Source organism: Callorhinchus milii, unplaced genomic scaffold, assembly GCF_018977255.1.
Source record: "Callorhinchus milii isolate IMCB2004 unplaced genomic scaffold, IMCB_Cmil_1.0 Scaffold4, whole genome shotgun sequence".
NCBI classification, from domain to species: Eukaryota; Metazoa; Chordata; class Chondrichthyes; order Chimaeriformes; family Callorhinchidae; genus Callorhinchus; species Callorhinchus milii.
The window spans coordinates 77,319,109-77,563,298 of NW_024704745.1; the positions used below are offsets into that span (position 1 = coordinate 77,319,109).

General features: G+C 44.0%; 1 protein-coding gene and 1 non-coding gene across 2 annotated transcripts; one reads left to right on the forward strand and one right to left on the reverse strand.

The window, feature by feature from the left end:
- Positions 1–80,420: 80,420 nt before the first annotated feature.
- Positions 80,421–208,673, reverse strand: gabrb3 (gamma-aminobutyric acid type A receptor subunit beta3). The gene is made up of 9 exons (XM_007891112.2): positions 208,417–208,673; positions 208,131–208,222; positions 207,529–207,596; positions 112,095–112,315; positions 105,637–105,719; positions 103,302–103,439; positions 97,433–97,585; positions 88,356–88,600; positions 80,421–80,958 (listed from the first exon to the last, which is right to left on the reverse strand). Exons 1-9 carry the CDS (start codon positions 208,497–208,499, stop codon positions 80,608–80,610), a joined length of 1,434 nt encoding a protein of 477 aa, XP_007889303.1. The 5' UTR covers positions 208,500–208,673; the 3' UTR covers positions 80,421–80,607.
- trnam-cau lies at positions 190,265–190,338 on the forward strand. Its single transcript has one exon. It is a non-coding gene; the product is annotated as a tRNA-Met (tRNA).
- Positions 208,674–244,190: the final 35,517 nt, after the last annotated feature.

Consider the following 244,190-nt stretch of genomic DNA (forward strand, 5'->3'; position numbering starts at 1 on the left):
CTAATTGTATTTTGGCTCTCATCTTCTCGGCCTCCTTGATTTAATTTATTTTTAAAAAAATGATTGTAAATTTATTCAGCTGAATGAGAAGACAGTGAGCGAGAGAGACACTGATTCAAACCACGTTTTGACAGAAGGTATAGTAAGTAAGGGATAAAGTAATCTGGAGAGTTCAGAGTTCTACCGTGTTAGTTTCCCATCATAGGACATGAGCAGTTGTCAGCAAATTCTACCTCATATTCTTGAGAGGTCTCTACGCTTTTTGGTCAGCCGGGTATCTGACACCAATTACCGTGCTTAAGAGTGTCCAAGTTCCACATCCGTAAGCCACCTGGACATTGGAATCTTCCCAATATCTGGAATGGAATACATACTCTTTCCCTGGAGAGGACCACCCTGTTTATATAATTCCGCAGGGTATTAGGCTATTGCTGGCTATTGTGAGAGCCCAGAGTGTATGTTGGAGGTACTGCTGAAGTTTAACTGGCAAAAAAAAACACTTGCCACTGTCTGGCAAGCTTTCCACTGCTTGTCCAACTGGGACCACGTTACATATTAGGCCTTTGGCTTGCAGGGTTACCAGGAGCTGAGTGGGAGGAATTCCTGTCCCCCATCCTCACCCGATTCCACTGGCTTCCCATCCCCAGAGGTTAAAATCCTTATCCCCACTTTTAAAGCCTTCTATAGTCTTACCCCTCCCTACCTCTGCAACCTGCTAAAACCTTACCAACCTGCTCGCTTCTTGCATTGTTTTATTTTTGAATGTAATAATAAATAATCCTTTGCATTTGATACAGCGCTTTTCACGTCTTCTCTACGTCTCAAAGCGCTTCACAGAATAGACTGTAAAGTGAATTGACTGTATATTTGTGGGCGAAACTCGGCAGCCAATCGCGCACAGCAGCGTCCCACAAACAGTCGTGGATTGGGTGACCAAATTATTATTAATATTTATGAAATTAAAGAAGGTTATAGATATGCTAATGATGCCTTCTCACTTCTCCATCTGCTTGGCGGGTCAGGCCTGCTCCGTGTCCCTGTCCTGCCCATCCCACCATTGGTGGTCAGGCCTTCAGTGTTTCTGCCCTCACCCTGTGGAACTCTATCTCGCCTCACCCCCTCCCTTGCCTCCTTCAAGGAATATCTCAAGACTCTCCTCTTTGACCGTGCCTTTAGTCATCCTCCCACCGCCACCTCCTGCCCTCCACCCCAGCTCAGGCGGAAACCTTTGACTGTCCAACTCCTTGGGACATGATCCCGATGTGAATGGCGCTATACAAATGTAATTTGTTGATGGTGTTGCCCCTAGGGACCAGACTGCCCCTCCAAGTCCTGCTCATGAGCCGCGCTGGGTGGTCTGTAATCAACAACAATTTGCATTTACATAGCGCCCCTCATGCAGGGTAGCATCCCAGAGCGCTTGCCAGTGATGGAGCACGATGCTGAGCCAGAGGGAGATGACCGTAAGCACGGTTGAATAAGAAGTCTTCAGGCGCGACCTGAAGATGAGGAAGAAAGGGGCAAGGTGAAGGGATAGAGGAAGAGTGTTCCAGAGTTTCAAAGGGCAGTGGATGAAAGTGCGGCCACCAATGGCGGAACGGAGAACACAAGGGACATGCAGAAGGCCGGAGCCATTGGAGCGGAGGCAGCGGGCTGTGAGTTGGGGGGTAAGCAGGTCGGAAAGGTAGGGAGTGTCATCATCAGTTCCCTGGAGTACTGCGGAGATGCCTGGTATAGGAACCGGACTAGAGACCACCACAGAGGGTTGTTTCTATTAAGAACTTACACAAAATGGGCTTCAAAATTAAGACAAAATATAACAATTCGTCAGACTTTGGGTGCTCTAATATAAGTAGTAAATCTAGACTGAAATCCAGATTTATTTCCCCGCGTGATTGTTTTTCTCTCCACTGAGGGTAAACCCAATATCATTATCTGATTTAAATGAAGATTGAGTTAGCTAGCTTTTATTTTAATTGCCGCTATTATAATGTAATTGTATTGTACCAGCAGACGCTTTTAAATCAGTTTCTATTTACAAAGCAGTTCATACCAATCTCAGAAGATAATCCTATGGAACATATAACAGTGGTTGGTTTCAGCCTGGTACCACACGCGCCTCCGAGTCAGAAGGTTGGGGATTCAAAGCACACATTGGGCCTTTGAGCTCCAATTCTTGGCTGATGCTCCAATGCAGTCCTGTGGTAATGCTGTGTTGTCTGTTGTGCTGACTTTGAGCATTAGACTGAGGTCCTGTCTGCCTGTACATCACCATCCATGGTTGCACACTTCACCAGTCTGGAACCTTGGGGTCTTGTTTGACACTCGACTCTCCTTTCTACCCCACATCTGCGGCATAACCTGCTCTTCCTTCCCCCACCTCCGCAGCATCGCCCGGCTCTGACACTGTCTCACACCACAGGCCGCTGAAACCCTCATACACGCTTTCATTACATCAACAACAACAACTTGGATTTATATAGCGCCCTCCACGCTGGACGGCGTCTCAGAACGCTTCACAGTAACGGATCCCAGAGCCGAGCCAAGGGGAGGGGGAGGAGCCGGGGAAGGTGGGGGGAGCCAGGGGGAGGGTGGGGAAGGTGACCAAAGGCGCGGTCGAAAAGAAAGGTCTTCAGCAGAGACCTGAAAATAGGAAGAGAGGGGACGAGGCGAAGGGAGAGAGGACAGCAGTTTCAGAGCCGCGGGGCATAGTGGCTGAAGGTACGGCCGCCGAGGGTGGAGCAGAGGACTCGGAGGATGAGGAGGAGGTCAGACCCGGAGGAACAAAGGCAACGGGTACTGTTTTGAGGAGAGAGGAGCTCAGAGAGGTCGGGGGGTCAGAGGAGTGCAGGGACTTGAATACAAGGGTGAGGATCTTGAAGTCGATCCTCTCTGGGATAGGCAGCGAGTGCAGTCTGGCCAGGACTGGGGGGATCGGGGAGCGGAGTTTGGTGCGGGTGAGAATGCGGGCGGCAGAGTTTTGAATGATTTGGATTTCATGGATGGTGGTGGATGGGAGACCGGCGAGGAGGGCGTTAGAGTAGTCCAGCCGAGAGGTGACAAAGGCATGGACTAGGGTTTCAGCGGCTTTCGGAGAGAGGTATTGGAGAGAGGTACATTAAGGCTCGACTATGCAAACTCACTGCTTGTCATCCTCCCCAACTCCTCCCTTCACAGGTTGCAGGTCATCCAGAACTTTGCAGGCCATGTCCTCTCCCGCACCAGGCTCGCGACCCTATTACCCCCATCCTTGCCGAACTCCACTGGCTTCCCATCACACAGAGGTTACAGTTCAAGATCCTGGTCCTCACCATCAAAGCCCTCCATGGGCTTGCTCCTCCTACCTCTCCGACCTCCTAACCTCTAACCACCCTGTGCGCTCTCTCCTCTCAGCGGGCTTCGTCCTGCTTCATGTCCCCCGCCTTCCTCACCCCACTATCGGCAGGCGTGCCTTCCGCCACTCTGCACCTATTTGACAAGAAATGGGTGTTTCCTGCCCGGTGTCCTGGCCAACAATTCATCCGCAGATAACAGTCCATGGAGGGATTTGAAAGCGAGAATAAGAATCTTGAATTCAGTCCACCGGGGGATGGAGAACCAGTGAGGGTGGGGCATGATGGGGCACATGTAGGCTCAATATACAGTGTACAGGAAATTACATCAGCGTTGGGCATTTGTATAGAACACAAATGCAACGAGCAGGAAGTGATGTCCGAGACAAGCAAGTTTGTAGCACACGCCTCGTTCTAACGTGGGGTCTGATTTCATGGAAGCAAATCACCCTTTACAACCATGTTAAAACAGGGGTGCGATTGTATCAATGGATTATCTTTGTGATTCAATGGCAACGTGCATTTATATAGTGGCCCCTCACCCAGGGTAATATCCCAGAGCGCTTGACAGTAGTGGAGCACGACTCCGAGCGTGGGTGAGGGTGAGATGACTATAAGCATGGTCGAAGAGGAAGATCTTCAGGCCTGAACTGAAGATGGGGAAGGAGGGGGCAAGGTGGAGTGTTCCAGAGTTTTGGGCACAGTGGCTGAAAGCGCAGCCACCAATGGTAGAATGGAGGGAATGGGGGACAAGCAGGAGCCTGGAACCAGACGAGCGGAGGCAACAGGTAGTGGGTTGGGGAGTAATCACACTGAAAAATTGATTAAATTATCAGCATTTCGTAACACAGGTCACAGGGAACAAGGCTGCACATTTCTCCCCAGAATCCAGAAAGAGAACTTAAATAAGGACCACTCATTTACGTTTCTACTGTGCATTGACTTAATAAAGGTTCAATAACTTGCTAATCTCTGCACAAGATGATCAAGTCACTAAACAGTTGTGGATTGAAGTGACCAATTTTTTTTCTGAAGAAATTATTAACCCCAGAAAAGCGATCTGGCAATCAACTAACAACCCCCATTTACTGCTAGGTAAACAAAGGCATGTGGAGTAAGGAAACTTGCCCAACATTTGGCCCTTCCTGGGACTCTCACTTGCGAAGTGAGCGCTCTAACTACTGAGCTACAGGACCCCATGTGTGTTAAAAGATCCAATGGCAACCCCGTGATACTGTTTGAAAAGACAAGTGAGTGGTGTCCTTACCAACACATCCCCAAATAAAATTCGTCATTCACTCTGTGGCTGTTTGTGGGACATTACTGTACGCAAACGGGCTGCTGCGTTCACCTACATGCAGTTCACAGTTAATCCTGCAAAGCACTTTGAGACATCTCGATGACGTGTAAAGTGCAAGGATTATTATTAAGCCTGAGAGGCTTAGAGTATTTCTATCTCAGAGGAAACCTCTGAGCGTATCAATAGTAGCGAGTTAATGAAGCGGATATCAGCAAGATGCAATCTTGTCACACTGAATGACCTGCTCAATCTCCATCTATTTTTTCTCCCCCCGTAAGCAGAATCCAGTATTCGTTGTTTGTCATTTCAAAGTGCTGTTTTCTTTTGAAATTACACTCAGCCCAAATGCTGACTCTGCACGATTTTTCATTTGAAAAATAACTGTGATTTTGTTTATTTTGGAGGGGATGCGAAGATGAAGATTTTCATACTTTTTAAGATGCCGCCAATCTTTGGAACTCCAGCCCACAGTCCCTTCACCTCGCCTTCTCCCTTGTCTCCTTCAAGGCCCATCTCAAGGCCCTCATCTTGACCAGACCTTTGGTCACCCTTCTGCCCCTGGCCTCCCTACCCTCCACCCCTCCTGATCCCAACCCCCAGCTTGGGTCCAAATCCCAGACTGTCCAGCGACTTGGGACGTCCCCCCGATGTGAAAGGTGCTGTGTTTACAGTAAAAGTCTGATCTGTATAAATCGTATAATGGCCTAAGTCAAACATCTGCACAAGTCCTGTGCAAGTTTGCCATAACTCATACTTTGTATAAGTCATATTAAATGTATGGTCTCAACTGATATGACTTATATGGGGTTTACTGTACAAATGCAATTTGTTGTTGTGGTTATTTAGACGTGTGTTAATGGTGGCTCCTCAGTCAGGAACCACGTGAGAGCTGAAAGCACCTCACAGGGAATGCATTGCTGTAAGGTGCAGTGACTATGTAATATGAGTTGGCAAAAGGAGCAGCCAATTTGCGCACAGCAATATCCACACAAACAGCGAGGAGATGAATTACTAATTGATCTGGGCAATTGTTAGCCAAACCATGAGTGCCATCCTTTTGCTGAGACAGTAGAATGAGGTTAGAGCAGCAAAGGGTGATTTCAGGACAGACACCACCAAAAATAGGTTGCCAGAAAAGGTGGTTGAGTGCAGTACACTGGGACTCATTGATGCTGGGATAGGAAGGCATGACTGTTTGTGGAAAATTGTTGTGTACAGATTGGCTGTTGATTTCACCTGAAGGAGACAGTCATTACACTTTACGGTGAAGCGCTAACTAAGTAATTTCAATTACTTGAAATAAAACCTTTCAGGAAGATGTCTCAAACCTCTTCACGGAATTCACTATAAAGTGACGTGACTGTATTTTGTAAGTGAACACAGCAGCCAATTTGCACACAGCGATGTCCCATAAACAGCCGTGAAGTGAATGATCAATGTTATCTGGGAGTGGTGGGGGGGTTGTTGTTGGCAGGACTCTTGTATCTCGATCAGAAGGTTGTAGGTTCAAGTCCCACGTCAGGACTAGAAGCTCAAAGCAGTGAATTGACACTCCAATTTCAATGTGATAAGCTGCTACATCAGATATTATATAACCACAAAAATGTTACTTCATGTAAACTCTTTTGTGGACGGCATTGGACAGGAAATGGGAGAATTGCTCACGTAATGTCTCTCATCAGAATCTGGAGTGAAATGGATTCTCGATACCCATTCATGCAGCATCAAGTAGTATTATCCCTCTAAGAGATCTTTGTCACAGTTATGCTCCTCACAGTTAACGAACGAGGAGATTTGTGTTAATGTCTCACATGTCTTTTGTGAATTCTAATTCAGTGCCTGCCCGCCTCAGTCAGAAACACTCTCGTCTCTGAGTCAGAAGGTTGTGGGTTCAAGCTCCACGTCGGGACTTTGAATGGGCAAGTTTCCTTACTCCACACACCTCTGTTTACCTATCAGTAAGTAGGAACCCGGTTGTTAGTCGATTGGCGGATTGCTTTTCCAGGGGTAATGACTCCTTCAAAAATAATAATAATAAATTGGTCACTTCGATCCACGACTGTTTGTGGGACGCTGCTGTGCATAATTGGCTGCTGCGATTCACCCACAAAATATACAGTCAATTCACTTTACAGTATATTCTGTGAAGCACTTTTAAGACGTCTTGAAGACTTGGTAAGGGGCTATATCAAATGCAAGGTTATTATTATATTGCCAGTGCAGTGGTGGGGGAGCGCCTCATTGTCAGAAATGCTGTCCTTCAGACAAGATGTTAAACCGCACATTGACTGGCGTGTTTGCCTGCAGATACAGTCACCGCACTTCCCAGTGTATCCTGTGAAGCGGTTTGAGACGTCCTCCCAGGATTATCGTAAGATCTACAGAAAACAGGCTTCGAAGTTAAGACTGAATTCAAAGATTTGCCAAGTTCTTCACCTTCTAAAATGCTACATAAATAAACAGAGTAAATTTAGATCCAGGTGGAATTCTTCCCCTGCAGACAGAATGTAAGACACAGAGAGGTTCTGTAGTGACAGTATAAATCCTAACGGAAGAAGCTGTTTGTTAGATCTGTAGCCAACGTGAGGTTGAAGTGACAATCATTATCCACACTGTTTGCTTATGCACAGTGTGGCGGATCCCAATTAGTGTGTATATTTGTCTCTTGGCTGTATATAAATACCAGTGACTGTGCTTTGTAACCTATTGACATTTTACATGAATAAATATTCATGGGTATCGGAGGTGGGGGAAGTGTAAGCCGCTGACTTGTGAAGCTTAGTGCATCTATATATAGTAAAAAAACTACTGAATTTAGCTGCAGGGAACACAGCAATAGAATCTACATTTAGTATGCTTGCTATTGACTTGAAATAATTTGATAATAATCCTTCCAGTTGCTTGGTATTTGCTTGCCTTTCAGGTCAGGAAGATGTCTCAAACCTCTTCACAGGATTCACTATAAAGTGTAGTGACTGTATATTTTGTAAGTGGACACAGCAGCCAATTTGCACACAGCAATGCCCCACAAACAGCCATGAAGTGGATGATCAATGTTATCTGGGGGGGTTGTTGGCAGGACTCTTGTATCTCGATCAGAAGGTTATAGGTGCAAGTCCCACTTCAGGACTAGAAGCTCAAAACCAGTCTGACACTACAATCGCGGAGCACTCCCACAACCGGAACAACAACAACAACTTTATATTTATATAGCATCTTTCAACCCAAGGCACTGAAGTAGTGCACTCAAATGTCAGTCTAGACTGTGAGACGTGGGATCTTTAATGTGCATCTGAGTGGGCTGATTGGACTTCGGTTTAACGTTTTATTCAAGACTAAGTGAGCTCCACGTCCCGACTTGGGGTTTGATCCCACAATCTGTGACTCAAAGCCGAAAGTGCTACCAACTGAGCTGACACCTCATAAGGTGAGTTCCTGCTATTATGAGAAAATGTTTCACTACAACAAAAACAAAATAATCTCAGGTGTAAGAACAGCAGTCTTTATAATGGCCATTAACAGGAGACAAGAGGATTAACAAGGCTTCACCATGTGAGAGTGGATTTCCGTCAATACAGATGTTTCCGCAGATTTCACTGAAGTAATCTTTGGGGAAGTTAGGTGGGTGGGCTGGACAAACCAATGATTTATTCCTCACTGAAGCTTACCGTATTGCTAAATTTGATATATCAAGTAGGAGTCATTGCACACAGTATTTTTCTAAAAGGCTGTGCGTTCCACTATGCTTTTACGTTTCTTGTCTGGGAAGTTCCTTGAGAGATCCTCCCAACGTAAAAGGCATTGTCATAATAATAAAAAGAAAGTGCTTTACAGAACATACTGTAAAGTGAATTGACTGTATGTTTTGTGGGCAAAACACGGCAGCCAATTGCGCACAGCAGTGTCCCACAAACAGTCATGGGTGAGTGACCCAATTTTTTTTGAAGGAACTATTACTCTCGCAAAAGCAATCCGCCAATTGACTAACAACCGGGTTCCTACTTCCTGTTAGGTAAATAGAGATGTGTGCAGTAAGGAAACTTGCCTAACGTTTCATCTTGTATCAACTCCGTGGATTATTATTATTAATAATGTTTAGCTCATATGATGTTTCATGTACTGTTTTGAGAGCACTCATTTCCCAAACAGAATACAGTGTCAAATAAGCGGATTCCAAAAAGATAGATGATCTGCCACTGATATGGATATATTAGTTTGAAGAAAAACCCTTCGAACATTTTCAAAAAAAGATTTATTTGGATGTTTCATGTGCAGAATTTGTGTATACATGCCAGTGCGAAGGTAAAGATACTGGAACCGTAATACAACTTGCATTTATGTTCCAGCCTTCAGGTAGGATAACATCTGAGTGCTTCTCAGTGTTGGGGTCAGATGCTGAGTCAGGGAGTACGAGAAGGTGACCATAGGTGTGGTCAAAGAGGTAAGTTTTAAGGCAGATTGAGGGAGGGTGAGGCAGAAGGAGGGATTTCCATTGGTATGGGTTGTAGTGACTATATTAGTACTGTAACAACAATATCAAGGAACAAAGTAAGTGAAAGACTTGGGTTTGATTAAGGTCAGGGCGAAACCTTGGGCAAGTTTCCTTACTCCACACGCCTGATAATAATTCCTCAAGAAAAAAACAATAATAAATTGGTCACTTCAATCCACAGGGACAATGCTGTGTGCAATTGGCTGCCGCGTTCGCCCACAAATAAAGTCAGTTAACTTTATAGTATATTCTGTGAAGCGCTTTGAGACATCTAGAAGACGTGAAAAGCGCTATATCAAATGCAAGGATAATAATAATAATAACTTGCATTGATACAAAGGCAGTTGTTTGTCCAAACTGTTCACAATTGTTTCACCGATTGAGGCAAAGTAGGATTTCCCAGGTGTCTTAATATTAATAATCCTTGCATTTGATATAGCGCCTGATCATGTCTTCAAGGCGTCTCAAAGAGCTTCACAGAATATACTGTAAAGTGAATTGATTGTATATTTTTTGTGCGCAAAACACGCCAGCCAATTGCGCACAGCAGCGTCCCACAATCATTGGTCAATTGAGTGACCAATTTTTGTTAAGGAATTATTACCCCCAGAAAAGCGATCCGACAATCAACAGCAGTGGGTTCCTACTTACTGCTCGGTAAACAGAGGCGTGTGGGGTAAGGAAACTTGCCCAACATTTTTCCCTGCCAGGAATTAAACCCAGGTCTCTCGCTTACGAGGCGAGTGCCCTAACCACTGAGCTACAGGACTCAACGTCTTGTGGCTTGATCCAGGACCCTAAACCGGGTGACCTGCACTATATAAATGCAAGTTGTTGTTGTTGATCTATTCCAGATCTGGCCATGCAAAGTGATTGTGAGATAGACAGACTTTCAAAGATGAGACAGTCACGTTTTTGCCTTGAAACTCTGCAGAGGTCAGTATTAGAAATGATTTTTATTTACTTGAAACTGACCAGATTGTCTTCTCCAAAAAATCAAACGAAAATCGACTTAGGTGCAGTTGCAACGTTCTTTGAATCAATGATTGTTCCCCTGGAGGGAAGTAAGCAGGGTTTCTATGTGGCTGAGGTGGATCCAAGGTACTAACACATCTGACAATAGAATATTGGAATCGAATCAATCTCTATGGCGGTATCAGTGACCCCAAACCTGAGCTCGGCAGATCTATAGGCTCTAGTGCTGTTTTTCTAGCCAGCTTAACCTTTGGTAGGAATTGGAGAAACAGACTGGGAGCAGGAATTCTGCCCACTCAGTTGCTGATACCGTTGGAATGGGTAGAGTGGTCCAATTGGACAACCAACAAGAAGTTAACCAGTGCTTTAAAACAGTAGGTCTTGTTGATCTCCATCATTGCCTCAACATAATGCAATGGCGTTCTGTGTGTGTCAGTCACCTGGCTATTAAATTCAAATTAAAACCTTATCCCTGTATAGGTCTATCCATTTTCCTGCATTCCGAGATTTGAGGAGGTGAAACAAGTGAAACAGACCTGTGTGTGTGAAATAACACTTTGTTCAAAATTCTGCAGTGTCGATAACTAAACACATTGAACAGTTCATGGCTATGACTCTCCCACCAGACTCCATCACAACAACGGTTGGACATTTGGCTCTAATGTCCTCTTATCTGGGCAGTGAGGTCCTACGATTTGCTTTGGACTCAACTATTATGACGGAGTCTGTGGAGGGGCATTGTTCATACCTTGGAACAGCCCAATGTCTTTAGTTATTGAGAGGGTGGAGATGTTAATTAACACATCCCTTGTTGCAAGTTTCACCCCACATACAGTGTATGTATTTGGCTTCATTCACATAACAATCTACTTCTTTCTCCCAATGCATTATAGACAAAGGACATCCATATAAGTTGTCACGGAGCCATGGACATAAATTGACTTGGTCTTTAGCGGAATGACCTTGACTCTATCACCACCTTCTCACAAATTTACCGTCCCTTGCAAGTGCGCATTATATCATTGCCCCAGAGAAACTGTTTTGCATTTTTAACCTGTAAATTTGCAATTTAATTGTACGTGCAAGGGATGGGACGTCTCGGCAGTTTTTCTGAAGGTTAGTACTTGCAGAGTTTATTGTCTCCAGCAAAACAATACAATATAATACAAAGTTACATTTATATAGAGCCTTTACGTTGGGAGGATGTCCCATAGCGCTTAACACTGCTGGCTGGGCAACCGAGCTGGGGGTCGGAGCTAGGGTAAAAGGGAAAGGGGAGGGCAAAGCTGATCAAAAGTGTGGTCTAAGAGGTACATCTTGAGGTAGACTTTGAACAAGATGAGGAGGGGTGGGGGGAGGAGGGTGCAGTAGAGCGAAGGGACTCCAAGACGGAGAAGTAGAGAGCAGGGCACAGTGTTTGAAAGCCCACCATTGGTGGGGAGGATAGAGCAGGGGTGGATGAAGCAGTCCATTAAACTATTAGCAAAGAATAGCCACAAATTCCATTGGCATTTGTACTGATCAGTGGTAGAGTCAAGTAGCAGAGTGTTTAATGCGCTCGCCTCTCAAACAAGGGGACCTGGGTTCGATTCCCAGGGTAAAGAAGGGTTTTTTCCTGCAATTAAATATTAACACAGAAGAGCTGCAGAAGATAAATACATTAGTTGATTGTTCTAAGAATATACCTGTTCAAGAAACATGCTTAGCAAAACTAATGATGAACAGAAGGAGCCATTTACATTACAGTCTCTGTACACGGAGGTTCATTTGTATCCTATGTTGGTGCAGGTAATTTTGTCTACAAAATTCAATCACTACACTTTATATTGCAATCCTGTGAAATGCTTGGAGACACTAAGCTGCATTTCGCCCACAAAATATACGGTCAATTCAATTTACAGTATATTCTGTGAAGCGCTTTGGGATGTCTCGAAGATGTGATAAGGCGCTGTATTAAATGCAATGATTATTATTATTATAGAAGTGCAAGTAATAGTTGTTGAGAAGTCTCAATGGTGTGATAAGATGCTGAATCAGATGCAAGGATTATGATTTAACATGAGACAGTTATTGAGCTTCAAGTGAAGCTTGTTCCTGTTTGATTTGAGCATTCTGCTTCTGTTCATTTGGCTGGCAAGTAAGGTCAGTCACAGATTCACAAGTGTTTTTGGCTCCCATTCAATGATATAGCCATTAATCTTTTATTTACAATGACATCATTAGACCCCTGCAATTCTCTCCGTGAAAGACAAAAGTGGGCCTCAATGTGTATAACTTAATCAGAGCCTGAATGTACATCCAGTGATTGAAAGACAAGTGCTTTGGGGGAGTGCATTAGAAATGCATTTAGCCCAAATACCCCCCAAAGTATATATACTTTGGGACACTGCGCAATTGACTGCCGCATTTCACCCACAAAATATACGGCCAATTCACTTTACAGTATATTCTGTGAACCGCTTTGAGACGTCTCGGAGACGTGATAAGGTGTTATATCAAATGCTTATTAAAAAGATTATGATTATTAAGTATGTAAACCACTCCCAAGATGCTTGAAGGGTGCTTTATAAGTCCAAGTTGTTGTTGCAAATGCTGCCGGGGTTTTTTTTTACAGCTTGGGATTGATGATTTGCAATTGATGATTTCCCATTTTCCGACTCTTAGAATCCTTACAGCAGCACAAACGTGATGTGAAGAATTGGATTAGGGTTGAGAGCAAACTTTAGCAGGCATGATGAGAAACAAATTATTTCCGCTGGTCAATGGTTAGAGGACTTTGATATATAATCATCGCAAGATACAAGAAGGGTGAAAGGAGAACTTACAATTGTTTTTTCACACAAAGTTGTTGGTGTGTGGAATACCCTGCCAAGTAAGGTGGTGAAGGCAGAGTCCATTATGAGTGTCAAGAGGAAAGTAGAGAAGTATATGAAGGATAGAGGCTTGAAGGTGTATGGGGATAGGGCAGAGCTGTGAATTGAAAGGACGGCTTTCTTTGAGAAACAGTACACACTTGATGGGTCGAATGGCCTCCTTCTGTGCTGTAAATGTCTATTACTCTATGAATTGTGGTCATTGATTCCATTCCAATCAAAGAGAGAAGTTTTGGATGGGTTTGGAGAAAATGAGGCAGAGGGATTTATGGAGGGAATTTCTGAGAGTGGGGACAAATTGGTTGCTTGCTCACAAATAATGAAAGCCATGATGGTGAGTGCAAGTGTCTTAGAGGAAGTTGATCACACTGAAGGATGAGGAATGGGAAGCTAGTCGTGCCAAATGAGGATAAGGATGATGGGCTCATGGAGTCTGGTTCAGGAGAGAATTGGGGCTGCAGAAATTTGGATTATCTGGAGCTTGTGCAGGTTAGAGATAGGAAGCCCTGAGAGCAACAGAGAACAAAAGCATATTTTCAAAGTTGAAATAGGGTCTGAAGTGCGACTGCCCAACTGATGGTATGAAGTGAAGCTGTCAACCTTTCTCAGTTGGTAGTACTCTTACCTGTGTGCAGAAGAGTGTGGGTTGCTTTTGCTTTTGATAGAGAGCCTTACAAGCTCGGTGGACATCTCAAAGTGCTTCACAAGATATATTTGTGAAGCAAAAAAAATAGTGCCATGGGATCTTTAACGTCCACCTGAACAGATGGGATCTCAGTTTAGTATCTCATTGCTTATTAGCATCAAGTTTCCTTACTCCACACGCCTCTGTTTACCAAGCAGTATGTAGGAACCCGGTTGTTAGTCAATTGGCGGATCATTTTCCGGGCGTAATAAACCCTTCAAAAAATAAATAATAATTTGGTCACACAATCCATGACTGTTTGTGGGACTCTGCTGTGCGCAATCGGCTGCCGTATTTCGCCCACAAAATATACAGTCAATATACAGTCAGACGAAAGGTCATCGACCTGAAACATTAACTCACATTCCTCTCTCCATAGATGCTGCCTGACCTGCTGAGTGTTCCCAACGACTTCTGGTTTTATTTCAGAATTTCCAGCAACTGCAGTATTTTGCCTTGCGCTTTAACGGAATAAACTGTGAAGTGCTTTGAGATGTAACAAGGCACTAAATCAAAACCAAGGATGAAAAATGATTATATTATTTATCACCATCGTTATCTTGCTTCTGAGTACAAACCCACCCCATGCTTTGTAACAAATCAACTTGGTATTTTGTAATTGTTCCAGTCCAGGTTTGTTAATCAGTGCACAGCGCTCTCTCTACGTTCTGTGATAGACATAGCTCACTAGGAATAGGAAGTGACTGGATGGTGTGAGTTACAGACATATGGCTGAGGAAGCCACAGCAGTCAACATCACTGCAAGGCCTGCATCTCTGGCTTGCATCGAAAATAAGTGTTAAAAAACACACAGAATCAATTTAACCTGTGAATGCAGTGGTGTATGTGGGGGTGGAGGAGCCTCTGATCACTTTAATGCACAACCAACAATGTTTATATTTACACAAGATCGCGAGATCACAAGATTAGTCTGGGTGAAGAAGGTCCTTTCGGCCCATCTGATCTCATCCCTACAGAACACCTACCCTACTCCATCACAGCATCAAGCTGCTTTTTTAAATGATCTAATGATCTGGCTTCTACCATCTTTCATGAGGACGACTCCAAGTGCTTCATAGAGGATGGGGAAGCTGAGGGTGGGGTGGGGGAAGGTTAACAAAAGTCATACAGGTCTTGAGGCTGGCTTTAAACTTGGGGAGGGAGGGGACAAGCTGGGAGGACTCCATCCAGGTTGCAGTTTAATGGAGCAGGGGACCGAATGGATGAAAGCTCACCTGCCAATGGTGGAGCCAATTGGATGGGGGAATTCAGTAGGTTAGTGTTCACAGAGCGGAGTGAAACTTGCCGATTCTCACATAATAATAACCCTGACATTTCACATCAGCAGAACGCCCCAGAGCGCTTCACAGTGAAGTGTAGTGACGGTGTATTTTGTAGGTGGACGCAGCAGCCAATTTGCACACAGCAATACCCCACAAAGCCATGAAGTGAGTGACCTATTTTATCTGGGGGATTGTTGGCCAGGACACGGGAGAGGGAAACTCCCTTCTCTTTTTGAATAGTGCCACAAGATCTTTAACATCCACCTGAACAGGCAGATGGGAACTCAGTTTAACGTTTCATCTGAAGGACATCACCTCTGACAATGGAACACTTCTCAACACTGCATTGGAGTGTCAGCTTAGACTATACCAGGGCAATGGCCCTACATGGAGCTTGAACCCACCAGCTTCTGCCTTAGAGGCCAGAGTGCTAGCGACTGAGCCAGGTTGACACACGGTTAAACCTTAGCTTTGTTTGACACTGTAAGTGAGTCAGATGATGAGAGATCACGATGAATGCATTACACAGGTAATGAAATTATGATGTGTGGCACGAAATATGAAACCCAAGGCAGCGAGGCTCAGCCTTCGCCAGCTTTATTTCAGAATAATTCTATCTTGGTATAATTTGCCATTACTCTCCTCCACCTCCGCCTCCCCCTTCTGTTCGACACTTTCCACCCACGCAACCACCTCCCTCCCTTTCCTGCTTCATGCTCAAGTGCTCTCAACGTGTCTTTGAAAAACCGTGAGAGGAGAATTTTTTTTAATGTGTAAATTCAAGTTAAAAGGAAAGGGATGTCAATTTTTTTTTAGAAGTTTATATTTAGGTCTCTCACTTGAACGCTTGTTTTTTTTAATTAGTTGAATACAAAGAATAGCAGTCAAGTGGGGATGATCTTTGGAAGCAAAGCAGAGAGCAAAAGTGATCTGAATTTATAGGAATAATAACAATAAAACCTATGGTTGATATAGTATATTTCACGTCAATTGTAAATCTCAAAGTATTTCGCCCACAAAATGCACCCTCAATCCACTTTACAGTATATCCTGGGAATCACTTTGAGACTTCTCAATGATGTGAAAGATGCTATATCAAATGCAAGGATTATTTATTATATTATTTACTGTGGACGACAATGACTGCGTATTTTGTAGGTGAACACATCCATCGATTTGCACACAGTAATGTTCCACAAACACTCTTGAAGTGAATAATTAATTTATTTGGGGGGATTGTGGGCTAGGACAACAGGAGAAACTCCCTTCCCTTTTAGAATAGTGCTATGGGATCTTCAACCTTCGCCTAAACAGGCAGGCGGGACCTTGGTTTAATGTCTCATCCAACAATACAACACACCCTCAGCACAGCACTTGATAATCAGCTGAGATTATGTGAGTTCTACGTCCTACTGTGGGGCTTGAACCCACAACCATCTGACTCAGATAAGACCGCTACCAACTGAGACAAGCTGAGACTACAGGTGAGGCAGGGATGAGATCAGGAGAGCTGAAGCCTCTTCGTCATTCACTCTTGACTCTTGCCAGCCAGTACACCCAAGCACGACTTGAGCGAAGGGTACTATATTAATGCAAGATGTTGTTATTGCTGTTTTCATATGGAATCCTGTAGTGTATTGGTTAGTGCAATTGCCTCACACGCGAGAGGACCGGGCTCGAAACCTTAGGCAGTTTCCTTAATCCACGCACCTCTGTTTACCTTGAGGTAAGTAGGAACCGAATTGTTGGTCGATTGATGGATCTCTTTCCAGGAATAATAATGCCTTCAAAAATAAATAATTTGGGCACCCAAACCATGACTGTTTGTGGGACACTGTTGTGCGCAATTGGTTTCACCCACAAAATACCCAGTCAATTTACTTTACAGTACATTCTGTGGAATGCTTCGAGATGTCAGATACAGCTCTATATCAAATCCAAGGATTATATTATAATATTCTCTGGAATTACGTAAAATGGGTGTGTCCCTCTTGGGAGAAAATGGACACTGCATTCCATGTGTAGGTGGGGTGCATGGAACTCGCAGTTTGGATTGGATACTCTTAAGTATGTTGATGGGTTACCGCATGTGTCAGACAATTGACTGACCAAAAAAATATTGGTGCATGTTGACAAGAACCAAGGCTTGGGGAGCCCAAAATGTGCGTTGGGGTAAATGCTGGAGTCTAACCATCTAAAACCACATAGCTTGCCATTAATATCACTAATTGGCAAGTTCTCCTGCTGCTTGTCCAGCTAGGAACACCCTACCCTTCAGGGCTTTGGCTTGCAGGGTTAACAGGAGCTGAGTGGAAAGAATCCCTTCTTCCAATGACCTCTTTTGCGATTATGTGAGAATTTGGCTATAACTTGTTGGTGAGTCCAAAATATGAGAGCATTAATATAAGATAGCAGATTTACAACAACATCTTACAACAAAAACTTGCATTAACTAGCGAACTTCACAAGGGTAGTGTCTCGGAGCGCTTAAATCTAAGACTTAAAAGATCTAGTAGGAAACCTAGGAGGAACCTTTTCACACAGAGGGTGGCGGGAATGTGGAACTCAATGCTGGAAGCTGTGGTTAAATCAAAAGCATCAATGCATTTGATATAGCGCCTTATCACGTCATTAAAACGTCTCAAAATGCTTCACAGGATATACTGTAAAGTGATGAAAGAGGTGTATTTTATGGCTGAAAAAAAATCAGAGGATTTCTTCATATTATTTTGATTTTCTTTTACACACAGTGACACCAGCAGTCGAATTTATTACTTGGTGACTAATTGGAACAGCCAGAATAACCTGCGTGGAAGAAACCACGATTATTATTAATCGCTTCCTTCATAATAATAATATCCTTGCGTTTGATATAGCGCCTTATCACGTCTTCGATACATCTTAAAGCGCTTCACAGAATATACCGTAAAGTGGATTGACTGTATATTTTGTGGGCGAAACACGGCAGCCAATTGTACACAGCGGTGTCCCACAAACAGTCGTGGATTGAAGTGACCAAATGATTATTTTAATTTTTTAAAACGTATTTCTTTTTTGAAGGGATTATTACCCCTGGAAAGTGATCAGCTAATCGACTAACAACCAGGTTCCTAGTTACTGCTGGATAAACAGAGGCGTGTGGAGTAAGGAAACTTGCCTAACGTTTCGGCCCGCCCGGGAATCAAACCCAGGTCCTCTTGCTTGTGAGGCGAGTGCTCTAACCACTGAGCTACAGGACTCCACAAATTCTGATCCATTCTGAGTTTGGGCAGGCATTGGATCCATCGTCCTAAAGAAAGAGAGAGAGAGAGAGCGCCAGGGAAGCAGCAATCTGACTCGTGCTGTTTCTCCACTGCACAGCGAGACACCGCGACGGTTTCAGGCCACCTTTGCCGTTCGGCGAGACTCCTGAGCTGCCAGTCACAAACCTTGTCGCGTGTTTGCCACTTAAACAAAATGATCGTTTGCACTTCTTTTTGGCTGAAAATTAATATCCGTGATTGATTTTAGGCTAGATTTTAATGCTCTGCAGGAGCCTGATTTATGGCGCAAACAAAACATTGATATTTTTACAACAGGTTTCATCAGCAATTTAAAACCACTCTGTCACTTAATTACATCAGGTAGTTGTTCTGATCCCTCCTGTGCCCACAGAGTGTTTTCTATGCCTTGGTTCAAGCCTCCAGTTCACATTAGGACTCTCTCACTAAGGTGTCCTGGCTGACAAACCCCCAGATCAATTGCTGCTCACTTCATGGCCTCGCCCCCTCCTTAGTCTCCTTCAAGTCCCACCTCAAAACCCTTCTCTTTGACCATGCCATCGGTCACCCCCCTTCCCCTCCCGTCTCCCCCCTTGACCCCAGCTCGGGTCTGAAATGCTGTACACTGTCCAGTGCCTTGAGACGTCCTTCTGACATGAAAGGCGTTATACAAATATAATCTTGTTGTTGTTGTTTGTCGGATATCCTGTGTGCAATCTGACAGTTTTGCGTTTGTCCAAAAAATTCACAGTCAATCCTAAATCTCCTGGAGAGTGAGCTACATAGCGTAATGCCAAGACCTCCTTTATTATTCGTTGAGCTCTTGCTTGTTATTGTGTATCCTACGCTTACACGATGCATCAGTGTCTGTGCCTCCTCTGTGTAGGGAGGTATCCTTTTTACAAGCACACAGATCATGTCACAGCCAAATTCCTGTTCGTCACTGTGACGTACTTGGGATAACTCAGCAGAAGGTGTACATTAAGCATTTGAGAGCAGTCACTGGAGGCAAGGAATCATCCCACTCAGCTCCTGCTAGTCAAAGCCCTAACGTGTAGGTGGTCCTATCTGGACAAGCAGTGGGAAAGCTTGCCAGACAGCGATATCAATGGCAAGCTGTGTGGTTTCAGCTGGTTAGACTCCAGCAGTTACCCCAACGCACGCTCTGAGGTCCCTAAGCCTTGGTTCTTGCCAACCTGTGCCCAACACTCTCCCGGATGCTTCCCTCCAGGGAGAGAGAGCGCATTCCACTCCAATAAACATCTGTGGAATTTCCATATGTAGGTGGGATGCATGGAATTCTCTGTTTGGTTTGGATACTCTCAAGCACGTTGATGGGTTTCCGCATGTGTCAGACACCAGACTGATCAAAAAAAAATATTTGACGTAACCAATGTGTATTTTGCATTCACCCATAAATTGCACAGTCAGTTCACTTTACAGTATATCCTGCGAAGCCCTTTGAGATGTCTCCCGGATGTGATAGGTGCGGTATCAATTTTTTAAAATAGATTCTGCATTTTTCCAGTGCGAGACAGACACCCTTTAATATGCTGTTCTCCTGACAAAAAATAATTTTAAATCCCAATGTCACTATATATTAATAATAATCCTTGGATTTAACATAGCGCCTTATCACAAAAGTAATTTTGTTCTCAATCGATCCCATGGCTCAAAGGAAGAATTAATGGATAATTGTCACCTTCAGGAATAGATGACTCAATCCTACACTCTTCATTTACCAACTGTGCGTGTTAATAATAATCACAATAACCTTTACATTTGATATAGGGTCTTATCATGTCAGGAGGATGTCACAAAGCATTTCACAGGATTTACTGTAAATTGCAGTGACTGTGTTTTGTAGGCAAATGTGGCAACTAATTTGTACAAAGCAATGTCTCACACAACAGCAATGAAGGGAGTGAATAATTTTATCTGGGGGATTGTTGGCTGGTACATTGGGAGAATGTACTCCCTTCTCTTTTCGAATAGTGCCAGCGATCATTATTGTCCACATAAACGAGCAGAGAGGACCTCGGTTTTAACCACAGCCACAATAACAACTCACATTTATACAGTCCGTTCAGGCAGGGTAGTGTCTCGGATCTGCTTGACGCCGAGGTGAGGAGGAGTGAATGTAGACAACAACAACAACAACAAATTGCATTTATGTAGTGCCCTTCACGCTGGACAGTGTCTCGGAGCGCTTAACAGCTCGAGCCAGATGCCGAGCCAGTGGAGGGGGACAGCTGACCGTACGCAGGGTCGAAGAGGAAGTCTTTAAGCGTGACCTGAAAATGGGGAGAGAGGGGGACAAGGTCAAAGAGGAAGGTCTTCAGGAGTGATCTGAAGGACAGCACCTCTGACAATGCAGTGCTCCCCCTGGCACTGCACTGGAGTGTCAGCCTAGATCTAGTTGATGTTACCATTGCCAGCCCAGGGGCACTGAGACCACTTGCTTCTCCAGTTTGACACAAGAAGCTCAGTACTGAGCAGCAATCTAATGTGCAAAAGCCCCTCATGCAAGCGCTCTGAGACGCCATCCATTGTTGTTGTTGTTTATTGCTCTCTTAGCAGTGCATTTATCCACAATCCACCCCGTGAGACCATTTTTGCCTTAGAGTTTTAAAGTGAGCCCAAAACTGTGGAAAATTGACCAAATTCACATCTTAGTTGAGAATCTGTCCCTCTCTTTAAGAACTGTAGCCAGTTGGCTACCCAACTAAGTCTGAATTGTCCAACAATTCTATGTGCAGAGAGCCCAGCAGCCTGAGGAGGGAACTGAGTGAGGTGGAACAGAGTGAGAATTCTGTTAAGGAATTTGGTGAGAGTAGGAATTTGGTGCAGAGGGGGAAAGAGGTGCATATTTATAAAATATATAAGTTATATTGAAACAATATATATCATATCTGGGAATATGCAGGGCAGCTGAGAACGGTTACATGCACGGTGTGTGGCATGTGGGAACTGCAGGAGGCTTCATGTGCCCTGAACAAACACGTGTGTAGGAAGTGCCTCCGGGCTGCTGAAGCTTTAGCTCAGGGTTTCAGAGCTCGAGGAGAGGCCGGTGTCACTACATGGCATACGGGAGGCTGAATAGTTCATGGATCGAATGTTTCAGGAGGTGGTCACCCCACAGAGGGTTCAGGAGAGTGAGTGGGTGACCAACCGGCATTGTAGGAAGAGGGGACGGGCAGTGCAGAAATCCCCAGAGAGTGTGGCACTCACAAACCGGTTCTCTGTACTGAATACTGATCAGGGTGGTGACACCTCTGGGGAAGGGAATCAAAAGCCAATGGATGCACAGGGGGACACAGGGAAGAGTGTCAATGCAATTGTCATTGGGGACATAATGGTGAAAGGAGTAGAAAGGTGTTTCTGCAACCAAAGATGCACTCTCACATGATATGTTGCCTCCCTGGCGCTAGGGTTGAAGACATCGCGGAATCGGGGCAAAACATTCTACAGAAGTTGTGGTCCATGTTGGGATCTATGTTGTAGGGAAAAAAAGGGCTGAGATCCTACAGGGAGAGTATCAGAAGCTAGGGAAAAAGCTAAAGAGTAGGACTCAAAGGTGGTGATCTCTGGATTACTTCCAGGTTCTCGTTAAGTGAGTATCTAAACAGCAGGATCAAAAACATGAAGTGAGAATTCTGTTAAGGAATTTGGTAAGAGTGGGAATTCAGTGCAGAGGGGGAAAGAGGTGCATAATTATAAAATATATAAGTTATATTGAAATAATATAAAACATGTCTGGGAATATGGCAGGGCAGCTGAGAGAAATGGTGCAAAAAGGAGGACCAATTCTGGAGCAGGTGGGACCTGTACAAGGTGAATGGGTTACATCTGAATAGGGCTGGGACTAATGTCCTCGCAGGGAGATTATCTCGTGCTGTGGAGAAGGGTTTAAAGTAATTTCGAGGGGGGAAGGGAATCAGGATGTAGCATTAGAGAGGAGAAACAAGTTACATAGAGGGCTGGGAGAGACCAACAGCAATTTAATAAGGAATAATCCAGAAAAAGGAGGCATTAGACAGGGGAGAAATGCACATCAAACTCATTCGGTTTTCAGAGTGCATGTGCGTAAATGCACGGAGTGTGATAAGTAAGATTGCTGAGCTGCAGGCTCAACCACATGGGGTTATGATGTAGTGGCAATAATGGAGTCCGGGCTCAAACTAGGGCTGAAATGGGAGCTGAATATTCCTGGCTACAATGTATTCAGGAGGGATAGGGAAGGAAAAAAGGTGTGGGGCTCCCAATATTGATTAAAGACACAATTACAGCCCTGGAAAGGAACGATGTGCTAGAGCGTCCAACAACAGAATCTATTTAGTTAGAGTTATGGAGCATAAAAGGAGCTGTTACTCTGTTAGGTGTATACTATAGATAGTGGGAAGGAGATAGACGAGCAAATCTGCAAGCAGATTTAAGATGTAAACCGATAGAGTAGTGATAATGGGGGACTTCAATTATCCTAACACAGACTGACAAAATAACAGTGTAAAGGGCAAGGAGGGGAAAGGATTCCTGAAATGTCTGCAGGATAACTTTCTGGATCAGTATGTTTCTAATCCAAAGAGGAAGGAAGCAGTGCTGAATCTAGTTCTGGGGAGTGAAGTGGGACAAGTGGAACAGGTTTCAGTAGGAGAGCATCTGGACAACAGTGATCACAACATCATTAGGTTTAGAGTTCTTATGGAAAGGGACAAAGAACAATCAAAGGTGAAGATACTCAACTGGAAGAGGGTAATTTCAGTGAGTTTAAAAAGGGACCTAACCAAGGTGGACTGGAAAGAAAGATTGGAAGCTAAACAGCCAATGAGCAATAGGAAGCCTTCAAGAAGATAGTTCGGAGACAGAATAAATACATTCCCACAAAGGGGAAAGGTAGGGTATCCAAACCTCGCTGGATGAATAAGGAAATTGGGATTAAAATAAAACAGAAAAAGGAGGACTATGATAAATGTAAGGTCCAAAATACAGAAGATAATCAAATAGAATATAAAAAGTATAGAGAACTGAAAAAGGAAATAAGAGAGGGAAGGAGATTGTTTGAAAAAAGATTAGCGGGTAACATAAAAGGGAACCCTAAGGTATTTTATAAGCATATAAAGAGAAAAATGTTAGTCAAAGGTAGGATTGGCCCAATTAGCGTCCAAAGATGAAATCTTCTTGTGGAGGCAGAGGGCGTGGCTGACGTACTGAATGAGGACTTTGCATCTGTCTTCACAAAAGAAGAGGATGTAGCCAATGCCACAATATCGGAGGAGACGGTAGAGAAATTGGATACAATAAGAATAAACCGAGCGGAGGTACTAAAAAGACTGTCGGTGTTCAAGGTAGATAAGTCACCCGGTCTGGAGCGGGATCCATCCAAGGTTACTGAGGGAAGTAAGAGTGGAAATAATTGTGGCTCTGGCTACAATCCTCTTTGGACACCTGGGTGGTGCCAGAGGACTGGAGGGTTACAAATGTTACTCCCCTGTACAAAAAGGGGCAGAAGGATAGGGCCAGTCGGCCTAACGTGAGCAGTGGGGAAACTTCTAGAGACTATAATCGGGGAAAAAATAAGTTTTCACTTAGAAAAATATTTTTTGATGAAGTAACAGAGAGGGTGGATGAATAACAACAACAAGATTCCATTTATAAAGCGCCTTTCACGTCAGGAGGACGTCCCAAGGTGCTGCACAGTTGGGTCATGACCCGAGCAGGGGGGAAATGGTCAGGGGGAGGGGAGGGAAGGGAGGGAGCGAGGAGGGGGGAAATGGTCAGGGTGAGGGGAGGGGAGGGAGGGAGCGAGGTGGGGGAAGAGAGTCGAGAGGGGAGCTGAAGGCTCGGTCAAAGAGAAAGGTTTTGAGACCGGCCTTGAAGGAGGAGAGGGAGGAAGCGGCGAAGGCACTGGGGGATAGAGTTCCAGAGCCTGGGGGCTGAGAGGCTGAAAGCCCGACCACCAATGGTAGGGCGATTGGGGTGGGGGACGTGGAGTAGACCAGAGGAACAGAGGGTACGGGCAGGTAGGTAGGGGGATAGTAGGTTGGAGAGGTAGGAGGGAGCGAGGCCGTGAATGGCCTTGTAGGTGAGGATGAGGATCTTGAATTTGATCCTCTGGGGGATGGGGAGCCTGTGGAGGGGAGCGAGGGTGGGAGTGATGTGGTCCCGAAGCCTGGTGCGGGACAGTACACGAGCTGCAGAGTTCTGAATGAAGCCAGTGCAGTTGATGTAGTTTATGTGGATTTTCAAAAGGTATTTGATAAAGTGCCACATAAGAGACTTGTGAGCAAAATAAAACCCCCCGGTATTAAAGGGACAGTCCAGCATGGATACAGAACTGGCCGGGAGACAGAAAGCACAGAGTAGTGGTGAACGGTTATTTTTCTGACTGGAGGGAAGTGTACAATGGTGTCCCCCCAGGGGTCAGTATTGGGACCACTGCTGTTTTTGATCTATATGAACGACCTGGATCTGGGTATAGGGAATACAATTATACAGCACAGAAGGAGACCATTCGGTCCATTGTGTCTGTGCTGGTTCTTTGAAAAGAGTTATCCAATTCAATCCCACTCCCCCGCTCTCTCCCCATAGCCCTGCAAACTTGTCCTCCCCAAATAATTATCTACTTCACTCTTAAAAGTTGTTATCGAATCGGCTCCCACCACCCTTTCAGGCAATGCTTTCCAGATCCCAACAACTCACTGCGTGAGAAAATTTCTCCTCACCCCCATCCGCTCTGTTTCTTTTAACAACTATTTTAAATCGGTGTCCTCGGATTACCGACCCACCCGCCGGTGGAAATAGTTTTTCCAATGGTTAATCCCTCAAAATAAAAAAATATCGTTTACTCAATTCACAACTGTTTGTGGGACACTGCTGTGCGCAACTGGCTGCCGCGTTTCACCCACAAAATACACAGTCAATTCAATTTACAGTATATTTTGTGAAGTGCTTTAAGACTCAATGTCTCAATGATGTGATATTAATAATCCTTGCATTTGATACAGCGCCTCATCACATCTTCGAGACGTCTCAAAGCGCTTCACAGAATGTACTGCAAACCGAATTGGCTGTATATTTTGTGGGCCAAATCTGGCAGCCAATTGTGCACAGCAGCGTCCCACAAACAGTCGTAGATTGAAGTGATCAAATTATTATTATTATTTTGTTTTGAAGGGATTAGTACTTCCGGAAAAGCGATCCACCGATCGACTAACATCCGCTAGTTGAACAGAGGCGTGTTGAGTAAGGAAACTTGCCCACTGTTTCTCCCTGCCCGGGAATCAAACCCAGGTCCTCTCGCTTGCGAGGCGAGTGCTCTAACCACTGAGCTACAGGAACACATAAGGAGGGTTGGAAACTTGGGGACCACAGGCCATTCGAAGGAGCTGAGCAGTACTTTTCTGATCGTTTTGTGTGTGTAGTTTTTTTTGCTCGAGATTGTGTAATCCCTTTACCTGCTGAAAATCTTCTGACGCGGGAAATCTTTGCTGAAAGCAAGCTGGGTTCCCCGTGTAGGATTAGCTGCTTCAGCTGAAAAGTTTGGCAGTGCAGAAAGCTGCTTATTCAGGCAATGTGTTTTCCACAGTGATCTTCATCAGGGCTTGATACACATACAGTGTAATTAAACACACAGAGGAGCATCCCTACTGCTGTGAAATCATTCAATTACATGAGCTGAGGACTCAAAGCACAGATTGACGTATTAAAATGTATCTCAGCAAGTGAAAGGACCAAGTTGCATTTCCCAAGTGCTTTATCACATCGGAAACATCTCAAGGTTTTATATAGGTAAGTGCTTTTGTCATCTAAAAATCCCTTCACACCCTGGCACCTCCCTACCTTTCTGACCTGCTCTCTCCCCACTCCACTACTCGCTGCCTCCAAGCGCTTGGCTGTCTCTGGCCTCCTGCTTCTCCCTCGTCCTCTCCGCTCCACCATCGGAGGCCACCTGGTTTCAGCCACTACTCCCCGAAGCTTTGGAAACTTATCTCCCCTAATCGCTCCACCTTGCCCCCTCCTTCCCTTCTTTTATATCAAAACCGAAGACCTTCCTCTACGACCGTGCTTAGGGTCACCTCCTCCCTCCGCCCGGCTCGGCGTCAGGCTCCAACACTGTCAAACGCATGAGATACTGCTCCTCATGAACGGTGCTATATAAATGCAAGTTGTTGTTTTTGCTGTTAAGTGCAGTGACTGTTTTTTGTAAATCAGATGCAACAGCTGTATTTAATAATTATCCTTGCATTTGATATATCGCGCCTTATCACATCTTCACGACATCTCAAAGCGCTTCACAGAATATACTATAAAATAAATTGACTGTACATTTTGTGGGTGAAACACAGCAGCCAATTGCCCACAGCAGTGTCTCACAAACAGTCGTAGATTGAGTGACCAACTTATTACATATGTAAATTTATTACAAACAAATAATAAGTACATTTGACTAAAATAATAATTAATTGGAATAGGAGTAGCAATAGGAATAATCCACTCCATGCCAGGAACCTGAAATTCAGCTGGTTTTAGCTTCAGGACCGCAGAGCACAGACATTTGGAACATCCTTGAATTGAGTCATCTGTTTCTGGATTCAAACTCCAGGTCGGGGATGTTGAGCTCACAGTCTCATCTTAAACTCCAGGGCAGTGCTGGGGGAATGCTGCTTTGTCAGAGACGCCATCCTGTGGATGAAACGTTAAACCGAGGCCCTGTCTGCCTGGTCAGGTGGATGTTAAAGATCCTGTGATACGATTTAAAATGAAAGGGAATTTCTCTTTGTAGTGGCTAATAATCGAGTGACAGGAAAACCCCCAAATTGCTGCTCTGGAGCAATGGAAATTCAAAAAGCTATTCAAAAAGAGAAGGGCATTTCTTCCGGTCGTCTGGCCAGCAATGGACAACAGTTCTTATATGTCAGCCTAGTCTACATGATCTGTGCCTTGAACCCACAGCTCCTGACTCAGGGTGACACATAAGAACATAAGAATTGCTAGACGAAAGAAGACCAAGGTCCATCTGGTTCATCTTCCGGCATCCCGACAGTCGCATGAAAATGTCGTGTTCCAAACTATATGCTGCATCCCAAGATATTATTACCTAAAATAAATCTAATTTGCTTTTGAAATAATCAACATTTTCTGCTTCCACCGTCTCCTGAGAGAGCCTATTCCCATAAAATAAATTCTGTAAGTGCGTAGGGGGCGAAGGGAAAGCCAGGAGAATGAGATTAATAACCTAATTGTCAAATTACTTTTATCAATAACTATTAAAAACAATAATCCTTACATTTGATACGTAACCTTTCGGGTTGGGAGGTCGTTTGAAAGTGCTGCAGAGGATTTACTGTAAAGTGTAGTGACTGCATTTTGTAGGCAAAAAAAATGAGCTTTTCAGCACCAATAGTTTGAATGCCGACACCTGGAGAAAACAGTGGGAAGCGTAAAGCGCTTTGAAATTGATATTAATGTAAATTGTATTGTATTTCACTGCTACCCAACATGAAGGGCGCTATATAAATGCAAGTTACTGTTGCTGTAGTATTGTAAACTGCATGGTATGACAGTGCTTTATAGCGTTCTGTTTGTTGCTCGTTAAGGTTGTCTGTAGCAGAATCTTTACTGGTGAGCCGCGATCTCTTAATGTATTAATATTTAGTGGATCGAAGAACAAATTGGCTCAATGGGTTGTGGGTGATTTGAGAGAGTGATCTGCAGCATTAAATGGTACCAAGAAAGGTTTTGGGGGAGGGATTGAGGCATAAGGAAAATGGGGGGGAAGGTGGAAGTATATATATACATATATATAGCACTCAAGAAGGTTAAAAATAGACGAGAGCAGTTTAGCTAGATGCACAGAATGTACGAGACACAGGTCCATCACAGATATTGCCAGGCGTGCTGAAAATATGGATTGGGGTTTCAAGGATAAAAACTGGCACTTTGCCTCAAATTGAGTTTTCCTGTCCAGTGCTTTGTGAATGGGCCGTCATAAGAATGAAGGTTTCCCTCGAATGATCCGGTCTGGGTTTACCATGTGATGGATCGTACTTAGAGGAACTCCCAAGGGGGAGAATCTTTACTGGTGTCAGCATTTATCAAAAGTAGTCAGGAGAGCAGTTGTTAGAGTAAAAGTGACGTGAGACCCGATATCTGTCTTGAGCTAACACTTATTGTAAGGCTTCTCCTGTGCTGGAAGCACATTGGAACACACTCCCTCACTCCCCTCCACCTTCCCCATCTTCAGGTCGTGCCTAGAAGACCTTACATTTTGCTCGTGCTTAGGGTCACCTCCCACGCCTTCCGCTGCTGTCAAGCGCTCTGGGGCGCTACCTTGTGCAAGGCGCACTATATAAATGCAAGTTGTTGTTGTTCTTGTCCTCCTGACATGAAAGCCACCAGATCGTATTCTGAGACACCAACCTGCATGAAGGGCGTTATATAAATGCAAGTTTTTGTTGTATATGAATGTAACTACCCATTCAATTCTTAAAATTTATAATTGCACCTTTTACCGATACGAATAACAGTTCTTGCATTTAATACAGCGTCCATAATATCGAAACTGCTCAAAGCACTCAACAGTAATCACTCTTAACGACAGTGTTTTGTAGGCAAATGTGGCAGCAGATTTGCACCCAGGAATAACCCCACAAAGAGCCAGGAGATAAATGATCCAATTCATCTCAGGAATTGTTGTCCAGGACAGAAGAAGAAACGCCTTTCTCTTATTGAATACTGGGATGGGAACTTTCGGGTCCATCTGAACAGGCAGATAACATCTTGCTTTAATATTCCCCGAGCACAGCACTGAAGATTTAGCCAAGGTTATGAGCTCAAAGTCCCCAAAGTGGAGCTCAAATACACAAACTTATAATAAAATAATAATAATCCTTGCATTTGATGTAACTCCTTATTCACGTTATCAAAGCGCTTCACAGGATATACTGTAAAGTGGATTGACTGTGTATTATGTGGGCGAAACATGACAGCCAGTTTGTGCACAGCAATGTCCTACAAACAGCCATTGAGTGAGTGACCAATTTTATTTGGGGGTGTTTGTTGGTCAGGACATTGGGAGAAACTCCCTTCTCTTTTCGAATACTGCAATGGGATCCTTACTATCCATCTGAACAGACGGACAGGATCTCGGTTTAACATCTCATCCACAGGTTGACACCTCTAACAATGCAACATACCCCACCACTGCATTGAAGTGTCAGCTTAGACAATGTGATTCCAAGTCTCTAGGTTGGATTGCTTCAACCCACAACCTTCTGACTCAGCGATGAGAGTGCTACAACAACAACAACAAAATTACATTTGGAAAGCGCCTTTCACGTCGGGAGGACAGAGTTTCGAACCCGAGCTGAGGGTCGGTGAGGGTGGAGGGCAGGGGGTGGAAGCAGGGAGATCGAAAGCACGGTCGAAGAGGAGGGTATTGAGATGGGTCTTGAAGGTGGCAAGTGAGGGGGTGATCACACTCAGGCTGACACATGACCCAGAACAAGAATACTGATCACCAGTCATAATTATCACACACATGTCACCATTTCCAATATTTAATTTTCTAATTTTCTTCCCTACTCACTGAGATGGTGGTGGGGGAATTCTTCAATGGATGCTGACCATCCAGGGAATCAAGTTAAGCCCTCTGTGGTGGTCTTGCTAGTCCGGTTCCTAAGTGGGTCTGCAATACTCCAGCACACTGCTGAAACTTGGAAAGGACACCCGGTCATTGGGAGCGAGGAATTTTCCCACTCCTCCTATTGACCCTGCAAACCAAAGTCCTAACAGTTAGAGTGGTCCTAGCTGGACAAGTAGTGGGAAAGCTTGCCTCTCAATGGTAAGCTGTATGGTTTTAACTGGTTAGACTCCAGCGGTAAGTACCCCAACGCATGTTCTGGGTTCCCTAAGCCTTGGATCTTCACAACCTGCGTCTAATACTTTCCAGAATTAGGTGATCAGGATGCATCCTTCATGTGACCAAGGGAGACATTCTGCACAAATAAGATCTTGCAAGCAGCAATGACTTGATACGTGCTGGGTATAAGTTTTCACAGCAGGTTTGGTAACTGGTCTGGAATGGCTTAGTGTTTCATAAGTCATACCCTGATCTGGCAGGTGGAATGGTCAAAGGACTGACTGAGTCTGTGCTGCCTGGTGACTAGTGCGGCAGTGGGAACACTCTCAACTTAATGAAGAAATCACTCAGAGCTGTCGATTGCTTGCACAACATGGCAAAAACAAAGAGAGAACACGAAAGAAGAGTGTGGGCATGTGAGTGGGTGCTACTACTACTAACTATTATTATTACTACTACAGATTATTATTATTAATAATGATAATTTTTGTTAGAAATAATAATAATTTGGTCACTTAATCCACGGCTGTTTGTGGGACACCGCTGTGCGCAATTGGCTGCCAATTTTCACCCACAAAATATACGGTCAATCCACTCTGCAGTACATTTCTGTGAAGCACTTCGAGACGTCTCAACAACATTTCACCTGTAGGGGAATTGAACCCAGGTCCTCTCGCTTGCGAGGCAAGCACTCTAACCATTGAGCTACAAGACTTCACTGTATATATATATATATATACACATATATATAAATATAAAACATAGAGATATATATATACACACGACACAGGACATCTTGTGACGTGCTAGCCACCTTAATGTTCTAGAAGTCAATTCCAATGCCATGCCCCAGAATATCTCAACACTAATTGGCTATTCGAAACAGACGTTTCAAAAGCCAGCGTAAAATATAAGTGACCTGCAGAAAGCCAAGTTCAATGTTGCATTGTGTGGTTCTTTTGGGACCACAGATAGAAAAAGAAACACTGAAAAATATATATATGTGTATACAATATTTTCGGATTTTAATATTTCATCTGTACTTCAATAATAAAAAATATCCTTCCCGCTTCCTCATTCAATATGCAGCAACACTGCACTCCAGCAGCACACCGCCAAACAGCTTGACAATGACATAAAAATTATGGCATTAACGTAATATTAATATAATAATAATCCTTGCATTTGATATCGCGCCTTATCACATCTTTGAGACATCTCAAAGTGCTTCACAGAATATACTGTAAAGTGAATTGACTGTATATTTTGCGGATGAAACGTGGCAGTCAAACAAACACTCGTGGATCGAGTAACCAAATTATTATTATTTTTCATTTATTTTTTGAAGTGAGTATTACCCCCGGTAAAGCGATCCGCCATTCGACTAACAACCGGGTTCCTACTTACTTCTAGGTAAGGAGAGGCGTGTGGAGTAAGGAAACTTGCCCAACATTTTGCCCTGTTCGTGAATTGAATCCAGATGCTTTTTGCTTGCGAGGCAAGTATTCTAACCAATAAGCTACAGAAATCCACAAGTTATAACCCGTTTGCATCCTCAAAAAAAAGTGCCGTGAGTATCATTTTTATTTTAAAAAATGACAGGGTGTTCACAAAGTCCTGTTACCCCTGTTTATTGCTTGCAATGAATTTTTATTTTCTGTTGCAGATGAGTCGAGTGTAACAATGTCTGATATCAGTAACTTCCTCCTCACTCCATCCATATTACAGAAAATGATGCAATGAACATGGCAACGGATCATTATCTGCTATGAAAATGAGGGACCTCACAGGGATCCTCTGGACATCTAAATACAGTTAAATAATAATAATAATTTGGTCACTCAAACCACGACTGTTTGTTGATCACTGCCACGTTTCGCCCACAAAATATACAATCAATTTATATGACAGTATATTCTGTGAAGCGCTTTGAGATGTCTCGAAGAGGTGATAAGGCGCTATATCAACTGCGATTTTTTATAATAAATACTTGATACAATATGTAGCTTTTTATAAACTACTGGGTACGATTAAGTGCCTGTAAGTGCAATTATCATCATTCTTCCACATGTTTCAGTTGTTGGTCAGTGCACTGTGGAGAAAAAACATGGGGGTAACAGGACTTTGTGAACACCCTGTACATTAAAAACAGGCACACGTCTCTCAGTGTGAAAGTGGAATCTGCTTTTTAGATGTTTTGGTTAATTGGAGAACAATCCGCTGATTGCCAGCCATTAAAAATTCATCTGCTGCCCTGAAAACTATCCCGTCTTCAGGAGAGGTTTGAGGACAACATCTGAATTTGTAATGCCTGGCAATGAAAATCAACATCAGCAGCCTTGCATTGAAATAACACTCTTCACCTCGGGTAATAATAATAATACTAATCCTTTCATTTGATATAGAGCCTTATCACCTCATTGCGACGTCTCAAAGCGCTTCACAGAATATATTCTAATAATAATAATAATCCTTGCATTTGATATAGCGCTTTTCACGTCGGGAGGACGTCCCAAAGCGCTTCACAGAACACACTGTAAAGCGAATTGACTGTATATTTGTGGGCAAACGCGGCAGCCAATTGTTCACAGGAGTGTCCCACAAACAGTCGTGGATTATGTGACTACATTTTTATATTTTCTTTCTTGGAGGCATTATTACCCCCATAAAGCGATCCATCAATTGACTAACAACCGGGTTTCTACTTACTACTAGGTAAACAAAGGCGTTTGGAGGAAGGAAAATTGCCTAAGGTTTCTTCCCACCTGGGAATCGAACCCGGGTCCTCTCGCTTGGGAGGTGGGCGAGCTCACCGTTATACTACAGGATTCCACAATATTCCAAGGATGGATGTTGCTTGGTGTGGCTGAACACAGCGACACGAATAGAATGGCTGACCGTGCTAACACTGAGGAACGCTGCCTTTTCAAAACTTACCTCCTTTTTTTCCATTTGCCCCCCGAAAAAGCGAGGCGTGTAACCTTCTCCGTGAATTCCTCTCTATCTCGCTCGCTCCCTCGATTAGAAGAAAACCCAACACCAATCTCAGGAGGAAGCAAAATGATACAGTTTGCATGAGATTTTAACGTGTGCATAATATAGATGTCTCAACACTTGCCTCACAATATTGTGTGTGGACAATGCTCCTCAAATGCTTTCAATGCTGTAAAACAGATACTGGCACTGAATCAGTGTGCACCATATACAGGTAATGGGGGTATAACTGATATTAGTTCTTTGAGCACTTAAAGGACACATTATTGCCCATCGTGATCAATAAATATGCTTTAATGGCACTTGCTTGACAGGTAATGATTGGGTGAAAGCAACATTTTGTTCACCAGCAAAATGTCCCCATTAAACAAGCTCACTATCACTTGTAGAATCAGTAAGCGATTTTCTCCTCAGTTCAAAAGAAAAGAGATTAAGGGACCCGCAGGAAACTGGCTCAGTCGGTAGCACTCTCACCTCTAAGCCAGAAGGTTGTGGGTTCAAAGCCCACATCAATACTTTGAACTCACATAGCCTCAGCTGATATTACAATGCAGTGCTGGGGGAGGTATAAGGGACCGCATTATCAGAGGTGCCGTTCTTCAGATGAGATGTTAAATGCAGTCTGTGCTTGTTCAGGTGGATGTTAAAGATCCCATGGCGCTGCTTGAAAAAAAGAGTAGGGAGTTTCTCTCTGTGTCCTGGCTGACAATCACCCCAAATAAATAATGGCTCATTGTCTTCATGGCTGATGCCAGGATACTGCTGTACACAAATTGGCTGTCATATTCGCCTACAAATGATGCAGTCAATACACTTTACCCTAAGATCCTGTCAGGCACTTTGAGATATCTCAGCGACATGATAAGGCCCTGTATCAAAAGCCAAGGATCATTATTAAGATTACATTATGTAGCACAACGACCAAACAAATGTTACCGTGTTGCAGACTTTGACAGCATCTTAAATCGAATCCTTGCATTTTTGTAATAACTCACGAGGAAGCATCTCATTAAAAAAAAAGCTTTGAATTGTTGCAACAACAGTTATGAGTTTGATTTTCAGCTCTGCGGTGTTGTGTTTTGATTATTGCTATGTGCAAGCAAAATTTTAATGGGAGGAAGAGACAGGTCCCTATTTATTAGTCTACATTTCACCATGATTGTAAAAAAAAGTCTGATCTAGGAACGTTTCCAAACAGTGTTGCATCCAGCTGTATCTGTTTGTTAAGAATTACCCCCTTTAATTTAACCTGCACGCTCCCTCCACTCAGCGGGCTCCGACCTGCTTCACGTCCCTCACCTTGCCCGCTCCACCATTGGCAGCCACTCTGCCCCACCCTCTGGAACTCCATCCCACAGTCCCTCCGCCTCGCCCCCTCCATTGCCTCCTTCAAGACCCATTTCAAGACCTTCCTCTTCGATCATGCTTTCGATTACCCTCCTCACCTCAGCTGCCCTCCACCTTCCCCAACCCCCAGCTCGGGTCCGAACAACTGACGTCCAGCGCCTTGGGACGTCCTCCCAACGTGAAAGGCGCTATACAAATGTAATTTTATTGTTTTTGTTGTACTTCATTTAATAATATAATTATAATAATCCTTGCATTTGATATAGCGCCTTGTCACGTCCTCGAGACGTCTCAAAGCGCTTCACAGAATATACTATAAAGTAAATTGACTGGATATTTTGTGGGTGAAATGTGGCAGCCAATTGCGCACAGCAGTGTCCCGCAAACAGTCGTGGCCACATTTTTAAATTTTTTTTATTTGTTTTTGAAGGGATTATTATCCCCAGAAATGAAATCCACCAATCGATTAACAACCGGGTTCCTACTTACTGCTCTATAAGGAGAGACGTGTGGAGTAAGGGAACTTGCCTAACATTTCGCCCTGCCCGGGAATCAAACTCATGTGCTTGTAAGGTGAGTGCTCTAGCCACGAAGCTACAGGACTCCACAGATTAAAATTAAAAAATAAATAATAATCCTTGCATTTGATATAGCGCTTTTCACGTCGGGAGGACGTCCCAAAGCACTTCACAGAACACACTGTAAAGTGAATTGACTGTATATTTGTGGGCGAACGCGACAGCCAATTGCGCACAGCAATGTCCCACAAACAGTCGTAGATTGAAAATGACCAATTTTATTATTGTTTCGGTTTTGGAGGGATTATTATTAGGCTCTGTGTGGAGTAAGGAAACTTGCCCAAGGTTTCGCCCTCTGCCTGGAATTGAACTCAGGTCTCTCGCTTGCAAAGCGAGTGCTCTAACCACTGAGCTACAGGACTCCACAGGACTCCAGGATTTAAAATTCATATTAAAATCTCAGCAGATACGAACACCAACAGCACCATTAATTTACATTTAGCTAGCGGATGTCAGTTTGGAGCACACTTGCCTCTGAGTCAGATGTTTGTGGGTTCGAAACCAATTTTTGGACTTTTGAACTCATGGTCTAGGCTGACACTCTAGGCCAGTTTCTTGGGGAGAACTGCTATGTCAGAAGTACTGTTCCTTACATGAGGTGTTAAAACAAGGTCCAGTCCGCTCGTTCAAGTGGACATTAAGGATTTAATGGCACTATTCAAAAAGAACAGAAGGTTTCTCCTGGTATTCTGACCAACTATTCCCCAAGAAAATTGGTCATTCACTTTGTGGCTGTCTGTTGTGGGATATTACTATGTACAAATAGTTGAAAGGTTCGCCAACAAATACAGTTTACAGTAAATCCTGTGAAGTACTGTGAGATGTTTCGAAGATGTGCTGCATTGACTGAACGTCTCAAAGAGCTTCACAGAAACAGGGATAACTCAGCGAGGAGGAGAGAAACAAGAATTTAATGGCACATGGTCAAAGAGAGAGGCATGGAGAGTTTTGAAAACGGGACAGGAGGAATGAGGCACTGGGTTTTTGGGAGAGAATTACAGAGAGTGAAGCATAAGGTCTGAAGAATGGCACATAAAGGAGGCCTCGATGTTTTAGAGTATCCAAACTGAACCAAACTGAGAATGCCATGCATTCCACCTACACATGGAAATCTCAGAGATAGATTGTTGGGATAGAGTGTGTTAATTCTGGAAATTATCAGGCACAGGTTGGTAAGAGCCAAGGCTTGGGGACCCCAGAGTGTGCGTTGGGACGCATCTGTTGGGCTATTAGGAGCTAGTGGAACCTGGCAAGAATTGAGGCGATAGACACGTGTTAACCTAATGCAGGAGAGGCTATGGGCTACAGAGTGTTTTCTGAGTTGGAGGTTTATGGAGAGTGAAGTCACGAGGAGAGCACAGGGGAAGAGGCAAAGGCATGGAAATGGAGTCCTGTAGCTCAGTGGTTAGAGCACTCGCTTTGCAAGTGAGAGACCTGAGTTCAATTCCAGGCAGAGGGTGAAACCTCGGGCAAGTTTCCTTACTCCACACAGAGCCTAATAATAATCCTTCCAAAACCAAAAACAATAATAAATTGGTCATTTTCAATCTACGACTGTTTGTGGGACATTGCTGTGCGCAATTGGCTGCGGCGTTCGCCCACAAATATACAGTCAATTCACTTTACAGTGTGTTCTGTGAAGCGCTTTGGGACGTCCTCCCGACGTGAAAAGCGCTATATCAAGTGCAAGGATTATTATTATTATTATTATGGGCTTCAGTCTTGGAAGGTGGTGAAACAGAGACCAAGGTTATATTTGGTTCCAAACAACAACCACAAATTACATTTACAATGCGCCATTCACGTTGAAAGGACGTTCCAAGGCGCTGGGCAGATAAGGGCTTGCACTCGAGTTGGAGGTTGGAATCAAGAGGGGTCTAGGGTAGGGGGTGGAAGGGTAGTTGAAGGCACAGTCAAAGAGGAAGGTCTTGAGATGGAGCTTGAAGGTAAGGGCAGGGATACTACACAACAAATCCTGGGAAGTGCTTTGAGATTTTTCTGATGATGTGATAGGAACATAGGAACAGGAGTAGGCCATTCAGCCCCTCATGCTTCTCTCCTGCCCGCACCCACCCCACCCATTGCCACGACAAGATGACAAACCATCGAGCCCTCCCTATGGAAGCTGGTCTGTGTGGATTCCCAGAATGAATTAAATATTGATTTAGATTTTCAAAAACGGGAGCACAATTCAAAATTAATTGCATTCTATTTAGCTCAGACCAGCCTACCTGCCATTTATGTAAATGCTCGTAACCATGACGGCCAGAAACAAAAAGAGGATCTCTCTGAACATCAGGCAAAGATGGAAATCCTTAAAAAAACAATCCTTTCATTTGATATAGCGCCTTATCCCTCCAGCGAGGTTTGATCCCTCCACCTCGGCCCCTACCTTTCCTCCTTCAAAACCCATCTCAAGATCTTGTGGAGTCCTGTAGCTCAGTGATTAAAATGCTCATCTCGCAAGCGAGAGAACTGGGTTCGATTCTCGGACAGGGCAAAACGAAACGTTGGACAAGTTTCCTTATTCCACACGCCTCTGTTTACCTAGCAGTATGTAGGAACCCGGTTGTTATTCGATTGACGGATCGTTTTTCCGGGGATAATAATTCCTAAATTTGAAAAAAATTAGTCACTTGATCTACGACTGTTTGTGGGACACTGCTGTGAGCAATTGGCTGCTGTATTTTGCTTTACAGTATATTCTGTGAAGCGCTTTGAGACTTCTCGAAGACACGATAAGGCCCTGTATTCAAATGCAAAGATTATTATTATTGATATTATGATCAAGTTGTCGAGATGTCTCACAAGATATTCTCTAAAGTGCCGTGACTGTATTTTGTGGGTGAAACATGGCAGGCAGTTGCGGAAAGCAATGTCCCACAAACAGCCATGGAGTGAGTGATCAATTATATCTGGGGGATTGTTGGCCAGGACTGGGAGAGAGAAACTCCCTTCTCTTTTCGATTAATGCCATGGGATCTCGGTTTAACATCTCATCCGAAGGACGGCATCTCCTACAATGCAGTGTTCTGAAAGTTCTGATGTGGGGCTTGAACCCACAACCTTCTGACTCAGAGGCCAGAGCTCAACCAAGTGAGCCAGGCCGACACAGCAGAGCAGATTCTGCTCCTTGCATTACTCGTTACCATAGTTACGCTCACAAATAGACATTTTTCCAGCATGGGGTCTCTGGCCAGTGATCGGGTTGTGCTGGGGGACGGACGTAAGGAATTCCTGTCTATGTTAAGAATAGTAACATTCGCATTGTCAGCTTCTAATGGGATTTATTCCCACTTTTAATTGTATTCAGGCTGACACCCCTCCCCCAGATAAAATTGGTCATTCATTTCACTGCTTTTTGTGGGACACTGATGTGGTTAAATTAGCTGCTACAATCGCCTACAAACTACGCATTCACAGTAAAATCCTGCTTTGGAGATGTTTCCAATGACGTGGTAGAAACATAGGAACAGGAGAAGGCCATTCGGCCCATCAAGCCTGTTCCTCCATTCCATCAGATCTCTCCAAATAGGAGTCATAAGGTGCTTCACCAAATTATTATAAGCCTTGATTTGATAAAAACACCTTATCACATTGTTGTGACATCTCAAAGCGCTTCCCAAGACAAAATCAAATGGTGTATTTTTGTGGCCAAACACGACAGCCAATAGGCACACAAGATTACATTTGTATAGCGCCTTTCACGTCAGGAGGACGTCCCAAGGCGCTGGACAGAGTACAGCATTTCAGACCCGAGCTGCGGTCGGGGGGTGGGTGGAGGGGAGGAGAAGTGGGGTGGCCGATAGCATGGTCGGAGAGGAGGGTCTTGAGGCGGGACTTGAAGGAGGCTAAGGAGGGGGCGAGGCGGAGTGACTGGGGGATGGAATACCTGAGGTTGGGGGCAGAGTGGCTGAAGGCTCTCCCACCAATGGTGGGGCGGGTGGGTTGGGGGACGTGGAGCAGCCAGAGCCGGCTGAGCGGAGAGAACAGGTGGGTTGGTAGGGGTTTAGGAGGTCGCAGAGGTATGGTGGGGTGAGGCCATGGAGGGCTTTGTAGGTGAGGACCAGAATCTTGAACTGGATCCTCTGAAGGATAGGGAACCAATGGAGTCGGGCGTGAATGGGGGAGATGGGTTCACGGAATTTGGTGCGGGAGAGGACACGGGCTGCAGAGTTCTGGACTATTTGCAGCTGTGGAGGGAGGAGTTGGGAAGGCCGACAAGCAGGGAGTTTGCATAGACGAGCCTGGAGGTGATGAAGGCATGGACGAGAGTTTCAGCGCCTGAGGGGTGAGGTAGTGGCGGAGTCGGGCGATGTTACAGAGGTGAGGGAAGGCAGAGCGGGTCATGGCTTAAATGTGGGGGAGAAAAGACAGTCGAGGGTCGAACAAGATACAAGGTCCCACAAACAGCCATGGAGTTAATGACCCAATTTTATTCAATGACCAAAATGGTTATGATAACCGCTGCAGGGCAATGTTACAAGTGGAAGGTTCCAGCATTCTGCGGCAGTGGGCAGTTTATGGAAACACCTATTGAAGTCAGTTTTCTGTGCAATATTTGCTGCAGGTCTCTTTAAGAGCGGTGAAGAAGAGTGACTATTTTCAATGGAACATTTTAAGGTCCCTGGTGACTTGCAGTGTATTGCTGCCAGTGACTGAAGGTCGCGCAATTATTTATAATATAGGTTTTAATTTTCCGAACATACAGGCAGAGCTCTGGAGCTATTCATGATGCTGCTCGTCTCCTGCCAGACTTCCCTTGATCTATAAATAGCAACAAGAGCAGGAAAAAGCTCTTTGTTTGATGAGCGAGACGTGTTCGGGGTAGCAAATAAGGCTGTTTGTGGGACGTCGCTGTGTGCAAACTGGCTGCTGCGTTTGCCTGCAAAAGCAGTACCTGCATTTCACAGTAAAATCCTGTGAAGCACTTTGAGATATTTTGATAAGGCTCCATTACCAATTGAGTATTATTATTATTATGCTGAACTAACCCCAACAGTTCTGCTGGTTAGCAAACCAAAAAAGGTACAAAATGTAAATAATCCTATATTATTACAATCCTACGTGCTTTGAGACGTCTTCCCGACATGAAAGACACTATATAAATGTGTATTGTAATTCTTGCTTAATAATAAAAATCCTTGGATTTTATGTAGCACCTTATCACGTCGCTGAGACACCTCAAAATGCTTCACAATTTGCACTGTAAAGTGATTTGACTGTATTCTGTGGGTAAAAGGCTTGCATTTCATATAAATCGTCTTATCATGTCGGTAAATGTCTCAAATGTTCCACTGAATTTACTGTAGGGTGTAGTGACTGTACATTTGTATGTGTAGCAGCCGAGACTGTGAGCTCAAAGTCCTGACGTGTGGGTTTGAACCCACAGACTTACTGAGTCAGAGGTGAGAGCGCTACCAATTGAACCAGGCTGATACGAGAGTTTTTGGACCTCTTGGCTAATTTTTTTTTGTTGGTCAGCCGAGTGTCTGACACATGTCGAAACCCATCACTGTGCTTAACTGTGTTCAATCCAAACTGAGAATTCCATGTATCCCACTTACACATGGGAATCCCAGAGATAGATCGTTGGAATGGAATGCGCTCTCTCTCTCCCTGGAGGGACTATCGACTATCATATATGTTATATAATATTATAGGGATGACTAACTAATGACTGTCCCCGTGGGGAGAGGTAATGGAGGTCTCCTTGGAACTGATGGACTCATCATTTCACCGAGACATCTCAAAACGTTTCACAGTTTGCACTGTAAAGTGGTTTGACTGTGTAGTCTGGGGGCAAAATGCTTGTATTTCCTATATAACACCTTATCACGTTGTTAAATATCTCAGCTGCTTCACAGGACTTGAACCAGCTCCAAAGTGACAAGTTTACAATAGAGTGTCGGAATCGAGCCAGCCCTTTGTGGCTGTCTTGGATGTCTAGCTCTTGAGCCAGGAGACTGATGTTTAAACCCTCTCCTCTGAGCACACTGGAGTCCTGCAGCTCAGCGGTTAGAGCACTCGCCTCGCAAGTGAGAGACCTCGGTTTGATTCCCGGCACGGCAAAATGTTAGCTAAGTTTACTTACTCCAGACGCCTCTGTTTAGCTAGCGTTAATTAGGAACCCAGTTGTTAGTCGATTGGCGGATCGCTTTTCCTGGGGTAATAATCCCTTCCAAAAAAACTAATTTGGTCACTCAATCCACGACTGTTTGTGGGACGCTGCTGTGCGCAATTGGCTGCCGCGTTCGCCCACAAAGTATACAGTCAATTCACTTCACAGTATATACTGTGAAGCGCTTCGAGACGTCTCGAAGACGTGATAAAGCGCGGTTGTCAAATGCGAGGATTATTATCATTCTGACTGAAATCTTTGCCCCACCTGCGCCGTGCTCCTGTTATTGGTTTCAGCTCCCTGGTGGAACGTAAAGAGAGAAAAGCAGAGGAAGGGAGCACAGTGTGATTCTGTTTGGATGAGCTGATCTTTCCTGGTTTGCATTGAAATCAATAGTACTCAGCCAGAGTAGGGCAGCCATGTCAGTAAACCCAATTTCAAATGCAATGTTTGGTGAAGCGGATTTAAAATCATTGATTTTTACATCTCACAACTGGTCCAGTTAGTTGTGATATCGGATCCTTTTCCACCCCTTCCCCCCCACACATCTGGGAATGAAACTGATTTATTTTCCCCGTCTCTCTCCCGCCCTCCTCTCTTAAGCACTCCAAGATGTTACCTTGTGTGAAGGGTGCAATGTAAATGCAAATCATTATTAAATACTATCTAATAATAGTAATAATAATCCTTGCATTTGATACAGCGCCTTATTACGTCTTCAAGTCTCAAAGCGCTTTACAGAATATACTGTAAAGTGAATCGACTGTGTGTTTTGTGGGCGAAACACAGCAGCCAATTGCACACAATAGAATCCCACAAGTTGTGGGTTGAGTGACCAATTTTTTTTGAAGGGATTATTACTCCCAGGTTTCTACTTACTGGTAGGTAAACAGAGCTGTGTGGAGTAAGGAAACTTGCTTAAGGTTTTGCTCTGCCCGAGAATTACCTTTGCACTCTCCCTATAGCTCCAAATTGGCAAAGCACTCCAGTTTAATAACCCTCAACTCAGTGACAAAAATCCTTTCAATCCCAGTCATGAGTTGAGTGAGCAAATTATTATTATTTTTTTGAAGGAATTATTACCCCGGAAAAGCGATCCGCCAATCGACTAACAACCGGGTTCCTACTTACTGCCGGTAAACAGAGACGTGTGAAGTAAGGAAACTTGCCCAACGTTTCTCCCTGCTCGGGAATCAAACCCAATTCTCTCGCTTGTGAGGCGAGTGCTCTAAACACTGAGCTACACGACTCCGTAAGGTGGTGGAGGCAGAGAGGAAGGAGATAGGTATATATTAGATAGATTGAAAGAGTATGGGTTAGGGTGGGGAAGTGGGGTTCAATGGAAAGCTCACTCTGAGACCAGTGTAGACTTGATGGGCTGAAATGCCTCCTTCTGTGCTGTAAATTTCTATGATAATATGTAGCTGAATAAAAGACGCAGCTTCTTTACTGACCTTTACTTACCTGCAGTGATTGTAACTTTATGAATGTATAGGACCCTATGAATGACAAGTTATTTCTTTCTTTTGCCTCTCGCCCTGACCTTGTCATAAGAAGGTCTCACTTCCACTTTTCATGCACGTGAATCTTAAGGATAATTAAACTATTGACATGTATAGTTTTTACTCTGAGCCACTATTCAATCATTTGTGTTGTGAACTTGAGTGGCCAGTCACACTCTGGATTTTAATGCGGTCAGAAGATGGAGCTGGGAGTTCACACCACAACCAAATCTTATCAGGATCAAAGAAATTTACAGCACAGAAGGAGGCCATTTGGCCCATTGTCCCTTAGAGTAAGATGTTCAGTCAATCCCACAGCTCTGCCCTATCTCCATACCTCTTCAAGCCTTTATCCTTCATGTACTTGTCTACTTCCCTCTTGAAACCCACAATGGACTCTGTCTCTACCATCTTACTTGCCAGGGCATTCCACATTCCAAGAACTCGTTGTAAAAAAAAATTGCTCTAAGTTCTCCTCTCGTTCTTCTTGGGAATATATATGAGGTAATAATATTAATGCTCGACTTTGATATAGCGCCTTACGTCATTGAGACATCTCAAAGGATATACTAAATATTTGGACAGCGCCTTTCATGTTGGAGGGGCATCCCAAGGAGCTGGACAGTCAAGGATTTGCACCTGAGCTTATATACTGTAAGAATGTGACTGTGTGTATTTTGTGGGTGAATAGGACAGTCAATTTGCACTCAGCAATGTCCCACAAACAGCTGCGAAGGTATTGTCTGCCAGGACAGTGAAAGAAACACCCTGCTCTTTTCAAATAGTGCCATAGGTTCTTTAACATCCAGGAGTACACTCTGAGGTCCTCAAGCTTTGGCTCTTACCAACCTGTGCCTAATATTGTCTTGAATTGGATAAGCAGGTGCGTCTCTCTGGGAAGAGAGCGAGTGCATTCCATTCCAAACACAGTAATATTTTCCATGTGTAGGTGGGAATGCATACATGGGGTACTCTCAGTCTGGTTTGGATACCGTTAAGCACGGCAATGGGTTTCTGCACGTGTCAGACACCCGGCTGATTAAAAAAACATTTCAGATGAGACAGCGAAACTTGTGATGATCAGATAGTCCTGCGTGGCTGACATTTGCAGCCTGATCTACACTGATCGCTAACAACGGCAATTTTATAGTAAGTTGTCTAGAATAACATCATTGATTGAAATGTCTCAATGGGTTTTACAGTCATTGCTATCTGAGTGTAGTGAATGATTTTGCAGACCAATGCAAAAAGCAATTTAAGATACAGCAGCAGCAGCAACAACAACAACAACTTGCCCTTTACATGGGGTACCAAATGGGGAGGTTCGGAGAATTGTTTTCATGCAGTGGTTTGGATATGGAATGCCCTGCTGGAAGCATTAGTTGAGGCATAATCCATATCAGCTTTCAAAAGGGAAATAGATAAATAATAATCTTTGCATTTGGTATAGTGCTTTATTACATTGGAAGGACGTCTCAAAGCGCTTCACAGGATATACTGTAAAGTGTATTTGTAGGCAAACGCAGCAGCAATTGTGCATAGTGATGTCCCACAAACAGCCATGGAGGGAGTGACCAATTTTATCTGGGGAAATGTTGGCCAGGACATCGGGAGAGAGAGAAAAACTCCCTTCTCTTTTCGAACAGTGCCATGGGATCTTTAACGTCCACCAGAACACCAGACAGGTCCTTGGTTTATGCCTAGTTGAGGAAGGGCAGGAGGAGGCTCATTTGGAGTACAAACACCGGCATAGACCAGTTGGGCCGAATGGCCTGTTCCTATGCTGTATATTCTAATGTATACAGAGGTATGGGGAAGGGCAGGGAAATGAGAATAAAAGGATTGCTCTCAAAAGAGCAAGCACAGACATGGTGGGCAGAATGGCTTTCTTCTTTGCTATACATTTCGATGGTTCTATTTTTGCGATCAGCAAAGTCCCATCAGATGAATGACCCCACTTGCACCAGGTTACTCACGGACAGCATGTATACATATTATATATACATATAGTATGTATGTACGTACGTATATCTTTCCTGCAGCCCCTCACTGACACCGGTGAAGGTTCAATGGTGCTTCCAGCGGCAGATTAAAGGGGTTGAAGAGATAGGAAGAGATTCTCTTTGACTTATGTTAAAGTCACACATTTCAAATGTTGGTCAGCAGTGGGCTTCGACCTTCACTTATTGATTTAAAATAAACCAGCGATTTTTATCCCTATGATTTAATAATGTGGACAAAATATTAGAACCAGGAAGAAATTGCTAAAATTAATGTAAAATGCAAGAAAGAGAGAATATGACGGAAGATATAATGGAAGAAAAACAGGATTTATAATAATATTTGGACTTGATATAGTGCCTTATCACATCATTGAGACGTCTCAAAGCACTTCACAGGATATATTGCAAATGCATGTCTCCCCCCAGCACTGAGTATTGTACTGTCAGCTGAGACTGTGATCAACAGCAATAATAAAACACATACACAGTAAATATTCAGAAACACTCCAAAGGAGCAATGTCACCCAGATCAGCAGATTTGCAAAGTAAACATCCGAGAATAATATTCAACGAGGGAAAATAAACCTTAATTATCACACGCTCCTTCAGATGCAAGGAGCTCATTAGTATCAGCAGATTTATATTAGGACTGTGCATGTACGAATTCCCTTATCGTAAGCATTTGCAACCCTAAAGCTAGATACTTTATGAAGTTGCCAGTGTAGCAAGGTCAATGAGTGCTGAATTAAACAGGCTCCTAATTGTTCGTCTTCCTATAATAATCATCTTTGCATTTGACGTGGCGCCCTATCATGCCCTCGAAGGATTGAGTGTAAAATCCTCACTTTTAAAGCCTTCCACAGTCTTGCTCCTCCCTACCTCAGCGACCCATTAACACCACACAAACCTGTCTGCTCCCTCCGCTAGTCACTGGTCTGCTCCACTGCTCGCCCTCCCATTGGCACTCAGGCCTTCAGCTTTCCTGAAGGATACTAGGCTTTATAAATAGCGGCATAGAATACAAACGTCAGGAAGTTATGATGAACCTTTGTAAAATACTGGTTAGGCCTCAGTTAGAGACTGTGTTCAGTTCTGGGCACCACACTTTAGGAAGGATGTCAAGGCATTGGAGAGGGTACAAAGCAGATTTATCGGGGGTATCAGGAATGAAGGATGTCAGTTATGAGGAGAGGCTACAGAAGCTAGGATTATTCTCCTTGGAGCAGAGAATGTTAAGAGGAGACTTAAAACTTAATAGTTTTCAAAATTATGAGGGGATTCGATAAGGTGAACAAGGAGAAACTATTGCCACTGGCGGGGGGTTAGTAACCCGAGGGCACCGATTTAAAATACCTGTAAATGAAACAGAGGAGAGGTGAGGAGAAATCTTTTCACACAGCGATCTGGAATACATTGCCTGACAGGCTGGTGGAAGCCGATTCAACAATAACTTTTAAGAGAGAAGTAGATAATGAATGATTTGGGAAGGACAAATTTATAAGGTTATGGGAAGAAAGCGGGGGAATGGGATTGAATTGGATAGGTCTTTTCAAAGAGCCGGCACAGACACGATGGGTCGAATGGCCTCCTACTGTGCTGTATAATTCTATGATTCGATGAATCCCTCCACACTGCCATCCCCTGCCTCCTTCACGGCCCATCTCAAGAACCTCCTCGTTGGCAGTGCTTTGGTAGGACTATGTTAGAGGGTCAGCCTAGATTGTTAGTTCAACAACAAATTACATTTTTATAGCACCTTTTACATCAGGAGGAAGTCCCATAGTAGTGGACAGTCAGGGATTTGGACCTGAGCTGGGGGTTGGGATCAAGGAGGATGGAGGACTGGGAGGGTAGGGGTTGGAGGGTGACTGAAGGCGCGGTCGAAGAGGAGGGTCTTCAGAGAGGTCTCGAGGGAGGGGGTGAGGCAAAGGGTCTGTTGGATGGAGTTCCAAAGGGTGGGGGCAGACAGGTTGAAGACCCAACCGCCAGTGATGGGGAGGGCCGGGCGGGGTACACGGAGCAGGCCGGAGCCCACCGAGTGGAGGGATATGGGGTTAGAAAGTCACAGAGGCAGGAAGGAGCAAAGCCATGGAGGGCTTTGAAGGTGAGGAAGGGAAGTTCAATGCTGTGATCAGTTTACTGGTATGAGGGAGTTTGTTAAGCACTCTAAGACAATACCGCACATGAAGGGTGCTATGTAAATGCAAGTTGTTGTCATCATTGCTACCATCTGCACCCTCCCAGCCAGCTACCTAGATTATTGTATTTCCTGTATATATTAATATAAATAATTTATAAGTAATTTAAAAATCCCCTGATAAAATTGGTCAGTCATTTTATGGCTGCTTGCAAATCATCGCTGTGCCCAATTTGGCTGCCGTGTTTTCCCTTAAAAAAAGTCACCACACTGATAATAATAATTGATAATATAATAATTAATTATTAAATCCTGTAGCTCAGTGGTTAGAGCGCTCGCTTTGCAAGCGAGAGACATGGGTTTGATTCCTGGCAGGGCGAAACCTTGGGCAAGTTTCCTTACTCCACACGTCTAATAATAAGCCCTCAAAAAAACTAATAATAAATTTGTCATTTCAATTCATGACTGTTTGTGGGACACTGCTGTGCGCAATTGGCTGCCGCATTTCGCCCACAAATATACAGTCTATTCTGTGAAGCGCTTTCATATGTCAAGAAGACGTGAAAAGCACTATATCAAATGCAAGGATTATTATTATTTATAGATGTTATATAATGTATATTGTGCGATGCTCTGTGAGACGTCTCAATAAGGCGCTATATCAAATGCAAAGATTATTATTATCATTACTATTACTGCAGAAGGCATTAATATATGTAATGCAGCAGAGTGATTGCCAACGATTAGTTCTGTGGTTGTATTGGTCATTACAGCTGTCAATGGGGACCCTGTAAATATCAGCCATTTAACATTGGCTAATTAATTCATTGATGAAGACAAAGGGCTTTTTGCTGTTGATTCCACAGAGATTTTGATGTTTACAAACGAGGGTAATTCAGATTAAATTCATGGCCGTTGTTCGATAGTCACTCACACACTGAAAGACATTTGCTGCAGTTTAATACAAGTGCAAATTATTATGATTGGTGATAATCAGCACCTCGTGGGACATTTTGCAACTGAGAATTCCCAGTGGATAACATCCATGACCGAATACCCTTTCACCTCCTCCCCACCCTCCACCTCACTTATTAGGTGTTTCTCCCGGTGTCCTGGTCAACAGTCCCTCAAATAAAAAATGGTCAAAAACTCAATGACTGTTCGTGGGACTTGGATGTGGGGTGGGCTGGTGAGGATGGTAAAGAGAAGGGGGTCAGAGAGTTAATAATAATACTCTATGTAAGAAAGATAGGGGTGTGAATGTGTGTGGCGATAAAGCAGGTCAGTGGGATTAAATGAACACCTTCATCTAAGAGCTGGTGAGTATTGAATGAACATCTTTGTCAAGTACCCTGGGACTCTACCCTGTGTGAGAGGCGCTATATAAATGCATGTTGGTGGTGGTGCAGATTTTAAGCGCCTGCTTCTGTGCTGTTAATTTCTATGATTCTTTGACTTGGATATTTCACCTTATGTTGAAACACCCCTTTACAAGATTTTGCTCTGAAGCAAAGTGTAGTGAAATGTAATTTGTAGGCAAATGTGGCAGCCAATTTGTGTACATCAATAACCAACAAGGAACCACAAAGCGAGTGATTGATTTTGCTGGAGACGAGGAACATGGAGACAGATCACTGTGGGGTGAGGGGAGGGGAAGGGTAGAGAGGTGGAGTTAGTTTAGGGGGAAGAATCAGAAGCTCAGCCACCGATTATAGGGCGAAGAGGATTGGATGCCAGAGTGCAGAGAAGGTTTGGAGCAGAAGAGAGAGATAAGTACCAGAGGGTGATTTGCAGGTGAAGATGAGGACCTTGACATAGATCCGTTGGCAGACAGCAAGCCGATGGAGCCTGGGTGATGGGTGCATGGAGTATGGTGAGGCTGCAAGTGGCAGATTTTGGCGGAAGTTGGAGTGTATGAATGGTTTAGCTCACAAGCCCAATGAGGAATGGAGGGATTGGAAATGTTTCAGGACAAAAAAAAACATCACTGTGTATTCTGTCTTTGTGATAATCAAACATAGAGCTGCACAGAAACAGGCTACTTGGCCCAATTGGTCTGTACCAGTGTGTATACACCACATGAGCCCCCACCGACCTATTCCGCTCGATTCCCTTTTCCCTCATGTATGCATAAATTTTCTCTTGATCCGTTTTGCTTCTACTGCAGCTTCCGGCAGTCACATTCTCACCAGCCCCTGCGTGTAGAAGTTCCTCCTATACTCCCTATTAGATCTCCACTGACCGTCTTATATTTACGCCCTCTTGTTTTAGACTCACCAACGAGTGGAAACATCTACTTTATCGAATCCTTTCATAGCCTTAAACACCTCCACCAGGTCTCCTCTCAATCCTCTGAACTCTTGAGAGAAAATCTCCAACCTGTCCAATCTTATATTCTATATATTTCCCTTGCCATGTTTACAAAATCTGGACAATTATTAATATGCTGAAAAACTTTAAAGTGACAACAGCAACAACAACAATTTGCATTTATATAGTGCCCTTCATGCAGGGTAGTTTAGCAACGGCATGGATTTCTGACCCTGGGAGAAAGCGAGGTGACATTAGGCATGGTGGAAGTCTTCAAGTGTGATGAAAGCAGGCAAAGAGGGGGCGAGGTGGAGGGATTGATTGATTCATCCCTTACAAGAGTTGATGTATTAGACACAAACATTCTCTGCTGTGGAAATCCCAAAGGTGAAAGGTCAGTTGAACTAATTGAATTATTCAGTCCCACACGAACATAGCAATGATGAGAAGCTGTGTACACTTTGGTTATATTCCCCAGAGCCAAGGTAGTTAAAAGGTGATCTGATTGAGGTGTTTACAATGCTGGGGGAAAAGCTAGCCAGAGAATGACTCTTCCTTTTGAGAGGGGGATCGAATGCGAGTTGTTACGATCTGGAATTCATTGCCTGAAAGTGTAATCAGTAATAACTTTCAAAAGGGAATTGGATATATAGTTGAAAAGAAAACATTTGCAAGGCTATGGGCAAAGAGCGGGGGAGTGGGACTGGTTGGGTAGCTCTTTCAAAGAGCCAGCTCAGGAACGAAGGACAAATGGCCTCCTTCTATGTTGTAGGATTGTATGATTCTATGAAAACAAGGTGATGTAGTCTTAATTATATGTCCTGTTCCGATTCCCCCACCCAAGCTTTCTTCCTCTGCTGAGACGCATATGATTGAGCACTGTAAAGTAATTAATTGTAGGCCAATTCACGCCTTTAAAAGGGAGCTGGATCAACAGGTTGTTGAGTAAAAGAAGTGAGCACTATTGGAACACTGAAAGTACTACTTAATTATTGTGCTGGTGGGACGGGCAGTGGCGGGAGTAGCAAGGGGATATTGATACAAAGATAAATAGAAAAAAGGGGTGAGAGGCCGAGAAGATCATCTGTGACATTGATCAACCAAACAGTGACGTGGGACATTCCCCATGTCATCTCCCCCTGCTCCACACCCGTATGGGGAGGGTAGTGGGGGCGCAGTTACAGAGTTCTTCGCATCGCACTCTGCAATTTTTCTTCCACCCGGGTAATCTGCCTGAACGAGGTTCCATCTGTTACGTAGGGGAAAAAGCACAGCTCATGGACACTGCACTGGTCTGTGTGCTGTCTTCAGCTACTACACCCCTAACCTCAGGAACAACCTGCCTCAATCCCTCCACCCCGCCCTCTTTATTCTACCCCTACCCTCTATGGTCTCCACCCCTCTTGATCCCAAACCACTGCTTGGATCCTAATCCCTGACTTTTCAGTGGCTTGGGACATCCTCCTGAAGTAAAAGGTGCAATACAAATTGTTGCTGTTGTTGTTAAATCCCACCTGAAGACCTGCCTCTTCAACCTCACCTATGGGCACCTCCCCTTCCCCCCTGGCTCAGGGTCAAACCCCACCACTGTGTAGTGCTCTGAGACGCTATCACTGCGTGAAGCGCACTATATAAATGCAAATTGTTCTTGCCTCGAGCATAACAGATCGAATCAGTGGGACCTGGGCTCAATTTGAGCAGCTGTCAAATAAGCATCAAAAACAGCAATTGACATTTATAGAGTGTCTTTCACGTCTAGAGGATATCCCAAAGCATGACAAATCCCTTTAATAATCTGACCATCATCCTCTGTGGACAATATTGCACTTTGCTGTGTGAGGATTGAACTCCCCTGTATTTTTTTTATTATAATGCTTGCATTTGATATAATACCTGATCACGTAGTCGAGACATCTCAAAGCGCTTGACATAATTTACTGTAAAATAAATGACTGTATTTTGTGGGTGAAACAAGGCAGCGTGGATTGAGTTCCCAAATTATTATTTTTATTTATTATTGTTTGTTTTGAAGAGATTATTACCCCTGGAAAAGCAATCCGCCAAACGTCTAGCAACCGGGTTCCTACTTACTGCTGGGTAAACAGAGCACGTGGAGTAAGGAAAATTGGCAAAGGTTTTGCCTTGCCCAGGAATTGAACCCAGGTCCTCTCGCTTGCGAGGCGAGTGCTCTAACCAATACACTACAGGGCTCCACAGTATGTAACCTCTGCATTGGGCAGGGCCAGGCAGAGCCAAGTGATGTTATCTCCGAGACCGGCTGCCGGTACATGTGGACAAAGGTCGCTGTTATAGAATAACTAGATATACTGGTTGCAGCTACTCTTACAACCAAAGGATCCAATATGGAATATAGATTTCAGTGCTTTTCACATCTTCTAGACACCTCAAAGTGCTTCACAGAATGTACTGCAAAGTGAAGTGTCTGTGTATTTTGTGGGGGGAAACGTAGCAGCCACCATAGAATATCACAGCACAGAAGGAGGCCATTCGGGCCATTGTGCCTGTGCCGGCTCTTTGGAAAAGCTACCAACTAGTCCCACTCCCCTGCTCTTTCTCCATGTCCATAGGCCGTTGACAGTGACAAGCCCGGAGTTGTCCGCTGGTTTTCAATCACAGAACACCATCACCGCAATCCAAATGCCGTTCACGCAACTGCTCATTTGCAGTAAATGTCACTTCATTCAAATGAACGTATTTCATTCACCAGCACTACTTTATCACTTTCATTTAGTAAGGTGAAAAGGAATACTTTGGGAGTCAGAGGTGATCCAAGAAGAATAAAGGAACAATGGGACAAGGGGTCCAAATGGCAATAACAACAATGGCAACTTGTATTTATATTACATCCTTCACATAGAGCAACATCTCAGTGCACTTCATTGTGGCAGGGAGCAAGGAAGAAAGGGGATGTTAATTGCTGTATAATTGCAGCAAAATATGGCCTTGACTTTGTTTACAAGGAATGGGCTTCTGATAAGGAGACGTGGAGGACATTATTTTGGTTAGCATCCCTTGTTCGGACATCTGAACACTGTTGATAAATCTATCCCACACCATTGGGCCTATTAGCTTTAAACAAAGGGTGCATGCTCTATTTGATTGCCCTTGGCTTCACAATAAGGTATAAAAACAGAGAGAGTTCAGTCAAGATCAATGAGGTGTAGATCAGATGACTCCACTGCTGCGTGGTATGCTCTCAAGAATAGATAATACTGATCAATACTTAAATTGGAGTCCTGTAGAGTATTGATTAGCGTGCTCGCCTCGCAAGCGAGGGGACCCAGGTTCAATTCCCAGGTGTGGCAAACCCTTGGGCAAGTTTCCTTACTCCACACGCTTCTATCTACCTCACGGTAAGTAGAAACCCAATGGTTAGTTAATTGACGGATCACTTTCTGGGGGTAATAATCTTTTTTAAAAAAATTGGTTACCCAATCCACAACTGTTTGTGGGACACTACTGTGCGCAATCGGCTGCCGCGTTTCACCCACAAATACACAGTCAATCCACTTTACAATATGTTCAGTGAAGTGATTGAGACGTGTCAAAATGCAAGGATTATTATTATAAATTCTCGCATAACCTGGTTGCTCCTATTATCGCGTCTTGAGGTAATGTGTTATTGCTCTGTGTATAATCATTGATTGCAGAACTATAATAAAGCAAACCATTGTTTAACATCCAAATTGCACACATTATTTTCATCATTAAGAAAAGTAAACTTTAAGGAAAGTAAACAACTTTCGTTACACGATCAAAGTCAGTGTGTATTAATCTGTTGATCTTCTTTATAGAGAGTGACAAAGCATAAAGTACTCCACTTGTCTGTAAACCACACAGGAAGGTACTTCAGATGGCAAAGCTCTGTAGTAGTTAATCCTTGCCTTTGATATAGCACCTTATCACGCCGTTGAGACACCTCAAAGAGCTTCACAGAACATACTGTAAATTGTCGTGATTGTGTATTTTGAGGGAGAAACACGGCAGCCAATTGCGCACAGCAGCGTCCCACAAACAGTCATGGATTGAGTAACCACATTACTATTATTCTTTTTTTTTGGAGGGATTATTATCCCCCCGGAAAAGCGATCCGCCAATTGTCTAACAAGCGGTTTCCTACTTACTGCTCGGTAAACAGAGGAGTGTGCGTGGAGTAAGGAAACTTGCCCAATGTTTCGTCCTGCCCAGGAATGGAACCCAAGTCTTTCGCTTGCGAGGCGAGTGCTGTAACCACTGAGCTACAGGACTCCAATTATAACAATAATAGCAATTCTTGCATTTGATATCGCGCCTTCTTACGTCGTCGGGACTTCTCAAAGTGCTTCACAGAATATGCACAGTAAAGTGAATTGACTTTTGAATTTTGTGGGCAAAATCGAGATGTTGCAAATAATAATAATAATCCATTTGATTGGTATATATAATGTCTCATCATGTCTTCGAGACATCTCAAAGCACTTCACAGGATATACTGCAAAGTGTAGTGACTGTGTGTTTTGTGGGCGAAATGCAGCAGGTGATTTACACACAAAAGGTAAATAAGGAGAAAACATTTCCACTGGTCAGAAAGTAAGGAGCTTAAACTGAGGGCATCAGTTCACACTGAAGAAGTAAATCCAAGATCCTTACTCTAGGATGTATCGATGCAATAGAACAAGAGGATCAAATGTAATGATTATTATTGAATTAATTGTGCCAGACAACTCCAGGAGCAGTTGGTGGGAAACCTGAATATTCCCCGAATTCTCTTTGACATTCCATCAACCCTCCCACTGCGACCAGAGACAACAACAACGTCATTTGTACAGACTCTTTCACGTCCAAAGGCGCTGAAAAGACAGAGCATCTTGCTAGCCTGTACAGCTCAGTTTCACAACAGTCATTGGTGGGGGGGGAGCACTTAAAACCACTTCCAAGGTGAAGAAACATTTCTCAGGGCGCGCAAAGTAAAATTGAGGCCGTTATATTAAATTACGAGGAAATGTGGTGTCATTGGAAGAATTAAATGACAGCAGTGGATGGAGAAAGCTGGCTCCCAGGAACTTGCCAGAGTACAAATAGGCTGAACATCATTCTCTGTATTAAATTAGAGGAGAAAATGTTATCCTGTTAATCCCCACTTGTATTCTCCTGTTCTGTTTGCTTGGATTTTTTTTTCTCTCTCTCAGCCTCATTTATTTTCATTAGCCTTTTTCTCAACATAACTTTGAATGAGGTGCAAGTGGAATCTCTGAGCTCGAGAGAGGCTGAATTGTACTCCCTTTCTCCCGATCCGTGTTATTCTAAACGCAACCAAGGTTTATGCAATGTACCACGCACAACACAATGTAGCTTCCTGTGTGTTTTTTAATAAGAAAGATTGAAAAATTATTTCTCTGTATCCAAGAGTTTCATTAATGACTGGAGACTAGAGAATTCTACTGCTACACCCAACACTTTTCCCCTTTTCCTCTCCCTCACGCCCATTTATTAAATATTATTGCAACTCTCCTCGCACCTTTAGAAATTAATTTACCGCACTCCGGTTTCTGTAAGAATCTCCCTGCGTTGCTGGTTAAAGTAGCTCTGATCACTGCTGGAACGCTTACAGAATCAGAGATGTTATAATAATAATAATGGCGATAATCCTCGCCTCCGATGTAACCCCTTCCCTTTTAGCCTCGCTTCAGGATCTGCGGTGGATAGATATTTGTTAGGTCATGATATTAAGGTATATGGGGCAAGGGTGGGTAATTGGAATTGTTCCATCCAGCAAGCCTATTCCGTCATTACGTAAGATCATGGCTGATCTGTACCTCAACTCTCATTACCCGCCCTTGCCCCAAATCCCTGAAGGAGGCGGCTGGGTCGGTGTGGTCAGAGAAAAAGGTTGGTGGAGCAGTGAGGGGCAAGATTTGCTCATTCTGCACCATCAATAGCTAAACTCCATCACCGTTTTTGGTTCACTTGCCCTCTGCAGTCCCTGCACCCAGATCGCCCAGTGACAAATACACCTTAGGCAAGTTTCCTCACTTGCAGCAAGTAGGAACCCGGTTGTTAGTCAATTGGCGGGTCACTTTCCGGGAGTAATAATTAATTGGTCACTCATTCCATGACTGGTTGTGTGATACTGCTGTGTGCAATTGAGTGCTGCGTTTCGCCCACAAAATATCCAGTGAACTTACTTTGCAGTATATTCTGTGACAGTGCTTTGACATGTCTCAAGGATGTGGTAATGACTGCATCAAATGCAAGGATTAATATAACCCACCGCGGATGAGTTATTACTTTACATTCAGGGAATGTTACTGTATGTATCTAACCGACACACACTCTCAGATTGTAATAACTTCACTGAGTTGTTGCTGCAGGTGCATAATAGGATAAATCAATTGTAATGCTACCAGCATCCATTGCTTCTTTCATCTCTCTCCATCACAGTGCAGCTTCAGTGCTATAAATAGCCCTCGATGCCTATCCCTTAACCTACAGAAAGAGCCACTACATTACTTCCCACTGCTCTCCCTGGACTGATCATCGAGTCCTGTCGTATATTGGTTAAAGGACTAACCTTGCAAGCGAGAGGATCCAGGTTTGAATTCCTGCGGGGGGGGGGCAAAATCTAAGACAAGTTTCCTTACTCCACACACCTCTGTTTATCTAGCAGTAAGTAGGAACCCGAATGATAGTCAATTGGTGGATCTCTTTCTGGGGATAATAATCCCTTCAAAAAAATAATAATTTGGTCACTCAATCCATGACTGTTTGTGGGACGCTGCTATCCACAAAATTGGCTGCATTGTTAGCCACAAACAAATGCAGTCACCACACTTTACAACGAACCCTTGAAGTGCTTTGAGATGTTTCTTTGTGATAAACCACTGTATCAAATGTAAAGATTATTTTGATCGTTACCCTTTCTAGCCAGCAATTATCCTCTGTGTGTAGAAATACGTTGCTGGCTGGCACCCATTCTTAAAATACACTCCATAACCTTGAACCTGTGTCCTCCAAGACCCAGGACTCATTAGCTGCGAAGGCTCAAGTTTATACTGATTGGAGTTCAGTCATGTTGAAACCAATCAGTTCCCTTTCTACCAAAGATTGGTATTGATCAGTGAGATTGTAGCAAGAAAAATAACGGGCTCCAGTAAGTGAAGAGGACCTTTCAACATTGATTGCGCAGCAAAAGCATCGTATTGAATAAACTGGGAAAAAACTTCCAATGATGTTAATGACTGCCCATTAGCTCAATGAATTGGTTTGCTGTAACCCAAACTGCAGCAGTATAGCATTTAATGAGCTCTTGTTATTGCGCATCTCACTGCACAGATCCTGGGCAGTTTCTGTAGATATTAATGTTCCTTCAATTGGGCAACACTGACACCAAGGGATCTGACCATTTAATATTCACTTGCTATCTTTTTCGTTAATGTAAAAATATTATAGAAAAATGTCTAAATGGGTAGGATATTTATTAATATGTAGATACAGTACTTTATAACTGTTTTGTGGGACATTGCTGTGTGAAAATTTGCTGCCGTGTTTCGCCCAAAAAGTACACGGCCAATTTTATTTGGAGGACTTGTTAGCCAGGATACAAGGAGAGGGAAACTTCCTTCTCTTTTTGAATAGTGATATGGGTTATTTAAAGGCTACCTAAACAGGCAGATGGACCTTGTCAGGTTTCACATCTCACCTGAACATCGGCACCTCCAACAATGCAGTGCACCCCAAGCAATGGAGTGGTCAGCTTATGTGATTTCAAGTCCTGACTTGGGGCTTGAACCCACAATCTTCTGACTCTGAGACAAGAGGTCTACCAACTGAGTCAGGCTGACATACAAGATCCCTTGGCACTATGACAACAATCCCCTTATTAAAATTGGTCATTCTCTTCATGGCTCTTTGTGGGACATTGCTGTGTGTAAATTGGCTGCAACATTCGTCCACAAAAATAGTCACTACACTTACAATATATCCTGTGAAGTGCTATGAGATGTTCTCCTGGCATGAAAGGCGCGAGAACAAATGTAAGGATTACTGTTGACACGTGGGGCAAAACACTTTAGAAAGAAATTGTGCTTTTACAGTGCCGTTTACGTCAAACTATCTAAAGCTTTACAGCAAATATTGACAATTGTAATGACTTTTTTCATGCAGACACAGCAGTTAATTTGCACATAGCAAACACGTCACATCAGCAGTCGCGAATTAATATGGAGGATTGTTGGCCGGGACACAGGAAGAAATTTCCGCCCAGCGGTGCTTCTCTCCCCCAAAACTGTGAACTGAGGTCCCTACAACCCATGACCTGTCCTGGAGCAAGAGCGCTAGCAATTGAGTCAAGCTGATACTAATTTCACATGAACCAAAACTGCAGAAAAACTTGGTGTGGAGTTAAGTTAATAATGACTTCTGGCCATATTAGCAGTTAATGTTCAATGAACATGGTGTGGCAACTCAAAGGTCTTTATTAGTCTGCTCAGCTGCTTCTAACCTAACTCAGCTTTGCTGACAACCCACATGAAAATCTCTGTCGCCCATTTCTTCACCCACATTAACCTCCACACCCAGTTCCTGTCCCTCACCTACAAACCACTCCATGTCCTACCACCTCCTTACCTTCCCAAGGATTATTACCTATTATCATAATAGATAATTCTTTTCCAGGGGTAATAATCCCTTCAAAAAAACAGCAATACACGACTGTTTGTGGGACACTGTTGTGCACAATTGGTTGTCGCATTTCGCTCACAAAGTACAGTCAAGTAAATTTTCAGTATATTCTTTGAAGTGCTTTGAGTCGTCTCAAAGTCATGATAAGGATCTATATCAAATGCAAGGATTATTATTATCGTCGTTACTAAGATTGCGCAGAATTGTGGAAACATTTTAAATTCACTCTTCATTTAAAAGCTGGTTTCCTGCAGTTCTTACAAAAATAGACGGCTTCCAAATTAAGGCTTAATCTAAGAATTTTCCAAAAATGTGCCTGATCTTAACTTTGAAATGGTCTTACATCCTAAGACTAGGTGTAATTTCAGGCCTCGGTCCCCAACCGTCTAAATTATAACTGATAAATGAGATAAAAATCGCACAATCACTTGACTTTAAAAGAGTAGAAATTCATTACAAATATCAAAAATGGGCAGTTTTTTCAATAAGTTCTTTCCCTTTTGAACTTCATTCATCAATTAAATGTAGCTAAGAGAAAGCTTGATGCGTACGTGAGGGAAAAGCGAGGAGAGATGGATGGGAGAGGGGATTAGAGGGTCTTCAGGTGTGATTTAACAACAAAATATGTTTGTATGGCGCCTTTCATGTCGGGACAATGTCCCAAGATACTGGGCAGTCAGGGATTTGGACCTGAGCTGGGGGTTGGGATCAGAGAGAGTGAAGAGGCAGAGAGGATCGAGGTAGGAAGGTGGCTGAAGGTGTGGTCAAGAGGAGGGTCTTGAGATGTGCCTTGAAGTAGGGAAGGGAGGGGGCAGAGAGGCTGAAGACCCACACTTTTAAGCCCTCTGCTGCTATATAAATGCAAGTAGTTGTTGGTGTGGTCTGACTGGCCCCGGTGACCTATTTCCATGCTATAACATTCTTATATAATTCCATGCAAAAGAATTCCTGCTGAAAAATAAAAGTTGCATCGCACTTTTGGTGCGGATTGGGTTCACCAGTGATGTAATGAAAAAGGAATTATCCATCACACTTCACGCTTACATACACAGCTGATAAATTATAGCCAAAGATCCATAGAATTGGGCCTCGGGTTATTAGGAAAGAAGTGCTGTTCTTAAAATAATGAACCGCTAATAAATCACTTGTCTCCAGAACTCCCTACTAAACAGCTCCCAACTTAGACCTGGAAAGAGCATCGAGTTAGCCAGAAGTAGCTGTCGAGTCATCTCACTTGTCATCGGTGATATGCAAAGAATCGGAAATTGACGGCACAGAAGGAGGCCATTTGGTCCAATCAGTCTACACTCGCTCTCAGAGCAAACTGTCCTATCCCACCGCCATGCATTTTCCCCACAACTACTCCAATGCAACCTAGGCCGGAAGCAGAATTCCTTTGGGTCAATGGGAATTGTTCCTTAATGATATTATCCTTACACTTGATAGAGTGCTTTTCACCTCAGGGGGACGTCTCAAACCTCTTCACATGATTTACTGTAAGGTGCAGTGACTGTGTGTTTTGTGGGAGACCTCAGTAGCCAATATCCCACACCAAGCCATGAAGTGAGTGACTGATTCTTATCTGTGGGATTGTTGGCCAGGACACCTAGAGAAACTCCCTTCTCATTTCAAATAGCATCGCAGGATCTTTAACATCCACCTGAACAAAAAGAATCTGAGGAATCAGAGAAGAAGGGATTCACAGCTCTATTTCTGAAAGGTCATTCAAGCAGTAGAGAGTATCGTAGAAGAAAAAGAAGGAAGATTTGAAGAGCTCGGACTGTAAGACATGAAGGAAGAGTTCAATTTGTTTCCATTGGTAGAAACACTATAGGAAGTTAATATGATCAGACCATCACAGGTTTGACAGGAATAGATAATATAACTGAATGCAATGTACATGACTTGACTTGTGAGTGCAGACGTGCGCAAAATTAACAAGCCTCAAGTGAGTCTGCAGATCAGTAGAAATCTGTCTTTCCCCAAGCTGTGGGTCCTTGGCACGGACTCAAAGCAAAAACATGTTGATTCAACATTAAATTAGGGAATAGGAGAGGGGATTAGCAGGGGATTTAGCTCCTGTAGTGGTAATAGGCAATCCCTTGATATTCCAAGCAGACGAAACCTCAGACAAATTTCCTTACTCCACGCACCTCACTTTAGCCAGCAGTAAGTAGGAACCCGGTTGTTACTGATTGGCGGATCGCTTTTCCGGATCACTAAATAATAATAATGGTAATAATCCCTAAAAAAAAATTGGTCACTCAATCCACGACTGTTTGTGGAACAACAACAAAATTACAATTGTAAAGCGCCTTTCACGTCGGGAGAACGTCCCAACGTGCTGAACAGTCAGGGATCAGGACCCGAGTGTGGGGCGGTGGGGGGGCAGGGTTGAGATGAGGGAGGGCAGAGGGTGTAGGAGGGCGGCTGAAGGCATGGTCGAAAAGGAGGGTCTTGAGTTGTGCCTTGAAGGAGGCAAGAGAGGGAGCGAGGGGAAGCGATTGTGGGATGGAGTTCCAGAGGGTGGGGCAGAGAAGCCGAAAGCCCGGCCGCTGATCGTAGGGTGAGTCGGGCGGGAGACCTGGAGCAGGCTGAACGGAGGGAGGGGACAGGTTGATAAGGGGTCAGCAGGTCAGCGATGTAGGACGGGGCAAGACCATGGAGGTCCTTGAAGGTGAGCAGGATTTTGAATTCTATCCTCTGAGGGATGGGGAGCCAGTAGAGCCGGGCGAGGGTGGGGGTGATGGGATCACGGAGCCTGGGGCGGGAGAGGACACGAGATGCAGAGCTTTGGATGATCTGCAGCTTGTGGAGGTAGAGTTGGGGAGGCCGACAAGGAGGGAAGGAGCTTCCGTAGTCGAGCCTTAAGGTGACAGATGTATGTATGAGGGTTTTGGTGGCCTGAGGGGTGAGAAGTAGCGGAGTCGGGCAATGTTGAGGAGTTGGGGGAAGGCAGAGCGAGTCACAGCACGGATAATAAGGAGAAAGGACAGTTGAGGGTTGAACAAGATGTCCAGGAACACTGCTGTGTGCAACTGGCTGCCACATTTCACCCACAGAATGTACAGTCAATCTACTTTACAGTATATTCTGTGAAGCGCTTTGTGACGTCTCGAAGATAAGGCACTATATCAAATGCGAGGATTAATATTATTATTTATCGTCCACCTGAACAGGTAGACAGGGCTTTGGGTTAACATCTCATCTGAAGGTCTTCACTTCTGATAAGGCACACATTCTCCAGCACTATATCAAGCTCGATCTTGAGGAGTAGCGGGGAAGTGGGCTTGTATCTCTGATTCAGAGGCAAGAGTGCTGATAAATGAGCCAAGTTGACACCTGTCACTTGCTGAGACTCACCCAATGTCCCAGTTGTGACCTATTTAATCACAGGCAGAGCAGGTACAAAACTGACAAGTTGTGGCAGTCTGGATCTCCCAAATATCTTGTCACAGAAGCATTTCTTCTCTTCATTGACACGATTGATTGAGCGTGTACAAGACTACCTCACAGCAGACATGCCATTGCTAACAATAACAACAATTTATGTAGCATCTTTCATACAAGTGATATGACACCGAAATCGGTCATCCAGCTCAGCCAGTCCGTGCCGGTGTTTATACTCCACCTATACCTCTCTGTTCTCCTCTCCTAAATCCCTCTATTCCCTTCTAACTCGCGTAAGCATCACCTAGCTTAAAAGAAAGATCTCAAGGCAAGTATTAAAGGTGGGGAGGGAGGATGTTGAGGCAGAGGGAGTCCTGATCTCTTATAGCAAGAGATAAAAATAATAATAATACTTGCAGTTGAGATAGCGCCTCATTACTTACTATATCATTGAGTCGTCTCAAAGCGCTTCACAGAACATACTGTAAGTGAACTGACTATATTTTGTGGGCGAAATGTGGCAACCAATTGCACACAGCTGTGTCCACCAAACAGGATTGAGTGACCACATTTTTTTTTCCCCCTCCCCAAAGGGATTATTACCCCCGGAAAGTGATCTGCCAATCGACTAACAGCCAGGTTGCTACTTACTGCTGGGTAAACAGAGGCGTTGGGGTGAAGGAACTTGCAAAAGATTTCGTCCCGCCCGGGAACCAAACCCAGATCCTCTTGCTTGCGAGGCGAGTGCGCTAAGCACTGAGCTACGGGACTCCAAAAGGAATCTGACAATGTTGGGCTCTCTCTCCCCCCAGCGCGGTATAATTAACTCGAGCCACGAAACTTGGTCAGTGACACAATGATATCAATATGTCTACAATTACCTCTCTGTGGTACTTCCTCAGGGTACAGATTTAGCAGCGTGGCTTGTACGGTGCGTTACCGTAGCAACACTGCTCCTCGAAATAGCTTTAGCTCCAAACATTTGCAGCTAAAGTACTGTAAAAAGAAAATGAGAGATGAGTCCTGACACTTCAGGACATGCAGTCTCTGAATCTAACCCGAGAGGACTCACAGCGTCCTGATACGCACAGGCACAGCGTATTCTCGCAGCGAGAATATAGCATTTTCACGCAAGTTTCCGCAGGCCTTAAAGCTTGGTGTGAGCACACATTGGGGAGGTGTGGGAGTGAATTTGATGTGATTATCATCACCAGCTTTAACCCATTTTTCACCCTGCTACTTTGCTAGTTGAGCAAATATCAATCGTGTTGTGATGTACAGTTTACCGGCCTGGTTCAACAACAATAAGTCATAACCTTTGCATGTGATAGAGAGCCTTTCACATCAGGAGGACATCTCAAAGCACCTTGCAGTATTTTACTGTGAAATGTAACAACTGTATTCTGTAGACAAACCAGACAACCAATTTTACGCACGGCAAAGTCCAACAGATAGGCCTGAGGCGAATAATTATAATAATAATACCTGTATCAGATGTCTCAAAGTGCTTCTCAGAATATACTGTAAAGTGGATTGACTGTGTATTTTATGGGCGAAACACGGAAGCCGATTCCGCACAGCAACGTCCCACAAACAGTCGTGGATTGTGTAACGATTTTTTTTCGATTATTAAGCGATTATTACCCCGGAAAAGCGATCCGCCAATCGACTAATAACCAACTTCTTATTTACTGCTACGTAAACAGAGGTGTGTGGAGTAAGGAAACTTGCCTAACATGTCACCCTAACCAGGAAACAAATCCAGGTTCTCTTGCTTGCGAGGCGACTGCTCTAACCAATACACTACAGGACTCCACGTGCATTTGGAATGGAATACTCACTCTCTACCCAAAGGTCTTGGGACGACAGATGATACTGAGAAACTTTAAGGTGGACTTGCAAAAGAACCGTGTGCCGTTTGACCCATGCATCAGTCGTGCTAATTAACACAAGTCACGCTTGATGAAACATCGCAGAATAAAGTGCAAAATTGCTGCTCGTCCTTATTTCAGACCTCGCAGTCTGTGTCTTGCTTTTCATTATTATTCCTGATACCTAGCGTAATGTCAACGTATCTCTCTTATTTACTGTGATGTACATTTTACAAGCTTTATCAAACATCTTTAGATGGTGTTTAGAGCTTGTCAGAATTAACCACTCGGATGTTATTTATTTCCTGGGCTATTATTTTGACATGCGGCAGGCTTGGGGCTTTGTACTCAATTATAATTCCATCTGTTCGGACTTTTAATCTTGATGCAAGACAAGTGAGGAAAATGTCAAAATGTAATTAGGTGCCACATGAGAACCGCATTAACGTGCTGACTTGTCTGGCACTGTCTTGTTTCTTCAACCGATCTCTCCGTCACTTCTGGATTCATACAGTCTCGCATCCGAATTTCCTCCACATCTTAACTAGGGCTGAACTTGTGAATTTTGCACATCATACTGCCCCGACATGAATTTATACTAATAAATAATAATAAGCGTTGCATTTGATATAGTGCCTCATCACCTCATTGAGATATCTGGAATATGCTACAGGTCACCATGAATCCTTTGAAGCGCTGCTTAATAATACTCACATTTGATACATGTTATAACCTATCTTTACACTGACATACTGACTTTCACAGGAGCTGCCCCAAGGTACGTGAGCTGCGGGTGAGAGCTGGGGGGTGTGGGTGAGGGGCACGAAGGAAGTGAGGTGGGGAAAGATGGCTGAAAATGCGGTCACGAAGAAGGTCTTTAGGTGGACCTTGAAAGAGGCAAGAGAAGGCGCAAGTTGAAGAAGTTCTGGGATGGACTTCCATAGGGAGGGGACAGATACATTGAAAGCCCAATCACCGATGGGGATTAGGGTAGTGCAGCTGAAAAGAGGGAGCAACTAGGTTGGTAGAGTTTCAGGAGGTCACAGAAGTGGTTTGGGGTGCGATCGTGGCAGGATTTGAAGGTTAGGGTGAGGATCTTGAACTCAATCTGCTGGGGAATAGGAAGCCACTGGAGTCGAGTGTGGATGTGGATGATAGGCTCATGGAGCCTAGCGCAGGAAAGGAGACGGGCTGTAGAGTTCTGGATAGTCCGCAGTTCATGATGAGAAGGGTCAAGTAATCTATCGAGCAGAGAGTTCATGTAATCTAGACTGGACGTGAAGAGTATGTGGATTCAAGTCTTAATGGCCCGAACGGAGAGGCGGAGACAGAGGTGGGAAGAATGGAAAGCTGAGAGGGTAAGAGCTCAAATGTGAAGTTTAAAGGACAGTTAAGAGGAAAGGATAAGTATCACTATTATCATTATATAACGTATCCTTGACAACCTCCTCCTGCCTCTCAGATTAAAGTGCTCGCACAAGATGGGAAGGAACATCAAAGAAACTTCAGAATACAAAAGAGCCACACTACAATTCTCTCTTGAGTCTATTTCGGATCAAATCCCAGGAAACTGAGGGATTGCTAATGCATATCGGTCTTAATTCCTCACCCACTCGCACAGTGACTAGGTTCTTACTTGATTTGGTTTGAGGTTAGTCTATTTTTAATTAGCTTACCCCCTTAGAAAGCATTTTAACAAATGTACAGGCTTAATGCAGTTGGGCACACTATAAGTCCCATGGCTGTCAACTCTGCTTTTGGTTAGTTTTGACAGACTGACCCACTGAAAATCCATCTGTCTCTTCACACATTGTTTCCCTAAATGTACTTGCATTGGGCTTTCAAGGCATGGAAAACACATGGACCTTGGCTGTGATGCTTTTTTTTTAAATAGAATTGCATTTGATACAGAGTCTTGTCATCGAAACGTCTCAAAGCCCTTCACAGCTATACTGATATACTGTAAAGTGTAGTGACTGTTATTTATGTGCAGTTGAACGCAGCAGCTAAGTTGTGCATAGCAATGGACCATAAACAGCCTTGAAGTGAATGAGCAATTCTATTTGAGGGATTGTTTATTTGTTAGGAGACTGGGAGAGAAATTCCATTTTCTTTTTAAGTAGTGCCATGGGATCTTTAACGTCTATCTGAGAGAGGGATTTGCGAGTGAGTAATTAATTGATGATCGACGAACTTGAGAATGTGTTACACGATATCTGTTTGGTATTGAAATTAATATAGTATAGACTGACACTCCAGTGCAGTGGTGTGGGGAAGGCTGCAATGGTTTGGAGATGCAATCTGCGTTAAGCTGAGGTCCCGTCTGGCTGTTCAGGTGGACTTTAAAGATCCTGTGCATTAAAGAGAAGGGAGCTTCTCCCTGTGACCTGGTCAGCAAATCCCCAGCTAAAATCAGTTATGCAGACAAATGGACTGCTGTGCTCAGCTACAAAAACACAGTCACTACACTTTTCAGTATATCCTGCCAAGCACTTTGAGATGTCCTCCTGGTATGAAAGGCGCTGTATCAAATGCAACGATTATTAACTTATATTCACTTCTCTTGTTTTGGATTTGCCAATAATCGCATGCAGCCTGTTAATTTCCATCTGTTTGGTTCCACTGGGTAGATTTCTGGGACGCAGATTTGTTCAGAGCGCTAAATAATAAGAATAATCCTTGCATTTGACACAGCGCCTTATCACATCATCGAGAAGTCTCAAAGTGCTTCATGGGATATACTGTTAAGTGGATTGACTTGAGCATTTTGTGGGTGAATGTGGCAGCCAGTGTGCGCACAACAGTGCCTCACAAACAGCCGTGGATTGAGCGACCAACTGCATTTGGTCAGGGAAACACCTTTTGTTGAAACGGGATAAAGTGGCTGATGAGAGATGACTAAATTAAACCATTTCATAAACGCCTCAGTCTTGATAACGTCCTGAAATACATTACTAATCTTTCCCTTTCGTCAATCAAGCATGCAATCTGTATGTAAAACCGTGTTTTTTTTAATAAGCCGCCCTGACAAATATTACTAATTTCCTTTGGGTGTACAATTATTCCATGTAATCATAAACCTGATAGCATCTGTCATGTGCAATAGAAAGCCGTCTACCAACAGTCGAAAGGATTGCTTGGTGCCACACATTAAAAAAAAGTGTGTCAGCCCTCACGGCGGGCGTGGAAATTGTTAGCTCCTGAACATATCCCGTCCCAGAGAAAGCAATGGATATGGACAGCCTGGAGTTTGGCAGGTCTCTGGATGACTGGAATCTCTGCCTCTCTACATTTGTGTCAGTCTACGTGGGTGGGTGGGGTGGGGGGGTACAAGAAAGCCCCTCCAACCTCAGTCAAGCCGCACTTATATGTTGCCCCTAAAATAGGATAGCGTCCTCGAAGTCAAGGATCTATGCGTTTAGTGTGTCACCCTAGCGCAGTAATAGGACTCTCGCCTCCGAGTCATAAGGTTTTGGGTTCAAGTCCTAAGGTATTTTCGATACGTAACAATGATGCCAATAATATTAATCACCCTTACATTTGATATCATGACACTAACAACAACACCAGCAACTTGCATTTACAGAGCGCCCTTCATACCGGGTAGCGCTACGGAGCACTTGAAGTATTATACGTTCAAATGCCATAGGGTCAAAAAGTCTCAAAGCGCTTCACGAAGTTTCCGTGATATGTAGTGACTGTGCAACACTGAGTGAACGCAGCAGCCAGTTTGTCTGCAGCATAAATGTTCATGAAACATTGCAGTGTTCGCACCATTATTCCAAGCGTAACCGCACAAGGAATCTACAGAAGCCTGGAATAACTCCTTTCCGTTTGAATAACCCTGGGATAAATCGCAGTGCATGACATTCCTTACTGATAATATCTTCGCATTGACTAGGCACACTGAGTGAATGATCAATAGCTGCATTCACCTCTGCTAATTGACTTCTCTTTCTCGTGGGCACATTACATCAGGTCCAGGCTTTCTGGTCCAGTGAGTTCCACATTGTCATAACCGCACTCACTTCCAAGTGTCACGTTGTGACTTTGAGCTCACAGTCGAGGCTGACACTTCAGTGCAGTGCTGAGGGAGTGTTGTATTGTCAGAGGTGTCATCCTTTGAGTGTGATGTTAAACCAAGGGCCCATTTGACCTTAAAAATCCTATGGTACGACTCGAAAAGAGAAGGGAGTTTCTCTCTGTGTCCTGACCAACAATCCCCCAAATAAAATTGATCAAGTTTCCTTACTCCACGCACCTCTGTTTACCTCGCAATAAGTAGGGACCCGCTTGTTAGTCGATTGACTGGGGGTAGTAATTTTTCTGGGGGTAGTAATCCCAATAATAATAAAGTCGTCATTCAATCCATGACAGTTTGTGGGACACTGCTGTGCGCAATTAGCTGCCACTTTTCACCCACAAAATACACAGTCACTCCACTATACAGTATATACTGTGAAGTGTTTGAGATGTTGCGATGACATAAGATATCAAATGCAAGGATTACTATTATTATTATTATCAGTCTCTTTATGGACTATTGTGTGTACAAATTCTTTGTCACGTTCATCTACAAACACATAGACACTACACTTTGCAATACACCTGTGAAGCACTTTGAGATACCCTCCTGACATGAAAGGTGCTGTATCGAACGTGAGGATTATTATGATTATTTTTTATTATAGTGAATAGTGGCATTTTTTTTGCAGCATCAAGATCGATACTTGAACAGAAGGAGAGTTGAAGGGTATAGGAAACGAGCAGGAGAGCAGGATTAGTAAAGAAGTAAAACATCACATTTAATGCCACTATAAAGCTTAAATTTACAATGCAAAAATTGCTTTCTCCCAAAATAAAAAATGTTCTGGGATCTGAATAGGAAGAAAACAACAACAACAACTTGCATTGATAATAGCGCCCCTCATGCAAGGTAGCATCCCAGAAAACACTTTGCAGGGGTGCACTAAATAATAATAATAATTATTATTGTGGGCTATAATTTATGCTGGTTATAATTGCCACAGATTTTTATCTGTTTGAGTCTATCTTAAGGTGTAGACTTCTCTAACGGGCTATTTGTTCCAAGCTACAACTCATCCAGAACTCCACGTGCCCAGCACACCAGTCCTCTCCAGTCTTCTCTGTCTCTCTTGTCCTCTCATCCTTACCTATATATCAAACCAACCCCTGCTACCTCATCTCTCTGACCTCCTCCTACCCTGCCTCTCACCCACCCATCCTCGGTTTATCTAACTTGGACTTGCCAAATTTCACACATCCTCTCCACTGTCACTGTCTCAGCCTTCAACCCTTTACGACCCTAACCTTTGGAACACCGACCTTTACCACTCCACCTCGCTGCTCTCTATCTGTCTTTAAATTCTGCCTAAATCCTACCTCTATGTACATGCCTATGGTCACCTCCCCCTCCCTCTGTCCCTTACTCAGTGTCCAACCCTGTCCCTGGCTCTGGGGGAAAAATAATAATCCTTTGCCTGACTGCCCTTCAACAGCTGAGGGGAGAACTGTGAAAAGATGACTAAATAATACATCACAATAAAATACCTTTTTACGGCAAGTAGAGAGTCTCGAAGTGCTTCGCAGGATTTATTATGAATTGTGGTGACTGTGCATTTTGTATATGAAACGTGGCAGCCGATTTGCAGCAGCAATGTCAGACAAACAACAAGAGGTTATTCAAAAAGATGAGGGAGTTTCTTCTGGTGTCCCGGCCAACAATCCCACCTTTTGAATAGTGCTACGGGATCTTGACCGTCCACCTGAATAGACACTGGTTAAAGTCTCATTCAAAGGCCAGCACCTCCAACAATGTGGTGTCAGCCTAGACTTTGAGTTCAAATAATAATAATCCTTGCATTTGATACAATGCCTTATCACGTCATTGAGACACCTCAAAGCGCTAAACAGAATATACCTCAAAGTGAATTGACGGTATACTTTGTAGGCAAAACGCTTTGGATGCTAACAAGCAAATATCTTGGAGTTATTTGAAGGGGAGTCAGGCTAAAGTGAATGATTTAGAGTGAGTGTTATTGTTCTGTATGATCTGAGCTCATCAGGATTTATTTCACTGCTTGATACAGGAGATTAGCAGACCCTACATTAGTGCTGCATTCATAAAACAATGACACAGCCAAGGGTTTTACAGAGGATTTTGTGTTGTATTTACTGGAATCATCAATTATTATTTTCAATCCAGAAAATAAATATTAAACAAAAGTATTGAAATTTGCCACAACAATTAGAAATGACATTCATTTTTAAAAAAAACGGTGACTGGTAATGTGAAAGATCAGCTATTAGACTTGTATCATAGAACAGACCCTCTACTTCCAATTTAGAGTTGGAATAATAATAGTAATCTTTGCATTTGATATAGTGCCTCATCACATCTTGGAGTCCTGTAGCTCAGTGGTTAGAGCACTCGCTTTGCAAGTGAGAGACCTGGGTTCAATTCCAGGCAGAGGGTGAAACCTTAGCAAGTTTCCTTACTCCACACAGAGCCTAACAATAATCCCTCCAAAACCAAAAACAATAATAAATTGGTCATTTTCAATCCACGACTGTTTGTGGGACATTGCTGTGCTCAATTGGCTGCCACGTTCGCCCACAAATATACAGTCAATTCACTTTATAATATATTCTGTGAAGCGCTTTGAGACATATAAAAGACGTAAAAAGCGCTGTATCAAGGATTATTATTATTATCTTCGAGACGTGTCAAAGCACCACAGAATATACTGTAAAGTGAATTGAAAGACCCACAAAATACAGTCAATTCACTTAACAGTAGATTTTGTTATCCTTGATAGTATATTTTGTTATCATACATGAGGGGCACGCTATGAAGGCAAGTTGTTGTTGTACAGGAAAAATTCATTAAGTTTCAATGTGTAACTGTTCACAAAGCTTAATATAGCTGAATCTGCTCTGTTGTATTCACAGCATTACAATTGCAGATCGCGTCAAATTAGATTGAGTAACAGAAATTAACTCTTCCGAATGACTGAAGGCAGGAGGGCAACTGATGTCTCTATAATGCCGCTGTAACATGCAAACATTGCTCACGTTGCCGCAGCTTTCAGCTACTAATGAAGAGGAGACTGACAGGAGGCGAGACAATCGAGTGGGGCTGTGTTTCCGCAGCCTGTCTCAGTGGAGGCAGAAGCCAACAATAACTTACTGCTTGGTAAACACATCGGGTTCCTACTTACAGCTTGGTAAACAGAGGCCTGTGGAGTAAGGAAACTTGCCCAACATTTCACCCTGCCAGGAATCAGCGAGTGCTCTGAGCTACAGGACTCCACATCTGTCTACAAAAATACAGCCACTGTATTATACGGTATATCCCGTGAAGCGCTTTGAGATTTCCTCCTGACGTATCAAACGTAAGGATTATTATTTGTGATTTCCACCAAATGCAGGAATTATTATTATTGTTATTATTTTATTACTACTTTGGTTAACAGAAGGCCTTGGATTCCTCAATTTAGGAATCCCATTTGAAAACCCTGCAATTTAGATCCCAGTCTCTCCTAGACATATGAATTCCGTTCAGTAATAGGGTCCAGACGAGTCTGAATCCAATCTATAAGTACTTGGTTGAACTTCTAAGCATTTCGACAATATTTGAGGATGAGTAATGCCAGGAATAATGCAGGAAACTTTGCTGCATGCAAATTGGCTGCAGCATTCGCATACAAAATAGTTTCTGCAGTTTGTGAAGCACTTTGAGATATCCTCCAAAGGTGAAATGAACTAAATCAAATGCAAAGGTTATTATTATTAATAATAAAGCAAATTTTATTATTTCGTTCCTCTTGTTTTGGATAGTTACATCCAGGTTGTGGTACTTTATAGCTTGTATAGATATATATATCTTTATGAAATGTGGCAATGTCCCACTGCATTGAGATAGTGAAATACAATACAATGCAATTTACATTGATGAAGCACCTTTCACATCAAGAGGACGTCTCAAAAACTGCATTTTTATCAGCTCTTGATATTAAAATAACAATCCTTGTTAATACAACGTCTTTACTGAAACTCCGTTGCAAAGCGCTTCCCAGCGAGTTGCTCTCAGGTGTAGTGGCTGCGTATTTCAGGGCAAACCATTTATCATTAGAACATTTCTGCGTAGGCAATGCCACCAGTGATGCAGACTCTGCTTTCCTCGAGGTTGATACTGATCGACCTTCTATGCGCTCAGCAACCTGACACTTACTTCTTCAAGCTAATTAAAAGTCTATTTTATGCACGATTCCTCATGAACATGGTGAAGGGGCGCGGATTGCCTTGTAACGACAAAGAAACGTGTCAAAAGTTTTAGTTTACTTTCCCTCGAGACTTTAGATTTGAATATGTGATGCTTTAACAACATAAGAGGACTGTGTTCCCTCAAGCGCTATCTCTCTAACCTCTGGAAGTCCCTGCCTCGTCCTCTCTTTATCTATCTTTAAATCCCACCTTGTTCGTTGGTCAGCCGGGTGTCTGACACAGGCGGAAACCCATCACAGTGCTTAAGAGCATCCAAATCAAACTGAGAGTTCCATGTATCCCACCAAACATATGGAAATTCCAGAGATAGATTGTTGGAATGGAATGAGCGCTCTCTCCTTGGAGGGACGCTTCCCATTTCATCCCAATTCATGACCTATCTCTTCGCCCGCACCCGTGGTCACCTCCCCCTTCTTCTCTCGCGTTCAGTGTCCAACCCCACCACAAAATACACGGTCACTGTACGTTACAGTATATTCTGTGAAGCTCTTTGAGACATCTCAAAGATGTGATAAGGCTCTATATCAAATGCAAGGAGTCCTGTAGCTCAGTGGTTAGAGCACTCGCTTTCCAAGCGAGAGACCTGAGTTCAATTCCAGGCAGAGGGTGAAACCTTGGGCAAGTTTCCTTACTCCACACAGAGCCTAATAATAATCCCTCCAAAACCAAAAACAATAATAAATTGGTCATTTTCAATCTTGTTGTCAGGGCTCTGAGCTCATAGTCTAGGCTGACCTCCTATACAGCACCCTCCCCTCTGGTCTTCCAGCTCCACCACCCATAAAATTTCAACCGATTTAAAACCTCACCTCCCCAGTTCTATACCAAACTCTGCACCCCCATCGCCCCAGTCCTCGCCAGGCTCCACTCGCTCCCAGTACAGACTGGATCGATTGCAAGATCCTCACATTTACCCATAAATCGATTCATCTTCCGATTTATCGATCGTGTTTTGAGCCACTGTGCTATACATAGTGGAGTCCTGTAGCTCAGTGGTTAGAGCACTCGCTTTGCAAGTGAGAGACCTGAGTTCAATTCCAGGCAGAGGGCGAAACCTTGGGCAAGTTTCCTTACTCCACACAGAGCCTAATAATAATCCCTCCAAAACCAAAAACAATAATAAATTGGTCATTTTCAATCTACGACTGTTTGTGGGACATTGCTGTGCGCAATTGGCTGCCGTGTTAGCCAACAAATATAGTCAATTCACTTTACAGTGTGTTCTGTGAAGCGCTTTGGGACGTCCTCCCGACGTGAAAAGCATAATATCAAATGCAAGGATTATTATTATTATTATCATCTACATTATCCGATTCAAACAACAAGTTTGTATTGCAAAACAAAAGGTTTGTTTTAAGCAGAGTTTGGGGGGAAATTATAAACTAAATTGCCATTTCCGTGGAAGAGTTAGGGGATTGATTCAGTCTCCTCAGTGGGAATGTCACTGGGATCTCCGAGGGTGACCTTGTTGCTTTGTTTCAACCCAAACCCACGTGTCAACACGGCTCGGTTGCTAGCACTCTTCCCTCCGAGTCAGAAGGTTGTGGGTTCAAACCCCATGTTGGTACTTTGAGCTCAGAGGTCCAGGCTGATATTTCAATGCAATGGTGGGGGGAGCGCTCCATTTTTACAGGTGCGGTGGTTGGGAGGAGACGCTAAACTGAGGTCCCCTCTGGCTGTTCAGGTGGATGTTAAAGATGCCGTGACACTATTTAAAGACAACAGTGAGATTCTCCCAGTGTCCTGGCAAGCCCCTCCCAACCTTCCACTGCCCCATAAAATTGGTTACTCACTTCATAGCTGTTTTGGGGGACATTGTTGTGCGCAAATTGCCGGCTGAGTTTGCCTACAAATTCACAGCCACTGCACTTCATAGTGAAATCCTATAATTTTGAAATCCAGAGGCATTGGCTCTCGGAAACCCGGCCATAGCTGGGATCCATCATCGCAGCGAGATTCTCATGATTTGTAGCGATTACCGAAAGGGAGCCAAGCCCCGTTAGGATATCTTAATTCCAGAACAAATCCTCCAGAATTGCCACCTGCAGGTTCTAAAAAGTGGATGAAAGCAGCTCATAGCACGGACTGGTGATGATAATCCTTGCGTTTGATATAGCGCCTTATTACGTTGTCAAGATGTCTCAAAGCGCTTCGCAGGATATACCGTAAAGTGGAGTGACTGCGTGTTGTGGGAGTGAGGGGCATCCAATTGCGCACAGCAGTGTCCCACAAACAATCGAGGGTTGAGTGACCAAATTATTATTTGTATTTATTTATTTGTTTTTGAAGGCCTTATTACACCCGGAAAGTGATCCACCAAATAAAAACCAGGTTCCTACTTACTGCTTAGGTGAACAACAAAACAACAAAATTATATTTGTATAGCGCCTTTCATGTCAGGAGGATGTCCCAAGGCACTGGACAGACAGAGTTTCGGACCCGAGCTGGGGTTTGGGATTCGGGAGGGTGGAGGGCAAGGGGGTGACGCAGGGTGATGGAAATCATGGTCAAAGAGGAGGGTTTTGAAATGGGTCTTGAAGGAGGTGAGGCGGAGGGACTGCGGCAAAGAATTCCAGAGGGTGGGGGCAGAGTGGCAGAAGGGCTGCCCACCAATAGTGGGGCGAGTGAGGCGGGAACGTAAAGCAGGCCGGAGCCCGCTGAGCGGAGAGAACGAGCAGGACGGTAGGGGATTAGGAGGTCGCGGAGGTCAGGGGGAGCAAGACCATGGAGGGCTTTGAAAGTGAGGACCAGGATCTTGAACTGTACCCTCTGTGTGATGGGAAGCCAGTGGAGTCGGGCGATGAACGTGTGGCAAAAGAAAACTTGCCTAAGGTGTCGCCTTGCCCAGGAATCGAACCCGGGTCCTCTCGCTTGCAAGGCGAGCGCTCTAACCACTGTGCTACAAGTCTGTATTGTGATGTTATTGGGAATGTCACAGCATCACAAGCCAGTGCGAGAAGCCGGGGAACCACATTCCAAATCTTCCTGGGAAAGGCAGTGATTTGCAGAGTGAGAAAAAAGTAATTCATCTCACGCTTTATGACACGGATCATATTTAGAAAGATAAGTGAACGGCCCCAGCTGGCTTTATTGTTATAAAAATGTACAGTGAAGAAACTCAACTCCGTTTTTCAACACAACATCGATCAGGGGATGTGATCTAACCTCCCTCCCACCTTCACCACTGAACTGGGAGAAACAGCTCTGCGCTTTGACCTGCCCTCCTCCCCTGCAACCTCACCCCACCCAACTCAAAAGTGATCTCTGTGTTTACAAATGGTTACACATGGCTCTCGATACACTTCCCAAATTGCCGCTTTGCGCTAAAATCTCATTTACTTTACATTTGCTGGAGACTGCCCTTTTCCGGGGTTTCTTTTCGGTCAGCCAGGTGTCTGACAGACGTGGAAACCCATCACCGCGCTTAAGAGCGTCCAAACCAAGCTGAGAATTCCATGCATCCCACCTACACATGGGAATCCCAGAGATAGGTTGTTGGAATGGAATACACACTCTCTCCCATCGAGGGATGCATTGTGTTTACCTAATCCCGGAAAGTATTAGGCACAGGTTGGCAGGAGCCAAGGCTTGGGGACCCCAGAGTGTGTGACGGGGTAACTGCTGGAGTCTGACCATCTAAAACCACGTAGCTTTGCTATTGAATTTGGAGTAAAGATTCTGATTGCCACTGAACTGGAGTCTTACGGCACATACACAAAGTGTTGCATTACTCAAAAGTATTTAACCTTATTTTAACCATTTTTACCTCATTTTAACCATTTGAAAGGAATCAGCCAGACACATTTTTTTGTGGGGAGGGAATTAAAAATTTCCTCTTTCTTTAAGGTTTAAGAAAAGCTACCAATTTGCTTTTGCATTGCACTGTCCTGTGCTACCTCGCTTGTTTCTTTCAAAGAACATCTGCACCGAGAAAATAAAGGGCATAGTTTCAAACCAGGGTTAATACTTTGGTTACTGCTACACCCACATTTTAGCAGCAAGCAAAATCTATCACAAAATCAAATGTCACAACATGCAGACACATTGACACGCACCAAAGAGAGGAATCTATAATGATACAAATACAATGCAATTCAGATTTATAATAATCCTTGCATTTCATATAGCGACTTATCAAGTCATTGAGCCCTCTCAAAGCGCTTCACAGAATATACTGTAAAGTGAATTAACTGTGTATTTTGTGAGAGAAACGCAGAAGCCAATTGCACACAGCTGTATCCAACAAACAGTCGTGGATTTACCACAGAAAATAATTTGCCAATAGACTAACAAACCGGGTTTCTACTTACTGCTAGGTAAACAGAGGCGTGTGGAGTAAGAAAACTTGCCTAAGGTTTCAACCTGCTCGGGAAACAAACCTGGGTCCTCTCGCTTGTGAGTGCTCTAACCAATACGCTCCAGGACTTATACAGCGCCTTTCACATTGGGGGTGACGCCTCAAAGAGCTCCCACAAAGCTCTGCGGGCAGCCGAACTGGGGGTGAGAGCTGAGGGGGACAGTGGGGGAGGAAAGATGATCAAAAGCGTGGTGAGAGAGGAACGTTTTGAGACCCGCTGACCTGTCTTGAGAGATAGTGAGCAAGTGAGTTGGGGGAGTGGGGGGAAGATGGGGACTGAGATGGAGTTCCGGAGAGCGGTGGTAGAATGGATGAGAACTCAACCACCAATGGTGGGGACATGAAGCAGGCCAGTGTTTGCTGAGAGGTGATACACACACACACACACATATATATATATATATCAGTAAAGTCCTGTGAAGGACTTCGACACGTCCGTCCTCCCGACAATGAAAGGCTCCGTCTCAAATAGAAAGGATCATTATTTCATCAAATGGTGGTAGAATGCTTCGAACAAGCAAAATCTGAAGCAGCTGATGTAACAGACCTTCTCTGCATTAGCAATGAACAATACTCCTGTTAAAAACGCGCTTCCTTTTCATAGAATCACAGCAGCGAGGCGAGCGCTATGTTTTCATTGCAGCACAGAAGGAGGCCATTCGGCCCATTGTGGGGAGGGGCATTTAGTGGACAACACCATCGAGGCTTGACATCACATCATTTGCGAGTCTTTCCTTTGCTTTCCTTACCCCTCCCACCTCACCCACTGCAGAAATGAGTAAAGCATGAACTCTCTCCCTTTGTTAACAGAGACTTGATCAGGTAACTAACCTGCCTGAGTTCCTGCAGTAGAAAGCAGTCCGGAACGCAGTCTGAGTGGAGTTCCTCTTGTGTCCTGGACGCTGGCCCCTATTTCCGATGTGGATTCCCATTACAGGGCGCTGGGTGCCTCTATGCAGATCCTGGCAACACGTAGACACACTTGGGCACAACCAGCCCTTCCTAGTCCCAGCTCCCCACTGAACCCACAACCCAGAGAGCTCCAATCCCTCTCTACGCCTGTACCTCTTTCACACCAATCCCCTTTCAATGCTTACCCAATTAAATAAGCCTGGCATTTGATATAGCTCCTTATCACATCGTTGAGACATCTCAAAGCGCTTCACAGAATATACTGTAAAATGAATTGACTGTGTTTTGTAAACAAATTGCGCACAGCAGTGGGTTGAGTAACCAAATTATTTTTTTGGAAGAGTTTATTCCCCCCCTGAAAAGCGATTTCCCAATCGGCTAACAACCAGGTTACTGCTAGGTAAACAGAGCTGTGTGGAGTAAGGAAACTTGCCTAAGATTTTGCCCCACCCAGGAATTCCCTTTGCACTGTTCCCCGAGCTCCAACATTGCAAAGCACTTCAGTTTAATACCCCTCAGCTCAGTGACAAAAATCCCTTCTACCTCACCTTTGAGCTCCTTCAGTGACAATCCTGATCTTACATCCTCACCACACCTGTTACCAAATTACCAATCGGTCATTATTTATCTATCTCAATAGCCACCAGAGTGTATAAGTTCTCTTGCCAATTGAAATTAATTTGTCTCCTTTCACACACCGTGGGGTTGTGAGGTGTTGGTTAACTTCTATGTTGCCTCCTTAACAACAATTCTATATTCATACCAGGGTTGTGATATATTCATGTCCAGTTCGACGGAGTCATTCATCTACTTTCCTGCCCGGCTGTGATTTTGGGTGGATTCTTGGTTATCTGCGATATTTCAATGGATGTGGGGTCCTCCTCACAGTATACCAATCTCTCCTACCCGTACACTCTCACACACTCTCCTCAGAATTCAGACTAACTGGCTGCTCATCTCATTGTTTTTTGTGTGCAGGATGCTGTATTCTTGTGGGACTTTGCTGCCGTAAATCAGCCTTTCCAGCTTTCCTAGCAAATCCTATTTTCTAAAGTGCTTGGGGACAGTATGTAAATGCAAGCTTGCCCCAGCTGCTGATCTCCCTCTTGATAACAATAACAATAATAATCGTTGTATTTGATATAGCATTTTATTACGTTGTTGAGACGCCTCAAAGCACTTCACAGAATATAGTCAATCCTGTACGTAGAATATACTGTAGAGTGGATTGACTTTGTGGGCGAAACGCGTCAACCAAATACTCACAGCAGTGTCCCACAAATAGTAGCGGATTGAGTGACCAAATTATTAGTATTTTATTGAAGGGATTATTACCCCCTGGAAAGCGATCTGCCAATTTACTATCAACCGGTTGCCTACCTACTGCAAGGCAAACAGAGCTGTGTGGAGTAAGGAAACTTGCCTAAGGTTTTGCCCTGCCCGGGAATCGAACCCAGGTCCTCTCGCTTGCCAGGCGAGTGCTCACTCTAACCAATACGCTACAGGATTCCAAATTTAACCTTCTGCGACGCAGTGGAGAGCTGTGTTGTGCGCAAACCTACACCGAGAGGTGACAAACATCTCCCCAAGGTCAGGGCTCGCTGCATAACTCAGAAGCGAGAAAATTCACAAGTAGGTTTTTGCTCACTTCTTAAACCGTTAACATTTTACAATCGCTGGGAGTATTTTATTCCATTCAATACTGGGGGCGGTGGGGGTAGGGGTGGGGGCGGGTTACCAGTGTGAAGGGATAATAATAATCCTTGCATTTGATATTGCGACTTATCACGTCTTCGAGACGTCTCAAACCGCTTCATAGGATATGCTGTAAAGTGGATTGACTGTATATTCTGTGGTTGAAGCGATGAGAGTAATGAAATCTTTTCTGCAGTTGTTTTAGCCTGGGAGAATCATCCCCAATCACTGTGCGGTGTCATTCTGTCAGTGTACAACACAACATCTGGGAACAGAACTTATTTTTCATTAACTCTGCTATTTGCTCCTCGCACTTGCTCAGCCAGCAGCAGTAAAACTCGTGAGGTACAGATATACTTCACCGGGAAACACCCAGAAGAGAGATGATTATCCACACAAACTGAAGCCAACCTTCTTTGTGGATAAGCAGACAGTTTGGATAATTGGAACATTATTCAACATACAAATTGGCTACAGTGCTAACTACAAAATTGTTCCATCGGGGGTTTACACACCAGTGCGCCAGTCCTCCTCTCACTCCCTTTTACTTAGTCCCTCTTTCCGCTCTGCCTCTCCCTCTTTCCATTTCTCTCACTCAGTCTTTCCCACTCTATCTTGTTCACTTTATCTCTCGCTGGCTCTCTCCCTATCTCACACTGAGACTTTCTCTATATCTACATCTACGTTTATTTCTTTCACTCTGTCCTCTCTCCGCCTCTTACTCTTTCCATTTCTCTCACTCAGTCTTTCTCACTCTATCCCTCGCTCTCACTCTCTCTCTCTATACCTACATCTGTATCTATTTCTTCCTCTACGTCTACTCTGTATGCAAATAATTGTACAGAGTAATCCATTTGTGCCATGGCAAAACAAAACATAACATAGTTGTTGGCGTGCATGCAGTTAGTAAAGCCCTGCTAAACCTTGGAACACTCTTCCTCTATCCCTCCGCCTTGCCCTTTCCTTCCCCATCTTCCGGTCGTGCAAGAAGACCTTCCTATTCGACCGTGCCTATGGTCACCTACCCCCGGCTTGGAATCATGCTCCGCCACTGTCAAGCGCTCTGGGACGCTATCCTGCATGAGGGGCGCTGTTTAAATGCAAGTTGTTGTTGTTGTTAATCTCGCCCGCAACTTGTGCACATGCGCAGCACCAGATTTTTGGTCAACGTCAGCATCAGAGCCCGATGCAGATAAAAGGGCGTGCGGATAACCAGGTGACCTGCGATCTATTGCCCTCTTCGTTTGGCAGCTCTCAAACCCGGGAAGATGGTCATTCATCCAATAAGCACTTGTGCGGAGCTAAGACCCTGGGCATCGGGCATTTATTTAACTCTTAGCCTGGAGTCACGGCCCCCACTAACTAACAAATTATTGGAACGGTTCTGTTTTTAAAATTAAACTTTTTTTTCCACACTCTTTTATTTTGAAATGCAACACCAAAAGGACTCAAACAGTAACGTAGGAATGTTAATGATGTCACCACCGAACCGAACCGAACAAACTCTATTAGTTATTTATTTCCGGAGAGAAAGTAAATTGGACGCATGGGTGGAGGGAAAGGGGTTGTGGCTGGGTGGGTGGGTGGGGAGGAGGGGGGAATGTGTGTGCATATGGGTGGTGGGGGGAGAGGAAATCAAGTCCGACTAAAACTATTTACACAGTAAACGCCTAACGGTGAGGAGCAACTAATCAACTAATCCCAGTAACTCTTGTCCATGAATAAAGTAGCAATGAAACTATACACAGTGTAAAATGATTAATTCGCTCCAGGTCTCTGCGGACGTCGTATTGAATTCGTCCTGTTCTGTGTTTGAGACGATTCCGCGCTGAAAATATACTGCTGTGGGTGTCAACTAAACACAGCGTGTTGATCAGCTGTGGCCTCTGCACTTAGAAATAGTCGCAACCACCGTGTCTCGAAGAGGTGCAACTCTTGCAAGATCCAAACAATTACTTAACTACTTTTTACAATTTCCTAGTGTTATATGGCAAGATTAACCCATTGTTTATGTGACGTGGAACTCATGCAAAATATGACAAGCTGTTTCAAGGCTTATAAATGTCACTCTCTCTCTCTCTCTCACACACACATTCTCTCCCTCTCGCTCTCTCGCTCTCTCTCTCTGAGGGTATTGTCCATTATAGTTTTCCTTAAAAAGTTGTACATTTGTTTTTTGTTTCTCATTGTCACAGCTTGCGTTCTAACGTCCCAATTTTGTTTTGATTTTTGTCCCCCATAGCTGCAATGTTAGCATTTCTTGCATTCCTACCACGGTTGGGCAGTTGGTTTGCCCTCTATATTAAATGGAGTCCTCTAGATCTGCAGAGAGCAACGCTCAGTGTCAGTTTACGTAGTAGAGCCAGTAGATCAGGTTAAAGAGAGAAAAGACGACAGGGAACACTATCCTTGACCATCTGTCTATGGCGTTCACGTCAGTCAGGTTGGGGATTTTAATCTTTAGTTGAGATGACCTTCGTCGCAAGCGGTTCTTCTTGGTCTGCGTGGGGTTCCTGTCCATCGTGCCTCGCCCGAACCCCTCCCGAGCCGAGCTGTGTTTCCTGTACTGGATTCCCGGGTTGTCGAAGGACATGACTGAATTCCGGGAGTCGGAGACACTGGTGGTGACCTCTGTGGCGGACACCTCGTTGTGGATCTCCACGGTCGAGAGGCGGATGTTCCCGTGAGCGTCCACCTGATCGTGCAAATCACAACGGGCAGAAATCAGCAGAGTCTCACACTCACACATATGTTTACACTGTCATCACACCACCCAGGCACTCAGCAAAGCACCAGCACTTTTACAGCTTTATTGGTAATGCTCCCATTATCATCGCCTCCCAGCGCCTTGGGATGTCCTCCCGACGCGAAAGGCGCTATACAAATGTAATTTTGTTGTGGTTATTGTTATCACACCATTGAGATATCTCAACAACAACAACTGTCATTTGTCTGGTGCCCTTTTTTTGGTCAGCTGGGTGACACACGTGGAAACCCATCACCGTGCTTAAGAGTATCCAAACCAAGCTGAGAATTCCACACATCCCACCTACCCTTGGGAATCCCAGAGACAGATTGTTAGAATGAAATGCGCTCTCTCTCCCTGGAGGGACACATCCTGCTCACCTAATTCTGGAAAGTATTAGGTACAGGTTGGCAAGAGCCGAGGCTTGGGGACCCCAGAGTGTGGGTTGGGGTAACTGCTGGAGCTAAGCAGCTAAAACCAAATAGCTTGCTACTGATATCGCTGTCTGGCAAGCTTTCCCGCTGCTTGTCCAGCTGGGACCACCCTACCCATAGGGTTTGGCTTGCAGGGTGAACAGGAGCTGAGTGGGAGAATTCCCTTCCCCAAGTGACTGACTGGTCTGCCCTTCCAAGTCCTGCTGATGACCCAGGCTGTCATCACCATTGCCCTGGAGTACTGTGGACCTGCCTGGCTCAGGAAACAGACTACCACACTGTCACAGAGGGCTCGCTCGATTCCGACATTTTATTGTCAAGCATGTCACCTTGGAGCCCTTCACATAGGACACCGTCTCAGAGAGCTTCAGCTCCAATGAGACCCTGTTTACTCCCTCAATGCTGGGCAACACAAGATAGCCTCACAGGGCGCTGAGGCTAATTAATAATAATAAAAATCCTTAATATTGATATCACACCTTATCATGTTGTTGAGACGTTTCAATGCAAGTGAGTGACTGTATTTTGTGGGCAAACACGGTAGCCGAATGAGCAATATGCCTCAACGGTGAATGTGAGTGAACGGCCAATTTTATTTGTTGGCCAGGACACTGAGAGACACGTGGGATCTTTAACGTCCAACTGAACAGGTAGGTAGCCTCAGATGAACATCTCATCCAAAGCCTGGCACCTCCAACAGGGCAGCACTGCATTACATTGTCAGCACAGACTGCGTTAACTCCTGGTCCTGACATGGGACCTTCTGAATCAAATGCAAAAGAGCGCTACAACAACAACAAATTGCATTTACAGTCTACAGTGCAGTCCTGTAGCTCAGTGATTACAGCACTCGTCTCACAAGCAAGAGCTCTGAATTTGATTCCCGGCAGGGCGAAATGTTGGGCAAGTTTCCTTACTCCACACGCCTGTTTACCCAGCAGTTCCAGTAAGTAGTTAGTCGATTGGCGGATCGCTTTTCTGGGGGTAATAATTTATTAATGAATAAATAATAATAATAAATTGGTCACTTCAATCCATGATTGTTTGTGGGACACTGCTGTGCGCAATTGACTGCCACGTTTCACCCAAAAAATATACAGTCAATTCATTTTACAGTATATTCTGTGAAGCACTTTCGGACATCTCAAAGATGTGATTAGGTGCTATATCAAGTATTATTATTATTATTATTATAACGCCTTTCACGTGAGAAGGACGTCACAAGGTGCTGGACAGTGAAGTGTTTGCTTCCAAGCTGGGGTTGGAATCAAGAGCGGGGGAGGGCCAAGAGGGTGGAGGTGGGAGGATGACCTAAGCATGGTCGAAGAGGTAGGTCTTGAGATGCCCCTTAAAGGAGGAAAGGAGGGGGCAAGGCGGTGAGGCTCTGGGATGGAGTTCCAGAGGGTGGAGGAAGAGAGGCTAAAGGCCTGACCTCCGATGGTGGAGCGGGCAGAGCGTGGGCAGTGGGTAGGTTGGTAGAGGTTTAGTAGGTCGCAGGGGTAGGGAGGAGCAAGACCATGGAGCCCAACTGAGCCAGACTGACACTCATGTTAGCAGTACTACTTGTAATTGTATTGCTCCTCTGAGATAATCTAATTCAGCATAGTCTGGGATTGAACCAAGAATCTCTAAGGCTTTGCTCCAAGCAGTATTTTGCTGTGATGATTATAACTAGATCAGATCTAACTATCAGATCTTTGCTCCAACCAGTGATGCAACCAACTAAGCCATATAAGCAGATGCCATCAATGCTTAATTAACATCTCCCTGTTGACGACTCGGGAGTTGTTATTAAGAGATGCCTTTAAGAAATGTCGTACGTTAGAGCTCATTGTTTTATGCACGTGTGGAAATCTCAGTCTGGTTTGGATACTGCTAAGCATGCGATGGGTTTCTGCCCTTGTCTGTGTCTGACACCCGACAAAATTGTACCTCGCAAAATAATTACTATTTTCTATAAAATGAACTGCTTATTATGGGATCAGTATTGATGGTCATGCATTCAGCCTCCCTGCCCCCGCTCTCTGGAACTCCACCCCTCCAACTCTCTCCCTCCCTCCTTCAACTCTTTCAAGGTCCCTCTCAAGATCTTCCTCTTTGACCGCACCTTCGGTCATCTTCCCCTCCCCATCCCACATCTCGCTCGCACCCTCAGCTCGGATACCAAGCATTGTGGAGTCCTGTAGCTCAGTGGTTAGAGCACTCGCTTTGCAAGCGAGAGACCTGAGTTCAATTCCAGGCAGAGGGCCAAACCTTGGGCAAGTTTCCTTACTCCACACAGAGCCTAATAATAATCCCTCCAAAACCCAAAACAATAATAAATTGGTCATTTTCAATCTACGACTGTTTGTGGGACATTGCTGTGCGCAATTGGCTGCCGCGTTCGCCCACAAATATACAGTCAATTCACTTTACAGTGTGTTTTGTGAAGCGCTTTGGGACGTCTTCCCGACGTGAAAAGCGCTATATCAAATGCAAGGATTATTATTATTATTATTATTATTATTATGACTGTCAAGAGCCTTGGGATATCCTCCTGAAGTGAAAGGCGCTGACTAAATGTAAATTTGCATTGTATAAATTGTTTTATTAGAATGAATGCTTGAGGTCATATGTATTGGTTGCTGTTACACTGTTGTGGGCTTCAGCGTGGTGTAATTTATACACCTATTTCCGCTCTCCAATTGTGTGCCTCTATCATTTTCATTGCTTATAAAACGACTCGTGTTTATCCGATTCAATTATAACAATGGAGTCAAATGTTTTAAAGAGTTTTACATAAAAAAAATGTGTGCTGGCTAGATTTCCATTATAATCGTCAGTCAATTTCAGTCGTGCATTAAGTGGCACAGGGGTTTGCTTGACCATCTGCCAGGAAAGAATTGGGCTGGAAAGAAAAATAAAATCTGTCTATCCCTAAAGAACATTTATGAAAGATCTGCATCTTGCTGTAAAACACCCAGTTACGACACTTTACAGTATATCCTATGAAATGCCTTGGGACATCCTCCCGACGTGAAAGGCGCTTTACAAATGTAATGTTGTTGTTGTTGTCGAAACTGTTTGGGACGTCCTCCTGACGTGAAAAGCGCAATACCAAATGTAAAACAATCCCAATAACACTTATATTTGATACAGCTCATTTCACCCATAAATATTGCATTGGTATGCAATATACGTGCCTTATCACGTCTTTGAGATGTCTCAAGATGCTTCACAGACTATACTGTAAAGTGAATTGACTGCATATTATTGTGGGGTGAAAAGCGGAAGCCAATTGTGCACTGCAGTGTCCCACAAACAGTCGTGGATTGAGGGACCAAATTTTTTTTTTGAGGGATTATTACCCCCGGAAAAGCGATCCACCAATCATCTAACAACCAGGTTCCTATTTAATACGAGGTAATCAGAGGCGTGTGGAGTACGGAAACTTGCCCAGTGTTCCGCCCTGCCCGGGAATCGAACCCAGGTCCTCTCCCTTGTGAGTAGAGTGTTCTAACCACTATGCTACAGGAATCCATGACACAGGGTGCAAGAATTCTGAATCCAACTCTGCCATCACTGTATCAGAGTGTCAGCTTATACTGTATGGGTTCCAAGCCCCAATGTGGAGCTTCAACCCACAGCCTTCTGACTCAAAGGCAAGAGTTCTTCCAACTGAGCCAGGCTGACACACATATCATTACTCTCACAACTATCTCACTGCCTGAAAGGGTGGTGGAAGCCGATTCGATAACAACTTTTAAGAGAGAAGTAGATAATTATTTGGGGAGGAGACGTTTGCAGGGCTACGCGGAGAGAGCGGGGGAGTGGGATTTATTTGGATAGTTCTTTTCAAAGAGCCAACACAGACATGATGGGTCGAATGACCTCCTTCTGTGCTGTATAATTCTATGATTCTATGGCCATATCATTACTTAGGCAGTGTTTAGGCTGAAACTCTTGTGCAGTAATAGGGGGAAACAATGCATTGTTGAAGGTGCCGTCCTTCGGATGTGATGTTAAATCGAGGTCCTGTTTATGTGGACTTTAGAGATACAACGACACTACTTCAAAATTGTAAGGGAGTTTCTCCTGTATAATATTTCACCAGATGAATTCTCTAGATGAAGGATATTGCAGCAATGGAGCAAGCGCAGCACAGATTTACAAGGTTGTTACCAGGATAAGTTCATGGAGCTATCCACAACAAGAATAAATTGCATTTATATAGTGCCCTTCACACAGAATAATGTCTTGAGATGCTTCACAGTATCTTATGTAAGATGCTGAACTGAGTGGAGTGGGGGGGGGGGGGGGAGGGGGAGGAAAGGCAGCCATAGGCGCAGTTGAAGAGATAGGTTTTGAGCCACAATTTGAATACAGATAGAGCAGAGGTGAGATGGAGGAGTAGAGGCAGCGAGTTCAAGAAAGATTGGACAGTTTGGAAATGTTCTGTCTGGAGTTGAAACGGTTGAGAGGGAACCTGATGGAGATTTTTCAGGTTAAGAAAGGATTTGGTAATGTGGATGTTTCTACTTGTTGGTGAGTCCAAAACTAGAAGATATCAATTGTGGATCTAATAGGGAGTTTAGGAGGAACTTCTTCAGACAACGAGGTTGTGCATTATTCAGCTAATCTTCCTTAAAGGCTTCTCGGACTGACAGTGATAGTGGACTATAAGCTAGCAAAATCATTTGTAATTAATATTCTTTTCATGATGCCAGAGTAAATGGGCGGAAATAGACTGAGGAGGCAAGTGAAATGTAATCCCTTTCACAGGCCTTTTTCTTTTACATAATTAAACATTTCAAGATATTGTAATTAGTTTCAGTGCCCTTTTGTTTATTGCCGTATTCTGTTAGCTTTCTGGGAGTGTGGCTTTGTTTCTCAATGAGTGATATATCAGTGCAATTGGTTTGGAAGCATTAAACAGCACATCAGGCATGTGGCATTCATAATAATAATCCTTGCATTTGATAAAGCACCTTATCACGTCTTCAAGCCGTCTCAAAGCGCTTCACAGAATATGCTGTAGAGTGAATTGACTGTAAACTTTGTGGGTGAAAAGCGGCAGCCAATTGCGCACATCAGTGTCCCACAAACAGTCGTGTGGCCAATTTTTTTTAAGGGGATTATTGGGGAGGACAAGTTTTCAGGGCTATGGGGAGGGTTATGGGGAGACTAACAATTGACTAACAAACTGCTTCCTGCTTACTGCTAGATAAACAGAGGCATGTGGAGTAAGGAAACTTGCCTATTTCGCCCCCCCCAAGAATCAAACTCTGGTCCTCTCGCTTGCGAGGCGAGCGATCTAACCAATACGCTATTCCATCAAGGCCAAATTAAAAAAGCCAATTAAACCTAAACTACGTCTGTAAAAAGTGGGGGTGAGCTGTCTAGTGCTTTGGTCAGGCCACACCTAGAGCATTGTATACAGTTTTGGGCACTGAATCTAAGGGTCTGCCAAGGATCTAGAGCAGTCCAATGAAGAGCATTGTTAGAGGAATGAACTGTGAGTAACAATTAGTCACCAACGCACAAGATTAGTTTGGATGACAAAGGACTTTCAGCCCATTTGATCTAATTGTTTCTGAATGCCCACCCAAGCGTCACAACAACAAGCTACTTTTAAATGAGTCCAGTTGGGTGTCCTGACCTCACCCACGTCTCCTGTTAAGCTATTCAAGCTAGAGATCTTATATCATAATAATAAACCTTCTACTTGATGTAGCACCATATCATTTCTTTAAAACGTCTCAAAGGGCTTCACAGAAAATACTGTAAAGTGAGTTGACTGTATATTTTGTGGGCGAAACGCCGCAGCCAATTGCACACAGCAACGTCCCACAAACACTCGTGGATTGAGTGATCAAATTATTATTGTTGTTTTTGTTTGAAGAGATTATTATTATTTATTCTTGAAAGGAGACATCTCAGAGAGGATCCTATAGAGGTATACATTCTTTTACATGGGATTGAGAAAGTACATTCAGATACAGTAGGACAAGAGGACATGGTTTTCAGAGTTGCAAAGGACAATTTCAGGGCAAGACACCAGTTTTTCTTCACCCAGAGGCTAATTAATGACTGGAACAGGTTGCCAGGAAGGGTTGTTGAGGCCAGGAAACTGGACTCATTTTAGAAACAACGTGATGCTGTAGAGGAAAACTGGCAGGATGGTAAGGTGCGTGTTCTGGATGAATGAGAATAAAATGATCTGAAGGATCTTCTAAGGCCTTCCAAGGGCAAAGGAGAACAGGGACTGTTTCCACTGGAACAAAGAGGCTTGAGGGTTGACAGTCCAGGCTGACAATCTGCATTAGTTTACGCTGCAAATTCCATCATTTAAAGTACTTCAGCACAAGTCATGATTTGCATCTAGATTGTTTGGTGCTGCATTGTTTGAGGTGCCATCCTTAGGCTGAGATACTAAACTGATCTGCCTGTACACTAAAGATTCCATGGCACTACTCGAAAAGAGAAGGAAATTTTTCCCGTTGTCCCAGCCAACAATCGTCCCAGATAAAATCAGTTGTTCCCTTCATTTATAAGAATAATAATCCTTGCATTTGATATAATGCCTTATCACGTCATTGAGACATCTCAAAGCGCTCCACAGTATATATTGTAAAGTGAATTGACTGTATTTTTTTTTGAAGGATTATTATCCCCGGAAAAGCGATTCGCCAATCGAACAACCTGTTTCCTACTTATTGCTCGGTAATCAGAGGAGTGTAGAGTAAGGAAACTTGCACAACATTTCGTCCTGCCCGGGAATTGGGAATTCTCGCTTGTGAGGCGAGCGCTCTATTCACAGGACTCCAAGAGCTACAGGACTCCGCAAGTATGTGGGGAAATGGAAAAATGGGAAAAGGAACGATTTGCAAGGGAACCAAAGGCTGACCAAAAAAAAAAAGAGTGTCTTCTTACCCTGTTGCCTTCATACTTGTGCCGTTCGTTATTGGACTTGGAGGCTTTCTCTGCCAACCTCTTCTGCATTTGCGGGCCTCTCCCGAAGAAAATATAGTTGACGAAGGCGTACTCCAGCAAGGCCAGGAACACAAAGACAAAGCAGCCCATCAGGTACAAGTCGATGGCTTTGACATAGGGAATCTTTGGGAGCGTTTCCCTCAGGTGGGTGTTGATGGTTGTCATCGTCAGCACCGTCGTGATCCCTGTCAAGTGAACATCAAAAATATTAATGATAATAATTTGGTTACTCAATCCATGAGTGTTTGTGGGACACTGCTGTACACAAATGCAAGGATTACTATTATTATTAAGGGCCTGCCCAGGCCCTAGAGGCAGAGGAGAGCAACAAATATGATCCCCAGTGTTAGAAGAATGAGCTATCAGCACTGATTAGACAAGCTTGGGCTCTTCAGTCTCGAGAGAAGACAACTCAGACAAGATCTCACCAAGGGGTACAATATTTTAAATGGGATTGAAACAATAAGGATGCAACAAGACAGTAAAATAAGAGGAGATGGGTTTACAGTTGTAAAGGGCAATTTCACAACAGATACCAGGAAGTTTTTCTTTGCACAGAGGATAAGCAACGACTGGAGCAGGTTGACAGGAAAGGTGGTTGAGGCCAGGATACTGGGACTCGTTTAAAAAGCAGTTTGATGCTATGATGGGGGATTGGTAAGGTGGGTGTTCTGGAGGAATGAGATCGGATGGGCGAAAGGCCCTTCTCCATCCAGACCAATCTTGTGACCTTGTCCACAAATATAGTCAATTCACTTTACAGCATATTCTGTGAAGCGCTTTGAGACATCTAGAAGACGTAAAAAGCGCTATCTCAAATGCAAGGATTATTATTATTATTATTATTCGTATTGTGATTATGTGCTAGGTATTTCTAAGAATGTGCTTTGTAATGCTATATTAATAAATAATAATCCTTTCTCTTGACAGAACACCAAAACATCTCAAAGCACCTGACAGATAGCTGCTGTCAAGTTTAGTGACTCCAAACCTGAAGGTAAACACAGCAATCATTTTGCACACATTGCAACACAACACAGAAATACATTTGTACAGCGCCTTTCACATTCAGAGGACACCCCAAGGTGCTTAACAATACTGGCTTAATGATACAGCAAGGTACTGCAAAGAGCCAATTTATCTGGGTGTTTGTTGACTACCACACTTAGAGAAAATCCCTTCTCTGATTAACAATATCATGGGATCTTTAATGTTCAAATAAAGAATGTGCAGAGCGGGCTTTGGTTTAATCCAAAGAATGATCTTGAGATATGAGCCATGGTCTGCAACCTCTACTCCCAATGTTGGGGCTTCAACCCTTAAACTTCTGACTTAGGATCATGCGTGCTATTATGGTGCTACTGTGAGAAGAGACCCAGGTATAGAAAGAGAGGGAGAAACTGGGAAGGGAGGGAGAGAGAGAGAAAGAAAGAGAGAGAGATCTGTGGATAGAGAAAGAATAAGACTCAGGGATAAAAAGATTATCATAAACTAGACAAACCCCAATATCCTTGGGCTTTTCTCTCTCTATCCCCGAGAGAAAGGCCCAAGGATATTGGGGTTTGTCTAGTTTGTGATAATCATGAATTGGGTATGTAATAATAATAATCCTTGCATTTGATATAGCACCTTATCATGTCTTTGAGACGTCTCAAAGCACTTCATATGGCATCAATTGTGGCATACAAATAACCATCTGGCACACTGTGAATCTCAAGTCAGTGATGTTCCTAGATGAGTCTTAGAGCAAGTGTAGTAATGGGTCACTGGCCTAATTACTGGACCGAAGGAACTTAGCTATGAATCAGCAGCTGGTTAGACTGGGATTATACTACATTAGAACAGGTTAAGGGCGATTTGATCGAGGTTTTAAATGGTAGACAGCTCCATCACAAGGTCGGAACAGCCTTAAAACCTGAGCTAAGACAATTACAACAACAACAACAAGATTCCATTTATAAAGCGCCTTTCACGTCAGGAGGACGTCCCAAGGCGCTGCACAGTTGGGTCATGACCCGAGCAGGGGGGAAATGGTCAGGGTGAGGGGAGGGAAGGGAGGGAGCAAGGAGTGGGGAAATGGTCAGGGTGAGGGGAGGGAAGGGAGGGAGCGAGGAGGGGGAAGAGAGTCGAGAGGGGAGCTGAAGGCACGGTCAAAGAGAAAGGTTTTGAGACCGGCCTTGAAGGAGGAAAGGGAGGAGGCGGCGAAGGCACTGGGGATGGAGTTCCAGAGCCTGGGGGCTGAGAGGCTGAAGGCCCGACCACCGATGGTAGGGCGGTTGGGGCGGGGGACGTGGAGCAGACCAGAGCCAGAGGAACGGAGGGTACGGGCAGGTAGGTAGGGGGATAGTAGGTTGGAGAGGTAAGAGGGAGCGAGGCCGTGAATGGCCTTGTAGGTGAGGATGAGGATCTTGAAATCAATCCTCTGGGGGATGGGGAGCCAGTGGAGGCGAGCGAGGGTGGGAGTGATGTGGTCCCGAAGCCTGGTGCGGGACAGTACACGAGCTGCAGAGTTCTGAATTAGAACTGAGGTCAGAAAGAGTATCTTCATCCAGAGGGTTGTGAGGATCTGGAACTCTCTGCCTCAGAAAGCTGTAGAGGTGGAATCAGTAGGAATGTTTAAAATAGCAATAGATATTCGGGTAGTAGAGGTATTAGGTGGTTGAAGAATGGGCAAAACTCTGGAATTAACAAATCTAACAAGGTTTAATAAACTGGTGGAATAGGTTTGATGGGTTGAAAGACCTTCCCAATTCTTTTATTCCCACAGCAACAACAATTTGCACTTAAATAGCGCTCTCCACACAGGGTAGCGTCTCAGAGTGCTTAACAGTGGAGGAGCTGACTCCAAGCTGGGGGGGCGGGAGTGGAGGGAGGAGGAGGTGACTGTAAGCACGGTCGAAAAAGAAGATTTTCAGGTGGGACTTGAAAAAGGGGAGAGGGGGGGCAAGGCGGAGGGATTGAATGAGAGTGTTCCAGAGTTTCAGGGTGTAGGCTGAAAGCACGAACTCCAATGGTGGAGCAGAGAGTGCGAGGGACAAGCAGGAGGCTTGTGCCAGTCGAGCAGAGGCGCTGATTGGGGAGTGAGGAGGTCGGAGAGGTAAGGAGGTTGCCAGGGAGTGAAGGGATTTGAACACGTGAGTGAGGATCTTGAAGTCGATCCATTTGATGATAAGGAGCCAGTGGAGCCTGGGCCAGAACTGGTGAGATGGGGGTACGGAGTTTGACCTGGAGTGAGACGGGGGTATGGAGATCGGTACCTATGTTCCTTAAGGAAAGGTTGGCATGCAGAATTCCATCCGTATCCAACCGAAGGTTTTTTTTTATTGGAATTTTTTTTAGTTTGGGTTGTGAGTGGCTCAAATCCCTCAATCTGATATTGGTAAATTGAGATTCAGGATTAACGCAGCAAATACAGTTTGAGAATATCGCAAGTTTGGAGCCTAACTTTCAATAAGAAACACAGATATTTAGAACAATGTACTGTTGCAACCAATACAATGCAATTTACATTTAGATAGCACCTTTCACATTAGAAGGATGTCTCAAAAGTTTTGAAGGAATAGCAAACTGATGTATTTAAAGTGAAGATAATCTTCAGCCCAATGCGCTATAATAATAGCAATTATAATATTAATAATCCTTGCATTCGATATCGCACCTTTCGCATTGTGTGGGCACCTCAAAGCACTTCGCAGGATTTGCTTTAAAGTGTAGTAACCATATATTTTCAAGGTGAACGCAGCAGCCAATTTGTGCACAGCCATATCCCACAAACAGCTGTGAAGTGAATGACTAATTTTAACTGGAGGGCTGTTGGCCAAGACACTGGGAGAAACACCGTTCAACAACAACAACAAGATTCCATTTATAGAGCACCTTTCACGTCGGGAGGACGTCCCAAGGCGCTGTACAGTTGGGTCAGGACCCGAGGAGGGGGGAAATGGTTAGGGTGAGGGGAGGGAAGGGAGGGAGCGAGGAGGGGGTAGAGAGTCGAGAGGGGAGGTGAAGGCTCGGTCAAAGAGAAAGGTTTTGAGACCGGCCGTAAAGGAGGAAAGGGAGGAAGCGGCGAAGGCACTGGGGGATGGAGTTCCAGAGCCTCGGGGCTGAGAGGCTGAAGGCCCGGCCACCGATGGTAGGGCGGTTGGGGCGGGGGATGTGGAGCAGACCGGAGCCAGAGGAACGGAGGGTACGGGCAGGTACGTAGGGGGATAGTAGGTCGGAGAGGTAGGAGGGAGCGAGGCCATGAATGGCCTTGTAGATGAGGATCTTGAATTCTTGAATTCAAGTCGTGCCATGGGATCTTTAGCATGACAGGAGAAACTATTTCCACTGGCGGGTGGGTCGGTAACCCGAGGACACCGATTTAAAATAGTTATTAAAAGAAACAGAGGGGAGGTGAGGAGAATTTTTTTTTACACAGCGAGTTGTTCGGATCTGTAATGCATTGCCTGAAAGGGTGGTGGAATCCGATTCAATAACAACTTTTAAGAGAGAAGTAGATGATTATTTGGGGAGGACAAGTTTGCAGGGCTATGGGGAGAGAACGGGGGAGTGGGATTTAAATTGGGATAGCTATTTTCAAAGAGCCGGCACAGACAAGATGGGCCGAATGGCCTCCTTCTGTGCTGTATAATTCTATGACTCACAGAATAATCTGTAAAGTGAACTGACTGTATATTTTGGGGGTTGAAATGAGACAGCTAATTGCGCACAGCAGTGTCCCACAAACAGTCGTGGATTGAGTGACCAAATTCTTCTTATTAATTTTTTTTGAAGGAATTATTACCCCTGGAGAAGCGATCCGCAAATCGGCTTCCTACTTACTGCTGGTTAAACAGAGGGTGTGTGGAGTAAGGAAACTTGCCCAACCTTTTGCTCTGCCCAGGAAACAAACCTGGCTCGCGAGGCGAGTGCTCTAAACACTGACCTCCAGGACTCCACAATGCAGCGTTCCATCAGCACTGCACTAAGGCATCAGCCTGGAGTGTGGGTTAAAAGTCCCTATGTGGGGCTTCAATCTAAATCCTTCAGATTGAGAGGCGAGAGTGCTGCCAGCCATGTTATCGTGAAAGTCTTTAATTCTTTATTTGCCCCTGCTTTTTCAGCCCCAGACATGACTCACACAAACAATGGGAACACGGTCCTCCGATGCTATTAATGTTTCAGAAACTACTTATTACGTTCTCCAGGAAAGTCATTACACTTTCAACTCAATCATGATGAACTCTGGAGAAATTAAGCCGGCTGGCTATATTTATCAAGCATGCACAGGGATATGCTGCAGTGTTTTGAATGAATCCCTTTTGTCATTTGTCTTGTTACACTCTAGAATATTACGTGTATCAAGGGTAATTTCACAAGTCCTCAAACATACTCCAACTATATAGCTTACAGGCAGACTGAATCCCCGGTGAGAAATCTGCTCCTTTTGTTATGTTGCATTTTTTTTGGGTTACCTCTTCAAAGTTTTTAATGTTACAAGAATAATCCTTGTACTTGGTATAGGACTTTAACACATTGTTCAGGTGTCTCAAAGTGCTTCACAGGAATTTTTTTATTGTGAAATGTAGTGCCTTTGTATTTTACGTAGGTGGCAACTGTTTTGCACACAGCGGCATCCCACAAACGGCCCCGAAACGAGTGAATTCTTATTATTTGGGGGAATTGTCGGCCTGGAAACTTGGAGAAACACCCTTCTCTCTTTGAATGGTGCCATGATATCTTTAGTGTCCACCTGAACGGATCCAGTTTCTCATCTCATTGCAGAAATTTGCAGTTATTATTAATAATAATAATCGTTGCATTTGGTATAACGCTTTTCAGGTCAGGAGGACATCTCAAAGCGCTTCACAGGATTTACTGTAAAGTGTAGTGGCTGTGTATTTTGTAGGCACACAGCAATGTCCAGCAAACAGTGGTGAAATGAATGCTATTAAATAGAATCAGATGGAACTTAGGCACTAAGACCTCTTATATAAACCTTAGCCTCCACCCAAGCAATTAAAATCATATCAGTGTGGTTGAGCTTTTGGGTTTGTGTTCGACGTCATCATAATTCCATAATTCATATGCCTGAAAAAGGATGTCAAAGCACCGCAAAAAGTCCACATAAGCAAACTTGCAACACTGTAAGTGCAGTTAATTATTAAAGTACAGGAATGATAAAAGTTACCCGAGTATCTAATCTTACCTCTCCTGTCTCCGCCTATTTTGTATAATTTAGACTTGGATTTTTTAAGCGTTGCTCTGTCCGATTTAATCACGTTCCAGTCATAATAAAATCCTAATAATTACAACCCTTACGTTTGCTAATAGTGCCTTTCAACAACAACAACTTGAACTTATATAATGCTCTCCACGCATCTCAGAACGCTTAACAGTGGTGGAGCCTGACTGCAAGCTGGGGTTGGGTGGACGTCTCAAAGCTTCATAGCTACTACATTGCAAAGTGTAGTGACTGAGTATTTTGTGGTCGAATGCAGCAGTTATATTTTGCAGAGCTATGTCCCACAAACAGCACTGAAATGAAAGGCTGATTTTATTTGGGGGATTGTTTGTTCGGAGACCGGGAGAAAAGTGCACCTGAACAGGCAGACAGGACCTCGGTTTAACATCTCATCTGAAAGACTGCCCTTCCGGCAATGCAACACACCCCCAGCACTGCATTGGAGCGCCATCCTAGGCTATGTAAGTCCACGTCCTGACATGGGGTTTGAACACACAACCTTCTGACTCAGGGGCGAGAGTGCTACCAACTGAGCCAGACTGAGACATAATTATAGGACACATCAGAGATAAAACGAAGAGACAGATTTCTGCAGATGTTTTCATCGCTCAGAGAAGCCGCCAAAGCTCCTCGGCAGGCAATCAGCTCTTTGAAACTGACACATCTGAACAGTCCTCTCACAAGGCAAAGCTCCTTGCCATATGTTCCTAGCCGTATGCTGCGCTGTGGTGGAGGAGCCCAGGGTGGAACATTACAGTGTCCTCTGTCCCCTTCCTCTCCTGAAGCCTGTCTGTGCATACGTCCACAGTGAATGTCAGCAGGCCAGGCCAGGCCAGGTTAGTCAAGCACAGGGAATATCACCACTGAGTCCAACCTCATCTTCAATCATGTAGCGTGTGAGGACACTTTTCAGCTATCTGCCCAGTCATACTCTTCTGCCTTTTGCCCAGCCTTTTCTATATCATGTTTTATTTTAACCAGGACCCGTGTTAGCTGATGTGGTTGCAATGATAGGGACACAAGATATCGTATTTGGTGAAGGGGACCATTAATCATCGCTGGAATAATTTAGATATGATAAATAATAATAATAATTTGGTCACTCAATCCACACTGCTGTGCATAATTGGCTGCCGCGTCTCGCCCACAAAACACAAAGCGTTTTGAGACGTTTCAATGACATGATAAGGTGCTATATGAAATGTAAGGATTATTATTATTTTTACCTTTTCCTTCCCTCTGCTTCACATTCCTGCCATCCACTCTGCCTCGCTATTAATTGGGACGTCCTCCCGACGTGAAAGGTACTATACAAATGTAATCTTGTTCTTGTTGTTGTTGTTGTGAGCCTTCAGCCACTCTGCCCACCATCCCGGAGTTCTTGTGCCTTGCGCCTTCAAAACCCACCCACCCTATGACCCACTTCAACCATGCTTTTGGCAATCTCAGCTGTATAAAACACTTTGTTGTATAAAACAGTTGTATAAAACACTTTGAGACATGCTCCCAACATTATGATTGTGTTATTATGGACTGTGCTTCAAACACTGTTTCTGGTGGGACAATTCATGCCCTAATACCATTGATGGAGGTCCTGTTCGCCAGATGAGACATTAAACTGAGATCTTGTCTGACTCTTCATGTGAACGTTGAAGATCCTGTCTCACTATACAAGAAGAGAAGAGAGTTTCTCCTGGTGTCCTGACCAACAATCCCCCAAATAATAAAAATGCACTCACTTCTTGGCTGTTTGTAAGACTTCACTGTGCGCAAAATGGTTGCCCTCTTCGTAAAATACACAGTCACCACACTTTTTTGGGTAATAATTCTAAATATACATACATCCTAGTGTTACCAACTCACTGGCCAGTGGAAAGAGTTTCTCCCTTTATTTGCCCTATCAACCCCCCTTGCAAAATCTCAATAACATTTGCATCTAGTCCTGTAGCTCAGTGGTTAGAGCACTCGCCTCGCATGCGAGAGACCTGGGTTCATGTTGGGCAAGTTTCCTTAACTCCACACGTCTCTATTTACCCAGCAGTAAGTAGAAACCCGGTTGTTAGTCGATTGGCGGATCACTTTTCCGGGGATAATAATCCCTCAAGGAAAATAAATATATAATATGGTCACTCGATCCACGACGGTTTAACGTTTCATCCGCACTTCCAATAAAGCAACATTATGCCCAGGACTGCATCAGAGTGTCATCCTAGATTATATGGGTTCAAAGTCCCGGAATGGGGCTCGAACCCACAACCTTCTGATTCAGTGATGAGAGTGCTACCAGCTGAGCCAGGGTGAGACACATGAGATATAGAAACACAGAAACAGGAGTAGTCCATTCAGCCCATCAAACGTGTTCCACCATTCTTTCAGATCATTGCTAAATTATACCTCAAGTCCCTTGCCCCATAACCCTTAATACCCTGCCTTAACAAATAGCTCTCCAACTCAGTCTTGAAGATGTGAATGGATTCAGCATCCACAGCCTTTTGGGGGAGAGAGATCCAGATTTCCACTACCATTTGGGTGAAAAACTGCCTCCTGAATTCACTCCTAAGTGGCCTAGCTCTAATTTTAAGGTGATGCCCCTTGTTCTGGATTCCCCCACTAGAGGAAATAGTTTCTCTGTATCTACCTTATCGAATCCCTTCAATATTTTAAACACCTCAACCAGATCACCCCTCTACCTTCTAAACTCAAGATAATGTCCTGGAATGTGGTTCACTGGGGCTGTCAGCAGTGATTTACTTTCTTTACTGTAACTTTCTTTTAGAGAGTACATACATACCGAGGGCAACTCTGGCAGCTGAGGCATCATAATTAATCCAGAACGACACCCAAGACAGAATGGTGATCAGTATGGACGGCATGTATGTTTGAAGGATGAAGTAACCGATATTCCTCTTCAATTTGAAGCTCAAAGACAGCCTCGGGTATGCACCTGAGAAGACAAGAACAATAACATCAAGCATTAGCATTTCATATCGCAGATTAGCACATCGGGAGGATGTCTCAAAGTGCTTCACAGGACACATTGTAATGACTGCATATTTTTTATGGGCCAATTTGGCAACAGCAACATCCCATAAACAGCCATGAAGTGAATGACCAATTTTTGTCTTGGGGTTGTTGGCCAAGACCCTAGAAAAAATTCCCTTCTTTTCTTGAATAGTGCTCCGGGATCCTTAACACAGCATTTAGCATCTCAAAGTAAGGTCATGAGACTGAATTGAAGCCTTTTCCAATTCTGAGCCATCTTCAATTGGAAGTCAAGAGTGCTGTGCAAACTAAGACTAGGTGGAATTTGGACCCACGGCAGGAGTCATTTAATGGGGTGAATGATCAGTGCAGAGTTATAAGAATTATAATAATCCTTACTTTTGATATAGCGCCTTATCACATTGTTCAGACTCTCAAAGCGCTTCACAGAATATACAGTCAATTCACTTTACAGTCTATTCTGTGAAGCGCTTTGAGACGTCAAAAATACGTGAAAAGCGCTATATCAAATTCAAGGATTATTATTACTTATTACTTAATTCTTCTTCTTCTTATTATTATAATACTGTAAAGTGAATTGACTGTATATTTTGTGGGTGAAACATTCACGGAATGTGACTGTCGCAGTGCTCCGTAACTACAAACAAACAATCCCCACAAAGAGTCATGGATTAAATGACCAATTTTTTAAAATATATTTTGAACGAATTATTACCCCCTGGAAAAGCGATCCGCCAATCAACTAACAACCGGGTTCCTACTCACTGGGTAAACAGAGGTGATCTGCATGAACGATGCTGTATAAATGCAATTTATTATTGCATGGAAGGTGTGTGTTCAGCAAAGTGTTTCACGGTGATCATTGGCGAGACTAGACATTTCGCATGAAAGCACCAGGTCTTCTAAAAAAAAACCACAGACTCTCCGGACTCAATCGTTTTATTTTTGGCATTTTATTTAAAGAATAATTCATGCGTGGAGCTGGAACGCATAATTTCCCGCTGCATTTTTCTCACTGCAACACGAGAGCGGAATTTGTTCCCTCGATTACACGGCTTTTCACTTTCCCTTCCTCTATTATTAATCTCAGTCTCCAACCGCACCACACGCATGCTTGTTACAGTGATCACACCAATAGTTGGTTAACTTTCTCCGCCTTAATTTCTGTTCATCACAATGAACTTTTGTAACTCCACTAATAATATGCTTGCATTTGATAGAGTGCTTTATTACGTCTTTGAGATGTCTCAAAGCGCTTCACAGAATATACTGTAAAGTGAATAGTCTGCATATTTTGTGGGTGAAACACGGCAGCCAATTGTGCACAGCAGCGGCCCACAAGCAGTCATGGATTAAGTGACCAATTTTACTTTTTCTTTTATATTTTGAAGGAATTATTACTTACTGCTGGTAAACAGAGGTTTTGGACTAAGGAGACTTACCCAACATTTTGCCCTGACCGGGAAATGAACCCATGTCTTCCACTTGCGAGGCGAATGCCCTAACCACTGAGCTACAGGATTCCACATAACGTCCATGTCCCCTGCTCTCTCTGCGGCTTCATCTGGACTCCCTCCCTCTACCACTCCACTTCACCTACTCTCCATCTGTCTTTAAGTCCTGCCTTGAAACCCACCTCCTTGAACACATCTATGGCAACCCCCTACACCCTCCAACCCCACTCTCTCTTGTTCAGTATCCAACCCAATCTATGCAAAGCATTCTGAGACGTCACCCTAAGTGTATAGGTGGAGGGAGGCTGACAGAAAGACTCCTACTCTGCCCTAAGCTGACACAGATTTAAGATAATTGGCAAAAGAACCAGAGGTGAGATGAGGAGAAATCTTTTTACACAGCGAGTTGTTACGGTCTCAAATGCACTGCCTGAAAGGGTAGTGGAAGCAAATTCAATAACAACTTTCAAAAGGGAATTGTTATATGTACTTGAAAAGGAAACATTTGCAGAGCTCTGGGGAAAGAGTGGGACTAAGAGTGAATAGCTCTTTCAGAGAGCCAGCACAGGTATGATGGGCTCGTCCTTCAACCACGACTCCCTGAAACTCTGGAACACTTTTCCTCTATCCCTCCGCCTTGCCTCTTCCTTCACAATCTTCAGGTCGTGCCTGAAGACCTTCCTCTTCGGCCGTGCCTACTATCACCTCGACCCTCCCTCCGACTCGGAGTCATGCTCCGCCACTGTCAAGCGCTCTGGGACGCTACCCTGCATGAGGGGCGCTATGTAAACGCACGTTGTTGTTGTTATTTTCTACTCGCTCACTGAAATAGTGTTCCAGCAGATTTGTTATGAATTTACCCCCCCTTCAATCGTAGGCCCTCAGTGTGCTCTAGGGTTATTGCTGGAGTTGAAGACACTAAAGCCAGATGCCCTGTGGATCAAAACAAAACAACAATGACCCTCTTTAATCGAGTTAAGGAGTTGGAAGTACTGGTTACATTTCCTCTGATCCTGTGGGGAACAGGCAGGCTGTCTCACAGTACTTCCTTTCTTGTCTCGGCTGAAATCAAGAACGGACCGAATCAATATTTAAACAGCTTTAAACTGTGAAGCTGTAGTAGCCTTCATTGATCTCTCATGCACAATGTCCTCTCCATTTATTTTGTTCAACGAGTTTGGGCCCGAAAGGGATTTGCTGCCGTCGTCTATGAAAGAATGGAAGTGATTCTTCCAACTCCTTCGTGGTTGTGCAAATCACAAGGTTTGAAAACTTGAAGTTTCCACATAATATTACTAAAAATAATAATATTAGCCGTGCATTTGATACAGCGCCTTATCACATCGTTGGTATGTGGAGTGTGAGCTCCAAGTTCCTATGTCAGGCTTCACCTCACAACCTTCTGAACCAACAACAACAACTTGAATTTACATAGCGCCCTTAACGCAGGGCAACATCTCAACGCTTAACAGTGGCAGAGCCTGGTAACCATCAGAACGGTAACCATGAGGAAGGATCTTCAGTCGTGACCTAAAAGAGGGGAAGGAGGGGGCAAGTCAGAGCGACTGAGGGAGAGAGTTCCAAAACTTTGGGGCTGAAAGCCCGCCCCCAGATGGTGGAGCGGGGAGGCAAGTAGGAGGCCAGAGCCAGGCGAACAGAGGCAGCAGGTTGTGGAGTAGGGAGAAAGCAGGTCAGAAAGGTAAGGAGGTGCCAGGGTGTGACGAGATTAGTAGACGAGTGAGAGGATAGTGAACCAGTGGAGCCTGGCAAGAACTGGTGTGATGCTGGTACGGAGCTTAGTGTGGGGGAGGACACAGGTGGCAGAGGTGAGAGTGTCACCAACTGTGCCAAGCTGGTATTTGAAAAAAATATCTTGGTTATTTCCTTTGGATACAAATGACTCTCAGGATTTTTATGCCAAAATAAAAACTCCAGGTAAGCGCTCGAAAAAAAGAGAATCTTGAGCCTAATTATATGTGACAAGGTAGTAAGCAAACAGAAATCCAGTTTGTTCAGTGCTCCCGCTAGCATACAGCCATCCTTCAGATGAGATGTTAAATCAAAGTCCTGTCTGTGTCTGTCCAGGTGGACGTTAAAGATTCCATGGCTCGATTCAAAAAGAGAAGGGAGTTTCTCTCGGTGTCCTGGCCAACAAACCCCCAGATAAAATTGGTCACTCGGTTGATATTGGTCGTGGGACATTGCTGTGAGCAACACTAACTGCTGCGTTCATCTGCAAATACAAGATGCTACACTTTCGCAGAAACATCGGGCATCGCTCTGAGACCTGCTCAAGATTAAAGGCAGTACACCAGATGCAATGGATCATTCTTATTACAGAAGGAGTGTGGGCTGGCACACACTCTTCACGCTTCAGCCATTCCAGTGCACAGTAACAAACTGTTAGCAAACCTTCGGACTAAAATCACCGCTGTTAGGAATTGGCAGCTGTACATTTTGTAGCCTTAATCCCATTTTCCTTCCCCTAACTTTCTTAAAATAATCTGATAATACCTTCCATTTGATAGAGCATCTATCACCATGGGTGGATGCCTCAAAGCACTGCACAGTGTTTACTGTAAAGTGTACTGACTGACTGTGTGTTTTGTTGGCAAACACGGCAGCCAATTTGAGCACAGCAAAATTCCTCAAACTGGTACAAAGTGAATATTCAATTTTATCTGGGGGGATTGTCGCCCAGGATACCGGGAGAAATTCCCTTCTATTTTAGACAAGTCACTCTGACAAACCCCAGCACTATTTGGATTTGTAGATGATCATAAATTCACAAGATCACAAGATTGGTCTGGATGAAGAAGGCCCTTCGGTCCATCCAATCTCATCTTCCAGAAAACAATCCATAACATTCCCCCATCACTGCATCAAGCTGCTTTTTAAATGCATCCTGGCTTCGACCACCCTTCCTGGCAACCTTCAAACCCCGTTCAAAATAATTCCTTCCAAAAAAAAAGTAAATTGGTCACTTCAATCCACGACTGTTTGTGGGACGCTGCTGTGCGCAATTTGGCTGCCGCGTTTCATCCACAAAACGTGCAGTCAATTCACTTTACAGTATATTCTGTGAAGCACTTTGAGACGTCTCGAAGACGTGATAAGGCGTTATACCAAATGCAAGGATTATTATTATTATTATTTTGTTATGTCTATGCCAACTCCCTCCTTGTTGGCCTTCCCAGCTGTTCCCTCCACAAGCTGCAGATCATCCAAACTCTGCAGCTCGTGTCCTCTCCCACACCAGGCTCCGTGACCCCATCACCCCCATCCTCGCCCGGCTCCACTGGCTCCCCATTCCTCAGAGGATCGAGTTCAAAATTCTCATCATCACCTTCAAGGCCCTCCATGGACTTGCACTCCACACTATCTCTCTGACCTGCTAATCCCTTATCAACCTGTCCACTCCCTCTGCTCAGCAGGCTGTGTTGCTCCATGTCCCCTGCCCAGCCGCCCTCATATGGATGGTCGGGCCCTCAGCCACTCTGCCCCCACCATCTGGAACTCCGTCACACATTCCCTTCACCTCGCTTCCTCCCTTGCCTCCTTCAAGGCACCTCAGGACCCTCCTCTTCGACCACTACCTTCCCTGATCCCAACCCCACCACCCGGATCCTAATCACTCACTGCTCAACGCTTTGTGAAATCCTCCCCACGTGAAAGGCGCTTTACAAATGTAATTTTGTAACGTACTGTAAAGTTAATTTGCCAGTTATTGGCCTATGTGCATACCCTATCAAGCTCTCTGAGGCATAATGCATATCACGCAAACAAAAACTTGCATTTATATAGCTTCCTTCACACAGGGTAGTGCTTTGGATTATTTATTATTATGGGATTTTATTATAATGTCATTATAATCCTTACATTTACTGCAGCTCCTTTCAGATCAGGAGGATGTCTCAAAGTACTTCACAGGGTTTACTGTAAAGTGCAGCGAATATGTATTTTGTAGCCAAATGTGGCAACCAATTTGCACAAACAGTGATGAAATTACTGATTTTATTCATTTGGAAGATTGTTAGCCAGGACACTGGGAGAAACCCCCTTGCCTTTTCGAATAGCACCATGGGGCTTGAACCCGCAACGTTTTGACTCAGAAGCCAGAGGACAACCACCTGAGCCAGGCTGACTCCTGCTCTGTTGCGAGGACTGAAACGTTTTGGGAAGAAATCGTTTAGGCAGGCCTACCTGTTGCAAAGACGACATTTTTGGAAACCAGTCTATACTCCACAATCGAGAACTGCGGCAACTCGATCTTATGCACCCCTGTTACAGCATCGTCACCTCCTCTCCAGTAGAACTCAATGTCATCTGTTGTGTAACCATCTGAAAGTCAGAAGCACAGCTATAATAATAATATAACAATAATAACAATCCTTGCATTTGTTAGAGCGCCTTTTTACGTCGTTGAGACGTCTCAAAGCGCTTCGCAGAATATACTGTAAAGTGAAGTGACTACATATTCCTGTGGGCGAAACGCGGCAGCCAATTGTGCACAGCAGCGTCCCACAAACAGTCGTGGTTTGAGTGACCAAATTACTATTTTTTAAAAAAAAATGTTTTTTTTTTGAAGAGATTATTACCCTCGGAAAAGCCACCCGCCAAGCGACTAACAAATGGGTCGCTACTTTCTGGTGGGTGACAACAGAGATGCGTGGAGCAAGGAAACTTACCCAACGTTTCACCCTGCCCGGGAATCGAACCCATGTCCTCTCGCTTGCAAGGCAAGTGCTCGAACCACTGAGCTACAGGACCAGTTCTAGTAGAGGGGGTTGCACATAGAACTACCAATGGGCACCTTTGAAGACTAGTATATCCTACGCTATCCTACGGGAAGGGTGCTATATTTCACCCACAAAATACACAGTCACTAAACTTTACAGTGTGAAGCGCTTTGAGACATCTCAACGACCTGATACGGCGCTACATCAAATGCAAGGATTATTATCATAGAAACGCGAACTGGTGTTGTTGTGTATTCCTTCTTTCTTTTATAATAATAACAATCTGCATTGCATTTGATATAGCGGCATATTACATCGTTGAAGCACTGCACAGGATTTTTACTGCAATGTGTAAGCGACCATGTATTTCGTCTGGCAGCAGCCCATTTTGCACACAGCAACGTCCCACTAACAGCCGTGACTGATATTACGCAGTGGATCGTCGGGCAGGACACCGAGAGAATGTCTTACGATTATTGAAGTATTCTCTTTGGGTCGAGTGGGCTGATTCTAGTCTATTAATTCTTTGTTCAGCCCCTTGGGACGTCCTCTCGACGTAAAAGGCACTGTATGAATTCAATGTGTTTGTTTCTTTGTTTGTAAATTATTATAAACGTTTTATAAACTGAAGGACGGCACCTCCGACAATGCAGCGCTGCTCCCAAACACTGCATCACAATGTCAGCCCAGACATTCCAGCGCCTTGGGAGGTCCTCCCAACGTGAAAGGCGCTAAGTAAATACAATTTGTTGTTGTTGTTGTTGTAAACTGTGCGAGTCGAAAGCCCCTACGTGGAGCTTGTACTCCTAACCTGCTGACTGAGGGGCGAGAGAGCTACCAACTGAGTCAGGCTGGCACACCAGAAATCACAGTTCAGGATAATGAAAGGATTTGGAGAGCATCAAAGGTGAGGAGTTACTGCCACTCGGTAGGTGATGTGGAGACTCGAGGGACGTGAATTTTAGATTAGAGCCAAGACATTAAAGGGGAAAGTAGCAAGATATCTTTGCTTCCTGGGAGTTATCAGAATATGGAATGAATTGCCTGGGGGTGGCTGTTCGGTTGAAGACGATTGGGAGGGAAAGGAAACAACATTTAAAGTGGAAACAGATATGAATGCTCCGAGGAGGAGGATTCGAAGGTCGGGGGAAGGTGGAAGGAATTGGGATTAGGAAACATGCCTTAGTTGGAAACAGCAGGCGCTCACATTAATACAAGTGGATTGAATTGCTGTGTGGTACATTGCTGCCGATCTATCTACTGTATTCAGCTTGAACTTCTCCTAATCAAGTCAAACGGCTGGGGTAGGGGGGAGGGAGTGGGGGGGTTGTGATGTGTGTGTATGTGGGGGGGGGGTGCGGGGTGGGGGGCGTGGGTTGCCAGAGGTAACAGCGATAGCGGCCATGCATAATGAAGCACATGCAAGCAAGCAGCAGCCTAAGCACTCGCTTCAATCAGCCTGAGATCTGATTAAAATGTGAGTTCTTTTGTCCTGTGTGCTACCGAATCCAACTGAAACCACAAAGCATTTAAAGTGGAGGCGGGGGCGATGGAGTGGAGTGGAGGGGGGTGGGTAGGGGTGGAGATTAAATGAAAAATTGTAAAAGGAAACAAGGTATTGATGAACGGTAAATTTAATCATTAACTCACGTAAACAGAGGTATTGTGCGCATGTTTTTTTACGGGGAGAGGAGGGGGCGGGGGAGTGTTGGCGGGCAGATCTGATTGCCTGCTATAAATAACTGCAACGAGTCTGAATATTTGGCTCCAGGGCAGATGCTCCTCCAGAGAATACTCACAGCTTTCTATTTCCAGCGTACAGTTCTGTTCATCCAATGGATATCTCCGCAGATCCATCATACAGGCAGCTGTTGTTGTGATTCTGCATCAAAGCAAAGCAAAAAAAAATGACAATATAAGAGAACACACATCACTATGGCGGCTGCTCTCAATTCCTGATGTTTTTCCCGCGTGCGTGTGTGTGTGTGTGTTGTTTTAATCTTAGCAATTTGTCTCCCCATTTTTGCTGAAACAATAAGGCATCTTCTCTCCCCCTCTCTCTTTTTCTCTCTCTCTCCCCCTCCACTCACTCATTCCTATTGAGGAATACCTCAAAAGGCTCGTTCCACCAAGCAACCACAATTTGCCTTTACAATGAAATACGATGAACAATGAAAACCTTGAGCAGTCATTAGTAGTACTGTGAGCCAAGGCTGTGAGTATTGACAGGTTATAATGATAAGAATTCTTTCATGTAATATAGCGAGTTTCACTTCAAGAAGATATATGCTGTAAAATGTAGTTTGTACATGAACCCAGCATTAATTTGCACACAGCGATGACCCACAAGCAGCCATGAATTGGAGGACCAATTTTATCTGAGGGATTGTTGGCCAAGAAACACCTTCTTCGGGTAATGGAATGGGAGATTTAACGTGCACCTGAACAGGCAGACGTGTATTTCAGTTTAACGTCTCATCCAAAAGCATGGCACCTTGTACAATGCAGCACATCCCCAGCACTGCACCACAGCATCAGACTAGAACATACCAGTTCAAAGTCCTGACGTAGGGCTTGAAACCACAAGCTGACTCAGAGAAGAGAATACTATCAACTGAGGCAGGCTGGTTCCTTATCTGTAATGTTGAAACTGGGAGTTTGGATTCTTCCCACTCATCCCAGGTTAACCCCGCAAGCCAAAGCCCAATGGGTAAGGTGGTCCAAGCTGGACAGGAAGCTTGGCCAGACAGCATTCTCAATGACAAGCTATGTGGTTTTAGCTGGTTAGACTCCAGCAGTTCCCCCAACGCACACTCTGGAGACCCCAAGCCTTGGCTCTTGCCAACCTGCACCTAATACTTAAGCAGGATGTGTCCCTCCAGGGAGAAAGAGCGCATTTCATTCCAGCAGTCCATCTCTGGGATTTCCATGTGTAGGTGGGATGCATGGAATTCTCAGCTTGGTTTGGATACTCTTAAGTACGGTGATGGGTTTCCACATCTGTCAGACACCCGGCTGACCAAACCAAAAAGGTGCAGTGAAAAGTTTGTCACTATTATTATGATTAATGTGCAATAGTCGTCCTTCGGTTCCTGTGCTTCCCTGGCTCCTATTCGGCGTTAACCTGGCTCAGTTGGCAGGACTCTCGTCTCTGAGTCCGAAGGTTGTGAGTTCAAGCCTCACGTCAGGACTTGACTAGGTTGACACTCCAGTGCAGTGTTGTGGGAGCACTACATTGTCGGAGATGCCATACTTTGGACTAGACATTAACCCGAGTTCCTGTCTGCCTGTTCAGGTGGACTTTAAATATCCCATGGCACTGTTCAAAAAAAGAGAAAGGAGTTTTTCTCAATGTCCTATCAAACAATCCTCCCTCACACTCTCTTCAAACCCCCACCCCGGATAAAATTGGACATTCTGTTTGGACATGGCTGTTTGTGGGATGTGCGTAATTTGGCTATTGTGCTTACAATTAACTTATATTTATATTGCAGCTTTCACGTGCAGAAAGAGGTTAAATCCCATGTTTTCACAGTTACTACACTTTTCAATGACAACAAATCATATTTGTGTAGCGGCTTTCACATCAGGAGAACGCCTCAAGGCGCTGAAAAGTATTTTGTGTGAATAATTCATATGAAGCACTTTGAAGCACATTCACCCAATGTGAAAGGCGCTATGTCAAAAGCAAGGACTTTAATACTATAAATAATCCTTGCATTTGATTCAGTGCCCTGTCGCGTCTTCGAGACATCTCAAAGCATTTCACAGAATAAACTGTAAAGGGAATTGACTGTATGTTTTGTGGGCGAAACGCAGCAGCCAATTTGAAGCCACTTTTCATTTTGCAAATAAAATGGTCAGCAACAACAGGCACTAAACTCTGTTGATGAGAGACTCAGTGAAGCCTGCAGAAACCTGTATCGATTGTCCTCAGCTAACGTCACACCTCTCAGGTGCAGCAGCCCAAGCTGGTCAATATCTCAGCACAAAAATTATAAACAGACCTTTAAATCTAAAACTATAAAGTTCATTCAGACTTAGGAGAGAATCACACAAATTACAGCACAGGCCATTCGGTCCATTACAACAACAACGTGCATTTATATAGCATTACCAGCGTGCAGTTGCATTTATTTACTCTACATTTATATAGCATCTTTTATCTTGGGAGGATGTCCCAAAGTGCTTAACATTTCTGGCAGGGTGCCAGAGCTGGGAGTGGGAGCTGAGAGGGAGGGTGCGGAGGTGAAAGATGACCAAAAAAGCAGTCAAAGATGTAGGTCCTGAGATTGTTCTTGGGACCTACCTTTTACAAAGAGGTAGGACCTGTAACGAGGTGGGGGAGGCAGCAAGTTGGAGGGACTTTGAGATGGAGTTCCAGAGAGTGGGGCAAAAAGGCTGAAAGCTGACCGCCAATTATGGGGTGGATAGGATGGGGGTCATGAAACAAGCTAGTGCTCCCTGAGTGAACAGAGCCCATGGTAATGCTACCTCATTCATTGATCCTTTATGGGGTGAAATGTGTGGCATTTTGCAGTGTGTTTGATGTGCTAATTATCACACCAGTACAAATTGCAATAGAAATTTACATTTATACTGTAAAGTGAACTGATTGTATGTTTTGTGGGCGAAACGCGGCAACCAATTGAGCACGGCAGTGTCCCACAAACAGTCGTGGATTGAGTGACCAAATTATTATTATTTTTTTAATTATTACCCCCAGAAAAGTGACCTGCCAATCGACTAACAACTGGGTTCCTGCTGCCTGTTAAGTAAACAGAGGCGCGTGGAGTAAGGAAACTTGCCCAACATTTCACCCTGCTAGGAATCGGCCCATTCTTGTGAGGCGAGTGCTTTAACCACTGAGCTACAGGATTCCACACTATATATGAATGGGCTTGCCTCAGCGAAGGGGAAGGAGCTTCAGTGAGTGCAAAGATGTCAATATTGTTGTCCAGGCCCTCTGAGTCAGAAGGTAGTAGGTTCAAGCCTCAGGTCAGGCTCGGAATTCGTCTTGGCTGAAACGCCAATGAAATGCTGGGGGAAGCGATGCATTGTCAATGGTACCGTCCTGTGGATGATACTTACAAACCAGGGCCCCGTCTGGCTGTTCAGGTGAGCGTTAAAGTGGCACTATTAAAAAGCAGAAAGGAGTTTCTGACCAACAATCCCCCCAGATAAAATGGGCCATTCACTTCATGACTGTTTATGGGACATTGCTACGTGCAAACTGGCTGCTGTATTTCGCCCACAAAATACACAGTAAGTCCACTTCACGGAATATCCTGTGAAGCGCTTTGAAACATCTCAATGACGTGATCGGGCGCTATATCAAATGCGAGGATTATTATATTAATAGATATTATTATAAATCCCATGAAACATTTTGAGACGTCTTCTTGACATGAAAGGCACTAGATCAAATGCAAGGATTATTACATTAGTATTATTACAGACTCAGCTACTGAGAGGTATATGTGCAGTCGGCATGCAGGGATGCTATGTCCAATTACATCACGGAGCTTTGACAACTGCAGTCAGTTATTATTTTCCGATTGATAAATAATTAAAGGGAAAAAAATCTGTTTGAGTCAAAAAATACACGGGCTGTGACTGAAGCTTCGCTGCGTATAAGCGATCAAACCTATTGAGGGTTTCTCATCGAATTGGGGAGAGAGCAGATCTTTCCATTGAATTCAGCATCTCACAAAATCTACCTCTACATTCACGAAGTCGGTCCCACTATGAATCCATTAGGCAGAGCTTATTTTAATTTGATTTTTTTTAAAAAAGACAAATCTAATTAGGTAAAATTAATTATGTTTGAAGACAATCTCACAGGGAAAGAGCGCAGGGAATTGGGTTTGGAGTGGTTGGCTCCATGGAGGAGCGAGCACCAGCACAGGCTCAATGGGCTCAATGGCCTCCAGCTGTGCTGTAATCTCTGCGATTCTATGATTCATGCCCTCCCTGAACCTCATCGTTCATCATTATGTGATCACAGCATCGCTCAGGGAAGCTCAGCAAAGCAACAATATTGACAGCAGCTGAGTAGTGTTTCAGTGAACTACTGCCCCGTTAAACGTCTGAACGTTTACTCAAAGGGTAATCAACTTGGGGGGTTGTTCTAAGAATGGTAACATTTCTTTCATTTGAATTTTGACTGTGAGTTAAAAGTCCTGATGTTTGATGCTCTTATGGTGATGGTGATGGGTTTCCACATGTGTCAAACACTGGACTGACCAAATATAATGGAGATGGGGGTTCATTGTCTTGTGTGTGAAAGGTTGTTAAAGATAATGAAAAGTAATGATCTTCGCATTTGCTGCAGTGCCTTTCATGTGGGGAGGGCATTTCAAAGCCCTTCACGGGATTCACTGTTAAGTGGAGTGACTGGGTGTTTTGTGGACGAGCGCAGCAGCCAACTTGACACAGCGACATCCCACAAACAGCCCAAAAAATGTGTTTTGTTCGTGTGTTAGACGGTCGCTAGGTCGGAAAGGGTTAAGCCACTCTTCCGCAAACGGCACGAATTTTCAAGTAGAAAAAAATGAATTCTCAATTATTTTTGCAATGATATATTTTGATGGAGGGGGTGAGGAAGGCGAGAGGGGTGGGTTAGACTGCAAATACTCCCTGTGTTACTGCTTCCCTCCCTGCTTTTAATTGACAGTCACTGCAGGGCTTTTCTTATGCAGAGACACAGCACACGGCAAATCCAGATAAAGTCTGATCCACGACACCACAGGGGAAATTGCAAAAGAACAGAACTTCACACATGTTTCCTGCAAGAATTTGGGTTTCTGCCCAAGGTTCTTCGGGTTATGGCCTCCTGCTTGTCCCTCATCTCCCCCGCTTCACCATCGGCAGCCGCACTTTCAGTCACTACACCCTGAAGCTCTGAAACTCCCTCCCCTAATCCCTCCATCTTGCTCCCTCCTTCCCCTCTTTCAGATAACGACTGAGGACCTTCTTCTTCAACCGTGCTGATAGGTAACGTCTTCCTGCCTCCCCCAGCTCGGCATCAGGCTCTGAGACTGTTAAATGCTCCGAGACACATCACCACATGAAGGGCGCTATATAAATACAAGATGTCGTTGTTTTTAATAATAGCAAGTACTTGGGTTCGGAGGGGACAAGCAGAGAGGATTGAGGTGCTTAAGGTGACGACGCAGTTTTATAAAGTGGATGCTTATAGAATGTTTCCACCTGTTTGTGAGTCCAAACCCAAGGGCCACATGTACAGGGTGATCAAAAAATCGTGATATCCTTATAATCTCTAATAAGTCTTAAAGAAATGATGATATGATGATTTTTTTTTAAATTTAATAGGGTAGACATCAAGATTTTTTGGTCACCCCATATTAGAGATCCAGTAATAGATCTAACAGGGAGTATAGGAAGAATATCATCACACAAAGGGTAGTGAGAATGTAGAACTCACTGCTGGAGGCTGTGCTTGAACAAATATATTTGAGAGAGAACCTGATGCATATATGAGTGTGAAGGAAATAGAAGGGTAGAATTGAGAAGAATATGAGTTCGCCACCTCTCCTATTCCCCTCTCCACCATCCTTCTATTCCCTGAATATGAAGTGGGGTTAGTTGTTTCTGTGCTGTAATGTTCTGTACAAAAAAAATACATTTTATCCCCAGGATCAGTAAATGATAAAAACTCTCTTCCTCTCCTTTTACCTCTATTTGTTGCTTCCTTGGTGTTAGTTTCACTGCTCGGTTTGCAGGTCACCCCTGGCTCTGATCACCTATCTTGTTGGTGACATTCACAGTGTTTCATATTTACACTATTTGAATAATAATAACCCTTGGATTTGATATAGCGTCTTATCACGTCATTGAGATGCCTCAAAGGGCTTCACAGGATATATTGTAAAGTGAATGGACTATATATTTTAAGAACGAAATATTTATTATTATTAACTTACTCAAAAAAAATCTACCTCTGTCTCCACATATTGGGAGTAGAGAGAGCCTTTGGACATCCTTGTGACGTGAAAGATGCTATATAAATGCAATTTGTTGTTGTTGTAGGGAGGTGCCAGGGCGTGAACTGATTTGTAGCTGAGTGTGAGCTACGGGATCAGTAACGTTCCCTGAGCAGGCAGTCAGGACCTGATCAACATCACTATACAACAACAATATCAAAATTACATTTGTACAGTGCCTTTCACGTCAGGAGGACATCCCACTGCAGAGTACACTATACTCGTGTAGCCACCTAACCAAAGGCACCAACCTCAGCCCGTACAGCACCGTTCCATCCGGATGAAGTCGGATCATCCTGTTCTTCACCGTCACTCCGTGCACAAAGGACTTCTTGTCGTTCAGGAAATAGGTGTCGGGGACCCAGAGCTGATCAGCCACTCGATTGTCCAGCGTCAGGTTGAGAGGAATGCCTGAATAAGCCAGCCTCTTGTCCCTCCAGTACTGCTGGAAATACATGGTGATTGTATAATCCTGCAAGAGAATTGACATGTGGGCCATCAGCTTGTATCACTAAGGAGTTTCTTTCATGCTTTGCAGACAGCAGGCGCGCACAGAGTAGAAGCACATGAAATGTGTAAAGCCCTTCTGAGGAAAGGGTTCAATGAAACGGGCATGTGTACGTACTGTCCTCTACACAAAGGGCGTGTGTTACAGACACACCAGGACTCCACCCTAAAGCTTCACTGTGGAGTGGCCCCCAATGTTGACTTCATGACGTTTACACCACAAATAACATTTGCGTTCAACGTCTTCAAGGATTATTCAGGACTCTGCAGCTCCTGTCCTCTCCCTCATCAGGCTCCGTGATCCTATCACCCCTCCCTCACTTGGCTCTAGAGGCTCCCCATGCCCCAGAGGATATAGTTCAAAATCCTCGTCCTTATTTTCAAAGCCCTCCATGGCCTTGGTCCCCCTCCATACTATCCTGTCCACTCTCTCCAGGCTAGCTGATTGGTTTTGAGAGTAGTGTGGAGGGATTCCACCAGCCAGGACCCTGTAAGACAACTCGCTGAGCTATTATATTCTCCCTGAGAACCCATAAAGTCCACCTCAATCACTGGCTTCAATTTAGTCTGGTATGCGCAAACGGCTGTCGCATTTCACCCACAAAATACGCAGTCAATCCACTTTGCAGTATATCCTGTGAAACGCTTTGAGTCGTCTCAACAATGTGATTAGGCGCTAAATCAAATGCAAGGATTATTATTATTATTATTATTATTATTATTATGCTTTTACAGTTTAAATCGCTCCGTAGAGGTAGTTTCTAAGTGGTTTTCAGTGATGGATCAGCCAGACCAACAACACTGCCACGTTACATATGAATGAATGAGACTTTTCTTAATAACTTTGAACTTCCTAAAATAGCTATTTTTTGCAGGAGGTTGATATTTTGCTCACCAAACATTTTGTCAAGCCATTCCGGAATAGTCTTATCAGCAGTCCCAGTTGCACCGACGTTTATAGGAACTCTGCTTGTTTTATACTGCCACATGTGTCCGTCCGGTAATTATAATAATAAAAATATTATTATATTACCATTATTATATTATAATATAATTATATTAATAATAATACAGTTCTGGTTACCGGTTACATAAGAGCAGCAGCTCAGACCCTAGAGGGGATGCAGAGGGCAGCAAGAAGGATAATATGAAACAATTTACATTTATACAGTGTCGAGAGGACGTCTTAAAGCACCTGACACTGTTTACAGGGCACCTGAGCCGAATGGGGTGAGGAGGGGAAAGATGAACGAATACACAGTCAAAGTGATACATCTTGAGACGGGGCTTGAACGAGGGCAGAGTGGGAGTGAGTCGGAGGGAGTCTGGGATGGAGTTCCAGAGAGCTGGGGCTGAACAGCTAAAATCTCACTCGCTAATGGTGGGGCAGATGAATCGGCCACACAAAGCTGTCCAGTGTTTGCCGAGCGAAGGGTGCGGCCTGCGTTCAATAGGTTTGAAGAAGGTTGCAGAGTTTAGATAATCCCCAGTGTCAGACCAATAATCTCCAGTGTTAGAGGATTGAGCTATGAGGAACAATTAGACAAACTGGGGCTCTTCAGTCTTTAAAGGCGATGTCACATAGGGGACCGTATACAGGTTAAGACTATTTTAAATGAGATTGAGATAGCAAATCCAGAACAATAGTTTAGGATGTACCAGGAGAGTAGAACAAGACAATGACAACAACAACTTGCATTTATATAATGCCCTTCACTCTGGAACTCTCTCCCTCAATCCCTCTGCCTTGCCCCCTCTCTCCCCTTTTTCAAGTCATGCCTGAAAACCTTCACTTTTCGACCATGCTTACGGGCATCTTCCCCCCACTTCCCCCCGGTTCGGAGTCCGGCTCCGCCACTGTCTGAGACCCTGCATGAAGGGCGCGATATAAGTGCAAGTTGTTCTGGAGTCAAAGGGCCTTCATCATCCAAACCAATCTTGTGATCAATGTTTTCGGAAAAAGTGCATAAAATAGCCTTTTACGACCAACACCTATTGTTTAATGGATCTGTAACCCATTATTTATGAAGCCGATAAAAAAAAAATCTTTATTACTTTTTCCCTTAATTACTCCGTAATTAATATTGGCAGATTTGTTAAGACCAAGTTCCTGATTCAGGTTCGATTGTTGTTCTGGTAAATTGAAATGGATTTCAGGCCCCCCCTGAGAGTAGAACGTGTTACTTTCCTTACCTCCCTACTCTCCAACCTGTTCACACCCCATTCCTCTACCCTCCCCCTTCGCTCAGCCACCTCGGGCCTTCTACACATCCCTCACTCCCTACGCTCCACCATTGGCGACCTTACCTTTAGCCACTACGCCCCATACCCCTGGAACTCCCGGTCTCAATCCCTTCCCCCCTTTGCCCATCTTCAGATGACAGCTGAAAACTTTCCTTTTCGAATGTGCCTTATGTCTTTGCACCAGGTCACCATCAAACTATGCCATTGTTCTGCTCTCCGAGACATCACCCCATATGAAAGACCCTTTAAAAATTCAAGTTGTTATTGTTGTCTTGGCACTTCCCCCAAAAATTGACCTCTTTTAGAATTATGGTTTCCAAATCAGCCTTGAAAGGACTGAGCTCCACAGAGCATCTCAATATCATAACGTCACCACACAGGTCTACAGGTACAGATTGTAGACCAACCTCCGTTATTAAGCATCTGACCAGAAAGCAAGTTTGCTTTCAGCCTACATGTTCCCTCGGTTACCAGTCACTTCCTACCCAGACCAGCTGGCGAGATAAGCAAGACCTCCTTGTATTAAACCGGCTCCAAGATGACATGTTTGGCAATGGATTGTGAGATTCAAGCCAGCCCTCTGTGGAGCTTTGGGTAGTCCATTTCCTGAGCCAGGCGGGTCCGTAGTATTCCAGGGCACAGACCAGTAAATGGAGGCAGGGACTCTGCCCAGTTAGCTCCTGTTAACTCTGCAAGCCATAACCCTAACAGGTAGGGTGGTACTTGCTGGACAAGTGGGAAGCTTGCCTGAGAGACTCTCAATGGACTTACTGAGGGCAATATTCCTATTGATCCAGTCTTAATAGCCAATTGCAGTGATGAATGGCAAACCCCCAATAGCTTTGAGAGAAGGAATTCCCTGTCACCTCTCCCATTAATTTTTCTGCTGATAATGCTAATACTTGGCCCTCTTGTCTGTGATTCCCTGACTAATGGAACAAGCTTTGGCCTTATCCAATTGCTCTGATGCTCTCCCCCACTTCGCTCACCAGCCATTGACCTGCTTTAAGTCCCCTGCCCAATTAACACACTGTTTGCAGATGGACCTTCTTCCACCACTCTCTGCAATGTCCCTGTTAATTGCTCCCTCCGTCCCCTCATTCAAGGCCAATCCCTTTGACTGTGCATTCGGACATCAATCCCCACCCCCTTCAGCTCCCACCCCCAGGTGCCCAACCAGCAGTGTCAAGCACTTTGAGACATCCTCCCCCCCTCCCTGGCTTGGAAAGGTGCTGTGTAAATGTAAATTGTATTATAATTCTATTTAGCACCTTATTATTAAAAACTTTCATTAAATCCCCTGTCAACTTTGTAAGGGCAAACATTTGAACACTGAGAACTTCATTCTAAGAATAAGAATAATCCTTTCTTATTATATGTCTGTAATTCTCTATTTTTATACAACACCTTTCACACTGGGAGGATCTCCTGAAGCACTTCACAAGATATTCTATATCAATACAATGTAAAATTACATTTGTAAAGCACTTTTCATGTCAGGAGGACATCCTAAGTTTGCACACAGCGATGTCCCACAAAACAGCCACCAAGTAAAAGAATGCTTGTTAGCCAGACCACGAGGAGAAGCTCTGTTATTAAAATGTTACATTAATATTATGACAGCTTCATGACACAGAATGGTGGGCATTTAATGGACTCATGTGGAATATAAACAACGGCACGGACTAATTGAGTTAGTCAGGATGGCCTGTTCTGCGCTGTACAGTCTATAGTCTATGTAAAAGGTTGTCTTTCTCGAAGCCGTTGGAGATTTCTGATGGAGTGATAATATAGCGCCTTACATTATTATAAGCGCTCCAGGATGCTACTCCGCATGCTATATAAATGCAAGTGGTTGTTGTTGTTATCACGTCTTCGAGATGTCTAGGTCAGTAACGACATGTTTTGGATGGACACAGTGAGTTCCCATCATTTGCTATTAATAATCTAATAATAATCCTTGCATTTGATATAGTGTCTTATAATAATAATATAATAATAATAATGTGGAGTCCTGTAGCTCAGTGGTTAGAGCACTCACTTCACAAGTGGGTTCGATTCTCAGCAGGACAAAACCTTGGGCAAGTTTCCTTGCTCTACATGCCTGATAATAATCCCTCAAGAAAAGAAAATAATAATAAATTAGTCACTTCAATCTACGACTGTTTGTGGGAACCCTGCTGTCCGCAATTGGCTGCCACATCTTGCGCACGAATGTACAGTCAATTCACTTTACAGTATATTCTGTGAAGCGCTTTGAGACGTCTGGAAGACGTGGAAAGTGCTGTATTAAATGCAAGGATTATTATTATTACATTATTATACCAACATATAGCAACCCAAACCTCATGACTATTGCTACTGCATTGCTGTGATTGCTCCCATGCTACCTGTTTGCCCGGCCATTCCGAGCGAGATTGGCAAATTAGCCATAATTTATTTACGCTGTAAATTATTGACGATTCTGTGCTGTAACTCTTGTACACATTAGGAACGAGATTGTTGCTGTCCCAGCTCATTTTGCTGAGGAGCTTTGATCCCATGGTTAAGAAGAGATTTGATACCTGTGATCAATTCTCACTCACTGACTCACTCACTCACTCACTTCACTCACTCACTCACTCACTCACTCATGCCCATTTGTGGGACACTGCTGTGTGCAAATAGAGCTGCTGTATTTGCTTACAACTTCACTTCACAGTGAAATCTTGTGAAGTACTTTGAGACACGGTCCCAATGTATAAAGTTGTTGTTGCTCATTATTTTTCTCCCACATGTTTTTTATTGGAAATGTGGAAATCTGGCATTTCCAATCGCCTCATCCTTAACCCCATGCTTTGCGAAACAAAAAGAAACAGCACGGCTGTAAAATTGTCTCGCTGCCTTCAACTGTTTAACTCACCCCCATGTGCCCACAAGCAGTATCTGAAACATTGCTTTTCATTGACAACACTTTGGGACCAAAAGAGTTCCTGGGTTTTAGGTGTCAGCCTGGCTCAGTCAGTAACGCTCTCATTCATTAGTCAGAAGGGTATGGGTTCAAGCCAGAGATCAGCCAGGGATCTGCTCCTGAGCTGGTGGTTGGGATCAGGAAGGGTGGAGGGCCGGGATGGTAGGGGTAGGAGGGTGACTGAAGGTACAGTCGAAGAGGAGGGTCTTGAGATAGGTCTTGAAGGAGGCAAGAGAGGGGGCGAGATGGAGGGAGTAAACCCTCTCATGTCTGGTATCATCCCAGCATATCTGCTCTGCACCCTCTCTATGTCCTTGACATCCTTCCTATAGAGAAGTGGTCAAAGTTAGTCACAATCCTCCTACTGCACCCGAGCTAATAGTTTATACAGGTTTAGCATCCACCCTTTGCTTTTATATTCTATGTCCCATTTATGAAACTGGGACGTCTGCAAAATGAAGTGATTGATTGGTACAAGTGTGTCTGGAGCTGTTGCAGACTGTGTTAGGTTTATGTTCACCTGCGTACTGTTGAACACAGCTGGAGAGAGATTCCCTGATGAATTCTGTAATAGCCTAAAAAATGCAACGCATCTGGAAGCCATTCAGCCCACTGAGCCCAGGCTAGTACCGACTCTTCCACTGGAGAGAGGAAAGAGCTTACATTTCGATAGCGCCTTATCATGTTGAAAGAACTCTACAGTCAAAGAGATTTTGGTCAGCCGGGTGTTTAACATATCCTATAACCCTTCGTCATACATAAAGAATATCCAAACAAAATAATAATAATAATCCTTGCATTTGATAGCTGGGTCCAACAAACAGTCGTTGATTTGAGTGACATTATTTTGTTGAATGCAAGGATTATTATTATTATTTATTTATTTTGAAGGGATTATTATCCCCGGAAAAGCAATCCGCCAATCGACTAACAACCGAGTTCCTACTTAATGCTAGGTAAACAGAGGCGTGTGGAGTCAGGAAACTTGCCCAAGGTTTCGTCCTGCCCAGGAATCGAACCCGGGTCCTCTTGCTTGCGAGGCGAGTGCTCTAACCACTGAGCTACAGCACCCCAATTACTGAGTCTCACATATGCATGTCGTTTACGCGTGGAAATTTTCATGTATCTGGTGGTTCCATTTCCCATTTATCCTCGTAACTGCTTTTGTAGACAAAATTTTAGGCGCAGTGATGGTCCCTCAAAGAGCAGTGAGGTGAATGACAGACTGACGATTTCCCTTCGCTCTGCGGAAGAATGTTATAGGACCTTAAACATCCACTTGATGAAAAGGCAGGTGGGATGTTGTTATAATGTGTTGTCTGAAAGACAGCTGCTCTGACAAAGCACTCCCCCAGTACTACACTGGAGTTGTATAAAATTGTATTAGAAAGACTTTATTCCCTTCTCTTTCATGTCCGCATCAAGTTTCCTCTTAAAAACATGGATGCTTTTTGTCTCAGCTGCAGACTCCAACAGTGAGTTCCACATTCTCACCAGCCTCTGTGTGAAGAGGTTCCTCCTAAACTGGCTCTCTTTTCTTTACTCCCGCTAACAAGTGGAAATATCCCATCAATGTCAACTTGATCAAATCCTTTCGTAATCCTTAACACCTCAATCAGACGCTCCCAAACCATCTCGAGTCCAGAGAAGAAAGTTCCAACCTGTACAATCTTTCTTGACAGCTGTATCCAATTTGCCGTGCGCCATTGGCTACTGGGTTTCGCTCACAAAATATACAGTCAATTCAATTTACAGTACATTCTGTGAAACGATTTGAGACATCTCAATGATATGATAAGGCGTTATATCAAATCCAAAGATTGTTATCTACGTAACTCATCCTGGGTAACACCCCATTTAATTTAAGTTGCACTCACCCCAGACCTACAATGGAATGTTGACAAATTCATAAAAAACACGGTATATGAAAAAAATCACTTTAAGTCACATATCGCTTATGTTTCATCCTGTCAACAGTCATAAGCTTTAAACTGATTTGTAATCGAAGTAAATCGTTCTGGTGTTTGTACACAAATTGCATCCAGAAACTCAACTTCAAATATATAATTATCCCTTTCCTTCAGTGCCCATCACGGTAGTAATGACAAACTGCACTTGTTCGGCAAGTAATGTGATTTTGCAATGGTGTAAATATCAGATTAACAGTATCACAGGCAGGGATTTAGCCAGGCAGGAAAGTCAAGGGTTTTATAAAGAGTATTATAATGATTTGCATCTCACGCCTTAAATTCTTTTAAGAGCATTTCATCTTTCTTTAAGGTTGTGGATACTGATAAGATGCAACAAGATAATTATAATAATCCTTGCATTGGATCTAGCGCTCTTCAAATCACGGAGACGTCTCAAAGAGCTTCACAGGATTTCATGTAAAGTGTCTTTTTTTTGTAGGCGGAAGCCAATTTGCACACAGCAACGTCCCACAAACGGGGGTGAAACGAACGACCAATTTTATTTTATCTGGGAATTTGCTGGCCAAGATACTGGGAGGTGGGGGGAGAGGGACAAACTCCAGCCTCTTTTCCAAGTTGTGCAGAGGGATCTTTAACATTCACCTGAACAAGTAGTATGGAAAAGATATGCAGTGAGATGTAATATAATAATAATCCTTGCACTTGACACGGTGCCTTATCACGTCTTCTAGACGTCTCAAAGCGGTTCACAGAATACATTGTAAAGTGAATTGATTGTATATTTTGTGGGTGAAACGCGGCAGCCAATTGCGCACAACAGCGTCCCACAAACAGACGTGGATTGAGTGACCAAACTACCATTATCTTTTTTGAAAGGATTATTTGAAGAGATATTGCATCTCAATACAAAAACGCACCACTACGAGGCCAGTCAATAGCAATATCATTAACGTCACAAAGGCAGTTGAGTTCAGACCCCCAGGTATTGTACTTCGGCTGTACAGTGCCCTGGTCAAGCAGCAACTAGACTATTGCAATCATTGCTGGTCACCGGAACGTAATGCGGTCGCCCACGCCTTAGAGGCAGTGCAGAGGAAAGTACAACAACTACAGCAACAGTCAGACATTTGGACCCGAGCAGGGGGTGTGATCAGGAGGGGAGCAGGGCAGGGAGGGTGGCTGACTGTGGGGTCGAAGAAAAGGCAAGGAGGGGAGCAGGATGAAGGCACTGTGGGATGGAGTTCCAAAGGATGGAGACAGAGAAGCTGAAGGACCGACTATTGATGGTGGGGTAGACTGGGATGATCAACTAACAAGGGTGTAAACCCAGAACTATACTTTTGGATGCACCAAGACAATAAAACAAGAGGACAGAGATTTAAAGGTGTAAAGGGCGATTTCAGGACAGAGACCAGAAAATGTTTCCTTACTCAGAGGGCAATTTATGACTGGAACAGGTTACCAAGGAGCGTGGTTGAGGCCAGAACATTGAACTCATTTAAAAAGCAGGTTGATGCCGTGATGTGAGGACACATTTACACCCTAGTTATTGCTATGGAAGTGTAAATCACTGATGACAATAATTAGCTTTGTATTTGATATAGCACCTATATGATCAACAATGTCTCAGAGCACTTTCTGTGAATTTTAGGATCATGAATTGAATGGCTTTCAGTGAGTATTCACATAGGGTAAATTCCTCCCTCAGGAAATAAAGATGAGACACTAAATTAATTATAAGAATATAAAAATCCATGCATTCAACACTTTGTTGAGACATCTCCAAGTGCTTCGTAGGATTTCACTGTTAAATGGAGTTAATGTCTATTTGTAGACGAATGTAAAAGCCAATTTGCACACAGGAATGACTCACAAACAGCCATGATGTGAATGATCAATTTATCTGGATGATTGTTGTTGGCCAGGACACTGGAAAAACTCCCTACTCTTCTTAAAGTGCCATGGGATCTTTAATATCCACCTGAACAGAGAAATCAGACCTTGCACTCTAAGAATATAGCACTCCCCCCAGATTGGAATGTTATCTTAGACTATCAGGCAAAAAGTCTCATATATCAGCCTTTGGACTAGTGCCTTAAAATATAAGTTCACAGAAAGATTTGAGGCAATAATCTTAAGGCTTAGACTTATTATTATTAATAATAATCTTACATTTGGTACAGCACCCAAAGCGCTTCAAGGGATATACAGTACTATAAAGTGCAGTGACTTTTTTTTGTGAGCAAAAGCGGCAGCCAATTGCGTATAGCAGTGTCCCACAGTTGTGGATTGAGTGACCAATTTATTATTTTATTTATTATCTTGGAGGAATTATTACCCACGGAAAGCGATCCACCAATCGGTTAACAACCAGGTTCCGACTTACTTCTAGGTAAACAGAGGTGTGTGGAGTAAGGAAACTTGCCTAAGGTTTCGCCCTGCCCGGGACTCGAACCCGGGTCCTCTCGCTTGCGAGGTGAATGCTCTAACCAATACATTACAGGACTCCACAGCCCCAAAACAAGCCATGAAGTGAATGACTGATTTTTGTATTTGGAGGATTTTTGTATTTCTCCAGGACAGCGGGAGAAGCTTCCTTCTCTTTCGAACAGGTAGACAGGGGCTCAGTTTAATGTCTCGTCCGAAGGACGGCACCTCCAACAGCATCCCCACCCAGCCCTGCATTAGAGTGGCAGCTTAAGACTATATGAGTTCCAAGTCCTGACGCGAGGATTGAAAAACCCTCAACCTACTGACTCAGAGTCGTGAGTGCTACCAACTGAGCCAGGCTGAGACTCATCGAGTGTGATAATAAGTGCGATAAAGTAATCTTAAACTCCCTTCTCTCTTTTTTTATTCAGTATCTTTTTATTTGAAGAAGAAAATGTTCAAAGCTGTAAGTCTACATCAGGCCGCAGTGTTCACAGCTTCTCATTGACATGAGGTGGAGGTTGAAACGATGCCAGTACCCTTTTATCTTGCTTGACATACAGTCTCCCTTTGATAGTTGGTTGTGGACATGCACAGGAGGGGATTGGAGTTCACAAACAGGGGAATCGAAGCACCCGTGACGAAGTCTAGGCACTAAAATATTTATCGAGATTTTATTGATGTGGCCACTGAGAGGCTGACACCTGACCAGTGGGTAGCACTCTCTCCACTGAATCCGAAGATTGTGGGTTCGAGTTCCATGCCGTGATTTGAACTAATGCCGATATTCCAATGCAGTGTTGGGGAATTGCTGCATTGTTGGAGGTGCCATCCTTATAATAATAATATAATAATAATAATCATTGCATTTGATATAGTGCCTTATCACATAGTTGAGACATCCCACAGCGCTTCACAGAATATACTGTAAAGTGGATTGACTGTATTTTGTGGATGAATCACCCCTAATAGGCCTAGTATCTGGAATTCCCTCCCTCACCCCCTCTGCCTCACTCCCGCTCTATCTGTCTTTAAAACCCACCTTAAAACCTTAAATCTCTTCATCTGCACCTATAGTCACTCCCCTTCTCTCCTCCCTCTCTCCTTTGCTCAGCTTCCAACCCCTATCAGTGTCGAGCTCTGAGAAACATGAAAAGCACTACATAAATGCAAGTTGTTGTTGCATTCATATTATTTTTAGATCGTCTCACTTGGTGGTTAGACTGCAGTTGCCATGGACACTGAAATTTGGGCTCTGAATAACAGGAGAATCTTGTTGATACAAACCGCTTTTAAACAGTCCTTTCAACTCATTCTTGTAAGCACGCACAGTGGCTATATCAGGAACCAGATAAGCACAAGCGGAGGAAGGGTATTAGAGGGTCCAAGGAAATGGGATTAGGATAGATGGCTTCATTTAGGAACACACACCATTATAACACACACCAATACAGCCCGGCTCAGTTTGTTGCATTCTCACCTCAGAGCCAAGAGTTTTGCATTCAATGCAATACAATTTACATTTACGTAGCGTTTTTCATGTTGGGACAATGACCCAAAGTGCACTGAAACCCTTTAAAGCCGCATATCGGGACTTTGAACTCACAAAGTCTAGACTAATACTCAAAGGCGGAGCTGTGGGGAGCACTGCAATGTCGGAGGTGCCATCCTCTACGTAGGACGCATCAAGGTCACATCTGCCTTTTCAGGTGGATGTTAAAGATCCATGGCATTTTTAAAAAGAGAAAGAAGAAGGACAGCTTTGTCTCATCATAAGAACCTGGATTCCTCCCACTTGGCTCCTGTTAACCCTACAAGTCAACGCCCAAACAGATAGGGTGGTCGTAGCTGGACAAGCAGTGGGAAGCTTGACAGAACTCTGCTGTAGATTTCTATGGTTTTAATTAACTGGCAGCTCAGCGCACGTACTCTTCTCTCAAGAAACTTCCAATGTATTTGTAATTTTCAAATTGACCACGCGATGTGCAATTCCTTTGCTTGTTTTTATTTTTATCTACTTTTACCCTCTCCCTCATCCCCGTTTAAATGTGAATCTCAAAAAACCTCCGGGATTTTCCCTCAAGGCGTGAGATTTAAAATTCGGAAAATTTAGGATTGTGCAAAATATGTGGGAGAACTCTGAAATTTTGTTTCAATTTGAAATTTTGAATTTAGTACTTCAATCCCCAATCTTCCCCACCATTGGCAGCCGGGCTTTCAGCCATTCTGCCCCCACGCTCCGGAACTCTATCTCGGAGTCCCTCCAACTCGCTCTCTCCCTCCATTCTTTCAAAGCCCGCCTTAAGACTTATCTCTTTGACCGTGCTTTCGATCATCTCACCCCTCCCCAACTCTTCAGCTCACACACTCCCCCAATCAGCTCTCTGAAGCTCTTCATGAGACGCCTTTCCGACATTTACATCCTGACATAAAATGTAAATCTTATTAGTTTTAAGTTGGAAGTTTTTCTTGAGAACCCCCCCAAAAAACGGCTCTCAAATTAAGACTGGATTCGAGAATCTTTCAAGAGTAAGACTTGAGGATTCAGGTCCACTGTAAACCATTGCAAATCTCTGGGTCCCAACATCAGTGTGAATCTGTTACTGTTCTTATAACCCAATGGAAATCAGGCACTTGAACTCTGACTGCAAGTTTCTTTCATCCACGTCGGGAGGATGTCCCAAGGCACTGGATAGTTGTGGGGGTGGGGGGAGAGCGGGGTTGGAATCAGGGAGGGTGGAAGGCAGGGAGAGTAGGAGGGTGGTCGAAGAGGAGGGTCTTGAGACATGCCTTGAAAGAGACAAGTGAGGGAGAGAGGCAAAGGGAATGTGGGATGGAGTCCAAAGGGTGTGGGCAGAGAGGATGAAGGCCCGACCACCAATGGTGGGGTGGGCAAGGCGGGGGACATGGAATAGGTCACAGCCTGCTGAGCGGAGGGAGTGGACAGGTTCAACTCAACAATACATCTGATGAATATGGTTTGGAAAGTCAGAAGAGTGGGTACAAGCCCCATGTTGAGACTTGGATCTCATAATATCAAGGCTGACATTCCGATGCAGTGTGGTGGATGTCATGCCTTGTTGGAGGTATTGTCCTTTGGATGAGATGTTGCACTGAAGTTCGCTTATTTAGATGGATGTTAAAGATCCCAAGGCAATATTTGAAAAGAGAAGGGAGTTTCTCACAGTTTTCTGGCCAACAATCCCTCAGATAAAAAAAATTAGTCATTCGCTTCAGCAATGTTTGTGGGATATTGATGTACGCAAAATTGTCTGTCGGGTTCTTAATCACAGTGATCGATTTCTACATGTGTCAGACACCCAGCTGGCCAAGAAACACCAGAAGGACAAATACATCAGCACTTTGACTTTTAAAGTGAAATAACTGATATTCAAATTGATTTATTAAGTGGAATATGTCTGGGAAGACTAAACTGCCTGTTAACTATTGCATTGTTCTGTAGAGGTTATACATTTATGAAGGATTTAAGTTATTAATAATAATAATTATTCTTGCATGTAGTATAGTGCCTTTCAAGTTGGGAGGATGTCCCAAAGCGCTTCACAGGATATACAATGCAACTGTATATTCTGTAGGTGAAAAAGGAATTATTCGAAGGAATTATTACCCTCGGAAAGCGATCCGTCAACCAACCAACAACCCGGATCCTCTCGCTTGCGAGGCGAGCAAACTAACCACTATGCTACGGCACTCCCTCTTGACAGAAGGCTGCTTGTTACATTCACTGACCTTGGTAATGGGAGCTTATAATGGGATTTTCTCCACTAAGCGTCCCACCAGTTGGTGAATTACCCCCATTATCTCTCCCTTCTGTTGGTGTTCATAAATTCTTCAAGTTTCACACTTGGAGTCTATGAGGGCCCAAACATAGCTGATTACTAAAAAATTGTTCATCTTTTCTGTAAAAGCTTCATGACGGGAAATCACATTATAAAGACTTAGCAAAAGAGTGAGCTATTTTTAGTGATTGGAGTACATCGGTAGAACACTCACCCCCCCCATCCCACTTCCCCACAATGTTAGCAAAACAGCTAGACTTACTGACTTACTGCTCAGAACTCACTCCCTACTCTGTAATACCCTACTTAAAGCTGTCACCTACTGTAGATAGCAAATGAGGAGCAATTTATCAATGCCACTGCCCTGGATATAATAGTCCTCAAATAGTCATAATAGTCCTTAACATTAACCGTTGCATTTGATACAGTGCCTTATCAAATTGCCGAGACATCTCAAAGTGCTACACAGGATTTTACTGTGAAGTGCAGTGACTGTGTATGGCAGTCAATTTGCACACAGCAATATCCAACAAACAGCCATGAAACCAGAGACCAATTTTATTGGGGGATTGTTGGCCAGGACACTGGGAGAGAGAAACTGCCTTCCTTTTTGAACAGTGTGATGGAATCTGGAATCTTTAATATGCACCCGAACAGGCAAACAGGACCTTGGTTTAATGTCTCATCTGAATGATCTCTCCCCAAAAAGGCTATGGATGCTGCATCAATTAAAATGTTCAAGCCTGACGTGGATAGATATTTGTTAGGAACATGGGGATTGAACGAACCCACAATCTTCTGATTCAGAGATGAGAGTGCTATCACCTGAGTGAGTTATGAAAAAAAACATGTGTCTGATCTACAGAAGCTTTGTTTGTGCGATCCAATCAATGAAAGTCAGTAGCTTGTTCCCTCCTAACTCTGTGACCTGCTGATTCCCTACCAACCTGCCCGCTCCCTCCGTTCATCGGGCACAGCCGATCGGTGGCTGTGCTTTCAGCCTCTCTGCCCCCACACTGGGGAACTCCATCTCACGGTCCCTTTGCCTCGCTTCCTCCCTTGCCTCCTTCAAGGCCGGTCTCAAGACCTTTCTCTTCAACCATCCCTTTGGTCTCCCTCCCACCTCTCTGCCTTCCCTCACCCCTCCCCCACGCTCGGGCCCCAACACCTGACTGTTCAGCGCTTTGGGACGTCCTCCTGATGTGAAAGGCGCTCTATAAATGTAATTTTGTTGTTGTTGTTGCAGCTGTGTCTTTCCATCTGACTCAAGTACAAAGGAAATAGAAACACCATTAAAACAACACCTCCGACAAAATGAGTTTAACGCTAAACGGTGGGAGAGTAAACCAAACCAAACCTTTCGCCTTGTAAATAGAAGCATGCTCCAAATTTAGGGCCAATGTCATTTCAATTAAAAAAAAAAGATCTTTCTGTTACCTCAGAAAACCCTTTGCTCCTTGTTTTGAGACTGTGGGGTAAATAGTGTTTCTGGGAACCATTTTCACATTTCAATAGACACTGCCTCGATTATAGTGTGAGAGTCCGGGGACCAGAGGTGCAGTGACTGGCTTTCTGTGGTCTAAAGTTGGCTTCCCGAGTTAAAAGATGGCCACCCTCTGGGTCATCAGGTTGCTGACATCACTTCCTATGTATGTGTGCTATACGCAGGAAACACTGCTGATGTCATTTTTTGCAGGAAATGATGTCACTGGTGCTTCTGGCGCATCTGCATCATTCAGGAAGTAGTGTCAGGAGCCCATCCTCTGCGTATCGTGCAGACATTCAACATACAGGAAGTGATGTCAGCAGCAAACCAATGACACGGAAGTCAGCCATTTTTAGACCTTCCCTTTAACGTAGTTGGTGAGGCATTGAACCCAATCAACCAATCAACATTGAGGGTCTTCTGTTGATATACCGGAGTCTATTTTGCGGAATTTGGGACTTCTTAATCTCCCACAGACATTTGGTTATGCACTGTCCAAAGCTGCAATTCCAACTGATTTCAACGAGGGAGTCAGAGAACGTAAGAGCATGAGAGTTTCTAGACGAAAGAAGACCATCCAATTTGTCTTTCTCCATCCTGGCAGCCGCAAACATATGTCATGCATGTCCCAACCTAATGCAACACGATGTTTCTGTGAAGCGCTTTGAGACATCTCCACAACGTAAATAGAAACATAAGTTAGGAGTGAGTCCTCCAAGTACAACCAAATCAAGTGGATGTGGTAAAGTATGGGGTAAGAACTGTCACCGGTGTTAACTATCGGCCACTAGATGGCAACCCATCTCTCCAAGTACGTGCTTTTTTGAACTCTGGGGCCTGACCACTGCAATGGGGTCAAGAGGGAGAGTGGGGGAGGGGGAGAGGGTGGGGATGGAAAAATGCCTGCCATTATCTTTAGATATCCATAGGGCAGAATTTTTAATCACGCTTTAATTAGGTTCCATCCTAATTAAGTAGGTAGCTCACTTGCCTCAGAAGCTACTGACTTTTTCCATGTCGGGACTTTGAACTCACACAGTCTAAGCCAACACTCCATTAAGGTTCTCGGAGAATTCTGCATTGTCAAAGGTACAAACTTTTGGATGGGACATTAAAAACTGAGGTCCCATCTACCTGTTCAGATGGACATTAAATATAATAATAATCTTTGCATTTGATACGGCCCCTTATTCTGTTGTGGAGGTGTCTCAAAACGCTTCACAGGATATACTGTAAAGTCGTGTGACTAAATGTTTCGCGGATGAACGTGGCAGCCAATTTGCACACAGCAGTGACCCACAAACAGTAAGTGACCAATTTTATTTAGGGAATTGTTAGTTAATGGCAACTATTCAAAAAGATTGAGGAGTTTCTCCCAGTGCCCTGGCCAACAACGGCCCAGATAAAATTGATTATTCACTTTGTGGCTGCCACATCCACCTACACAGTAGAAACGTTTTGAGAAGCTTTGACACAAAATGGCACCATGTCAAATGCAAGAATTATATTCATCATTTTATTCCAATCGGTCCATGTCAAAAGTGGGTGGAAGCGAAAAAGAAAAGTTGCTTTTGAGGCAAAACCAACTCTCACCTGCTCTCCCCAACACAGACCAACAACTATTGGCCCAGTACCCTTACACCCGCCCACCAAACCCCAACAAGACCAAGTCTTAATCTAGCCGCTACCAGAAATAATGGAGCTACAACAGTAGATAAGTTGGGTTTCCTGCCAATGGAACCTCATATCAGCTGCCCAGAGCGAAGTCAGAGCTAAGAAAATATTAGGGATTGAGGGGTAAATACAGGGAAGTCATTTGCAAACCAACAATGTACTTTATTTCTAAGATCACACAGTCTGCTAAATACTGTAATATGCTTCAGGCTAGTTGGTGAGCAGAACATTCCCAGTTTAGTGCGATAGAACCAATTATTCTGTTTGCCAGTCACTTCTCTTCTTCCTTCAAAGACTTGTATGGTTGTCACTTGGTTTATAATAACAATAATAATCTACGTATTTGAGTGGGTGTTTGGCACTGTTTGAAAAGAGATGAGAATTTCTGGTTAACAATCCCACAGATAAAATTGATCATTCACTTTATAGCTGTTTGCTGGATATTGCTGTGCGTAAATTAGCTGCCGATTTCAACTTAAAATACACAGTTACTACACTTGACAGAAACTTTCCGAGGTGCTTTGAGACAGTTACTGCTCTAGGTGCTATTAAATGCAAAGATTAATAGTTTTATTAACAAGGAAAGATTCTGGCCTAGATTTCAGGAAATAAAAGCTTTTTTTGGTCAACCGGGTTTCTGACAGATGCAGACACCCAACATCAGGCTTAAGAGTTCCCAACCCAGACTGAAAGTTCCACATATGTATGCCATCTACACGTGGCCATTTCCCTGTGTCTGGAAAGCTCACCTGCGTAGCCATTCCACTGCTTCAGATTCTAGGGTTAATAGGGACTGAGAAGAATCGCAGGAAGATTCGCTCGTCCCAGGGACTGGTCTACCCTTCCGAGTCCTGCCGATGAGCCAGTCTGGGCGGTGCTGTTCTGAGCAGTGCCTTGAAGTACTGCGGACCCATCTGGCTCAGGAACCAGACAACAAAGACCGCCACAGAGGGTGGGCTCAATTCCAACAATCCATTGCCAACATGTCATCTTGGAGGCAGGATAGCTACAAGAAGAACCCACTTACCTCTCTCCCCTCTTCCCCAGGAGGATATCTAAGGAGATTACTTGAAGATTGGAGGGATAAGTGCAAGGCAAACTGAGATGAACAATTGACAGAACATCATGATTTATGCGCTGGAAAGGGAATTGATACAATGCGTAGGAGGGAGATCAGATTTGAATTGTGGAAACTTTGAGAATAGATGAATATTCAAGAACTTTAACTACATCGACTGAGGTGCAGAAGTTCCCTCAGGAAATAAGAGTTTGTGACGAACAATGAAAGCTTGAAAATGAACGCTCTTCAATAAGTAGAGGGAAATCACTTTCTTGTGATTCTTTTGTAAGTTTCAAAGACATTAATTCAAAATGCCACCAAATTGTCTCACGTCTCATCTTCCATTCAGTTTAATATTAATAATAGTAATAGCTGCAGTTGACATAGCACCTGTTATGTCAAATTTCTCAGAGTGCTTCACAATGCTTTGTGAAGTGCTATCACTGTGGAGTCCTGAAGCTTAGTGGTTAGAGCACACGCCTCACAAACGAGAGGACCCGGGTTCGATTCCCGGCCAGGGCAAAACTTGAGGCAAATTTCCTTACTCCACACGCCTTTCTACCCCATGTGCCATGGCCCACTCTGCCTTCCCCCATCTCCGCAACATCGCCCAGCTCTGCCACTGTCTTACACTGCAGGCCACCGAGACCCTCACACAAGCATTCATAACATCGTGGAGTCCTGTAGCTCAGTGGTTAGAGCACTCGCTTTGCAAGCGAGAGACCTGAGTTCAATCCCAGGTCAGGGCGAAACCTTGGGCAAGTTTCCTTACTCCAACACACCTAATAATAATCCCTCCAAAACCAAAACCAATAATAAATTGGTCATTTTCAATCTACAACTGTTTGTGGGACATTGCTGTGCGCAATTGGCTGCCGCGTTCGCCCACAAATATACAGTCAATTCACTTTACAGTGTGTTCTGTGAAACGCTTTGGGACGTCCTCCCGATGTGAATAGCGCTATATCAAATGCAAGGATTATTATTATTATCGAGACTTGACAATGCAAACTCCTTGCTTGTCGGCTTCTCCACAGGCTGCAGATCATCCAGAACTCTGCAGCTCATGTCCTCTCCAGCACCAGGCTCCGTAACCCCATCACCCCCACCCTCGCCCAACTCCACTGGCTTCCCATCACACAGAGGATACAGTTCAAGATACTGGTCCTCACCTTCAAAGCCCTCCATGGTCTTACTCCCCACTACCTCTGCGACTTCCTAACCCCCTACCATCCTGCCCACTCCCTCCGCTCAGCGGGCTCCAGCCTGCTTCATGTCCCCCGCCTCACCATTGGAGGGTGGGCCTTCTGCCACTCTGCCCCTACCCTCTGGAACTCCATCTCGCAGTCCCTGCACCTCACCCCCTCCCTTGCCTCCTTCAAGACCCATCTCAACAACAACAAAATTACATTTGTATAGCACCTTTCACATCGGGAGGACATCCCAAGGTGCTGGACAGACACAGTTTCGGACCCGAGCTGGGGGTCGGGATCGAGAAGGGTGGAGGGCAGGGAGGGAAGCAGGGAGATCGAAAGCCACGGTCGAAGAGTAAGGTCTTGGGATGGCTTTTCAGGGGTAATAATCCATCCAAAGAAAACAAAAACAATTTGGTCACTCAATCCACAATTGTTTGTGGGACACCGCTGTGCGCAACTGACTGCCGTGTTTCGCGTAAGGAAATTTGCCTAAGGCTTCGCTCTGCCCGTGAATCGAACCCAGATTAATTGTTCATTCACCTCATGGCTGTTATAGTGGGAGACCTCGCTGGCACAAATGACTGCAGCCCTATAAAAAGCGGTCACTAGACTTGACAGCAATTACCCGAGCAGGTTCTTTTGAGATGTTTCGACGTGATAAAATGGGATAAAAATGAGTTGTCCTTTTTAGCTTGCAGTATTGCAGCGCTTTAACATCTAAATGAAGCGTTTCGAAATGTCAGGCAGATAGCTGTGCAGCCTTATGCAAATCGGTACAAACCAGAATTCCTAATTGGGAGTCAACTTGTGAAACGTGTGTGTTAGAGGATTGTCTCGAGCTCTCTCCCTCGCTGGGTTCATGATAGCTACTCGTCTCCATTGTCAGTCTAACAGCGGAGAAGATTACAGATGCTGATGGTTAATCACAGAGCCGCAGTCAGACCTAAATCGCTTATTGCCTGTAACCATCGTTACGGGTCTGCCAGTTATTACAGGGATTTACATGATCACAATCCTTGCATGTGTTTCCCAAGCAATGTCTGATCCACCAAAGAGAATTGACTCCTTCCCGACACTCTATTACCAACTACATTGTCATCCTGGAACCAGGTGAGCTCCCAAGCTCCAAGGAGATCCCACCCTCTCCCTCCTGTCCCCTCTACCGCCTCCCCACCCGCACTCCCTACTGCCCTGCGGAGGGATTGAGGCAGGGAATGCCAGGAAGATCCCACTAACAGCCATAGAGTGAATGACCAATTAATCCAAGTTCATTCTTTTATACCCAGAGAGTTGTTACAATCTGGAACGCACCGCCTGAAACGGTGGTGGAAGACAGAATCAGTAGTAGCTTTCCAAAGGGAATTGGACAGGTATTTGAAAAGGAAAAATCTACAGAGTTATGGGGTAAGAGTGGGGGTGGGACTAGTTGGATGACTCTTTCAAAGAGCCAGCTGAGGCACGATGGGCGAATGGCCTCCTTTTGTGCTGTAAGATTGTAAAATTCAATGATAGTGTGGGAAGCTGCTCTTCAAATAGTGCGGATGGCAACAAAATGTTAATTGTTCATCGGTCGTTCATCCACTGGAAATGTTCAGAGATAATAATAATCCTTACATTCGACACAGCGATGCCTTCGTTACATCTCAAAGTGCTTCACAGTATATACTGTGTGTTGTGAGCGAGATAAGTATTTCACGCTTGGATCATGTCTCTGTCACACATCATGGTACAACCTGCCCTCACCCCCAGCTACCCCCAATAACGGACCACGGGGCTTGTTATTGTGAATTCCCGAAACATCTGCTCCCTGGAGCCACGGGCAGATGTTTCTAATTATTAGGAATAATCCACAGGCCATTATGAAATAATCATGGATGCAAAATGCAACAAGCAAAACAATGGCATTATCCCTATGCAAAACTCTAATTACCGGGGAAACCTGTCAGGTTCGTTTAAAGTGTGGAGAATAAATCTGCTAATTGGTACAAATCAGCAGAAACTATTTTGAACGCTGAGTTTCATAATAAATTGGAAAGCGATTCCTGAATGAAAGCCGCTGTTTGTCTTGGTGTTAGGGTGAGTTATAGACAGGGCTCAAACTCAATTCAGTTGGCTACTCTGCCTCTCATACATCATTAAGCTGTATATTCTATTCTCATTTTATCTAAGAAACACAGCGGAGAGCCCTGTATCCACGCTAATTGGGGCCAACCCCACTGTAGAGATATGAAAGCAGTGTGGATAATGGATGTCTATGTGCGTGTCTGTGTGTATTTTTAACAAATGTTATTTGTTATTGTTTTCCATTTTGTCTGTTGTGTGTGTTGGTTGGTGTCCTTCTTTCTCTGCCTGCGTGTGAGCCTCTTTCTTTCTGTTTGCGCGTGTCTGTGTGTGTGTGTGTCTACCTCCGTGTGCGCGTGTCTGTCTGTCTCCGCCTGTGTATGTGTGTGTGTGTGCGTGCGTTGAATGTGTATCTTTCTCTCTGATTGTATATGGGTGTGTGTCTCTCTCTCTCTTTGTCGCTCTCTCGCTCTACCTTCCGGGCGCCATTTCAAATCCGTCAGCGTAGGGTAAGGAAAGTGTCAATTTCATTATCCTTCTGCTTGTCCTCCCTTCCCTCATGGTCTCTGGCACCTAAGTCATGACCGCCATCCCCTCTCTCCCACCCCCCAACCCCCTCCCACGCTGTCTCCCGTAGCCCGCGAGTTGATGCTGCTCCGCTAATCGCTCGCTCCTGGTCTCTGCCTGCCCGGTTTGCCTGCTGCCCTGACCCGAGCCTCTCCCCCTGAAAATACTCCTGCTCCTACCCCACCACACCCCCCCCCACACTCCGCTACTCCCACTCCGTTCTCCTCTCCCACCGCCCTCCTCGCTTCCAGACCCACCATTACCTCCCTCTGCTCCAGCCAGGGCATCCTCCGCCAGGGCCCATCGTGGCTCCCGGCGTAGGTTGTTCCAGAACAGTCACCCCAACTGTCCCATCGCTCGCTCACATATGTTTGTCTGTGTGTGTGTGTGCTTTCTCTCTACTTGCACAGGTGTATGTATCTCTCACTTTCTCTGCCTGTGTGTGTATGTCTCTCTCTCTCTCTCTTTGCCTGTGTATGTCTTTCTCTCTCTCTCTGCCTGTGTATGTCTTTCTCTCTCTCTGCCTGTGTATGTCTTTCTCTCTCTCTGCCTGTGTATATTGCTCTCTCTGCCTGTCTATGTCTCTCTCTCTTTCTCTCTGCCTGTGTATGTCTCTCTCTCTCTCTCTCTCTGCCTGTCTATGTCTCTCTCTCTTTCTCTCTGCCTGTGTATGTCTCTCTCTCTCTCTGCCTGTGTATGTCTCTCTCTCTCTCTCTATGCCTGTGTATGTCTTTCTCTCTCTCTGCCTGTGTGTAATGCTCTCTCTGCCTGTCTATGTCTTTCTCTCTCTCTATGCCTGTGTATGTCTCGCTCTCTCTGCCTTTGTGGGTATGTCTCTCTCTATGCCTGTGTATGTCACTCTCTCTCTGCCTTTGTGTGTATGTCACTCTCTCTCTGCCCGGGTAAATATCTCTCTCTGCCTGTGTGTGTATATAGTGTGTGCACGTTCGTGTCTCTCGCCACCTCCAGGTTACTGCTCCATTAAAATCATGATCAAGTGTAGCTTGTGGTTCTCGCATAGAACAGCGCAGCCTGACGAACGGATCCTGAGCTTTGAAGCTGTGGATGGAGGGGATGTGGGGCTGAGATCCTGGGATAGAATTGCAGAGAGAGGTGGTGGCGGGAGGGGAAGATGGAGGGCAATAATAAATTGGTCATTTTCAATCTACGACTGTTTGTGGGACATTGCTGTGCGCAATTGGCTGCCGCGTTCGCCCACAAATATACAGTCAATTCACTTTACAGTATATTCTGTGAAGCGCTTTGGGACGTCCTCCCGACGTGAAAAGCGCTATATCAAATGCAAGGATTATTATTATTATTATAGAGTGACTGAAGGCTCCCCCACCAACAGTGGACACAACAAAGGATCAAATAACTTTAACCTCGCCACGTGAACCAGCCCCTGCCCCCTGACTCAGTTTAGCCAAATCAGCACAGGAAATAATTTGACTGTGAGATAAAATAATAATAGTAGTCCTTGCATTTGACACAGTGCCTGCCTTTCACTTTGCGGGGATATCCCAAAGCACTTCACAGGATTCTACCGCGAAGTGCGGTAACTATTATTTTGGGCAAACACAGCAGCCAATTCGCACAAAGCAATGTCCCACAAACAGCCATGAAGTGAGTGATCAATTCTATCTGGGGGATTGTTGGCCAGGAAAACCGTGAGAAACTCATATTTCTTTTCGAGATGCCTCAAAGCACTTCACAGAATATACTGTAAAGTGCATTGACTGAATATTTTGTGGGCGAAACGCGGCAGCCAATTGCACACAGCAGTGTCTCCCAAACAGTCATGGATTGAGTGACCAAATTATTATTTCTTTTAAGGAATTATTATCCCTGGAAAAGTGATCCGTCAATCGACTAACAACCGGGTTCCTACTTACTGCTGGGTAAACAGAGGTGTGTGGGTGGAAGTAAGGAAACTTGCCCAACATTTCGCCCTGCCCGGGAATCGGACCCAGGTCTCTCGCTTGCTAGGCAAGTGCTCTAACCTCTAGAGTGTCAATGTGAGCTCTAAGTCCCGGAATTGAGCTCAAACCTGCAACCTTCTGACTCCGAGCCAAGAGTGCTACCAGCTGATACTCTGAGCATTAAAAGATTCAGTAGGAGGGCAAAGAACCAGAGGCAGAGGGATGGATCTCAGTCACTAAAGTCCTGCTTCTGAACTAACAGTCTACCCCGAAACAAGAACAAGTGAAATCTACATAGCATCTCGTCAACGGCACTGCCCACAGCTATCACTTACATCTCTGCAGTTTCAGCCAGGATGTGTCAGTGCGTACAGAGACAAATGCAGTGTGGCAGTCTGACATTTCCTGGGAATCTATTTTCTGCTTGTTACTGTGGCAGCCAGCGACTCCGGGAAAAAACAGGGAAATTTCACTTTGAATCGAAATTCCACAAATGAGAGCTTCTGCGCGGTAACTCTCCTCGTAGCCTGACGAAGCTTTGCGAGTCACGTCTATCCCAGTGCTGGGTTTCCTCTCAGGACTGTCGCTTATTGGAATTATTAGTGTGGAGTCCCGTAGTGTAGTGGTTAGCGTGCTCGCCTCGCAAGCGAGAGGACCCGGGTTTCCTTACTGCACCGACCTCTGTTCACCAGCAGTAAGTAGGAACTCGGCTGTTAGTCGATTGAATGAGTCGCTTACCAGATTTAATAATAATTTGGTGACTCAATCCACGGAGCAGGGTTCAAGCAGGTCAGAGAGGTAGGGAAGTGTGACGACAACAACGGTTTGCATTCATCTAATAATGACTATTAAAAATAATAATCCTGGAATTTGATATAGCACCTTATTTCATTGTTCAGACCCCTCCAAAAGCTTCACAAGCTTTTATTGTAAAGTCTAGTGACTTTGTACCTCTAGACAAGCAGCCAACATTCACACATCAACATCCCACAAACAGCCATGAAGTGAGTGACCAACTTTTATTTGGAGGGATTGTTGGCCAGGACACCAGGAGAAAACTCTCTTCTCTTGTCGAATGGTGCCACAGGCCCTTTAACGTCCACCTTGCTGACCAGGTGCACGGGAACTTGGTCTAACTTCTGAAGGATGGCACCTCCTTTGACATCAAAGAGCTTCCCCAACAACAGCAATTTGCAATCATACAGTGTCCTTCACCAGGGGTAGTGTCCATCAGCGCTTAACGGTGGCAGAGCTTGACATCAAGCTGGGGAGAAAGATTGTAGGCACGGTCGAAGAAGAAGGACTTCAGGTGTGATCTGAAGATTGGCAAGATGGAAGGACTGAGGCAGAGAGTTCCAGAGTTTTGCAGTAATAATAATAATAATAATAATCCTTGCATTTGATATAGCGACGGGAGGACGTCCCAAAGCGCTTCACAGAACACACTGTAAAGTGAATTGACTGTATATTTGTGGGCGAACGCGGCAGCCAATTGCGCACAGCAATGTCCCACAAACAGTCGTAGATTGAAAATGACCAATTTATTATTGTTTTTGGTTTTGGAGGGATTATTATTAGGCTCTGTGTGGAGTAAGGAAACTTGCCCAAGGTTTCGCCCTCTGCCTGGAATTGAACTCAGGTCTCTCACTTGCAGAGCGAGTGCTCTAACCACTGAGCTACAGGACTCCACTATGTATAGCATAGTGGCTCAAAACACGATCGATAAATCGGAAATCGGAAGATGAATCGATTTATGGGTAAATGTGAGGATCTTGCAATCGATCCAGTCTGTACTGGGAGCGAGTGGAGCCTGGCGAGGACTGGGGCGATGGGGGTGCAGAGTTTGGTATAGAACTGGGGAGGTGAGGTTTTAAATCAGTTGGAATTTTATGGGTGGTGGAGCTGGGAAGACCAGAGGGGAGGGTGCTGTATAGGAGGTCAGCCTAGACTATGAGCTCAGAGCCCTGACAACAAGAACCTACAAGAACATTCCTCACATAGGAAAATGAGTCGAAGTGCTTCGGTGCGGAGCTCAAAATAACAACTTTTTGATCCAGAGACTATGAGAGGGAGCAGGAAATGATCCCACTCAGCTCAAGTTAACAACAACAACAACAACAAGATTCCATTTATAGAGCGCCTGCTGCACAGTTGGGTCATGACCCGAGCAGGGGGGAAATGGTCAGGGTGAGGGGAGGGAAGGGAGGGAGCGAGGAGGGGGGAAATGGTCAGGGTGAGGGGAGGGAAGGGAGGGAGTGAGGAGGGGGTAGAGAGTCGAGAGGGGAGCCAAAGCCATCAAGGGTAGGATGTTCCTCACTGGACAAGCAGCTGGAAAGCTTGCCAGACAGCGATATCAGTAGCAAGCTATATGGTTTTAGCTGCTTAGACTCCAGCAGTTACCCCGACGCACACTCTGGGGTCTCCAACCCTTGGCTGCGCCCAATACTCTGAAATTAGGTGAGCAGGATGAGTCCCTCCAGGGAGAGAGAGAGAGAGAGAGAGAGAGCGCACTCCATTCCAACAATCTACCTCTGGGATTTCCATGTGTAGGTGGAATGCGTGGACTTCTCAGTTTGGTTTGGATAAAGGATGGTGATGGGTTTCCGCACGTGCCAGACACCCGGCTGACCGAAATAGAAGGTACGAACATTGCTACCGACATCTATGTGATAACCGTTGGGCACCAAGTTATGTTTAACCTTGGAGCAGGAGAAGCTAACACATTCACGAGCTCGTTGCACCAACACTGAGAGGACAGAAAAATGTGAACACGTGAAGATTACCAAAAGCAACAAGACTGAGTTGCAATCACCCTCTTTCCCCCAAACGACCATGTGCTTATTTTGCAAATACCGAACATTTATTAATTACAAATAACAATTGTGCTGCCGTGTCTGCCTACAAATACACAGTCACTCCATTTTGTAGTAATTCCTGTGAAGCGCTTTGAGATTTCCTTCTGACGTGATAAGGCGGAATGCCAAATGCAAGGATTATTATTATTATTATCGATCATTAATACCATGAATTCCCGAAAAGCCAGAGTCGCTGCTGGGGATTATTCCCAAATTTGCAAAAAAAAACATAAATACATGGTGTTTCCTTCCCAGATGAAGAAGGACAGAGGCTGAATATAATGGGAAAAGAGATAGGATATAGTGGGAACGCCAAATCAAATGCAAGTATTAGGAAACTATAGGCAAGTTTCCTTATTCCACACACCTCTGTTTACTTAGCAGTAAGTAGGAACCCACTTGGTATTTGCTGAGCGGATTACTTTTCCCTTCTTATAATAATCCCATCAAAAAAAAATTAAAAAAACAATAATTTGGTCGTGACAGTTTGTGGGATGCCGCTGTGCGCAATTTGGGGCTATTTGGGACAATTGCGCAATTTCTCCCTCGAAATATACAGTCAATTCACTTGGTGGTATATCCTGCGAAGCGCTTTGAGACGTCTCGACGATGCAAGAAGGCGCTGGATCGAACGCAAGGATTACTTATCATTACTATTATTCGTTAGTTCGATGGAAAATGTATGTTATTTTTTGACCAGAGCCATTCAGCGGCGCGGGGGTTAAGTGGAAGATTCGAAGACTGTGTAGTGTGGTGACATGTCAGTAGCTCAAGTCTATCTGAGCAACGGTCCAATGCTTCTTTTTGTGTCATCTGACCATGATCGCGGAGGCTTGGGCACTGTGTCTGCTTCTATAAATAGCGAGAAAAACTAAAAGGTTTCTCTCCCACCCACCCCCACTGGTTCTGCTTTGATCATATCTCCTCAGCACATCGTGTCTGTCCTGTTGTGTGTGTGCGGGGAGCATTTTATCGGCTGGGAAACAATCCCCCACCCCCGCACCACCACCACCCCCGCCACATACACAGAATTCAGTCACTTCACAACGTAACAATAGCAACCAAGGAACGGCCTGTCCCTCTCGCTGGGGAATCCAGGGAAGAGGACGGAGACTGTGCAAGGGGGAGTCCAGCAAATTATTCCTTGCACAGAGATACACAGACCCTCACAGAGATATACAGGGATACACAGACCCTCACAGAGATACACAGAGATACACAGACCCTCACAGTGATACACAGAGATATACAGAGCCAAACAGGATCACACACAGATACACAGAGCCACACAGCGATCCGCAGAGATATACAGATACACAACATCAACGACGACAAATTATATTTGTATAGCGCCTTTCACAACGGGAGGATGTCCCAAAGAGCTGGACAGTGCACCTGACCTGGGAGGTCAGATCAACAACAACAACTTGGATTTATATAGCGCCCTCCACGCCGGATGGCATCTCAGAGCGCTTTACAGTAACGGATCCCGGGGCCGGGCCGGGGGGAGGGGGAGGGGGGGGAAGGTAACCAAAGTCACGGTCGAAAAGAAAGGTCTTCAGCAGAGACCTGAAAATAGGAAGAGAGGGGGCGAGGCGAAGGGAGTGAGGAAGGGAGTTCCAGAGCCTCGGGGCATAGTGGCTGAAAGCACGACCGTCGAGGGTGGAGTGGAGGACTCGGGGGACGAGACCAGACCTGGAGGAACGAAGGCAACGGGTACTGTTTTGAGGAGAGAGGAGGTCCGAGATGTCGGGGGGGAAGAGGAGTGCAGGAACTTGAATACAAGGATGAGGATCTTGAAATCGAGGAGTAGGGGAGGAGGACATGGAGGGTGGGGTGGGAGAGTGACCTATCTACACAGAGGTACACAGAGGTACACAGGGTCACACAGATACACAGACACACACAGAGCTGTGAGAATGTTGAACAGACTGCCTGAGAAAGATACCCGCACAGAGGCGATTGGTCTAGACAGAAGGTCAGAATCAGTCAGACAAAGATCTTCAAGGTAATAAAGGGTTGTTTTTTTTTGGTCAATCCAATATCTGACACACAGAATCAAAGAAATTTACAGCCCAGAAGATAGACATTCGGCCCATTGAGTCTGCCCTGGCTCTCAGAGCAAGCTGTCCATCAACATCTCAAAAGCACTTCTCACTAATTAGTTTTAAGAATATTTTTTCTATGCGAACGCAGCAGCCAATTTGTGCGCAGCAGTGTCCCACAAACAGCCGGGAGGTGAGTGACCCTTTCAACTGATAGCTTGTTGTTGTCCAGGACAGGACACCAAGGAGAAACTCCCATCTCTTTTCGAATAATGGCGCAATTATCTTTGACGTCCACCCAAACAGGCGGATAGGACTTTGGATTAAAGTCTCATCAGAAAGTAGGCACCTCTGACAATGTAGCAGAGCTCCCTGGAATAATTTTATGGAGTGTGAGCCTGGACTATATGAGTTGATATGGAAATACACATACCTGGGGATTCAACCCACAACCTTCTGATTCAGAGGCGAGAGACCAACTGAGCCAGGCTGACACCTTTGTATTTATATATAGCAACGTTCACATAAAAATAGCATCTTGTTCTGGGTTTCCTATCTCAACCAGCTTTAATATCTTATGTATCTGAGACAACGTGTCCTGAGGCTGAAGAGCCCGAGCTTGTCTAATCGCTGTTCGTAGCTCATTCCTCTAACACTGGGGATCATCCTCGCTGCTCTCCTCTGCACTCCCTCCAGGGCCTGCGCAAGCTAATGTGCTTCTGCAACTGTGGTTCCCTGACTTCTGCGTCTTCATTACTGGCCACCCATGTAGTCCCAAGCACCCTGACCCTCATGTTAAAACCTTTTGTCTTCTCACGATACAAAGCATATCTACCCACGGCAAGGGGGAAGGACTCCAGATCAGTACAGGGAACAGGCTGTTCAGAATTAATTACTTTACACTCGGCGTAAGAATGGAGCACCCAGGGAGCCCGTGAAGCCAGACTGCGTCAGCAAATTCAAAAGGGAAACACTACACTGTACTGCAGATCACTGTGTGGTGTGGAAATCGAATGAAGGGAATGAAAGACAGTGACCCGAAACACTGGTTTATTCTCTAATCGAATTCAGGCACATAGACTAACAATAATAACCCTTGCATTTGATCCAGTGTCCTATCATGCTACCGAAATGTCTCAAAGCCTTCACAGGATTTTTACGGTGACTGTATATTTCTACGTAATTAATACTAATAATCCTTGGATTTGATATAGTGCCTTATCACGTTATCGAAACGTCTCAAAGGGCTTCACGGGATATTTACTGTAAAGTGTTGTGACTGTGTATTTCCATATAATAAATAATAAGAATCTTTGAATTTGACAGAGAGCCTTATCACGTCATTGAGGCATCTCAAAGCGCTTTGCAGGGTATACTGTAAAGTGGATTGACTGTGTCGAAGCGAGGCAGCCAGCTTGGACACAGCAATGTCTCGCAAACAGCGACAGAGTTAGTGAACAATATTATTTGGGTGACTGTTGGCCAGGACACCGGGAGAAATTCCCTTCTCTTTTCGAATACTGCCATGGGAACTTTAACATCCACCTGAACAGGCAGACGGGACCTCGACTTAACATCTCATCCAAAGGACAGCAATGCAAGACACCTCCAGCACTGCATTGGACTATCATCTTAGACAATGTGATTCCAGGTTCTGACTCAGAGGAGAGAGTGCTACCACAGCGCCAGACTATCACACATTTCTAGGTAAAAGCGGTAGCCATCATCATTGTCCCAGAGGCAACCACAAAGTGAATAAACAAATTTATCTGGGGAATTGTTGGCCAAGAAAACGGCAACAGCAACTTGAGTTTATATGACAACTTTCAATGTAGGAATCCATTCCTGCAGCACAGGTCACAGGGGTAAACAGCCTTTTGTTTGCAAAAAGTGCCATGGGTTCTTTAATGTCTACCTGAACAGGCAGGCAGGACCTTAGTTTAAAGTCTCATCTGAAGGACAGAACCTCCAACCACGTAGCACATCCCCACTGAACTGTCAGCCATGTCTGTGAGGGCAAAGTCACCACATGGGGCTCGAACCCACAGCCTTCTGGGTTGGGATCTTATAAATCCTGAGCAATAATAATAATCCTTGCATTTGATATAGCGCCTTATCACGTCCTCGAGACGTCTCAAAGCGCTTCATTTGGCATGAATCGTAGCAAATAACTGTTTGGCACAATGTGAATCTCAAGTCAGAATACACTGTAAAGTGAATTGACTGTATATTTTGTGGGTGAAACGCGGCAGCCAATTGCGCAGATCAGTGTTCCACAAACAGTCGTGGATTGAGTGACCAATCTATTTATATTTTTTCTGAAGGAATTATTACCCCGAAAAGCAATCCACCAATTGGCTAACAACCGGGTTTCTACTGAGTGCTAGATAAGCAGAGGCGTGCGGAGTAAGGAAACTCGCCTAAGGTTTCGCCCTGCCCGGGAATCGAACCCTGGTCCTCTCGCCTGCAAAGCAAGTGCTCTATCCAATACCCTACAGGAATCCACATGATCTGAACCAAGCATTAAATTGCAATGAATCAAGCCAGGTCCCCTTTCACTCTCCTTGTATTGAATTCATGACCCAAAGCAGAAGACAGAACCACGCAAAAAAAATCCCTGATGTGTGCATAAAAATGTTTCCCAATTATCCCCTTTCCTCGTTACTCAGCACACAGCCACCTTCTGCCAAATGTCACCAAGAGACAGCCCATAATCGAGTCACTTATTCGTTTTTCTGTGGAATGTGGGATTTTTGGCAAATGTTTTTTTTTTCCGCGGTTGGATTTATTTGGATTGAGTAGCTGAATGAATGATTACATTGGATGTTTGTGTCGGCAGATACACAGAACCCCTGATCCAAGCAGAACCTTCCCTAGGCAAACTTTTGTGTGTGTGTGTGTGTGTATTTCAAGATCCTCTCACTCGTCTACGATTCCCTTCATGCCCTGGCACCTCCCTACCTTTCTGACCTCCTCTCTCCCCATTCTAGTACCCACTGCCTCCGGCCTCCTGCTTGTCCCTCATCCCATCTGCTCCATCGGCAGTCGCACTTTCAGCCACTACGCCCCCGAAGCTTTGGAACTCTCTCCCCCAATCCCTCCGCCTTGCCACCTTCTTCCCCTCTTTTAGATACAAAATTACATTTATAAAGCGCCTTTCACTTCGGAAGGACGTCCCGAGGCGCTGATCAGTCAGGGATTAGGACCCGAGCATCGGGGTGTGGGTTGAAGGTTAGGATCACGGAGGGAGGAGGGCGGGGTCATGGAGCAGACCGGAGTCCGCTGAGCAGAGGGAGCAGACAGGTTGAAAGATCACGACTGAAGACCTTCCTTTTCGACCGTGCTTACCGTGACCTCCTCCTTAACCCCGGCTTGGCGTCAGGCTCCACCACTGTTAAGCGCTCCGAGATGCTGGTTAGGGTTAGGGATTCTTCCCCATTCCAGTTAGGGATTCTTCCCACCTCAGCTCCTGTCAGCCCTGCAAGCCAAAGCCCTAAAGGGAAGGCAGAGTGATCCTAGCTGGACAAGCAATGGGAAGCTTGCCACACACTGCTCTCAATGGCCAGTTGGTTGAGCTCTGTCAGGTACCCTCCCAATACCCACATCTCAATTTGACCGCAAAAATACACAGTCACTAGACTTTACAGTAAACACCGTGAAGCTCTACGAGATGTCTCGACGACACAATCAGGTGCTATGTCATGTGCAAGGATTGTTATTGTTGTAAATCTTGTTGAGGCACCGTGTTAAGTCTAAACTAGATAGAATTGCATAGAATTAAGGGAAGTACTAAGCCCGAAAAAAAACATTCAGCACAACTCACCCGTGCCGGTGTTTATACTCCACACAAGCCTCCACACCTCCTATTCCCCTCTGCTATACCCCTCTAATCCCTTCATCCTTGCCCTTGTTGTTGTGGTATTGTTCCAGCAACAGAATTTGATAACAAAATATTTTATTTCCACTACTATTACCCTGTTCCTTTTTTTTCTCCCCCGTTTCTTTAAGCCTGCGATTTGCATTACTGCGACCAGTCAACCGAACCTGTCATCCGGCAAAGTTATTAGCTGAGCAAAGCCTTAAGAGCATGTATAAATAGGTCTTCAGAAGTGGGAGTGGAAGTGGACAAGATTGTCAAACAGGCAAATGAAACTCAAAATCGGGCTTTTATATTTTAACAACAACAAGAACAAATTACATTACACAGCGCCTTTCACGTTGGTAGGTTGTCTGAAGGCGCTGCACAGCTAAGACCATAAGAACACAAGGATTAAGATAAGGATTTGCACCCGAGCTGGGGTTTGGAATCGAGAGCGTTGGAGGGTAGGGGGAGTTGGGGCAAAGGTCACAGAGGAAGATCTTGAGACGTGGCTTGAAGGAGGCAAGGGAGGAGGCGAGGAGGAGGGATTCGGGGATGGAGCTCCTGACGGTGGGGGCAGAAAAGTTGAAGGTTCCTGAGCCTAGAAGGTCCTCAGCACTCCAGGATACTGGGAATGACAGCCGAGCCTGGCTGTCATTCCATTATGGAGTCCTATAGCTCAGTGGTTGTGGAGTCCTGTACCTCGCTTTGCAAGTGAGAGACCTGAGTTCAATTCCAGGCAGAGGGCGAAACCTTGGGCAAGTTTCCTTACTCCACACAGAGCCTAATAATAATCCCTCCAAAACCAAAAACAATAATTAAATTGGTCATTTTCAATCCACGACTGTTTGTGGGACATTGCTGTGCGCAATTGGCTGCCGCGTTCGCCCACAAATATACAGTCAATTCACTTTACAGTGTGTTCTGTGAAGCGCTTTGGGACGTCCTCTCGACGTGAAAAGCGCTATATCAAATGCAAGGATTATTATTATTATTTTAGATAAGGGGACCGTACGATAGAGCATATTCTAACTGAATACCTGCAACATGGCAGCAAATGTGAGCGCAGCAATGTCCTACAAACAGCCATGTGTTGTGCGTAAATTGGCTGTTAAGTTGGCCTGCGTAATACACAGTGACTACACTACCACTTAAAATAAGCGCTCCGGGATGCTATCCCGTGTGAAGGATGCTATATAAATGCAAGCTGCTGTTGTTGTACACTTCACAGAAAATTCAATGAAGCAATTTGAGACGACCTCTCGGTGTCAAAAACGCTATTTCAAAGGAATTATTTATAATTATCGTCTCTTTTTCTCTCTCACTTTTCTCTAAATAATTCTCTCTTCTCACCTTTCTCTCTCCTTTTTCTTCCCTCTCTCCTTTCTCTCTCTCTCTGCTCTCTCTTTTCCTTGTTCCCTCATTCCACTTTCCTCTCTCGTTTCTCTCCTTTCTGTCTCTCTCTTTCTCATTCTCTCTCTCTTTCCCTTTACCTATAACGATATCACCACAGAAATTACAACTTGCATTTACATAGCGTCTGTCACTCAGAATAGTGCCCCAGAGCGCACAAAAAGTAAACACGAATCCTCTGATCATTCTCTCCTCAAAGTGGAAAATAAGATTTGTGAAACACAGTGGCGAGAGGGGAGACAGTAATTTCTTCTTCCCTAAAAAAAAAGTCCTTTTTTTTCCTCTGCCGTATCCGTGCTAAGCAAAACAAAACAAGGAAAAATCGCCAATCGAGGTGAATTGGACCTTTGCGGGTCTTTTAACGTGGGAACTCAAGCTCCAGCTGCACATGTGAACACTTTTTCCAAATATATCTTGACTTTTTACTCTTGAGACTGTTCCCGAAAGAACAGCAGAACCTGAAAGGACAGCAAAAAAAAAAGTGCTAACTGCTCACTACATTCTGGGCCGGTCAGGCCTTTTGGCTGACAGGGTTCAGGTCTGCCTTGTATATCTTCTGGTCTTGCGTAGCATTTTGTCAGGGAGGTCTCCGGGGATTCCCAAGGACGATGCAATTATTCCGCCACCCCCCCCCCCCCATCTTCCCCCACCCCCTCCCCTTCCCCACTGTCAAAATCGTTTCCTTTAAAATAACCTGCAAGGTATTCAATCTGTCAACTTCAGCACCAACAATTTATGCTCATGGTCTAAGCTGATGTTCCAGTGCAGTGCTGGGGGTGGGTGGGTGGGAGAGGGGTCTACCAGTTTCTCTCGCAAAATACACAGGCAATATATTCCGTGAAGCGCTTTGAGACGTCTCAACAAAGTGATAAGGCGCTATATCATCTGCAAGGATTATTATTAAGATTATTATTATTATTATCGGTGGAGGTGCCCTCGATTGAAATAAACCGAGGTTCGCACTGCCTGGTTCAGGTGGACGTTAAAGATCCCATGGCACTACTCAAAAAGACAAGGGGACTTCTTCCCGTGTCCGAGCCAACAATCCCCCAGCCGAAATTGGCCACTCGCTTCATGGGTGTTTGTGGGATAGTTGCAGTGCACAAATTGGCTGCTGCAGTTGCCTATAACATGACTATGTTTGACAGCACATCCTGTGAAGTGCTTTGAGACGTCCTCCTAACGTGAAAGGCGTTATATCAAATGCAAAAGTATTTTATTATTTTATTGTTGTTGTTGTTGACCTGTTTGAGGCGTTTTGTTTCAGAAACCTACGCCAGCGAGCCTGGTTTTGCACTCACTGTCAAATCAAACAGAAATTTACAGCGGAGAAGGAACAACTTTGGCCATTGTGCTTGTGTTGTCTCTCTCAAAGAGCTGTCTGTTTAGTCACATTCTACTGCCTTTTCTACCCTTCAATTCCCTCTTGAAAGCTAATACCTTTCGCACGTCCCTCAACCCCTGTGTTCCAGCATCGGCGGCCGAGCTTTCAGTCACTACACCCAACCATCTGGAACTCCCTGCCTCAATCTCTCTGTCTCACCCCCCTCTCTGCCCATCTTAAGATCGCATCTGAAGACTTTCCTCTCTGACAATGCCTACGGTCATCTGCTTTTCTCAGTGTCAAATTACGCACTCCGATGCTACACTGCGTGAAGGACGTTATATAAATGCAAGCTGTTATTGCTGGCTCAACCATTATTTTAAGTAGGGAATCTCATGGCCTGACAATTCACTGGGGGAAAAAATCACTCCTCCTGTGAATTATGTTGAAACTATTCCCTCTAGTCACCACCTGACTGACTAGTGGACATATTAATTCCTTGTTTAATTCATCAAAACCTCTCATAATTCTGTAGACCTCCATCAGATCTCCTCTTAGCCTTCTCTATTCTGGGGGAAATGGCTTCAGTTCCTCCAATCATTACCCATCAATAAAACCTCTCATTTCTGATATCATTCTGGTGAATCTCCTCTGCACCTTCTCTGCGGCCTTAACTATCTTCCTATAGTGGGGTTCCCGAAACTGGACACGATACACTTTTCGACTAGTTCCATAGGATCTTTCACATCCACCTGAACAGGTAAGCAGGACCTCAGTTTGACATCTCATCTGAACGATGGGAGAAGTCTATTGCACCTATCTCAAAGATTTACAAAGAATGTACAGGACGGAAACAGACCACTCGGCCCAATCAGTCTGTGCCAGCGTTCATACTCCAAACAAGTTTCCACCCATTCCTTTACTCCCTCCCACACCCTTATGTTTCCCATGTTTCGCAGCATTTTAAAAACCTGGATCATGCCCTCTCTGATCATTCCTTAGGATTCAAATTGCTGTTTCGTAAGCTGCAATTCTATTTGTTGCCACATCTATCACTTCATCAACTGCCCTCTACTCAATGCTTAACAGCTCCATCCCTGATTTACTCCTCACTATGAACTGAAATGGATATCCATGAGGTTCATGTAATAATATCGCTCACATATGATATGGCACTTCATCACATTGTCCCAAAGCGCTTCACAGGGTTTACTGTGAAGTGCAGTCACTGTGTATTTGTGGGCAAACCCAGTAGCCCATTTGTGCACAGCAATGTCTCACCAACAGTCATGAAACAAATGATCATTTTTATCTGCAAGATGATTAGCCAGGACACCTGGAGAAACTGCCTTCTCTTTTAGGATAGTGGCACAGGATCTTTTACAACAATAATAACACTAATAATAATCCTTGCGTTTGATATAGCGTCTTATCACATCATTCAGACGTCTCAGAGCGCTTCACAGAATATACAGTGAAGTGGAGTGACTTTATACTTTGTGGGCAAAACATCCATCTGAACAACCAGGCAGAGTTGCTGTCATACAAAGGATAGTATCTCTGACAGTGCAGCACCCTACCCTACCCTACCCTACCCCACCAGTGCTGCACTGGAGTGTCAGTCTGGACTGTGAACTCAAAGTCACTGATCCAGGGCTTGAACCCACAAACCTCTGACTCAGAGGCGAGACTGCTACCGCCTGAGCTTGGCGGAATGCAGAAGAATGCAGAAAGGGCAGCGTTAATTGTACGCAGGCACACAGAAAGCATCAGTCAACCTACGGTGAACTAAAAGTAAATACCATGGCAACAATCACTTTGAATTCATCAACGCAATCTTGTCTGCGATGTAGTCACTGAGACCACAAAGTGAAAACCATGTGGGGTTGTAAAGCGGGTTAACAGCGAGGGTTTATTTTGTGCCTCAAACCTTCACCAGAAATCTCTTGTGCGTTAATAATAATAATGCGCTTTCAGCCACTACGCCCTGAAACTCTGGAAAACCCGTCCTCTATCCCTCCGCCTTGACCCCTTCTTAGGCCATGACTGAAGACCTTCCTCTATTTTTCTTCTTCGACCGTACCTACAGTCACCTCTTCCTCCCCCTGACTTGGGAGTCATGCTCCACCATTGTCAAGTGCTATGGGACACTACCCTACGTGAGGGACGCTATATAAATGCAAGTAGTTGTTGTTGTGTCAGTAAGAGACACCCAACTCTGCACTGAAACTGAGTGTGTGTGTGTGTGTGTGTGCGTATACGTTGTGTTTGTGTTGTATCCTGATTCTGAAGCTGCCGCGGTGGCTTTAAGCCGTTTGAATGTCTGTGTTTTTCAGGCCAATCTGCTTGACCTAAAAAAAACTACTGAAAATACACTTTTGTTCCTTCACTGCCTGGGGATTTTTGTTATCCTCTGCCATTGACTGAGTCAGTCGGAGTGCAGAGGTGGCTCTCAGTGCTTTTTCAGCATTAAAACAGCTTCAAATGGATGTTCCTACATCTATAAATATACGGCAACCCTCCTTTCTCTACTCCCCTCCTCTTCCCAATCCCCACCACTAGAGCCAAATGATAATAATAATAATCCTTGCATTTGATATCGCGTCTTATCACGTCATCTAGACGTCTCAAAGCGCATCACAGGATACACTGTAAAGTAATGTGACTGTGTATTTTGTGGGTGACGGCAGCTAATTTTGCGTACAGCAGTGTCCCACAAACAACCATGGGAGTCAGCGACCAATTCTATTTTGAGGGATTGTTGGCCAGGGACCTTTCTGTTTTCGAACAGTGCCGTGGGATCTTTAACGACCACTTGAACAGGCAGACATGTTAAATAATAATACAAATCTTTGCATTTGGTATAGCGCCTTATCACGTTAAGAACCTTCACAGAATATATTGTATAGTGGATTGACTGTATCTTGTGGGCAAAACACGGCAGCCAATTGCGCACAGAACAACAACAACAAGATTGCATTTATAGAGCGCCTTTCACGTCGGGATGACGTCCCAAGGCGCTGGACAGTTGGGTCGGGACTCGAGCAGGGGGGAGATGGTCAGGGTGAGGGGAGGGAAGGGAGGGAGCGAGGAGGGGGTAGAGGGTCGAGACGGGAGGTGAAGGCACGGTCGAAGAGAAAGGTCTTGAAGGAGGAAAGTGAGGAGGCGGCGAAGGCACTGGGGGATGGAGTTCCAGAACCTCGGGGCTGAGAGGCTGAAGGCCACCGATGGTAGGGCGGTTGGGGCGGGGGATGTGGAGCAGACTGGAGCCAGAGGAACGGAGGGTATGGGCAGGTAAGTAGGGGAATAGTAAGGCGCAGAGGTAGGAGAGAGCAAGGACGTGAATGGCCTTGTAGGTGAGGATGAGGATCTTGAATTCGATCCTCTGGGGGATGGGGAGCCAGTGGAGGCGAGCGAGGGTGGGAGTGATGTGGTCACGAAGCACTATACACAGAATGTGTGGCATGAAATTCTCAACTTGTTTTGGATACTCTTCAGCACGGGTGATGAGTTTCTGCATGTGTCAGACACTTGGCCGACCAAACAAACAAAAGGGCTAATTTTAAGACTAAATCCCTTTGTTTTGGAAGTGCTCTGTTATCTAGCTTGTCAATTCCCTTGATTATTTGAACCATCTGAATCTGATCACGTCCTGAGCTATTAACAAACATAACCCATGTCTACACAGTTTATTATAATAGCTAATACCCCATTCACCTATGACATTAATCCAGTGATTCATCCCTGGATGCCCTCCAAGGCTTGTAACATCCAATATAATGATAATAATTCTTGGGTGTGATATAACATCTTAGCTCGTCGAAACAACAACAACAAGATTGCATTTATAGAGTGCCTTTCACGTCGGGAGGACGTCCCAAGTTGCTGGACAGTTGGGTCGGGACCCGAGCATTGGGGGGAAATGGTCAGGGTGAGGGGAGGGAAGGGAGGGAGCGAGGAGGGGGTAGAGAGTCGAGAGGGGAGCTGAAGGTACGGTTGAAGAGAAAGGTCTTGAGACCGGCCTTGAAGGAGGAAAGGGAGGAGGCGAGGCGAAGGCACGTCTGAAAGTGCTTCTATAAAGTGTAGTGACTGTGTATTTTTGCAGGCAAAGGCAGCAGCCAATTTGCATGTAGTAACGTCCCACAAACAGCCATGAAGTGAAACAATCAATTTTATATAGGAGATGGGGGGGAGGGGCGGGGTTGAGGACATCAAGAGAAACTCCTTTTTCTTTTCGAATAGTGGCAATACTGTACACTGTTAAATGTTACGTTTACAGAGTAAATCCAGGCTCAGGTGGCATTTCTACCCAGAAGGAGTGTAGTGACTGTGTATGTGTAGGTAAACACATTTCCAGGCAGCCAATTTGCACACAGCAATGTTTCACCCTCTCCCTCTGGTCAAGGCACGTGTGAAGACCTACCTCTTTGACCCCGCTTTCGGTCATCTTTTCCCTCCCCACCCTCTCGACTCCCACCTCCAGCTCGGGAGCCAAGCCATTACTGTTCAGCTCTTTGGGACGTCCTTCTGACGTGAAAGGCGCTGTGTAAGTGCAAACTTGTATTGCGTGCGAGTGATTTTCTTTTCACAATTAAATAGTGGTTTGGAAAGACGCCTTGGGGATGGAGAGGTAAAATCCTATAATGTATGGGTAGGCACAGATTAATCAAGACAAAGTTCTGGCTTCCAGGGAGTGTTAAAAAAAAAGGTGCGCTGTCTCGCAGTCAGCTTACAGCATCGATATGTGGCAGTCAGCCACTGTAACCAGGAGACACAGAACTGAAGTTTAACTCTCCTCACCGCTAAGGCACTTCTCAAATCCGGCAGCTGGTGAGAACTTATCAGTGATTCATTTTATAAAGTTCACAAGTGAACATACATGTTTCTTAACTCACGGTCTGCATAGAATCAACCCTTTTGGATCGTGGAGTCCTGTAGCATCGTGGTTAGTGCCCTCGCCTCACAGGCGAGAGGACCTGGTTGGCAGGGAGTAACCTTAGGCAAGTTTCCTTACCCCTCACACCTCTTCTTATCAATAGGAACCCGGCTGTTAGTCGATTGGCGGATCGCTTTCCAGGGCTAATACTCCTTTCAAGAAAAAATTGATCACTCAATCCATTGTTAGGACACTGTGCGCAATTGGCTGCCCCATTTCGCCCACAAAATATACAGTCAATTCACTTAAAATATATTCTGTGAAGCACTTTGAGACGTCTCGAAGATATGATAAGGCTCTGTATCAAACGCAAGGATTATTATTATTACTGTTATATTATATATTACTATTATTATATCGTAGAAAATTTATGGCACATAAGGAGGCCATTCCGCCATCGTGTCCATGCTATCGGTGCCTTCCCCAGTGGAGCTATCCTGTACTGAAATTGATCATTCTGTTTGCGGAACATTGCTGCATGCAAATTGGTTGCTGCGTTTGCACACAAAATGCAACAACAAATTACTGTTGTACTGCTATAAAGCACCTTTCACTTTGGGAGGATCCTGGAGATGCTGAAGTTGCAATAATACAATACAAGTGGAGCGACAAAATGCAATAAAACAATGCAATTTACATTTATACAGCGCCTTCGTTTATGTCAGAAGGACATCTTAAAGCGTTTGGCACTGCTTGCTGACCAACCTAGCTGGGAAGTGTGGGGTTGGGAGCCGAAGAGGTTGTGGAGTAAAGATGACTGAAAACGGGGTCAAAGAGTCTTTTGGCAGGATTTGAACGTGAGAATAATAATAATAATCCTTGCATTTGATATAGCTCTTTATCACGTTTGAAAGTGCTTCACAGAATATATTGTAAAGAGGGAGACACGCGGCAGCCAATTGCGTACAGCAGAAACGAGGTGAGCGAGTTGGAGGGGCTCCTGGATGGAGTTTCAGAGACTGAGGGCAGCAAGGCTGAAAGCTCGCCCTCACAGTCACTACACTTTACAGAAACATTGTGAAGCTCTTCGAAACCTTTCGACATTATCGAATATCAAACGCAAGGATTACAAGCATTATCTTCCTCTGTCCCCCTCTCCCTTTAATGTTCACCACATGTATATCCAACTCTCTTTTCATAGAACCTTACAGCACCAGAAGACCATTCGACCCATCGTGTCTGTGCCGGCTCTTCGAAAGAGCCCAACCAGACCCACTGCCCCGCTCTTACCCCATAGCCCTGCAAAACATTACTTTTTAAGTACCTGTCCAATTCCGTTTCGAAAGCTGTTATCGAATCTTCCAACACCCTTTCAGGCAGAGCATTCTAGACCGTAACCAGTCTCTGAGTGAAAAACTTTTCGGTTTTCTCATCGCTCTTATGGACTCGTCATTTAGCTTCAAGGTTACTTCTGAAAATACTTCAGTTGAAAGATTTCCTTGGTTTTAATCTCCTGGTAGTTCAATGCTAATTTTAGGTTTCATTTCCAACGTGTTTGAACTTCAATGAAGCTACAGATGTTTTTGGTTCCTCAAGCCACGGCAGCTCATGAAAAAACACCATCACACAAATGTTCTGAAGTCTTTTAAACCACCTTTATAGCTGTGCATGATAGGCATGCACCTACTCTATACCTGAGCCTCCTTAGGCTGCTCGCTAGCTTTAGACTTCACTCTACAGGGGTCCTGCAGAGTATTGGTTAGAGCACTCGCCTCGCAAGCGAGAGGACTTGGGTTCGATTCCGGGGCAGGGCGAAACCTTAGGCAAGTTTCTTTACCTCACGCACCTCTGTTTAGCTAGCAGTAAGTAGGTGGATTTGTTCATCGATTGGTGGATCGCTTTTCCAGGGGTAAAAATCCCTTAAAAATTTTTATATTTTGTGGGGCACAGCTGTGCGCAGTTGGCTGCCGCCTTTCGCCCTCAAAATATAGTCAATATTCCAGACAGTATATTCTGTGACGCTCTTTGAGACGTCTCAACGATGTGATAAGGCGCTGTATCAAATGCAACACTTATTATTATTATTATTATTATATTATTACAAGCACTGTCCCAGACAATTCATGAGCTTGCTCTGGCTCACCGTGCAATTTGCCGTGCTTGTACTGAGCGTGTATGGCCACTGGGGTGTTTACTTTGTATTAGCCTGGGTCAGTTGGTAGCGCTCTCACCTCTAAGTGGGTTCAAGCCCCCACATCAGGTCTTGGAATCACATTGCCTAAACTGAGTGCTGAGTGCAGTGCTGGGGGTGTGTTTCATTGCTGAAGGTGCTGCCCTTCAGGTGAGATGGTAACCAGATCCCATCTGCCTGTTCTGGTGGATGTTAAAGATCCCATGGCACGATTCGAAAAGAGAAGGGAGTTTCTCCCAGTTTCCTGGCCAACAAGCCCCCAAATAAAAAAAAAATTATGATTCACTTTTCCCCCCAGTAAAATTGTTCATTCACGTCTCGTGCAACACTTTTGCATGCAAATTGGCTGCCATATCCATCCACAAAAATCCAGTCACTTGACTTCACAATAAATCCTGTGAAGGGCTTTGAGACATCCTCCCGACATGAAAGGCGTATCAAATGCAAGGACTATTATCCCGAGACGTTGCCTCACTTTCCTTTCTCCATAGATGCTGCCTGACCTGGTGAGTGTTCCCAGTGACTTCTGTTTTTGTTTGCAAGGATTATTATTATTGGTAATTTAATTGTGGTAAAATAATAAAGGGAATTGGCCAGTTAGATAGTGGAAAATCCTACAGCAGAGGGATCCATTGTAAGCGTGGCAGAGCCTTAAAATCAGAGCCAAGCAAGGTTAGATCTGAGGCAATGAAGCATTTCTTCCCCCAGGAAATTGTGAAGAAGTGGAATGCTCTGCCCTAGAGAGCTGTACAGGCGGAATCAATAGGGATATTTAAGAGAGAGATAGACAGAGGCTTGGGTGGTGAGTTAAATTATATGGTGAAAAGGAAGCGCAACGGGATTAAAATAAGTGCCAAGATGTAATAAACTGGTGGAACAGGCTCGATGGGCTGAATGGCCTCCTCCTATGAGAGGTTTTGACAGGTGTAAATAGGAAGAAACTACTTCAACTTGTAAGGGAGTCCATGATTAGCGGGTCCACAGTTACGATAGTCACAAGAAGGGAGAAAGAAGATTTTAGGCAATTTTGTTTTGCTGGGATGAGGAATGCCCTCCCAAGGTGGTAGAGACAGAGTTCATTGTGGGTTTCAAGAGGGAAGTAGACAGATATATGAAGGATAGAAGCTTGAAGGGGTACGTTACTGTGAAGCGCTCTGAGACGCCATCCAACGTGGAGGGCGCTATATAAATCCAAGTTGTTGCTGTCGTTGTATGGGGATATGACAGGGCAGCGGATTGAATGAACATCTTGCTCTGAGAGCCAGTAGAGACTCGATGGGCTGAATGACCTCTGTCTGTGCTGTAAATTACTATGATGCTACAATTCTATTCCTGCTTTATTCTTATGTTCCTACAAAATTAAAATCCGGTATTTCTATTTATCTTTAACACTAAATCAAATTAATAATAATCCTTGTTTTGATATAGCGCCTTATCATGTCTTCGGGACGTCTCAAAGTCCGTTGCAGAATAGAGTGTAAAGCGAATTGACTGTATATTTTGTGAGCAAAACATGGCAGCCAATTGCACACAGCAGTGTCCCACAAACCGTCGTGGATTGAGTGACCAAATTATTATGATTATTTTTCTGGAAGGGATTATTACCCCGGAAAAGCGATCTGCCAATCGACTAATAACCGGGTTCCTACTCCTGCTTCCAAATTCTAATGTTATTCCTTATTAAGAAACAGAAACAATGCAATTTAGACCCCAATGTGCCTCGATCTCCATCTGTCTGTCTGTCAGTCTCTCTCTCTCTCTGTCTGTCTGTCCTTCTCTCTGTTCGTGCTGGATTTCCACAAACATTCTGGTTGGTCATGTGGTGACATACGTACATGCCTTGAGGGAACTTCCTAGCAGTTGCACAGAATTAATCTGTTTCCATAGCAATACGTTACATAAGGATTGCAATGCGGACTGCTGCCGAAGCCTAAGCCTGTGTTACCTCTCTGCTCTTGAGTTCAATGCTTGTGTGGCAATGTCATGATGAGCACGGCTGAGAGAGAAGGAAAGGATAGCAACACGGTCTGGGTGACAGGAGCTGACGTCTGCACTGCTGCTAATATGCGATAGCACTCCCCTCAATTCTTGAGGATAAGTCTATTTAGTCCTCGTGTCACTCAGTGTCAGCCTGGCTCTGTTGGTGGCACTCTCATCACTGGCTCAGAGCTTGGCTGGTTCAAGCCTCTCGTCCGGGTGTCTGAACTCACAGTGTAGGCTGATGTTCCAGTACAGCGCTGGGGTGGGGGGGGGTGGTGTTGCATTGCCATAGGCGCCGTCCTTCGACTGAGACAAGCCGAAATCCTGTCTCACAGCCTGGCACAGTTGGTGGCACTCTCACCTCTGAGTCACATGGCTGTTGGATCAAGCACCGCCACACTGTATAGTCAATGATGACACTCCAACGTAGTGCTGCGAGTGCGCAAAGGAATGGGACTCACTCCATGGCCGTTGGTAGGAAATTGCTGTGCACAAATTGGCTGCCGCGTTCTCCCACAGTCAATCCAGCGAGATGTCCTTCTGATGCATCAAATGCAAGGATTATTATCATCAACATGTTACATGCTGTTCTGTGTGAGCGGGAGACAATTTCGCTGTCTTAGCTTTTCTATGATAGGCTGTCACCAGCACACACCTCGGCAGCCATTATTTATTTTCTGTTAGCTACGTCTGCGATCTGGACTAATTGTCTTTTGAGTTGCTCGGCTGGCTTATGCTGAGTGGCAGCTATCAACCGAACGATTCCTTCACTCACTCCCCTGATCCCTCGACGTGAAACTACAGAAACTAGCCCAGAAAGAAGCCACTCAGCCCATTAGGCTTTCTGCTGACGCTCGATCCTCAGCCACCTGGGCCATTGCAATTCCCTGCCTGCTCCCATCAGTTGGTAGCTCTCTCATCTCTGAGTTAGAAGGTTGTGGGTTCAAACCGCACGTAGGGACTTGGAATCACATAGTCTAAGTTAATGCTCCAATGCAGTGCTGGGGGTGTGTTTCATTGTCGGAGGTGAATGGGTCATTCACTTCATGGCTCTATGTGGGACACTGCTGTGCGCAAAACTGGTACCCGTGTTCACCCCCAAAGTCCACAGTCATTACACTTTAAAGTAAAGTCCTGTAAAATGGTTTGAGATGTTCTCCTGAGATGTAAGCTATTACATCAAATGCAAGGGTTATTATTATTTACCGCAAAATTGACCCACCGGCTGTTTGGTATTTTATTCCTACTTGATTGTTTGCACGGAGCATTCCAAAAATATGAAAACATTCTCAGGTATTTTTAATATCTAGTGGTCCACCAAAAATCCGACCTTGCATCGTTCACAACTTCCATTCACCACGATACACTCAGAAGCAACAATGAATGGTATGAATTTAATGCGCTCTCTCAAAGGAAATTAGATTCACTCTCATCCCAATGGAACCACGGAGGAATTTATGAATGAGGCTTAACTTGGCCGGAATGATCCTCAATGGGTGCCGAGAGGTACTCACCCTCTTCCCCCTCCCCATCTCCCTGCCCCCCACCCCCACCCTCCCCCATCCCACTAAGAGCTCCATCGATTTTGAGTCTTGTAGCTCAGTGGTTAGAGCACTCGACTCACAAGCGAGAGGACCTGGGTTCGATTCCCAGGCAGGGTGAAACGTTGGCAAGCTTTCTTACTCTGCATACCTCTGTTTACCTAGCAGTAAGTAGGAACCTACTTGTTAGACGATTACCGGATCTGGGGGTAACAATCCCTTCATAAAAAAATAATAAAAATTTGGTCACTCAATCTACGACTGTTTATGCACTATTGGCTGCTGCGTTTCACCCACAAAATATACAGTCACTACACTTTACAATATATTCTGTGAAGCACTTTGAGACATCTCGACGATGCGATAAAGCACTATATCAAATGCAAGGATTATTATTATTATTATTATTATTTGAACCTAGATCAGGTTTGATCCTAAAATGATAGATGACTTGTGCTGCAGACAGACAGCTCCACGGCCTGAATTACTGCATCTTAAGTAATTTGATTTAACTCAACGTGATCTGAACCAAAAAAGGCACACAGTAACGTTTGGGGCTGGGGGGGAGGTGCAGAGATGGTGGGCGACAGGAGATGTTGTGTGGCAGGAAGTGGGAGGATAAGGACGAACATTTCCGCTGAACTGCATATACGCAGATTGTAAAGGGAGGAGAGAACAAGCATTTTTTTCTTCTCTCTTAATTTACTTTGCAAATGGACATGCCATCACGCTGTCTCCAATCATCATCTACACTCCATTGGGTTACAGGAATGGATCATAATAATAAGTTTATTAATAGTATTAATAATATGAATCTCACGGAGTCCTGGCTAACGATTCCCCCAAATAAAATTGGTCACTAACTCAACAGGATGTGCGCAAATTGGCTGCGGCGTTTCGTCCACAAGGTACACAGTCGAAACCACTTTACGGTATATCCTGTGAAGCGCTCTGAGACATCTCGGTGACGTGCAAGGATTATTGCGATTTCAATGGGCCAAAGGGCCTTCTTCATCCAAACCGATCTTTGGACCAGCAGCGTTTGGTTACATAAAGTCCCACAGGTCACGAGGTTTAACGTGACCAGGTTCAGCTGCTTCTCCTGAGAATAAGATCTGCATTTGATGTTGGGGCTTTGTCACATCGAAAGGTGACAAGACATTTCTCACAACTCGCTGATCCATACTGTTGCTACCCTGGCAAACACAGTAGCCTAATCAGCACACTCATAGCCACGCAATCACACAGAGGGACGGATGGCCAAATTCAATCCTTTTGTCCGGTGAATTTTGCCCGAGGAAGAAAGGGGAAATATCGGCCTGGGCACAAAAGAGAACTCCCTGCTTATCTTCGTGGAATTTTCAGTTTCGCCCCCACAACCCAAAATGGAGTCCTGTAGCTCAGTGGTTACTGAGCTCACCGTGCAAGCGAGAGGACCCGGGTTCGATTCCCGGGCAGGACGAAACCTTAGGCAAGTTTCCTTACTCCACACGCCTCTGTTTACCGAGCAGTACGTAGGAACCCGGTTGTTAGTCAATTGGCAGATCGCTTTTCCAGGGGTAATAATTCCTCCCAAAAAAAGGAATAATAATAATTCTGTCACCCAATCCACGACTGTTTGTGGGACGCTGCTGTGCGCAATTGGCTGCCGCGTTTCGCCCACAAAATATATAGTTGATTCACTTTACAGTATATTCTGGGAAGCGCTTTGAGATGTCTCGACTATGTGATAAGAGACTGTATTAAATACAATGATTATTATTATTTGAGGATTATAATTATAACAGAACAGACAGACAAGACTTTCAATTAGTGCCAGGGTCACCTTCAACAGGTCTCCTCAATGCCATCAGTTTGGACCCTGAGCCCAAGTCCTAGTGCAGACGTCACACCAACACAAACTTCTTACTACAACAACAACAGCAGCAACTTGCATTTACATAGAGGCCTTCATGCGGGATAGTGTCCCTAAGCGCTTCACAGTGGCGGAGTCTGACCCCGAGCCGGGTGAGAGGGAGCGGGGAGGTGACCATAAGCACGATCAAAAAAGGAAGGTCTTTAGGCGGGATTTGAAAGCGGAGAGGGAGGGGGGGCAAGGCGGAGGGATTGAGAGAGTTTGAGTGTTTCGGGGCATAGTGGCTGAAGGCACGGCTGCCTGGTGTGAGACTGAGTCAAACCCACACGTGGTCATAAAATATTTATGAATCGAGACTATTTACAAGACTATCTCTGGACACTAACAAAAGGAATCCTGTGCTGTGTCGTCACAGTGCAGAAAATAAATCCCTGTGTTCATCTATCGCCATCAGTGCAGAAATTATCAACGTTGTTTGTGCAAATCAGTTGTCATGTTTGCATACAGAGATTCCATTACATCTCCAATCAATTATATTCTGGCAAAGTCTTTGGGACGTTTACCTTACATGAAATGCACTATATACCATCAGCGACTTGCATTTATACAGCACTCTTCATCCAGGAGAATAATAATAATCCTTGCATTTGATATAGCGGCTTGTCACATCATCAAGACGTCTCAAAGTGCATGCACAGTACAGTACAATGTAATCCATTGAAACAAGTGCGGAAAACAATTATAGTAAACCTCACATAAGTCATCAGTTGGGACCATACATTTAATATGACTTATGCAAAGTGTGAGTTAGGTCAAACTTGCATAGAATGTAAACTCTTGAACGGGACTTGGGCAGATGTGTGACTTAAGCCATTATACGGAGTCCATTATGGAGTCCTATAGCTCAGTGGTTGTGGAGTCCTGTACCTCAGTGGTTAGAGCACTCACTTTGCAAGTGAGAGACCTGAGTTCAATTCCAGGCAGAGGGCGAAACCTTGGGCAAGTTTCCTTACTCCACACAGAGCCTAATAATAATCCCTCCAAAACCCCAAACAATAATAAATTGGTCATTTTCAATCTATGACTGTTTGTGGGACATTGCTGTGCGCAATTGGCTGCCGCGTTCGCCCACAAATATACAGTCAATTCACTTTACAGTATATTCTGTGAAGCGCTTTGGAACGTCCTCCCGACGTGAAAAGCGCTATATCAAATGAAAGGATTATTATTCTACAGATCAGACGCATGTGATAATGACTTATGCAAGTTTGCCTGTAATTCATGCTTTGCATAAGTCATATGAAATGTTATGACCCTGACTGATATGACTTATATGAGTTTTACTGTATCTGGGAAACAGACAAGTAAGTGTCTCCCCTCCTATTGCAGTCTTTCACGATCCACGCAAACCATTGGGCCAAAGTCCAGGGTGGGGGTTAGGCTTATTCCCAAATGTATCCATGACTACAAAGAGTTTGGGAGTCACATTTAATGGTGACATGAATTTCCTCTGCACAAAATGGCTGCCACTTTGCTTATCGAGGCATTAATACACATGACTCTAATTACTTTAAGGTGCTTGGAGACGTTTCCTCCTGCTTCCTGCTCTTCCTTCCTGGTCTCTCCCTTCTTTCTCTGTCTTTTGCAGTCTTATTCTCTGCCTTCCTTTCCTGCACTCTTTATTTCTCTTTCCCTCTCCCCGGTAGGGCAAATTCGATTCCCAGCAGGGTGAAACCTCGGGCAAGTTTCCTTACTCCACATGACTGATAATGATGCCTCAAGAAGAAGAAAACAATGATAAATTGGTCACTTCAATCCACGACTGTTTGTGGGACACTGCTGTGCGCAATCGGCTGCCGCGTTTTGCCCACAAATATAAAGCCAATTCACTTTACGGTATATCCTGTGAAGCGCTTTGAGACCTCTCGAAGACGTGATAATGCGCTATGTCAAATGCAAGGATTATTATTATTATTTTGTTCTTGCTTTGCATTTCTTCCTTTCTCTCTCTCCATCTCTCTCCCTTTCTCTACGAACAATCATAGCCTACAGGAGCGGAGTACTTGAGAAGCAGTCAGGAGAACAACGACAGAGGTGATTTGAGGCACTAATCACAGGAGCCACTGATGAAGACCTCACTGATGTCAGCGGAGAATCAAACCCAGCCAAACCAGTTGAGATTTCACTGGTTCCAACACACTTTGAGACATAAAGCAATTCTCAGCCTTGAAATTCCTACCTATAAATAGCAAATAACAATGAACAAAACACATGCCATCAGAACAATTTAATGAAATGGGAAGAAGTTTGTCGTTCGTCGAATTGTCTGTTATTACCTCCTAAAATAATACGAGTTCCGTATTATGCTTGGGCGGCTGGTAGCGGCGTGAGGAGAATTTCAACTAAAATCCGTGACATATAATTAAAATTCTTTTCTGATTTATCATTTTAATTAAAAATCTTTTATTCTGAAGCATTCGAAGAGACTGCGCTGCTTCGTGAGCGCAGCCTCTCTCTCTCTCTCTCTCTCTCTCGCTGTTATAATGCCTCAGCTTACTGATCCCCTGATTTGTCTCGGTCTGCATTTCTTCATCATCCAATACGCAGCTCCAGTTACTATTAGCCTTCGATGGTTTTCGAAATCATGAATGGTGTTGTCAGGGCAAATAGAGAGAGAGACAGAGAGCAATACAGAGAGTCTGTTTGGCTGCTCATTTGATAATAATAATAATCCTTGCATTTGATATAGCGCTTTTCACGCCTTCTAGACGTCTCAAAGCGCTTCACAGAGTATACTGTAAAGTGAATTGACTGTATATTTGTGGGCGAAATGCAGCAGCCAATTGCGAACAGCAGTGTCCCACAAACAGTCGTGCTTTGACGTGACCGATTTATTATTGTTTTATTTTCTTGAGGGATTATTATCAGGCGTGATAGCTCTAAGTCAGAAGGTTATGTGTGCAAACCCCATGTCTGGACATTGGAATCACACTAGTCCAGGCTGATATTGCAATACAGAGCTGGGGGAACGTTACATTGTCAGAGGTGCCGTCCTTCAGATGAGATGTTAAACCATTAAACCGAGATCCCATTTACCTCTTCATATTTCCAAGCACCATTTGAAAAGAGAAGGGAGTTTCTGCCGGTGTCGTGATCAGCAATCCCCCAAGTTGCTGCAGGCAAATTGGCTCACGCCCTTATCTGCAAAATGCAGTCACTACACTTTACGGTATATTCTGTGAAGCACTTTGAGACGTCTCAATGACTATATCAAATGCAAGGATTATTACTATTATTATTATTTATTATATATCCTGTGAAAAGCTTTGAGACGTTCCCCCCCCCACCACCCAGAATGAAAGGCATCATATCAAATTATTTGATTATAATTATTATTATTATTTGATAGTAATATAACATGATAAAATAATCTTTGCATTTTATATAACACCTGTCATGTCGGGAGGACATCTCAAAGCTCTTCACATGACTGACTGTAAAGTGGCAGCCAATTGTGCACAGCAGGGTCCCACAAACAGCCGTGGATTGAGTGACCAAATGCTCATACACACAGAAACGTTGACTAACAATCACGCCTGGTCATACAATACAATATACATTTATATGGCACCTTTCACATTGGGAGAACATCTCAAAGCGCTCGATGCAGCACAGGATGGGAATTGATGGGTCACCCAACCGTCGTGTTATAATGGTGCTCCACTGCATCACTGGGCGAAAATTAACGCCTGCACTGTATTTGATCCAACATCCGCAAACATCTCAAAGCACTCCACTGGGAAGTGGAGTTCTTCACAGTCGAGTGTAGCGACTGTGTATTTCACAGGCAAAATCAGTAGGCAATTTGCGCACAACCGTGTCTCCACAACAAGTCTCGAAAGGAACAAACAATTTTATTTGGGGGAATTGGCGGCTAGGACCCCGGGAGAAACTTCCTTCTCTTTCCAAGTCGTGTTTTTTTCGCCCACAAAATATGCAGTCAATTCACTTTGTAGTATCAAATGCAAGGATTATTACTATTATCATTATTATTGCTATTATTATTTATCATCCACCTGAACAGGCAGACAAAGATATTGGTTTAACACCTCATCCAGAGGCACAATAAAAGGATAGAAAGAGTTCAGATCAGATAAAACAATATAATATAATAAAATAAAGGGATTGAATGTGTTCAGAAATACATTAATATCCACTCCCTGTGTTGCCAGCTTTCGCGTTTACTTATTTTCTTCCAATTCCTTTCAAATCTATATTGGAGTTTTAAAATTCCCTGGAGCAGCAATAGGCTAAATATAGCCTCAGTAGCTTTGTGTTTTCTCTCCTTATAAAAAAAACTAATCAATACAAGTCTGCATCCAGACACCTTTCTCCGTTTCACTGTAACTGCTCTCTGCCATATAACTGCTAAGCTTTCCATAACCGAATCACAGCCCACGAGCCTAATACACGTCTTTCAGTCTCTGGTCCTTCACAGGTGTAAACGCAATTAAGCTGTTGCGTTTGCCTACAAATACACAGTCACTTCACTTCATAGTAAAGCGCTTTGAGATGCTCTTCCAACGTGATAAGCAGCCATATACCAAACGTAAGTATTATTGTTATTATTTGGATTATTGTTGAAGAACATAATACCCTTTGGAGTCCTGTAGCGTATTGGTTAGAGCACTCGCCTCGCGATCGAGAGGACCCAGGTTCGATTCTCGGGCAGGCCGAATTAGTGCACAATTGCCTGCCTCGGGCTAGCGACCCAGAGTGCGGTGGTGGAGTCTGTCTATACTGTCTTCAGAACGCACCTGAAGACCTTCGACCGTGCCTACGGTCAACTCCCCTTTCTCACCGACTCGTGTCAGACCTCACCATTGTTCAGTGCTCCGAGACATTACCTTGTTTGAAGGGCACGATATAAATGCAAGATGTAGTAACTTTGGAAGCCTACTTATCCTGCCTTCCAAATTAAGACTCAGTTTTTCTGCACGATCTTAGGTTTACTACCATCCAATACCGTTTTAATAATCCCTTCGAAAAAAATGTTTTTAGCAAAATAATAAATTAGTCACTCAATCCACGACTGTTTGTGGGACACTGCTTTTGCTCAATTGGCTACCGTGTTTTGCCCACAAAATACACAGTCACTCCACTTTACAGTGTATTCTATGGAACACTTTGAGATGTCTAAACGCCGTGTCAAGGCGCCATATCAAATGCAAGGACTCTTATTATTAAGTTTGATGGCCCTCAAGTCTCCGATTCCCTTGAACACGGTTCAGTACCAGACTTGGAACACTTTTCCAGTCTGTGTGATAAGTCGTAAGTATCCAGAAAGTGCAGTACCATATCGGATGGGGACATGCTTCCTCCACAGGCAACAGATGTCAGTAAAACGGCCCATGGAGCTAACATGGTTGGATGTGGAGTTCATGTTTGGCTCATCAATGAGACGTGGAGCTGAGGACATGTCCCCAAGCCTGTGATCCAAACCTCTGATGATAGCGCGATCAGCCTGGCTCTGCTGGTAGTGCGCTCATCTCTGGATCTGAACCTTCAATGTCATGGCTTTCTGGCTCACAGAACAGTCTATAATATTAATCATAAACTGCGCATTTGATACAGCGCCTTATCGCGTCTTCAAATCGTCTCAAGGCTCTTCACAGAATATACTGTAATGTGGATTGACTGTATAATTTGTGGGCGAAACTCGGAAGCCAATTGCACACGGCAGCATCCCACAAACAGTCGTGGACTGAGTAACCAAGTTATTATTTTTTTAAAAAACTGTCTGGAAGGGATTATTACCCCCAGAAAAGAGATCCGCCAATCAACTACATTACAAATGTGTACAAACAACCGGGTTCCTACTTACTACTGGGTAAGCAGAGGCGTGTGGAGTAAGGAAACTTACCTAACGTTTTGTCCTGCCCACAGTAACTAGACTTGACAGCAATACCCCTGAAGCCCTTTGAGATGTTTTGACGGATGATACCAAGTGTAAGAATTAGCATTGGTAACATTGCTCCTACCCTGACATGTATTACTCTGCACACCACCACCACCACCGCTACCAACAAATTGCATTACGATTCCCTATATTTAGATGGTTCTAAATGTGTCTTCAACAGAAGCAATAGTAAAATATTAATAATATCCTTGCACTTGACAAGGCGCCTTGTCACGTCATCGAAACCACTCAAAACGCTTTGCAGCATTTACCGAAGAGCGTAGCAACTGTGCACGTTATGGGTGAACACGGTAGCAAATTTGCACGCAGTTATGTCCCAAAAGCAGCCAAGGAGGGTAATGATTTGTTTTTAATCTGGGGGCAATTGTCGGCCAGGAGACGGTGAGAATAACGTCGCGTGATGTCTAACGGCCACCTCAACAGGTACGGTCAGGCCCTCAGTTCAAACGTGCACATTTGGAATGATTTTCAGTGTAGTGTATTGTCAGGTGAAACAAAAGCTTCTTTGAACAAGACAGATGCTAACAAGCTGGGCTGTTGCCAGGGCCCAATGAAGCCTGGGTGACCCCACTGTGCTAACATGCTCTGGGCTTTATGCCTGCCATGTCCTTCTGTGCAGTCAGCAGGCAATCATTCCTCCCATTGTGTACTGACATCTTTATCTTAGTAGGAAACACTGTGGCTCAGAAACGTTTCAAAATGTCCATTCTCCCCCTCTTTTACTCTAATAGTAACTAATAATAGCCCTCGCATTTGATATAGCGCCTTATCACGTCGTTGAGACTACTCAAAGCGCTTCACAGAATACTGTAATGTGAGTTGACTGTGTATTTTGGGGGTGAAATGCGGCAGCCAATTGCGCACAGCAGCGTCCCCCAAACAGTTGTGGATTGGGTGACCAAATTATTATTGTTTTTTTAAGGAATTATTACCCCCGGAGGCGAGTGATCTAACCACTGAGCTACAGGACTCTACAAAGGGGAAGGGTGCTATATAAAGGCAAGTTGTTGTTGTTGTCCCCAGTTGTCGAGCATCTATCCTCAGAGGCACCGGAGCATTCAGCATTCACCAGCAGGGGGCATCATGCATAAGCTACTGCTGTCCTGTTGAGAAAACCCGCCCTGGTCACTAAGTGTGGACAATAAATAGGACAACAAGAAATTGCATTTACATCACGGCCTTCACATCGGGAGGATGTCACAAGGCAGTGTAGAGTCTCGGGTTTCCACCCAAGCCTGGTGTGGGGGGGGGGAGATTCAGGATGGGTGGGGGTGGGGGGAAGATGACCAAAGGCGTGATCAAAGAGGTAGGTCAATACAAACTTGTAAAAGAAACATGCGAAGGGATAGTGGGAGCGGGGAAGGAGATAAGGAAACATAATTTGTGTTCTTTTCTAAAGATCCCTTGACACTCTTTGAAAAGAGAATGGAGTTTCTTCCAGTGTCCCTGGCCAAACATCGGTCACTCATTTCATGGTTGTTTGTGGGACACTGCTCTGCTCGAATTGGCTGCCCCCATTCGCTTACAAAAACAGTCACTACACTTCACGTCCTCCAGATATGAAATGCTGTACTAAACGCAAGGTTTTTTTTATATAAACCGTAGTCCCATCTACATGTTCAGATAGATGTTAAATGGCATTTGAAAAGAGCAGATTGCTTCTCCCTGCTCCTGGCCAACAATCCTCAGGATTAATTGGTCATTCACTTCATGGGACCTTGCTGTGTGCTAAACCGGCTGCTGCGTTTGTCTACAGATACAGTCATTGCACTTAATATTAATAATAATAATCCTTGCATTTGATACAGCTTCTTATCACAAGTCTAATCACATCATCACTCTTAAGAGCATCCAAACCTAACTGAAATTTCCCTGCAGCCGACCTCCGCGTGGAAATCCCAGCGATAGATTTTTGGAATGGAATGCGCACTCTCTCCCTGGAGGGATGCATTCCTGCTTACCTAATTCCAGAAAGTATTTGGTGTACGTTGGTTAGAGCCAAGGCTTGGGTGGCCCCTGAGTGTGCGTTGGGGTAACTGCTAGAGTTTAACCAGGTAAAACCAGCATAGCTTGCCATTGAAAGCATGCTATGGCAAGCTTCCCGCCAACCTGTCAAGAAGGGCTTTAGCTTTCAGGGTTAACAGGAGTTGAGTGGGAAGAGTCCCTACGTCGGTAATGTGTGAGGGCTGACAGTGCCTTTCGATGACTGTCAATGGGAAATGTCCTGGTTTAGGAAATCCTTAAGATCTTCTCTTTCTGCTATCTTCAAGAGACAAAAGTCCCTGGTGCAGTTGTGAATATACACCCGAGCCTTATTGGGGAAACACAGAAGGCGGTTTGAATGAAATAGCATCTAGAGTATTAGTAAGAGCACACACACTGGGTCTTTTCCCAAGATCTGAGCCTGGGTCACTGGGACTCAGCGACATGGGAGTTTCTGCGTCAAGGGCTGAGAGATTAGTTTGTAAATGTTGGCAGAGTTTCTGCTCAGGGATGCAGTCTCGTGCTCCTGGGATTCACAAGTGTATCGCACTCGATGTTTTACAGCGAGAAAGAGTCTTACGTAAGCGTGGCGAAATAAATAATACAACACTTGCGATGCCCAGCGAAATGGCTTTCCTTCGCAGACTTTGTGAGGACTGTTTGCTTTGTTATTTCTTCTAAATATAACCAAATCAATCTTTTTTAAAAACGACTCCCGGTTTTAAAACATGTTGCTGTAAATTTACTGATGTACAAGTGAATTTTCATCAGCGAAGATCGAACACATTTGCTAAGAAACATTTGGTCGTAGTTTTTTTTTTACAAAAAGACAATATTTTATAGAAGGTTCCACGTGATAAGATTTGGGGTCGGCCTGGCTCATTGGGTAGCACGATCGCCTCTGGGGCAGAAGGTTGTGGGTTCAAGTCCCACAGCAAGACTGTGAGTTAAGTCTCGCCTGGCACTCCAATGCAGTGCTGGAGGGAACGCTACATTGACGGAGATACCGAGCTTCTGATGAGATGTTAAACCAAGTTTAAACCGTTCTTTCAGCCACTACTCCCCGAAACTGTGGAACTCGCTCCCTCAATCCCTTCGCCTTGCCACCACTCTCTCCATTTTCAGGTGGCGCTTGAGGACCCTCCTCTTCGACTGTGCCTAGGGCCACTTCCCCTCTCCCCCTGGCTTGGCATCGGGTTCCGCCACTGTTAACTGCTCCGAGATGCGGGGCGCTTGTTCAGGTGGACGATAAAGATCCCACGGCACTGGTCAAAAAGAGAAGGGAGTTTCTCCCAGCATCCTGGCCAACAAGTCCCCCCGATGAAATCACTCATAATCTTAATAGCTGTTGGTGGGAACACAGCTGTGCACAAAATTAGCTGCTGCGTTCACTTACAAAATGCACAGTCACTACAATTCACAGTAAAATCCTGTGAAGGACACTGGGGTAATGTAGGAAATGCCAGGATTATTATGATTTGATTTATTATAACACCCACCCTAGCCCTCTCTCCTCTGCAACCATTGCAAAATTTTATGCTGAATGAAATGAAATGAACAATCAAAAATGAGAAGCTGAATAGGAACATATGAGAGAGATAAAGAGACAGACAGAGAGAGAGGAGAGAGAGACATACACATTTCAGTTTTTGGCTTGGTCAGGGCATGAATTATTCAGGACTGGGATTAATTCTATACTTAACAGCCAAATGCTGATAATCCTTTCTCTGAAAATTGGTAAATCTTTCTATTTGCAGCGGGAAGTCATTTATCCGAACTGGCTGGTTACCTGAAACAGCTTGAGCTCTCAGCAGGGGAACCACACGTGTGTGTGTGTCTGTGTGAGTGAGTGTGCGAGTCTGAGTGTGTGAGGGTGAGTGAGTGAGTGAGTGAGCGTGAGTGAATGAGTGAGTGAGTGAGTGAGTGTGAGTGTGTGAAAGAGTGTGTGCGTGTGTAAGTGTATGTGAGCGAGTGAGTGAGTGTGATTGAGTGAATGTGTGTATGTGTGTGTGTAATTGTTCCATCGTAATGTTCTATTCCTACGTGGGATTGTGTGTGTGTGACTGAGTGAGTGTGTGTGAGTGTGTGAAAGAGTGTGTGTGCGTGTGTAAGTGTATGTGAGTGAGTGAGTGTGATTGAGTGAGTGTGTGTATGTGTGTGTGTAATTGTTCCATCGAAATGTTCTATTCCTGCGTGGGATTCAAGAGAGTGGGTAAAATGCGATAAGCGATGTGCTAGTTATCACACAGTGACACAATCCCTGTAGCTCGCCTACAAATACACAGTCACTACACTACATGGTCAAAAAAAATTCTGTGATGTAATAAGACGCTGCAGCAAATGCAAGGATTATTATTCTTCCCAGTCAATAACTTCTTTGCGGATTCTCTACCCAACCCACTTTTCCCGAGGCCAATCTGATCCCTCGAGTCAATTCGTTTCACAAACTATCCCTTACTACCTGACCTACCAACCTCTTTGACTCTTCCATCATCTTTCCCCTCTGTTCAGGCGGACGTTAAAGATCCCGTGGCACTATTCGAAAAAGAGAAAGGAGTTTCTCCTGGTGTCCTGGCCATTACTCCCCCAGATAAAATTGGTCGTGGCTGTTTGTGGGACATTGCTGTGCGCAACTGGCTTCCGTGTTTCGTTCACAAAATACACAGTCAAAACCATCCCGTGAAGAGCTTTGAGGAGTCTCGACAATGTGATACTGCGTTACATTAAATGCTAGGATTATTATTATTACATATGTGGAACAATCAGTCTGGTTTGGATATTTTCAAGCATGGGGATGGGTTTCCCTATGTGTCAGACACTTGGCTGACCAGAGAAAAGCTCACATGTCCGACAGCAGACCAGGGCTGGTCTTTAAGATCAATAACTTAGCCAAGCCCTGGAGGTCTGAGGCCGCTGCAGTAAAGCCAGGCATCGTTAGCTTGGTGCTAGCAATGATCACAGTCGATCTCTCCCGGCTCAGAAACAGGGTGGTGAACAATGCGATACATGATGACATAATCTTCACTGGTGACACCCTGATCCTTCCAGTACCATGCCAAGCACCCCCAGCACTACACTGGAGTGTCAGCCTAGACTATGAGCTCAATGCCCCTGACTCAGAGGTGAGAACGTTACCCACTCAGCCAGGCTGACACACATCTATACACCTGTGGCTGTTTCACAAACCAGGTGTTCAAAATCCCCTGACCAGATCGATATTTCACAAAAAAAATGATCATCAAAAGCAGCCCATCTCCTTAATAGTGAATGCCAGGCAAAATCTATCACAGCATTACCGATTTAATACAGGACGTCTGAAAGCGCTCGACACTTCTGGCTGGGCACTCGAGCTGGGGGTGGGAGCCGAGGGAGGTGGGGAGGGAAAAGGTGACCGAAAGCGTTATCGAAGAGGAAAGTCTTGAAGCCTCCAACTCGCTTCCTCCAATCACCTCGTTCAAGATCTGTCTCAAGAGCTCATGCTTTACTGCACGTTCGGTCATCTTTCCCCTCTCCACCGCCCCAAGTTATTGTTATTCATAGAAATGCAGAGCACAGAAGGAGGCCACTCGACCCATCGAGTCTACACCAGCTCTCAGAGCGAGGTGTTTATTCAATCCCACAGTCCTGCCCTATCCCCATACCACTTCAAGTCCCTATCCTTCATATACATGTCCTAAATATACAGTCAACTCACTTTACAGTATATTCTGTGAAGCACTTTGAGATGTCTCGAAGACATGATGAGGTGCTATATCAAATGCAAGGATTGTTATTATATAACTGTCTAGTTCCCACTTGATACCCACAACAAATCTCCGAGACTCTCCTTTCGCTCTTCTTGTGATTACCTTGCATCTGTGTCCCCAAGTCACTAACTCCCTTACCAATGGAAATAGCTTCTCCCTATTCACCCCGTCAAATCCCTTCATAATGTTGTACACCTCTTCCAGGTCCCTTCTCAATCTTCCCTGTTGCAAGGAAAACAGACCCAACTTCCTCAATCTCTCCTCAAAATGATTGACCCATTGGTGTCCTGTTTCATCTTTGTAAATCTCCTTTGCACCCCCGTCCATGGCCTTAACATGCTTCCCGAAGTGAAGTGCCCAAAATGGACTGCAGTACTCTAGTTGTGCCTAATGTTGTTATTGCTGTTGTTGTTGTCATTGTCCCGCAAGACCATTTCATCTTAATCTATCACTTATCAGAGATGCTCTATTATATTAATAATAATAATATTCCTTGCATTTGATAATAATAATAATAATCCTTGCATTTGATATAGCACCTTATCATGCATTCAAATGCCTTAAAACGCTTCACAGGATACACTGTAAAGTGAATTGACTGTATATTTTGCTGATGAAATTTGGCAGCTAATTGCGCACAGCAGTGTCCCACAAACAGTCGTGGATTGAGTGACCAAATTATTATTTTTTTTTAAGCGATTATTACTCCCAGAAAAGCGATCTGCCAATTGACTAACAACCAGATTCCTACTTACAGCTAAATAAACAGAAGCGTGTGGAGTAAGGAAACTTGCCTAAGATTTCGCCCTGCCCGGGAATCGAACCCAGGTCCTGTAGCTTGCGAGGCGAGTGCTCTAACTAGTACACTACAGGACTCCACTGTATATTATGTAGGAGTGTGGCCTGAATATTAACGTTGATGTTTTCTTCCTTCCGCTCTATGCATTGTGCCTCTGCTGCTGTTAAGAATTTGTTTTTTACAATTCTTCCATCTTGCCAGGGTACTCGCTTGGTTCATTTATCTACATCCTCTCGGTTGCCATGACAGCTATTTCTTCTATTGAACAATGTGCACAAACGATGCAATCAAAAGTTCCTAGAACCCCATGTCAATTCACCCCCTCCCCCCAACGAAACCAGTAATGAATTGTTTTATGAAGGTCTATGTTATGGGGTTATGGGAGGGGAGTGGGGGCGAAAGGCTTCACAGAGGATTTATGTGAACATGGTGAGATCAGTTACCTATAATTAGCAAGATGGAGATACCATGGCAACCTAGTGACCTAAATAACTAAACCAAGTATTCTCTGACCACAGGAGTGTAGATTAGCCTAGAATGACATTGTTGGAGCACAGAAACAGGCCATTCAGACCATCAAGTCCACAATGGTACTTTTATCCACGCGAGACGCCCAATTTCGCCTACAAAATATACGATCACTACACTTTTGACAGTATATTCTGTGTAACGCTTTGAGACGTCTCAAAGATGTGATCGGGCACTTTATCAAATGCAAGGATTATTATTATTAGATAACTGGGAGTTTCTCCCGGTTTCTCAGGCCAGCAATAGTAAATAGTTCCGGTAAGGAGACTAGAGACAGCGCACAGGAGAGCAATGAGGATGATCCCAGGGGTGAGAGGAATGAGCCACAAACAATCGTTAGACAAGCCTACAAGGCTTTTCAGTCTTGAGAGAAGACAACTTAGAGGGGGCATTCTAAATGGCATTGAAAAAATAAATCCAGATCAATACACCGAGACAATAGAACAAGAGGACACAGGTTTAGAGTTACAAATTTCAGGACAGGCACCAGGAATTTTTTCTTTACATAGAGGCCAATCAACATTGTGGTGGAAATTTGTTGAGAAAGAAGGGAGTAGAGTAGTAGATGACAATGGGCACGAGAGATTAGCTTGAGATTCTAGATTCACCCTTGTGAATGGTCTCCAATCTAGGTTCTGCTGATGAGCCAAGCTGGTTTTTCTGTCAACAGCAGTGCCCAAGGAATACTGCAGACCCACTTGGCTCAGTAGCTGGACTAATAGTCCTTGCAATTGATATAACTCCTTATCACGTCTTCAAGACGTCTCAAAGCGCTTCACAGAATACACTGTAAAGCGAATTTGACTGTATATTTTGTGCGCCAAATACAGCAGCCAATCGTACACAGCAGTGTCCCACAAACAACAACAAAAGACAACAAAATTACATGTGTATAGCCCCTTTCATGTTGGGAGGACGTCCCAAGGCGCTGGACAGTCAGTGTTTCGGAGCCAAGCTGGGGGTCAGGATCGGGGAGGGTGGAGGGCAAGTGGGGAAGGAGGGTGATCGAAGGCACGGTCGAAGAGGTGGGTCTTGGGTTGAAGTGACCATGTTTTTTTTGAAGGACTTCTGATAGGAGTCGGTATAGTAGAGGGAAATAGTATAGGTGAAGGGTTTTGTGGAGTGTAAACACTGGTATAAACTAGTTGGGCCAAATGGTCTGTTTCTGTGCTGTAGCACTCATCTAGTCATCTCCATAAAGCTGGGGATCAGCCTCGCTGCTCTCAGTCTGGGCTGGATTAAAACCCAAGTCCCACAGGTGAACAGTGAGAAACGCTAAGCCACTGAGACACTCAGTCCCCATGAATTTCCCTTTAACATTTGCACAATCCCAATTGACAGCTGCAGCAACATCGCCAAGAGGGTGGAAGGAACATGTGATGCACAGATGGCATTTTGGCACGTACAGGATTGTGTGTGTGTGTGTGTGTGGGGGGGGGGGGGGGGGGGTGGGGGGTTGGGGATGTAGATTTCAGATCCTCATGTCTATGCATTTAAATAATTCTAATCAGCAAATATGATTTACAGCTAAAGGGAAGGTGCGTATCTTGGCTCTGAGCACTGGTTTTATTCATGAAGGTCTTTGGTTGAACTTTTGTTGAAGAGCTTGTCTTCTGGTAACATTTTGGAGTCCTGCAGCTCAATAATTTAGAGCAGTCGTTTCTCAAAGTGAGAGACCTGGGTTCTATTCCTGGGCGGGGCGAAATGTTGGGCAAGTTTCCTTATTCCACACACCTCTATTTACCTAGCAGTAAGTATGAACCTGGGTGTTAGTCGATTGGTGGAATGCTTTTCCAGAGATAATAATCCCTCAAAAAGAAATAATAATTTGGTCACTCAATCCACGACTGTTTGTGGGACGCTGCTGCGTGCAATTGGCTGCCACGTTTCGCTCACAAACATACAGTCAATTTACTTTACGGTATATTCTGTGAAGCGCCTTGAGATGTGTAATAGACGTGATAAGGTGCTATATCAAATGCGAAGATTATTATTCGTTATATTATTCCTTAAATGGATTTCTTACTGAAGAATATCAGTGCAGAGTGCAGGATACCAAACAATATGAACTCAAAGAAGGGAAGAGTCCAATTTTCAGACGAGGCTCCACCAAAAAAAGAAGGCTTAAACAGAATCTATAAATCCCTTTTTAAATGGAGTTAAGACAGATATTTGAAAAAAGAGAATCATTAAGAGGGTACGGGGGATGCGAAGGAAAGTTGGGTTGAATGGGTGGATGTTTCAAACAGCAAAGCAGCTGTAATTAAGGGTTGGAATTGTGGGAATCCTGATCCCAGGATCCACAGATACCCCCATACGCCCAAACTCCCACGATTACAACAACAATAACTTATATTTATGTTACAGCAGCCTTCGCATAGGGTAGCGTCTCGGAATCCCTGAAATTACACAGAATTTACACCACCGAAATTGGCCACTTGGGCCAAATAGTCTGTGTCGAAGTTTATACTCAATATGAGCCACCGTCCATCCTAATATCTATCTTTGTACTTGATTCGGGGCCTTCATGTTAAGAGGACGTTTCAAGCCTCTTCACAGAATAAACTGTAAAGTGTAGTGATCGCACATTTTAAACATTCGCTCCCACAAGTTACACAGTCATTACACTTTGCAATATATCCTGCGGAGCACATTGAGGCATCCTCTCGATGGGAGAGGTGCTACATCAGAGGTTAAGAGTTTTTTCTATTATTTTGTAGGTGAACACGGCAGCAAATATGCACACAGTGAACAGGCAGATGGGGCTTTGGTTTAACATCTCATCTGAAGCATGGCACCTCCACCAATGCAATGCTCCCCCAGAACTGCACTGGGGTGACAGCCTAGACAGTGGAGATTGCTAAGTTCAAAGACTTGACAAGAGACTTGTGAGTGTTGGCAACTGAGCCATCCTGACACCTGGCTAATTCCTCCCTCTCTATCCTCCCTCCATATCGCTCTATGTACTTCTTCCTTCTCCTGACGTGTGTGGAGATTTGATGAGGGAGAATATGTCCCACCTAAACCTGAACATTCAGGTTTAAAAGCCTTCATTGCAATCATAAGGTATTACAGTGGCATTTAATATTGAAAAAAAGTGCAAGGATTATTGTAATCACATACCTATCAAACCGTGGAAAGTCACAGCACAGAAGGAGGCCATTGAGCCCATTAAACCCATATTGTCTCTCTGATAGAGTGATCCAGTTAATCCCATTCTCCTACCATTTTTACTTTATAGTAATTCCATCAAGTGCTTTGGCGTATGTGTAGAGAAAGAGTCTGTAGCATATCGGTTAGAGCACTTGCCTCGCAAGCGAGAGGACCCGGGTTTGAAGCCCAGGCAGGGCGAAACTTTAGACACGTTTCCTTACTCCACACGCCTCTCTTTACTTAGCAGTAAATAGCAGTTGATTAGCGGATCGCTTTCTGGAGGTAATAATCCCTTTTAAAAAAAATGTGGTCACTCAATTCACGACTGTTTGCGGGACATTGCTGTGTGCACTTAACTGACTGCTGCGTTTCACCCACAAAATATACAGTCAATTCACTTTACAGTATATTCTGTGAAGCGCTTCGAGACATCTCAACGATGTGATAAGTCATCTAAATTCTAAATTGTCTTTATATTTGCTATAGCACCTTCCACATCAGGACGATATAATATATAATAATCCTTTATTTGGTATAGCGCCTTATTACGTCGGAAAGGACGTCTCAGAATGCTTCACAGGATTTACTGTGAAATTAAGCGATTGTGCATTCTGTAGGTGAACATGGCAGCCCAGTTGCGCTCAACAATCTATTGCAATTTTTCTTTACAAATAATGCCACAGGATCTTTAGTGTCCACCTGAACAGGCAAATTATAATCCCTCCAAAAACCAAAAACAATAATAAAAATTGGTTATTTTCAATCTACGACTGTTTGTGGGACATTGCTGTGCGCAATTCGCTGCCGCGTTTGCCCACAAGTATACAGTCAATTAATTTTACAGTGTGTTCTGTGAAGCGCTTTGGGACGTCCTCTCGATGTGAAAAGTGCTATATCAAATGCAAGGATTATTATTATTAAATTGAACCTCAGTTTAATGTCTCATTCCAAAGACAGCACCTTTGACAATGCAGCACACCCCCAGCATTGCATTGGAGCATTAGCCTCGACTGTGAGTTCAAGTCTCGAAGTGGGATTTGAACCCACGACATTCTGACTCAGAGAGTGCTACCCTTTGATGGGATAGATGCCGAGAGACTATTTCCTCTGGTGGGAAATCCAGAACAAGGGGCATACACTTAAACTTAGAGCTGGTCCATTTAGGAATGAAACCAGGAAGCACTTTTTCACTCAAAGGGTCGTGGAAATCCGGAACTCTCCAAAAGGCTGTGAATGCTGGATCCATTCAAAACTGAGATCAATCATTTTTGTTAGGTAACGGTTTCAAGGGATATGGAGCAAAGGTGAACGACCTACTCCTGTTCCTATGTTCACAGGATTTACCGTAAAGTGTAGCGACTGCGCATTTAGTAGGTGAAGAGTTTGGTGTGGGTGAGGATGTGGGTGGCGGAGCTTTGGATGAGCTGTATCTTACGGACGGTGGAGTGGAGCTGGGGGATACCACCGAAAAGTGCGTCTGAGAAAGTCGGACAGGATATTTCCCCCCCCCCCAGAAGGTTCCCATACTATCATTTATTAGTGGGGAAACAGCAGGCATACAATTTCACAGCAGGACCTAAGAGCACATGCAAAACAGAGTGATTTGCTGGCAACACTGAAGCAATGTGTTCACCTAATGAGCCAATGTGTTCACAGTTTCCCAACATCACCACTTAGCACAGCGAGTGCATCTTACAAGGTTTCTCAGTGATGTGCATTCCTGACCTACATTAAACACCATGTGGGGTAAAATTTGCTGCCTATATAATGAGAATAATAATAATAATAATCCTTCCATTCGATCTAGAGCCCTATCACATTGTCGAAACATATCAAAGCTCTTCAAAGGATTTTTATCGCGACAGACAGCGATATCAATGGCAAGCTATGCAGTTTTAGCTGTTAGACTCCAGCAGTTACCCCCAACGCACATTCTGGGGTCCCCAAGTCTTGGTTCTTGCCAACCTGCACCTAGTACTTTCCGGAATAAGGTAAACAGGATGTGTCTCTCCAGGGAGAGAGAGCGCATTCCATTCCAACAATTTCTCTCTGGGATTTCCATGTAGAGGTGGGTTGTGTGGAACTCGCAGTTTGGTTTGGATACTCTTAAGGACGGTGATGGGTTTCCTCAATTTCCTCATGTGTCAGTCACCCGCCTAACTTTAAAAAATGTGTGTTTACTGCTCTGTAAATAGAGGCATGTGGAGTAAGGAAACTTTCCCAACGATTCCCAACAGGAATCGAACCCAGGTCCTCTCGCTGGTGAGAGGTAAGTGCAGAACTCCACGTAGCTTAGTGATGACGAGACCTTGTATTCAAAGTAACGATAACAGCAACATGACAACCTGGAAGTTTTCAAAGAAGTTTTTGTTACCAGAAATCTCAGTGTAACTGTAATGAAATTACACGTTCTTATTTTCCCAATCACAATTGAATGATCGGTTTGTCTCAGTAGAGATTTTAGACAGTGAGTTATAGTTTCAAGGTGGCAGCAATTTGTAAAATCTAAGCCACACGTCATCATGGATCTGACACATTTTCTATATTTAATTTATGAAGCAACACCTCAAATTCAGCTTTATTAAAATGTCCAAAGCCAGATTTATACAACGAGCTCCATGTTATGTCAATTGATTAAAAACTAGCATTTGTAGAGCGTACTTAAGTGCATTATTTTGGTCACTTTTTCTCTCCCCATCCCCCTCAGCTCCTACTTGGCTGTCCTCTCCCTCCCTCTATCTCCCACCCCCACCACCCACCACACACACACACACACAGATAATCACCAATGGTGCTGGAAAAAAATGTCATCACACAGAGAGGGCTGGAAGTTCCACCCACGCAAATAGGCTGCCGCGATCACCTTTATAATACACAGTCACTACACTTCACTGCATTCCTGTCGCCTTTTAAGCGAGAGGACCTGCGTTCGATTCCTAGGTTGCGCAAAACCTTAGGCAAGTTTCCTTATCCCACCCGCCTCTGTTTACCTAGCAGTAAGTAGGAACCGGTTGTAAGTCGACTGATGGATCTCTTTGCTCGGTAATAATCCCTTCCCTTCCCACCAAAAAAAAATGTAGTTAGTCAATCCACGACTGTTTGTGGGGACACTGCTGTGCACATTTGGCTGCCTAGCTTTTGCCCATAAACACACAGTCAATACACATTACAATATATTCCGTGAAGCGCCTTGAGACGTCCCAATGACGTGATAATGCGCTATATCAAATGCAAGGCTGATTTTTATTATTATTCCATCCACGTAAGCATCACTGAAGTACAGAGCCTCAAAAAGAGAATTGCGAGCATTTCCAGTGAAAGAACAGAAAGCTGCTTAAAATCTCTTTCGACCGCATCTATAAGTGTTGTGGATGTTGCAGAATATGTTCAGCTTGTGCTGTTCCACCCAGAGTGACGAAAAGACGATAATCTAATGACTGCAAAGCACTCCTCAGGCGAGGCTGGAACTGCCTGGGCAGAAAGCGAGGAACGAAATGTAGAAATGTGGATAGCTTAAACCCCAAACAAAGCAAGTGACGCAACACCTGGAGTAAATGTTCCCACCGCTACAGTCATCCTCCACACCTGGAGCACGTCCTCCCGACGTGAAAGGCGCTTTATAAATGGAATCTTGTTGTTGTTGTTGTATGTGTTTCCACCACCAAAATATTCTTCCACATCTGGAGGGAGCAATCCCACTGGCAAAGCGATCCTCAATCATCTGGAGAAGCCTAGTGGTTAGTGCGCTCGCCTCGCAAGCAAGAAGACCCAGCTTCATTTCCCGGGCAGGGCGAAACCTTAGGCAAGTGTCTTTATTCCACACGCCTCTGTTTATCTAACAGTTAGTAGGAACCCGGTTGTTAGTCGATTGGCGGATTGCTTATCGGGGTTAACAATCCCTTCCAAAAAGAAATTGGTCACTCAATCCACAACTGTTTGTGGGACACTGCTGTGCGTAATTAGCTGCTATTCCACAAAATACACAGTAAATCCACTTTACAATATATTCTGTGAAGCTCTTTGAACCGTCTCAACATCGTGATAATGTGCTATATCAATTGCAAGGATTATTATCAGTACGTTTTCTCACCGTTAAAGTGATTCGCACATATGGAGTGAGTGGGTCACAGCACTCAAGCCATCCTCAGAAACTGGATGAGTGATGAGTGAGTGATTCCCACCACTAACTCATTGCCACATTCCAGCCACACAGCGAAATCCGTTTCCATAATGAAATTCCCAACACAAGCGACGACCAACTCTGCATTGGAAAGTCTCCCAAAGCCCCATCATTCTAGCCTACAATCATTCCGATTCGCAAGCCCTCCTCCTGTTGGCAATCCAATGCGGACATTTCATTCGGAATGAATTCTATCGCATATCGAACGAAAAATTGGAAGATTAAAGGCACATTTTCTTAATGTGAGGCTGTGAGGCAAATGGACTAACACAAGGGATTTCCTCTCCACTGCTCCCCCACCCCCTCGCTTTTTGCCTGCTGCTCCCATTTTTTTGCCTTCTACAAATAGTATTGATTTTTGTCACCGGCAGTAAATGTGATGCTTGTCTCTACTTGACGGCTAAATCTTTTCTTATTTGTCAAAGGAGGCTGCAGAGAGAAAACTAATTTCTGCAGACGAGAGCACTCTCCCATGTGTGCAGTAAATGAGGCCAATGCTGCGATCATAATAATAATCCTTGCATTTGATATAGCGCCCTATCACGTCGTCAAGACGTCTCAAAGCGCCTCACAGAACATTCTGCAAAGTGAATTGACTGAATATTTTGTGAGCAAAATGACACCCAATATAAGGTGGAAACGTCAAAGAGCAGAGGGACTCAGTGGTACAACAACAAATTACACTTGTGCAGCGCACTTCACATCGGAAAGACATCCCAGGGTGCTGGACAGTCAGGGGGTTTTGGGACTGAGCTGGGAGTTGGGGGCAGGAGGGGTGGGGGCCAGGGGGTGTGCGGTTGGAAGGATGGCCAAAGGCATGGTCGAAGTTGAAGGTCTTTAGATGGAAATTGAAGGAGGCAAGAGAGGGGGTGATGCGGAGGGATTACGGGATAGAGTTTCAGAGTGTGGGCGGAGATACTGAATGCCCGACCACCAATGGTGGGGCAAGAAGTGCGGGGGCAGATCTGAAGCAGGCCTGCGTCCACCGAGCGGAGGGAGCGGACAGGCTGATATGGGGTTAGGAGCTCAGAGAGGTAGGGGGGAGCAAGGCTGTGGAAGGCTTTGAAGATAAGAATGAAGGTGAAGATGAGAACGAGGGTTGAACAAAGTTGAAACAGCAGATTGTCCTCTTACCTCAAGGGAGTTGGCTTTAAATCCAGTCCAGACTGATGGGGTCAAGGTCTCCTTCGAGCAATAGCTACGGGGGAGGGGATGTCTGTCTTGAATGATATGAACTTGGCCGGTCTACAAGTGATCTTAGTATGCCTGACTTAACAGCACAAAATTGCCCACAACTCGGCAGAAATTTTCATCTGCTGTGTCCGTCAATCCACTGAGCTAAAAATAGCGATCGTTTCACCATAGCACCTAGTAATCCTCACACCCGAAATAGCACCTTGTAACCTTGAAATGTCTCATAATTCTTTATAGGTAATTTGTGTCAAGTGCAGTGAATGGTCTATTTGCAGGCAAATGCAGCAGCTAATCTGTGCCCAACAATGTGCCGCAAACACACAGCAAATAACCAACAGGAGGAATTGATCACTGAATTGTGCGAGACGACAAACAGTCTGGAATTTCTGTCCTGACACTGGCCCCCACAAGAGGTCACCTCTAGTCTGTGATAGCGGGATCCAAAACAAGGGGACAAGGTGAAGTCCTGTAGCGTATTGGTTAGATTATTCGCCTCGCAAGCGAGAGGAACCAAGTTTGATTCCCGGGCCGGGTGAAATCTTAAGCAAGTTTTCTTACTCCACACGGTTTTGTTTACCTAGCAGTAAGTAGGAAACCGGTTGTTAATCATTTGGCGGGTGATTAGAATACAGCACAGAAACAGGCCATTTAGCCCAACTGGTCTATGCTGGTGTTTATGTTCCACATGAGCCTTCTCCTGCCCTTCCTCAACTAAGCCTTCAAGCATAACCTTCTATTCCTTTCTCCCTGATGTACTTATCGAGCTTCCCCTTAAATACATCTATGCTATTTGTCTCAACTCCACGTTCCACATTCCCACTACTCTCTGTGTGAAGAAACTTCTTTTAACTTCCCTATTTGATCTATTTGTGACTATTTTATATTGATAAATTTATATTTTATATTTTAAATGATTGTGGAGTCCTGTAGCTCAGTGGTTAGAGCACTCGCTTTGCAAGTGAGAGACCTGAGTTCAATTCCAGGCAGGTCAGGGCGAAACCTTGGGCAAGTTTCCTTACTCCACACGCCTAATAATAATCCCTTCAAAAAACAATAATAAATTGGTCATTTTCAATCTACGACTGTTTGTGGGACATTGCTGTGCGCAATTGGCTGCCGCGTTCGCCCACAAATATACAGTCAATTCACTTTACAGTGTGTTCTGTGAAGCGCTTTGGGACGTCCTCCCGACGTGAAAAGCGCTATATCAAATGCAAGGATTATTATTATTATTATTATTATTGATTGAAATTGTACTCAGATTCTCTCACTTGTGAGGGGAGACCTCTAATCAATACTCTACAGGACTCCTCAGACCCCTCTTGACCTTCTCTGCTCTAATGAAGAGCTACCCAGCTTCTCTAATCTTTCCCCATAACTACAGCCTCATCCAACTGAACTCCAAACTGCTTCATAATAGATACTAGGAAACTTTCAAGCCATAGTTTGAACCCACAGTTACGTTGGCCCTGTTAAACTATTAAATTGAGGGTCTAATAGTTTGATTAAACTGTCATTAGAGAAAAAGATTAAGCAGAATCAACTTTTAATAAGCACTCATCCGCTGTATTTTCCTCTATACATTGGGATAATTGATTGTATAATTGTGTTGAGTCTGATACGCAGGTCTGTCTGGTGGCTCTGTGGAAATAACAGAGTCCTGGACAGAGCAGTGATTAATGCCCATACTGTAAAACAAATAACCCGGAGAAAAGTGGCAGTGATAAATGGGCCGGCGAGAAAAGGAGCTTGTTCGTAAGAAACGGCAGTCACTGGATTTGTGTATATTAATCATTTGTGCAGAGCTGTTCTTTATTAATATCAATAATAATGCTTCCATTTGATATAAGTCTCAAAGCGCTTCACCTCATTGACAAGTCTCAAAGCGCTTCACAGAGTATACTGTAAAGTGGATTGACTGTGTATTTTGTCGATGAAACGTGGCAGCCAATTGCACACAGCAGTGTCCCACAAACAGTCGTGGATTGAGTGACCAAATGTTTTTTTAATTTGAAGGGATTATAAAACCTTATTACAATTACTATTAGGAAGTTCTGGAAGGAAGGAACCAATCTGGTGATTTTGTGAGTGACACAAGGACCTATGGTACGTGGGGATGTTTGTGATCAGAAATGGAGCATTAATATCAGGTTCATAATTGTAAGCAGCTGTAAAAGGAAAGGGTATTCTCCTGGCCTCAATTGGTAGCACTCTCACCTCTGAGTCAGAAGGTTGTGGGTTCAAACCCCCACATCGGGCTCACATAGTCCTCACATAGTCCGAGCTGACATTCCAGGGCAATGCTAAGAGCTTGCTACAGTGTCGGAGTGGCTGGCCTTCAGATGAGACGTTAAACCGAGGTCCTCTCTGTTTGTTCAAGTGGACATTAAAGATCCTATGGTACTATTCAAGAGAAAAACAGGAGTTTCTCTCGGAGTCCTGGCCCCAGATAAAATTGATCATTCACTTCATGGCAGTTTGTGGGTCTCATTGCTTTGTGCAAATGGGTTGCCACCTTCGCCTACGAAAATACACAGTCACTACACTTTACAGTTTATCCTGTGAAGCACTTTGAAATTTTAGCCATTCATTTTGAAACCGATGAATGGATTTCAATGAATTGCGTTCGCGTTTGGCTCGCAAGTGAGAAGGTCTTTGTTTGATTCCCAACAGGGCAAAAGCTTAGGCAAGTTTCCTTACTCCACACGCCTCTGTTTACCGACCAGTAAAAGTAAGAACCTGATTGTCAGTTGATTGGCAGATTGGGTAAAAATCCCTCCAAAAAAAAGTGGTCACTCAATCCACGACTGTTTGTGGGACAGGGCTGTGTGCAATTAGCTGCCACATTTCTCCCACAAAATGCACACAGTCAATCCGCTTTACCATATATTCTGTGAAGCACTTTGAGACATCTCAACGGCATGAAGAGACGCTATATCAAATGCAACAATCATCATTATTATTAATTCCAAATCAAGACTGAATTTATTTGTTTCCAAAGTTAGGATAATGAGGATTGCAGATCATCGCTGATAAGAATACTTGCATTTCATTCAGTGTCTTTGTCGTGAAAACATCTCAAAGGTAACTGATCTCAAATGTAGTGACTGTGTATTTGTAGGCAAAACACACAAGTTAATTTGTGTCCCACAAACAGCCATGAGGTGAATGACATATATTGGTTGACCGAGTTGTTACGATCTGGAAGGCACTGCCTGAAAGAATGGTGGAAGCAGATTGAACGATAACTTTCAAAAGGGAATTGGATACATTCTTGAAAAGTAAAAAAAATCACAAGGCTATGGGGAAAGAGCGGTGGAGTGGGACTAATTGGATAATTCTTTTAAAGAGACAGCACAGGCACGATGGGCCAAATGGCCTCCTTCGCTGCTGTAGGATTCTATGATTCAATATTTCTTATTACCTGGTAATTGTTGGCTGGGTCACTGGGATAAACTCCCTTTCTCTTTCCAAGTAGCGCCACAGCATCTTTAATGACCACACAAACAGAGACAGATGGAGTCATAGTTTCCACATCTCATCCAGAGGCTGAGTTCATCTCATTTGGTGATCCCACATTTGTGGAACTTGGCAACTCCATCCTGTCAGCATCCAGCCCTGAAAGGGCTGATTAACAAAGTCAATCTTGTTATACCATCAGCCAGCCCTCAATTGAATTGCACTGTATGATCATCAGGTGATATCCTGAATAAACACTGTATAAGCATTGCTAATCGATAGCAGCAACTAAGCAGTGATATAAGGTGAAAGAGGTTAATCATTGGAACTGATCAAGTCAATCCCTCTTTGTCTCTTGCCAATTTCCTCCTTCAATTCTCCACACTCCTGGCAGCATTTTGACTTTTATTTCCTTCTACTAGTGTCGTTTGGTCAGAGTTTGATCCCACAAGTACTCGTCAGGATGGGATCCAGCAGCTTAATGGTTAGGGTTCGCCTCGCAAGCGAGAGGACCTGGTTCGATTCCCGGCAGGGAATTTTGTGGACGCTGCTGTGTGCAATTGGCTGCCGCGTTTCGCCCACAAAATAAACAGTCAGTTCACTTTACAGTGTATTCTGTGAATAGCTATGAAATGTCTCAACAACGTAAGACACTAACAGGTAAGGTGGTCCTAGCTGAACAAGCGGTGGGAAAGCTTACCAGACAGCAATATCAATGGCAAGCTGTGTGGTTTTAGCTCCAGCAGTTACCCCAACGCACACTCTGGGGTCTGTAAGCCTTGGCTCTTGCCAACCAGCATCTAATACTCTCCAGAATTTGGTAAGCGTGAAAAGTCCCTCCAGGGAGAGAGAGAGCATTCCATTTGAACAATCTATCTCTGGGATTCCCATGTGTAGGTGGGATGCATGGCATCTTCAGCTTGGTTTGGATACTTTTAAGCACGGTGATGGGTTTCCGCATGTGTCAGACACCCCGCTGACCCCCCAAAAAATAAAATTTATATTGAGATCACTGAAGAGGATTGACTCAATGTGGACAATCTGTGGTCAAGAATGGTACCTTGTAGCTATCTCAGCCCCCAAGGGAGGATAGTCAAAGCCTGAGCCTGGGCTCACCTGACATCCTCACACGCACACCTCCAACAGAAGTCTCTGGGCAGAGATCAGTGTCTGGACCGACCCCTAGAGTTTAAGACATAGCGATTCTTAAAATGGAAATCCTCAATGATGAAACCAGATGTACTTCAGGCAGAGCTGCGATCTCTTCACTCTACTGTATTCTTGAGGGTCTTATTAATAATAATCCTTGCATTTGATATAGCCCCTTATCACATCTACGAGACGTCTCAAAGCGCTTCACATAATATACTGTAAAGTGAATTAATTGAAGGCAAAATTAACCCGTTGGTCAGTATTGAATCTAATTGCAATGGGCTCTGCCTATCTGGAGATGAGGCAGCTCTCTGAGACCCTATCCTGCGTTAAGGGCCCTATATGTAAATACATTTAAACGTCAACACAGCACGATACAGAATCTGACATCCAAATATCCCCTTTGGTCTTAGCTCTCAATCCTAGCCTTAAAATCAAAGACGCTGTAGAATTTCAGAAATTCTCTGAATTCTGTCTCTGTCTTGAAGCCAGTTCTTTTCCCAACGTGGATAGATTGGACTATACTCAGTAGATACAATTGCAGACTCATAGAAATTTACAGCGAAAAAGGAGGCCATTCAGCTCATCGAGTCTCCACCGGTTCTCAGAGCAAAGTATTCATTAATTCCCACTGCCCCTCACAATCCCCATATACCTTCAAGCCTCTATCTTTCATGGACTTGTCGACTTACCTCTTGAAACCCACAATGGACTTTGCCTGTACAACAACAACCACAACAAATTGCATTTATATAGCGCCTTGACTTGGCAGGGCATTCCACATCCCAACAACAATGTGTGAAAAAAATCTCCTAACCTCTTCTTTTGCTCTTCTTTTGGTTGATATCTGATATCTATATACTCTAGTCACTGACTCCCCTACCAGAGCAAATACCAAGAGACAATGGCTTGCAGCTTCGAGGGAGCCCACAATTTGTTTACCGAGAGTTAGGATCTCAGACGCTGTTCTCCTCTCAACACGGAGGAGACCAGGTGAAAGAGCTATTGAATATAAATGCTGGCGAGAGAGTGTTTGATAAGGCCTTTGAGAGAAATTGGACTTCAGCGGCTGCACACTTCAGGAGAGCAAGCTGTATATCAATATTTGGTTGATGATATCCAATGTGGTTTGGTTCCGATTTCCTTTCACAGTTCCTGCAGAGAGCATTTCTGATTTCCACATTGAAACCCATCCTGCCTCAGTCACTAAAAAAAATCCATACATTCAATTTCAACACTGAAAGATAAGAGACTGCAAGAAAAAAAAAACTCACAAGCAAGAACATATATAACTTGATAAATGGGGGTATTTAATGTTAGAGCTGCTGTTGCAATGCATTTTAATGAGAGGGCAAGCGCGGAGAGGTTTGTCAAGCCGCAGTGTCTATTGACAAACTCAATGAAGCTAAAAGAAAGCCAAGGCAGCTTCTCTGATGAGATTATGTTGTACATTTTGTCGGGTAACTTGGGGAAAGTGCACATGGTGTATTTTTTCTATTGTGGTCGGCCTGTACCAAGGCTATCTATAGTGACAGGTGCTGCATTGCAAAGCGTGGGATGCAAATTTTTTTTGTACTGCTTCTCTCCCTCCCTCTCTCTCTTTCTCTCTCTCAAGATGGGAGAGACTGAAATTGTAGCTAACACCACACTATGTCCCATCACTGCTTTTCTTCCTTTCTTGTGTTTTTTTTTTAACTGAGTAATTATTCAGGTTGCAAACACGATTTCTAACCAACTCATAAAATCAAACAGTGTCATGTTGGGTCAGTCGAGAAACAGCTTCAAGATAAAATGCGAAGAAGGTTGAGTTGGAAATAATAAATACTGCCAAACATCTTTGCGTTTGATAGCACCTTTCATGTCGGGAGGACATTTCAAAGAGCTTCAACAACAACAACAACTTGTATTTATATAGCACCCGCCACGCAGGTTAGCTTCCCAGAGCGCTTCACAGGATTCACTGTAAAGTGTAGTGATTGTGTGTTTTGTAGTCCTGCCAAGTAATGTGGGGAGACAGATTGTGGGTTTCATGAGGGAAGCAGATAGGAACATTGCTTTGCACAAACTGGCTGCCAAGTTCACCCACAATATATATACACAGTCACTGCACTTTACAATATACCTTGTGAAGCACTTTGGGATGTCACCCTGATGTGAAAGGTGTTATACTAAATCCGAGGATTATTATCATTATCTTGGAAAATTAGAGGCTGGGATAGGGATAAAGGAGGGCAGTGGGAGTGAATAAACAGCTTTCTCTGAGAGATGGTGCAGACTTGATGGGCCGAATGGCCTCTTTCTACACTATAAATTTCTATGGTTCTATGATTCATGAGTCACGCCTTTGGGTGACATCTTTTAAATGTCTTACTTCCCTGCAAATCATGAAGCAATTGAGAACCTGACAAAGGGTCATCAACGTGAAATGTTAACTCACGTTCCTCTCCCTATAGATGCTGCCTGACCTGCTGCGTGTTTATATTGTTTTATTTGGTCAGCTGGGTGTCCGACACATCCGGGAACCCATTACCATATTTAAGAGTATCCAAGTCAGCCTAAGAGTTCTACGTATATCTTTTTATGTCACCTACACACGGAAATGTCAGTGAGTGGAACGGAATGGGCACTCTCTCTCCCAGTGTGATGGACTCTGCTTATCTAATTCCAGAGAGTACTAAGCGCACGTTGGCAAGAGCCAAACCTGGGATATGCCAGAGTGTGCATTGGAGGCAGGATCTTAACTAATTAAAACCACATAGCTTGCCATTGAGAGCACTGTCTGGCAAGCTTCCCTCTGCTAGTCCAGCTAGAGCAAACATCCAGTGCACTATATGTCTGAACGTGACACTTGAACAGAGAGGATGCCAAGGAGGTAAGTCATTGAAGACAAGGAGAAAGTATTCAGTCAGTCAGTCACTCAATGACCAGGCTCCATATCCCAGGAGCAACAAATTCACAAGCGGATTATGAAACGGAATCTTTTCAGACTCAGTGACTCAACTCCGCATTTTCTATTTATACCATGGAAGTGCCACCAAATATCAGGGCTTTCCATTAATAATTGCTCCGTGAAATAAATGTTGCATCAATGCTCTCTCTCTCTCTCTCTCTTCCTTGAAGACCGTGCCCTGCACAACGACAAGGGATAACGTGTTCTGAGTCGGCCCCGCAGTAATAGAACATTGGCTGGCTTCAAGCCCCTGGGTTCTGTGGTGCTTAGTATCAGTGGGAAGCATTCAATAGGCCCTAGGGCCAATATGGGAGCGTAAAAAAAGACATTGTGTAACTAAACCCAAAGAATTCACTGGAAGAGGTCTGAATACAGGAAGTCTTCCACTGGTTTCATTTGCGTACAACATGCCGGCCTGTCTCAGAATGTTGTGGGTTCAAGCCCCACGTTGGGAGTTTGACACATCTTGGCTGACACTCCAGAGCAGTGATTGTGGAGTGCTATAATGTCAAGCCACCGTCCTTTCAGATGTGACCTTAAATGGAGGTCTCGGCTCTCCGAGTCGCTACCCTGCGTGAAGAGCGTTATTTAAATACAAGTTATTGTTCTTGTTGTTGTGGTCCCTCCTGCCTGTTCAGGAGGACAGTAAAGAATCTGTGGCAAAACTTGAAAAGAGAAGGGAGTCCTGGCCAACAATCCCCCAAATGAAACTGGTCATTCACTTCACCGCTGTTTGTGGGATGTCGCTGTGCACAAATTGCCTGTAAAGAAAGCCCCAGTCACCGCACATTACAGTAAATCCCATGAAGCGCATTGAGATGTCCTCCCGACATGAAAGGCTCTGTATGAAAGGTGAGGATTGGTGAATCCTTTTCTGGGAGTAATAATCCCTTCAAAATAAATAAATAAATAATAATTATATGGTCACTCAATCCACGACTGTTTGTGGGACACTGCTGTGCACATTTGGCTGCCGCATTTCGCCTGCAAAATACAGTCAATTCACAGTGCATTCTGTGAAGCGCTTTGAGCCGTGTCGAAGACGTGAAAAGGCGCGATATCAAATGCAAGGATTATTATAAGGTGACGTGCCTGCCATCAGACAAGCCTCAATATAACATATGGAGTTCAGTTCTCTCTCTTTCAAAGGAGCCTTTCGGTAATGGTATCTGAACGGGCTGATGCTGCAAATGTTGAGTTGCACGGATGAATGAGTCGCAGGCGGTGCAGTGCTTCGGAGTGGAACTCAGCCTTATCAACCCCGTGGGACTGTAGTGCCAAACACAAAGCTTCGCTTCATTTCCTTTCACAATGCTCCCTAAGGAACGGGCACAGGGGGCAATCCTGCAGAACAAATCGCACTGTGGTCACACAACCCATTCTGCAGTTGGCAATGATAAAGACTTTGATACAACACAGAGATCTCATTCACTCCTCTACCTCCTCCTCCTCCTTCCCACCCCCACTCCTCCATAACAAAAAGCCGCAGAGTCAATTTTGTGGGATTTCTTAATTAAGAGATTGAAGTGTAGTCCTGTAGCTTAGTGGTTAGAGCGCTCACCTCATAAGCGAGGGGGCCTGGGTTTGATTCCCAGTCAGGACGAAAAGTTTCCTTACTCCACACAATGTCTCCACATGCCTCTGTTTACCTAGCAGTAAGTAGGAACCCGGTGTTAATAATCCCTTTTAAAAAAATAAATAATTTGGTCACTCAATCCATGACTGTTTGTGGGACACTGCTGTGCGCAATTGGCTGCCCACAAAATATACAGTCAATTCAGTTTACAGTATATTTTGTGAAGCACTTTGAGACGTCTCAGCGACGTGATGAGGCTCTATACCAAATGTAAGGATGATTATTATAAATGGGGGTCCTTCCAGTAAGACGTGCATCTCATACATCACGCCAACATAATGCAAACCCGCTCTGAAAATAGCTGGCGCACGGAATCCATTTGCCGTTCACAAACACCCCTAAGCACTGCAAGTGTCGGCCAGGCTCAGTCTGAAATGCTTTCACCTCAGAGTCAGAAGGCTGCATGTGGGAGGGGCGGGAAGGGGTTGGTCAACAGGGTGTCTGACCCACACGAAAACCCATCACCATGCTTCAGAGCTTCTGATCCTAACTGAGATTTCCATGCACCCCAGCTTCCAACTCTTGCCAATGAGCCAGGCTGGGTATAGTGTCATCAGCAGTTCCCTGGAATATTGCGAACCCACCTGGCTCAGGAACCAGACTACCGAGACCTCTACAGACACTTGGCTCGATTCTGACATTCTGTTGCCAGGCACGTCACCTTGCAGCCAATTCAGCTCCAAGAAGATCCCACTTACCTCTCCCCCCAGAGAATAGTCACCAGTTGGATGTTTGACATCAGACAAGCCCAGGATTTCAGCCCTCACTAGGTGGATGGCAGGTACCAGGAACTCCCTATGAGCTTCCTGGTGGGCAACACAGCTTGGCATGAAATGCATGAGAACATCACCACCATTTTCCTACCCACAGCTCGGACACATGTACCTTCCCATCCCCCAAATGAAATGAATAATTTGCTTTATGACTGTAGAACATTACTGCATACAAAGTGGCTGCCTCTTTCAGCTACAAATTACAGTCACTACACTTCATAGTAAATCTTGTGAAATACTTTGAGATGTCCTCCTGATGTGAAAGGTGGCGCGTCAAATTTAAGGATTCTTATTACTACTATTACTAATGAAACTTCCTTGCTTGGCTTGCTAACTACAACAACAACATTACATTTGTACAGCGTCTTTCACATCGGGAGGACTTCCCAAGGCGCTGGACGGTGTACAGCATTTCAGATACTATAGTACTAAGATTATTCCGATTGGCCAATGGACACTGGTCAGAAGAGTTTTCTAAGTACAACTCTATTTAAGAGCCGGACTGGACTCTTCCAGCTAATGCCACCCCATCTGCAATCATATAGCATCCTACTTCTAGACAACAACCCACTACCTGGGCAAAAAACACAATCGGCAATCACGCAACAAGAAACTTAGACATACACCAGAGAGAAGGGAAAAGAATGGTATGGGAGAGAATAAGGAGCAGTTGGATACTCCTATGGAGTATAATCAATGGGACGGACTGGTTGGGCCGAATGGCCTGTTTCTATACTGTATATGCTTTGTAAAGTCAGTAAGGGATTTCTTTCTAGTTTCTGGTTCAAACACACTGGCACTTTGAATGCTTACCTGGCACACAAGGTTCCATCTTTGCTGTGTTTGTTCTGGGAGCCCCACATATAGTTCTATTGATTCTTCCCAAAATGATGAGCAAACATCTGTCTGCTAAATTAAACACATAATTTGTCTAATTGCTACACTGTACTATTAACATAATGTAATTGTCCATTAACTAATGTCTATAATTATACTAAACTAGTTGAGTTTTTTCTGTAATTGAATAACAAATACCTCGAGTGTCCTAAAAGTTGCAGGAAGGTTAAACAAAAAAAAGAGGTTAATTGGATACAGACCCATTTTAAGTGATTAGAATTCCAAAATTAAGGATTATTGTAAAAATATATGTTTTTAATTAAGTCTTGCCCTTTACAAGGAACAATGGTGTTTTAATGTAATACTCTAGTCACTGAGCTCCACATTGGGATTTGGAACTCATGGTGTTGGCTGACATTGCAATGCAATGCCGGAGGAGTGCTGCATTGTTCGAGTCGACTTCCTTTGGATGAGACGTTAAATCGACATCCCATCTGCCTGGTCAGATGGACATTAAAGCTCCCATGGCCTTATTTAAAAAGAGAAGGGAGTTTCTCCTGGTGTCTTGGCTGATCACACCATCACACCAGTCGTTGCCAGACTCCACTGGCTCCCAATCATCAAATGGAACGACTTCAAAATCCTCTCAGTCGTTTTCATATCACTTGATTCCCTCGCACCTCCCTATCTATCCAAACTGATTACCCCCCACTCCACCATTCACTGCCTCCGCTCGGGTGCCTCCGGTGTCCTATTTGTCCCTCGTGCCCTCCGTTCCACCATCAGTGGCCATGCCTTCAGCCATATGCCCCGTAACTCTGGAACTCTCTCCCTCAATACCTCCGCCTTGCCCCATCCCTCCCTTCCAGTCCCGCCAAAGGTCTTCCTTTTTAATCGTGCTTACAGTCACCTCCCACCTCGCTCTCCCACCTAGCTCATCAACAACAACAACAACAAGATTCCATTTATAAAGCGCCTTTCACGTCAGGAGGACGTCCCATTGTCAGACTCCACCACTGTGAAGCGCTCTGGGACGCTACCCTGCATGAAGGGCATGATACAAATGCAAGTTGTTGTTGTTGATAATCCTCCAGATAAAATTCATTATTCATTTCATGGCCAGTTGTGAGACATTGCTTTGTGCAAATTAGCTGCCAAATTTGCCTACAAAGTACAGTTATCACACTTCACCAAACAAAAATCATGTGAATTGCTTTGCTAGGTTTCAACGATGTGATTAAGTGCCACATAAAATGCAAAGATTATTATTTATTAGTCGGTTTTACAACTATCTCATTATTTCAGTGTGAATCCCCTCCCCAGGAACTCAGACCAATTAAAGCTGCAAACATCTGAATAAGGATCTATCCTTGTCAATAGAAAATTAAAATAGCAGCATTAGCAAATGCAACATGAAATAAGATATTCTGAGATAGTAAGCAGACAGCATCTGCATGATAATAAATCATAATAAAAATAATAAAATAATAGCATTTGATACAGCGGCTTTCATGTTGGGAGAATGTCTCAAAGCCCTCCATAGAACATACCATAAAGTGTATAATTTGTGGGTGAATGTGGCAGCCAATTTGCATAGAGCAGTGTCCCCAAAACAGCCATGAAGTGAATGATGAACTCTTTCGGAGGGATTGTTGGCCAGGACACCGGGAGAAACTCCCTTTGCTTTTTTTCGATTGGTGTTATGGATCTTTAACATCCAACCGAACAGGAAACGGGACCTCGGTTTTAACGTCTCATCTGAAGCAGCAAATCCAATAAAGCAGTGATTTTCCCCATCACTGAATGGAATGTCAACATAGACCATGTGGATTCCAAATCCCGAAATAATGAGACAATGGAGTAAATTGGGTAGAATTTCTCTCCAAAGGAGTGTAGTCTCCAGAGACAGCCTGGAGTCTGGAAACAATTATTATTCTAAAATGGCCTATTTTGCAGTGTCTGGATCTTTCAAAAGCTGCCTTTTTTCTCAATAATATAATAATAATTCTCGCACTTGATATAGCACTATATATTTTGGAACACAGCGCCTGAAAACACCGTGCCCTCAATGACATTGTTGGGCGAGCTAGTGATACAGCGTCTGTTAGGTCAGGAGCACACCACAAAGAACTTTACAGCTTATACTGTGCAGTGCCATAGGATTTTTAACGTCCATCTCAGCAGCAGGCGGGACCTCAGTTTAATGTCTCATCCAAAGAACAACTTGCATTTATATAGCGCCCTTAAAGCAGGGTAGCATCCCAGGAAGACCTCTGATAATACAGTATTCTCGGCAATGTCAGCCGACGTGAGTTTACAGTCTGGACTCGAGGCAACATTAGAGTTCTGGGTTTACATTATCAGTTGTCAGAACACTTGAGTAAATTTTGAGACTACAATGGGGGAGAGATTCTTCCTACTCGACTCCCGTTAACACCGCAAGCCAAAGCCCTAACAGTCCTAGCTGGACCAGAAGAAAGCTTGACAGACAATGACAAGCTATGTGCGTTTTAGCTGGTTAGACTCTAGCAGAAGCTTAACACAGGTTTTGGGATCTCCAAGTCTTGGCTCTTGAAAAAGCTGGCCTAATACTCTCTGGAATGAGATAAGCAGGGTGCATCCCTCTGGAGAGAGACAGAATGCATTTCATTCCAGACACAGGAATTTCCATGTGTAAATGACATGCGTGGAATTCTCAGTCTGGGTTGGATACTCTTAAGCATAGTGATGGGTTTCCCCACGTGTCAGACACCCAACTGACCAAGAAATATTCAGCAGTAGTTAGGGCACATTCTAACATAGATACATTAAGAACTGAGGAAACATATGCCTAAGTGATGCTTTTTAAATATATTATTAATGAAAGTATTTTCAACTGGCAGTCAGTTTTGTTGCCCGATTTCATAGCCGCAAACTGATATGAAATGATGATGCAGTCGGATGTGGAGCAAAACGAGAGAAAGAGAGAGAGAGAGAGAGAGAGAGAGGATGTGAAAGCATGAAACAGGAAGAAGACCATTGATGGGATTCCTTCCAACAGACTTTCTACAACTTAATACTACTAATAATAATACTTACATTTGATATAGCATCTCATCACTTTGTTGAGAGGTCTCAAAGCGCTTCACAGAATATACTGTAAACTGAATTGACTGTATATTTTGTGGGCGAAACGCAGCAGCCAATTGCGCACAGCAGTGTCCCACAGTCATGGATTGAGTACCCAAATTATTATTATTTTGCTTTGAAGGGATTATTATCCCCGGAAAGCAATCTGTCAATTGACTAACAACTGGGTCCCATCTTACTGCGAGCTAAACATAGGCGTGTGGAGTAAGAAAACTTACCTAAGGTTTTGTTCCCACCTGGGAATCGAACCGGCTCCTCTCACTTGTGAGATGAGTGCTCCAACCACTACTCTGCAGGTCTCCACATAGAGTAGAAGTTAGCACACTTGATAGCACTCCCTAAACTTAATTCCAGACACAGGATCGCTGCCCAACTTACTTAACCTCCGTGATCACTGCCCAACTTACTTAACCTCCCACAGGCCAACCTGACCAGACAACAAAAGTGTGTAATTTCATCATGATGCCTTCAAATTAATTGAAAAAAAAAACTCTATAAAGTCCAGGTTGGTCAACCATGACATCCTAACATGAACAGAAATGGGAGAAAATAATTTAGATTAAAAATAAAGGGGCAAATTCAAAACAAATCTACCATTTCAGTGAGCGAGTAGTAAATGTATGGAACTGGCTCCCTGGGTTGACAATGGAAGCAGAAAGTGTTGATTCTTCCAAAAGCAAATTAGATCAGTGTCTTTTAGGAAATAATATCGTGAGATACAGTATATAGTTTGGCCAGGATGGTGGAATGTGAACTGAATGGACCTTGGTCTTCTTTCGTCTAGCAATTCTTACGTTTTTGGAACCTTCGCTCTCAGATAAGATGAATTATTAAGGAGATAAACAGTAGCTTAAGGAATACCTGAACCCTATCAAACTTGATGTATTTTTTTAATACAGAGAGCAGCAGATTCCCTCCTCACAAAGACTATAGAGATGTCAGCTGGCCTCAGTTGCAGGCACTCTCGTCTCTGATACGGATTGTGAATTCAAGTCCCCACGTCAGGACTTATGCTCACAGTTCTGGCTCACACTACAATAAAGTGCTGGGGGTGTACTGCATTATCTAAGACTCCATCCTTCAAATGAGAGGTTAAATCGAGGTCTCATCTGTCTGAACAGTTGGACGTTAAAGATCCCATTGCACGATTCAAAAAGAGAAGGGAGTTTCCCTCTCCCAGTATCCTGGCCAACAATACCCCAGATAAAATTGTTCACTGACTCCATGACTGTTTGTTTGTGGATGTTGCTGCACTCAAAATGGCTGCCACATTCACCCACAAAATACAATCGCTGCACTATACAGCAAGTCGTGTGAAAGGCGCTTTATCAGGGTTTGTTATGATTATTTTTAGTTATCAGAACCAAAGGTAAACAGAGATAACAGTAAGTGATAGCCCTCTGTGAGGGAGTGCCATGGACTTCCATTTCCCGAGCAGTACCTTTTCATTCCAGTGAAATGATAAGAAATACCGGCCACCAGAGCTCTCCTTTTTTTTACCAATGAGGAAGACATTTGTGACAATTCCTGGGTTTGCAGTAAAAGGAGCGACTCAGATTGACCACTGCCCCAGCTCCGGGACAAATTCCATGCCAAGTTCCAGGGCAAATATCGAAAAGAACTTGCAAGCAAATTCTAGACCGAGCTCCCAGAGAAATCCCATAGTGTAGTGGTTAGAGCACTCGGGCGAAACGTTGGGCAAGTTTCCTTACTCCACACTCCTCTGTTTACCTAGCAGTAAGTAAGAACTCGGATGTTAGTCGATTGGCAGAGCTCTTTCTGGGGGTAATAATCCCTCGATAAGAAAAAAATTATTGTCACTTAATCCACGATTGTTCGTGGGACACTGTTGTGTACAAATGACTGCCGCGTTTTGCCCACAAAATTTAGCGTCAATTCACTTTCCAAAATATTCTGTGAAGCACTCTGAGGGTCCTTAATGACGCGACAAGGCATTATATCAAATGCAAGGATGATTATTATTATATTTAATAGAAATCCCAGACAGAGCTCTTAGGCAAAATGATATAAGAAAGACTTGGGACAGGTTAGAGCTTTTCCCTCTGGAGTTGGCATATTTGAGCGGATACCTGATAGAGACGTTTAAAATTATGAAAAGGTTCAATAAGGTGACACAAACACAGTGTTTCCACTTGTTGTGAGTCTATAGTATGGGACACAAATATGATATCCAGTAGTAATACTAACCTGTGCCTAAAATACTCTCCAGAAAACGCCACTCCAGGGAGAGAGTGAGAATTCCATTCCAATGAATTTCCATGTGTGGGTGGAATGTATGAAACTCTCAATTTGATTTGAATACTCAGAAAGCATGGTGATGGTTTACTATAAGTGCCAGACACCCAGCTGCCCAAAATATTAAATCTAAAAGGGAGTTCAGATGGAACTTCTTTACACAGAGGGTGGTGAGAATGTGGAACTCGCTGCCAGAAGCAGTCAAAACAGAAAGCATCAACTTATTTAAGAAGAAACTGGATATATACATGGGACAGAAGGGAATATTTCTGATAGATAATAATATAAATTGGAATTGTGTTACAGATCAGCCATGATCTAATAGAATAGTGGAACAGGCTCGAGGGGCTGAATGGCCTACTCGTGTTTCTATGAGTCTATGTTTCTATGAATGGTCTGTTTGAATGCTGTACAATCCATGTAAACTCCGGACAGAGTTCCCAGGCAAATTCTAAAGAATATTTCCCCAAGTATTCAGTAGCAAATGACTTGAATCCCAAAACGATGCAATTCTGCTGAGCTGTGTAACTTTTCATTTTCATTTTCTGCCAATGGTGAATTGTGCGAGGATTGGTGAGCCATGTACTCCTGCGCAGCGGGAATTGGTTTGGAACAGCCCAGACTCTTAGCCACAGCAAATTCTCAATCGAGGTCTGAGACGAGCAACTTTCAACGCAACCACCTGGGATACATTCCAACTCAGGACCCAGAAGCAAGAATGCAGCATCAGCATAATAATAGCAACAATAATCATAATAATCCTTGCATTTGATATTGTGTGCCTTGTTACGTTTTTGAGTCATCTCGAAGCGCTTCACAGAATATACAGTAAAGTGAATGACTGTGAATTTTGTGGGCGAAACGCAGCAGCCAAATGTGCACAGCGGTTTCCCACAACAATTGTGGATTGAGTGACCAAATTATTATTATTATAAATGTCTTTTTGAAGGGATTACTGCCTCTAGAAAATTGACTAACAACCAGGTTCCTAATTAATCCAAGGTAAATAGAGGCAGGTGAAGTAAGGACACTTGCTTAACATTTCGCCTTTGCCCTGGAATCGAACCTAGGTCCACTCACTTGCGAGGCAAGTGCTCTAACCCATATCCTACGGGACTCCACAGCATTCTAAATCTACCCCAACACATTACACCTCACCACATAATCTCTACGTTAACTAACCAGAGCCTATCCTCCTGGGAAGGGGGTGGGTAGAAGGTAAGCAGGGTCTCCTTGGAGCTGAGCTGGTTCCAAGGTGCTATGCTTGGAATCTAATCAATCCTCTGTGGTGGTTTCAGTAATCTAGTTTCTGAGCCACAGTACTTCAAGGCACTGCCAATGAAAGACCAGCCAACCAACCTGACTCATTGGTAGGACCTGGAAGGGAAGCCCAATCACTGAGAGCAGGGATTCTTCCCAGCAAGCCAAAGCCCCAACGAGTAGGTGGTCCTAGCTGGACAAGCAATGGGAAGCTTACCAGATAGTGCTTTCGATGGCAAGATATGCTGGATTTATTGGTTGAATGTCAGCAGTAAAGTCTTACACAACATCAACACGCTAAAGTCACCAAGTGGGTCTTGCCACTCTGCACCTAATAACTCCCATTAGAATTAGATATACGGGATGCAGATCTAGGGAGTGAGTGTGCATAACATTTCAGACACTAGGAAATCTCCATGTATCAGTTTGACTTGGATACTGTAAAGCATGGTTCCCCCATGCATCTGACACCCGGTGTCAGACACAATGCACGGCTATTTTACTATTATTTATTATTAGCATTTACTTGCTGAGGAGTTTGCAACCAAAGTCTGCTTGTAGAACTCGTTGCACCAACCCCACTGTAATAACCCCAAAACAACAATTTAATAATAATAATAATAATCCTTGCATTTGATATAGCGCCTCATCACGTCTTCGAGACGTCTCAAAGCGCTTCTCAGAATATACCGTAAAGTGAATTGACTGTATATGTTGTGAGATGGTGGGTGAAATCAAGAGGGTGGAGGGCAAGGGTGAGGGAGTATAACCAAAGGCACGGTTAAAGAGAAAGTGAAGGAGGCAAGCGAGGGGTCAAGGTAAAGGGATTCCAGGATGGAGTTCCAGAAGATGGGGGGGGCAGAAAGCTGAAGGCCTGGCCACCGATGGTGGGACAGGCTGGGCAGGGGACATGGAACAGGCCAGTGTCCGGCAAGTGGAGGGAGTGGCAGGTCGGTAAGGTTTTAGTAAGTCACAGAGGTAGGGCTTAGAACAAGAGGGCTGTGAAAGTGAGGAGGATGATCTTATACACCATCAAAGTCTGAAGCCAATTCAGTGTCTGATTCAGTACTAACCCGTTTACATTTTTTAAATTATTTTTGACTGAATTATTATTAAAAAACAGATGAAAATAGTAGCATTATCAGTCGCGAAACACATTATTGCGCTGTCAATCGCCTCGTGGTACCCAAAGGGGTTTCTATTTAAAGAAACAACGTCTTTGAAAGACACTTTACAGGAGTAAAAGTCTTTTGGAGAGATGCTCTAGAATTAATATTTATGTAAACTATTACCAACTTTCACTGTCAGCACAAGCGCTATAAATGATTGTTTCACTTTATGTAAAACAAATTTTTTCACTTATCATTTTTTTCTAGTTTTAAGCAATGAAAGGAGGCAGAAAAGCTGAATGTTTCTTTCCTCTACCTTGCCTGCAGCTTGAATCTTTCCCAGTGTTACATTACTGGTGACAAATACTACACTGGCATCTGATTTAACAATATTAATATAACAATAATAATCCTTCCATTCGATGTAGCACTGTATCACACCGCCAAAATTTTTCAGGATTTTACTGTAAAGTAGAGCGACTGCATTTATAATAATCCTTGAGTTTGATTGATAATTATACTTTTTTATTTAGCACCTTATCACGTTTTCGAGACGTCTCAAAGGAGCTTCACAGAATATACTGCAAAGTGAATTAACTTTATATTTTGTGGGCGAAATGCGGCAGCCAATTGCACAAATTAGTGCCCCACAAATAGTCGTGGATTGAATGACTACATTTTTTTAAATTATTTTTTGAAGGGATTATTATCCCCGGAAAGCAATCCGCCAATCGACTAATAACTGGGTTTCCACTTACTGCTAGGGAAACAGAGGCGTGTGTGAAGTAAGGAAATTTGTCTAAGGTTTCACCACCCCTCCCACCCCAGGAATCAAACCCAGATCCTCTTGCTTGCAAGGCGAGCGCGCTACCCAATATGCTACAGGATTTATATTTTATATCCAGTGACTGTATTTATATTTTCACCCACGAAGGTCACAGTCAATCCACTTAATATATGCCGTGCACCACTTTTAGATGTCTCGACGGCATAATAGGATGCTATATCAAATGAAGCAATTATTATTATTATTATTTTTGGCGAATGCAACAGCGAATTTTCGCACAGCAATGCTGCACCAACAGCCATGAAGTAAATATCAATTTTTTTTAAAAAATGAAGCGGATTGTTGATCAGGAAACCAGGGAGAAACTCCCTTATCTTTTCCACATAGCACCATTGGATCTTTAAGATCCACCTGAACAAGCAAACAGAACCTTGGTTTAACAAGCCAGCACTTCAAATAAAGTGTCACCTTAGAGCTCAAAGACTAGACACAAGCATCGCACAGCCTTCTGAGCGCTATCAACGGAGCTGGACTGATGCCTTTGAAAGATTCGCAGAACGACTTGTAAACAGTGGGACCTGCAAGTTCCCGGATGTGTCTAATTCTGCGGAACTCCGCTCAAATGCCAGCACACCTCCTTTTGAGTGACTCGAGTTCTTCTTTGAAGTAAATCCGGCTTCACAGATATCGGAACTGAGATTGGCACTGACCAAGAGTTTCAGAGAAATCACACCAAAAGTACCTGCAAAACTTGCTATTCCCCCTTCCCAGATTATTTTGAGAATCTCGTCAAAATTCGATAAAATCTCGCAAGATAGAACCCATGATCACCAGAAAAATCAGAACGTCTCGCTCTCCTTCAAAGGACAAGTTGTGTGTATCTCAAGGACAGACACAAATTGTGGGTAACTGGGACCGTCCAACTGCATGACACATAAGGTGAGCAAAACAAGCCATGATCAGATTATGAGGTGACTGAATCGTCATGGCATTTACTTCATATAGGTACCCACAAAATGTCACAAAAATTTATGTGATTAGATTTTTTCCCTCTCTTCCATTTAATAAAGCGCTTTTCACGTCAGGAGGACATTTCAAAGCCCTTCACAGGATTTACTGTTAAATATGGATTTCGAAGGTGAACACGGCACCCATTGCAAGCACTTTCAGCCACTGTGCCCTGAAACACTATTCCTCTATCCCTCCACCTTGCCTGTTCCTTCCCCATCTTCAGGTCATGCCTGAAGTCCTTCCTCTTCAACTGTGCCTATGATCACCTCCTGTGACTACTGTCTGAGACACTATACTGCGTGAGGGATGCTATATAAGTGCAAGTTGTTGTTATTATTTGGGGAATTGGCTGGCTAGGAGTCTTGAGTGAGACTCTATTCTCTTTTCAAACAGGACCATGGGATCTGAACAGGGAGAAAGTATCTCGGTTGAATGCCTCATCCAAAGGTCCAGATCTCCAACAAAGCATCACACATCAACACTGCAAACAATATCAGTCTAGACTGTGAGTTTCAGGTCCCAATTGTGGGGATTGGTTCCCCTATTCTGATTCAGAGGTGGGAGTGCTACCAACTGAGCCAGGCATGTACACAATTCCCAATCTTCGCTTTCACCGAATACAGAAGGCACAATGGTTCCCCCACTGAGCTCCCACTTCAGTTGTTGCAAGTCCTGATGAATGGTTATATTCTAAAGCTAACACTCAATGACCCATGGAGCTAATTCTGTAGCATAAGTAAGTTACCCCACAGCTGAAAACCATTACTTATACTGTTTTTTCTGCATTGACAATGAGGAGTTATGCTATCCAAAGACTATAACACAAACGTACAATAATATAATGTGCTATATCTAATTGGGAACCTGTAAAACACTGCTTGTAATCTCTACATCAATGGCATATCATCAAAGGCATCACTTTTTAAAAAAAAAACGACAGCAATACTTTCATCTGCAGCAAAGTATTCAACAAGACTCGCGTTTCAGACTGATGCCATCACTCAGGTTTTAGATAAAAGGGAGGAAAAGCCTTTTTTCGAAAGAAAAGTCACATCAGTAGAGAAAGACTTCTGGTAACTTAATATGGGAAATGCGATATACAATACTCAGAAAGACAACGCTGTTTCTCATCTTAATATCCACACAAGACAAGGGCTTGTCCCAGAACTACCATCTCAGGAATACACCTTCGCATACACAGCCATGACATTTTTTTCTGAGGCACTGTGTCCAATCCAAGCAAGCTGGCACCTTAACTGCTTAGCTCCTTTTATGCGACTTTCGGAAAATATTACCAATTTGTATTCGGGGGTCAGGCCTTCAGGTTCTCTACCCCTACTCTTTGGAACTCTGATCCACAGTCTCTTTCGTCTCATTCCCTCCTTTGCCTGCCTTCTTTAAAGAACGTCTCTTCTTCGACCACGCCTTCGACCACTCTCCTACCCTACCCTCCCCGCCTCCCCCCCCACTCTGATCCCAACCCTCTGCTCGGGTCCAAATCCCTGACTGTCCAGCACCTTGGGACGTCCTCCCGACATGAAAGACGCCTTACAAATGAAATTGGTTGCTGTTGTTTGCCACTGCGAATAAACCGAATAATAATCCTTGTGTTTGATATAGCTCCTTTTACAACAGGGGAATGCCTCAAAACATTTCACCAACATTTGCTGTGTATTTGTAGGTGAACACATTAGCCAATGTGTGCCCAGCAATGCTCCACAAACAGCCATGAAATGAGCGGTGGGGGTTGTTGACCAGGATATTGGAAGAAACCTCCTTTCTCTTTTTGAGTAATGGCATGGGATCTTTAACGTCCACCTGACTATGCAGACGGGACCTCAGTTTAACATCTCATCTGAAGGACAGCACCACCAATAATGTAGAGCTCCCCCCAGCAGTGTATTGGAAGCCAGTTCAGACTGTTGGGCTGAACCCACATATTGCCTTGAACTGGCAACTCAGCCTAGCTGAAACAACCTGAAACTTCAGCAACTTGTTTCAGCCCGGCCCAAATCTGTAATAATAAAAAATAATCCTTGCATTTGGTACAGCGCCTTATCACGTCATCAAGACATCTCAAAGCGATTCACAGGATATGCTGTAAACTGCAGTGACTGTGTATTTTGTAGGGGAATCTTGCCACAACATAAGCACAGAAAGAAATTACCATGGAGACAGTGGAATTTAAAGCTTTTCAACAGTTGAGGCGAGATACAGGGTCCTGTCATTGGTTTTGGAAGATAATAATAATAATATGGCTTCTCCTCCACCCCCCGTACTGTCTCATGTGGTGTCCCTCAGGGCTCTGTCCTCGGTCCCCTCCTCTTCACCCTCTATATGCTCCCCCTCCGCAGACATCATCCGCAGACATGGGGTTAACTTCACATGTATGCGGATGACACCCAACTCTACCTTTCCTCCTCTACTCTCAACTCCACGACCACCGATGTCCTGACAGCTGCCTGTCCGACATCGAGTCCTGGACGAGAGACAACTTTCTTCAGCTCAACGTGCGAAAAACCGAGGCCCTCCTGATTGGCTCACGTCAGCGCCTCCGCACCTCAGGCGCTGACACCATCAGCATCCAAGGCTGCACTCTCCACCTCTCAAAGCCAGTCAGGAACCTCGGCGTTTTGTTCGACCCTGAGCTGTCCTTTCTCCCTCACATCCGCACCACAACTGGCACCGCCTTCCATCACCTCCGGAACATCATCAGACTACGGCACTACCTCACCCCTCACGCTGCTGAAACCCTGGTTCACGCCTTTGTCACCTCAAGGCTGGACTATGGGAACTCTCTCCTCGCCGGCCTTCCCGCCACCTCCCTCCACACTGCAGGTCATTCAGAACTCTGCAGCTCGTGTACTGTCCCGCACCAGACACCGCGACCCCATCACTCCCACCCTCGCTCGCCTCCACTGGCTCCCCATCCCCCAGAGGATTGATTTCAAGATCCTCATCCTCACCTACAAGGCCATTCACGGCCTTGCTCCCTCCTACCTCTCCAACCTACTATCCCCCTACCTACCCTCCGTTCCTCTGGCTCCGGTCTGCTCCACGTCCCCCGCCCCAACCGCCCTTCAGCCTCTCAGCCCCGAGCTCTGGAACTCTATCCCCCAGTGCCTTCGCCGCCTCCTCCCTTTCCTCCTTCAAGGCCGGTCTCAAAACCTTTCTCTTTGACCGAGCCTTCAGCTCTCCTCTCGACTCTCTACCCCCTCCTCGCTCCCTTCCTTCCCTCCCCTCACCCTGACCATTTCCCCCCTCCTCGCTCCCTCCCTTCCCTCCCCTCACCCTGACCATTTCCCCCTCCTCGCTCCCTCCCTTCCCTCCCCTCACCCTGACCATTTCCCCCCTGCTCGGGTCATGACCCAACTGTGCAGCGCCTTGGGACGTCCTCCTGACGTGAAAGGCACTTTATAAATGGAATCTTGTTGTGTTGTTGTTGTTGTTGTAATAATAATTAACATAGCGCCTTATCTGCCACGTTTCACTCACAAAGTGAAGTGCTTGGAGACGTCTGAATGACATGATAAGGCGCTATATCAAATGCAAGGATTATTATCATTATTACTACTACGCCGTTGAGACGTCTCAAAGCACTTCAAAGAATATATTGTAAAGTGGATTGACTGTATACTTGTGGGCCAAACACAGCAGCAAACTGCGCACAGCAGTGCCCCACAAACAGTCATGGATTGAACAACCAAAATTTTTTGGGAGGATTATTACCCCTGTAAAGCGATCCACTAATTGACTAACAACCAGGTTCCTACTTACTGCTGAAATCACAAATAAAAGCAATACCATGTTAATTTCGGGGAATCGACACTGAAATGAACACATTTCCAGTTTGCTCTGATGTTGCAATTGATCTTTCTTCAAGTAATCAACTATTGTGACTGTTTTTGTGCACTGAAATCCTGGCAAATAAACTTCACAGTCCAAATGGTTGTCCTCAAACGTCATGAACGTCTCACCAAATAATGTTATTAATATGGCAGGTATGAGGGTTAAAAATGCTGGTATCACAGTAGTGTCATAACACTCAATGCACCAAATAGATGGATGCATATGGAAAAGATCCAAAGAACTTTTAAAAATAAAACTTTTAAAAACTGAAATCACACATTACATAGTTATACAATAATCTTTGCATTTGTTACAGGGCATTATCACGTTTTCAAGATGTCTGAAAGTGCCTCACTGTAAAGCGAATTGACTATATATTTTGTGGGCGAAATGCGGCAGCCAATTGCACACAGCAGTGTCTCACAAACATCTGTGGATTGAATCACCAAAAACATTTTATATAAAAGAGATTATTATACCCGGATTACACCAATGCTGCACTCCTACCTGAATCTCTTGCTGTGTTAATAAGAGATCTAATTTGCAATGTTTCTTACTAAGGAAATCACCTAGAATTCCCATTGACTCATAGGAATCCCACTCTGGAAGTAGATCAGATCAGAGCAGAGTTTCAGGAGGTGTCAGTGACACTCCTGATTACCAGAAGAAATCTTCATTTCCGCACATTAAGGAATTCTCATTAATGAATCTTGTTAAGAAATACAGCAAATTAGGTGCCACTGCTATTGAACGTCACATTAAACACTGCAAATTGAGGTCATTTGTGCCAAGTCGTAATTGCATGGATTTCTACTGTGGCATACAATTCTTAAGATTAATTCACATTTTGCTTGCTTCGAACTAACAAACTGGAGTCTTTGGATTGAAATCTCAAGGAGTTAGTTATTTCACATCAATATATATAAAACTCCATCCCAGAGTCGCCTTCCCGCGCCTCCTTCAAAATTTGTCTCAAGACTGTCCTTTTTGACCGCACTTTTGACCATCTTCCCCCATCCCCACTCCCTCATGTTCAGTTCCCCCACTTCCAGCTCGGGTGCAAACCATGGACTGTCCAGTGCCTTGGGATGTACTCCCAACATGAAAGGCGCTAGATAAATGTAGATTTCAACTGACCAGCCTTATTAAACCACGTATTTATTAGTATTACTGCACATGAAATAAAATCACAGAAGCAGCAACAGAATTCCAGTCTTGCACTTGCATTTCAGATTTATGAATGTAATTTCAAGAATTGCATAAGAACAATAAAGTGATCCACTTTTAAAAACACGTAACCTGAAACTAGGCATTTGCAACCCAGTGCATGTTGGACAAAAGAACTCGGTCCTTAATTTCGGAAGAGTCTCTGTAAGTTATGGAGTGTTAAAAGCAACATTAAAGGGGGAGGGGGAGTGGGTGGGGGTTGAAGACTGCTGTTTGTAAAGCGATGCGGAGAGGAATAGTAAATGGATTGATTGCCTTGTGATGGACTGGAGTCCTTGGCTCTGAGCCCACAGATGGATACTGAGTTTCAGGACTATGGACAGCAAACAGTGAATCGCCATTAGTCTCAATTCAGTGCAGCAATGCATTCAATAAACTGCTCTAACCACACACTCAATGGCTCTCCTCACTGGGAAGCAAGGCTGTACATTGAGAGAATGATCCCTCTCCCTCTCTCTCACACACACACTTATATATACACACCATCTCATTTCAAGACTTCGCGATCAGACAGACAGGCTTTTGCATTCTAAGAGGAAATGTTGCCAGTAGATGGCATCTGGTTATCCAAACCTTAAGCGTTACCTACTCCTAACACACAGGCACAATGCAATCTAAATGTGGCTGTCTGAGAACTAAGGGGAGAGGGAGTCAGGGAGAGCGATGCCTTTCATAACCACTGATCAGATCGACAGCATGTTTCTACCAGCAAACGCTACAACTGACCCACACAATACAATGACAATTGACCTTAAAGGCATCTCATTGCCCACATACACTCCCATATTTTCCCTTTTCCACGCATCCGACTTAAGACAAGCAATACGAATTAGAGAGAGAGAGATACATTACAACAGCTCTGCATTACAAGCCTGTACAACAGCAAAATAGAGACAAGGAAGTTTACCAATATCACTCACCATATTAACTTCGGACACTTGGTCAATGCTAGCCACATCTATGTTCATTCCAACTGCAACCGGGTGACCTCGAGTGCAAAATGGGAAAGAGAAAAGTTAAATGGATGTATTGTTTTCGGGACACAGCTTGTCCGTTATTTTGTTGGGGGAATGGGAGAGAAGAAAAATGTGAATTAAATATCACATCTCACCTTGGCACATCCTTATAATAATAATCCTTGCATTTGATATAGCGCGTTATCACGTCGTTGCGACGTTTCAAAGCGCTTCATGGGTAATAATAATAATTCTTGCTTTTGATATAGCGCCTTATGTCATTGAGACGTCTCAAAGCGCTTCACGGGGTAGTAATCATAATCCTTGCAATTTGACATAGCGCCTTATCACGTCATTGCGATGTTTCAAAGCGCTTCACAGGATAATAATAATAATCCTCGCATTTGATAATTTTGGATACCTTTTGACCACCATAATAAATAATAATTCTCGCATTTGATATAGCGCCTTTTCACGCAGTTGAAATGGCTCAAAGCGCTTCACTGAATATACTGTGTATATTTGTAGGCGAAACGTGGCACCAACTGAACACAGCAAATCCTTACCTCCAAAATCCGGTCTGAGCCGAATGTCATATCCTTTCAACAGTTTGTCCACCGTTTCCTTGACAAAAGACATGTTTCCGGGTTCATTTACGCTGTGGGGGGGGGAAAGAAAAGAAAAAAAAACACACAAATTTAAAACAAAACAGAGTGGTGGTGGGTGGGGGGGTGGAGAATGGGAGGATGAGAGCGGGAGAAGGGAAAAAAGTGGTTCACATTTTTACCCCAGACATCATCGACGAACACCTTCTTGTTTATTTTTTTACTCTAATAGATGGATTTCTCTTACCTTTGAGCGCAGCAGAAAACTGCAACCAATATTAGAGGCACTGTCAGAATACCAAAATAGCGTCTTCCTTCATATGTCCACATTCCTGGGTGATTTTGGCCACTGGTCTTCGATGGGTTAAATAAAAAAAAACCTCAACTTATAGCACGCAGCACAATCCCTCTGAAGTCCAATGCATTCGAAACAACTGCATTCACCTTTTCAGCAACATGGTAAATAAATCAATTCACAACAGATCACGTCCTAGATTTTTTTTTTTGGGGGGTGAGGAGTAGGGGAGAGAGTGGGGGGGGTGGAAAGAGGCTCTGTAGTTGGACTATGGATGGTATGTATCTCTCTCTCTCTCTCTCTGTCTCTTTTTTTTGGACACGACTCAGCTGATCTTTCAAATACACACACATATATATACACACACACCACACAACACCACAGAAAATCTAGTGATGCTTCAAGGATGGATGAGTCTGAGCCATGCCTGACAGCTGCAGCGAAGGATTTAACATGTAGCTCTCTCCCTGTGTGTGTCTTGTTGCTCTCCCCTCTTGCCTTCACTCCAGGGTTAAGTCAATTTCAGATAAGGTCCACATTCACATCCAATACACAACTCCCAGTCATCGGTGCTCCAGACTCCCAGGGCGATGAGAGAGAGAGAGAAAGAGAGAGGGGGAGGGAGGGAGGGAGGGAGGATGGATGGATGGATAGAGGGAGAGAGCAAGAAGAAGAAGAAGAAAAAAAATAAAGAGGGAGGAAGGAAAGAAAGAAAGGCAGGTGATATCACTCAAGGAAATTGATGGCCAAGCTCCATCCTTTTGCAAGCTTCCTGTTAATGCAATGGTGAACAGTCAGGTTGGAAGGGAAATCTTGCTGCTTGTTGCAATAATGCAATGTTCCACGTTGATGGTTTCGTTTCCTTCTCTCTTTCTATCTCTCTCTCTCTCTTTCTTTCTTTCTCTGTCCCTCTCTTGCTATTTCAGTGCTGTGATCCGGATCACACTGCAAATAGCAAGGCTTCAAGTCGACTTCAACAGGGATGTGGGATGGGATGTGGGTGGGTATGAGTATGGGTGGGTGTTGGTAGCAATGATAGGGGGGAGAGGGGAGGGGGAAAACTGGGGAATAAGTGGGTGGGTGGGAGTGAGCAAGCTCAACAGAACCAAGGAGAGAATTGGCACGAGTTTGTGGAAATGGTGATGCTTTTCACACACAGACACACACACACACAAAAAAAACAAATGAAATGTATGGTGGGAAGCATGTGATCCAAGGATTTTTGGGCTCAGCCTCCATCTAACACGATTGCAACACACACAGAGCCTGAGATTGACTGAGGCATCAACCACCCACGAGTTCCCAAGCAGCTCAGCAACATCCAGCAAGAAAATATGGGAGAGGACAGAGAGTGGGGGAGTGCAACTGGCTGGACTAATAGGGGTGGAAGGGAGGGACCTTTGTTGAGTGGTTGGGGCTACTGGCAGTCAGTCAGGGAGTCAGGGCAATTGCTTTCATTTACAGAAGGATGGCTACCCATAAAAAGGAACAGGGATGCAAGTGTTCTCTCCGGCCGCAGAGAGCTGTTAAAGCAAAGCGATGAATGTCCGTGTTGCGAAGAGCAGTGTTCTTCATTGCCTGTCTGGAGTTAGCGAAGAGACACACTGCAGTAAGGTTACTCCTGGTTAAAAATAATGATTTGGTCACTCGATGCACAACTGGTTTTTGGGATGCCGCTGTGCGCTATTGGCTGCCAAGTTTCTCCCATGTAATATACAATCAATTCACTTTACAGTGTATTCTGTGGAGTGTTTCGAGATGTCTCGATGACTGGTTAAGGCACTATCATCAAATGCAAGGATTATTATTAGAAAGCAGACTCGTCAGCCTAGCTTGGTAATTATGGGAAGCGTAAGTACAATGATGCATTGCTTTATTTCCACAGTGGAAAGCGGGGCTTTGCTGAGATCCAAGGAATCTTACCCCATCCCACCAACAAAAAAAGTGAGAAAGAAAAAGAGGGGCTTGATATTAATAATAATCCTTGCATTTGATATAGCGACTTATCAGATTGTTCAGACATCTCAAAGCGCTTCATAGAATATATCGTAAAGTGAATTGACTATGTATTTTGTGGGCGAAATATTTACATTGATGTAATTGTAGCGGACCACCCATTCAAAGCAAGTGATTTAGTTCCAAGCTTCTTTATTTCGTAGAATCATAGAATTTTATAATATAGAAGGAAGTCATTCGGCCCACCGTGCCTGTACTGGCTCTTTGAAAGGCTCTTTGACTAGTCCCACTCCCCCGCTCTTACTGCAATAGAATTATTGGCAGCCAATCATATGGAAAATGCATACAAATGTTTTAAAATGTAAAGGCTGAAATGAGACGTCACAAAGCGCTTCACAGGTACACTGTGAAGTAGATTGACTGTGTATTTTGTGGGTGAAATGTGGCAGCCAGTTTTGCACAGCAATGTCCCACAAACAGCCATGGAGTGAGTGACAATTTTATTTGGGGGATTGTTGGCCAGGACACTGGGAGAAACTCCCTTCTCATTTCGAATAGTCTCATGGGATCTTTAATGTCCACTTGATCAGTTTAACATCTCATCCGAGATTGTCTTCAAATTCAGCTGCCTACAACAGGAATAACACTTTTTTATAAATGAAGGGAGGGGAGTGAATATTAAACACAAGTACTGTGTTTATCAAAGATTCTCTAGAAGAAAAAAATATGAAGGTGTTCTAAGGACGCTGTTGGTTTCACTCAATAACAAAAAGAGAAAAAAAATCACATGATTTAGCGTAAGATGAATAAATGGGAAACATAATGGTATGCAGGTATGGGCAGGTAAATGGAATTGGCTCCCCAGCACAGACATGATGGGGCAAATGGCCTTTTTTGCTGTAAATATATGCAATGCAATGGAAATTTTCTTTTATACAGTGTCTTTCACCTCAAGAGGATGTCCCTAAATACTGGACAATCTAAGGTTTGCACCTGAGCTGGGGGCAGGAGGGGAGAAGGGGGAAAGGTGGCCTAAAGTGATGGCAAAGAGGAAGGTCTTGAGGCAGACCTTGAAAGATTTGAGGGAAGGAGCAAGTCATAGGAACTCCGGGATGGAGTTCCAGAGACTGGAAGCAGATACACTGAAAGCCCAACAACTAATGGTGGGGCAGGGCAATGTGAAGCAGGCTGGGTGCACGCTGAGGGGAGCGAGTGACTGGGGTTGTAAATTTTGAGGAGGCCACAGAGGAGTCTTCCAATTTGAAAGTGCCAAATACTTCATAGGACCACATCTTTCTATGGTTTTATAGTGATTTAACAGAGTGGCCATTCTACTCTCTTATACTAGAGAGGATGGATTGACAAGGAGGTGGCACTTGATGAACGCCATCCCCCAACTCTGCCTTCTCATTCACCAATCTATTTTGGAAATTAAGTATTACATTATTGATAACCTGAACATTAGTGCAACACCATTAAATACATAATGGCTTTATCTACAGAGGTCATGGTCCAACCTTGGACAATGTTCTACAATTACTCAGTGCCAATTTCAATATGTTTTAGGCACTATGTTACCCGGTCTTACCTTTATTCTAGAATCATGTCAAGAGTAATTAAGATGGGTGATATGGCGGTGAATATTGGTGATGTTATGGTGAATGTAGGAATGTCTAGATGATGACAGCAATAATATTCCTAGCATTCTTATAAAACTCACTATAATAATAAATACAAAATAATCCTTGCATTTGATTTAATAATAACCCTTGTAATAAAAGTACAATAATAATCCTTGTAATAACAATAATCCTTGTACTAATAATAATCCTTATTATAAGAACGATATAGTGCCTTATCATGTCGGGAGGCTGCATCGAAGCAATTCACAGAATTTACTGTAAAGTGTAGTGACTGTATTTTGTAGGCAAACACAGCAGCCAATTTGTGCCCAGCAACATCTCACAAACATCCATGAAATGACAGACAAATTGTCTCTGGAAGATCATCAGCCAGGACACCAGGCGAAACTCTTTTCGAATAGCACCATGGGATTTTTAACGACCATTAGACATTAAGATTTTAGCAGGCGGGTACCTTGCTTTAATATAATAACAGTAATCCTTGCATTTGATTTAGCGCCTGATCACGTCTTCGAGATGTCTCAAAGCACTTCACAGAATATACTGTCAAATGAATTGACTGTATATTTTGCGGTCGAATCATTTCACCCGCCGGGAATCGAACCCGGGTCCTCTCGCTTGCGAGGCGAATGCTCTGGCCACTACGCTGCAGGACTCCTACAGGTTTAACAACTCATCCAAAGGATGACACCTCTCAAATTGGAGTGTCAGTATACAGTATGCCAATTGAAAATTCAGATGTGCGCCTTGATCCCAACTCAGCCAGACTGACACAACAGAAACATGTGAAGAATCTGTGTGTTTTTTATGGAGGCCTTATTTAGACGTGACTCACAAAGCATTTCGTAATTACTGTCAAGTCCAGTGACTGTTTTCATAAGCAAATGTGGCAGCCAATTTTGCCAGCAAGGATCCATAAATAGCTATGAGGTGAATAATCAATTAATCTGGAAGATTACGGGAGTTTAACAAAAGTCAAGTAGCAGGAATCTTGCCAGAGAATGCTCCCAATGCGCTGTTTTACTGGTTAAACTCCAGGGGTACCCTCAATGCACACTTTGATGTCTCCGAACCTTGTCTCTTGTCAAACTGTGCATCATACTTTCCAGAGTTAGGAGGAGGCGTCCCTCCAAGGGGAGACTGAGCGTACATTCCATTCCAGACACATGAGAAATTTTGTGTGTACGTGGCATACATATGTGGAACTCTCAGTCTGTTTTGGATACTCTTAAGCACTACGATTTATGCATCTCAGACACCCAGCTGACCAAAAAGGAATTCAAGCAGCTAATATAATCTTGCCACATCAGGAAACAGTATGGGACTCTCTAATGCTCTAATAATAACCCACCCATCCTCTCGACGTGAAAGGTGCTCTATAAATGCAATCGTGTTGTTGTTGTTGCATTTGAGATAGCACCTTGCACAGTAGGAGGACATCTCAAACCACTTCAGAGGATTCACTGCAAAGTGCAGTGACTTTGTATTTTGTAGGTGAAAGTGGCAGCCAATTTGTGGAGAATGGTGTCCCATAAACAGCTGTGAAGAGAATCACTGATGTTATTTGGAGGATTGTTAGTCAGCCCCGGAAAGAAACTCCCTTCTCTTTTCAAATAGTGCCGTGGGATCATTAGCGTCTATCTGAAAAGGCATAAACGGTTTAACTTCTCATCCAAAATATGGCAAATCTATGAAGGCAAAAACCTCCAGCACTGAAATGGAGTGTCATCTTAAATCATATTAGTTCCAAATCCAGATGAGAGTCTTCAACCCACAACCTTCTGACTCAGATGCAAGATTGAAGCTAACTGAGCCATGCTGACAGATAAAGCTTTGCCCTTAACTCTAATGGTTAGCCTACATAATAATAATCTTTGCATTTGATATAGCGACTTGTTAAGTCGTTGAGATGTCTCAAAGCACTTCACAGGATATACTGTAAAGTGGATTCAATGTGTATTTTGTGGAAGAAACATGGCAGCCAATTGTGCACAGCAGTAATCCACAAACAGCCAAGGAATGAATGATTAATTTTATTTGGGGGGATTTTTGGCCAGGACACCAGGAGAAATAACATTCATTTCAAAAGCACATCTTCAAAAGTCATAAGCTACACGTATGTTAACAATCTCCAGCCAATAATAATTATAATCCTTATATTTGATATAGCGCATTTCAGGTCAGGTGGACATCTCAAAGCGCTTCAAAGGATTTTTATTGTAGAGCACAAGTGTATGTTGTAGGCAATCCAACGCCAATCCTGTGCCTCAGGTCTACACTCTGGATATTACCATCTGTTCCCCTTCACATCATCACAATGTTGAAGCTGTGGTGTTAGCTTGGAACAGTTGATAGCACAATTGCCCCTTGGTTAGAATTCATACTATTCGCTGATGTTTTGGCCCAAAATCATGCAGATTATTTGGTGACTCTCCTTATGGTTTTCGATGGAACCCAGACCTCAGACTCCAAATCTAGGATTTGTATTTGTGAGGACTTCCACCATGTGTAATCAGCGCTAGAAGGAATGATTTAACATTTTTATATCTCTGTCCATGGCCTCCTACGCTGTTCGAACAAAGCTCAACACAAACTCGAAGAACAGCACTTCATCCACCTCCTGAGCACCTTCCAGCCCTCTGGCCTCAACATTGATTTCAACCGCTTCAGACCTTAACCACAGCTCCCATGTTCTCTCAACCTTGCCTCCCCTCACCCCCTCTTCTATAATCATTATCATTTGATCATTTGGAGTCCTGTAGCTCAGTGGTTAGAGCACTCGCTTTGCAAGTGAGAGACCTTAGTTCAATTCCAGGCAGAGGGTGAAACCTTGGGCAAGTTTCCTTACTCCACACAGAGCCTAATAATAATCCCTCCAAAACCAAAAACAATAATAAATTGGTCATTTTCAATCTACGACTATTTGTGGGACATTGCTGTGCGCAATTGGCTGCCGCGTTCGCCCACAAATATACAGTCAATTCACTTTACAGTGTGTTCTGTGAAGCGCTTTGGGACGTCCTCCTGACGTGAAAAGCGCTATATCAAATGCAAGGATTATTATTATTATTATTATTAACACATCCTCTGATTCTTAGACGCATCTGTTTATTTTATAATCCCACTATTGCCTATTGTCTTGTACCACGAACACCTCTAATCTAATTATTTTCTGTCCTCCACCTAAAAATGTTGCCTTTGTCTTTCCTAGCCCTCTTCCCTGCTTGCATTTATAATCTGCTTCCTTCCAACATCCCCTAGTTCTGACGAAAGGTCATAGACCTGAACCATTAATTTATTTTCCTCTCTCCATGAATGCTGCCTGACCTGCTGCGTGTTCCCAGCGACTTCTGTGTTTATACCAGATTTCCAGCATCTGCAATGCTTTGCCGTTAGCATTTTTATATGTGTATGTGTATTTTGCACACTAAAAAGTACAGCTTCGAAGCCTTTCAAGTAAATGACTAATTTATTGCGGATTGGTGGCAAGGATACTCCCTTTTGTTTCCTAACAATACAATAGGATCTTTGACATCCACCTGAAGACAGGCTAATGGGACCATGGTATTAACATCTCATCAGAAGGACAATACCTCTGACAAATCATCAGTTTCCCAATATTTTCAATGTAAAGTGGGGCTTCAACCCATGACCTCCAGACTCACAGTGTGCTGTCAAATGAGCCACGTTGTCCTGAACTAGGTACAAAGGAGTATGTAGCAAATTGGGCTTTTTCCAAATCACAGGCCCCTTAATCAGCAAGCCCTCCGGAACACTTGCCCATGTGAAGGGCGCTTTATAAATGCAAGTTGTTGTTGTTGATTCTCTTCTGCATTCCTTTATTGGATCTCCTATAACTGTAAAGTGAATTTTGACTGTATAATTTGTGGGCAAAACACGGCAGCCAAATGATGAACAGAGATGTGTCCCACAAACAGTCGTGGATTGAGTGACCAAATATTTTTTTTTTTTTAAGGGATTATTACCCCCAGAAAGCAATCTGCCAATCGACTTAACAATCGGGTTCCTACATACTGCTTGGTAAACGAGAGGCATGTGGAGTAAGGAAACTTGCCTAAGGTTTTGCCCTGCCCGGGAATCAAACCGGGTCCTGAAACCTGTGAGGTGAGTGCTCTCACCAATACACTACAGAACTTCATATTATTCTTAGCAAAATGTTGTGGCAGATAACTGCACAGTAGATCCCTGATACAAAGCACCGTGAAGTGGCATTGTGTAGAAAGTGTGCCCGATTATTTTGATGGAGGTACCTTTTGTCTACCCTTCTTTATCCTTGACGTGAGGAATCTCACTGTAAGAGGCCGTGAATCTAATCGGACAATTGGATATTAACTTCTAATGAAAACTGGAAATGTAAATTGAAATCCATCCAACCGGATGACTACATCATGACAATCCTGCTGCCAGATTGAGGTGTAATGAAATAGACTCTCAAGACCTTTCAGATTCAATAGCTACCAATGTAAGGAATGTTCTTGTAAGGAATTCTGTATTTCGCAGGAGCATCACTGTTACGCAGTAAATGATCCAGCAGTCAAAACATTTAACCAAGTAAAGCACTAAAGGAAAAAAATATCTTTGTAGTGTTGTGATTATTTTGCACGGTTTGGACTTAGTATGTAGCCTTACATCTTCCCTTTGTAGCTGAGTGTTAATAATAATAAGAGGATAAAATAAGTCAGTTACTTCCTGGCCATTTGTGGACAATTGCAATGTGCAAATTGGCAGCTGTGTTTGCCTATACAATACACAGTACTTCACCCACAAAAATATGGAGTCAATTCACTTTACCATAAATTCTGTGAAGCGCTTTGAGACATCTTGAAGATGTGATAAGGCGCTATATCAAATGCAAGGGTTATTAGTAGCAGTCGTATTAGTAGTACCACATTAAAGAATCTCAAGATCTACATCACTGATCGTCGTTCAACAACAACAACTTGCATTTATATAACACCCTTTACCCCAGACTGTGTCTCAGACCACTTAGAATCATTGTTTCCCATCCCCACTCCCCTCAGCTCCCACCCCCAGTTCGGATGAAAAGCCGTTATTGCCAAACACCTTGGGACATCCTACCAATGTGAAAAGTGCTGTATAAATGTAAATTTGTATTATGTTGTAAATCCTGTGAAGCGCATTGAGATGTCTCGATATGATAAGGTGCTATATCAAATGCAAGGATTATTATCTTTTATTCATAAAGGGAACAATATATATATATGATGATATCTGCATGGTGGCTGATAAGAACAAAGACAGAACAATAAATACCAGTGAACACAATGCATGAGTCAGTCCCGAACACATAGATCAGGTTCACCCATTTACTGGATGCCGATTGCACCTTTGGTCTGGATAGCTTCCCAGTTTCACAAAGCCCTTTGTGATGTACTGGTCCTGCACCGAAGATTTTAAAAAATTCCACACTGAATCAACTGGATAATCTTTCCCTCTATCAGCATTCATCTCTTCCTCATTTTAATCTTGTGCTGATCAATGAGATAGTTTGGTCGTTGGTGGGAGGGAGGGGAGAGGGGTGGAGAGGGAAGAGACAACCTGAAGGGTGTAGTAGGGAATAAAGCCGCAGTTTATGGGCTGGTGACTTGCTAGTTCAAATCCTGAGCGTGCAGGTCTCAGCTGGGGCTGAGTTGAAGCTCAACTGACCCCAGCCTTTCCACGGTTATGGAGGAGAAGTTGGGCTGCGGAGTTCCTTGTCTAGGTCCCTCTACAGCACCCTCTACTGGCTGTGACCAGTCATAGAAATACAGAAACAGGAATAGGCCATTCAGCCCCTCAAGCCTTTTCCATGGCTGATCTGTACCTCAAGTCCAATTACCCACTCTTGCCCCGTATCCCTTAATACCCCGACCTGACAAATACCTATCCACCTCAGTCTTGAAGATGCAAATGGATCCAGCCATAATCCTCAACCTTTTGGGGGAGAGAGTTCCAGATTTCCACTACACTTTGGGTGATAAACTGCCTCCTGATTTCACTCACTAAATGGCCTAGCTCTAATTTTAAGATTTTACCCCCTTGTTCTGGATACCCCCACCAGAGCCAATAGTTTCTCTGTAAGTACCCTGTCGAATCCCTTTATTATTTTAAACACCTCAATCAGATCACCCCTCAGTCGGTTAGAGGGGATGTCAGGCTCAGTTGTTACAGCCCTCTACAGTCCAATGGTCTACTGACACTCATTGCCAAGGCTCACGCATGGAATTCTCACATTGGGCAAGGTAGCTACGGGCAACCAGTGCTCGGTAGTCCAGTTCCTGAGCAATGCAGGTCTGCAGTACTCCAACATGAACCAGTCTGGATCATGGGCAGGACCTGGAAGGGCAGACGAGTCACTGGAGGCAGGGAGTCTTCCCGTGCGGACCCTGTTAACCCTGCAAGCCAAAGCCCTAACGGATAGGGTGTCCTAGCTGGACAAGCAGTGGAATAGCTTGCCATTGACAGCAATAGCAATGTTGTCTGTGGCTTTATAATAATAATAATAATAATAATAATAATAATCCTTGCATTTGATATAGCGCTTTGCACATCTTCCAGATGTCTCAAAGCACTTCACAGAATAGACTGTAAAGTGAATTGACTGTATATTTGTGGGCGAAATGCGGCAGCCAATTGCGCACAGCAGTGTCCCACAAACAGTTGTGGATTGAAATGACCAATTTATTATTGTTTTTTTGAAGGATTATTATCAGGCTTGTGGAGTAAGGAAACTTGCCCAAGGTTTCAATTCCCAATGCTGGGAATTGAACCCAGGTCTCTCGCTTGCAAAGCAAATGCTCTAATCACTGAGCTACAGGACTCACCTTTTAGCTGGATAGACTCCAGCAGTTACCCCAATGCACACTCTGGGGTCCCCAAGCCTTGGCTCTTGCCAACCTGCGCCAATACTTTCCGGAATTGGGTAAGGAGAATGCGTCCCTCCAGGGAGAGAATGCGCATTTCATTCCAACAATCTGTCTCTGGGATTTCCATGTGTAGGTGGGATGCATGGAATTCTCAGTTTGGTTTAGATATTCTTCAGCACGGTGATGGGTTTTCGCATGTGTCAGATATCCGGCTGACCAAAAAGAAATTGAACTGTGGCCAAACAAGAGGAGACCAGAACGGGAGCAGAGAGGCATATCCCAATGGGAAGAAAAATTGGAAAAATAATTGGATGCATTTAAAATAGGTGTCAGCAAGCTTAGCTGGTAGCACTTTTACCTCTGAGTCAGAAGGTATTCCTGGTAGACACAAGATTCAAATTGACTTTCAGCTAATAGTCTAAGGTGAAACTCACAACACGGCTGGGAGAGCCTTGTATTGCCAGAGGAGTTGTCCTTCGTATGAGGTGTTAAACTGAGGTCTTCTCTGGACAATAAAGATCCCATGGCATTATTTGAAAAGAGAAAGGAGTTTCTCCCGGTATCCTGGCCAATAGTCCCCCACATAAAATGGGTCAGTCACTTCATGGCTGTTTGTGGGACATTGCTGTGTGTAAACTGGCTGCCACGTTCATCTGAAAAATCGACAGTCACTACAGTTTACAGTAAATCCTGTGAAGCGTTTTCAGAAAGGTCGATGACTTGCTAAGGTGTTTTATCAAATGCAAGGATAATTATTGTTATTATTGATTTGAAACTTTGGGGAGTTATTCACTGTTTGTCAGGGAAGTTTCTATCAGGAAATCCCAGTATCATTTTGATGCGATTAGGATCATGAGTCAGTAAGAAAGAATGGTGAATGATATATTCAGGATCAGCATTTGCAGTGGACGCTGCATTTATTGAATTTCACGGAAAAGTAAAACAATATCAATATTACTTTACTTTTCTTCACATATTGCAATCAATTTTCACAGTACATTTGCTTGATAAGCTAATTTAATTTAGTTCATTACTGCCTCTCTCGAACATCTCAAGTATCTGCAGTTTTCCTTTTATTTGATATTTATCGATACAATTACGGGGCATGCATAGGGAGGTAGAGAACTTCCACACAGAACATTCCCCTCAAAATGTAATCTAACTGTGTTTGTGTCAAATCACTAACATAATTAATAAAATACAATATACATTCATGCCACGTTTCTCACGTCAGGAGGAGGTCTCATAACACTTTGCCCTGCTGGCTGGGCAACTAAGCTGGGGCAAGTGGTGGGAGCTAACAACAACAGCAACAACTTATAGTTGTAAACAAAATTCATATAGTGCCCTTCATGCGGGGTAGTGTCCCAGAGCTAAAGAGGGTAAGGAGAAGAAAGATGACGGAAAGTGTGGTCAAACAGGTGCCCAAACTTGGGTTATAATATAGATCCTTTAGCCTGACCTCAATAAAAGGAAAAATCATGGAGTCAATCATCAGAAAGTGGAAGAATACCTGCGTATATGTATATCTATAAAAAATAACAATAATTTGGTCACTCAATCCACAACTGTTTGGGACACCGCTGTGCGCAATTGGCTGCCGCGTTTCACCCACAAAATATACAGTCAATTCTCTTCACAGTATATTCTGTGAAGCGCTTTGAGACGTCTCAATGACATGATAAGGCGCTATATCAAATGCAAGGATTATTATCAGAAACACCTTCATAATGTAACTTAAAGCTCATGTTGTGATTACTTTGCATAGATTTGACCGAACACATAGCCTTACATGTTCTCTTTGCCCTCTTGAGATGGGCTTTGAATGTGGGAAGCTGGGGATAGCGGGTTGGAGACTCCAGGATGAAGTTTCAGAGTCAGGCTGTAATCAGATACATTAATCGGAAGGTATCACAGCAAGAAGGCCTTTCACCTAATTAGTATAAATTCATTATGCTTTATCAGAGTGAAGGAGAGCCCACAATTTCTTTTCAAAAGGAATTAGTTAGATGTTTGATAAAAAAAAAGAATATTTAAATGGCTTTGGCAACAGGCATTTAAATAGGAGTTTAATTTAAATTAAAAGGAGTTTAGTTGACAGGAGTAGGATTCGACTGAGAGGGAAAAGTACCAAATTACAAGGTTATTAATAATAATAATAATTTGGGGATTTGATACAGTGCTTTTCACATCGGTAGGACATCACAAAACGTTTCACAGAACACACCTTAAAGTGAAGTGCCTGTGTACTTCGTAGATGAATGGGGCAGGCAATTTGCACACATAATGTCCAGACTAACAGCCATGAAGTGAATGACTAATTTTATTTGGAGGAGTGTTGGCTGGAACAGCAGACAAATCTCCCTTCTCTTTCTGAATGGGGCCATTGTGCCACAACTGAACAAACAGTTCATCTGAGTGGGTTTAAGGTCTGAAATGAAGGACATCACCTCTGACAACGCAGCATTGCAATAGAGTTGCCACATATTCAAGTCACAATGTGAAGCTCGAACCTCACAAGTTGAACAACAACAACAAAATTGGATTTGTATAGAGCCTTTCATGTCAGGAGGACGTCCCAACGAGCTGCAAACTTGGTTTATAGTATAAACCCATAAGCCTGACCTCAATAATAGGAAAAAGTATGGCGTCAATCATCAGAAAGCAAGTGGAAAAATGACCTATACAAAGATCATCTAATAATTGGCAGCCAACACGGATTCAGAAAGGATAGGTCTTGTATGATCAAACTCAGATATTTTTGGGCAGGTGACAGCCCAAATTTACTGTGGGAAGCCATATGATATAGTATATCAGGGAAATGGGATTAAGTTGCTGGTCAGAAATAGATTGTTGGCAAATCATAGAACAGGTTTAATGGGCTGAATGCCCTTTGTCTTATGACTTATGTTCCTATCCAAACTTGATCAACGAAAGGGTATATCTCTGCCTGAATAACATTCTACGACTGTATGACCAGAAAGTCAACTGCAGTGTTGCTTTTTTCTACATTTCTGTCAATGATAATCTAGCACTCTCTCAATGTAAACCATCCCTTCTTTCAATTAAGTGAAAGTTTACTTAAGAAAAGGATTGAGTGGTGAATAATGAATATCTGCGATTGATGACAAAGGTATCAATGTCCCCAAAGGGTTCATCTGGTGTCATAAACTCTAAAAGGAAAATTGGGATGATTTAATGGTCACATCACATAAACCACAGAGTGGATCTGCAAAGCTGAAATTGATTCCATGGTTCTTTTTAGCATACTCAATTAATAATATTTATTGTGAACTTTGTTGGGGCGAGTCTATTCTTTGCTCTGGCAGCAGATGTCACTGCATGCACTAAAAGGCCACTGTGTGCCTTGCCATTGACATGCGAGACCCTTTCACTGAAGAATTAATGGATTGTAGCAAATCACTGCCTGTTTGTTGAGCAGCAGTTAATTACCTGAGAATAATGCAATCGATATGGAATATAAGTAAAATAGCTGTGGTCACTAAATCAGGCAATTAATGCATTTAACTGCAATTTGAGCAATAAAACTGGTGGCTAATCAAGCCAGCTGAGTATGCTTTTAACAAGCAGAAATCTGCAATCTGACTTGCTCAATAGTTTCTAAAACTACCGCCTCATCTGCAACCTCCCTTTACTCTCCAAGCTCCTGGAACGAGTTGTTGCTTTCCAGCTTCGCTCCTTCCTCTCCCGCCACTCCCTTCACGAACCAGTCCAATCGGGTTTCCGAGCCACCAACAGCACAGAAACGGCCCTGGTCAAAGTGACAAATGACACTCTGTCCATCTGCGACCAGGGCTCCCTCTGCCTCCTCGTCCTCCTTGACCTCTCTGCTGCTTTTGACACAGTCACCACTCTATCCTCATCCACTGCCTCTCCTCTCACCTCAACCTTCACGGCTCTGTTCTTGACTGGTTCAGATCGTAGCTCTCACACCGCCTCCACTTCATCTCCACAAATGGTTTCTGCTCCAACCCCCGGACTATCTCGTGTGGCGTCCCTCAGTGCTCTGACCTTGGTCCCCTCCTCTATATGCTCTCTCTTGATGACATCATCTGCAGACTTGGGGTCAACTTCCACATGTATGCGGATGTCACCCAACTCTACCTCTCTGCCGTCACCTTTGACTCCAGGACCGACTGCTGTCCTGACAGAATGTCTGTCAGACGTCAAGTTTTGGATGAGAGCTAATTTTGTTCAGTTGAACGTCAACAAGACCGATTCTCTCCTAATTGGCTCCCGTCAGTGCCTCCACACCTCAGGCGCTGAAAGCATCATCATCCAAGGTTGCACACTCCACCTTGCTAAGCCAGTCTGGAACTTTGGGGTCTTGTTTGACCCTCAACTATCCTTTCTATCCCAGATCTGTGCCATGACCCACTCTGCCTTCCCCCACCTCCGCAACATCGCCCGACTTCGCCACTGTCTCACACCACAGGCTGCCGAAACCCTCACACACGCATTCATTACATCAAGGTTTGACTATGCAAACTCCCTGCTTGTCGGCCTCCCCAGCTGCTCCCTCCATAGACTGCAGATCCTCCAGAACTCTGCAGCCCGTGTCCTCTCTCGCCCCAGGCTCTGTGACCCTATCACCCCCATCCTTGACGACTCCACTGGCTTCCCATCACACAGAGGATAAAGTTCAAGAGTCTGGTCCTCACCTTCAAAGCCTTCCATGGTCTTTCTCCCCCTAACTCTGTGACCCCCTAACCCCCTACTATCCTGCTCGCTCCCTCCGCTTAGTGGGCTCCAGCCTAGTTCGCGTCCCCCGCCTCGCTTGCCACACTATTGGCAGGGGATGTGAAGCAGATGAAGTATATTTTACAAGATACAAAAGCACAACTCTACCACCTTGGCGTGAATCAACCGGTACTCAACAAGTCAGCTACGTGTTTGATACTTGGAATGAAGAGAGGTATCAGCGTTTCTCAGTTGGTAGCTCTCTCGCCTCTGAGTCAGAAGCTTGTGGGTTTCTTCCAATGAAACATTAAACATAGGACATGTCTGCCTGTTCAGATGAGTGTTAAGAGATCCCATGGCACTAACTCAAAAGAAAAGGGATTTTCTCCCTTTTGTCCTGGCCAACAATCGCCACTCAGGTTAAATCGGTCATTCACTTGCGGGCTGTTTGTGGGACATTGCTGCACACATATTGCCGGCCGCATTTGCCTCGAAAAATAGTCAAGACACTTTACAGCGAATCCCCTGGGTAGCGCTTGTAGACATCCTCCCAATATGAAATGCACGATATCAAATGCAAGGATTTTTAGGTTTATTTTTATGCGGGGATGACTGATGTCAATGATAAAAGTGCTCTTTGCAGGGACACCTCACATCAAAACATCTCAAAGCACTTTGCTGATTCACAAGCCAGCTCACTGTGTCAAAACAGTGTGAGGCAGCAATAAGCAAGGCAAACACGATAATGGGCTATATTGCTAAAACAGTTCAAGCTAGCTCCCCAGACACTATACTCAGGCTCTGGTCAGTCCGCACCTAGAGTACCTTGTACAGTTCTGGTCACTGTGACATCAGGGACTGTCCAGGCAGAGAAGTACAGAGGAGAGCATTGCAGATGATCTCCAGGGTTAAAGGAACGAGCTGTGAGCAATGATTAGGCTCTTCAGTCTTGAGAGAAAACGACTTGGAGAGGATTTCATAGACGTGTATACAATTTGAAAAGGGATGGAAAAAGTAATCCCAGATCAATATTTAGGATGCACCTGGACATAAGAACAAGAGGACGTAGGTTTAGAATTGTAAAGAACAATTTCAGGACACGTACCAGCAGGTTTTTCTTTACTCAGAGTGTGATTAACTACGGGGGCAGCTTTTGTCCCATGGTCACTCAATTTACGACTGTTTGGGGGACGTTGCTGTGCGCAATTGACTGCCGCGTTTCGGCCACAAAATATACAGTCAATTCATTTTACAGTTCATTCTGTGAAGCGCTTTGAGTCATCGCGAAGACTCAGTAAGGCACTATATCAAATGCAAGGATTATTGTCAGTATTATTAGTATTATTATAATTATTATGATTATTATCTTGTGAAAGGTTCAGATGAAGAAGATTCTTTGGCCCATTTGATCTCTTCCTTCCAGAACACTCACCTTATCCTCTCATTACCTTCTCATTCTGTTTTTTAAATGAGTCCAACATACTTGCTGTGTAGTGGCTTGGGGTTTTTGTAGGCTAAAGTGACAGCCATTTTTTGCACACACCAAAATCATACAAAAGCAAAAAGTATTGACCAGGACTTCAGGAGAAACTCTCTTCCTCTTCAAACAGTGACATTGGTTCTTGAATATCCACCTGAGTAGGCAGACATGGTTTAATATTTCCTCTGAAATCGTTCAAACAATGCAGCGTTCCCCTATGACTACACTGGAGTCTAAACACAAGGTACGAGCTTAACAACAACAATAACTTGCATATATATATATATATATAGCGCCGCTCATGCAGGGTAGTGTCCCAGAGCGCTTGACAGTGGAGGGGTAGGGGGGAGGTGACTGTAGGCATTGTTGAAGAGGAAGGTTTTCAGGTGAGCCCTGAAGGTGAGGAAGGAGGGGAGGCAAGGCAGAGGGATGGAGGAAGAGTGTTCCAGAGTTTCAGGGTGTAGTGGCTCAAAGCGTGACCACCGTTGGTGGAACGGAGGGCACGAGGGACAAGCAGGATGCTGGAGCTTAACACTGACACACAGCTTGAACCCACAATGTTCTGATCCAGAGACTAAAGGACTAACAACTGAGCTGAACTGACACTTCCAATGCAGCAAGCGAAAATTTTGATGGAGAGTTTTCTTCCTGTCAATTGTAGTGGCCATTAGAGGAGAAATTGGGCGTTAAATCGGTCCAACGAGCCAACAAAGAGACGTTGGAAGATCCCTCAGAGGAGCTTTCTCCCTTTCTCCCCAAGGTTTGCTGAGGCACTAATCAGGGAAAGTCAGTCATGCAGGACTAAGTGGGCTCCTAATGCATACTTAACAAGGTCATTATTACTGTACCTGCAAAGTAACATTGAAGGAGGAATGTGGGGAGTGTTGACACATTTTTTTACATGCGCCCCCATAAAAAAAATTATCTATCATTATTATTATTAAAAAAATGAATGACAATAATTTGGGCACACAATCCATGACTGTTTATGGGACACTGCTGTGTGCAATTGGCCACCCCATTTCACCCAGAAAATACACAGTCATTACCCTTTACAGTATATTCAGTGAAGCGTTTTGAGACATTTCAACGACGTGACAAGGTGCTATATCAAATGCAAGGATTACTATTATTATTCGTTTTAGTCCCATTCGTGGGACATTGCTTTGCACAAATTGGCTGCTTCGTTATCCTATAAATCACAGCGTAGATTTACTAAGTTAGTACCAGGGATGAAGGGGGTGATTTATGAGGATAGGCTGACCAATTTGGACCTATATTCTCTGGAATATAGAAGAATTAGAGGGGATCTTATAGAAACCTATAAGGTCATCAAAGGCCATGATAGAGTAGATAGTGGGAGATTGTTTCCCTGGTTGGAGAAACTAAAACCAGAGGTCACAACCTTAAACTCAGAGGCAGCCCTTCGCACTGAGTTGAGGAAGAACTTCTTCACTCAAAGGGTAGTGAATGTATGGAACTCACTACCCAAAGGGCTGTTGACACTCAGTCCTTGAACATATTCAAGACTGAGATAGATTTCTTATTGCAAAAGGATTAAGGGATATGGGGATAAGGCAGCGTCAGGTTATTAGCTGGAGTTAGATTAGAAGATCAGCCATGATTGAATGGCGGGGCAGGCTCGAAGGGCCGAATGGCCTACTCCTGCTCCTACATGTTATGGTATGTTATGTTATAAACACAGTCACTACACTTTAAAACAACAACAACTTGCATTGAAGTAGTCCTCTTCACAAAGTCTTGGACGCTGAATAATTATTATTATTAAGGGAGAAGAGGGACTGAGAGGTGACGATAGGCGTGGTCAAAGTGATAGCTTTAAAGGTGGGATTTAATGATGGATAGAGGGGATGAGGAAGATGGATAGAAGTAGGGTGCTAAGAGGGATAGTGACTGAAAGCTTGACCACCGATGGACAGGCGGAAGGAGCGAGTGACACCCAGTGGAGCTGGGCGGAGGGGATGAGCAAAGGAGTAGGGTTACGAGCAGATCAGGGAGACAGTGAGATTCTAGTGTGTGAAGGGGATTTATACAAGAACATTAACAAGGAGCCAAGGTTGGGAGAAAGAACGTAGCTTCCAGTTTGTGCCTGAATTTGTGTGATTCATATCGAAAAAGTAAATAAACCACAAACACTGACGAAGGACTTTTAATAACGACAATATTAATGATAATGCCTGCATTTAATAGAGTCTTTCAAACGATTTACTATAAAGTGTAGTGACTGTATATTTTGTAGACAAACACTGGCAGTCAATTCACCACAACAATGTCCCACAAACAGCCATGAGAGTAATGACTGATTTTAACTGGGGAGGTTTGTTGGCCAGGACACTGAGAGACGTTTATAAGTTTCCCTCTGAGATATCTCCTTTCAAGACTGAAGAGCCCTAGTTTGTCTAATCATTTCCCATAGCTCATTCCTCTTTTGTGATGATGGATAAAAATTGTCACCTTCTTGACAGTAGCAATAAAAGTGTTTGGCAGAAGCATTTTTTCTTACATGTTGATATAGTGCCCTGGTCAGCCAACACCTCGAGTAGCGCATACATAATCTGATCACCAAGACATAATGGGGCAGTGCAGGGAGAGTGACGAGGATGATCTCCAGTGTTAGAGGAATGAGGTATGAGCAACAATTAGACAAGCTAGGGTTCTTCAGTCTTGAAAGGAGAGTCTCATTTTTATGGAAGCGTATAATCTTTTTAACGGGATCAAAAACGTAAACACAGAACAATGCTTCCCGATCGACCAAGTCAGTAGAACAAGAGGACATAGGTTCAGAGCTGCAAAGAGAAATTTCAGGACAGATACCAGGAAGTATTTATTTACCAAGAGCATAATTAACAACTGAAACAAATTAGCAGGAAGGATGGTTGAGGCCAGGATGCTTGGACTCATTTAAGCCTGATGCTGTCTGAAGCTGTGATGGTAGGATGGTAGGGTGGGTATTCTGGAAAGATGAGATAAATGGGTCTAAGGACCTTCCTCATTCGAACCAACTTTGTGATCTTGTTATTTGTGATTCTTTGTAGGTGATTTTAGATTGTATAGATCGTACAACAGTGTTAAGGGTGTTTTCGAGGATTCTATTGCAGGTTTTGAGTTATGATCCATAACTGAATGAAGGTATTATATTTCACTGTCTAAGAAAATGGAGTCCTGTACCTCGGTGGTTAAAGCAGTGGCCTCACAATCGAGAGACTAGGGCTCGATTCCCGGCAGGGCAAAATGCTGAGCAAGTTTCCTTAACTCCACATGCTTCAGTTTATCTAGCAGTAAGTAGGAATCTGGATGTTAGTCAATCGGCAGATTGCTTTTCCGGGGGTAATAATTCCTTAAAAAAAATTGGCTCAGAGATGGTATTCTGTGTGAAGGGTGTTACATTGTGGTAGCACTCTCTCCCTCATTCCAGGTCTTGAGCTGATGGTCTAGGCTGACACACCAGTGCAGTAATGGAGTTATCATCGTTCTTTGGATGAAATGTTAAACTGAGGATTCATCAGTCTGCTCCAGTGAGACATTACTAATCGCATGACATTATAGATTCAGTGACACTTTTGCCCACAAAATACAGTCTTTGCAGTATATTATGTAAAGCGCTTTGAGACGTCTCAATGACGTGATAAGGCGCTGTATCAAATGCAAGGATTATTATTCGAAAAGAGAAGGGATTTTTAATGTCTTATCCAAAGGACAGCACCTCCAACAATGCATCACTCCCCCAGCACTACATTGGAGCATTAGCCTCGACTACATGCGTTCAAAATCCAGATGTGAGACTTGGACCCATAACCATCTGACTGAGAAGTGAGAGTACCACCATATGAGCCAGACTGAATGTATACTGTATACTGTATATGAGGAAGTTACCTGAATTGTCGGAAAATGCTAAAGCAAAGGGTAAAAGTAATAAAAGATAAAGATAAAATAATAAGGTAAAAGTTCAAGTTGCTTTATTATCTGTTCTGAATGATATGTCAGTGCTGGAAATGACAAGCGTCTAATTCTGGAAAAGGACATCTGCTGTACTTAATCCCACTACAGAAACCAATTTGTTCAGAAAGCATAATGGACGCTTCTCCTGAAGGTGTAATTCAATTGAGGGGTTCAGGTGACATTGCTTTAGTGGTTTATGAACATCAGTGAAGTGTGAGATTGAATTATAGCTCTTAAAGTCCTCTCTGTCTTCCAGTCTTTTCGATATATCACAGAATTTACAATTTAATAAACCCACGTGTTACAATCAGAGGGTCTAATTATTGTTAATGTGCCATGACGTTAAAGAACTTAAAAGCTCAAAAACGCTCAAGTGAGGAACTAAGGAGAGTTTAAGTTCAACTATTGATCTTATAGGAGTCTTGAGAGGCCCTAAATTCTTTCTTGTTGAAATCTGTAAAACCAATGTCAAATTTAAGGCCCTACATTAGATGTGGAAACTTCTCAAGTTCATTCTTAATTCGGAAGCTTTTTTTTAAATAACTTATCTGACATAGTGTTGGTACATCAAAAGTACTTTGTGGTAATCATTGTTGAGTGTAGTGACTGTGGATTTTGTAGGCCAACGCTGCTGTTAATTTTGTCCTCATCACTGTCCCAAAAATGGCTAAGTGGTGATCAATTTACTTTGGAGAATTGTTAGCCAGGGCACTAGGAAAAACTCGCTTCTCTTTTCAAATCATGTAATGAGTTCTTTAACGTCCATCCCCCCCAAAATAAGCAGGACCTTGGTTTAATGTCTTATCCAAAGGACAGATTTACAAATAATGTACAGCACAAAAACAGGACACTCAGCCCAACCACTCTATGCCAGTGTTTATGTTCCACATGAGTCTTCACCCATTCCTCACTCCCACTCTTCCTCATGTAAAGGTCTAACTTCCTCTTGAATGCATCTACACTATCTGTTTCAAACACCACTTCAGACAGTGAGTTCCACAATCTCACTACCCTTGTGTAAAGGAGTTCCTCCTAAATTATATCTTTTATTCTCTTTGGGCAGACAACGCCCCCAACACTGTTCTGTGTCAGCTTACTCCGTGCGCTCAAAGCCCCTTACAAAGAACTGTCTTCCAAATTGAGAACATCCCGCAATTCAAGAGAAGGGAGTTTATCCCCCAAGTAAAATTAATCATTCACTTCTTGGCTGGTTGTGAGACCACTCCGTGTGCAATTTGCCTGTTACTACTACAACAACAACTTGCACTTATATATCACCCTCCATGCAGGGTAGTGTCTCAGAGCGCTTAAATTAAACATAGCGCTTACTGTGTAAAATACCCTTTACATACAACCTGTGAAGCTCTTCTGAAACATCTTTCCGAAGTGAAAGGCTCTGTATCAAATGCAAGGATTGTTATTGTTATCATTATACTTTAGCTCAAGTTTCCTGAATGTGGAAACAGATCCAGGGTGCTGCTGTCAAGAACCTCAAGGCATTCCACAGGAATTACTGCAAAGTGCAGTGACTGTTTATTTGCAGGCAAAAGCAGCAGCCAGTTTGCGCACAACAATGTCCCACAAACAGCCATGAAGTGTATGATAGGTTAGTTAGAATTTGTGGAGTTTGGGTGGATTTAGCTCAGTGGGGCATGGAGTTCTGTAGCTCAGTAGTTGGAGCACTTGCCTCGCAAGCGAGAGACCTGGGTTCAATTCCCGGTAGGGTGAAATGGTTGGCAAGTTTCCTTACTCCACACGCTTCTGTTTAACCAGCAGTAAGTAGGAACCTGATTAGTCGATTGACGGATCACTTTTCTGGGGGTATTAATTCCTTCAAAAAAAAATAATAAATTGGTCACTTCAATCACAATGGCTTGCGGGACACTGCTGTGAGCAAATGGCTGATGCGTTCCACCCACAAAATTTACAGTCAATTCACTTTACAGTATATTCTGTGAAGTGTTTTGAGACATCTCGAAGACATGAAAAGGCGCAATATCAAATGCAAGGATTATTGTTATTATTATTACCTTTGAGGGGCAAGAGTGAACTGTTTTCTAACCATTCCTCAGAATATGCAAGTTATTGGGTAGAGCCCATAGTTGGCTAATCTATATACGCTCTTTGAAAGGAATGAGCGTGGTGAGATGAATAGGGATACTCATTACTTTCTCCCCTGCATTCTTTACCTCTAGCCCTTTCTTGGCTCACATCTGTTTGTTGAGCCGGATGTCTGGACTGTGGATATGGATATCCATCGGCCTTGACACACTTCCTCAGAGACCCAACTCATCTGTCAACAGAGGCACAAACTCACCTAAATTTAACCCTTCTGCTAATTGCTTTGAGGTTGCCTAATAACTGCAAAAGGCCAAATCCTAATGGTGTAATCACAAGATTTCACGAGAACAACATTCTTCGAAAGGCGTGCCCCGCTCGCAGGGTCAATTTCCTCTGCGCAAGTTGGATACACGGATTTAATGACTTTCAGTGAATCAACTCAATCCAATGCCTCTTAATTGAGGGCAATACCTCACTTGGTGTAACCTGTGTTTATGTAACCTGTCTATTCTGTCGCCGAAAGGTTCTTTATTGACTCATTGAGCTAAGTATCTCTTTCCATCACAAAGATTTACTTTGTCCAACCCACATAACTTGTATTGAGTTATGTAATACAATAATAATGATACTTGCATAATCACATTGTTAAAATGTCTCAAAGAGCTTCACAGAATATACTGTAATGTGAATTGAATGTATATTTTGTAGGTGAAGCATGGCAGTCAATTGCTGCACAGCAGTGTCCCACAAACAGCCGTGAATCGAGTCACTACGATATTTTTCATAAGGGATTATTACCCCTGGAAAGTGACCCACTAATTAACTAACAACTGGTTCCTACCTACTGCTAAGTAAACAAAAACGTGTGGAGTAAGGAAACTTGGCCAACGTTTCGTCCAGCTGGGAATTGAACCCAGGTCTCTCGCTTGTGAGGTGAGCGCTCTAACACTGAGCTACAGGACTCCAAATATGCTACAAAACTCCATGGGAGTCTAATACAGGAAACAACCCAGACATTACCACTGCTTTTCCCCTTTTTCTTTCAATTTGCTCACTAACCCTGCATTGTAATATATTCTTCACAAGTGGATTTATAACTTCTCCCTTCATTATCTCATCTCTCCTTACCTTTATATGCCTCATCTCTTCCCCTGGGAAGCAGAACATAGCACTTATTCCTATCATAATATAATAACATAACATAATATAATAGTATAGTGACTTGCTTTTGATATAGCACCTTATTCTATTGTCAAAACGTCTCAAAGCTCTTCACAGCATTTACTGTTAAGTGTAGTGACTGTGTATTTTGAAGGCAAACACGGCAGCCAATTTGCACACGGTAACATCACACATACAGCACAAAGTGAATGACTCATTTTATCTGGGGGAGAACACAGCATAACCTCCAACAATGCAGTGCTCCCACCAATGCTGCATTGGTCTGTCAGCTTGGACTACGTGAGCTCAAAGTCCCGACATGGGGCTTGAACCCACATCCTTCAGATTCGGAGGTGAGAGTGCTAGTTCCTATTTGAAACTCTTCAATCAAATGGAGACCTGCAGCTTAGAATTCAAGATCCTCACCCTCACCTACAAGGCCATTCACGGCCTCGCTCCCTCCTACCTCTCTGACCTACTATCCCCCTACCTACCTGCCCGTACCCTCCGTTCCTCTGGCTCCGGTCTGCTCCACATCCCCGCCCCAACCGCCCTACCATCGGTGGTCGGGCCTTCAGCCTCTCAGCCCCGAGGCTCTGGAACTCCATCCCCCAGTGCCTTCGCCGCTTTCTCCCTTTCCTCCTTCAAGGCCGGTCTCAAGACCTTTCTCTTTGACCGTGCCTTCAGCTCCCCTCTCAACTCTCTTCCCCCTTCTCGCTCCCTCCCATCCCTCCCCTCACCCTGACCATTTCCCCCCTGCTCGGGTCCTGACCCAACTGTACAGCGCCTTGGGACGTCCTCCCGACGTGAAAGGCGCTCAATAAATGGAATCTTGTTGTTGTTGTTGTTAGTGGTTAGAGCACTCGCCTCGCAAACAAGAGACCTGCGTTTGATTTCCGGCAGGGCAAAGCCTTGGGCAAGTTTCTTTACTCCACACGCCTTTGTTTACTGAGCAATAAGTAGGAACCCGGTTGTTAGTCGATTGGCTGATCGCTTTCCGGGGACAACAATCTCTTAAAAAAAATTGGGTCACTCAGTCCATGACTGTTTGTGGGACACAACTGTGAGCAATTAGCTACCGGTCCACAAAATGCACAATAAATCCACTTTACAATATATTCTGCGAAGTGCCTTGAGACATGATAAGTCGCTATATTACATGCAAGGATTATTATTATAGTATAATTAACTTCAGCGATTGATTAGGAAACTTGTGTGTGCAGGAGGAAATTGAGTTCAGCCCAAGGCTAAACAGTAACTGCAGCAAAACCCTTCCATGCATTTCAAATCCTAAATAAAAGTAGAAACAGATTGCCACGAATACAAGAATGATGTATTCTAGGACATTGTTGTTCCAAGGCTTTGAGCTCACAGTCTAAGTTGATGCTCCAGTGCAGTGCTGGGGGATGAGACCTTAAAATGAGGTTCCGTCTGCCTGGTCAGGTAGATGTTAAAGATCTTGTGGCACTCTTGGAAAAGGGAAACAGTTCCTCCCGGTTTCCTGGCCAACAATCCACCAGATAAAATTGGTCACTTACTTCATGGCTGTTTGTGAGACAATGTTACGTGCAAATTGTTTGGCTGTAGCTCAGTGGTTAGAGCACTCGCTTTGCAAGCGAGAGCCCTGGGTTCGTTTCCCGGCAGGGTGAAAACCTTGGGCAAATTTTCTTACTCCACACACCTGATAATAATCCCTCGAAAAAAGAACAATAATAAATTGGTCATTTCAATCCATGATTGTGTGTCGGACGCTGCTGTGCGCAATTGGCTGCCGCATTTCGCCCACAAATATACAGTCAATTCACTTTACAGTTTATTCTGTGCAGCGCTTCGAGACACCTAGAAGATGTGAAAAGCGCTGTATCAAATTCAAGGATTATTATTATTATTATTAAATTGATTTCTGTGCTTGCCCACAACTACACCTCACAGTAAAATTCAGTCAAGCTCTTTGAGACTCTCAAGAACATGAGCTGGGTCAAATGCAAGGATTATTATTATTGTTCCTAACTAATAATTCCATCAGAGAGATAATTGATTAATAAGCAAATTTAAACTTAAAATGTTTGAGGCATTTTATAACAAAGGAAAATATGTTCTTTCCTCCCATCTCCCACTCCCCAACACACACTAAAACGTACCAACCCCTCTGATCATCATTTATAGTCTTAAATAAAGAGAACAATAAAAAGGTAGAAACAACACAGTAATTATCAGAACAGCGATTGCTGACAGCAAAGAAAATGTCTGCCTGCATGAAAAATTATACCAATTAAGCAGCAACCATGGTTTAAGCTTTATGGCAGTCGTCTTTCTGGTAGTTAACATGGCTTATTGCCATTCAGTACATCTGTTTAATCACATGCCACAAATTCTTAACAAAACCAATATGATTCTCTTGTGCTTGTTTTCCTCTCGCTTCCGAAGGGCTGTGGCTTCTTGACAGCCGTGTTCTATTTAAACACACAGCCTCGTTGGCCATTTGCAGGGAGAGTCATTCCATTCCCTTCGCTGAGCGAACACAGAACTGATGCAAGTTCCTCGCTATCCCACTCACGTCACCATCAGTAGCCGGGCCTCAGTCACTGCGCTCCTAACCTCCAGCTCTCCCTGCCTCAATCCCTCCATCTCGTCCCCTCTTTATCTAACTTTAAGAAACTTGGGTTGTCCCCCTGATGTGAAAGGCTCTATATAAACTTAATTTTTTTATTTAAATTGGCAAAAGAACCAGGGAAAAGATGAGGAGAATATTTAGTTTTACACAGCGAGTTGTTATGATCTGGAATGCACTGTCTGAAGGGATGGTGGCAGCAGATTCAATAGTGACTTTCAAAAGGGAATTGGATATTCACTTGAAAAGAAAATATTTATAAGGCTATAGGGAAAGAGCAGGGGAGTGGGACGAGTTGGGTAGCTCTTTCAACTGACCTACCTCTTCAACTGCATCTATGGTCACTTCCCCTCCACCTTGATCAGTGTCCAGTCCTGGCATTGTATAACATACCGAGGCGGTGTCCTGCTTGGACACTATATAAACGTAAGTTGCTGTTCTACTTATTTCATAAATCTTCCTCCCTGACAATGTGATGCAATATTTGTCGCTCACTGTAATCTTCTGTTTATCTCTTCCAACAACAACTTGTATTTATATAGCACTCTCCATGCCGGGCAGCCTCGCAGAGAGAGCCCGATGCTGAGCCAGGGGGAGGAGGAAGGTGACTGTCGAAGAGAAAGATCTTCAGGCGCAACCTGAAAATGGGGAAAAAGGGGGCAAGGCAAACGGATTGAGGGAGTGAGGGAGGAGGGAGGGAGAGAGGGAAAGAGGGAGTTCCATAGTTTCGGGGCTGAAGGCACAATGTGAAAGGACAGTTACCTGAAAGGACAGAATTGTTTTGGTCAAACAAGCCTATTTAGTGGTGGGAGTGGGATGGTAGAAGAGCTGGAAAGTCATATTAATACATAATAAATGGTGTCAGCCTGGCTCAGTTGGTAGCTCACCTCTCAAACTCTGGATTGAAAGGTTCAAGCACCACACTGGGACATTTATACAGCACCCTTCATACAGGGTGGCATCCAGGAGTGCTTAACAGTGGCAGAACTTGATGTCAAGCCAGGGAGCAAGGAGGTGACCATATGCACGGTCAAAGAGGAAGGTCTTCAGGTGTGATCTGAAGATGGGGAGGAGGAGGCAAGTTGGAGGGGTGGAGGAAGAGAATCTCATTGTTAAAAATAAACAAAGCAATTTTGGGGATATTGCTCAAATTCAAGAACAACCACAACAACTTGCATTTATGCAGCATCCCTTTCTCGCAGAGCAGTGTACCAGAGCATCCCAAATTCAGATTGACTTAATCCAGTAGCACTAAATAAGATATTTTCTGTGCTTGAAAATTAGTGGAATTCCGAGCGCAGGAGTGTTCAGTTGGCTTTGGATGCTACTCTTGTTCAGAGGTTGGGGCGGTGGGAAAGGGAGGACAGAGGGTGCACTTCAAACAATGAATTTATTCCTTATTTAAGAAATAGTTTGGATTAGGAAATGCTAATTCAACCCCAACATTAATCATCTGCTGCACAGAAAACAACCGAACACCATTTCCAACAACGAGGAATTGAAGGGGAGAAGAAATCTGGGGCTCAATGGAGGTAAAATCATCAAAACAGGGCCAAAAAAAATCATTCAATGGAAGAAACTTACCTTGTATCATATATTGCGAATATTTTCTTGTTCCCGTCCACTGCGTTCCTGAGGGAATAGAAAAATAACAATGTAGAAAGTGTTTCTGAAAGCTACTAAAATAATACTAAGTGAACAATCTGCAGCTTTGCGAATATTGCTGAGAATAGCCGTTCAGTGCCTGAGCATTTTCTTTAGCTCTGTCACTGTTACCCTTCAACTCCAATACCTGGCCTCCTCGCTTAACTGATTCCAACCTTCTACATGTCCCTCAGCCCCTTTACTCCACCATTGGCGGCCATGCTTTCAGCCACTACCCTCCGAAACTCTGGAACACTCTGCCTCATTCCCTCCACCTTGTCCTCTCTTGTAGCTACGGTCGAAGAGGAAAGATGGGACATCAAACCAAGGTGCTGTCTGCCTGTTCAGGTGAACATATAAGATCCAATGGCACTATTTGAAAAGAGAAGGGAGTTTCTCCTGGTGTCCTGGCCAACAATCCTCAAATAAAATTGATCACTCACTCCACGTCTGTTTGTGGGACTTTGCTCTGCACATAACTAGTTGTTGCCCACAAATTACACAGTCAATCCATTTTACAGTGTATCCTGTAGCACTTTGAGACGTCTCAATGACTTGATAAGACGATATCAAATGCCAGGATTATTTTATTATAAAGGAAGCAGTGTTTCCAATGGAGCAAAAGTGCATTGTTCAGAGGGAAAACAGATGCTCTAAAATCCATCCTGCTTGATCTGGTTTGGGAGATTTTTTGGCAAAGAATGAAAACATAATCTGTAGCACTGACAATGCCCCCCCTTGAAGCACACAATTATTTTTTAAAATTCTCACCATCCTGACTACATAGATTCATAGAATCTTATGGCATAGAAGGAGGCCGTCAGTCCATCGTGCCTGTGCCTTTAAATCACCTCTTTAAAAGAGTTATCCAACTGGTCCCACTCCCCCACCCTTACCCATAACCCTCCAATTTTTTTTCCTGTTCAGAAATCTATCCAATTCCCTTCTGAAAGCCTCTATCAAATCTGCTTCCATTAGCCTTTCAGGCAGTACATCACTCATTGGGTAAAAAAATGTCTCTTCGTCTCCCCTCTGTTTTTTTTGACAACTATCTTATATCTGTGTCCTCTGGTTACTGACCCACCCACCCACCAGAGGAAACACTTTCTCCTTATTTACTCAATCAAAACACCTCATAGTTTTGAACACCTCTATTAAATCTCCTCTTAACCTTCTCTGCTCTACAGACAAAATCACAGCCTCTCTAGTTTCTCCACATAACTGAAATCCCTCACCCCTGATATCATTGTGGATACAAAATCGCTTGGATACGAGATCGGATGAGTTTCTAAAAGCTCATAATTATGGTAATATCAAAAAGAGAGGCATAAAACACTGTACCCTCTTTAAAAATAAATGATTTGATATCATTTTTAATACAGTTTAGCTTTCTCAACACTTGATATGTTGAGGTATTAAATCCTGGGAGAACTGTATGACTCATCACTCGTTCACAGTTCATGTAAAACCTCAGTTAAGGTTCAATTCTCAACCCCTGGGATGAGGAATGCAGGGTGCGATCCTCCAAGGAAAAGACTACCAGGCAGTGCTTTCGATGGGAAGCTATGCCATTTTGGCTGATTAAATCCCCTGCAGTAGTCCTCCAGCTCACATTCTGCAATCCCCCAAGCCTTGGCTCTCACACCAACCTGTGCCTAATACACTCTGGGATTAGAGAATCAGGATGCATCTCTCCAGGGAGAGACAGTGCACATCCCATTCCAGACACAAGAAAATATCCAATGTGTAGGTGATATACAATAAACCTCACACAAGTTGTGTCAGTTGTTACCATACATTTAGTATAATGTTTGCAAAATATGAGTTACGTCAAACTTGCATAGAATATAAGCTCTTGAACAGGAAGGACTTGGGCAGATGTACAATTTAGGCAAATATACGATATATATGTAGACCAGACTTGTGTGAGTTTTACTCTGTAGGCAATTTGCCGATAATTGAGGGAGATTGTGGAGTCCTGCAGCTCAGTGGTTAGAGCTCTCGCTTTGCAAGTGAGAGACCTGAGTTGAATTCCAGGCAGAGGGCGAAACCTTGGGCAAGTTTCCTTACTCCACACAGAGCCTAATAATAATCCCTCCAAAAACCAAAAACAATAATAAATTGGTCATTTTCAATCTACGACTGTTTGTGGGGCATTGCTGTGCGCAATTGGCTGCCGCGTTCGCCTACAAATATACAGTCAATTCACTTCACAGTGTGTTCTGTGAAGCGCTTTGGGACGTCCTCCCGACGTGAAAAGCGCTATATCAAATGCAAGGATTGTCATTATTATTATTATTTTTCCTTAGCTTTTTTTTAAAACCAAATGGTGGAGGGGTGGGTAGGGGGGGCATTCGAGTTTTAGGGCTGGCCTCATCTTTGGTTGGCATTTACGTGGTTTCGTAGACCAACCCTAGAGAGACGGATTTTGCCACAAATGTGACAGGTGAGAGATGGCCCAGTTGATGGTCCTTCCTCTGTTTACTTTTCTCTTGATCCTTGGCAACGATTTGGAACATGCTAGATTTTGCTCTTCTCTTTGCCCGTGCTTACTGTCACCTCCTCCTTCTCTCCCACCCCACCCCTCCATCCGGCTCAATGTCAGGCTCCGCAGGCTCCACAATTTCCGGTGATTTCCTCCCATGTATTGGTGTCAATATGGTATTTCTTTGGGTTGGATTTCAAAAAATCTTTATATCTCTTTCTCTGGTTACCAACACTTCTTTGACAGGAACTCAGTTCACAATATAGTAGTCGATATGAAGTACATACGTGGAACTTCATAGTTCACTGAACACACAATCCCTATATTTCATTGTAAAATCCCTTAGAGAGCTTTGAGACATCTTCATAATAATAATAATCCTCGAATTTGATATAGCGCCTTATCACATCGTTGAGACGTCTCAAAGCGCTTCATAGAATATATTGTCACATGAGTTCACTGTATATTTTGCTGGCAAAACGCGGCAGCCAATGGCGCACAAAGATGTCCAACAAATAGTCGTGAACTGAGTAACCAACTTCTTTTTTTTAAGGGAATATTGCCCCTGAAATCCACCAATTAGTGACACGAGAAGATGCTATATCAAGTGCAAGGATTATTATTATTATAAACAGATCAACTGCGTCTCTCTCCTTCTCCTTGTGGAGTCCTGTAGCTCAGTGGTTAGAGCACTCGTTTTGCAAGCAAGAGACCTGAGTTCAATTCCAGGCAGGGCAAAACCTTGGGCAAGTTTCCTTACTCCACACGTCTAATAATAATCCCTGCAAAACCCAAAACAATAATAAATTGGTCATTTTCAATCTACGACTGTTTGTGGGACATTGCTGTGCGCAATTGGCTGCCGCGTTCGCCCACAAATATACAGTTAATTCACTTTACAGTGTGTTCTGTGAAGCGCTTTGGGACGTCCTCCCGACGTGAAAAGCGCAATATCAAATGCAAGGATTATTATTATTATTATTATTATTATTATTATTATTATTATTATTATTATTTTATTATTCTCTCCACCTAGATTAATTCCACTTGTGGTTTGGCGATGGCTTACTTTACTTTTCATCTGTTATGGTATTTTTCTTGAATGAGATATCCGGTTTCTGAAAATCTTCGGAGTGTAATGGTGGGAAGCAACAAAATACACACTTTGGAGCTTGTCACATATTTCGTTTGGACCCATAGGGGAAAAAAATCTAACCCAATGGGAGCAGCTGAACGTAAAGACTTATAAAAGGCAAGGCTGTAGTCTATGATGGCAACAGGAACAATAATATGCATTTATATAGCGCTATACCATAGTCCTTTCACCTCGCTCCTTCCCTTGCCTGCTTCAAGGCACGTCTCAAGACTCTCCTCTTCGACCACGCCTTTGGTCACCCTCCTACCTCTACCCTCCCTGCCCTCCACTTCTCCTAATCGCAACCCCCAGCTCGGGTCCAAATCCCTGACTGTCCAGCGCCTTGCGACGTCCTCCTGACGTGAAAGGTGCTATACAGATGTCAGTTGTTGTTGTCCTTCTTGTTGTTCTTTCACATTAAGGTCTCAAAGCACTTCACACAGCTGACTAGGCACCCAAGCTGGTATAGTGTTGGAGAGGGAAAGTGACCCAAAGCGTGATCAAAAAGATAAGTCTTAACGTGGTCATTAAAGGTAGAGGGGATGAGATGGACAGACTCTGTGATGGAGTTCCAGAGAGTGGGGCATAATGATAATAATAATAATAGAATAATCCTTATATCTGGTACATAATCTGCAGTTCCCCAAGCTTTAGCTCTTGCCAACCTGCGCCTAAGAGCTTTCAGAATTAGGTAAACAGGATGGGTCACTCGAGAGAGAGAGTGCAATTCCATTCCAACAACCTATCTCTGGGATTTCCATGTTTTGGTGGGATACATGGAATTCCCAGTTTAGTTTGGATGCTCTGGAGCACAGTGATAGGTTTCCATATGTGTCAGACCTCCCAAAAATTGGTACAGCTCCTTTCACATCAGGAGAACGTTACAAACGCTTCACGGGATACACTATAAAGTGTAGTGACTGTGTATTTTGTAGGCTGAGAGCTTTGCCCACCAATGATGGGTACGGATCGAGCGGGGGACGTGAAGCAGGCCCAGTGGTAGCTATTCCGAGTGTGTGACATATATTTTTGTGGGCGGTGTGTGGCCTATGCACAATGCCAAGTCAGCCAAAAGGGATAAATTGATTTGTACGAAAATATACATTTGGTTTTAGAACAGGAGCTGCTGGCGTGAATTATTAAGCTTTACCTGTGAAGCATTTCCATAAAACGATGTGTTTAAAATTGATGAAATTGGTAATACCCCACAGTTTTTGAATCGTGAGCTGAAAGGTGAGGTGTAAGCATTTTCCGTCTTCTATTTTCAATGGACAATATTAAGAGGAATCTGATTCCTTGACACAGCCTCAAGTACATTGATGAGAACATTGTCTTTTCGACCACTCTGACACCTATGGGTAGGAACTCAGTCCTGCAACAAATCGATTTCCACTTTGTATTACCCTGCATCTATCTTTATGAAGCAATTTTGACTTCATTCAGTTTACGGGCGGAAACACAATGGTCCCAAATGACTCCCCTATTGCGTCCTAATGAACTCTTTTGAATATTAACCATCTTTTTTTGTCAGGCGATCGCAGCTTTCAGGTGTGCAGTTTGTTCATATTTAATCAGATTTTGTTTTATAATAAAAATAATCCTTATCTGCCGTTGAGATGTCTCAAAGCGCTTCACAGAATACATTGTAAAGTGAATTGACTGTATATTTTGTGGGCAAAACGTGGCAACCAATTCCGCACAGCAGTGTCCCACAAACAGTCGCATAGTGACCAACTTCTTCTTCTTTTTACGTGTAATGTAAAAGTTGTCACGAGCCAAGGCTTGGAGGACACCAGGGTGTGTGTTGGGTAACTGCTGGAGTTCAATGGCATAGTTTGCCATTGCGAGCACTGTCTGGCAAGCTTCCCGCTCCTAGGCCACCATAACTGTTAGGACTTTGGCTTGAAGGATTAATGGGAGCCGAGTGAGAGGAATCATTGTCCCCAGTGACGGATTTAATGTGATTGAAAGTTCTGAGGCTCAACATTAGACAACTATGATTAGCAAAGGGAATCCTCTACAATGTACGTGGATTGTGTCAAACAAGTAATTAATACAACAAACAGAAAAGGATTACACCACCGACAAAGCAAGACACCCCCAGCACTGCATTGGAGCATCAGCCTAGATTATGTGAGCCCCAAATCCTGACGTGGGGCTTGAATCTATGTCCTTCTGACTCAAGAGGTGAGAATGCTACCAACTGAGCCAAGCTGACACAGATTTCTCTTTGAAAAGGGAACCAAAATCAATTTAAAATGAAGCCGGCTCAGATCAAAGTTAAGTGGCCTAAGGTTTCGCTCTGCCCAGGAATCAAACCTGGGTCCTCTCGCTTGCGAGGCGAGCGAGCTAACCACTGCGCTACGGGAGTCCACATTTCGACGCAGAATTATTTTCCTCTGTTTCTGTTTCCTGCCCAACCCATCCTCTCTGAAAGGCACAAACGATGCTGAGGTAGAGGTGCACAAGTTTCCCAGCAGCCGCCTGAAATGGCCGTTCTTCATCTGTGAGATTGGACAGTGCGCTTCAGTTGGCCGAGGAGAACATCACAGCCAACTGTGATCCTGTCTTCACCTGACGTCTTCACATCATGTCTGCACTCACAGCAAGGGTCACCAGATAGCAATCAGAAGTTGGAGCCCTGCTAGAATGCTCCCCTCTGAAATGGAGAACCTGAACAGGCAGATGGGACCTCGGTTTAACATCTCATCCAAAGCAGCACCTCTGACAATGCAGCACTCCCCCAACACTGTACTGGAGTGTCAACCTGGACTGTAGGAGTTCAAGGTCCTGATGTGGGGCTCGAATGCACAGCTTGAATTCCGAGCGAGCGAGAGTAAGTGCAAGCAACTGAGCCAGGCTGACACCACACCGTCATTAAGACGATCGCTCTTTTATGTGGCATATGGTACAGTTGAAGCAATTTCTATTTCAAACCAACACTAAAAGTTAACGATTAAGCAACTTGATTTGAATATTGAGCTCCACATCCAACAAATTATGTTGAAGTGGAATTAATGCCAATAGCAGCAGTAAAGGTTATGTTTCACTGCAGCAAATTCCACATCCAATTTTTAAACGTTAAGCCTGACTCAGTTGGTAACACTCTCTCCTCTGAGCCGGAAGGTGACTGAAGATGTCGGCCTTCAGATGAGATGTTAAACCGAGGTCCTGTCTGCCTGTTCAGGTGGACGTTAAAGATCCCGTTGCACTATTTTAAAAGAGAGGAGAGTTTCTCTCTCTTGATGATCCTGGCCAACAGTCCCCCAAATAAAATTGGTCCTTCACTTCATGGCTGTTTGTGGGACATTACTGTGTGCAAATTAACTGCCTTAGTTTCCCCTACAAATACATATTTTACAGAAAAATCCTATTATATGTGGAACAGCTGGGGGGTGGGAATAAACGCTCCGGGACACTACCCCACATGAAGCGGGCTATATAAACGCAAGTTGTTGTTGTTGATTGGGCAGCTCTTCCAAAGAGCTGGCACAGGCACAATGGGCCGAATGGCCTCCTTCTGAGCTGCGACAGTCCATGATGCCCTTTGAGATGTTTTGACGGTGTGCTAAGCCACAATATCAAGTGCAAGGGCAATTAACTCCACTTTCTATGAACTTAGCCCCAGGTTAAGCAATTCAGTGTGAGCTGTTCAGTCTGAGTTGCTACCATAACATCATCACAATAATAACAATAATCTTCGTATTTGGTCAGCGCCTTTCACATCGGGAAGATGTCCCTTCACAGGAATTTGTCTCTTCGCCCACAAAATACACGTTCACACCACTTTAAAAAAATATTCTGTGAACCACTTTGATGCTGTCTCGATGATATAAGGCGTTATATCAAATGGAAGAATGATTATCAGGTCAAAACGTCTCAAAATGATTCAAACAATAAAAGTCTAGCGGGAATTTGCCCCGTTTACCTGCAAATTCCTAAGACGCAAGGACACTACATGCGAAGCATAAAATACAAAGCCCCTTGAGATGTTTTGACAAC

Bases quoted from the DNA above. Each gene is read 5' to 3' on its own strand.
- gabrb3 (XM_007891112.2), bottom strand. From the start codon at position 208,499: ATGTGGACATATGAAGGAAGACGCTATTTTGGTATTCTGACAGTGCCT. The intron at 207,597-208,130 runs GTAAGGATTTGC...TTTGCACTCGAG, and splicing joins GCTCAGACCGGATTTTGGAG to GTCACCCGGTTGCAGTTGGA. The intron at 105,720-112,094 runs GTTGGTGCCTTT...GCTTTGATGCAG, and splicing joins ACGGTGCTGTACGGGCTGAG to AATCACAACAACAGCTGCCT.